Source organism: Erythranthe guttata, chromosome 10 (assembly GCF_056151865.1).
Source record: "Erythranthe guttata isolate IM_541 chromosome 10, IM_541, whole genome shotgun sequence".
Classification (NCBI taxonomy): domain Eukaryota; kingdom Viridiplantae; phylum Streptophyta; class Magnoliopsida; order Lamiales; family Phrymaceae; genus Erythranthe; species Erythranthe guttata.
The window spans coordinates 2,119,884-2,380,002 of NC_142542.1; the positions used below are offsets into that span (position 1 = coordinate 2,119,884).

Sequence of the window (260,119 nt, forward strand, 5' to 3'; positions counted from 1 at the left end):
CCATCTCATGTTCTTTTTTGTTATTTCACTAAATTAATTTATGAAATTGTGCTGATTTCCTCTTTTTTTTTTTTTTTTTTAATATCATAATTCATAATCCAACATAAACTTGTTTTCTTAAACCAAACAAAATTTTGCTTTATGTTAAGAGAAAAGAAAGCTAGAAAATGGGTTATTTTTAATATATTTAATAATGTTTTAACTTCTATTGTATCAGTATCACCATATTTTAACTCTATGGACTTGAATTTACTCAAAAAAAAAAAAAAAAAAAAAAAAACTCTATGGACAAGTAATCTGGCGTTTGCGGATGACGCGCGGGTGTGGGCGATTCATGCCCTTCTCCATTTTTCTTACCTCAAAATGTTATCCAATAAAGTATTGCCAAGTGGCGGCATGCCTTTTATGACTCCATTAGATTATTGACCGCTTCAAGACTCACAATTAAAGAAAAAAAAGGCTAATTTATTTATACTTTTGAAATACAATCTAATTTATTTAGAAAATAAAAAGTTAATTTCAAAAAAAATCACAAAAATTGAAAATTATAATTTTAGCAGTCGGAATGAAAATAAATTGTTTCTAAATTGAAGTCAGCGGAAATGAATTATAATAACTTTTATTTACTAATAAAGCAAAATAAATAAAAATATCGATATTATAAGTGCAATTTTAGCAAGAAAAAATGAAACCTTTGAAATTATATTAAGACTGAACGCGATTGATGTCAATTACTCCCTAAAATAATTAACAAAATACCGAGAACAACCTCTTTCAAGATTCGGACCTTCAATCATGACTTTTGTTCGTTGAACAAATAAAAAAAAAGATTATATTTAAAACTATCCTCAACTCTCATCACCAACTCCTTAAATTTTTTTATATCAATAATAAATTTATGTGTGAACAAGCATGCGTTAATAGCTAATCAAATCATTTTCATACCAAAAATTAAGAAAAAAAGTGGTGGGGTGGGGTGGGGTGGGGGTGGCAGTGCCAGAGTTCTTGCCACACTTTAACTCCAGCGAAAAAGATAATCATCTCCAGCTTCTTATTATTACTTAATTAAATAAATATTAATAATACATTTACTAGTTCAAGAACATTCTTCTTCTCCAGGGACTACAGTATACCTTCTTCAGAAGCTCCTAAAAATAAATAATTACAGAAAAGAAAAAAAAAAAGGGGGAATCTTGCCTCCACATATTTTCATCAACTTTTGCTCCTAATCTTTTTTCTGTTTAAAAAAATTAAATTAAAAATCTCTCCACTAATTTGACATCTCAATGAGTAGTCCAAAATTAGTTTCCTTCTTTTTCGCTGCCAATCTGATGTGATGCAGTTGCTTTCTATCTGTCCACTTTATTTTCTTCATCGTTTTTGTTTTTGTGGCTTCACCTCCCTTAGTTTAGTTTAGTTTAGTTTAGTACCCCTTTTCAGTTTTCAATTTTCATCGTCTTTGAAGAACAGAGAAGAAATGGTGGCTGTTCGATTTCTGTTTCTCCTTCTTTCTTTATATGTTCTTCTTCTCATGGATTCCTCCACAGCCCAGTTGCCAGGTCTCTCTCTCTCTCTCTCTCTCTCTCTCTCTCTCTCTCTCTCTCTCTCTCTCTCTCTCTCTCTCTCTCTCTCTCAATTGAATCTGCTGTGTTTTACATTTTTGAGTAATTTGTGTAATGGGTTTTGCTTTGTTCTTGCCATTTGAGTATCTGGTATCTTTTTAATGTATTTGTAGCACTGCCCCCTTCTGTGATGGGACTAGATTCTTGATTCTTTTTTTATTACCTGAATGATAATTTATTCTTGTGGTATATTTGTTCTCGTTGGTTGGATTCACTTGTTAAGGTTGTTGAACTTGAACTAACTGTTAATTACTTGTATGCCGAGTGGATTTTGAAAGAAAACGACAACACGAAATACAAGAATTTCCCGGTGACCCTGAAGTAGCAATGCATAAGTTTAAATCAAGTCCATATGACAGAATATTGTATATTATATATGTGCCGTGCAAGAACTATTATTGCACATAATTTGCAAAAAAGAATCATTTTTTAGCAAATTGGTGCCCTAGATTCAAGCATGAACTGTCGTTTTTAAGTAATCATTTGTTTGAGAACTTTTTTCGAGAGATTACATTTCTATATTTAGATAAAATGAGCCGACCTCTTCACTATGTTTAGATCTTGGACTTGCTATAATCTGTTTTGCCAGTTCGAATTAGGCATCGGTAGAGGGTTAATGGTTAACTCGTAAGTACTAGGATGCATTTTAACGAGCATTTCATTTGAGCATTGATTTGTCCCATTAACAAACTGTATATTCTTATGTGATTCTTTGTACAGTTTATAGCTCCTTGAACGATTCTTGATACGCGTCGGATATATATACAAGTCCATGTTTTTGTAGCCTTGTTCTTACAATATCTGACCCTATGCAGGTTTTGTAAGTGTGGATTGTGGTGGTAATGAAAATTTCACCGACGAGATAGGCCTCAATTGGAGTCCCGATAGCTACATATTAATCGGCAAAACAGCAAACATATCTGTAGCAAACGAGACGAGAAAACAGTACAAGACACTGAGATACTTCCCAGCAGACAATAACAAGTACTGCTACACCCTCAGTGTTGTACCTAGAACTAGGTATCTTGTCCGAGCCACCTTCTTGTACGGTGACTTTGACAGCAACAACGTGTACCCCAAGTTCGACATTTCGTTCGGGCCTACGAGGTGGAGTACAATAGTAATTTCAGATGCGGGTACGATCGAGAGCCAGGAGTTGATATTTCTGGCTGCAGACCCCACCGTCAGTGTTTGTCTGTCCAATGCTACGACGGGGCAGCCCTTTATATCTACGCTCGAGCTACGACAGTTTAACGGGTCCATTTATTTCAATCAGTTTGAGAACCAGTTCTTCCTTAGTCTCTCGGCGAGAATCAACTTTGGTGCGGAGAGTGATGCACCTGTCAGGTGTGTGTGTGTGTGAAATTTTGGAAGACTGTTAGTCACGAAACTCGAAACTGCTTTTAGTAGAAATGTAGAAGCAAAAGCTAGTGTTGCTAACACCAAATAAAAAAAAAAAAAAAAAAAAAAAAACAACTCATAATCAGATTCGAAAAGCTTTTGCAAAACCAGAGCACGTATCTTTGTATTTTTAGGTATCTTTTGCTCATAAAAATCTGTTCTTGATCCTATTGAAGGTACCCAGACGACCCATTTGACAGAATATGGCAATCGGATTCCGTGAAAAAAGCCAATTACCTTGTGGATGTTGCTCCTGGAACCGAGAAAATATCTACGAAAATGCCGATCGATGTAACCAGAGATGAAAGACCGCCACAGAAGGTGATGCAGACAGCTGTAGTGGGCAGAAATGGATCTTTGACGTATCGAATGAATCTTGATGGTTTCCCTGGCTTCGGTTGGGCTTTTACGTATTTCGCGGAAATCGAGGATTTGGGTCCTAGTGATGTTAGAAAATTCAGGCTTGTACTTCCTGGTGAACCTGATATTAGCAAAGCTGTTGTGAATATTCAAGAGAATGCACAGGGGAAATACCGTTTGTACGAGCCTGGATATTACAATATTTCGCTACCGTTTGTTTTGTCTTTTAGATTTGGGAAGACTTCCGATTCTACTGTGGGCCCTCTTTTGAATGCAATGGAGATTAATAAGTATTTGAGAAAGAGTGACGGCTCTGCTGATGGTGAGTGTTGGTTAAATTACTTAAAACTTATAAAGAATGCATTTTTACTCCGACATATTCATTAAAAGACATAGTAAGGGTTCTTGATTTTAAAGCATAATTAATATGATGAGTCGTCGTTTTCTTCTCTTCTTTTTCTATGTTATTTATAAATGGGAGTGTGCAAGAATTAAGACAGCAAATTTACTTGGTTTTTGCAGGATCACTTCTTGCTTCTGTAACAGCAGCTAATTCATTAGCAGAGTGGGCAAATGAAGGTGGCGATCCTTGTCTCCCAGCTCCTTGGTCGTGGGTCCAGTGTAGTTCAGATCTTCAACCAAGAATAACATCCATGTAAAAATTACGTTCTTTATTTTTTCTAAGGTTTTAATTTTTTTTGTTTGGGGACAAGCAATGATATTTCACACTGCCCTGTCGGTTAAAAAATCGGGGTGATTAGATGTTATGTATATATATGTAAAAAGGTGTTTGTACATTAGAATTATAAGGTTATATATATATATAAGGTTCTATTTTCGTTGATATAGTTACTAACTTAGACGTGGAATATGATCTATAACTGAAATTTATACGAATGTGTTTGTACCTGTACAGTAAACTGTCGGGGAAGAATTTAACAGGAACAATTCCGGTGGAGTTCACAAAGTTGGATGGCCTAGTTGAGTTGTAAGTTGCTTATTCGTTATTTGATTCGAAGATATTTTTTTGTTCATTATTTGGAGTGTCTTATAATTCTCGTTACAAACTTCTATTCATTGCAGATGGCTTGACAACAACTCACTGAGTGGTTCGATTCCCGATTTTTCTGGATGTCCTAACTTGAAAAAAATGTACGTGCAGTATAGTTCTTTCTGTGTACTTGGTTTCTTTTTTTCTTTTTTTTTTTTTCCGAACAACTCGAGAATTTTTGCTCGTTTGGCAGACATCTTGAGGATAATAAGTTGACTGGTGGCCTGCCTTCTTCCTTGGCGGATTTGTCGAATTTGAGAGAATTGTAAGTTTGAAGAGCTATTTTTCTCTTTCCTTTTTGTAGTTTGTATACTCCTTGACATCAAATTTCGTTACATTTTGTATACACGTAAAAAACTGATTATAATATTTCCGACTATTCTAATTGCTAATCATGCAGGTATGTCCAAAACAATTTATTATCAGGAAAAGTGCCACCTGGTCTTCTTAACAAAGATTTGGTTTTCAAGTGAGTATATTTTAGTTTTACGTAAAGAAAGGCTTACGATGGAATTTAATGATATATGTATATAAATATATAAATATTGTAGCTATACTGGAAACACGGGTCTACGTAACGAGGGCAATGGAGGAAAACATAAAGGTGTTGTTATAGGATTATCAGTAGGTGCTGCTGTTCTGCTGCTTATTGCTGCTATTATTTCCTTCTTAATAATGTCCAAAAGAAAGAAGAATTCTTCTAAGCAAGGTTAGATACACATACTTATAAGTTATAACCGAGTTTGTATTGTATTGACGCACGTATTTTATCTTTTTTTTTTTCGATTTCAGGAAAATTTCAACATGGTTTTCATGCTCAAAAGCTTACATCGTCCCTCAGCGACACTGCAACTGAAGCTGCACATTACTTCCCGTTATTCGAGATCGAGGAAGCCACTAAGAACTTTGAGAAAAAAATTGGATCGGGTGGTTTTGGGGTTGTTTATTATGGGATTTTGAAAGACGGAAGAGAAATCGCGGTCAAGATTTTGACTAATGATTCCTTCCAAGGGAAACGAGAGTTTTCAAACGAGGTACTTATCTCATTTTCTTGAATTTTTTACTTTCATTTGGAGAATGCTTTTTTTTTTTTTTTCGAATGGGCTTTGAATATTCGAACTTCTGTACGTACTTCATTGCAGTTATGTGACGACCTCAAATATATCGAATGTGTTTATTTAATATTGTTTTGCTAACTGAACCAGGTGTCTCTTCTTTCAAGAATACACCATAGAAACCTAGTACAGTTTCTTGGATATTGCCAAGAAGATGGAAAAAGTATTCTCGTTTACGAGTTCATGCACAACGGGACCCTTAAGGAACATCTTTACGGTGAACATTTCTCTTCCAAATACAGATAATTAAATTAAATTATTTTTTCTCAACCAAATAAATATTATGATAGGTCCATTAACACACGGAAGAGTTATTAATTGGATCAAGCGCCTCGAGATTGCTGAAGATTCTGCAAAAGGTAGGTTTATTAAATCATCCAATACACGCACCGAAAATTGGACAAAAGTAAAAACCCGAAATCATTGTCTTATGTTCTTTGTCCTAATAATGTATCAGGAATCGAGTACCTTCACACCGGTTGTGTTCCGTCAATTATCCATAGGGATTTGAAAACCAGCAATATTCTTCTCGACAAAAACACAAGAGCTAAGGTTTCAGATTTCGGCCTTTCGAAACTAGCTGTGGATGGCGCTTCCCATGTCTCGAGCATTGTTCGAGGAACCGTTGGTTATCTGGATCCCGAGTAAGCTTTTTTTTTTCTTCTTTTTTTTTATTCATATATTTTTCAAATACGAAACACAATTGCAGTAACCGCCGACGCTATGACTTATGCAGGTATTACATCTCCCAACAGTTAACCGACAAAAGCGACGTCTATAGTTTCGGAGTCATTCTCCTAGAGCTAATATCCGGTCAAGAAGCAATTTCCAACGAAAACTTTGGCAGCAACTGCCGAAACATAGTCCAATGGGTACACATTTCGTTTTCTTCTCTAAATTTTACGTTCTAATCGAACTTTATTAATCGCCTGCGATAAATCTACGGACAGGCAAAGCTGCACATAGAGAGTGGCGACATACAAGGAATTATTGACCCTTCGTTGCACGATTACGATATCCAGTCAATGTGGAAAATAGCAGAGAAGGCTTTGATGTGCGTACAGCCACACGGGAGCATGAGACCCTCGATTTCCGAAGTCATAAAGGAGATACAAGACGCACTCGCCATTGAGAAAGGAGCGGAAAATGTTAGAGAAGCGAGTTCCGATGAAATATCGAGGCACTCGGTTCACTCTTCTCTTAACTTGGGATCGTTGGATATCGGTGCCAGCGAGCACTATTTGTCTATTGACGATGACTCGATCGCAGGACCCATTGCTCGATAGAAGTTTTCTTTGCTCTTGCCGATTTTTTTGGTTGGTGTAATATTAATTTTTTTTTGGTGGCCTTGTGAGAAGAATTCTTGGTGTAGAGATGTAACTGTAAATTCCAAGGAGTTATAGGATGTTTTGTTGATCAATTTTTTTTTTTTTTTTTAAATTTATTCCAGAGAAACAAATAGCCCCTCACTTGTATTTGGTTTGATAGTTTGATTATGATTCTTTAATAGTTACTTATATGGTTGTGACTTGTCTGAATAAATGAATGCAATTATATATAGTATGGGAATTTGCCAAATGAAAATTATCAAAGAGAGAAGGGAGGATGAGTATTCTATATTCAGTATTTTTTGTCCCACATCGGTTGAGTAAGGAAAAGTGGAGATGGCAAGTGTGTATAAATATAGCCTGGTGGATTCCCTATTATTCACGCAGCCGCGCGGTAAGCACATAGCGAACTATTCTTTCGCCTTTTACTAAAGAATACCGTGTGCTTGCCGCATTCAAGCGGCATACGCCACTTTTTGGAGGGGTTTTTCCTAATCGGGATTACCCCAACTAATTCAAGTCTAAATTTTTATTTAATTTGTAATTTAATTATAGTAGTTGAACTAATTTTTCAAATTACGAAGTCTATCTTTCAATTTTGTATATGCTATTTTCTTTGTTTGATATGTAATGCTCCAATTGAATTTGTTATTCAATAAATTGTGTTTGTGGCATACAAATTTATTCAGTGTTAAGTAATTTCGAGTTTTTAATTAAAATGAATATTTTGTTTTTTTAAGGGCGAGAATGCATTTCTATTTTTTCTCTATTACCAGAAATGCCCTCAAAATTTTTCAATATTTACAGAAACGACCCTAAAATGTTTCTGATAGATGTTCGATGCATCATAGGTTATATATTATTTATAAACTATTTAATATTATGTAGAATTGGACCTTTATATTATTTTGAAATTCTGCATTTCTCAAAGTTTTGGGGCTTTTTTTGTAGAGTAAAAAGCAGTTTACCCCCTAAACAAATGCCCGTTTTGCACTTTGCCCCCCAAACAAAAAAAATTTGCACGTTCTTACCTAAACTCCGGTTTTTGTTGCACGGTGCCTCAAAATTGGAATTTTCAGGCCATTTTGACCGGATTCTTACCCACGTGCTTTTCACGTGAGTTTTAAAGGGGCAAAATAGTCTATTCACTTACCTTCTTAATAAATTAAAAAAAAAAACAAAAAACAAAATACAAAAAGAAAAAACGAAAAAAAAAGAGAAAAGGAAGGGCTGCCGACGCCATTTCTAAATATCGATTCTCTCCTCTCCCATACCACCACCACCGTTCACACACTCCCTCAATTAATTATTTTCTTCTTCAGTTCTCTCTCTCTCTCTCTCTCTCTCTCTCTCTCTCTCTCTCTCTCTCTCTCTCTCTCTCTCTCTGTGTCACGGGTGAGAAAAAAAAATACAGGACATAATAACTTCCTTGATTATTCGTTAATGGGTTATTGTTCTGAATTAATCTAGACAATGACGTCACTTTCCGGCGGGTTTTACTTCTGTTTGATTCTCGTAGCGAATTTCGTTTTATTCTTGTCCGCGTCTACTGATTTTGACTTCGGGACGCTTACTCTGTCCACCATGAAGCTGCTCGGCGACGCCCACATGAGCAACGGGAGCGTCAGACTCACTCGCGATCTCGGCGTCCCCTACTCCGGCGCCGGCAAGATCCTATACTCGAAACCCATCAATTTCCGGCGACCTGGCACCCAATCCCTGGGGAGCTTCTCCACATTCTTCTCGTTCTCCGTCACGAACCTGAACCCCTCCTCCATCGGCGGCGGATTAGCCTTCGTCATCTCGCCGGACGACGAGTACGTCGGCGACCCCCTTCCTTTTATGTTGCTGTTGTTATATTCAAATTCACCACGAAATCGATTATGAGGGTAGAGGGGATCTCGTCGGTGCCGCCGTGGTTTATCTAGATGAAGAAGAAGCCGTTCCGAAATCGCCTATTTGAGTGTAGAAATGGCGTCGGCAGCCCTTCCTTTTCTTTCTTTTTTTTTTTTCGTTTTTTCTTTTAGTATTTTGTTTTTTGTTTTTTTTTTTAATTTATGAAGAATGTAAGAGAATAGACTCTTTTGCCCCTTTAAAACTCACGTGAAAAGCACGTGTGTAAGATTCCGGTCAAAATGGCCTGAAAATTCCAATTTTGAGGCACCGTGCAACAAAAACCGTAGTTCAGGTAAGAACGTGCAAATTTTTTTTGTTTGGGGGGCAAAGTGCAAAACGGGCATTTGTTTAGGGGGTAAACTGCTTTTTACTCTTTTTTGTATCTGGGTCGATACTTTCAATTTGTTGTGGGCCAGTTTCTTCAATTTTGATTAATTACAATTCTTGAACTAATTAAATGAAAGCACTTGGGTGAAACGGCGTCGTATAAGGACCAGCGGTCTGCAAAGGGGGCACGTGGTCTTTAATAAAGGTAGCACCGTTCAGCCACCGACTCGTACGAATTTGGGTAAAAACCAACGGTGCCGATAAACCTAAATCCACTTTTCCCCATCTCTCAATCTCAGTCGTCGTCTTCTTCCCCATTTCTCCACCCTCCGATCCTTCTCTCGCGCCAAATTCCACTAATTCGACAAATTTCAGCTCTCAGGGGTAAGCAGTTAAGCATCTTCTCTCTCTCTCTCTCTCTCTGTTTCTCTCACTGCATTTGCGCACACATTCCTATATCTATCTATATATCCTATGTATGTTTCGGTGACCTAGGGTTTTTGATTGAATTTTTTTCAGCTACTTTTTGACCGAATGGCGGACGGATTGTCATCACAGGAAGCTCCGGGGAGCCCCAACGGCGGCAGCCACGACAGCGGCGGCGACCTGAGTCCGCGCTCCGGTTACCGTGAGCAGGATAGGTTTTTGCCAATTGCGAATATTAGCCGGATCATGAAGAAGGCACTCCCTGCTAATGGGAAGATTGCTAAGGATGCGAAGGAGACTGTGCAGGAATGTGTTTCCGAGTTTATTAGCTTCGTCACCAGCGAGTATGTCGACTTTTTTTTTTTTTTTTTTTTTTTTTTAAATTATAAATTCAGTGCTGCTTGTTTGTATGTATGCAATTTGAGATAGATTTATTGAATTTTTCTGTTTTCTCTGATTTCTGACTTAATTTTCATTGAGTTATGTATGTCAATACTTGCGCGCATGCAACTCTTATTCATCATTTTGTTAAGTGTGGACCGGTAGCTCGATTTTGTTGTTGTATCTACGAGAAATTGTTTATCCGTGTTATGTAAGAATCAGTATTATTGCCTATGGGATGAATCCGTACTAACTATTTTTGGAGGTCTGTTAATGAATGGATGAATGTAAATTAACGTGCGGGTGTTTTCGAGACCCTAGACTGAAAGTATATTTGGTGGCTCTGTTATGTTAGGGCAAGCGATAAGTGCCAGAGAGAGAAAAGAAAGACAATCAATGGGGATGACTTGTTGTGGGCTATGGCAACTTTAGGTTTTGAAGATTACATTGACCCTCTGAAAGTGTACCTGGCTAGGTACAGAGAGGTAAATTGTGTTCTCATGTTTTTCTCGGTCTCTTTTGAGTGTCTATTGTTAGAAATAAACTTACTTTTGCATCTGATGAGCTTATTTTCCCCTTTTTGTTTTTGAAAATCGGTTGACTTGGATTGCTCTTGATGCGTGTGGCAGATGGAGGTGAGTTTAGTGATGTATTCTGCAGGATGATTATTTCTTTTTTTCTTGTGCAAAATGTGGATCTTTACTCATGTTTCACAACAGGGTGATACAAAGGGATCGGGAAAAAATGCAGATGGATCATCAAGGAAGGATGGATTACAGCAACAAATTCCTAATTCACAATCACAGGTATCCTTTGTCGTACGCATTTTTGCTTTACTGGACTTATTTTATATTGTGATGTGTATGGATTTCAAATTACCGGCATTCTTAATTAATTAGTTCCTGCTATGTCCACAGCATGTCCACCAGGGTTCTTTTTCACAAGGCATGAATTACGGAAATGTCCAGGTACCTCAATCCCCGTGCTTCTTCATGTCATTATTGTTTATGTTTTATACAGAATGTCTAAGATGCTTCTGCTTCTGCTTTGTTTAACATATCTATGGATAAGAAGTGTAGTAAAAAGGGAAAAACAAGGTCTCGAACTTGAGAATTTAGTAACAGCAAGCAAAGTTATTTCAACAAGATCTATTTTTTGCTGGCTATTATGGTTTTGAATGGAAAGCCGAAATACTTATATTCGGCTAATCGCTCGGAACATATCTAAGTTGTACCCAACCTGAGAACACTCTATAAGTTAGCTTGGATTTAGCCGACTGTTATTTGAAGCAATGCACATAATGAAAATTTTATCCTCCTTATTTGTTTGGGTGTATTATTGTGGTTACTTCCACACAACTCAATCGAATAACTATATCTTAAGCGTGACAGTGCGTAACCGTGTTTGCAAACTTTCTTGTTCGCTATCGGTATTATCTATTTACTTTTCACTCCAGAGTTCATATAGTTACTTCCCAATCAGATTTATCATCAAATCTCTTCGTCTCTTGGATGAATGGAATTAAACTGGTGTTCTTTTTGCGTGTTAGAATTCCTACGAGTTGGTATTAAAATTCTTACTGATTTTTATTTTTCGCTTGTGTTATTCTAGCAACAAGCTCAACACATGATGGTCAAAATGCAAGGCATGGATCAGTAGCAACGACTCGTTTCTCAACCAACGCCCCGCAGCTTCATCCTGTAAGAGAGCTCACAAAGTTACAAGATGCATTACATTTGCGCTGTAAACTCTTTTTTGACGATTTACTTGTGCTCGTGTATACTCTTCGTAGTCTAGTAGTAGTAGTTTGTATTCTGCTTCGACAATAATTATACTGCAATTTGAGGATATCTTGTTATCTCAGGGAAAAGGATCTAATATCACCTTTTTATTTTGCCTGGTTTTTGGGTCAAATATACTTTGTTTTTGGCAGATAACTAGAAATACCTAAATTGAAGGCAACGTTAGATAACTATATTTCATTTGAATTAATGCTAATTTATTTTATATGCTACAAAATAAATGGAAAAAGGAAAATAAAAGGTCGACCTAGCCTTTTTTTTTCCTTCTTTAATTGGAATATAATTAATAGTACTAATAACAAGTCTTCATCACTCCTTTTCCTTTAACCATGTCCATTAATCATTTAAAAGCTTGTCACCACTCTTTTTCATTGAAAATTTCAATAATTAATTAATTATTTTTTTGGTGCAATTTAGTAGAGATAAGATTATTCTAAAACTCGTTTGCTTGTGATTATTAGCTTAGACCGACTAGTGAGATGTTCGATTGCTAAGATTCAATGTTACTCAAGCCCGCTGCCCGCTATTAAAGTGGAAGCCCTCAATTAAATTATATTAGTGACACGGGGATTAACAAAAAAACAATTTTATCCTTAAACAATAACTAAATCCTGCTAAATAACAATTCACATATAATACTAGAATATAACTAATTTAATATATTAATTCTCTCAAACAAAAGAAATAATTAGTGAAAAATAAAATTTTCAAAAATAAATATTAGTCGTATTATATATATATATTTATCATGGCAAATATATATTTATTAGATTTCTTAATTATTATGTCGAATTCTTGGAAGATACTTAATTTGAAAGGAAATAATATATATTTATTAGAGGCACAAACTCCATGCGGCTAGACCACATCTGCCAAACTAGTCATAGCATCCTAGCCCTACACGTGTCACATTGCCCCACAGATAAATCCCTTATTTTATTTACTTTTTTAAATTTAATATATTAATAAGTCCCCTTTTTAATAAAACAATTAAGCTTACCCTGTTTTCTCTCTATCATCATCATCATCATCATCTTCCGTATATACACACACTTCTTAACCTGTATATATATATGCTGTATATACGTATATATATTATGAACTTCGTTTCACGTCAGAATAGCAACTAACCCTGGAATTCGCAAACCCTAGGAATTCTGGCACGATCAATTACCCCTAAACAACTACAGGTAACAGAAAAGGAGAATATATAACGAATTCTTGATCGGGGGTTTGAATTGTTTTAACCTTTTAATCGATTTTTTTCTTTTGGTTTTGTTTCGGCAATTTCTCCTTTTTTCTTTACCTGAGTTTTCCTTATTTTGGTTTCGGTAACAGAAAAGAGAAGAGTCCTGTTTTTTTTTTTTTTTTTTTTTTTTTTTTTTTGGGGTTTATTTTTCGCCGTGGTTGATTATAATCTACTTTGTTGGTAAGTGATCAGTGTTTATGGTTTTGTTACAAAGTCAAGTCCTTACTGATTTTTCGTCTTTTGTATTTGTTGTGTATTCTGTTTCATTAACCCACTGCAACCCCTGTTTCTCTCTGTCATTGTGGCTTTGTTTTCATTGACTTTACACTCTAAGAATGGATGATTAGCAATTTTTATTCATCGTTACAGATTTTGGGGTAATTTTGCTGATTTGTGCTGTTTGGTGCTCAATTAGTTGAATGCTATTTTGGATAGTCACTTTGTGGTTGAATTTGTTTTTTGTTTTTTTGGCTTGTTTTATTGACAGTGCCAAACTCTGGGTCTGCTAAGTAGCATATGAATGGAAAATCGAGGCCAAAAAAGAACCGAAGACGTAGACGAATTGCCAGCAGATAAGCGTCCGTGCAGTTCGTTAGAATTTCGGCCAAGTTCCTCAAATTCGTCACCTCAAACACCGATGAGTACTGCTCATGAATCTCAGGATGGTGACATGGACACATCATCGTCAACTTCTGGATCAATTAGATCTGAGGGTGGTGAGGGGGAGAAAGAATCTGTGTACGGCTCTTGTGATTCTGATAACGGTGTTCACGACTACTATAGGCATAGAATAGGGAATGATCAAAGCAAGTTTAAGAAAATGCTGTCTAGTTTAAGCGAGGAGGTGGACGAATCAGGGCAGTTGGCTTTACTCACAGAGCTCTGTGAATTGTTGTCCTTCTGTAGTGATAGTTCTTTATCGAGCCTAATGGTGGACTCGTTTTCGCCGATACTTGTTCGATTGTCGAGACACGAGAGCAACCCGGATATAATGCTCCTAGCTATAAGGGCTCTAACTTATTTGTGTGATGTTAATTCGCGATCCTCAGGTTTTCTTGTGAGACATGATGCAGTTCCTGTTCTTTGTCAAAGATTAATGACAATGGAATTCCTCGATGTGGCAGAACAAGTATGCTCTGCTAATCTTGTTTGTGTATTATGCAAGTTGAACTTTTTCTTCGATTATTTTGAATGTGCTGTTTCTGATGTAGTGTTTACAAGCATTGGAGAAAATATCACGCGAACAACCACTTGCTTGCTTGCAGTCTGGCGCAATAATGGCTGTTTTAAGATATATTGATTTCTTTTCAACTAGTGTGCAGGTATGTTCCAACATCTGTGCAAAGGAATACACGTGTCAACTTTTTACATGGTTATGGCATTCAAAACTGAGTTTTCCTTACTATTTTGTTTTGTTGTATCGTAGAGGGTTGCACTTTCTACTGTGTTCAATATATGCAAGAAACTCTCTCCCGAATCTCCTGGACTTTTCATGGATGCAGTTCCAATTTTATGTAATCTTCTCCAATATGAGGATAGACAGGTCAACATCCCATAATGCTTCGTTTCTTACCAATCGGTCTTCTAGAACTACTCCCGTTTCCATTTTCTGACATTGACCTATTTCTCTATTTTTCAGCTTGTTGAAAGTGTGGCAAGTTGCTTGATCAAAATAGGGGATCAAGTCCGTCGTTCTCCTGATTTGTTGGATGAAATGTGTAAACATGGACTGGTTCAGCACACTCTACATCACATTGGTTTAAATAGCCGAACTACCCTTTCTCAACCAACTTATATTGTAAGCAGAAGTTTCTGTATATTTCCTTTTCTTCCATTTAAGTTCAATGAAATTTAAATCTTGTACTTGGTTAACAGGGGTTGGTAGGATTACTCGTCAAGTTGGCTGCTGGCTCTACTGTTGCTTTCAGGACACTTTTTGAACTCAATATAAGCAACACTTGTAAAGACATACTGTCATCTTACGACCTGTCACACAAAGTGCAGTCTACTCTAACTGTGGATGGGCATCACAATCGGGTTGGCAACTCTCTCTCTCTCTCCCCCCCTCCCCCCCCCCCCCCCCCTCCCTCCCTCCCTCCCTCCCTCCCTCCCTCCCTCTCTCTCTCCCCCTCCCCCCCTCCCTCCCTCCCTCCCTCCCTCCCTCCCTCCCTCCCTCCCTCTCTCACACATTAAATCATTGTAATAATTGAGACTTCCTCACCTTACTTGTCAGATACATGAAGTTTTGAAGTTGTTGAATGAGCTTCTTCCAACAAATACTCCAGAACAGGATAATCAGCAGAAGTCGGAGAAAGAAGATTTTCTTTTTAGCCATCCTGATATTCTGAAGAAGTTTGGAGTTGACTTACTCCCTACCTTGATTCAGGTTGGTGTTTCACATTTGTCTTGAATAATTTGTACTCAAATTCTCCTCCATAGTTCTCAACTTGTCCTTTTCACCCTCGATCAGGTGGTGAATTCTGGTATGAATCTGTTCATGTGTTACGGCTGTTTATCTATTATCAATAAGTTAGTTCACTGGACCACATCTGATGGACTTCATAGGTTGCTACAAACTGCTAACTTTTCAAGGTGAAAGGAATTTCTTCTCTGCCCCATGATCTAGAAATAGTGTACGATTTTCTGATTAAAAATTTTTCCTAATCCAAAATTTGGATTGAATGGCAGTTTTCTGGCTGGAGTGTTCACGAGAAAGGATCATCATGTGATATTATTGGCCCTTCAGATTGTTGATGCAATAATGCTCAAGCTTCCGCATGTTTACTTGAACTCCTTTATCAAAGAAGGAGTTCCATACTCCCTCTATGTGTTATTTTCGCCAGATAAAGATTTGAAGGGCTCTCCAGTTTCCGATGGTATAGGGGTGGAAAATGACGCAGCTCTGAAACCAGCTTCCCGAGGTGTCCATAGGTGCCCATGCTTTGCATTTGATATCTGTCAGTCGTCAAAGTCTCCAGAAAATGGGACCTGCAAGCTTGAGAAAGATACTGTTCAGATTCTTGCGAAACGTATATGGATTAGTTACTTTGAAACGGAATCGGTGAACCCTGAGAAAGGAGTAACCGATGTTCTTCAGAAGCTCAGAACCTTATCTACTGCATTAACAGTCCTGGTGAACGAGTCCCAGGAAGAAGCAACATCTAGTAAACTGGAGGAGGATTTTTTTGATCTTTTGCATCAAATCGTGTCGGAGCTTAAAGAAGAAGATTCTATCTCCACTTTTGAGTTTGTGGAGAGCGGACTTATAAAATCATTAGTCGATTACCTATCAAATGGCAGGCATATTGGACAAGAAGTTACTCATGCAGCAGATCACTTTTGCACTATGGGAAAAAGATTTGAGGTTTTCGGACAACTATTGATGTCATGTACCGATCCAGCTTCAGAGAAATCTTTAATTCTGGCACTAATACAGAGATTGCAGAATGCTCTCTCGTCTGTTGAAAATTTCCCTGTTATCCCAAGTCATGCATATAGGACTAGGAATTATTATGCCACTGTTCCATCTGGGCATTGCACTCCATACCCATGTCTGAAAGTTCAGTTTGTGAGGGAAAAAGAGGAGAACTGTCTGCGTGACTATGCTGATGATATTGTCAATGTTGACCCCTTTGTGCCTCTGGAGGAAATTGAAGGATATTTGTTGCCTAGAGTGAGAAATGATAAAACTGTGAATTCGACTTTGAGATCTGAAGATTCAAATCTGAAAGATAGCACATGTTCTCCTTCACCATCAGATTCAAGCACTCCCCAAGGCAAAAGTGCAGAGGATATAGCACCCATGGTTGATGTTGACGAACTGCAGGTTTATACTCGTCTACAACAATTCAAGCTGGTTGACTTATATGCCCTTTTATTAAGCGCCGCTCTATCCATTTAATTAGACAAGACTTGGAATTTCATATTTTTTTTTCCTCTTCTTTTCCCTTTGCAGGAAGTGAAACCGAATTTGTTGTCTTCACCAACAAATACATCCAGTTCCGCACAAAAAGTTATGGACGCAGCAGAGGTAATTGATGTTCCTGGTCATAGCTATTGCTTTCACATGACATTTGTCTGTACTTATGTACTGTTATTTCGAGTATTATGACAACACTTGTGCCTATCTACATGATGCAAGGATTCGGTTGATCAAGAGGGGCATAATCCTCTTCAACAAGAGGCCAGTACGAGCACTGACAGTGAAGATACTCCAGCAAGTTTGCAGCTTTATTTGGAAGGGCAGGAACTGAACTGTAAGTCGACACTGTACCAGTCTATTCTCAAGCAGCAGACCGGAACAGAACACGATAGTATGTCGATTGCAACCTTGTGGAGTCGTGTATACAAAATAACTTACGGAAGACACGCCACAACCGAAAGAATTCACTGCAAGCGCAGTCATGACGAGTCTACACTTTCTCTTTTATGTGAAAAGACCTTTTCTCAGTACACTCCATATTTCTGCCGCATGTTCATTTCTAATGCTGAAGCTGAGGAATTAGGTCCAAGTTATGATGTAATATCGCTTCTAAAAAGCTTGGAAGGAATAAACAGATTGAGATTCCATCTGATGTCTCGCGAGACAACACGTGTATTTGCTGAAGGAAGAACAGACGATCTGAATAAGTTAAACTCCGCAATTTGCGAAGTTCACCAAAACGAATTTGTCAACAAGAAATTGACAGAAAAATTGGAACAGCAGATGCGGAATCCTATTGCTGCTTCAGTTGGAGCCATGCCTTCGTGGTGTACATTGTTAATGAGTTGGTGCCCGTTTATATTCGGTTTTGAAGCAAGGTGCAAGTATTTCCATATAGCAGCATTAGGGCGTTTGCCAAATCATACTCAATCTACGTCTCATGGTAATAATGGTAGTGGCTCGAGTGGCAGACATCAAAATCCACGCAAGAAGATTTTGGTTCACCGCAATAAAATATTGGAATCTGCTGCCCATATGATGGAACTGCATTCCCGTCAGAAGGTTGTTCTTGAGGTGGAATATAGTGAAGAGGTGGGTACTGGTCTTGGTCCCACATTGGAATTTTATACGTTAGTTTGCCACGAGTTTCAAAGAAATAGCCTAGGTATGTGGCGAGATGACTGTTTGGTCTCTCTTTTTGGTCTATTCCCCCGCCCTTGGTCACCTTCACAAAGCACATCGAGCAGCACAGTGCATTCCGAAGTGATTAAAAAGTTTACTCTATTAGGACATATAGTTGCTAAAGCTATTCAAGATGGTAGGCTTTTAGATCTTCCATTTGCAAAGGCTTTCTATAAACTCATTTTGGGGAAGGTAATATAATTTTTTTTAATTGACCACTGGTTATTATTATGTTAGGATTTGCAATTTTTTTTTATTTACCTTTTTTGTTATCCTTTATGTAGGAACTTTCTCTGTACGACATCCAATCATTTGATCCTGCATTAAGTAGGGCTCTTTTAGAGTTCCAGGCTGTTGTTGAGAGGAAGCAGTATTTGAAGTCCCATTGTGAGGACAGTTCACGTGATGTTGACGTGCTCTTGAGAAACACGAAAATCGAGGATATGTGTCTTGATTTTAGCCTTCCTGGGTATCCGGATTATGTTCTTGCATCTGGGCTCGACTCAAAGATGGTTGGTTTTTGCAGTACTCTTACATTATACTAGATTGACAAATTCTATGTATTTTTTCACTTAATTTGAATTCTGATATAGGTGAATCTCCATAATTTGGAAGAATATGTCGCGCTGATAGTCGACGCGACAACAAAATCTGGAATTGCTAGACAAGTGGAGGCATTCAAGTCAGGTTTTGATCAGGTTTGTTGTTTTGATTTCTATAACAGTGTCTCAAATGTCCTTTTGAAGACCGATTTCGTGTTTTCTGTTCTGAATTCACTTATTATTATATTGATCAACAAGTTATAACACTGTATACTTCTTATTTAATGGCTTACAGGTCTTCCCTATAAGACATCTTAAGGTTTTCACGGAAGAAGAATTGGAGCGTTTACTATGTGGAGAACATGTGCTATGGAATGTAAGTTGATAATACTTTCTGTTTTAATAAGCTGAATCGTTTATTTGGTTTGCGACTAATTTCCTTTGAATACAGTCGGACGAGCTTTTGGATCATATCAAATTTGACCACGGGTACACAATCAGCAGTCCTCCAATTGCAAACGTCAGTGTATATTTATTGCATTTCTTTTTATTTGAGATCTCAATTGGTTTTTTTGCAAGTCGAATGATGAATTTTTTTATTTTAACATTCAGCTACTGGAGATTATGAAAGAGTTTGATCTGAAGCAGCAACGAGCGTTCTTGCAGTTTGTGACTGGTGCACCCCGTCTTCCAACTGGAGGATTGGCTTCTCTCAGCCCTAATTTGACAATTGTTCGCAAGGTCAGAACAATTATATATTCCTCATTTTTTGTATTGTTGCTTTCGATCAAATAAAACAATTAAATAAATTAGTGAAAATGTTAAATGAATGACAAATTTTATGCGTCTTTTTTTGATTTCCAAACAGCATTGTAGCAAGGGGATAGATGATGACTTGCCTAGTGTGATGACGTGTGCAAATTATCTGAAGCTTCCACCGTACTCGTCAAAAGTGCGTCTTTTTCTTTCTCTACTCGTTTTTTTTTTCATTCATTTCGTTTACGGGTGAAAAATATTTAAATTTCGAGTGTTGATTTTGCAGGAAGTCATGAGAGAGAAGCTCTTGTATGCTATAACAGAGGGACAAGGATCATTTCATCTTTCGTAATCTCCGTTTCGTGGCTGAAGAGTTATATAAAAAGTGTATATATATGGGTTTAAGCTTATTTAGTGATTGTACATAATTTGGATTTTAGATGGAAAAAGCGGAAACACTTTGGTCGTTCACTCTGGGTTCGAATACGGTGTATATATTTGGCTACTTAACACGAGTAGACGAGGTCAATGTTTAGGGCATGCATATAACATCTTTCTCGTATAACCGCATATAACATCTTTCTCGTTATAACTGCATATAACGTCTTTCTCGTTATAACCGCTTCCGTTTCTTGATGTTGGCCTTATATGATTTGAGGCACTGTGTGTGTGTGTGTGTGTGTGTTGGGGGCAACTGTGGCAGTTAAACTAATATGCAGCAGGTAACTAATAATAAATAGAACTATGTTTCTAAGTTATAACAAATGGAAAATCTTCTCTACAACTAGTCTTGTTGAATTTGGGTGATTGGAATTATGAATTTTCAAATATGACTATGAAATTCGAATATCTATTGTGTATATATATTTTTATTAATATTTATCAGAATTTTATTATTATAAATTATAGTAAAAAAAATCAAAAAAAAAATGACTTGTAATTTTTTTTTAATTATTTATATGAAGTTTAATTTTATATTAATTAAAAATAAGAAAATTAAGTTAAAATTTAAAAGAGTAAAAAAACACGAGAGCTAGCACACGAATAGAATGACTCGTCAAAAAACTCTAGCTCGAAAAATTCGAGTTCCAGCTTTTGTTAAGCTGGCTCATTTACAGCCTAGGCTTTTAAATATCTGTGCATAGTCGACTTCCTTCAACCTATCCACATCTACATGGTGATGATCGGCATTTTTCGGGGAATTTTTTTTGGAAACGAAAATATTACTTGCAAAATTTAATAAAAGAAAGATTATATCGAAAATTTAATGTTTAATTTTTATTATAAAACTATTAAAATCATAAATGGAAGTACTAAAATAAGTTGAATTATGTATATATTAAAAAAAGAATAGTTGAATTATATCGTCTGGTGGAGAATTTAATACAGCTGGGCTTTTTAATACTAATGGGCTATTAATTTTATTGGGCTTAAACCCATTCAAATTGAAAACGCAGAGGAAATAAAAGAAAGAATTAGGGTTTATTCTGCATTTCAAAAATTAGGGTTTATCTATCTTGTACCCTACTACCTCTGAACCAAATTCCTTCCCTTCGACCAGGTGTGTACATCGTTATATCGCTCTTTTTTTGCTTAATTTTTTGTATGTATGTACTTTGTATCATATTGCGTTAATGATTGAAGTGTTGAAGATTAATCGGAGTTTTTGAACTCGTTTGTGTTTTTTTTGTGTGTAGGGTATGTACTTAGTATCGTATTGCACCTGAGTTAACTTTGATTGAAGTGTTAAAGATTAATCGGGGTTTTTGAAAATTATTAGGGTGTTTTAGCATGCTTTTAATTTTATTTCAATTTTTTTTTTTCAATTTCTAGTGTTGTTCTTACTAATTTAGTGTAATTTTTGTTTGTTGATGGTGTTTAATTGCTTTTGAACTTCAGGTATCTAAATGGCGCGTAATAATGCAGCATTGAATAATCCTGAAATCGAAGATGACGATCCCATGGTTTCCGAGTCGGAATCAGAATCGGAAGAAGATGGGGATGTGAAGTTATCCCAGCCTTCGAAAACCGCAGTACTCAACAAAGCCGGTTTGCTAGACAAACTCGCGGATATAAGCTGGCCCGAAAACATAGACTGGATACACAAGCTCTCGTTCAATATCGTGCAAGAGCAACCCGTGGATGTGAACGATGACCTCACCCGTGAGCTCGCTTTCTACAATCAAGCACTCGAGGGCGCAAAGCAAGCCTTCACCAAATTCCAAGAAAAGGGCCTACCTTTTCTCCGACCCGCTGATTACTATGCAGAGATGGTGAAATCCGACACCCACATGGAGAAAATTAAGGGCCGTTTATTGGCGGAGAAGAAGAGAACCGAGGAAGCCGACGAGAGGAGAAAGTCGAGGGAGAACAAGAAGCTGGCGAAGGAAGTGCAGGTGCAGAAGCAGAGGGAGAGGGCTAAGCAGAAGAAGGACGATATCGAGTCTGTCAAGACATGGAGGAAACAGAGGAAGCAGAGCGGTTTTGCGGACGACGGCGATTTGAGTATGGCGTTTGATGATGGAAAATCGTTTGAGAGGTCGAGTAAGAAGAGGCCTGGGGTGGCTCCGGGAGATCGGTCTGGCGGCAAGGCTAGGCAGGGTGGTGGTGGATTCAAGAAAGGGTTTGATAAGAAGAGGGACCGTAAAGATTCGAAATTTGGGTTTGGTGGGAGGAAAGGGATGAAGAAGCAGAACACTGCTGAGACGACGAACGATTTTAGAGGGTTTAGTAAGAGCAGCAAGTTTCCAAGCAATAAGAAACAAAAAGTATGAGATGAATGTCTACTTTCTTGTGGCTAATTTGAGATTTTTGATCTATATAAGCTTATGGGCGTGTTTTATTAAGTTGAATTCGAATTATGTTGAAACGGGATACTCGTTTGTTTTCTTTTTTAATTCCTTGTTTTAACTTGAATTTGTTGCAGGTATAACTTTGTATGAATTAAATCTTTGAGTCCGTTCGTCTTTGTACTCTGCAGTAGTAGTTTATGTTGAAAATATAGTTAAGTGTCTTTCGTATTAGACTCGCCTGTGGCTTGAGTTACTCGAGTGACGAATGCTAGTTTGAGACTTGTATTTTGATCGGAAGACTGTTCGTATTATTTTGAAGTGAGATACATATGTTTTTTGTTGTAGAATTGTGCCTTGTTACTCTCTTCTTGAATTTATTGCAGGTGTAACTTTGCAACCTGTTTTCGAGTTTTTTCATCTTTGTTTCAATTCTGAAGCTGGATGTTTGGTTCTTATTATTCTTGTATTCTTCTGGCAGTATATTGTTATTGTAATTAATTTGATTTATTTTTTGTATGTGAAGAAAATTCATTTCTTGTAGGGTTATTCTATGTGACATTGGCTATATATGAGTTAGGTTTTGGAGCTTTAATATGACTATTTTTACTTTTTATTATGAAACTATGTGTATACATATTTTAGGATATTACTCGATCTTGGTTGGAGAGATTAGCCAGAACTAAATAATTCGACTTTGTTTGATATTGGTATCCCTAATAACTTATGTAATTGACCGGTAATATTTGACTTATTTTGTCTTTTAAATTGTATTATTGTTAGATGGACATGTTTAGATAAAATAATTGGGTTTTTATTAGATTATTTAACAGTATTACATACATATAAAATTAATTCTAAAAACAAAGTTCATGTTCTGTACAAATTTTTGACATGGACACAAGTTAAAAAAAAAAAAATCTATAAACTAAAATTATTTATCTAATTCAGTAGATATGAAAAGACACTAATTTTGGTATTAAATATAAATTCACGTATAAAACTTTTAAAATAAATTAAATATTGGGCAACATAAAATAAAATCACAATTAAGGGAGGGATCAAAATTTGTATCCTGCATATATTATCGTCATACTTGCGCCGCCCTCCGCTCTTACAAATTAGGATTGATGTTTCGAAACTGAAAGTGGCGCCAAAAGAAACATGAACGGAAGAATTGCGTCTCCTCAATGTTTTCTCTTAACAACGTCGTATCGTCCACGCGCCGGCTATTCTGCAGTTGCATTTATGCAAACCCAGCTTTCAGTTCACTCACCAAAGCCTTGTATTTTAGCTCTAACTCAGTTTCAGAGCACCGCATTTTCACAATTTTTGATGACCAGAAACAAGTCCAATTTCATCCCCAGAACGCTGGAGTTATTACATTTGAAACTCCCGAGTATGTGGTTTCTCAGAAGTATGATTTTTTGATTGAAAAATATCGATTTTCTCGATCCAATTTCGAGGCCAAACGGTTCCATTCAGATATAATCAAGAATGGGTTTGTTGGCGATTTGTTTATGGGCAATACGCTCATTAACGTGTATGCCAGAAATGGAGATTTGGTGTCCGCTCATAACGTGTTTGATGAAATGCCTGAGAGGAATTCCGTTACGTGGGCCTGTTTGGTTTCTGGGTATACTCAGAATGAGATGCCTAGAGATGCATTTGCTGCTTTTGGAAGAATGTTATCGGCAGGATTTATTCCTAACCATTACGCACTCGGGAGTGCTTTAAGAGCATGTCAGAGATTGGGAGCTGAGGGGTTAAAACATGGGATGCAAATTCACGGTTTAGTTTCGAAAACCCGTTATGCATCTGATGTAGTCGTCTGCAATGTCTTGATTTCAATGTACAACGGTTGCATTTCGAGTCCCACTGGTACTGATTATGCTTGGCGTGTTTTTGATGGGATCGCAAACAAGAATTCCATATCGTGGAATTCAATTATATCCGTTTATTCTCAGAGAGGGGATGCAGATTCTGCATTTGGTCTTTTCTCCGATATGCAAAAGGAGGGTGTAGGGTTTAGTTTTAGGCCCACTGAGTACACATTTGGCAGCTTAATAGCTGCTGCATCCGAAACCCGTAATGCAGATAGTGGTTCCTTACTGCTCAAGCAGTTGTTGGCAAAAATCGAGGCTTCTGGACTTGTAGAAGATTTGTACGTGGGCAGTGCTCTGGTGAGTGGTTTTGCAAGGTTTGGTGCGATTGATATTGCCAAGAGTATATTTGAGCAGATGGGTGCAAGAAATGCAGTGTCGACAAATGGCTTGATGGTTGGATTAGTGAAACTTAAGCGAGGGGAAGAAGCAGCAGAGGTTTTCTTGGAGACAAGAAACTTAATTAGACTAAACACTGATAGTTATGTACTTCTTTTGAGCGCCTTCGGCGAATTCTCGTGTCTAGAAGAAGGGAAAAGGAAAGGGAAAGAGGTGCACGGATATCTCACACGAACAGGAGTAAATGATTCGAGTATTTCTGTTGGGAACAGCTTGATTAATATGTATGCCAAATGTGGTTCTATCGAAGATGCTTCTTCTGTTTTCAACTTGATGCCTGCCAAAGATTCGGTTTCATGGAGCTCTATGATTTCCGGGCTCGACCAAAATGAGTGTTTTGAAGATGCATTGTTGATTTTCTACAGAATGAAGAAAACTGGACTAGTACCTTCGAATTTCACGCTGATCAGCTCTTTAAGTTCGTGCAGCAGTCTTGGCTGGATGAAGGTGGGAGAACAAATACACAGCGAAGCAATAAAATTAGGACTCGATTCGGATGTTTCGGTATCAAATACCCTTCTCTCGCTATACGCCGACACTGGATGCATCAGCGAGTGCAGAAAAGTGTTCTCCTTCATGCAAGATCACGATCAAGTGTCGTGGAATTCAGTCGTAAGGGCTTTTAGTGATGATTCCGAGGCGTCTATTATTGAAGCCGCAAATTATTTCGTAGAGATGATGCGAGCTGGATGGAGCCCCAACAATATAACCTTAACGAACATTCTTGCAGCAGCAGCATCTCTTTCACACGTCGAATTCGCAGAGCAAATTCACGCCTTGGTGTTGAAGCATCGCCTTACGTGTGACAACACGGTTAATAACTCTCTACTCACTTGCTATGGAAAGTGCGGAGAATTAAATGACTGCGAAAGAATATTTTCAAGAATGGCCGAAAGGGATGATGTCAGCTGGAATGCAATGATTTCGGGGTATATACACGGTGAGCAATTGGTGAAGGCTATGGAGTTAGTCTGGCTTATGTTGCGTAACGGCCAGAGATTAGATTGCTTCACTTTCGCCACAGTTCTTAGTGCTTGTGCTTCGGTAGCAACACTAGAGCACGGAATGGAGGTCCACGCTTGTGCAACTAGAGCTTGTTTGGTATCTGACGTGGTTATCGGCAGTGCACTTGTTGACATGTACGCCAAATGTGGGAGAATAGAATATGCTTCAAGATTCTTCGAGTTGATGCCTCTCCGAAACGTATACTCGTGGAATTCCATGATATCTGGTTATGCACGCCATGGCGATGGACACAAAGCTCTAGAAATATTTACGCAGATGAAACTGAAAAACCAGCCACCAGATCACGTGACATTCGTAGGGGTGTTATCGGCTTGTAGCCATGTCGGATTGGTCAACCAAGGGTTTGACCATTTCGAGTCTATGAGTAGAAGTTACGGGCTCACACCAAGAATCGAGCACTTTTCTTGCATGGCCGACCTCTTGGGCCGATCGGGCGAATTCGAAAAGTTGGAGGACTTCATAAGCAAGATGCCCATGAAGCCAAATGCCTTAATATGGAGGACTGTGTTAGGAGCTTGTGGAAGATCAAAATCGAACGGTCGATTGATGAATTTAGGCGAAAGGGCTGCTAAAATGATAATGGAATTGGAGCCTCAAAATGCTGTGAATTATGTGCTTCTTGCTAATATGTATGCCTCTGGAGAAAAATGGGAATGTGTGGCTGAGGCGAGAAGGGCAATGAAAGTGGCAATGGCTAGAAAAGAAACGGGGTGCAGTTGGGTGACTATGAAAGATGGGATACACGTTTTTGTGTCGGGTGATAAATCGCATGTTGATAAAGATTTAATATACGAAAAGCTCGGTGAATTGAGTGGAAAAATGAAGGCTTTGGGGTATGTACCGGAGACAAGATACGCACTTTATGATGTTGAAGTGGAGAATAAGGAAGAAGTGTTGAGCTACCACAGTGAGAGGCTTGCGGTTGCTTTTGTGCTTACGAGGGAATTGGAATCGGAAATGCCGATTAGGATAATGAAGAATCTTCGAGTTTGTGTGGACTGTCATTCGGTGTTTAAGTATGTATCGCAGATTGTCGGGAGGCGGATTGTGTTGAGGGATTCGAACAGGTTTCATCATTTTGCGGGTGGCAAGTGTTCGTGCAATGATTACTGGTGATTCTTGAATGTTGATTTTATGTTTATTTATGTCTTCTCTTTAATTGATTTTATGAGGGTTTTTTTGCCTGAAAAAGGAAAGTCAAATTTGGGGTTTTGTATTTTATGAAATCTAAGGAGTTGAGATTGTATTAAAGAAACACTAATTTAATTTTTGAGAGAATAGAGGATTGGATTTTTCTGGGACTTTGATCTAGGTTTGATATTCCTAAGGATGAGATGTTACTCATTAGACATTTATTAATGATTTGCCCCTTATTGTCTATTTACTTGATCTACGCTTAGTTTTACACAGGCAAAACCAACATGTAGACAATTGTCCGGTAATGAATGGCCTAATAGTTGGAGCAAGATGGCTTGTGTCAATTGACCTGAGTTCGAATTCTTTTGACAGCGGTCGTTAGATCAAACTTATCACACGTGGTTAGCGTAATGTTATTTACATATTTCGTATGACTTGTAAGCTATTATACGAGAGTTTATGATTACTCAGTGCACCTATACGGTTGTTCAGTTCCTCCATTGTAAAAAAAATGTAGACAACCGTACAACTGCATTTGATTATCGGACGAAAATATTTGAAATCAGCTATCGAAACATATTTCTAAGTTTGCATAAATTACATAAATGGTCCACCAAGTGTTCAGAAGTGTTTGGCACAACAATATGTTCGCGAATACATTAAGAAATTGAAGTGTTAGCGGGATAAACCAAAGTTTTTTAGTACCCAATTTGAGGATTTATATCAAAAAATTGATCAAAACTAGTGGAGTGGGAAAAAAAGTATTGGAAAATGATTTTAAGGAAAATAAAAGATGGGGGAAAGTGTAGGAACCAGACAATTAGCCAATCAGACAAGAGGACGGAATATACGCAGACGTAGTACTTTCCTTCTCCACCCAAAATATCTCATTACCTCCTCCTTAAAAAAAAAAATCATATCTTATCACCTTCAATTCAAAACTCTTCACCATTTAAAAAAGAAAAAATTGTACTAAAAAAATTTAATCAAATAAACCCACCTTCCACCCTTCGTTCCCCGGAAGAATCAAATGGACCAGACATGAATGCTACCCGCACTCTCAGCCTCCACTGGGTTGCGCCGCCTTCCTCCACCGCACTCTTCTCTTCCGCCGCCGTATCCCCCGCCGCCACCGTCAAACCCTCCTCCCTCCGCGTCCACACCACCAAAAACCCCTCCAACAACTCTCTCTCTTCCACAACCCCAAGCGACAAGTTTTCCAAGTCCCAAGATCAGGTGCTCCTCACACTCCTCCAGCAGCGGAAAACCGAGGAGGCATGGCTTTTGTACGCCCAGTGCGGGGCCCACCTCCCTAACCCCACCTGCCTCAGCCGCCTAGTTTCGCAGCTCTCCTACCTCAACACGACGGAGGGGCTGACCAGAGCCCAGTCAATCATCCAGCGCCTCCGCCACGAGAGCCAGCTCCACCGCCTCGATGCCAATTCCCTCGGCCTCCTCGCGGTGGCTGCCGCCAAAGGCGGCCACACCCTCTACGCCGCGTCGATAGTCAAGTCCATGCTTAAATCTGGCTACCTTCCCCATGTAAAAGCGTGGAGTGCCGTGGTGAGTCGGCTTGCCGCTTCTGGCGATGACGGCCCGACCGAGGCGATTAAGATGTTCAATTCCGTGATGAAAAGGGTGCGTCGGTTTACGGATTCCGAGGTTGTTAAGGACTCGAGGCCGGATACGGGTGCTTACAATGCCGTGCTCAATGCCTGCGCCAACCTCGGCGACGCCAAGAAGTTCCTCCAACTGTTCGACGAAATGTCTGAGTTCAAATGCGAGCCGGATGTCTTGACTTATAATGTGATGATTAAATTATGCGCCAGAGTCGACAGGAAGGACTTGCTTGTGTTCGTTTTCGAGAGAATAATCGAGAAGGGAATACCGCTGTGCATGACTACACTACATTCCTTAGTTGCAGCTTATGTCGGTTTTGACGATTTAGAAACCGCCGAGAGATTGGTTCAGGCAATGAGAGAAGGAAGGAAAGACATTTGCAAGATCTTAAGACAGCCCACCTCTGAAGATAGTTACTCCGATGATGATTCCGATGATGATTTCGATGATATTAAAGTGGCAAACGAAAGTGACACATTCGAGAAATTACTACCTAATTCAATCGATGTTAATTCCGAGCCACCGGAGTTGACTAGAGTATTTTCACCGGACTCGAGAATTTACACAACCCTAATGAAAGGTTACATGAAAGCCGGACGTGTGGCCGACACAGTGAGGGTGCTCGAAGCAATGAGGCATCAAAAAGACGATACTAGCCTTCCGGACCACGTGACCTACACTACGGTTATATCCGCATTCGTTAAAGCAGGATCGATGGATAGGGCCCGCCAAGTCCTGACAGAGATGGCTAAAATGCGCGTACCTGCAAATCTCATCACGTACAATATTCTTCTAAAAGGTTATTGCCATCAACTGCAGATCGATAAGGCGGAGGATTTGATAAGGGAGATGGTCGACGAGGCAAGAATCGAACCCGATGTGGTTTCTTACAATACGTTGATCGATGGATGTATACAAGTGGATGACAGCTCGGGGGCACTTACGTACTTTAACGAGATGCGGAAGAGAGGTATTGCACCTACGAAAGTGAGCTACACCACTTTGATGAAAGCGTTCGCCTCGACTGGCCAGCCGAAGCTGGCTAACAAGGTGTTCGATGAAATGCTCAAGGACCCTCGAGTGGTGGTGGATTTGGTTGCGTGGAATATGTTGGTTGACGGGTATTGTAAGCTGGGGCTAGTTGATGAAGCGAAGAGTATAATTCAAAAAATGAAAGATGATGGGATTTATCCAAATGTGGCTACGTATGGAAGTCTTGCGAATGGGATCGCGGTGGCTAAAAAACCAGGGGAAGCACTTTTACTATGGAATGAAATAAAGGAGAGGTGTGGGATTGAGAATATAGGCGAAGAACCTAAGCCTTTGTCCAATTTTCCGCCATTGAAGCCCGACGAAGGGCTTTTGGATGCTCTGGCGGATATTTGTGTTAGAGCGGCTTTCTTTAGGAAAGCTTTGGAGATTGTTGCTTGCATGGAGGAAAACGGGATTTCTCCGAATAAGACAAAGTATAAGAGGATTTACGTGGAGATGCATTCGAGAATGTTTACTAGTAAGCATGCCTCGAAAGCTAGGCAGGATAGAAGAAGGGAGAGGAAAAGAGCGGCCGAGGCTTTTAAGTTTTGGTTGGGACTTCCAAACACTTATTACGGGAGTGAGTGGCGGATCGACCGTGGAGATCGGGATTGATAAGAAGACAAATACCACAGTGATATATGCTTGTCTATGGTAAGTAGTTACCTTGTTTGAAGTGAAGCCATTGCTGTATGATTGTATGTATCATTTGTAGTTCTTGAGCCTTTGATCTGTGGAGTGTTCTGCCACCAAATCTGTAGTGACCAGATAAAGATGATATACATAAATACTGTGCATTTATTTGACAGGGTTGGCTATGTTGCATTCTTCAGTTCCATAGTAATTAAATTTTGGTTGGCCAAAAAATCCTAGGATATTATCCTAGGATGCTTAGATGTTGTTCGAGTGTGAAATTACCTGAGGAACACCCATCCAAAAGTACTCTTGTGCAAAATTACACAGCAAAGGATTAAAATTGAGACAGAATTCAATTTTTTTTTTCTGATGTAACTAATGATGCTCAGCATATATGATTTTAATACCGAGGCGTGAGTTAATCAACGATAAAACAATAGTTTAAGATGAATAAAAACACTCACTTGAAAAAAAGAATTTGTACGGAGTGAAATGAAACGTGGGGATATCGACTTCAGGATTTAGCCTGTTATGTGGAGCTGCAAAAAATATCATCTTGACCTTGATGACTGACTGCGAGAATAAGATGATGATAACACCTGCAGTACGATACGAGACTTTTAGTGAGTAGGTATAATTAACTGCAGAAAACTAAACGAGTCACTATTTTATCATAATTTCACAGAAGTTCTTACATATAGGAAAAACGGAAGCTGAAAGATAATTACAATATTATTCATGTAGAATATTCCACCAAGTTCCGAGGTACGTTGACAGAAAAATATTCAGCAGAAGAAACTAAAGTTAAAACCTGATATGTCTTTGGGCCTTTCTTTAGAAGATAGCCGACGCTGTTCAAATTATCTACGAAGGTGTCGATGTCTGGAACCCTTAAACTGATCCTATCTGCCAAACTGTATATTTCCTGATAATGATCAAACAAAAACTATTTCTGTAAATTTTTTTGCATTAAATTCAGATTAATGGGAAGAAATCCTACATGGATTGAGAGTACATACAGATATAGAGAAGCAATCTTTTTGCAGCAATTCGGATTGCTTATTTAAAGCACTTAAGAATCGCTTGGCTTCTTTCTGCTGGCTCATTCCACCACTCCGTCCAAAATCAACAAGGCCATTCTCATCGACATATTTGTCATACAAAGACTCTTTCATTATTTCAACAACATCCTGTACGAGTTATGCATCAGTTAAAATTAAAAATCCTGCCAATATATATGATAAACAGCTGGTAATTCATATAAGTAATTCTAGAGCAAAATAATCCCAACAAGACAAATTTACCAAAGCGTCTTGGGTGCTTATTTCCTCCCTTAAGTCCACCCTAGCTCGAGCTCCAGCCAGCCTTACCAAACTTTCTAACTGCCTTGCTGTTATTGGAGTACTATCCGCAGAAGTATTATGGTCTCTTAGACGTAAATAAAACTTTTGCAAGATTTCTGCAGCTGGTTTTGTCATCCTAGATAGGGAAAAAAAATTAACCAATTGAACTAATTGTTTAGATATAATGTTTGACATTATAGAGAGCATGAGATCACCTTGGAAATACATAAGTTCTTGCATAAGCAATGTATTTACGCAGAAGAGGAGCAGGCAGTGGAACAAAGTCACTGTCTTTCTTAGGGTCAAGTCTTAACTTTGCAACTAGTGAATCACTTCTTACATTCATATCCACATCTCTAGTATCTCGTGATTCTGCAAGTAGCAAATTTAATCTGTCAAACAATCCTATGGTAAATAAATTATCGGAGGTTAAAATGTCACCTCTACATAATCTCTTTCCAGGTGATGGCTGCCCGCTGCCAGCATGAAGCTGCAAAAGAAATGTTCCAGTTTTTTTATAAGTTTAGTTGAATAGCATCAAGTGAAGATCTATGCATCTATATTAACACACAAAATGACAAATTCGTGACAATGTCAAAAAGCTTCCTATTTACTACAGAAGAGAAATATCCAGGTAAAAAAAAAAGGGCAAAACAAGCTAATAGACGAACAAGAAAAACTAGAGCATAAAAACGAAGGAGTCAAATCCAGATTTTTTACTCGCGTGTCAGTTTTGGATGCAGGCAGGATAACTTACTGACATTATGTGCTCTGAAAGTCTCTTATCCAGCAACTCATCGGGTTTATCAAGCAATATGAAAACCAAATCAAATCGTGACAGAAGAGCAGCATTCATTTTCAGATTCTCATTCACAGTTTTTGCCCGGCTGCAATTAAAATTTTAATTTTAAATACAAGTGATATTGTACTATAAAACATAAATACATGTACAAATATTCCATATTTAACCCTTTCAAACCATCTGAAATAATTTGCATATCAAAATAATTTGCCATGCATAGACATGGAGAGGTCTGACGGTTCCAATTCTAAGAATAATTTGCAATGGATCAAAGTTACACCTACAGTAAAAGTTAAGTGCAGTACTTATAATGACCACCAACAGGGTTTGCTGCAGCTAAAACGGATGTTCTTGCAGATAAACTCGCTACTAATCCTGCCTTCGCAACAGAAACGCACTGTTGTTCCATTGCTTCTAGTAAGGACTGTAAGCAATTATGTAATTAGCATTTTTTTTCATCTGAAAACCAGCAACATATCCTGAGAAAAAGTTAGGACTTGAAAACCTGGTGTTCTGCTGACATTTTATCGAACTCATCGATGCAGCATAGTCCACGGTCTGCAAGTACCATTGCACCTGTAAAAAGAAAAACCAGATAAATTTAGTATTGAGCATCTACCCAGTATGCACATCTAGCAAATATAATACAAGTCTATGGAATTCCCATAAGGGTAAATAACACATAGTGTTCTATTAATATAAGCTGAAAGAAATTTGATCATTCAAACTCATTGGTAGGCATATATAAAGAAGGTTTTACCAGCCTCAAACGCATAGTCACTTGTCATAGGATCTTTCACCACTGCAACAGTCAGGCCAGCATTTGTTGTGGCATTACCACAAACATATATGCCGCGTGGAGAAACAGAAGCTGCAGCTTGAAGTAGTTGACTTTTACCCAATCCAGGATCACCTAATAAAGTAACAAGTTGTAACATTAAATATTGGTACATATAAACTCAAGTAAGTTCTTATTCATATATAGTATGTTAACGGCTGGAAGGTACACTTGGTTCAATCTATTGCAGAGAAAGAAAATCTCCATACCAACAACAATTATATGGATGTCTCCTCTGACAGGGACCTTGTTCTGATCCATTGAATGCTTCCGAACACCACCAAACAGTGCTAATGTAATTCCCGCTGTTCACCAGCAAAGGAGATAGAAGATAAAGTAGCACTCATAACATTTGTAACTTTTCAAATCAATGACTGGAATACTTGAAACCATCTACACATACTAATCAAATGTATGAGCAAAAATAAAACCATTGTATGCATGCCCGTGTACTTGTGCAAAATTTGAAAAAATAAATGCAGCGTCGAAATTGATGTTAACTGGCGCCGAACACACACTCCATTTTGAACTACAGCTTAACATAGATGAAATTTCATATTATATTATAATGTGTGTCCTCGAGGTAATATAGCAAAACAGGGGGCAATGAATCTGATTTGTTTAAATATTGGAATACAAATGATCAAGCATAAATATTTTTGTATACCTTTAACAAGCTCATGCCCATAAATGGATGGACAAATTGATTGCATAATTTGTCGAAATACATCAGAACCATGTTCCTCAGAGAACTTTACAATGAATTCCAGATCTCTTGGAGAAAATGAGTACAAATCTAAATGTTCTGTTGCTCTAGCATTGGAGTCAGTATGTTGCATATCCTCCGGCGCAGACTGGGACTTTGAATTTATTATTGAAACAACGTCTAGGTACAAATAATACAGCGATTGGTTCTTGCCTTTTGATTTTCCTAAATTTGGAGAAAAAAGAAGAAACCATGAGCAAAATGTGAAGCTGGAAATAGTTTCAACTGTCAGCCAGTGCAACAGAAGATGATGATAGAAATATATAGTACCCAGACATCAGACGACAAGCTTAGCAGATAAGTAAGACTTTCACTAGCGAACAATTAATTTCTATTCATCATGGTGATAAAATTATCCACCCTCTACTTTCTGCAGTGTCATCAGACAACCATCAGATATTTCATTCTAATTAAAGTCAATCTGGCAATCAACTTTATAATGTCACCTACATGGATGCTAGCTCCATTCACATAACAGAAGTACCTAAATGGTGAAACAGAAAATCTTCTAATTACATGATAAAAAAAGGAAAATCCATAAGTGCTTAAAAGCAAATATGTAAGATTGTGTAGGAAGCAGGGTATTGCGGTCTTTTCAGAATACGTGCTCGTACCTCCTCCAATATCCATATAATTGTTAATCACTCTTATGATGCCAGTTACAGTCACAACATCTCCAGGAATGCATGCATCGACTAGATCTTCGGTCATTTCACAATCAACTGTCCGAGGAACCCGCCCTTCTTCATGATGTTCAGATTTGAGAAGCTCCTGAATCCTGAAGATTATGTTAGATCACAACAACAAAGTCAGGCAGAGAGGATAGTTTAGCTAAACGCGTCACAGTGAGAGCATTCTTAAGTATGGGTGAGCAGACATGTTTACAACTATACCTTATCTTCTGAAAATCTATTGGCCGAGCAGTAGATCTGATTGGTGTGAAGTTTCGGCTTTTACATGCTTGCATTTCACATTTTGTCGGTGGAGAAAATTTTCCATCAGGAAAGTCACGGGTAATATTCGTCCCACATTTAGCACATGAAAAACTCATTTGTATAACTAGAGGCCGGACTGTGCTAACTTTCGTCACGTTTCCCCTCACCGAAACAAGCCTGTCTATGACATGATCCAATTATGCAATATTCGCAGCATTAAATTAGGTGTTTCTCCAAACAAGCTCTTCTAGAAATGCTAAACGAAAGAAAACTGCAGGAGTACCAATATAAGCAGCCTTAAGATTCTTCAAAGCAATCATGGACTCTTGGTAATTGTGCAGACGAATATTAATCTTTGGACAGTCTTCCATCGTTTCCTCTTTCCCAAATAAAACCTACTCAAGTTCCCAGCGCAAGCAGAAAATCACTTCACAATCAAAAAAAACATCCACCTAGTAAAGCACCTAAAGTTTACGCACCTTGTGCACCGCAGCACTCATACACATCAAAGCATCTCTAGGTTTTTCTTCTAGTGCCACATAAAAATCCTCCAACTGACATACTTTCCGGAACTGCTGGAAGTCTATCGGTAAGAAGAATAAGCCATCGTCTTCTTTTACCTATCCATAATATCAAAATATTCATCTCATACAATTTTCCCTCTGGATGTCAACAGCGTTGAATAAATAACTCAATCAGACACTTTCCAGCACCAAAATATTGATCGTACAGTAGACCGTATCGATATAGAATTAAGCTAAAGCAAATCCAACGGAAACTAAATTTCGACGATTTTAAAAATGCGAACGAGTATTTGTAGAAGAACACACAGCATTTTCAGCAGGTTTTTTTCTTTCAAAATCGAAGGAATAGATAACTTGTACATTGAGGTTTCCTTAGTTTGAATACACGGCACAAAGAGATCGGAAGTGAGTTCGGTACACCGAGAGAAAACGCACCTGATCGACGATTTCTCGTGCTTGGTGAGAGGAGAATATGTGAAATAGGTCCGAGGTGAGATTGAATCTGAGCTCTGAGTCGTCGGCGCTATTTTGGGGGAAGTATAAGGCCAGGACGCGCCATAAATCACTTGACGCCGTCGATCGGGATTTCGATACGCTGCTAAACTCCATCTCCGCCGGGTGTCCGTACATCTCGATCGAGGGGTGGGTGGGGTTGCGTCAGCGGCGATTGAAATTCGTGTCCCTGGTTTTTTTTTTTTTTTTTTGGCGGGAAGGAATTACTTTGAAGAGGCTTATTTGGCTCTAAATTGGGCGTAAATTGAATATTTGTTTCGAACCTATGGATTATTCGGGAAAAATACAGTTTTGGTCCCTCAAGTTTGCGCAAACTTCACATTTGGTCCCCCATGTTCAAAACAATATTTTTTATCCCTTATATTTCAAAAATTCAACACTTTTAGTCATTTCCGTCATTTTTCCATTAATACTGACGGATCAAATGTATGCCCATCATGGCCTTAGGCTCATAACTGACGAAGTAGTGGTAAATTTACAAAAATGACCAAAAATGTGAAATTGTTGAAATACGAGGTACCAAATGTGAAATCAATACGAAAATGACATACTTTCGGTATTAAAGACGAGATTAAACAAATACGTTTTAACATATTTGCAATAAATTTCAAATCTAAAACTTTAGTTTTTGAGTTATTCTAGACTTCTAGTTTATAATAATTGAAAATTAATTTCATTTAGAGTGATTTAAAGATCTCTAAAATACAGTTCTTTTATTCTCAACTCTCATTCTAATCAAAATTCATCAAATCCAAAATGCACTCTTAAAAAATAACAAAGAACAGAAAAATACATTTATTTCTAGTACAGTAAGCCTGTCTATAAATCAACCAAATAACAGGATGAAATATTACAACTAACAAGAAACACAAAAAAAAAATTTATTACAAGATAAATCCAACAACAACAACACAGCAGAAATTGCTCTTGCAAAAAAAAAAAAAAAAAAAAACATACATGCCAAAAAATAATTTCACTTCTGCCCTTTCTTCAACAACACACCTATCTTCCTCAACACATTCCCATTTTTCTTCTTCGGAGACGACAAATCCTCGTCCGAATCTTCACAACACTGCGAACTCAACTTCCTATCGATACTATGATAATCCAACGAACCCGCTCGATCCAAATACTTCCCATTATTATAATTACCGCCGCCGCCGTTAGATAGCATTGCAGCGGCTGCTTCAGCAGCCTTTCTCCACTGATCATGCTGCACTTTCAACCTCCTCAACTCAGCCTCCATTTCCGAGTTCGAAGCCTGAGTCGCATCCAACTGCTCAGTAACTCGTGCAGCTTTCCTAACACTCTTATCCGCTTCCTCTGTTAAAGACTCCACCTTTTTCAACGCCTCCCTTTCCGCTTCCCTAAATGCAACCGCCTCGTTTTTCGCTCTGCTCCTCTCCTTTTCTCTCTCCAAGATTTCATTTTTCAGCATCTCGTTTTCTTCTTTAACAATTTTCATCTTCGCCTCTTTGTCCAGTAAACTCGCTTTCATCTCTTCTAGCTCGATTTCATTCGTCTGGTTTTGCTCCAGCTTTAGACTAAGTCCCCAGTTCTCGCACGAAAAACTCTCCAAAGCGTTTTCTTTTTCGATTAGTTTATTCCTCAATTCCTCGACTTCGGCCATCGATTCTTTAAGCTTCGTTTCCAATTCAGATTCTCTCTTGCAAGATTCCGATCTCGCACGCTCCACCACTTCGTAAGCGTTTCTAATCTGCACCGTGCTTTGTACGTACTCGTCCTCGTACCTTCTTTCAGCTGCATCGAGCGCGCCTCTTAACTGGCTCACCTCATCTTTCAAATCATTCTCAATCTGGAAGCTTCCGGAAAGTTCCTCCAATGAATCCATTCGATTCTTCGACTCCTCCAACTCCACTAGCAACGAGTTGTACGATTCCACAGTATTCGCATTCTCCATCTTAAGGGTTGCTTCAGTGTTCCTCACAACTTCCAATTGCATTCGAGCTCTATTCACTTCTTCCAACGCACGATCTTCGTACTCTCTGCTATCGTTCAACTGCTCCTTCAATTTCTCAACCAACAAAAGAGTTTCCGTAAGTTCGTTTCTCAAGCTTCGAATTTCCGCGTGCGCTGACTCAGCGTGGCGAGCTTGAGAAGCTTCCGAATGGGAGACTTTCTCCAAATGAGTCTTGAGCTTTTGAATCTCGTTCATGGCGGAAGCTAGAGCGGCAGAATCCATCGAGTGCTGCTTTTGTACCGCATCTAGCTCAGACTGCCATGCTTTATCTCGATCATGTGATATCTTACGTAACTCGTGGACACGAGATTCCTCGGATTCGCAAAGCTCAGAGAGTTGCTTCTGTGTTGACTCGAGTTCCGCTGACGTGGCGACGAGCTGTTTCTTGGCTTCTTGAGCCTCGTGTTGGGCTCGCCTTTTAGATGACTCGGTTGAGCTGAGCTGGTTCTTTGCTGCCTTCAGTTCTTCCTGAAGATGGGCTATTCGAGCTTCCATTTCCGCCACTTTGTTTGGTCTTTTATTCTGCAGAAAATAAAAAAAAAATATATGCTTAAAGAACGGATTTTTATGCACCGGTGCTAAATTAGATCCCTTTATTTCAGTTTTATATAGGAACTCTTTAGAGGATTTTAATTGAAGTACCTCAGCTGCAAGATTTCTTCGTGGCGATTTGCGATCGACGATTTTCGGGCTATTGTCTTTAGGTGTTTTGGTAGCTGAATTTGGAGACGGAACAGAATCTTGATTCGATCCGGGAGTTTTGAGCTTACGCGCGATTTTAGGTGTGGTGGGAGATGGTTTTTGCAGCACGTCTAGAGAACCAGGCCTGCGTACACATAAACATCAAGAGATCAATTTAAATTTCTTCGAAGGAAGCAAAATGAGTACTTCAAAAAAAGACGAAAAAAAAACCGAATTTTAATCACAGAAATCGATGGACAACCGACAATGTGCATATAAAATTAAGGAATCATAAAATGCACCACCATGTTGCACAAACACGAAACGACAAAGATTCCGAGCGAGTGAGAAATACAATGAACGATTCATCAGCCAAGAAACACGTAAAAAAAACAGAATGGAATCATACGATTTCTGTCGTAAAGAGAGTAATATATAGAAAAATGAAACGTGATTTTGTAACACGAGCAACGCAACGATTACCTTGATGTAGGAGTCTGCATTTTCTGACAAAGATGGAGATGATGTTCTTCAAAGGCCCACCCGACCCACTAAACCTGCAACCGTTACAGCGGAAATTCTTTTCGGACAAGGAAACTATGTTTACTAGTACAAAATAAAATGTGTTAAAAAAGAATATTGATGTAGGAAAACTAATCTCTAATACTAAGTAAAGAAAGAAGCAAAGCTATCCCTTCAAAGATAAACCACATAAACAACCTCCACTCCCACCAACCATAACCACAACACAAGGAAAAAAAAAGGCGAAAATCGAAAATAAATTAATTAACTAATACATAAAAAAGAGCAAAAGAAGCCAGTATTTCACTTTCTTGATTTTTTTGTTCCTTCTTTTATACTCCAGGGCTAACACTGTTTAGGAATAATATAATTGAGACAGCATCATAAAAATAAAATCAAGAATGCTCAAATATTGAAGTGTGAAACATACTTGACAACCTTTTAATTAATTTTTATTATTATAGTACGATGATATATTTCACAACTGTGACATACCATTTATTATTATTCCCAGGTTGGTGACAATGATTTAATGAAAAAAGAAATGCTTACATTGTACAGCAAAGCATGATGTAAGAAATCATTTTACAAAAAAATCTCATCCGAAATTATGATATTATGACACTCCAAAAAAAAAAGACAATTTATTTGGTAAAAAGGAATCTTGAGTTATTGACCATGACAGGACAGTAGATGATAGAAGAGAGACATACAGAATCCTTGATTTTTTTTTATAATAATAATAATAAAATTTTGATAACAGAGCATGGGTCAACATCTGGGATTTCAAAAAATCACCATGTTTACATTACATGTGGAAATTATTAAAATAATAATAATATCCATGTTGGCATGCGACAAATTCTGTGGAAAATAATATTACCAATTAAGTCCCTATTTTTTTATTTTATTTTGGCTACTTTTAGATCTAAGAAATTTCTAAAACCATCTTGTTTTTCACCTCAAACTTCACCAAGTGTTTACCAGCAAAACACACACACACACACACACACACACACACAGAGTCCCAAGACTCGATCTTTAAAAGCTTAACTAACAAATTGGTGTTGTAGACTAAAAAAGAAATGAAAAAAATCCCATCTTGGAAACTCAGATAACGAGGCGAAAAAGAATAGTACACATGAAAATTCGAATGAATAATTTTATTGACATTGTTGAATGAGAGAGAAGCTAAAGCTAGCAGAGGCTTACCAAGGAGAGGCCTGAAAGTTTCCCAAATGTTGTTGAGACTTTGTTTTCTTGCAGGCCGCCGAGTTTCAAGAAAATGGTGGAACGAAGAGCAAAAGTAAAGATAATGTGAGGAGAGAGAGAGAGAGAGAGAGAGAGAGAGAGAGAGAGAGAGAGAGAGAGAGATGAATTGGTGCGAGTAGCTGCTGCACTGCAGTTCCCAGGCTTCGTGTTTTTTGGTCAGAGAGAGAGAGAGAGAGGAAATCGACAGAGGGTGACTGGACTATTGTTTATATTAATGGTGCGTTTGGATGTGAAAAAATCATTAAATTAAAAACAACAGTAAATTGAAGAAAAGGAAATATGGGATAGTTTCCCTAATCTGACATTATTTATATGGGTAAATGTAGTAACTATTTGTCACATCATATAAATATATATATATATTCTTTAGTACAATTATGATTGGGGTGGAAAAAATTGGATGAATTTTTAATAATTGTTTTCTTATTTCTTTCAAAATTTACATTTATAACATCAATATTATTATTTATTCAAGAAAAAAACACAAATATTATTTCATATTTTATAATATGTGTTAATAAAGAGTGGGAGTTTCAATTTACACCGATTCCAATTAGAACGAAAAAATCCAGCGTTCGGAACTACATTTTTAATTATAATTTTCCGTAAAAAAATGGAATATGATAGGATTTAATTTTTCACCGCTGGAAAAAGAATGAAATTTTATCGAACATGATAATTTCAAGCCAATCGATTTGATTTAGTAATTTCCCGTATATTTTACTTGCAAAAATAACATATTAGGTATTTTTTGCACTCGTTAATATGTGCGAATTGTATATGAAGTGTAAAATATTTAACTGCAAATAGAATATTCAATCATAATTTTTTTTCTACATTAACAAAAGAAAGAGGAATATTAGCCGACCGGAATCGAAAATTGCAAATTTGTGATCCTGAATTTCAATTTTCCCCTCTATCCAAACACAACCGCAATCGGCTGCAGCTCACGCTCCTAATCACGCGCCTTTAAGTGGCATTTGAATTTTTATTATTTTCTTAATAAATAAATACGAAGCCACCAGAAATAACAGATGTGTTGAGTTTAGTTGGTGAATGGTAAATCAATTGACCGCTGACCACTGAGTGTGAAATTTCCTAGGCCAAATAAATGCCGAATCATTTATCAACCCCAAAAGATTCTAAATATCAAAATAAAGATTAATAGGCAAATATTCCTAATTATGTTTAATTAACAAATTCGTATTTTCTTTAAAAAAAAATTGTGAATATCAATATATCATATGGTTTTCATGTAATATATAAACTATTAGTAATTAATTAATACCATCTTACAATTATAATCAATGAATGTATAAACTTTGTCAAATGTGCACATTAAATAATGATGTTTGTTAGTCAACTTTGTGTACGAGACTATGAGAGCAAACTAGTTTGATTCCTCACTTGGCATACACGTCCAACTTCCAAGAGTTTGACTTCTCTTTAATTAAGACACTCCCCAATAACAATTCTTGTAATGATTTAGTCTTCATATACAGTCGCAAATTACGGCCACCCCTGAGTTATGGTTAAATTATGAAAATATCCTTACTGGTTGGGTAATTATAGCCACTCCGTCAACTATGTATTATCTTACGAAAAAACCCCTCCAGAGGTAAACTCATGGATATTAAATCGATAAAATCGAACTGAAATTTCGATACCCCAACATTTCATACCGTTTACCGAACTAAATATACAATTTGGTTTGGTAAATCACCGAGTTACATAAATGATATGTAAAAATATTTAAAAGGAGGGGTGGATGTAATTACCCAAACAAGAGGATTTTTTTCGTAATTTGGCTATACCTCAACGGGTGGCTATAATTTGCCATATACATATATACATTATATATATATATATATATATATATATATATATATATATATATATATATATCCTTTGAAAATGTGCTCTACCAAACTCACATATAGAATATATACATTTTATTTTCTACTAATTTTAGTTTTATTTTTAATTAAAATCGAACAAAACTCATCTCCTAGACTAGACTTGCTCAACAACTCTGTTCGATCGAACGAAAACGGCAAGTACGATATTTAGAACATTTGTAAAGCATAATCATACAGAACTAGACCTCCACTAAAAACTACACACCAAAAAAAAAGAAGAAACATAAATTAAGTCCTTAGCTTAGCTTATAATTAAAGAAAAGCATTAGGTATTATGTTTATTCTAGACAGTAGCAAAATCTAATATTAATACTAGAAGATGCACTCAACCACCTCGACGACAATTGGGAGCAAATTCATAAATGGGAATGGGATGTGTATGTATTTATATATATATTATACATGCCCTACCTACACAGTTGTTAACAGCCTAACGACAGCCTAATCTTATCAGCCTATCATAGTTTGGTGACATACGAAACATATACTGAAATCAAATCATCGAACAACTTCAATAGAAGATATCGAGTATATTGTAAAATAAATTAACTAAACAAATAAAAATCGATATCGAGTATACCTTACATTATAATCATGGAACCAAGTTTCTGGATGCGAGTTTATCTCCATTAAGTGTTATCTTCCAGCACTCGGCTTGAAGCACAAATACGGAAGAATTTTTGGGCACAACTGGGAATCAGGGAGAACGAGATTGAGTTAATAATCTTCAAATTAAAATTTGCAATTTTGATAAATAAATTTCCGCGCCTTGCATAAAGCTTAGAACCGTAGCTTAAGCATATTCCCATGCCGTGAGAGGCAAAAAATTTGAATGTTGCCTCAAAAATAAAATCATTACCTTGGAATTTGTTATCTTGAGTAATGATTCCGATTGTTTCTTTAGTCTCCCGAACCATAATGCCATGAATCCCGACGCATGCAATTATTTTACATTGAACAACTACGGAAAAAAGAAAAAGAAAAAAAAACAGCAATTAAGCATCTTCTAGTGTGAACACGAACACAAGTAAATCTACCAAATTCACGATCAATACAGTGCAATCATCAAGAAATCTACCGAATAACTCTTGATTAAATTAGTAAACCATAATAGATACTAAAATCAACAATAAATTGGAGTAAATTAGTCAAGGACAGAAGGAAGCTATTAAGTATCATGAAATCCTCATCGTACATAAAGCATAGCGTGACTAATGTAGAGATTTTTTTTTTGTTTTGTATTCCACCGGATCGAATGCATCTATGGCATTAGAAGAGTTAAGGTTTCCAAACCTTGTATGATTGCACCATGAAGGTCAGCATTGAGAAAACATTGCGCCAATTGATCCTTCCTGCAAATTCAACGACTTGGCAAATAGCAACTAACGTATGTTGAGAGCTAAACGCATACTAAAACATGAAAAAGAAGACTAACCCGGTGAATTTCAGAAGTTGTAGTACGTAGGATTTCCATTTCTCATGCATCGGTTTAAAGAAATCAAAGCTGGAGTAGTCGACAAAAAAAGTCGTGTTATTAAGAAAATCAATCTGGTGAAAAAGGAATATAAACACATGCACCAGAGCAGATGGTGAATCGAAACACTATTAAAAGAAAAGTAGCCAATGAATTACCTATGGAATTCTTTAGGTAAATCGAATAATCCGCTCGTCTTACGTTGCTTCAGGGACATATGTTTTTTAGATCTTTTCGACCCGTTCTGTAATGCCCGAATACGACTACCACTTGACATGCCACCTTTTTGGACATAATTGTCAAGAAGTATTGTATTCTCGATTTTTATGTTTTTGGATCCTTGCATGTACTTCTGAGCTGAATCGCCACCTTGAAAGAGCTCGTGCAACACCCGATCAACAGCACCCCTCCTATCAGAAACCTGTACAATGAAAGTAAACGAAGAAGCTATAGTTAATATTTGAGTTGAAGTTAAGAACATGCCGAATTAATCAGAACATAAGGAGATAAAGGTGAAGTGTAACCTCAACCCCAGTCGGTAGCAAGTTTTCATCTACTGAGTGAGAAAGCTTCAAGTATGCCGGCTCATTTAAATCTACATCTACAAAATATCGTAGATATTTTCAATTCAAGAATTCGAGACAAACACGGAACGATCACAAAGAAAAATTAGCAATCACCTAATACAAACTTTACCTTTTTTTGAAGTATGGCCCGGGTAAGAAAAGTTGCCTGCAAAATTATGCACGGGACACAATTATTAGACAATCGGAGGATATCAATGAAGTAATAAAATCGAAACGACATTGCTACAGAAACTACAGAAAGAAGGTTAATCGCATCCTTTCGTTTCAACAGTATGTTGTGCTACACTAAGGTTTCGAACTCTATAATCAATTATCGAACAAAATATCCACAGCTAAAAGTAGATATCCAAATCGAAACGGTAAGACTTAGTCATACTTTAGAATAAACCTTTTTTAGCCGAAGCACTGGAAAATGTTTTTTTGACAGTTGAAACCGCAGACGGAGATTCAATATTCGAAGCAACTACCACTTTATCTTCAATCGGTCTTTTCTTGCCCTTCAGCTGCTGCGTTTGATGCTCTGCTTTCGCTTGAGCAAACCTTCGTTCTAGAGCTTCAAGCGTCCGTCTCTTTTGATCTTCCATGACTGCATCACTGACAGCAAAATACCGTTTACGAAGTTTACGGCAGTCGTGTTAAAGGATTTAACAATTTAAACGTTGCGTAAATTCTGCCGAAAACAAGTTCAAAGTGCATCCTACTCTAATTAAACGCTAGTTAACCTTGCATTCTCTTAGCTATGATGAGACAGAAAATTAAGAACACTTCAAATCAGATCATAACCTAGAACATCGATAACTCCAGAAAGCATATAAAATTAAACCCCAGCGAAAATCAGCTACATAAATCAAAAATCATAAATACGCGGAAAAACACAACGAACAATAATGTATACACATACCCCATCAATTTCACCGAAGAGAGAACAAATGCAGCGTGATTAGGGTTTAAGAGTACGAGTGAAAGATGAACTGCCGCCAATTTGAAACCCGCTCAGTCAAAATGTCATGACCCACGGCGGTTCTGGTAGAGGCGACGGCGGCGGAGAGTTGGGAGAGAAGGTGGGTATGGTTCTTCAATACGACGTCGTATTGAAGAAATATACCGAGGTTGGGCTTAATGATTGGTCCACCTACTGGAGGAAGCCCAATCGAATTTAATAAATTAAGCCGAATTATGTTATTAAGAGCAAAATATTTTTTTTAATTTTCAGATTGAATCCTATATGTAATCGTTTTTGCAATTTCTATCTTAATTCTTAATTTGAATCATACTTTAGCCTATTTAAATTTTTTTTTTTGAGTAATAGTCTATTTAAATTATAAAAAATACAAAAATAATTATCACTTTTTTTTTAAATAATTATTTAAACTGGGAGGGGTGATATTTTTGTAATTTCAGAGCTTTTAGACCAACCGGTGTAAATGTCAAATATCTGACAACTAACATTGATGGCCACAGTGAGAAAATTTTTCAAGTGAAGAGGGGCAAATCGATGCAATCGAGATCAGAAGGGGTAAAGCTATACCGAACTAAAGTTCAAGGGGAAAGGGTAATTCGGCCTAAAATTATATCAAAAGACAAACAAAAATGATACTAGTCGGGCCGGTTAACAGATTTGATTCGGTTGCGGGCCTTGCGGCCGTTATACTTTGAAAGCCCGTAGCCCAATTAGGTGGTGTTTGCAAATGCTTTTTGAAAGTGATTATGCGGTTTTTTTTGCTCATAATCTATTTTTAGGTGTTTGCAAAACCAACTTTTGCTTTTGCTTCTCTTAAAATAATCTGCTTTAAGCTATTTTTTTAAAAGCACCCCTAACCCTGCTTTTTCAATTTTAGTTCATTTTCCGAAATATTTGCAAACACCCCCAACTTTTAGAAATAAGCACTTAAAACTAATTTAAATCACAATCACTAAATTCTGCTTTTAAATAATCATTTGCAAACACCACCTTAGTGATTTATAAAGTTTGGCACAATTAGGTTAACAATGGTCGAACGTGGCTAATCCAACGGCTGTCGGCCTTCTTACATTCCATGCCACGTGGCGGCATCACGACCGTATGAACACGCGCCGGCCGAAACATAAACGTACGAAACCTGCAAAGCTGTAAGCCCAGAACGTAGCTCAAGAAAAACACACCTAGAAATAAATAAATAACCTACTTCTGATCCCAAATATTAATATTTTATTATTAATCCAAAAATGAAATATGGACCACCATACACATACTAGTGTCACTTTTCAATAAAATACACATTCTAGTGTGTGTGTGTGTGCGTGAAAGTGAGGAGTAAATGAGAAGCCATTGGGGCGCACACTTTTTTTTTTTTTTTTTTTCTATTTTTTTAATAGAATATAAAAAGATAGGTGTACTGTTCTTACTTTTATTACCTTTTGCACTTTTTTAAGGTGAAGATTTGATTCTTGTGAAGAATGGTCGGTTATATATATATATATATATATATATATATATATATATATATATATATATATATATATATATATATATATATATTTCCTTTATTTGCTATTTAGGGTTAAAGAATTGCATAATTTAATTTCACGCCTCTAAAGTTACTGCTCACGTAATTATGAGCTCTTATATATGTGGGCGAGTAGCATACTTTCGCAAGTATTTTGATTAAGGGTTTTTAATAACAAAATTAGTTATCAATTTTGTTTACTTAATCTATTTTTTATATATATAAAGTATGCCATAGTTGATGCAGAAATACTCAATAATTTGACACTAATTGGAGCAAGCTATACGGTCTATGGTCAAATTACAGTCACCCCTGATGAATGGTCAAATTACAGAAAAACCACTTGTGTTTGAATAATTACAACCAACTTCCTTAACTATGAATTTTCTTACACGTTCACATTTTGAAACAAGATGATCATAAGAAATGCCTCTTCACTTGTAATTGTAAATATCATATTGTGGTGCATTCGCTGAAACTGCATTTTTGCACAAAATTAGAAAATATTCCCCATAATCCAGAAAATTCTATTGAATTTGACGCTATAAGGATGAACATGTAAGAAAATTCATAGTTCATGATTGATTATAATTACCCAAACATGAGAGGGTGAGGGTTTTTTGTAATTTGATCTTACCTCGAGGGCAACGTAATTTAAAAAAAAAAAAGAAAGACAACTTCAAACAGAAACAATCAAATAGTTGAGACAAGTAGCATAGGTACACAATAAATACTACTTGATCATATGTCACAATAAATATAATAAATCTACTTGATCATGTCTTTATTTATTTTTTTAAATATAATAAATCTAGTTGATCATATGTCACAGTAAATTACTTGGCATTGTTTTATAAAAATCCATTCTTTACAGCTATCCCTTCTTCTTCCATTCCCACAACTCTCTCTCTCTCTCTAAAATTTTAACTACTCAGACTTCACTCAATGATACTACTGATGCTACTGGTGATTATACGTATATAAAGAGTGTATGTAACTGTGTGTGTATATATATATATATATATCTACACGTGTAAATGGAGGTAACGGCAGAATCCAATTCATGGAGAGATGAGCTGGCGAGCTTAGTGGGGGATACAGGGATAAGGCTCAACGGAGATTCAATCGCAGGTTCGGCGAAGCTGTCGCCGCCGTCGGCGGCGGCGGAGGAGGAGGAGACGGCGGAGAGTTTGAAGGATCAAATCAAGGGTTTCGCTACGGCGTGGGGTGAACTGGCGGTGGAATTGGGGAGAGGGTGCAGGGATGTTGTGCGGCAGACGATATTGACCGACGATTCTTACATTGTGAAGAAGACCAAAGGACCGTTGGCCGAGGTTTCGGAGAAACTGAGGTTTCTGAACGATTTCTTGCCGGAGGACCGCGATCCGGTGCACGTTTGGCCTGTCATCTTCTTCGTCTTTATTGTTGCCCTTGCTGGTAATTAATTTTTTCCCTAAATTTTTTTTCAAACTGTATTTTCTGCTGATTAGCGATGTAATTAGCAATTAATCACATGATTAGTAACAGAACAGAGTAGTTAGACAATAGTAGTTACTAGACACTACAATAAATTTTCAGACAAAACTTACATAGTTAAAAAGGCGTTGCTTTGCTTGCCTTGTTTCGATCGAACATTCTAAACTGCATTTTACATCGAATAATGCCGTGCAGTTTTGAGCGTAAATAGCAAACACGACGGTTCTATTTCGACGGTGAAGAGAGTGTCGATACACCCTCCTAGTGGTGCACGCATATTGCTTCCGGACGGTAGATACATAGCGTATCACGAAATCGGAGTTGCAGCTGATAAAGCCAGATTTTCCGTTATCGTCCCACACGGTTTTCTCTCTTCTCGATTTGCGGGTAAGCAAAAAAATTGATGGATAAGTTACATTATGCGTTCTTAATTTTTATTTTTATGAATTTCGATAAATGATCAACAACAGGTATCTTGGGCATCAAAGTTTCATTGCTGGAAGAATTCGGTGTTCGTCTCATCGGTTACGATCTACCAGGTTTTGGAGAAAGCGATCCACATTCAAACAGAAGTCTTAATTCATCGGCTCTGGATATGTCACACTTGGCATATTCCGTCGGAATAAACGGTAAATTCTGGGTTCTTGGATATTCGAGTGGCTCTTTGCATGCTTGGGCTGCTCTAAAGTATATTCCAGATCAAATTGCAGGTAAATAAAAAATACTCGAATTTGTGATGTCATATTGGATAAGATCTTTTTTGGGGTTTTTAAAGATGCTTGTTGCTTACAGGTGCGGCCATGTTAGCCCCGTTGGTTAATCCATACGATTCGAGCATGACAAGAGAAGAGAATTCCAGCACTTGGAGAAATTGGACACGAAGAAGAAGATTATTGTTCTATTTGGCTCGAAAATTTCCGAAGTTCCTTAATTACTTCTATAGTCGAACTTTTCTCTCTGGGAAGCATGGTCAAATAGATAAGTGGTTATCCTTAAAACTCGGAAAGAAGGTACGAACTCTCATCTATTCTATAGTATCTATTTTTTTTTTTTTTTTTTTGTGTGTGTTTGTATTTGATCTTGATATATTTTGCCGCGTTTTATTTATGCAGGATAAAGATCTCGTTGAAACATCGGCTTTCGAGAAAATCTGGCAGAGGGATGTCGAAGAGTCGGTTCGTCAGAATAACCCTAAACCATTTGTCGAGGAAGCTATGCTCCAGGTGTCGAATTGGGGTTCCAATCTCGTGGATCTTCAAGTGCAAAGAAAATGCCCCAAGAAAGGAATATTCTCTTGGCTGCACTTTATGTACACTCAGCCGGAATGTGAATTAACCGGATATCTTGGTCCGATTCATATATGGCAGGTTTGCATCCATTTTTTAATTTTTTTTCGTTTTCTTGAATTATTGCATCCTCGTAAATTTATATTTTTTTTGTTATGGAACAGGGAATGGATGATACGGTGGTTCCTCCGTCAATGACTGATTATGTGGCGCGTGTACTGCCCACTGCTAATGTGCACCGGCTTCCGGGAGAAGGCCACTTCTCGTACTTCTCTCTCTGTAATGAGTGTCATAGGGACATATTTTCGACTATTTTCGGAAGCCCGCAAGGTATGCTATATACTGTAGATAATAATAATACCGTAGCAAAAGACGAGGCACAGGAGACCTTGTTTCAGACAATGTAGATAACGACATGGGATAAATAATTCCACTGAATCCTCGTGCTTATCGAGATATAACTTTAACTTTTACTTCTCGGTGCTGATAACAGATATACGAAATAGAAAGCACGACAATGTTGAAAGATAAAATCTTTTCTTTTTTTGGTAATGACGATTTCTCTGCCTCGTTTTTCTGTGTGTACGAGATGTCATGATATGATGCTTCTTGTATTGCGTAAGGCATCGTTATTAGTTTAACATCAATGACCTTTGTATCTAAGCAATGGCTTCCTAAGTTTATATTGAACTCTGATAATTAATACAAACATGAGGGGGGTTTTTGTAATTTGAGCATACCTTAGGGGGTGTCCGTAATTTGCCATATTCGATGGAAAATGAGTTATGTTATTCTTTTCGTGTGTGTATTTTGTCTACGATTGGAAATCGAACATATTAGATCGGAATTAGCATGTTTGTAAAAATTCTTCCTTATTACGCGGACCAGAGTACACCGTCTGTTTCACGTGGTAAAGTTAGGCCTCCTTTTTTTCTTTTTCCAAATTTTTAAAAAATTCGGATCGAATTTTAAAATACACGATAATTAATATATTTGTTTCCGAAAGAATTGAATTTTTTTAAATTATTTTCGTAAATTACGACCAGATCGATAATCAAAATCTCACATAATATTCCAAATCCCAACCAAAAAAATAAAAAAGGTCGAAAAAATAAAATAAAAATCGGAATTCTCGAAATTCAGAGTGAAAAACATTTTTCCACATCCGGAAACTTCGGGATCAAAATCGGTGGAAATCGATCTTCCATATTTAGTTTAGAGAAGACTTCAAAAGTACGAAAAAAAAAACTGTAATTGACTGCTTAAACTTTGCTGCCAAATCCCATATACTTTCAGATGCAATTCATTACAAATTTTAAAAATCCAGACAGTAAAATGTCATTTTCATACGGCATCATTAATCATTTTCGAAGCATTCTCTAACAGGCAATTAGGTGAAGATGATCTTTATCCTAATCATCATTATTAAGAAATGTGAAGATCCCACAGTAGAACTTTAGAGCAACCCTGCGTCGGAATTCCCTTCACCTTCGCTTCCTCTTCAAGAACTTCTTTTCTCACAAATCTCAGTGAATTCTGCACTCGAATGTCAAAAATACACAAACGTACATTTTATAAGTATATATGTAACTATAAGTATTTGAAGATATGTAGAAACAAATACGCGCACACCTGGGAAGTGTCTTGAACAGATGAAGGGCGGCCCCACCTCTCCGGATCCCAAAGAATTGAACTGTTGAATGCGAAACTTGATATAGGAAGAGCCGTTGTTCTTGTATCTGTTACATTGTTCGTCTTTTTTAAATGCCACCCCACAACTTCTGAGAAATCACAAACCGGCCCCTCGATTGTCACCTTCTTCTTGTTCGCAAAAAGTTTAGCTATAGGCCACGTCCCGAATGCCCTGAAAATTATTTCACCTTTTTAAAAAGATTATCTCAATTCTCAAACCAATTATAATCCTTTCTGTCATGAGAATCTAAAAAGAAAAAAGAATTAAATCTGATTTTCCATTCTTACGGCTAATAATGATTATCGATTAGGGATCTAACTAAGGCCTGCATAAAACTTCAATTTTGTTCATTTCTTGAATCTTTAAGTAAATAAAAAATCAGATGAAAATTACTTGACAAGAATATAGCAAATACTTACTCGACTGCTCTTATCTCTTCGAAGAAATGGAGATCGTAAACATTTGAAAGCCCTGCAAAATGGACGATTCCACTCAGCCGATGGTGTTCAATGTGATTCACAGCAATATTTCTCTGATGATCCATTTCAGAATCCACATCAGTGAAATTCTCCTTGAAGACAACATGCCTGTACATGATCCCTGTTTTCCTTAGTATCTCAGAAACCTCGGAATCTTCAGACAGCTGTTCCACAACAATCCACAACAACGGGCGAGCCACCAATTTCAACGTGTTTGCCAATCTCCTAAGTAACACCCCTCTTAGCTTATTTCTCCCACTAGTAGGTGTGATGACAATTACTAGTTTCCTTACGTTTAATTCCTCGGAACCCCTTTTGTCTTCTTCGGGTACTCTCTGATCCTTATCTGAATTGTGACTGTGCTCCGCTTTTGATACTGTTTTATCGAACAAGCTTCTGTTGAAATTCTGCGTTCTTGATTGGTGAAACACTTTCACTGGCTGAGGTGAGTAGTTTGACGAAAGCGACATTGTAACACGGCTCGAAAATATTGATGCCTTGCTGGTTGGAGCAAAGCCGGTGAAGAATCCCATGACAAAACATAGCAAGAAATGAACTGTGGCTTTCTTCCATAACTGCACCTTCTTCTTTGATCTTTCTAAAGATGCCATTTTTCTAAAGGGGGGTTCTTGCAAACTATCCAGGCGTTTCGATATATTAAGGAAGACTATCGACAAGTAATGTTAAAGTAGATATGCAACTCAGCATTAAAAATTGCAGTTGTAGGTGGAGTCAACTGAAACAGAGAGTTGTTACTGATTGAAGTTTGTTAATTGGTGAGGCTTTGCTTGACATAGTCATGCCTTTAAGTATAAGAAAAACAGCACAATAAAATATTGCTTTCTTGCACCAAATTGTGGTTGAGATGTACATTCATCCACCTAAAGTTTTGAAAAGAACCAAATTTTTCCTTTTAGGAGGCAATCATTTCTTTGAGTAGTTGCCATTTTAAACGGCTAACTATTTAGAGAGCCTGCTCGTAGTGATATATGTATATATACCATATATATATAAAACTGTGTTTTCCATTCCAAGTTTTCCTCAGAGGGATTGTAACTAATCAAGAATGCAATTTAAGTTGATTAGATATATTCCGTGTACACATAAACTGAAGCAAAATCTGCAGAATATGCAAATAATATCAATTACGAGCATCTTTCTAAAGGAAGATACGACAGAGAAAACAAAAAAAACACTAACAAGTTTGAAGGTTTCGAGGTAGCTTTCTTCTTCTGTTCCCAAAAAAACACACTAACGAGTTTTTCAACTGCCGTTGCTTCAACAGTGAGCACTTAATAGAGCATCAAAATTCTTGTCTTAGAACTTGAAACATTCAAAACTAAAGTTCTTCCCATTAGCAAAATTTTGGCTAATCTTTCAAGCAGGTGGGATCCTAGACAACGCCCAAGCCGGCGATCTGTTCAACCACAACACTTCACCAGTCTCTTTGTGCCGAAAATCAGGTGCTTTCGGGTTTTTCTTCTTGGTTCGATTGTCCCACCATTTATCAGGATTTTCAACCAAATCCTTCCAGGAATCATCCGATTTCCCACTACTTTTTCTTTCATTACATCCTTCACCTCCCATCACTTGCTTCGGTTTCATATCCTTAATATCAAACTCCAGTAATCCGAGTCCAGTCAACACCCATTTCGGAGCAGTGTTGACCCAGAGCGACTCCCCAGTCCCTTTCTGCTTAAAATCGGGGAATTTTTCCTTAACCAATCCATTAAGCTTATGACTTCGATAATCCCACCACTGCTGCGGATTTTTCACAAGAACCCTCCATAAATCCAAGATTTCATCCACAGTCTTCTTCTTGTTAACATACTCTCCACTCTTTTCATTACCCATTTCTAGTATCGACTCATCACTATCAACATCTTCATCATCGACATTTTCTACCACCTCTCCATCACTCAACTTAAACCCATGCTTATCGGGGTTGTAAATTTCCACCGGAGAAAACGAGGCCCCCGTTTTCTTGTCCACAACATGTTTCTCAAATCCTTCAACAAAGCTGAGATTTTCCGCCACAACATGAAACTTTCCGACACTGTCGCCCAACACCAATCTCATCGGATCCACACTCAACTGCCCCGACACGAATACGCAGTTATTCTCCTTCACATGACAAGCCACAACGTGAGCCAATTCCCCCTCGAACACAACAGGAATCGACAAGGGGCTTTTTCTCCCACCCCCATTTCCTAGAGATATGATAGTGGTGGCGAAGTGCTTCCCGTCGGAATCGGAATCGAACTGAACCGGAATCTCCACATAACCGATCAAATTGACGAAATTGGCAACTTTCGCTTGATAGGGCATCTTTCTTGGCTCGGGCCAAACACTAATTGCTGCCGCCTCCGTTTGTTTGTTGATCCTCTGAGCAAAAAATGACGATGAATCGGAAGATTTCTGGGGTTTAGGGTTTGTAAATTGTTGGACTTTCTGGCTACTACTAACAGTAGTTTTGGCGGAGAAGAAGTTGCAGTGTTGAACGGCGGTTCGGGGAAGAAGGTGGAGAAGGCGTTTCCTCGGCGAGGGAAAATGAATCAGATTGGTTAGTGAATTCATGGCAATGATTCAGTGAAAATTATTGAATGGTTTATCGAGGGTTTTTGGATATTTGGGGATGACGAAGAGAATTTCAGTGTGTGAATAAAATCTGTTTTGGATTTTCTTTTTTTCTTTTTGCATAAAACTAAAATCGCAAATAAAAGGACAGAAGCGTTTTTCATATTTAGCAACTTTAGTTTTGTTGCTTAAGCAATTTTCTAAAACTTTATTTGCTGTTTTAGGAATGCTTTAGAAAATTTATATCAGTTCATATAAACATCACATGATGATTTTGTCAGCTGGGTTGATTCTAATATTTCGATATCTACTAGAATTATTGTTTAACTCACTTTCGCATTTTTATGCAAAATTGTCGTTTTTTTCCACTTATTAAGGGTTTTGGAGTTTTAATAGCAAGCACGTTAACAACTCTAGCCCAAGAAAAACGGCACGAAGAACCAAAAACTCATGAGCCTTGCTCATGAATCATGATGGATTTTGGTGATCCGACTTCGTGTTGACTCATAAAAATCCAATTTTGGTATTTCAGTAATGTTTTAAAAAACTCATATCATTTCGTTGAAACATCAGGTGATTCTGTCAGCCCTTTCGGTGATTCTTTAGTATTTCATTATCGGGCTAAATTAGAAGTGACTGTCGAAGAAAATTATAAAAGCATATACTATACCTCTTTGATTTTTTTTTTGATAAGTATACTTGTTTGAATTAGTATGTCTCAAGAACAAGATGCAGCCCAGGAGACAAGGGCTACCCAAAAGGCTCGGCCCAAAACACAAAACCCATCAAGGCCCACTAAGGGAGAGAGAGAGAGAGAGAGAGAGAGAGAGAGAGAGAGAGAGAGAGAGAGAGAGAGAGAGAGAGAAATCCAGATAGTTGGAGTCATAGCCCAAATTCTAAACTCCATGACAAAGAGGCTAGCTTATAAATTAACTGGACTAGTTGCTGCTAAAAAAATACATCATAGGTGAAACCAAATAAGACAACTGAAAATGTGTGTTCCATTTTTAAGACAATTGAATGTTCGGACCACAAGAAGATTGAAATTGAGATTTTTTAACCAACAAAACAATGAAACACACTTGGCTGTGGCCTGTGAGTGGATCATACATTTCTTTCAACCTGATCAATTTTTTTTTTTTTTTTAAGTATTTAATTTAATAGTGGTCCTTACTATATACTATTAAATACCTCTTGATTCCCTCCTCTATGCAAAATTCACAATACTAATTAACAATTGTAATTAAGAAAGAAAAAGTCTGATGCCTCATGAGTTGACTTTTTGTTCCCTTGCTAGTGGGAGGGGTCTTCACTGCTAATAAAAAAAAAAAGTTCTTGACTTTTTTGTGTGATATTTGCCCCTACCAAATAATAATATTGCACAGAATGTGATGACAAAAAGGTAAAATTAAGAAAGTTGTTTACACATCAAATCTTTTAGGCCTGTGTTGGCTGATTGGTTGCTTGTGCAGATCAAATGAAAAGATGTGGAGCCATTTGCATATGTTTTTTTTTTTTGCCTTTTTTCACATCCTATGAAATAATTCAAGAACCCCACTCTTTTTTGTTTGGATACTATGAACTACCCCTCAACTGTATATTTTGTTACTAAAAAATTCATTGTTCAATATGTAAATTTAACACTCTAAAACTGGACATGTAAAACAATACATAGTTGAGGAGCTGGTAGTAATTATCCAAACATAATAGATGTTTTCGTAATTTGACCTTACGTTAAGGGGTTTGGCCGTAATTTACCCTTTATATTTTAAGAGTATATCCATATCCATCTATTTGTTTTTTTTTTGCTTTTTTCTTCAATGGCTTTTTAGCCTTGTGATCTGAATTTGTGTGATAATACATCACACCAACTAATGAAAAATGGGAAATGTACCATTTCATCTCTCTCTCTCTCTCTCTCTCTCTCTCTCTCTCTCTAAGTATATATCTCTATATCTCTCTGGTATTGTTTGTCTTTTGTCTTGTTTTTACTTCTTGAATGGTGCAGTAAAAACTGCAGACAATTGCACAGTGAAAAAAAGGAGAGAAATGTGGAATGCAATACACTAGGATAGGATATATCTCATTTGCCCCTCAAAACTTTGATATACCCACCATATATATGCTACTATGCTTTCTAGTCAACATGTCCTTAAATTGGCTAATAAATTTATATATTACTTCGAGGTTGAGTCAGGTACTAGTACAAATTTAATTTTAAACTATCTAGTAATATTCCATAAATTTTAGGATTAAAATAATATTTCTTTTTTCTTTATGCTGATTCCAACGGTATTCACTGCTGAATATTTACTCTTACAACAAGTAGGTATTCGACTGAAACACGAATACAAATTAGAGAACATGCCATTAAATTTAACACTACAAGGGTGAATGTGTAAAATAATTCATAGTTAAGGAGGTGGTTGTAATTACCCAAACATAAGAGGTATTTTGGTAATTTGACTTTAACTCAAGTGTGTAAGAATAATTTACCCTAATAAAAAAAGGAACATGTAAAGACAAATAGAACCTTGATGTAGTGTCTCTGATTCAGCCATCCGTGCAATAATAAATATTAAATAAATAATCCTATGGGCTATGGCTACACTCTCGAAAACACAAATAATAAATACTACTAACATCAATTAAACTATAGATTAAAACTCATTTTCTATTTTAATATTGTTGTAATTAATTTGTATCTAGAAAAATAAATACTAATAATTACTACCCACACCATTTTCGAATGAGAGCCATCCCACGAAGCACCGACAGCCGTATAGCAACGCATCGCCTATATTCCCATCACCTACTAGCACCGATTCGCTCGAGAGCCACAAATAATCATGCCCATCATGCATCACCGGAGTAGAGAAACGAGCGAGACAACCTTTCCCAATAGGCAACGTGCAAACCAACAGCATTGCCCGAAGGACAACTCACTTCCTCGACAGCGTGGTTTTCGAAGCATAACTCGTACTAACCACACCATTTTCGAATGAGAGCCATCCCACAACGCAACACAGCCGTATCACACTCCAATCGCCTATTGGGGGCTGACTTCGAACGAACTCCACCCAATGATGGTCCGACAAGCACAAATTATCATACCATACCAACCCGTAAGAATGCATGTTGTCGGGCTTCGCCGAAGCACCGCACCGGCCTCAATATTGACGAGGCAATTTCTTGATTACCGACAAGCCAACTTCTTTATTTGCGACAAGCAACCTTCTTTATTCGGCATCTTTCTTTATTCGGGCATCTTTCTTTATCCGGCATCTTTCTTTATCGGGCCTCTTCCGAAAGGGACTGGAAAGGAAAAAAAAAAAAAAAAAATTTTTTTTTTTTTCCGACCGACCGCCGCCGCCGCCGCCGGAGCGCCGCCGCCGTTGGGTGGTGGTGCCGCCCGCCCGCCACCACTGGCCCACCATTCCTGCCGCAGGGGGGCGCGGCAGGCCCTCTTTTGCCAAAGTTGCTAGCAACTTTGCCCAAGTTGCTAGCACCTTGGGCAAAGTTGCTAGCACCTTGGCCTAGCACCCTCCTTGGACACCTCCCCCCCTATAGTAGTGAAATGGACAAAACCAGCCAAATGACCACTAGACATTGAAAATGCCGAGGGAAGCAACTTTTTTATTTCTCAATATTTTATATCTTATTCAACTTATTTTTTAACCAAATTTTTTTCTAACATTAATTATATTATTATCTACCCATAGAAACTGGAATTTTATTTTTCCGACTTGTAATTATTTTTATTTAATTTTTTCATTCGAAAATAATTTTAATTACCAAATAAATATAGAAAAATATCAATATACATTTAAAAATTACGAAAATTATGCCAAATAATTCCTGTTGATATTACAATAATTGTTGAATTTTTTTTTTATTTTTCTGGTTTGTAATTATATTTTTTATTATTTTAATTCAAAAAAATACAATAAAATAGATAATAAATAGAGAAAAATATCGAAATATATTTTAAAAATCACGAAAATTATTCCAATTAGTTCCTGTTGATTATTCAAGAATTCTTGAAATTTTATTTTATTTTTCTGGTTTTTAATTATATTTTTTTATTATTTTAATTCAAGAAATACAGTAAAATAGATAATAAATAGAGAAAAATATCAAAATATATTTAAAAATTCACGAAAATTATCCCAGATGGCTCCTGCTGAAGCTACATGAATTTATGAAATTTTTATTTTATTTTTCTGATTTTTAATTACATTTTTTTATTATTTTAATTCAAAAAATAAATAATAATTAGAGAAAATTAATTCGGGTATGACGTTTGAAGAGTGGAAAGGTACTGTGGATATTTCTTTTACGAAATAGTAATTATTATTTATATTATTCGGGTCGTTTTATTATTTAATTTCTATTTATTCATTATTTTAACTAAATATATTCGTTAAAATAGAGAAAAAACACCAAAGCTCGTTACTACACCGAAAAACATAACCATTCTCCGTGGAATCATACCCCCCCCCCACCACCCCCACAAGTGAACGTGACAATATCATCTTCGTAGAAAAAGATACGTTGAAAACAATTATCATTGTTCATCGACTTATTGTTCCCTCACAACATGCCTTGCCCAAACTAGTCGCTCCCGACGTTTTCGGAGCAATTCTCGAAATCTGAGAAAACGGCCCCGACAACCACCGTGCCAAATTCAATTTCCTACGCGCTCGTATTTTTTATTATTTTTTTCGGGTCGGAAAATTTTCGGACTTTCGGCACCGGCCCAGCCAAGGTGCTGGCGACTCTGCCCAAGGTGCTAGCAACCTTGGGCAAAAACTAGTCGCTCCCGACGTTTTCGGAGCAATTCTCGAAATCTGAGAAAACGGCCCCGACAACCACCGTGCCAAATTCAATTTCCTACGCCCTCGTATTTTTTATTATTTTTTTCGGGTCGGAAAATTTTCGGACTTTCGGCACCGGCCCAGCCAAGGTGCTGGCGACTCTGCCAAAGGTGCTAGCAACCTTGGGCCAAAACTAGTCGCTCCCGACGTTTTCGGAGCAATTCTCGAAATCTGAGAAAACGGCCCCGACAACCACTGTGCCAAATTCAATTTCCTACGCGCTCGTATTTTTTATTATTTTTTTCGGGTCGGAAAATTTTCGGACTTTCGGCACCGGCCCCGCCAAGGTGCTGGCGACTCTGCCCAAGGTGCTAGCAACGTTGGGCAAAAACTAGTCGCTCCCGACGTTTTCGGAGCAATTCTCGAAATCTGAGAAAACGGCCCCGACAACCACCGTGCCAAATTCAATTTCCTACGCCCTCGTATTTTTTATTATTTTTTTCGGGTCGGAAAATTTTCGGACTTTCGGCACCGGCCCAGCCAAGGTGCTGGCGACTCTGCCCAAGGTGCTAGCAACCTTGGGCCAAAACTAGTCGCTCCCGACGTTTTCGGAGCAATTCTCGAAATCTGAGAAAACGGCCCCGACAACCACTGTGCCAAATTCAATTTCCTACGCGCTCGTATTTTTTATTATTTTTTTCGGGTCGGAAAATTTTCGGACTTTCGGCACCGGCCCCGCCAAGGTGCTGGCGACTCTGCCCAAGGTGCTAGCAACGTTGGGCAAAAACTAGTCGCTCCCGACGTTTTCGGAGCAATTCTCGAAATCTGAGAAAACGGCCCCGACAACCACCGTGCCAAATTCAATTTCCTACGCCCTCGTATTTTTTATTATTTTTTTCGGGTCGGAAAATTTTCGGACTTTCGGCACCGGCCCAGCCAAGGTGCTGGCGACTCTGCCCAAGGTGCTAGCAACCTTGGGCCAAAACTAGTCGCTCCCCCCTTTCCACACTAAGATACTGAATAAAAGTTACATAGAAGAAAAAAAGGACCCCCCTTTCCACACTAAGATATCCACTCCAGAACCAACCAGACCTTCAACAAACAAACAAATGCACACACAATAGATACATATATACATACACACACACATGTGTGTGTGTGGGTGTAAGTATATATCATATATGTGGAAAAAGAAGCAGAAGAAAACAAATACAGAGAGAAAGCAGTGGCCAAAAAATCCTTTGCCTACTGGATCCTCTCTGCAGAGCCCATAGATTTTGTGGGTGACTCTGTGTGTGTGTGTGAGAGAGAGAGAGAGAGAGAGAGAGAGAGAGAGAGAGAGAGAGAGAGAGAGAGAGAGAGAGAGAGAGAGAGGTAAAGATGAAAGCTTTATCAAAGCCATTATCAAGTCCAGGGAGAACAGACAAGTTTCCACCGCCATTGATGAGGTTCTTGAGAAGTAACGTGGGGAGCAGAAGCAGAGGAAAATCACGGTCGAGCCCAATGTTGTACCTCCGCACCAGAAAAACACTGCCCGGCCCCACCGAACCAACCCAAGAACCTACCTCCCCAAAGGTCACCTGCATCGGCCAGGTCAGAGTCCGCCGCTCCTCCAAATCCAACCCCAAAAAACCCGCCGGAAAAGTGACGCGCCGCCGCTGCCGGCGGTGGCTCAAGATCAAAACCCTATTCTGCGGGAAAAGTTCCCTTACTTCCACCACCACCCACAAAAGACCCTTCAGAAGGACATTTAGCAAGTGGGGTTCTTTTTTTAGGTCTGGGTATTGCAAGAATAATGCTGATGCCACCGAAGATTCTCTGAGAAAGAAAATCGAATATAAAGAAAAAGTCGATGCTTCTGTTTATAGTAGCAATAATAATAATAATAATCACAGGACTAACAGCAGTACTAGTGGTGAGAGTGAGTATAGTGTTGTTAACAAGTATGAAAATATTGGAGGTGGATCTTTGAAGTTTCTAGAATGTTCTTCTTCTTCGTCTACTCCGCCGCCGCCGCCGCCGACAAACGCTTTGATTCTCACGAGGTGTAGATCTGCTCCTTACAGATCTTCTTCATTGGGTGGCATTTTCTGGGCTTCTGCATTTGCTCATCAAGAAGTTGAAAATGCGGAGAAATTAGAGGAAGTTGAAGTGGAAGTGGAAGAAAAGGCGGTGGTGATTTGTCGAAAAAGTAGCGAAAAATCGGAGAAAAATGATGAGGATTTGAAAAGGGTAAGTGTACATCCTTTAGTGCTGATGAGATGTAAATCAGAACCGGTAAGAACAGGGGAAAGGCTTCTTAATCAAGAAGACACTGCTTTTTCGAGGTTAGATAATGTTGTTGATTCTCGTTCACACCCTAATTCATAGTAATTTTTGAATTTTTTTTCTTTTTTTTTGGATTGTTGTACACAGAGAAAGCTTGATGTATGTGATGATTTTATTACTTTCTTGATTATGAAAAAAAGAAGAAAAAAAAAATACTTTTTTTGGTGATTCTTTAATGGAATGGAAAAGTGATTGAGAGAGAGTTTATTAAAGGGTAAATTAAGAGTAAGATCAAATTACGAATTTTTTTTTTATATTTTGGTAGTTACAATCACTCTCTATTGTTGCGGTGTTAAATTTAGGGTAAATAGCACTTAACCCCCTTGTGGTTTGGGCATTTTGCACATGACCCCCTTGTGGTTTGAAATTATGCACATAACCCCCTTGTGGTTTTGACATTTTGCACATGACCCCCTTATGGTATGAAATTAGGCACATAACCCCCGTGTGGTTTTGACATTTTGCACATGACCCCCTAATGGTATGAAATTAGCACATCATCCCCTTGAATAGAAAACTGGAAAAGACTAAATTACCCCTATCAAGTCAAAAGTTCTTGTTTTAATTTAAAAATAATTATTCTATAACATAAAAAGCTTAATGTACTTTTTTGTAACATGAGAAATATAATATATCATCGTTTTTTCTTTAATTTTACAGCACAAAAGGTATATAATACTAGTTATTGTACTATTGACAATTTATTCGATTTTAAAAATCAATTTGAAAATCTTTAACATTTCATTAATTATGATTATTATATTACTATTTTCTATATAATATATTATATTATAGTTGTTATCGAACTTTAATTTTTTTAAGAAACAAAGTCTTTATTTCTTTTATGGAAATTTGGAAAAAAAAACATTTCTCTATAGTTGAAATGAAAATTAATGAAAATTAAATTAAAAAAATATTTATATGGCCTGTAAAATAGAAAAAACACAATAATATATTATATTTTTATTTCACAAAAAGTATATTAAGCTTTTCATTTTATAGAATAATTATTTTTAAATTAAAAAAAAACTTTTGACTTGATATGGGCAATTTAGTCTTTTCCAGTTTTCTTTTCAAGGGGGTTATGTGCTAATTTTATACCATAAGGGGGTCATGTGCAAAATTTCAAAACCAGAAGGGGGTTATGTGCCTAATTTCATACCATAAGTGGGTCATGTTCAAAATGTCAAAACCACAAGGGGGTTATGTGCCTAATTTCAAACCACAAGGGGGTCATGTGCAAAATGCCCAAACCACAAGGGGGTTAAGTGCTATTTACCCTTAAATTTACTGAAATCTTCTAGATTGTATGAAATATTCTTCAGTTTGTATCTGTTTTATCCTGTTTGAGCTCAATATTTTGAAACAAGATGATCATAAGATGCTCTCTTGACTTGTAAATATCAGATTGTGGTACATCTGAAACTATTTTTTTGCACAAACCAAGTATAAGAACATTTCTACGAAATCTAGAAGATTTTGTCGAAGATTCATGGTTAACAGGTGATTGTAATTCCCGAAAAAGAAGGGTTTTTTCATAATTTAACCTTACCTCATGGGGCGATCCATGGTTGACGGGTAATTGTAATTACCCGAAAAAAAAAGGTTTTTTCATAATTTAACCTTACCTCATGGGCGATCAATGATTGACGGGTGATTGTAATTACCTGAAAAAGAAGGATTTTTTCGTAATTTAACCTTACTTCATGGGCGATCATAATTTACCATTTTATTGAAAAAAAAATTCTTTGTTATTGTTTTCTTTAGGAGAGAATCTTGATGGATTTTTTTTTTAAATATTGGGAAGACGGATAATGGTGATGGTAATAAATTGATGATGTCTGAATGGTACACTGAAAGATGTAGGACAGTGGGACTGTTTGGTGTACTCCGCCGCTCCCTCATGGGCTGTATTTATTTGTATTTATTACTAGGCCCTTTGTTTATGGTCTTATATCTACTTGGACCCCCATACACAATTATATACCTACATTGCTGTAGTTAGGTGCTGCGTAAACGAAATAACGAATCGATTCTAGACGAACATGTGTTTCTCTAAACTTATTTCATGTGTTTTTTCGAACTTTTAAAACGGTGTTTCAGTTTGTTTTGATAAATAATCGAGTCGAACACGATTCATCGAGTAGGTTTACATTAAAATATGTCACTGCCACACTGCGAATTATAAGAGATGTAATTTGTAGTGTCTGTTTGGCTGAACTATATTGTACTTTGATTTTCAGGCTTTTTCTCTAATTCCATTAAAAAAGACAAAATGAAATCGAATTAATTCAACTCGAGTCATTTATGATGTTATTTTTGATAAATAAAAAAAACTAAAAATAAATAAATAATATATCATTGTAAAAAAAGAAGAAATTTACATAAATGCCAAGTCCAAAGAAAATTAGGAGAAAGGCCCAAATCAGACAAATAAGTTAATAATTATAGTCCAAATAAATATGTAGTTACTAATGCTTAACTAAACACAGTCTTCAGGCCCACAATTAAATAATTTAATATTTGCTCAGATTATACGTTTCAACAATTTCAATCTATTAAATTATATATTTTATTTTCCCTAAAAAGAAAAAAAAAACTCATATATTTTGTTTGCCTACTAACAAATTAAAATTTTAATCAGTCAAAATGTTTGGTTAATTGTATTAAAATTTAGCATTGAGTTAAATTATTTATTATAAAAATCGTTGAACTAATCGAACGTCTTTGGTCAATTCACAGTTGATTCTTCACACGTTTTTGCTCAATAAATAAGTAATTTAATTAAAAATAAATATATATATAAAAACAATTAAATCAATAAATAATTGCAAATAGCTGGGTTGCTTAAGAGGAGAGAGAACGAAGAGGAAAAGCTCATCTGCAACTTCTTTGAGTTATCATCCTCTATAATTTCTTAATATTCGTGTAATAAATTTTCATTTTCCGCAAATGGCAAACTACGAGGAATCAAACCCTCTTTTACCAAACGAAAAACAAGAATTTCAGACAAAAGATGAAAAGAAATCCTCCACCGCCACCGCCACCGCCACCGCCAAGGACGGCGGAGCCCCGCCGACTGCGGCGATTTCAATAGGATGGACGGCTGATGGGCTGCCGGTGGGTGAGCCAACTATGGAAAGGTCCCAGTGGGATTCCAGCTTACTCTCTTGTCTTGGAAGAAACGATGAATTCTGCAGTAGCGATCTTGAAGTTTGTGAGTTTTTTTTTTTTTTTGTTATCCAGTTGAATGAATCTTGATTTTTCAGGTAAAGATTGTATTTTTATTGATGTAGTGTCAAGTTTGCTGATCTGGGATTTTACTGGATTTAGGTTGGGATTTTGATGTTGATTCTGATTCTGATACTGATTTCTGATACTGATACTGATTCTTGATCTGAATTGTAGAGAGAGAGAGAAAAAAAAAAAGTGGATGACTTTTAAGTCTAATTGCTGATCTATGCTAATAATTGCTTTGTGGAGATAAATCGGTGTGAGCTAAGGAGCTATCTTATACGGTTAAACATCAGTCGGGACTCGGGTCTAGTCGGGACTCGGGTCTAGGAAAATTCTATTAATTTAGCAAAATATTAAATTATCGAGTTAATAATTTAGTACGTTCTCAAAACCAATTGGGATTGGAAGAATTTATTATTTAAGTGAGGCTATTAATTTATCGACTGTATTATTGTAAAATATGTCATGAGTGAAAATTTATTGTCCATTGTTATAGTGTTAACTAACTAAGTTGTCGGTCTTTAAACATGTTATTTGATTCTGAAAATTTTATAGCATTTAAGGGATCAATTATATTCTTTATAACGAAGCTAATTAATTATAAAATGCTCTTTTTTTCGATATTTTTTGCTGCTCGAGAACTATATATTCACTCTCTTGTGGTTGTTATATGGACAGGTTTGTTGGGTAGTGTTGCTCCTTGTGTGCTTTATGGAACAAATGTGGAGCGACTCGGATCTGCGCCTGGTACTTTTGCTAATCACTGCTTGCCGTACACCGGTCTTTACTTGATCGGGAATACCTTTTTCGGCTATAATTGTCTTGCTCCTTGGTTCTCTTACCCCATTCGTACATCCATCCGTCGGAAATTTAATCTCGAGGTGCGTAATCTTTTTTTTTTTTTTTTAAGTTTACTCCTTTATGCAAGCTCTAATATCATGTCAAGATCGGAACGAGGGTATCTATATTCGTTGAATATTAAAGATTGGTGATTTCTTTTATGTGACAGGGGAGTTGCGAGGCAATTGTTAGGTCTTGTGGGTGCTGTGGGAGTGTTATTGATGATGATGTTCAACGAGAGCAATGTGAAACTGCGTGCGATTTCGCGACACATGTGTTTTGCCATGCATGTGCACTTTGTCAAGAAGGTCGTGAAATTCGTCGGAAGCTTCCACATCCTGCGTTCAATGCTCAGCCGTTCTTGGTCATGATTCCACCTGGTGGACAAATCATGGGCCGTGGTCTGTAATCGTCTCTATTTTATGTTTTGTTTAGCTTATATATATATATATGTGTGTGTGTGTATGCATACTTTGTTGATGAGAACTTCTGTTGATGTTGATGTTGTATTGTATGTGCTTTATTCATTTGTTTTGTTTATCGATTGCTTGTATGGAAAGTCCGTGTAGTATTGATTGAGATAATAAACTTGGTTTCCTCGTATAAATGAGATTACTCGTGTCGCTCTTATAACAATTCTAGGGGTGGAATTCGGAATGGAAATTCCGATCTTTGCCGATTTCAATCTGAAAATTTACGATTTTTGAACAATATTTTCCATTCCATTTTTTTGTTTTACCGATACATATTACATTCTGATTTTCGATCCAAATTTAGTTTCCGAAAATTTCAACTTGTTTCCAAAAAGTATAATTGTAATGATGAAATGCTATTTACGGTTACAAAATTGCTATTTGCGTTTTTTCAAAAAACCCCTCAAAACTTTTCAAAAAAATCAAAAAACCCCCCAAACTGCAAATAGCAAAAAAAAAAAAAAAAAAAAAATCGAAAATTCAAAATCAAGCTTGAAGAAGGGTTGGGCTTCGATTTTAGATGTAATTTCGACTCTTTTATGTGTAATATGCATTGGGAAGGTCGATTACGGAACCAATTTCATGTTAAAAAGCCCTACAAATCGATTTGTAGATCTTTTTTTTTTCGCAAAAAAATGTTCGAACGCCCAAGATGGGCGCCCAAGGCGTGTACGAACGCCCGTTCATACACGCCTTGGGCGCCCACCCATCTTGGGCGTTCGAACATTTAAAAAAAAAAAGATTTTTTTTTTTTTTTTGCACTGGACGCCCAACTCGGGCGCCCAAATGCAGCTTGCACGCCCAACTTGGGCGTGCACTGCATGAATGGACGCCCAAGTTGGGCTTTTACGCGTTTTAGGGGGGTTTTGGATTTTTTTGAGAAGTTTTGAGGTTTTAGTGAAATAAAGTGTTTTTTTGAGGGGTTTTGTTATAAACCGCAAATAACAATTTTCAAACCGCAAATAACAATTCCCTAATAATATCATTATTATTATGTAATATGTAATGCATTTGAACAAAAGATTGAATTCTTTTAATTCCTCCGATTTCAATCAAAAACTCCAAAAAAATATGGAATTTCGCCTATATCAGATCCGTCCAATTTCCACCCCAAACAAACTCCTTTTGTGCATGGAAATAGCACTCTTCAAAATCAATGGAAAACACAAACTAAGGTTAATTGAAGCCAATGCCACCTGCCACAGAATGAAACTACAAAAGCAGTATTAATCATGACAAATTAAAAAAAATAAAAATAAAAATCCATAACTTTCAGACACAAGAACTACAAAAAAACTGCAATAAGTTCTCAGTCAGCTAGCAAAACAACGTTGTAGGTTCTAAATATAAAAGCTCAAAAGTTCTATCAGACAAAACGCTGCTATGCTTCTCTAGACAAAGTTCTGAACACGAGATATACGAGAGAACAAAAAAACAAACAGCAGCTCAATCTGTAAACGGGGGAACGCATTTATAGTTATTGATCTATTCTCCCGGTGCAGCAACGCCTTGCTTCAGTCTTTCCTTCTTCATCTTCTTCTTTGAAATGGGCTTCTTTTTCTTCGGGGGAAGGTTTTTCTGCGCGTAAACGTACAGCGCGTAATTTCCAACAAGGAACGACACGACCAGCCCACCAATCACAAGCAAGACAATCAATCCTGGGTTTAGTCCTTTGGCTTCAACATCCTTGGCCGCCTTTTTCTGTAAATCCATACATACAGCAGACGTAAAATAATTAAATTGGTGCAAAGTTGTCTCGAGTTGGATAAACAATCAAGAAAACCAACACCGATAGACTAATCAAGAATAAAATACGAGGCATATATCAATTGTACCGTATCGGAAAAATGTTTTACAACAACAATTAGAATTCGATCGTCTCGCATTCGTGCATTCGTGTACAGAGCTAATTTCAGTAATGAAATGAATCTCCTTCACTACACAAACAATATATATGTATCTTCGAGAAAATAAAATACGAACACACTGATAAATAATCGCACTCTGATTGAAAAATCAAGCTTCGAAAAGATGAACAACATTGTATGAAAATAAATAAATTAATGTTCTTTCAATTACTTGACAAGCTCATAGCATCTAAAAATTACAAAACTGCATTATATATTTCTAATTTTAAAAGAAGAAAAAAAATCCCCTCTAAATCATACAGAATCAGTCAAACTCTGAAATTGAAACATTCTATTTGCCCTAAAATCAAATGCTCGTAGAAAAATCGATACAAAAACAAATCGCTGAGAAAAAAAACATACATAACCTAAAAATCATAGCTTTGATCCGGTTGAAACAGAAAATTTCACAGATCAAAGATAAGAACAACGAAAGTACACAGTAATCGAATCAGATCTGCTGAAAAATAAAACTGAAATTGAGATCCATGGAAGAAGAAGAAGAAGAATGTACCACATCGTCGAAATCCATCCGTTGGCGCTCTGAAAAAACAAGGAAACAGAGAAATCGATAAGCTCGAAAATGGGGAGATTGACGTAACCAGTGCGTGTGTGCGCGCGTGAGAGGATGGTCATAAATTGGGAGTGTGTTTTATTAATTATTGTAGCTATAACAGTCATGACGTAATTTCTACATTTCGTCCTTCAACTTATGCAGTTTTATAAAATTCACCCCCATATTATTGGGCCATGGTGAACATGGGCTACTTTTGTTACTGGGCTTATATAGCCCCATTTTTTTAAATTCACGCGAATAAATTGGATTTCATCGAATTTAAATAAATAAATAACATTTTTTGAAACCGGAAATTCTATTTTGTATTCTCCTAAAATATAAACAAATACAATGATATTCGTATTATATGAGTAATGAAAAAATAAAAATCGGAATTTTCGAAATTCGGAAAAGAATTATAATCGTATCGCCTAATTTTTTTTTTGTCCCATTAATTTAGTTGTGATTGGACAAGTCAATTTCAAAGTACAATGCCCCTTAAAGAATATTGTCTAAGGGGATAATAATTTGTTTGTCTATCTATAGGAACATAATTTAATTATTTAAAATCAAGTGGTTTTTGACTTATGGAGTGGTGCCGATGAATAATGGGCACGTGAAGCTATGTCATTCTTGTTGTGACCTTGTCTACATGCCCTATTTTTTTTTTTTTTATGGATTGTCTACATGCCCTATATTTATGCTGTTTTTTTTTTTAGATTTTAATTTATTTTAGGGGAAATTAATTTTTATTTTTTACTTATTTATTTTTTTTGCAAAAAACAAATATTTTCCTATATAATCCAAATAAAAGGGGGGCAAATTCCATAATGTTTTTACCAATTCAATATGTGCCTTTCTTTTGGCTCATAGGTTACTTAGGAAAGCAACAACTCACCTTTCCAAATTCCACACAAAATCTTATCCAACTCATGCAATAAAATGGCATTAATTTTGTCATCTTGTTCAAATTTTATCTAATAAATAAATAGCTTTGCAAAGTAATGCCAAAACTCCAATTCTCATAAGAGGTTAGGTAAAAATGTAATTAAATAGCTTAAATAAATTGATATAAAACTGCAAAAGCCCTTGGATTAAGCATACATAATAAACCACATTTAATCATGTAAAACAATGTTATTATTAATCAAGTTACCATGTTTGTTACACACAACTCTAAACGAATCAAAGAATAAATTAATAATCTGAACACACACCATCATCTACACCAAGTCCACACCACTTCTCCCCCCACCTCCGCCGTCGCCGGAGAAACTATTCTCCGACGACGACGTGGAAATCTCGATCATCCCATTCAAATCCGAAACACTATCCTGCAACGTCAAAATCAGCTCCGACGTACTAAAACTCAAAGTCGGCTTCACTAAGGGCACAATCGGAATTTCACATTCCCCAACCAGCATCTGCACCACACCCCTCATCCCAGGCCGAGCCACCGGGTCGGGGTGCGAACAAGCCAGCCCAATCAACATCACCCTCCTCATATCCACCTCATCAAACTCCCCGCCAAGCCTCCGATCCACCGCCCCCATCAACCCCCCTCCCCTATACAATCCCCACACCCACTCCACCAAACTCCCACCCCCGGGGGCCGAAACCCCCTTCTCGATCGGCCGCCTCCCCGTCGCCACCTCAAGCACAACCGCCCCGTAACTAAAAACATCTGTCTTATCGGTGGCCCTACCCGTTAGCAAATACTCGGGTGCCAAATACCCCATTGTACCCGCCGCCACCGTGGCGTCGGGCGATTTATCGTGCTCCGTCAATCGAGCCAATCCGAAATCGCCCAATCTTGCATTGAAACCCTCGTCCAGCATAATGTTGCTACTTTTCACATCCCGATGGATCACTTGATTCTCGCACTCTTGATGCAAGTACGCTAACGCGGACGCCACGCCGTGGAGAATCTTTCTCCGGTGGGCCCACGGCAAGACGGTTTTCGATTCGAATAGCGCCTTGTCTAAACTACCGTTGGACATTAAATCGTAGACCAATAGGCTCTCGCCCTTCTCGTGGCACCAGCCTTGAAGGCGGACGAGGTTCCGGTGCCTCAGGGTTCCGATTATGGAGAGTTCGGAGAGGAACTCTGTTCTCCCCTGCCCTTTGTGCGTGCATCTTTTCACGGCGATGGAATCTCCGGTGGTGGGGAGTACGCCCTTGTAGACGGTGCCGAATGCGCCGTGGCCGATGATTCGGTTCGGATCGAATCCTTTTGTGGCGGTGTTGAGATCTTTGTAGGAGAATTCTTTCGGCATTTTAATTACGTCGGAAGCTAGCGTGGTGATGGGGGTAGGGTTTTTGTTGTGTTTGAATTTCTTGTTGTATGCCCATATTAGGGTTAGGGCACAGAACGCTAGGAAGAATGCGCCGGCGGTTACTACTCCGACGACGGCGCCGGCGCCGTTTCTGCAGAGCTGGTTGCGGCACTTTCCGGGGGCTCTGTCCTCGTGCGGCGTGGTGGTGGTGGTGGTGTTGGTTTCCGGTGCGGCGGAGGGCGGCGGAGGGGTGACTGTGTTGGCGGTGGGGTTCATTAAGTTCGCCGTTGTAGGCGGCGGCGGCGGTGGTGGTATGACCGAGTTGTAACTCGGGAACTCTTCGAAGGAGGAGCTGAAACTCCACCACTCAATGCTGTGGATTTCCGTGCTGCCCTGAGTTGACCCGGAGAATCCGACGAACATGAAATCGTTGGTCAAGTAGTCGTGAAGATCCAGAGCGGCGGATATGATGGGCTCCTTGGGCTTCAAATTCGAATACGACACGTAGACTTTGATGAACCGGGTCGACCCGGAATAGTCGATCCACGAGTTGACCAGGTCGCCGCTTTTCAAATCGACGCCGACGGTGTCCAAATCGCAGACCCGGGTCGAAACCATGGAGCCCAGATCCAGACCCGCGTGGTTCCCGTTGATGTCACTGAATTCGACGTCCATTAGGGTATCGAACTCCACCGCCACGACGCCGCTCTGGTCGCCATTCGCGTCCATCGTGCCCAGAAACCCGCCGGCGTCGCCGACGTGCTCGTCGTCCGGCGAGATGACGAAGGCTAATCCGCCGCCGATGGAGGAGGGGTTCAGGTTCGTGACGGAGAACGAGAAGAATGTGGAGAAGCTCCCCAGGGATTGGGTGCCGGGTCGCCGGAAATTGATGGGTTTGGAGTATAGGATCTTGCCGGCGCCGGAGTAGGGGACGCCGAGATCGCGAGTGAGTCTGACGCTCCCGTTGCTCATGTGGGCGTCGCCGAGTAGCTTCATGGTGGACAGAGTAAGCGTCCCGAAGTCAAAATCAGTAGACGCGGTTATGACATCGCCGGAGATGAGACAAAATAGAATGAAACAAAAGTAAAACCCGCCGGAAAATGACGTCATTGTCTAGATTAATTCAGAACAATAACCCATCAACGAATAATCAAGGAAGTTATTCTGTCTCGTGTTCTTTTTTTCTCACCCGTGACAGAGAGAGAGAGAGAGACTGAAGAAGAAAATAATTAAGGGAGTGTGTGTGTGTGTGTGTGAACGGTGGTGGTGGTGGTATGGGAGAGGAGCGAATCCGAGGAGGGATGGGAGAAGACAGGTGGACGCCACGTGTTGTATCTAACGGTAATATTTTTGTGCGGGTCGGTTGTCATAAAAACACATAATACTAATAATAATAATAAAGGAAATTTATTTTTTCGGACACAGTATATATAGTGAAAAGTGCTTTTCAATATCGAAAAAAAAAAAAAAAAGTGCTTTTCCAGTTCCGATGTTTGTACTTTGGTGTTTTATTCTTGCTGCTGCTGCACTGCAATTTATATGTATATTACATATTTTAATTTCAGTGCTTAATTTAGAATTTTATGAAGATTAAATAATTTCTATTAAATAGTGGGCTTTTTGAATTTTAATTAATGAGATGATGTAGAAAATCAGGGAATTGAACATTTGCACTTAAAAGGTGGGATATAAATATAATTCACAAAATTGGAAAATTCCATTGATTTTAGCAGTATAGGAAATAATTAATGGGTCAATTAATTGAACAGAAAATAGATTGCATTATTGGAGATTTGGTCCTGGTCCAGTCCAGAAACAGGGATGGGATAAATAGTGAGATGAGCCCTTTCTTCTAATTCTTTTTATTTTTATTTATCAATGAAGATAAAGTTGTCAATAATTGTGGGTTTTAGGAAAACAACAAAAAATAGCGTTAATCCAGCACACTCTCTGAAGCCATGTGGACAATACCATTCAATAATCTCTCTCTCTCTCTCTCTCTCTCTCTCTCTCTCTCTCTCTCTCTCTCTCTCTCTCTCTCTCTCTCTCTCTCTCTCTCTCTCTCTCTCTCTCTCTCTCTCTCTCTCTCTCTCTCTCTCTCTCTCTCTCTCTCTCTCTCTCTCTCTCTCTCTCTCTCTCTCTCTCTCTCTCTCTCTCTCTCTCTCTCTCTCTCTCTCTCTCTCATATTCACACAAAAGTAATTATATATTAACATTCTATTATAATATATGCCTTAGTCAACTGAAAACTAACTAGAGAATACATAATATTTGATAAATTACGAATATCCCCTGAACTTAGATTAAATTATAAAAATACCCCACCTATCAGTTATTACCAAAACTTCCCCGATGTTTGTTTATGTATAACATCGATCCCTTTACGATGTGATTTTTCATGATTTTTTCTTATTCTAGGGAATATTTCTCGAAAAATGTCGATTCTACCTGATGATGCTAATTATTTAAAACCCTCTGAGATAGTGTGGTAAACGAGTTGGGAGAACAAAGCGGATCAGTAGCTCGCCAATTAGATGGTCCTGAGATCCCTGCGAAATAAACACACTTGAAGTCGGGGTTGATCCGGCGGAAACCCCTCCGACGCTCAAGTCAAATATACGGATAGTTGAGATGGTAGAGAGAATATGTGCTCTAGAATCCTTGTGAATAATAGTAAGTACCTTAATAAAATGAGTAAAACCTCTATTTATATGTCGTTTATTGGGTTGGATTTGCTTTGTTAGGCTCAAGCTCTATTTTGAAGGTGTTTGGGCTTTCGTGTAGAGGACCTAATTATTAAATAAATTATGGGCCCATTGGATCGGCCCAATTAGGTATATCATTAGTACCCTTATAGAAGTGGCACATTCACAACTTTTTAATATTATCATTATCCCTTTGAGAGCATTTTTTATTTTTTTAAATAGCATAAAGAAATGCCCTACATGTATAGATAGAATTGAAAGTTTGGGGAAATAATCCGTGAAATCAAAAAAATTCCGTGAAAAATCACACTGTAAAGGGTCGGTGTAAGACGAAAACGAACATCACGGGGATTTTAGTAGTTACATATAGATGGGGTGTTTTTTAGGGGTCTTTTTGTAATTTACCCTAGAATACTTATCAGATACATTATACTTCATTAAATATAAAGAAGGCTTAGATTCCCACACAAATTAAAATTCAGTTACAAAGTTGTATCAGAAAATAAATAAGAAGTCCAAATGGGGAATAGAATAAACGGCCCAATAGAATAAGGCCCATGACCCGGCCCGATTTTATTCAACCAAAAAAAAGCCCGTTTCTTGTTAATTAGTGGTTTAAAAATCGACAATCCTTTCTAATATCTCCTTGATCACCACTAAGTGGATTATTCTCAGATAAAATGAGCAAAGCCCTCGAGAATTGATCATGAAAGTAAGCATTATCAGCAGCCATTTTCACCACAAATGGATAAGTAGTTGGATTAGAAACTAATTCCGAATCAATTAGCAATAATCCCTTGTGGCTTAAGAGGTTCTTGTAGTACATGTTGTCTAGCTCCATCGGAGTTTCGAGGTCGTTTCTCACGTAATCGACAACCTTTGGGTCGGGATTCGGTGAAGGGCAACGGAACTTGAGGTACTCAACGTATTGTGGGTCCAGAGATGGATCTACCGTCGGGTATATTCTTTGCACAATGTTTCTGCAGTGAACTCGTCCGACTGAATGCGCACCTGAAATAGTTCATGGTTGAATCAAAGAGTTATTATTTCTTTAGTTTCTAAGGAAAAGTTAGAGGGTGTTTGCTTAAGTTTATAAACTGTTACAAAGAACTTATAAAATATTTAAAAGCTTATAAGCTTCTTCAAAGTGTTTGATAATTTTTGTTTTAAATCACAAAATAAGCTTCTTGACAGCAATTTTTTTTTTTAAATACATCTACCCCACTTTTTTTATTTAAGATCTTAACATGAATAAAAATAGCTTATAAGCTCATTGTCCAAACACTTCAGAAATTAATTCTAAAAACAAAATGTAACAACTTATCAGGTCTTAAAACAACTTATCAAACATAAGAGCTTATCAACTGTTTAAAGTAAGCTTTACCAAACGAGCAATTAGCCAACATAATAATTTTCATAATTTATGGTCAACACAAAAAGTAATTGAATTAATTAAACATTCGATAAAGTCCAATTATTTAAGTAATCGTGATTAATCTTACCACCCAAACGAGCCATTAACAGTTCATATAGTGGTGAAACCCCAAAATTTTATTTACGAATTCAAAGAAAGAAAAAAAAAAATTGTCTTCGTGGCGTTACGTATACATTACTACACGAAAAATTAACAAAATATCAATATAAATAATCGCAATTAAATATAAAATAAATAAATTTTACCTAATAGAGCAACTGTTCCTTCAGTATCAATACCAATTGATTGGAATGTTGAAAGAACTAATGACATTGAGTCATTGTGATTAGGGATTAATTTGTCAACCACTGCTGCATAACTTTCTTTGCTATCTTTTCTTCCTGTTTTCATTTTTATTTCTGGGCCTTTCAACTGTGTGTAACACCACCAAATATATTTTATTTCAATATATTATATATCCTTATAAATAATGAAATTAAAATTAAAATTAAATAAATACATTTTTAATTAAAATTAAAAATTACCAGGGCTGCACCATCTCTAGCAGTAAGAGCAATAATATCAGCACAAGAAACAGTCAAGGGGCACTCCTTCTCAAGTGCATCTTTTATTGTGTCTATGTACTTGAAATTTCTCATCCCGAAACTCCTCGCCGCCGTTTTCTCCGACGTCACTCCAACTACCGTGTCCAATAAAAGCGATGCGTCGCATGACTTTATAATTTTTTAATTTTTTTCCCCGACGTAGATAAAATTAAAAAAAAAATACTATTAGTACTATGTATATAATATACATACAATAAATTAAACATTGGTTAAAATATAATGATGATGTCAACCTTAACGACGCAGTCGTGGAAGAGATTTCGGATCCAAGAAACGGCTGTGTTTCCGTGCTTGCGGTATAAAATGGCGACTTGTTCTTTGATAATCTCTTCTGCTCTTGGGCAACTCTTTGAGTAGTAATTTAACTGCAGTTCACTTTTAACTGCAGATACATTTTGTGCCAATTTAAAAAAAAAATTAAAAAAAATAATAAAATCACATTAAAAGAAAAAAAAAATTGCCGTACCAGAATAAAATTGCAAAAGCAACGGTAATAACAGAAGGATATAAGTATGGTTGAGAGTGGCCATTTTTTTTTTATGTTCCCTACAGAATGAGTACTGAGGCTAATCTTTGTTATATATATACACATAGAGAGAGAGAGATTGCTTTGGTGGGGCAGCTATTGCCATTACCGAAATTTTGGTACGATAAATTCATTACTATTGCTCTATCAAAACAAAAAAAATCAGTGTATATCGAAATTTCGTTATGATAATAGTTATTACTTATTACCAAAAAAATCAGGGTATATCGAAATTTCGTTATGAATAATTATCTTCTAAAAACTATTCAAGGAATTAATTAATATATATTTAAATCCACTAAAAACTAAGTAGTAAATGGCAATGTACATAATTAACCACCTAATGTAAGTGGTGGGTTCACCATTAACATTTTTAGGCACTTACACTAGGCCAAAAAATTCTAACCTTTCGGTTTCTTCAACACTACATTTGGAATTGGATTGCCCCATCAAATAAAATCCTCCATTAGCTATTCATTATTTTACAACAAAATCAAATAAAAAAATATAATTGATTATTCAACATCCACAACAATTCCACTATTTGTGCAACTTTCATTGATTCTCCTAAAATTAAACGTTAAATAATAATGGTCTCTTACATCAAAAGACGAAATTTCTCGCCTCCAGAGCCTTCCATCCCCTAGTTCGATAGGTTTTGATCGGTTAATGTTAATTATATATTGACTCAACGGCCCGTTAAGATAACGGATCTGGACTTGGTGCCCACAACTAATCCTAATGTTTTTCGATCAAATAATTTGAAGTTGATTATAATTTTAGTGGGAAAAGAAATGGTCCGATATTCAGTAAATTTCAAGTGGCGACCACGAGCAATCCAAAATTATCTCCGTTTAAGATACAAGAAGTATAATTGATTGTCGATTTAACATCTACATAATTTTAAATTATTTGTTTGTTAGTAGGCAATTCAAATGAGTAGGTCCAAATGTTTTCATACAAATGCAACGTCTAGCTCATAATAATAAATTGGTGAATACAACTAATACATTATCTGCTAATAATGATGCTATAGTATATGAATATAAGTTGATCATCAATTAAATTTTATTTTTTCATAGGTGAATAGTTCAAAATGCTAATTAAAATATAAATAGAAATTAATTAACAAGGCTACTATATTAGGATATGGTCAACAAGCATGACATATGGGACTGAGTTTAGCAGCCTCCAGCCGCCCAGGACCAGGCCCACCACCGCCCAAGTTGGGCACTATGTGCTGGATTAAGTTGCACGGCGTTTCCGAGAAATCGAAATCGAAATTCCGTAATACCTGACCAAAACGTTTTGGTGCCGTTTTCGTAAATATCTAAAAGTTTTGGAGACGTTTCTAGTGATAATGAAAAATATTTTTTAAATAAAGACTCGAAATTATGTATATTTGAAAAAATCTTAAATCTTATGTCTATTTTTTTTACTTTTAGTGGCCTTTTAATATTTTTTTTATAGATATTAATCCTATAGGAATACATATTGCTAGGTCTTATAGATAATTTGTGCATTGATATGCATCTCCAAGGTTAAGAGTTAAAATTGGAGATGTTATATCTATAATAGCTACTCAATAGTGTTATACCACCTCAATTTTTACTATCCTACTTCAACCATATCATTTAAAATTTAGCATTTTATTATATTTTATTATTTTTTAATTATTTTATGAATTGATATTTGTTATGTTATATATATATATATATATATATATATATATATATATATATATATATTTAAAATAAATAGTTATTAATTTATTAATATAAATTTAATAATGAATCAAACATTGATAATTTATAAAAAATAATCAAACCTCGTATGTCGGCACATGTCTTTTATAAATAAACAATTGAATATAATTTTTTTTAAAAAGAAAAAAACATTGAATATAATTACCTAAATAAACAAATTAAACCTAATAAATGAAATTTATAGAATCAAAAGGAAAAAAATCAAATACACAAAATGTCAGACGTGGGCTTTGGTCCAGATAGTACTTTTTATGGATTATTTTAATATTATCTTCATTTAGCTTTCATGTACAGTAGATGGTATATTTAGCTGGTGGAGGATTGATTTTACCTGCCAAGCAATAATTTAGCTTATCCGTTGGAGCATGTTTTTTTGCTTACAAATGCTATATGGATGGATTTTTAGCTGATATCATCCCAAAATATGGATGGTTGGAGATGCTCTAAGTTGAACATAATTTTGGGATACACATCTATAATTGACCGTCAAGATTTATGTTAAGGTTCATAATATTTTTTAGAATTTATGAATATATACCTATATTCTTAATATTTACGCCTTTTCTCATGTTTTAGTATCCAATTTTCCGGAATATAGGGTTTATCCGTGTCTATTTCCCTGTTTCGCGTATCGACGTTCCCCTATCCGTGCTACATAGGTGACGGAAACTTACCATATATAGCATGTGATTTAATTACCCTTTTCTTCCATCATAATACAATGATTATTATAGGTATATTAATATAGAAAATAATGTAACACTCCACATTATAAAAAAAAAAAAAAAATAATAAGGAATTTGTTAATCCTCCACAAAACTACCTTTTTTACTTTATTTGCTTGCAAAAACCCATGCGCGTGAAATTAATGGTAAGAGTAAGAAGAGTGTGATAATTTTGGGTAGTGGAGAAGTGATAGAAACAAATCCCATGATTGGTTGTTTTAGTGGCGCAGCAAAGTGCAAGTTCTTGAGGTAAACTCTAAGTTATACCCATCATTTTTTATTTTTATTTTTATTTTTTTTAATTAATATAGCTAGTAGGAATCATGACTCCCTAATTGCTTGTAATTAATCTAGTATTTATTTATGTATACAAATTTTGTTACTTTTTAATTAGTCGAAATAACTTAATGGAATTCCAACAACAACAAAAGAAGTTAAAGATTAACTTATGGAATTGTATTTTTAGAATTTAACATAAATTATGTGTGCTTCATACATCGGTTTAAATTGATGATTGTAACTTAAATTGTATGTATGCACTAATATATAATATCATTATCCAAAATGAACAAGTTGGGCATTTGGTCTAGTGGTATGATTCTCGCTTAGGGTGCGAGAGGTCCCGAGTTCAATTCTCGGAATGCCCCTTTTTTTTTTTCTAATTATTTACAATTTGATTTTCAATTTTGCTTTTTATCGAATTATTTCTGGACCTACAAAATCAGCTAAAAGCCCACATAGGTGAGAGATGTGGGCCTTCTATTTTTGTATCTTTTGGGTTTGCTTTTAACAAATTATTCAAAGGCTCTGAAAAATTAATATACAGTTCCATTTTTTCTTTCACAATAAAAAGAAACATTAGTATACTTATCAAAAAAAAAAAAAAAAAAAAAAAAACATTAGTATCAGAATTGCCAGTCCACTTGTATTAAGTAAGGAATCAAAATATTATAGAATTTAATAATATATATATATAATCTCTGTATGTATGTATATTTCTTACAAGTATTTGGTGTAAATAGCATTTTTCATTTAGATACAAAATTTCAGCCACTTGTGCAACTTTGAGGTTCAACCGTAGCCAATATTTGACTTTTGTTTGGTTAGCCAATATTTGACTTTTGCTTCATTTTTCTTACCTCCTTTACAAGCAATTCTTTCTACAACCTTCCCTATAGAGTAGACTGGCTTTGGACATATTTACGTACATGTGTGTGACTGTGTGCAGATTTACGAGACCATAATCCCGATAGTCGATGCTTTACTTGATTAGGTATACGAAAACTCTCTTATCAAGTATTAAATGTATATTTTGAACAATTCTTAGTTATGAATAATTCAAATGTGGTGGACTTAATTAAGTCATTCCCCAATTTGTCTTATGGGGGAGTAACTTGATAAGCATATAGGAGCTGTAGCAAGTAGAATTGACTGGGTTTGGATCCTTGCTTTTCTTTTTTTACCCAAGGAAAATGCGCAGTCAGCCAAATAGGTGCACTGGGTAAAACCGTATACTCTCGTATAATAATAGTTCGCAAACCATAAAAGAGACGTAAAAACCACACTAGGCTAACCATGTGTGACAAACTCGAGCTAATTATTATTGTCAAAAAGATTCGAACATGAGTCAATTCACACATGCTCACTTGCTCCAACGTCAGACCGCAGGACACAATTTACTTATTTATACAATTACGTTCTCAACTGCTAAATTTGAAAGATTCTAATATCCAAAAAAGAATGTTATATCAAATTTTGTCTTTTGCCTTTAGCTGCATATTGTTTGTCTGTGGTGTGGAAGGTCAATCACCATACTATTATTCATAAAATCATTTAAATAATAAAATGACAAGGGACCAATTATAGAAATAAATCATTCTACTGAAAAAAAGAAAAATGTAGACTCATACTAAAGATCACACAAAAAGGCCAATCTTGTCTGAATTTTCAAAAGACTAACTGGCTGGTAATGACAAAATTCTCCTGAATCAACTGAAATGTCGAAATTTTGCGCGCAATTTATTCTAATTTATAACAATACACAAAAAAAATCGAACTTATATATATAGGTACATATAATATATATTCCAAAGCAAAATAATAGACGAAGGAAAGTCGGTATTCCTCAATTCTCCAACAAATTCGATTTCTTTTTTTGTTTCTCAGTCCTGATTTGCCGACGAGTCAAAGTCAAGTTTCCCCTAGATTATTTACACACACTATCGCCTGTAGACCATTGTATAAGAAGCCCCCTACAAACTACCCCCCCACCGAAACGTAAAGACATTTTTGGTAATATTCACAACATATTACAATGTCCAAAAGTTGACAATCTTTCGGTAATAAATAGCTTTATAAAAATTCAGTCTCCAGAATTTATATAGATTTTCCAAAGTTGCATTTCCTTACCGAAAGAAGAAATGGCAGTAAAGGGAGGTCGATCGCTTGAAGAAACACCGACTTGGGCAGTTGCGGTTGTATGCTTCGTGCTCGTAGCAGTTTCAGTTATCATCGAATACACAATTCACCTTCTAGGAAAGGTATACGTGTATATATTACTACTGATCATGCATGTACACAACAATATATATTTTGAAGATCGTAATTTTTTTTTTATTGTTTCCAGTGGTTAGTAAAGAACAACAAGAAAGATTTATACGAAGCACTTGAAAAGGTTAAATCAGGTATGTCGTATATTCTGATCGAGATATTTATTGTTTTATTGATTTTTTTTTTAATATATTAACATGTTTGATGATGTTCTTTATTGTGATCTGTTCCCCTCAGAGCTTATGCTCCTAGGGTTTATATCATTGCTGTTAACAGTTGGGCAAGGGCCAATTTCGGAAATTTGCGTGTCAAAGAAAGTCGGAAATTCTTGGCACCCATGTGCAGAAAAGGAAGAAAAGAGCAAGTATAAAGAAGATGACGAAAAGGCTGATTTTGATGACAACGGCAGAAGAAGATTGCTTGCGTATTTGGACCCCGGTTGGGATCAGAGACGGGTTTTGGCTGCCGGAGGATATGATAAATGCGCAGACAAGGCATGATCAATATTTTTATTTTATTTTCTTGTTTCGTATTTAGAAATATTTTATATATATTTGGATTATTGTACTGCGATTATCGTTTTTTTTAAGAAATATTAACATTTTCATTAGCATAATTTTGCAGGGAAAAGTTCCCCTAATTTCCACAGATGGAATCCACCAACTGCATATATTCATCTTTGTGTTGGCTGTTTTTCATGTGGTTTGTTGTATAATCACACTAGCTCTAAGCAGGGCCAAGGTATATATATATATATATATATATATATATATATATATATATATATATATATATATATATATATATATATATATATATATTACTTTTTTTTAAATTATTTTAGCATTTTTTTTATTAATTATTGTGTGGTTTGTTTTTGTATTTAGATGAGGAAATGGAAAGCATGGGAAATGGAAACAAGAACAGCTGAATATCAATACTCTCATGGTAAATAAAAAAATAAAAAAAAAAATATTGAGGATTTCACAATTCCAACAATATCAGCTTTTATAAAAGTACTTTTTGGTATTATAGATCCAGAAAGATTCAGATTCACAAGGGACACTTCATTTGGAAGAAGGCATATGAGCTTTTGGAGTAAATCTCCTGTCCTAATTTGGGTGGTAATATAACAATCTTTGCATCTTTCGTTAGCTCTTACGGTTTTCTAAAATCGACGGTTATTTTTTAAAACATTTTACGTTATTGATCTAATAAATCGGGGGGACTTGAATTTTGTGCTCCTAAAATTCCAGGTATGTTTCTTCAGACAATTTGTGAGATCAGTTCCAAAGGTTGACTATATGACTCTGCGCCACGGATTTATCACCGTAAGCAGATTTACCTTAATGCTGTATAACTTTCTTATAGTCTTCTAACAAAAAAATATATAACTCGGGTTTTTCGATTCTGTAATAAAATCGACAGGCACATTTGGCACCACACAGCCAAACAGATTTTGATTTCCAGAAGTACATCAAACGAACACTTGAAGCAGATTTTAAAGTTATCGTAGGCATCAGGTGTGTCACTAACCCCTATATATATATATATATATCTCGATATAGTTGTTATACTGTCTCTGTTTCCGTTTCTATTTAAGTGTCGTTTTACAATTTCAATAAAATTGTTTAGCCCAACTATACACAAACATTAATGACACATTAATGAAGTGAGAAAGAGAGAGGATAAAAAGTCAGAAGGGGTAATACCGCAATATTATCAAATGAAGACTTCTCTAGTTTTCTCCTTAAAATCAAGATTATTTAATAGCTCCCTTAAATGAAACTTAAAAAAAACGTGGGGAGCTAAACCTCTATAAATTGATACAGTCAGGACTAATAAAATCCTATTATTTAGCGAAATATTAAATTATCGAACTAATAGTTTAGTATTTTTTTAACGAGTCGGGACCAGAAGAAATTATATTTTAAGCGAGGTTATAAGTTTATCGAGTATTAATTTATCGAGGTTCTACTGTAAGTAGTGAAGCTAACATCTTATTGTCATATTCACAGTCCCCCAATATGGCTATTCGCAGTTCTATTCTTGCTGTTCAACACCCAAGGTAAGAAAATAAGCTCGTCTTCAGATAGTTCACTAATCTTATTACAATGCTACAAATGACTATTATAGGAGAAGAATCTGATTCTTGACTAATCTAAAAGTTCCGATTTTTATCTTTGGTGGAAATAGGCTGGCGTTCCTATCTGTGGCTGCCCTTTATCCCACTTATCGTAAGTTCAATCTTATCTAATTTAAACCATCAATCGTAATTTTAGTAAAAATTTCATAATTAGACGAACTCAAAATCCTACGCTGTATAACTCCTACGCAGATGATCTTGTTAGTGGGAACAAAACTTCAAGTCATCATAACCAAGATGGGATTAAGGTTTCAAGAACGAGGAGAGGTGGTGAAAGGGACACCTGTCGTTCAACCAGCTGATAACCTTTTCTGGTTCAATCGACCCTATCTCCTACTTCACCTCGTCCACTTTGTTTTCTTTCAGGTACTTTCTCGATGAATGTTATTACATTCTACTCACTAACTTCGAAAAGTACTAAGAGTTACTCATGATGTTTTTCTTCGATCTTTTGTTTTACTCCTATAGAATGCATTCCAGCTGGCATTCTTTATCTGGGCTTGGGTAAGCATTACTCGTGTATAGTTAAAATCCCTATCACAATTTCATCTTCGGCTTTTTGGTATCTGATGAAGATATTTCAATCGACATGTTTCAGTATGAATTTGGGATAAGATCTTGCTTCCACGAAACAACAAAAGACATCTCAATCAGGATATCAATGGGGTGAGTACGAGCATTTTACTAAATCCTAAAAAAATTTATAATCAATTAAATGAGAAACATACTAACACTACCAAAAAAAAAATACTTTCTTTATGTCACAGGGTACTTATACAAATACTCTGCAGCTATGTTACTCTTCCATTGTATGCCTTAGTAACACAGGTAATAGATACTTCACTTCCCGAGAATGAGTAATTCAAGAATTCAAAATATATTTCATGTGGGATTATCTAAATTCTAAACAATAAAGTTAATATGAGTTTGAAAATCGAAATACTTACCTTCACTACATCGAACAGATGGGATCAAACATGAAGCCGACAATCTTTAACGAGAGAGTAGCGAAAGCACTGCGTACATGGCACCAAACTGCAAGAAAGCAGATAAAGAAAAATAGTCACTCGGGCTTAGGCACACCACCTTCGAGCAGGCCAAGCACCCCACTTCATGGCTCTTCGCCTCTCCATTTGCTGCGCCACAACAAGAGCGAGTTCGACAGTGTGAATGCTTCTCCAAGAACCACCATTCACAAAACCGAGTCATGGCCAGCCGAACATGATGATGTTCCATGGTCCAATAATAATCATACAGGAACTGCCAATCCGATCGAAGAAGAGACGGAGATTCAAGAATATTCGAACAATCCTATTTCTCAACCCCATCACTTGCGAAATGAGACACATTCGGTAGATTTCTCGTTTGAAAAGAACGCAGGAGCCTGAATACTTGCAATAGTAATAAGCAGCAGAGTATAGCACTTACGAATATACACTGATCTATTTAATAAGCTAAATCTGCGTCGTGGAAGTATATATATCACAAGTTCGTATGTGAACTGATCAATCACCTTTTCCACAGAGTTATTTGCACTTTCTTTTACCGACACCAACCAGATATTGCACAAATCGTAAACTTGCTAAAACTTTCAAGATAACGAAATCAACCAAATCTAATCCATTCACACATCTCATCAACATGCCAAAGAAAATATTTCAAAGCACTAAAAATATTAGAACATGGAAAGATATCCAAACATCAAACAGATAAAATGTTCTATTCATCAAGTGAAACGAGATGCGTCTAATCGAACAAAAAGCCGAAACATCACAGAATTCAGGTAGCAAAATATCAAATTTATTCACCCAAAATCAAAATATTTTTCCTAAGCAATAGAATCCAATTCAGCAGAAGCTCACTTCTTCTTCGCAACCTTAGTCTTGCCCTTAGCATGAACCTCCTTCTTATGCGTGCGTCTCGGTTTCAATTCTCCCAATTTATGGCCCACCATAGTCTCCAAAATACGAAACGGCACGTGCTTCTTCCCGTCGTGAACAGCAATTCGATGCCCTACCATATCCGGCACGATAGTCGAACCCCTGGACCATGTCTTAATCAGTTCTTTCTTCGAGATTTCATTCAGATTCTTAATTTTCTTCACCAAGTGATTGGCGACGAAAGGTATCCGCCAGCTGGTTCCGCCGCCGCGGAGGCGGAGGACGAGGTGGAGTGTGGATTCCTTCTGAATGTTGTAGTCGGCTAAGGTCCGGCCGTCCTCCAGCTGTTTTCCGGCGAAGATGAGGCGCTGCTGATCCGGCGGGATACCTTCCTTGTCCTGGATCTTCGCCTTGACATTGTCGATGGTGTCGGAGCTCTCCACTTCGAGAGTGATTGTTTTTCCGGTTAGGGTTTTCACGAAGATTTGCATTTTCTTTTGATTTTTTTTTTGTTCCGAAGAAAAGATGAGTTGGACGAAGGAAGGAGGGGTTTTTAGTATTGAAGTTAATTCCGTTTACCTCCCTGAGGTTTGACAAAATCCAAACCCACTCTTGTAATTCTTTTTAAGAGAATTATAGTTTTCACCCTCAAGTTTTCACTAATTTCACTTTTGGTCCCCTATGTTTACAAAAATATATTTAGTCCCTCATATTTCAATAATTTAATTATTTTGGTCATTTTCGTCAATTTACCGCTAGCTAATATGTCAGTTAATTCATTGATGGACATAGGCGTGATTCCGTTAGTTTTAATGGAAAATTGATGGAAATGACTAAAAGTGTTAAATTTTTGAAATATGAAGGATCAAATGTATTTTTTGTGAACATGAGGGACCAAATATGAAATCAATGCTAATGTGATAGACTAAAACTGTATTTTTTCCAATTTTCATTTCTTTTTTCTTTTTCTATTTTTCTTTTTTCTTTTTATAAACCCGCCGCAGCTACAAAATGTAACAAAAAACTTTGTTCTTGTGCAATAACTCATAAATCACATCACTGGTATAATTCGCATAGTAGGGCAAACTAGGTGAAAAGGAACTCGGAGTTCTGAAATAAATAATCGAACTCGAGTCGTTATACGTCCTGCTTTATCTGAACATAAATAGTTATGGACTTGTGGTAAGGTAAAACAAAGGGTGAAAAGCATTTTGCTCTTCGATTATATGTCGATTTGCACATTGTGAACAAAATAGTTTTGCACGATTTTCTCTGAACTTGTTTATTTGTTGCATCATACCTATTTCCGTCCAAAATTTGGCCAAGCACTATTTTGAAGGGGTAAAATGTCTCGAGTTTTTCAGTGGGCAAAGTGTAAAAAAATCGCTTTCGATGTGAATAAATAGTAACGGTGAGCAACAAATAATCCTACCCTTATTCTCCCACCTTTATCAGGATGAAGAAAGGAAGAAATACCATAAAATAGAATGCAACGTCTCTTTTAACAAATAATGTTCGTTTCCTCCCATTCGAGGAATAAATTTGAAACACATATATGTACAAAAGATTCATGTAAATTACTATCGAACATAAACGACTCATTTGTCTTTAACACCGTCACCTACAGCAGGTGATTTACAAATCGGACATACATTCTTCATCGACAACCATTTTCGAATACAGCCCACGTGAAAATCGTGTCTACACGCTTTTAATGTGGCAACATCATCCATGTTTTTGTATTCATCCTGTTAAAAGGGCACACACAGTTACACCGTTTAGAACATCTAATTAAAAAAAAAAAACTTGGATAATTTATCTCATTAATAAAGCTCAATCTAACGACTATACAGCACCATTAACTTATTATATTACATAAGTATATAGGTTTCGGAAAGAAAGATACTAGAAAAAGATCGATTCTCACCAAGCAAATAACACAAGTTCCTTCATCTTGAGATATGTCTGAAGAACAATATATCGATTCAGTCAGACATTTTGAAATTGAACCATCGGACAAGCCGGTGTTGACACTTCCAATACTCTCTCCCAGTGCAACGAGTTCCTGTTTACGCCAATTACTTATAGTTTAGCAACTTAAGGTAAAAAATTGTGAAAACAAATAAATAAATAATAATAATAATAATTAATAACATAATAATTAAAACATTGGAATGCGAGAATAAAATTGGAGATGGAAAGGAGCATAAAAAACGACCTCGTAGCTCATATTGTCTATATCAAGTCTCATATTCCTGTGCTGATCAAACAAAGTTCTGGATGCATATATTGCTGAGTGGTCCGCAACCATGAGACCCTGAAATACATACATAAGATGAACGGGTGAACAATAAGGAGATAACGGTATGCTGGTAAACGCTAGTCCGTCTTGTTTGAAGAAGAGAAGGGGGGGAAAATTGTGTAACACCAAGTAATTTGGAAAGTCCTATATTTAGTGACCTTTTCAGCAGAAAGATATCCACTCATGATAATTTTATCTCCTCCTATTACAATTTTTCTACTTCCATTTACCCGTTTTCTGTGGTAACGTAACTTGATATTTTATGCACTGACTGCATCCGAAAGACTCGAAACAAATACCTCTCAATCAGTTGACTAGGGGGAAAATGAACAAGCCGGAATCGTGCATTTAATCATTATAAAGATCAAAAGCAAGAGTTGCCTACGAGAAACTACTATTCAAATATGATACTCAAATTCATTAAAAAAATCAAATAATTAAGGCAACCACAAAATAGAAAGGGGCGCGCTCAAGTCACCATTTTATTCCTAGTTTTTTCAGACATAAAACTCCCATAACAATACGTGAGAAAATTCATACCTCGGCAGAAGACCTATATCTGTCACTTGATATAGAAGTTCTCCCACTCCTGTCGACATTGCGGAACCTTAAGTTAGAAACTGCCCGTGAATTTCTCGAGGGGTGACTTTCTGCCACCATCTGCTGCCCTACATCTGAAGCAGCTACATGCCCGGGTTGGAAGATGCTCCACGAAGCCCTGAGAGTTGGGGCAGATCTTTGACTTTGACCATAACCACTCCGTACTCCTCTAACAGACTGGTTTGGGAGAGTGTTGGCATTCTGAGGAACAAGACCTCTGTTTGAAGTAACATCATTGTTGTAACCTTGAATCTGAATGGAACTATTTGTATGGTTGTTTGGCGTATTCATGGAGTTTGGATCGTGGCTAAAGAAACTGGAATCTAAAAAAATTCAAAATAAGAGTACCTTAGCATATGCAACAAAATCTCGATAAATTAATAACCTCACTTAAATAAAAATTTCTCACGGTCCCGACTCGGTGACAACGTGCTAAATTATTAATTCAATAATTTAATATATCCGCTAAATTGACAGAATTTTCCTAATCCCAGCTGTATTAATTCATAGAGGTTTAACTGTAAGGATAAAAAGCCACGAAAAACTAACCTGAGCCAAAATTCCCCTCATGCGCGACAGGTGGTATCGGATTATTACCATTCGAACTCTGGCCCCAGAAATCCATTGGATTAGATTGATGCAAAGAATTATTGGTTGGCAATTGAGTTCTGGCAATATTGGTTTCCATGCCAACTGCAGGTCTACTTCTCACATTTCTGATTGTACCTTCACCGCCTAAGGAGAGACTATTATTGCCGCCATAGGATACAGTATAATCCCAGAGTGTATGATTAGATTCAGTGTTCTGCTTCTCCTGCCACGGGTCTGCAGGCAAACGAATATCGGACGAACTTCCAGCATCATAGTACCTGCTGCTTGTAGATGCCAGGTGGCTGTCGCAAATTGGAGGGATTCCAGGGCTTTTCCGCTTATATGATGGTCCTCTGCTACTGCCTACTGTCGGATCGTAAAAACTACCGTCAACGTTGGATGACGAGTGATGAGAATAATTATTTTGAACCGTGTGAAGATTTCCAGCACCAGTTTGTTGAATAAAAGGATCACGAGATGGGCCAGGAGCCATTGGTTGATAATGAGTTGATTCACCGGCATTAAGAACAGATGAAGAATATCCAATTGACGTAGGAGCAGGGGTCCAATGAGAAGGGAAGTATCCACCTTGATGTGCCATATTATCCACCGGATGAGTAATTGAACTGTTTTCAGTACCCCGTGCTATATAAAAAAGAATATAGAAGAACATAAGATAAAAAATTACGTAAATACAAACACGGAAGTTACATCTATTTAATCAAATTAAAGGAAAAATGGATAACGACGTCCATGCAACACAGACTGTAATCAGATAATGATGCCAAAACAAAGATTCCTTCGTCTGGCATTCAATTCTACTAATAACAAAAAAAAATGGTACTAAACAGAGTTTTAGTTCCGTGCGGAAAAAAAAAAGGAAGTTGTGAAAATGGATTTATTAGAATGTTATTATACCAATGGGAATATAAGGTTGCTCTGCATGACTCCACCCCGGATTGCTATCACTCTCAAAAATCTGAGATGTGTTAAACAAGTGCCTGTGCCCCATAGTTATCCGACCAGTATGAAACTAGCTGACCAAAACCTGCATGGTATCACAAAATCTGATAAGTTTCAATAAAATGCCAAAGATAAATGGAATTCGTTACATCTGCTGAGGCTTCTCAAGTTATGATATTTTCTCGATCATGTAATATACAGACAGTTAGCAAATTTATAATGGGGAAATATGTGGCATACCGTGCATGTCAAAAGCAAACAGATGTACAGGGAAATATAGCAATAACTTAAATCGTATACTTAAACTAGTATCCTCCCTTGATCTATCGTTATATTCATTAGTTTATGCAAATTTTGAAATCGAAAAATGACAAAATGATTGGCACATTCATTTTTTCTTATCCTGGCCTTCAAAAGTGAACTACAACAATGGAAAATGGAACAAAATGCAACCTTCTACAAGGAAGCAAGGACCGTCGTCTATCTAGAAGAGGATGTCAAAGTAAGTTTATAAAATGCCTCTCCTCTCGTGTATATACAATAATGACAAGAAACTTAGAGAAAAATAAAATATAAATATAAACACAATAGAGATCAGATGTAAAATTAGTACGTCTCCCATCCTTCCCAAGTTCATTGTATTTAATAAAATTTAATACACAATAGGTAATTTGGATGTAAGATTTGCACTTCTCCTCCCTTATGCACATTTTTTTATTCTGACTTCCGAGTCACCTTATATTCACAACACTCTGCTCACACTATCCTCTTCTCCTTGGAAGTTAGAGGTAACAGGTCTTCGTTAGTGCACTGAATCATGACCTGACTGCATTAATCTACATACGCTTCAAAGTTGAATATACTCGTTCGATAAAGTCATGTTAAAACTGCTGCATATATAGATATAGATGACTTGCAAATGCTAATGTCTATATCTTACATAAAGAAGATGGCCATAAGGCAACCCTGTTCTCGTCCATTGCACAAACCACAATGCAAGATATTTAACAAGCAAATATAGAATTGCAAGCCAACTTAATATTCTGAGCTACCCATTAAGGCTACGGTTAAGATAATTCCTATAAGCCACCAAAAAGCTCGTAGAAGTTGATTATGCCAAAGCCCCAAGGCAATCTTAGTCACCGGATATTGACGGCATTCTTAGAATTATTCCAGGGTGATCTGGAATGAACCGCCACTTTGTTGGAGCTGAATGATGGAACGGTACGAGCAAATTCCACAAGGCAAATAATTATAATTTCCGGCAAATGTATTTTTTTTATATTTTCTTGTCTGTTGTCGAACTCAAAGGCTGATGTCAATCTAATAATTCTTGGAGGGAACAGCAGAAACCAAAACCAAATCTGTTCTTCCATGATCCAGATAGATCAAATAAAGGAACCTGCAATACCATTTGCGATTCAGATTCTTCATATAACACTAAGCCTCTATGTACTAAATACGTGCCCTATCCGTGTGTAGGAAGGAGGCTAGTGCTTTTTCTAAAACTTTAAAAAAGACAATTGTCACTAAGCTACAAAAGATGCAGAAAATCGGCACTTTAGTGCATCGTTTATATCCTAGCTTGATCTTAAATTGCTGACATTAAAACCTTTTCTCATCGATATTAGAACTGTAAACAAAAGACTAGACTGGATAGAGGTTGAGGAAGAGAGAGAGAGAGAAGGAGAGAGGTAAGCATCAAACATCTTACCTGCAAGTTACCCCCTCGGTTCATATGCTTTGCTAACTCAGGCTCATTTTTAGGCAAAGAAAACGAACGAAATGATAGATTCTCGTTGTCCAGAAAATGCTAGCTGAAGTAGCCGAGGAAAGCCCTAAGTTTGAACTACTACACTTGGATATACGGATTCCTACAAATCAAAGGCCAAATCCTCCATAAATATATACCACCACAAACCCCAGCCTGGATACTAGAAAACATCCAAACTCATTCCTACTTAATTCAATCCTAAATAATAATCAAAAGAAATCTTTTTGAACCAAGTACAGTTTTGAAAATCATCAGCCGTCGTAGAAACAATAAAAAACAAAAACTGTTCGCCCGTGATTGTTAGATTCAGAATTGGGGGAAGTGGGGAACAATCTTAAGGATACCAAATAAATATGAAGGAAAGGAAGAAAAAAAAAAATCTGAAAATTCTTCAGATTTGCCACACGTGTGAAAACCCATGATTCCGTGGATGGATGAAGGAATCTTCCTCTGAAACTTAGTTAGTGGCCATCAATTGGATATGACAAAGCTTAGAACACGATCGCCATGAAAAATACAATAAACTGACGATCGGAGCCAAATACACACACTAGCACAAATACCAGTCAATCCTATAGCCCATACAGCAAAATCCAATTAACGACTGATCAATCAACCGATACATTAAAAAAAAACAAATTCATCAAAACAAAAAACAAAATTGATGCAGCAATCATCGGTAAATCAGAGAAAACGAAACACGAACCAACCTCGATAATCGGTGATCAGATAAAACTCAGCTGAAACGCCGACTGGTTTTGTGTTGTCTATATAGAATTGTAGATAGTACGGAACACACAAGGAATATGAACAGAAGAGAGAGAGAGAGAGACGGTGAATTATTATATTTATAGCGGTTGATTCATGAATGAATGGGTTGCGTATTCCTCTGTATGTACATCTTCTCTCTATTAAATATTATACAAAGAGGAAAGAGTGATAGGTATAAAAAGTTGGTAATAAATCAAATTGAAATTTAATTGAAAAAAAAGAAAAAGAAGGCAACAAAGCAAGTAGAGTTTTGGAATTTAGGTGGACACCGCAATGGAAGGAAACTGAATTGCAGAACAGCATCAACTTTTTCAAAATAATTACAGTTATTTTAGTATATGCGATTCTAATACAAATGGAAATCGGATTATTATTATGGGATTTGTGCATTATCTTTTTAATTTGTTTTTGTAAAATTCCTATCAAGTAATCTATTTTTTTGTTTTCTTTACTTAATTCTGAATCTCAATGGGCTCAAATAACTATTTTAATTGTAATAAGCATCGGAATTGGAATATATATGAGTTTCCGAATTCCGAATTCCAATACGGTTACAATTTTCAAAAATAATTCCAGAATCTCCAGAAAAAAAAATCTTAAAAATTACACTTACAATATCATTTCATTATACATTTTTACACTAAAAATTTGAAATTTATTGATTTCCACAACTCGAAAATTTATGATTTCGCAACAAGTTTTTTCATTCCAATTTTCGAAATTCTGATTTCCAATTTTTCCGAAACGGGACTGTAATGGGTTTTTCACTTCTGAAAACAATCGGAATATTTTTGAAAGTACTTATTACAATCTGATCCATCCGATTTCCACCGCTTATAAACATTTTTACAAAAAATCCATCGCATTAGCTCAATGAAGGCATGTGATAATTCTTTTAATTAAAGGGTTTATTAGGGAAAACCCCCTTGTTCATATTTTCTAATGAGGTAGATCCAATTTTTTTTCTCCTTTTTGAGATACACCCAATTTTGCCAACTTGGCAAAATATATTATATAATTTCCCTTTAATACCCCTGTTTTATTATTAAACGGCATTTATTTCCCTTAATACGTGATTTGAGATTTGCTGATACGTTGCCTAAAATCACGGAATAAATTTACGTGAGATCATTAGCCGTTATATCAAATCGTGTACAATATTTTTTGAAGATTCTCTTCATCGTTCCAGCGGGTTTTATCGTCATTGAAGATTTCTGCACCGTCGTGAAAATATGATCGATTTTTGAGCGTTTGTTGTTGGACGTTGTTAAGCGGATATGAATGCGTTATTCGTTTTTATTTTTTGCTCAATGTCCATGATTGTCGTGTATGGTGGTTAGAAATTTTTAAGAGTTGTGTTGATACTTGATTCTATTAAGTAGAACGTTTTTTAACAAAATTATTCCGTCATATATATATCGTTTTTTTTTGCCGATGATGTTTGTTTGGAAGAGGATTGACAGAGTTAGAAGAGGATGGTTCACGCAGATCGGATCAGAGTTGTTTTATATGAGCTTCGTAGTTGGTTTATGCAATAATCGGAATAATTGTCCGCTTTGGTCGAGTTCATGTTTTTATCCCGATCGATAGTTGGTTTATTTGTTTATAACAGCCTATTTAAGTGTGCTGGGTAGTACATTAAAATATAGTTCGTAGTCTTTTTTAATTTAGCGTATGAATTTTGCATTTTAAGTTTATTTTTGATGATATTAATGTATTATCATTCAAATGTATTTGCAGTCTATTTAATTATTTTTTAGTATTCTGCATTTTTAATTTTGTTTCATGATTTTAGGTTTTTTCGATGGCGAATTTCGTACGGATTTTGTTGAGGTTTGCTGGGTTGGTTGCTATAAAGAGGTGTCGATGTAATGGCTCGGTAACTTCGGTTAAGTGTTAAACCGTTGTAATACAGTAGTATAATATTATGAATACCATATGATACTACCATTATCATTTTATTATACTATTATGAGATTATTAATGTACTAGAGTTTTTTAACTCGACATATTGGTTTTATTGTGTTATGATGTGTTTTATGTATTTTATCAAAACCCTAGATTGAAATTATGAGATTATTAATGTACTATTTTATTGGTTATGTGGAATACTTTACGTTGGTGTTGTTCTCAATGTTCTTGTCATTTCAGTGGTATATTGTTTGTAACACAATTTCATATCAATACTATAACCGTAATATACTATCATAGCAGATTAATGTACTATATTGAAATTATTAATATACTATGTGATTGAATAATACGGGATCCATAGTCTATTAACGAGATCCATAGTCGAATTAGATCAATAAGATAGTCTATTACATGATATAAGGAAAATTACCCTAATTGATTAGTATAACAAACATATTATTCACTTTCCATATATATTATTATTTCTTCATATATATTATTATTTACCCTAATCGTTTTCATATAATAAGGAAAATTACCCTAATTGATTAGTATTTCAAACAAACATATTATTCAGTTTCCATATATATTATTATTTTTCCAATAGTCAATTAATTAAACCCATAGTCGAATTAGATACATGGGATAGTCTATTAAAATATATGAGATAGTCTATTAATTTAAAAAAGGTAAAGTAACGGGATTTGTGGGATTTGATTGAGGGTAATTATGTAATTACGAAAAGCTTGGGCTTTGATCAAAATGGCAAATTTAAATTTGGGTCTACCCCTATTATTTGAATGTTTAAGGGGGTTATATCTAATAGACCCTTAATTAAAACTATTTTCTCAAATTAACTACTATTAAATGAATTGATTTGTTTGTTATCTTATTATTCCAGCTATACGTATGTAAAAATTGATTCTATCTCAATAATGAAAGTGACCATATGAATTATTTATTTGACGGACGAATTAGGGGATGGTTGTTTACTAGAATTGACAAAGCACATCTACGTTTCGTGATTATTTACACTTTCGGTTGTTTCTAAAAAAATTAGGTGCAAATTTTCGTACAGTTGATCCGAAATGAAAATGCCAAGTTACTGAAATATGATGTTACATTTAAATTCCATACAACATTAACATATACGTCGAACAAATTTAAAAGTTCGTAAAATCTTTTTTTTTTTTAAAATTACCTTATAGTACTCAATTATGCGTGAAAATATGCCGGGTAAATATTTGTCCGGTAGAGAGTATGTGAACTGCCTTCTAATTCAACATAACGAATAGCTTTAATAGCTTTTAATAATTTATTTTATGTTTAATTGTTCACAAGTGTGATCTTTGATTTTTAATTTGGTGTTATATTTCTAAATCTTGATCGAAATATAAAAGAAATTAGTGGATACGTCATCTACAAAAAATAATGTTAGTACTTGATAAATGTCAGATTTAAGATTGATTTTGTAGAGAATTTGAAAAATTCCAATAATACTAAGGCAACGAACAATTGCAAATGTACTTGAATATCCTCTTTCGGTTCAACAAGCAAATACAATCAAAGACAAAAATAACGGCTTTCCTTAATGAATAAGTAAACAAAAATAATATGTATCTTTTGTTGCAAATTGGATGGTCGATAAAAAAAAAATTATCAAGGATTATTCGACATAAAACATTCAATTAGTGCGTTCGTTCGAAGAGCTTAGATAGAAGTATTTGATCACATAATCCAATCGAATTACCGGCACCCAGAAATCGTGTCCACATAAGTTCTTGAATGTAGTGGCATGATGTTCTTGTAATGGCAGATTATTCAGAAACTCAAATTAAACTAATTCAAAATTGAGCAAATGGATATATGTTCAAAACAGTCAAATAACACTAGCAATCACTACACCATAATTATAAATTAAAAAAAAAATATTAAATCCAAATACTTGTTGTTCACTCTGCTCAGCTTTACTTCTCAGATGAGTTTGGTCCCCTCTTCTTCCCAAAGCCAACAACTGCAATCCAATTCAAAATTTGCAAAACCCAAATAAATATACAACCAATCACAGACAATAAAAACTCAATAACACTAAAAATTGCTCAAATCGTCAAAAATAATTATAAAAAAGAAAAAAAAAAGATAGATTTACCGGCGGTGACGAAACGGCGGTTGTACTGCATACGCTTGTGGGCGCGTCCGCGGGGCTTCTTCTTCTTGTCCTGCTTCGCCACCTTGGGCGTCTGTCCTCTCACCTTTCCGGCACGCGCCAACGAACCGTGTACCTTACCTGCAATTTTTTATTTTATTCGCCGATTAGAAATTACAGAAATGGATCGAATCGAATCAATTATCAATCAGTTATCAAATTTACCCATGTTTGTGTTTGATTGATTTCTGCGAGAATTCTTCCTAGGGTTATTCTTCGGCTGCCGGTAGTGGAAATGGAGCTCGAGTCTTCTTCAGTTAAGAAAATTAGGGTTACGGATTTTTATAGGGACTGGGAAAGGGGGCTGAACTTAAATTGGACTTTTGACTTTTTTAATTTAAGTTGGTTGATTATTCTTTTAACAGCCCAATAGTATTGAAGTTTTTTGGGTTTCTAGCCCATTCCACCAATTTCTTTCTATTTATTTTCTTTTTTCCAATTTCATATTTTTGTTGTTTACAATTATTAGCTTAGTATTTAAAAAGAAAAATTGTGTAATGTTATAATCTAAAAAAAATAAAAATAAAATTATCAACAACTTATTTAAGTTGTATTTAATTTTATGTCCAAAATTTGCTTTATCTACATATGCAATATATTTATCAAGAATAATCCAAAAATTAGAGTTTATTTGCAGATATAATTCATTTTCCGATATAAACACATAAACTGATAAAAGCGCTCTCCCCTCTCTCTACATTCATCATTTTTCTCAACCAATTTCTTTCCTCGTCTGGTTTAATATCCGCTGGCAGTTAGATCTTTTGCATCACACGTAATTCATCTCGACGAGAGGTACGGTTTGGTGGACCGGATATTGGTCCCGGAGGTATAGTCCTACTGGCGGTGCTAGGGTTCCAAACGCTAGGTCTCCATGGCGGAAGACACCAAAATTTCAGGCCCACTTTCGTAACAAGTTCGCCAAACTGCCTACATTAGCCACCACGACACAATTTGCAACATCCATACCACTCACAATATCCTATAAAGTTGTTGTTTCAGGCTAAGCAACATCATCGTCTCCGGTTATTTTTGTTCATCACAAACCATTGACTCCATTATTTAATGAGAATGGTAAAAAAAACTTATTTTTCAAGACCTCTAAAGGGATAAATTATCGGAGCCTCTTCTCTGTAAGATTGTCAGAAAATTTTCTGATGAAATTCCAATGCTCATGTTGTTGTCAAATTTCTTGTTGATTTAAAACTTACTAGAGGCTTTGCGGTAAAGAAGATAATTTTTTGGCATTTTATTATCTTTTTCGAAAAGGATATAAACTTCATCAAATTCTACCTTAAATCAGTCTGGCGCACTGAAAGAATGGTCATAAGAATTTTTCGATTAACTCCCTTGCTTAATCGTTGCAGTGAATTCCATAACTCCTAGTACACTTGTTAGAGAAGGTGACTCTTTTTTCAAATTAGAAATTTGATTGGTTGGCTAATATAGGTTGATCCATACACTTTACAAAAGTCATATATTAGCAATGCTCGAATTTGTGTAGAAATATGAAGGATGTGATTTCCATAGAGATCAAATTGGAAGAAATGATATTCACCGTCATTTACCATTACTACGTTACTTGTAATCAATCATATGGTTGATGCACCAAATAAATGTAGATCATTTTAGGCTCGTGTAGAACAAGCACATAATCTTTAGCGTCAAACAATCTCAAATTGTTATGCAAATTGGGGTCCCCAAAGCAATTCTAACGGCTATTAAAGCTTCTGTAAATCATAACGGTTTACCATCACATTAACAATTTCTTTAGCTTTTGCATAAAGCAACTAATTATTGTGGAGAAATGCCTACGGATAAGGCTACAACATATGACGGTCATCGGAGAACGAGGTCACATGATGGAGAGATTTCTAAGCATCAATTTTAGAGTGCAAGTCTTACCCTGATATTTCAAGTTTTATGGAATCTTTGTCCATACATTCTTTCAAGTTATCTTCCAAGAGCAGTGAGAAAAAAGTCTCTAAAGGGAAAGAAGTGGAGCCTAACAAGTTGGCTACCCAACCATTGGCCAATATGGATATACCTACGACAAACTCTTATTAAATTCTTTCTGTTAAGATAAATTAGTACCATAATTATGGGATATGAGTAGATATTAATATATATGGGTACCATAATTATGGGATTTGATTAGAATGTAATTTTGGAATTGATTTGATTAGGTTTCCTTGTTTAGCTTATTATTTTGTGTATAAATACCCATACCTCTACTGAGAAGAATACACACAAAAAGTATTCTACTACGTTCGTTGTTCATTAGTTTTAACATGGTATCAGAGCCGGGATAAAATCCTAGGCTTTTTCTCCTTCTGTCCAAAACCTCCTCTCTTGAAAATGCATTCTCCGCCGCCTCTATTCTCACCGCCCCTTCCATTCACTTCGTAGGCCGCCGATCTGCGCCATCCATCCTTTTTGCTGCCGAAAAATCACGCGTGTGAGCTCCACGCGCCACCACCTTCCGCCGTCGTTAACCCATGCCCCGTCGCCTAAGCCTCCTTCGGTCTTTGTTTTTCCGGTGTCTTTTTCTCCGTCAGTTCGCCGGCCTCTTGCAAATCTACTTGTGGTTGGTAATCTGTTATTTCGATTAGGTTGATATTTCTTGGTGATTGTATCCCACTTTTTCTCTCTACAAAGTGTTTTTGTTCTTCAGAAGAAAAAGAATAGCTCACTTTTTCATCATCAGATTCTTCTTCAGAGGAATAAGTATTGTTTACTTCTTCATCTTCATATTGATCTTCTTCTTTGGAAGGCACCACCACCGATTGTGTCTTGTGGTTCTTCTTTATTTCTTCTTCTTCAGAATGAGTATTTGACTTCATTTTCCAACAGGATATGAGAATTCAGTAACAATGTCCCGTCGCCTAAGCCCCCTTCGGTCTTTGTTTTTCCGGTGTCTTTTTCTCCGTCAGTTCGCCGGCCTCTTGCAAATCTTCTTGTGGTTGGTAATCTGTTATTTCGGTTAGGTTGATATTTCTTGGTGATTGTATCCCATTTTTTCTCTCTACAAAGTGTTTTGTTCTTCAGAAGAAAAAGAATACCTTACTATTTCATCATCAGATTCTTCTTCAGAGAAATGAGTATTGCTTACTTCTTCATCTTCAAATTGAACTTCTTCTTTGGAAGGCACCACCACTGATTGTGTCTTGTGGTTGTTCTTTATTTCTTCTTCTTCAGAATGAGTATTTCGCTTCATTTTCCAATAGGATATGAGAATTCAGTAACAATATCCCGTCGCCTAAGCCCCCTTCGGTCTTTGTTTTTCCGGTGTCTTTTTCTCCGTCAGTTCGCCGGCCTCTTGCAAATCTTCTTGTGGTTGGTAATCTGTTATTTCGGTTAGGTTGATATTTCTTGGTGATTGTATCCCACTTTTTCTCTCTACAAAGTGTTTTGTTCTTCAGAAAAAAAAGAATACCTTACTATTTCATCATCAGATTCTTCTTCAGATGAATGAGTATTGCTTATTTCTTCATCTTCAAATTGAACTTCTTCTTTGGAAGGCACCACCACCGATTGTGTCTTGTGGTTGTTCTTTATTTCTTCTTCTTCAGAATGAGTATTTGGCTTCATTTTCCAACAGAATATGAGAATTCAGTAACAATGTCCCGTCGCCTAAGCCCCCTTCGGTCTTTGTTTTTCCGGTGTCTTTTTCTCAGTCAGTTCGCCGGCCTCTTGCAAATCTTCTTGTGGTTGGTAATCAGTTATTTCGGTTAGTTCTTGGTGATTGTATCCCACTTTTTCTCTCTACAAAGTGTTTTGTTCTTCAGAAGAAAAAAAATAGCTTTCTTTTTCATCATCAGATTCTTCTTCAGAGGAATAAGTATCGCTTATTTCTTCATCTTCATATTGATCTTCTTGTTTGGAAGGCACCACCACCGATTGTGTCTTGTGCTTGTTCCTTATTTCTTCTTCTTCAGAATGAGTATTTGGCTTCATTTTCCAACTGGATATGAGAATTCAATAACAATGTCCCGTCGCCTAAGCCCCCTTCGGTCTTTGTTTATCCGGTGTCTTTTTCTCGGTCAGTTCGCCGGCCTCTTGTAAATCTTCTTGTGGTTGGTAATCTGTTATTTCGATTAGGTTGATATTTCTTGGTGATTGTATCCCACTTTTTCTCTCTACAAAGTGTTTTTGTTCTTCAGAAGAAAAAGAATAGCTTACTTTTTCATCATCAGATTCTTCTTCAGAGTAATAAGTATTGCTTACTTCTTCATCTTCATATTGATCTTTTTCTTTGGAAGACACCACCACCGATTGTGTCTTGTGGTTGTTCTTTATTTCTTCTTCTTCAGAATGAGTATTTGGCTTCATTTACCAACAAGATATGAGAATTCAGTAACAATGTCCCGTCGCCTAAGCCCCTTTCGGTCTTTGTTTTTCCAGTGTCTTTTTCTCCGGCCGCCTCTTGCAAATCTTCTTGTGGCTGGTAATCTGTTATTTCGATTAGGTTGATATTTCTTGGTGGTAGTATCCCACTTTTTCTCTCTACAAAGTGTTTTTGTTCTTCAGAAGAAAAAGAATAGCTTACTTTTTCATCATCAGATTCTTCTTCAGAGGAATAAGTATTGCTTACTTCTTCATCTTCATATTGATCTTCTTCTTTGGAAGGCACCACCACCGATTGTGTCTTGTGGTTGTTCTTTATTTCTTCTTCTTCAGAATGAGTATTTGGCTTCATTTTCCAACAGAATATGAGAATTCAGTAACAATGTCCCGTCGCCTAAGCCCCCTTCGGTCTTTGTTTTTCCGGTGTCTTTTTCTCCGTCAGTTCGCCGGCCTCTTGCAAATCTTCTTGTGGTTGGTAATCTGTTATTTCGGTTAGTTCTTGGTGATTGTATCCTACTTTTTCTCTCTACAAAGTGTTTTTGTTCTTCAGAAGAAAAAGAATAGCTTACTTTTTCATCATCAGATTCTTCTTCAGAGGAATAAGTATTGCTTACTTTCTCCATCTTCATATTGATCTTCTTCTTTGGAAGGCACCACCCCCGATTGTGTCTTGTGGTTGTTCTTTATTTCTTCTTCTTCAGAATGAGTATTTGGCTTCATTTTCCAACAGAATATGAGAATTCCGTAACAATGTCCCGTCGCCTAAGCCCCCTTCGGTCTTTGTTTTTCCTGTGTCTTTTTCTCCGTCAGTTCGCCGGCCTCTTGCAAATCTTCTTGTGGTTGGTAATCTGTTATTTCGGTTAGGTTGATATTTCCTGGTGATTGTATCCCACTTTTTCTCTCTACAAAGTGTTTTGTTCTTCAGAAGAAAAAGAATAGCTTACTTTATCATCATCAGATTCTTCTTCAGAGGAATAAGTATTGCTTACTTCTTCATCTTCATATTGATCTTTTTCTTTGGAAGACACCACCACCGATTGTGTCTTGTGGTTGTTCTTTATTTCTTCTTCTTCAGAATGAGTATTTGGCTTCATTTACCAACAGGATATGAGAATTCAGTAACAATGTCCCGTCGCCTAAGCCCCCTTCGGTCTTTGTTTTTCCAGTGTCTTTTTCTCCGGCCGCCTCTTGCAAATCTTCTTGTGGTTGGTAATCTATTATTTTGATTAGGTTGATATTTCTTGGTGATTGTATCCCACTTTTTCTCTCTACAAAGTGTTTTTGTTCTTCAGAAGAAAAAGAATAGCTTACTTTTTCATCATCAGATTCTTCTTCAGAGGAATAAGTATCGCTTACTTCTTCATCTTCATATTGATCTTCTTCTTAGGAAGTCACCACCACCGATTGTGTCTTGTGGTTGTTCTTTATTTCTTCTTCTTCAGAATGAGTATTTGGCTTCATTTTCCAACAGGATATGAGAATTCATAAACAATGTCCAGTCGCCTAAGCCCCCTTCAGTCTTTGTTTTTCCGGTGTCTTTTTCTCCGTCAGTTTGCCGGCCTCTTGCAAATCTTCTTGTGGTTGGTAATCTGTTATTTCGATTAGGTTGATATTTCTTGGTGATTGTATCCCACTTTTTCTCTCTACAAAGATTTTTTGTTCTTCAGAAAAAAAAAGAATAGCTTACTTTTTCATTATCAGATTCTTCTTCAGAGGAATAAGTATTGCTTACTTCTTCATCTTCATATTGATCTTCTTCTTTGGAAGGCACCACCACCGATTGTGTCTTGTGGTTGTTCTTTATTTCTTCTTCTTCAGAATGAGTATTTGGCTTCATTTTCCAACAGGATATGAGAATTCAGTAACAATGTCCCGTCGCCTAAGCCCCCTTCGGTCTTTGTTTTTCCGGTGTCTTTTTCTCCGTCAGTTCGCCGGCCTCTTGCAAATCTTCTTGTGGTTGGTAATCTGTTATTTCGGTTAGTTCTTGGTGATTGTATCCCACTTTTTCTCTCTACAAAGTGTTTTTGTTCTTCAGAAGAAAAAGAATAGCTTACTTTTTCATCATCAGATTCTTCTTCAGAGGAATAAGTATTGCTTACTTTCTCCATCTTCATATTGATCTTCTTCTTTGGAAGGCACCACCCCGATTGTGTCTTGTGGTTGTTCTTTATTTCTTCTTCTTCAGAATGAGTATTTGGCTTCATTTTCCAACAGAATATGAGAATTCAGTAACAATGTCCCGTCGCCTAAGCCCCCTTCGGTCTTTGTTTTTCCTGTGTCTTTTTCTCCGTCAGTTCGCCGGCCTCTTGCAAATCTTCTTGTGGTTGGTAATCTGTTATTTCGGTTAGGTTGATATTTCCTGGTGATTGTATCCCACTTTTTCTCTCTACAAAGTGTTTTGTTCTTCAGAAGAAAAAGAATAGCTTACTTTATCATCATCAGATTCTTCTTCAGAGGAATAAGTATTGCTTACTTCTTCATCTTCATATTGATCTTTTTCTTTGGAAGACACCACCACCGATTGTGTCTTGTGGTTGTTCTTTATTTCTTCTTCTTCAGAATGAGTATTTGGCTTCATTTACCAACAGGATATGAGAATTCAGTAACAATGTCCCGTCGCCTAAGCCCCCTTCGGTCTTTGTTTTTCCAGTGTCTTTTTCTCCGGCCGCCTCTTGCAAATCTTCTTGTGGTTGGTAATCTGTTATTTCGATTAGGTTGATATTTCTTGGTGATTGTATCCCACTTTTTCTCTCTACAAAGTGTTTTTGTTCTTTAGAAGAAAAAGAATAGCTTACTTTTTCATCATCAGATTCTTCTTCAGAGGAATAAGTATCGCTTACTTCTTCATCTTCATATTGATCTTCTTCTTAGGAAGTCACCACCACCGATTGTGTCTTGTGGTTGTTCTTTATTTCTTCTTCTTCAGAATGAGTATTTGGCTTCATTTTCCAACAGGATATGAGAATTCATAAACAATGTCCAGTCGCCTAAGCCCCCTTCGGTCTTTGTTTTTCCGGTGTCTTTTTCTCCGTCAGTTTGCCGGCCTCTTGCAAATCTTCTTGTGGTTGGTAATCTGTTATTTCGATTAGGTTGATATTTCTTGGTGATTGTATCCCACTTTTTCTCTCTACAAAGATTTTTTGTTCTTCAGAAAAAAAAAGAATAGCTTACTTTTTCATTATCAGATTCTTCTTCAGAGGAATAAGTATTGCTTACTTCTTCATCTTCATATTGATCTTCTTCTTTGGAAGGCACCACCACCGATTGTGTCTTGTGGTTGTTCTTTATTTCTTCTTCTTCAGAATGAGTATTTGGCTTCATTTTCCAACAGGATATGAGAATTCAGTAACAATGTCCCGTCGCCTAAGCCCCCTTCGGTCTTTGTTTTTCCGGTGTCTTTTTCTCCGTCAGTTCGCCGGCCTCTTGCAAATCTTCTTGTGGTTGGTAATATGTTATTTCGGTTAGTTCTTGGTGATTGTATCCCACTTTTTCTCTCTACAAAGTGTTTTGTTCTTCAGAAGAAAAAGAATAGCTTACTTTTTCATCATCAGATTCTTCTTCAGAGGAATAAGTATTGCTTACTTCTTCATCTTCATGTTGATCTTCTTCTTTGGAAGGCACCACCACCGATTGTGTCTTGTGGTTGTTCTTTATTTCTTCTTCTTCAGAATGAGTATTTGGCTTCATTTTCCGACAGGATATGAGAATTCAGTAACAATGTCCCGTCGCCTAAGCCCCCTTCGGTCTTTGTTTTTCCGGTGTCTTTTTCTCCGTCACTTCGCCGGCCTCTTGCAAATCTTCTTGTGGTTGGTAATCTGTTATTTCGATTAGGTTGATATTTCTTGGTGATTGTATACCACTTTTTCTCTCTACAAAGTGTTTTTGTTCTTCAAAAGAAAAAGAATAGCTTACTTTTTCATCATCAGATTCTTCTTCAGAGGAATAAGTATCGCTTACTTCTTCATCTTCATATTGATCTTCTTGTTTGGAAGGCACCACCACCGATTGTGTCTTGTGCTTGTTCCTTATTTCTTCTTCTTCAGAATGAGTATTTGGCTTCATTTTCCAACTGGATATGAGAATTCAGTAACAATGTCCCGTCGCCTAAGCCCCCTTCGGTCTTTGTTTATCCGGTGTCTTTTTCTCGGTCAGTTCGCCGGCCTCTTGTAAATCTTCTTGTGGTTGGTAATCTGTTATTTCGATTAGGTTTATATTTCTTGGTGATTGTATCCCACTTTTTCTCTCTACAAAGTGTTTTTGTTCTTCAGAAGAAAAAGAATAGCTTACTTTTTCATCATCAGATTCTTCTTCAGAGGAATAAGTATTGCTTACTTCTTCATCTTCATATTGATCTTCTTCTTTGGAAGGCACCACCACCGATTGTGTCTTGTGGTTGTTCTTTATTTCTTCTTCTTCAGAATGAGTATTTGGCTTCAATTTCCAACAGGATATGAGAATTCAGTAACAATGTCCCGTCGCCTAAGCCACCTTCGGTCTTTGTTTTTTCGGTGTCTTTTTCTCCGTCAGTTCGCCGGCCTCTTGCAAATCTTCTTGTGGTTGGTAATCTGTTATTTCGGTTAGGTAGATATTTCTTGGTGATTGTATCCCACTTTTTCTCTCTACAAAGTGTTTTGTTCTTCAGAAGAAAAAGAATACCTTACTATTTCATCATCAGATTCTTCTTCAGAGGAATGAGTATTGCTTACTTCTTCATCTTCAAATTGAACTTCTTCTTTGGAAGGCACCACCACCGATTGTGTCTTGTGGTTGTTCTTTATTTCTTCTTCTTCAGAATGAGTATTTCGCTTCATTTTCCAACAGGATATGAGAATTCAGTAACAATATCCCGTCGCCTAAGCCCCCTTCGGTCTTGGTTTTTCCGGTGTCTTTTTCTCCGTCAGTTCGCCGGCCTCTTGCAAATTTTCTTGTGGTTGGTAATCTGTTATTTCGGTTAGTTCTTGGTGATTGTATCCCACTTTTTCTCTCTACAAAGTGTTTTTGTTCTTCAGAAGAAAAATAATAGCTTACTTTTTCATCATCAGATTCTTCTTCTGAGGAATAAGTATTGCTTACTTCTCCATCTTCATATTGATCTTCTTCTTTGGAAGGCACCACCCCGGATTGTGTCTTGTGGTTGTTCTTTATTTCTTCTTCTTCAGAATGAGTATTTGGCTTCATTTTCCAACAGAATATGAGAATTCAGTAACAATGTCCCGTCGCCTAAGCCCCCTTCGATCTTTGTTTTTCCTGTGTCTTTTTCTCCGTCAGTTCGCCGGCCTCTTGCAAATCTTCTTGTGGTTGGTAATCTGTTATTTCGGTTAGGTTGATATTTCTTGGTGATTGTATACCACTTTTTCTCTCTACAAAGTGTTTTGTTCTTCAGAAGAAAAAGAATAGCTTACTTTATCATCATCAGATTCTTCTTCAGAGGAATAAGTATTGCTTACTTCTTCATCTTCATATTGATCTTTTTCTTTGGAAGGCACCACCACCGATTGTGTCTTGTGGTTGTTCTTTATTTCTTCTTCTTCAGAATGAGTATTTGGCTTCATTTACCAACAGGATATGAGAATTCAGTAACAATGTCCCGTCGCCTAAGCCCCCTTCGGTCTTTGTTTTTCCAGTGTCTTTTTCTCCGGCCGGCCTCTTGCAAATCTTCTTGTGGTTGGTAATCAGTTATTTCGATTAGGTTGATATTTCTTGGTGATTGTATCCCACTTTTTCTCTCTGCAAAGTGTTTTTGTTGTTCAGAAGAAAAAGAATAGCTTACTTTTTCATCATCAGATTCTTCTTCAGAGGAATAAGTATCGCTTACTTCTTCATCTTCATATTGATCTTCTTCTTAGGAAGTCACCACCACCGATTGTGTCTTGTGGTTGTTCTTTATTTCTTCTTCTTCAGAATGAGTATTTGGCTTCATTTTCCAACAGGATATGAGAATTCATAAACAATGTCCAGTCGCCTAAGCCCCCTTCGGTCTTTGTTTTTCCGGTGTCTTTTTCTCGGTCAGTTCGCCGGCCTCTTGCAAATCTTCTTGTGGTTGGTAATCTGTTATTTCGATTAGGTTGATATTTCTTGGTGATTGTATCCCACTTTTTCTCTCTACAAAGAGTTTTTGTTCTTCAGAAAAAAAAAAAGAATAGCTTACTTTTTCATTATCAGATTCTTCTTCAGAGGAATAAGTATTGCTTACTTCTTCATCTTCATATTGATCTTCTTCTTTGGAAGGCACCACCACCGATTGTGTCTTGTGGTTGTTCTTTATTTCTTCTTCTTCTTCAGAATGAGTATTTGGCTTCATTTTCCAACAGAATATGAGAATTCAGTAACAATGTCCCGTCGCCTAAGCCCCCTTCGGTCTTTGTTTTTCCGGTGTCTTTTTCTCAGTCAGTTCGCCGGCCTCTTGCAAATCTTCTTGTGGTTGGTAATCTGTTATTTCGGTTAGTTCTTGGTGATTGTATCCCACTTTTTCTCTCTACAAAGTGTTTTGTTCTTCAGAAGAAAAAGAATAGCTTACTTTTTCATCATCAGATTCTTCTTCAGAGGAATAAGTATCGCTTACTTCTTCATCTTCATATTGATCTTCTTGTTTGGAAGGCACCACCACCGATTGTGTCTTGTGCTTGTTCCTTATTTCTTCTTCTTCAGAATGAGTATTTGGCTTCATTTTCCAACTGGATATGAGAATTCAGTAACAATGTCCCGTCGCCTAAGCCCCCTTCGGTCTTTGTTTATCCGGTGTCTTTTTCTCGGTCAGTTCGCCGGCCTCTTGTAAATCTTCTTGTGGTTGGTAATCTGTTATTTCGATTAGGTTGATATTTCTTGGTGATTGTATCCCACTTTTTCTCTCTACAAAGTGTTTTTGTTCTTCAGAAGAAAAAGAATAGCTTACTTTTTCATCATCAGATTCTTCTTCAGAGGAATAAGTATTGCTTACTTCTTCATCTTCATATTGATCTTCTTCTTTGGAAGGCACCACCACCGATTGTGTCTTGTGGTTGTTCTTTATTTCTTCTTCATCAGAATGAGTATTTGGCTTCAATTTCCAACAGGATATGAGAATTCAGTAACAATGTCCCGTCGCCTAAGCCACCTTCGGTCTTTGTTTTTCCGGTGTCTTTTTCTCCGTCAGTTCGCCGGCCTCTTGCAAATCTTCTTGTGGTTGGTAATCTGTTATTTCGGTTAGGTTGATATTTCTTGGTGATTGTATCCCACTTTTTCTCTCTACAAAGTGTTTTGTTCTTCAGAAGAAAAAGAATACCTTACTATTTCATCATCAGATTCTTCTTCAGATGAATGAGTATTGCTTACTTTTTCATCTTCAAATTGAACTTCTTCTTTGGAAGGCACCACCACCGATTGTGTCTTGTGGTTGTTCTTTATTTCTTCTTCTTCAGAATGAGTATTTCGCTTCATTTTCAAACAGGATATGAGAATTCAGTAACAATATCCCGTCGCCTAAGCCCCCTTCGGTCTTTGTTTTTCCGGTGTCTTTTTCTTCGTCAGTTCGCCGGCCTCTTGCAAATTTTCTTGTGGTTGGTAATCTGTTATTTCGGTTAGTTCTTGGTTGTTGTATCCCACTTTTTCTCTCTACAAAGTGTTTTTGTTCTTCAGAAGAAAAAGAATAGCTTACTTTTTCATCATCAGATTCTTGTTCTGAGGAATAAGTATTGCTTACTTCTCCATCTTCATATTGATCTTCTTCTTTGGAAGGCACCACCCCCGATTGTGTCTTGTGGTTGTTATTTATTTCTTCTTCTTCAGAATGAGTATTTGGCTTCATTTTCCAACAGAATATGAGAATTCAGTAACAATGTCCCGTCGCCTAAGCCCCCTTCGATCTTTGTTTTTCCTGTGTCTTTTTCTCCGTCAGTTCGCCGGCCTCTTGCAAATCTTCTTGTGGTTGGTAATCTGTTATTTCGGTTAGGTTGATATTTCTTGGTGATTGTATCCCACTTTTTCTCTCTACAAAGTGTTTTGTTCTTCAGAAGAAAAAGAATAGCTTACTTTTTCATCATCAGATTCTTCTTCAGAGGAATAAGTATTGCTTACTTCTTCATCTTCATATTGATCTTTTTCTTTGGAAGGCACCACCACCGATTGTGTCTTGTGGTTGTTCTTTATTTCTTCTTCTTCAGAATGAGTATTTGGCTTCATTTACCAACAGGATATGAGAATTCAGTAACAATGTCCCGTCGCCTAAGCCCCCTTCGGTCTTTGTTTTTCCAGTGTCTTTTTCTCCGGCCGGCCTCTTGCAAATCTTCTTGTGGTTGGTAATCTGTTATTTCGATTAGGTTGATATTTCTTGGTGATTGTATCCCACTTTTTCTCTCTGCAGAGTGTTTTTGTTCTTCAGAAGAAAAAGAATAGCTTACTTTTTCATCATCAGATTCTTCTTCAGAGGAATAAGTATCGCTTACTTCTTCATCTTCATATTGATCTTCTTCTTAGGAAGTCACCACCACCGATTGTGTCTTGTGGTTGTTCTTTATTTCTTCTTCTTCAGAATGAGTATTTGGCTTCATTTTCCAACAGGATATGAGAATTCATAAACAATGTCCAGTCGCCTAAGCCCCCTTCGGTCTTTGTTTTTCCGGTGTCTTTTTCTCGGTCAGTTCGCCGGCCTTTTGCAAATCTTCTTGTGGTTGGTAATCTGTTATTTCGATTAGGTTGATATTTCTTGGTGATTGTATCCCACTTTTTCTCTCTACAAAGAGTTTTTGTTCTTCAGAAAAAAAAAGGATTAGCTTACTTTTTCATTATCAGATTCTTCTTCAGAGGAATAAGTATTGCTTACTTCTTCATCTTCATATTGATCTTCTTCTTTGGAAGGCACCACCACCGATTGTGTCTTGTGGTTGTTCTTTATTTCTTCTTCTTCAGAATGAGTATTTGGCTTCATTTTCCAACAGAATATGAGAATTCAGTAACAATGTCCCGTCGCCTAAGCCCCCTTCGGTCTTTGTTTTTCCGGTGTCTTTTTCTCAGTAAGTTCGCCGGCCTCTTGCAAATCTTCTTGTGGTTGGTAATCTGTTATTTCGGTTAGTTCTTGGTGATTGTATCCCACTTTTTCTCTCTACAAAGTGTTTTGTTCTTCAGAAGAAAAAGAATAGCTTACTTTTTCATCATCAGATTCTTCTTCAGAGGAATAAGTATCGCTTACTTCTTCATCTTCATATTGATCTTCTTCTTAGGAAGTCACCACCACCGATTGTGTCTTGTGGTTGTTCTTTATTTCTTCTTCTTCAGAATGAGTATTTGGCTTCATTTTCCAACAGGATATGAGAATTCATAAACAATGTCCAGTCACCTAAGCCCCCTTCGGTCTTTGTTTTTCCGGGTTCTTTTTCTCGGTCAGTTCGCCGGCCTCTTGCAAATCTTCTTGTGGTTGGTAATCTGTTATTTCGATTAGGTTGATATTTCTTGGTGATTGTATCCCACTTTTTCTCTCTACAAAGTGTTTTTGTTCTTCAGAAGAAAAAGAATAGCTTACTTTTTCATCATCAGATTCTTCTTCAGAGGAATAAGTATTGCTTACTTCTTCATCTTCATATTGATCTTCTTCTTTGGAAGGCACCACCATCGATTGTGTCTTGTGGTTGTTCTTTATTTCTTCTTCTTCAGAATGAGTATTTGACTTCATTTTCCAACAGGATATGAGAATTCAGTAACAATGTCCCGTCGCCTAAGCCCCCTTCGGTCTTTGTTTATCCGGTGTCTTTTTCTCGGTCAGTTCGCCGGCCTCTTGTAAATCTTCTTGTGGTTGGTAATCTGTTATTTCGATTAGGTTGATATTTCTTGGTGATTGTATCCCACTTTTTCTCTCTACAAAGTATTTTTGTTCTTCAGAAGAAAAAGAATAGCTTACTTTTTCATCATCAGATTCTTCTTCAAAGGAATAAGTATTGCTTACTTCTTCATCTTCATATTGATCTTCTTCTTTGGAAGGCACCACCACCGATTGTGTCTTGTGGTTGTTCTTTATTTCTTCTTCTTCAGAATGAGTATTTGGCTTCAATTTCCATCAGGATATGAGAATTCAGTAACAATGTCCCGTCGCCTAAGCCACCTTCGGTCTTTGTTTTTCCGGTGTCTTTTTCTCCGTCAGTTCGCCGGCTCTTGCAAATCTTCTTGTGGTTGGTAATTTGTTATTTCGGTTAGGTTGATATTTCTTGGTGATTGTATCCCTCTTTTTCTCTCTACAAAGTGTTTTGTTCTTCAGAAGAAAAAGAATACCTTACTATTTCATCATCAGATTCTTCTTCAGATGAATGAGTATTGCTTACTTCTTCATCTTCAAATTGAACTTCTTCTTTGGAAGGCACCACCACCGATTGTGTCTTGTGGTTGTTCTTTATTTCTTCTTCTTCAGAATGAGTATTTCGCTTCATTTTCCAACAGGATATGAGAATTCAGTAACAATATCCCGTCGCCTAAGCCCCCTTCGGTCTTGGTTTTTCCGGTGTCTTTTTCTCCGTCAGTTCGCCGGCCTCTTGCAAATTTTCTTGTGGTTGGTAATCTGTTATTTCGGTTAGTTCTTGGTGATTGTATCCCACTTTTTCTCTCTACAAAGTGTTTTTGTTCTTCTGAAGAAAAAGAATAGCTTACTTTTTCATCATCAGATTCTTCTTCTGAGGAATAAATATTGCTTACTTCTCCATCTTCATATTGATCTTCTTCTTTGGAAGGCACCACCCCCGATTGTGTCTTGTGGTTGTTCTTTATTTCTTCTTCTTCAGAATGAGTATTTGGCTTCATTTTCCAACAGAATATGAGAATTCAGTAACAATGTCCCGTCGCCTAAGCCCCCTTCGATCTTTGTTTTTCCTGTGTCTTTTTCTCCGTCAGTTCGCCGCCTCTTGCAAATCTTCTTGTGGTTGGTAATCTGTTATTTCGGTTAGGTTGATATTTCTTGGTGATTGTATCCCACTTTTTCTCTCTACAAAGTGTTTTGTTCTTCAGAAGAAAAAGAATAGCTTACTTTTTCATCATCAGATTCTTCTTCAGAGGAATAAGTATTGCTTACTTCTTCATCTTCATATTGATCTTTTTCTTTGGAAGGCACCACCACCGATTGTGTCTTGTGGTTGTTCTTTATTTCTTCTTCTTCAGAATGAGTATTTGACTTCATTTACCAACAGGATATGAGAATTCAGTAACAATGTCCCGTCGCCTAAGCCCCCTTCGGTCTTTGTTTTTCCTGTGTCTTTTTCTCCGGCCGGCCTCTTGCAAATCTTCTTGTGGTTGGTAATCTGTTATTTCGATTAGGTTGATATTTCTTGGTGATTGTATCCCACTTTTTCTCTCTGCAGAGTGTTTTTGTTCTTCAGAAGAAAAAGAATAGCTTACTTTTTCATCATCAGATTCTTCTTCAGAGGAATAAGTATCGCTTACTTCTTCATCTTCATATTGATCTTCTTCTTAGGAAGTCACCACCACCGATTGTGTCTTGTGGTTGTTCTTTATTTCTTCTTCTTCAGAATGAGTATTTGGCTTCATTTTCCAACAGGATATGAGAATTCATAAACAATGTCCAGTCGCCTAAGCCCCCTTCGGTCTTTGTTTTTCCGGTGTCTTTTTCTCGGTCAGTTCGCCGGCCTCTTGCAAATCTTCTTGTGGTTGGTAATCTGTTATTTCGATTAGGTTGATATTTCTTGGTGATTGTATCCCACTTTTTCTCTCTACAAAGAGTTTTTGTTCTTCAGAAAAAAAAAAGGAATAGCTTACTTTTTCATTATCAGATTCTTCTTCAGAGGAATAAGTATTGCTTACTTCTTCATCTTCATATTGATCTTCTTCTTTGGAAGGCACCACCACCGATTGTGTCTTGTGGTTGTTCTTTATTTCTTCTTCTTCAGAATGAGTATTTGGCTTCATTTTCCAACAGAATATGAGAATTCAGTAACAATGTCCCGTCGCCTAAGCCCCCTTCGGTCTTTGTTTTTCCGGTGTCTTTTTCTCAGTCAGTTCGCCGGCCTCTTGCAAATCTTCTTGTGGTTGGTAATCTGTTATTTCGGTTAGTTCTTGGTGATTGTATCCCACTTTTTCTCTCTACAAAGTGTTTTGTTCTTCAGAAGAAAAAGAATAGCTTACTTTTTCATCATCAGATTCTTCTTCAGATGAATAAGTATCGCTTACTTCTTCATCTTCATATTGATCTTCTTCTTAGGAAGTCACCACCACCGATTGTGTCTTGTGGTTGTTCTTTATTTCTTCTTCTTCAGAATGAGTATTTGACTTCATTTACCAACAGGATATGAGAATTCAGTAACAATGTCCCGTCGCCTAAGCCCCCTTCGGTCTTTGTTTTTCCTGTGTCTTTTTCTCCGGCCGGACTCTTGCAAATCTTCTTGTGGTTGGTAATCTGTTATTTCGATTAGGTTGATATTTCTTGGTGATTGTATCCCACTTTTTCTCTCTACAAAGTGTTTTTGTTCTTCAGAAGAAAAAGAATAGCTTACTTTTTCATCATCAGATTCTTCTTCAGAGGAATAAGTATTGCTTACTTCTTCATCTTCATATTGATCTTCTTCTTTGGAAGGCACCACCATCGATTGTGTCTTGTGGTTGTTCTTTATTTCTTCTTCTTCAGAATGAGTATTTGGCTTCATTTTCCAACAGGATATGAGAATTCAGTAACAATGTCCCGTGGCCTAAGCCCCCTTCGGTCTTTGTTTTTTCCGGTGACTTTTACTCCGTCAGTTCGCCGGCCTCTTGCAAATCTTCTTGTGGTTGGTAATCTGTTATTTCGATTAGGTTGATATTTCTTGGTGATTGTATCCCACTTTTTCTCTCTACAAAGTGTTTTTGTTCTTCCGAAGAAAAAGAATAGCTTACTTTTTCATCATCAGATTCTTCTTTAGAGGAATAAGTATTGCTTACTTCTTCATCTTCATATTGATCTTCTTCTTTGGAAGGCACCACCACCGATTGTGTCTTGTGGTTGTTCTTTATTTCTTCTTCTTCAGAATGAGTATTTGGCTTCATTTTCCAACAGGATATGAGAATTCAGTAACAATGTCCCGTCGCCTAAGCCCCCTTCGGTCTTTATTTTTCCGGTGTCTTTTTCTCCGTCAGTTCGCCGACCTCTTGCAAATCTTCTTGTGGTTGGTAATCTGTTATTTCGATTAGGTTGATATTTCTTGGTGATTGTATCCCACTTTTTCTCTCTACAAAGTGTTTTTGTTCTTTAGAAGAAAAAGAATAGCTTACTTTTTCATCATCAGATTCTTCTTCAGAGGAATAAGTATTGCTTACTTCTTCATCTTCATATTGATCTTCTTCTTTGGAAGGCACCACCACCCATTGTGTCTTGTGGTTGTTCTTTATTTCTTCTTCTTCAGAATGAGTATTTGGCTTCATTTTCCAACAGGATATGAGAATTCAGAAACAATGTCCCGTCGCCTAAGCCCCCTTCGGTCCTTGTTTTTCCGGTGTCTTTTTCTCCGGCCGGCCTCTTGGAAATCTTCTTGTGGTTGGTAATCTGTTATTTCGATTAGGTTGATATTTCTTGGTAATTGTATCCCACTTTTTCTCTCTACAAAGTGTTTTTGTTCTTCAAAAGAAAAAGAATAGCTTACTTTTTCATCATCAGATTCTTCTTCAGAGGAATAAGTATTGCTTACTTCTTCATCTTCATATTGATCTTCTTCTTTGGAAGGCACCACCACCGATTGTGTCTTGTGGTTGTTCTTTATTTCTTCTTCTTCAGAATGAGTATTTGGCTTCATTTTCCAACAGGATATGAGAATTCAGTAACAATGTCCCGTCGCCTAAGCCCCATTCGGTCTTTGTTTTTCAGGTGTCTTTTTCTCCGTCAGTTCGCCGGCCTCTTGCAAATCTTCTTGTGGTTGGTAATCTGTTATTTCGATTAGGTTGATATTTCTTGGTGATTGTATCCCACTTTTTCTCTCTACAAAGTGTTTTTGTTCTTCAGAAGAAAAAGAATAGCTTACTTTTTCATCATCAGATTCTTCTTTAGAGGAATAAGTATCGCTTACTTCTTCATCTTCATATTGATCTTCTTCTTTGGAAGGCACCACCACCGATGTGTCTTTTTCTACGTCAGTTCGCCGGCCTCTTGCAAATCTTCTTGTGGTTGGTAATCTGTTATTTCGATTAGGTTGATATTTCTTGGTGATTGTATCCCACTTTTTCTCTCTATAAAGTGTTTTTGCTTGATATGCTACTGCAAATCCGCCTCTGCCATTGTTGGTAGTCTTTCCTCTGTCGTTGTTGGCGGTCTTTTCCTCTGTTTTGTTGGCAGCCTTTTCATCTGCCTTGTTGGCAGCCTTGTCTTCTGCTCGTTGGCAGTCTAGTCATCTGCCGTTGTTGGCAGCGTTGTTTGCCCTTGATTAGCAGCCTCTGCCGTTGTTGGCAGCCTAGTCATCTGCCTCGTTGGCAAGCTTTTCCTCTGCCCTTGGTGGCAGCCTTTTCTTTTGTTCGAGAAGTGAATGGTGAAATCCTATTTATCAAGGAACTTTTGTTTCTCAAGTTCTGGTGCTCGAACTGATGATCTTTTACGAAAGTGCATTCACCAGTCGATTCAACACCCTCGTTTCCAAACTCAACTTGGTATGTGTAGACCCAACTTGAGTTTGATGGGGGATGTTAAGATATATTAGTACCATCATTATGGGATATGAGTAGATATTAATATATATGGGTACCATAATTATGGGATTTGATTAGAATGTAATTTTGGAATTGATTTGATTAGGAGGGTGTTTGGCTAAGCTTATTTTAAACAGCTGATAAGCTCTTACGTCTTATAAGATGTTATAAGAGCTGATAAGCTGTTACATCTTATGTTTATGATTATTTTTTAGAGTGTTTGGATAATGGGCTTATTTCCTATTTTTACTCATTAAAAGATCTTAAATAAAAAGGTGGGGTAGAGGTACTTATTTAAAAAGATCTTATTTGCTCTCTAACAGCTTATTTTAAAAAAAATTAAGATCTTTTTCTAAAAATTTACCAAATACTTTGGAAGAGCTTATAAGCTCTAAAACATCTTATAAGCTCCTTTTAACATCTTATAAGCTTAGCCAAACACCCTATAGGTTTCCTTGTTTAGCTTATTATTTTGTGTATAAATACCCATACCTCTATTGAGAAGAATACACACAGAAAATATTCTACTACGTTCGTTGTTCATTAGTTTTAACACTTTCTTCTAGCATAGTACCTCATCTAGCTAATGTGGGTGGTGCCAACAACCTTATGGAGTGCGCTTGTCACATAAGTATTAAATGTAGACTTGAATGAATCAGATGTCGATCCCACAAAAAATACTGAAATTATCTAATTTTAAATATTGAATTCTACCCACTTATATTCATGTCCAGCAATCCAAATAATGTTTAAGTTTTTATGAACTAGATTATTAAACTATCTATGAAAGTAAATAAACACTAGGGGTTGTCTAGGGTCCGAGAGGTTGTATTTCTCAGATCGTAACCAACCAATAAAAATACGCCACATATAATTAGTACATACCCTGTAAAAAAATGTACGAACCCTAGATTACATATAAAATTACATAAAAATCCTTTTGAATTAAACTTTAAAATATAATTAGACAAACAATAATTTAGAATTTAATTACAAATTAAATTTTAAAAATCATATTAAATTGTTTAACCCTAATCTCCCTAATAATTTTTTTCATCGTCATCATCGTCATCGATCGAGAGGGTCCTCTTGAAAGAACAAAATCGATGGTGTTTCTTCCCAACTAATTATATCGATTCCACAATTGATTTTATTGTGCCCAAAACAAAGTCATTGTTCTTTATTATCACTTTCAAACTTTTGCACTTTAGTAATTGATACTACTATTGCGTATTGCCATGTTTTGTATTGCAAACTTTTATGCAAAATTCCTTAAATTCTGCAAAACAACATCTCAACTTTTCATAAGAAAATTTAATGTTTCTGAGCACTTCTGTTTTGCTTAATCTTTTGTTTTCCAGGTTGGACACTTGTTAATTATCAAGCTTGGGTCTGAGCATAGAGATACTACTTTTATATTTAATTTAAGAACGATTTATTAAGAAAAGCATTAATAATAGTGAATATATGGAATCATTTTTATTGTATTAGGGGCTGTAAAATTAGTGTACCAACTAAGCATGATTAATGCATCCAGTTCTACCGGCCTAATTTGCAGATGATATTCAATTCATTGATCAGGGTAAAAGTGTTTTAAGAAAAGTTACAACTAATCATACGATGCTCAAAATTTACATCTCTATCACTCCATCTAATAAATGAAAGTGTTTGTTTCAGATTATTACATTGTCTGCATATTTCGAAAATGAAAGAATAAAATTTTATCATTTGTCTCTGTATTTTCTCATATCTCTAGACTTTTGCAACTAATCACATCCATATTAGATAAAATCTTTTGTGGTAAAATACGACAGCAAGCTGAAAACTGAAAAATCTGAAAAACACAGGTCTTCATCCTGAAATCCCTTTATAAACAATGAGAAAAACAAATAAACAACAACAAAAAAAAAAAAAAAAAACCAACTAAGAACTATGTAATGGTTTAGTAAATCCACTCACGATATTCAAAATCCACAAATGCAATCCCAACTTGAACATCGTGTAGTCATTCTTTCAGCCCCAACTGGTAGTCTGGATCCTTGGATTCCTGCAGATATGAATCAAGAAACGACGCACCTCATGGTAAGTCATTTAAAGACAACAGTCAAGATATCAATGTAAAGAAAAAGAAGGGAATTTATCACCTTATAATGCTTAAATTAACAATTTAAGTTATACTGATCGAAACACCAAAATTATTATTAATTCCTACAAAATAATCTAAATTCAACCATCCTATTAGAATACTTATGAACCTTTGGTTGAATGAATGGCCAACTGTATCCAGAAATAAGAAACTAACCCCACCTCTATGCATGATCACTACAGAAGAAATCTATAGCAAAGAAGTTGAGTTATCTGATTGACGAGAATTCCTCCTAACTCTTCTGGGACAAAATAACTACGAACATCATTCACCATTTTCAATTCATTTATTCGTCTCTGACAAAAAGATTGAAGATCAAATTTTTGCAACATATGTAACCATCATTTTATCAACTATTTACATTATTCTCTGATGTGGAAGCAGTAAATCTCAATTAAAATCTTGATGCATATCTGTTTATAAGGAAAAAAAGAAATAGAGATATGAAGAAAAAGTAGCTTTTTATGCAATGTAAAATTTAAGACAAACCAAACTTGAAAACTTGATAATAGATCCCGAAAATGGAACATAATTACAAAAATTCTTGGGTACAATACTACAGTTAACGTAGAAGATGTATTATTCTGCTTCTCTTGGCAGCAAGATTGCTTCTCTTAGAAGATGTAACATTGACTATTGGCAGCAAGATTGCTTCTGTTAATTTGCTCAAAGTTTCAATATGTCAGTTGTTAGACGTATCCGGCTGTTAATTAACGAAAAATAGTGGTCGTCATATAAGATCATTCAAGCATATGAGATTTCTACAATACTACAAAAGCTTAAATCTTTTCAAATGGGCGTTCCAATATTTTTTTTTTTAACATTTCAATCCTTAAATGTCATAGCAAAAGCACAAACAAATATTTTTTTACAAATTTAAATCAAAAAGAAAAAAAAAATTGATCAACAATTGTTAATTTTTCCAAGATATCTTTCTCTCAGACATTCTATCAAACATTTGGTTAGCAAAATAATTAACAGATTAGACAATAACTTATAAACCTTTCAAAAATGAGATTGCATCCGTCTTCTCCAATTCTTTGTGTTTTTTCTTGAACTGAGAACATTCCACTTTAGAAACCCATTATTGACTGTTTCGAGCAAGTAGTTTCAGAGTGGAGGGTTTTGAAAGGATTGGAGAAGAAGCGTTTTTTTATTGAGGGTATTGAAGAATCGGCGAACGGGAGGCCAGATGACGAGGCGGTATTCCTCACAAGTTCCACCGAGGGTCCCACGCTTCTCGATGCAGGTGGTCTTGAGGCCAAGTTGCGCCGGCTTGATAGAGGCGGCGTAAGGTTGGAGAAGGTTAATGATAATTTGTCTGGCAAAAAAAAATATTTCAATGTGAAGAGATTTTGGTCTTGGGATGAACATTAATTTATTAATTTAGTTTATAAGGTCAATTAACTAATTTATATAGAGTACAACGTGTGTACGATAGGGTACTTTAATCCGTAGTATCGTACTGAGTCATTCTAGGTAGTACAAATAAATCAATGGATCAGATTAAAATTTAATTATTTTGGACGCACTAGATTAAATATATGTTACTGTCCGAGAAGTACAACCCTCTCGGACGCTAGACAAACCCTAAACACTATTGATAAGCAAAATATTGATATTTATCAATTATAAATTAGTTATTTTAGTGAGTCAGTGGATTAAATAATAGAATTAGACAAACATGATTATTTTATGGGGCTCTTTGAGAAAACCCCCTCATTATTTTTTTTAATTGAGGGAGGTCCAAAATATTTTAGTCCATTTGAGAAAAGTCCACACCCATTTTCAGCCATTATGCTTTCCAGCTTTGTCCCCACCCGCCACATCATCACTGGGTCACGCTCAGCAATTTTTTTTTTTTTTTTTTTTTTTTTCCGTTTTTTTTCTTAATCGACTATGAAGCATAGTCGATTAAGCCTTAATCGACTATGCTTCATAGTCGATTAAGGAAATTATTTAATTATTTAATTTTTTTTTTGTTTTTTTAATTTTTTTTTTCTATATCAGGTGTATTAATCGACTATGATGAAGCATAGTCGATTAAGAATCTGCTACTAAACATAACAAATTACAACTGCGAAAAAATGCAAAATCAACTATATTTTAGAAAGAAAAAAAAATATACAAACGTTATAAATGATTTATACAATTGAAACAATAAACAAGAAATCCAAAAAAAATAAAAAAAACTGGAGTCGATCAACCTTAATCGAATACCAGAACATAGTCGATTAGCTTAATCGACTATGAACATGTACATAGTCGATTAAGGTTTCAGCCACAAATAAACCCAAAATCGGCCTCCACATCGTCCCCACACCACCCAGAGCTTCTGCCATGGCCGAACCCGTCATATTTTGAGCATGTTCAGCTCCACCAATTAAGAAAACTAATTTAATTTAATTTAATCCCAATCCTAAATTAACTTAATCCCAAAAGCAACACCAGAATAGAGAATATAACTGATTATATTCATTCTTTATTACTACTTTAATTTTCTGTGTTCGTTTTCATTTCTATTTGCTAGAGAGAGAAAGTTAGAGAGAGAGAGAGAGAGAGAGAGAGATTGATGTATAGAAATGGCGGGTTACGAACATCAGCAAGGCTCCGGCGGCGGTGGTAATTCTTCTCGCTACGTTCATCAGCTTCTCACACCACCGACGGACCTCCACTTGCAGCAGAGGCCGCCGCCGTTGCCTTCTTCTCGTCTTGAAATTCATCACGAGCCGTCTGCTAATTCCAAGGACGACGACGCCGCCGCTACCACCAGCTCCGGGGGTACTCCCTCCGCCAACCGCCGCCCGCGCGGTCGTCCTCCGGGATCCAAGAACAAGCCCAAGCCCCCAATTATCGTCACGCGCGACAGCCCCAACACGCTCCGATCCCACGTCCTCGAAATCTCACTCCAGCTGACGCGTGCGCGGAGACGACGGCGGCGGCGGCGGCGGCGGCAGAATCCTCCTTACTCTCCTGTTGAGCTTTCTCCTGTTGAGATTTCTCACTAATTTGTGTGTGTGTGTGTGTGTGTGTTTTTATGTGTGCGAGAGAAAGAGGGGAGAGAGAGAGAGAGAAAGAGAGAGAAGAGATAAGAGTGAGAAAGGGTGGTTTGGGAATTATTAAATAATATTTGGGTAGAATATTAGGTAAGGGGGTTTTCTCTAATTATTTTTGGGAGGGGGGTTTTTCTTAACTCATTTACCTAGATGAGGGGGGTATTGCTAATTATCCCTTATTTTATAGGCCTATATGCTAAATACCCTCCATTCAAAATTTACTTCTTTAAAAATCCTTTATTTGTAAATGATATTTGACATAAAGTCAATGGGCCTGAAAAACCATATATACCCTCACTAATTATTAATTAGTATAATTATTCAAATTAAAAAAAATTATACTCATAATCCACCCAAATCTTCTCAAAACATCATACCCCCAAATCACGATATATATTTATGCCCGAATTAATGCTCCCAAATCAATTGTAAAAATCTCATTTTTATTTCTTTTCTTATTTTCTATTTCTTCATAAGAAAATTTGATTTTGTTTTTTAAAAAAAGTTTATTTTTCATTTTTTTAATTTTTATTTTTTTAATTTTTAATTTTTTATTTTTTATACTTCTGTTTTTCAAATTTAAATTAAAAAAAATTATTTTTAACAAATTGAAATTCACTATAAACTTACCAAAAACCACTACGTGATTATAATATTCCGTCACGAAAATCCATTATAAACTTATCGAAAATCTCTATGTAATCAACAAAAACCACTAATTAATGAAACCACTATGTAAATTAACGAAAAACACTCTATAATTAATGAAAATCACTCTGTAATTAACAAAAATCACCATGTAATTAATAAATTTCATTACAAAAATTCACTAAAACTTTTCATTAGCGAAAACGACTATGGAATAATGAAAACCACTCTGCGTGCAAAAATCACTTTGTGTTCGAAAACTACTCTGCGTGCAAAAACCATTCTGCGTGCAAAAACCTCTATACATGCAAAAACCACTCTTACATTGAAGTGGGTCCTGTACATATAAAGTAGGCCTCCCCATACTTGACGAAACATGAACCAGTGTTGGACAAATATGTATTCTCAAACCCATTTTTTACCCGATAGAAGAATTCATCTCTCATATAGATGAGATGAAATACAAAAATAAACATCAACAATTGATAGGGGAGAGGAATAGACGTCAGATCAGATTACGGACCAAGATGTGGATCTCGGTTGTCCCCGGTCTATCGTAAATTTGAAAATATATCGTCATCCATGGAAGCAAGAAGCACATGGAGACTAATTACGACTAATTTAATGGTCTATCATTAGTGACTAATTTTATGATCGGAACGAATTACGACGGATTTAGGGCTGTTTTTATTAAATTTATGAAAAAAAGAAGAAAAGAAGATAAACTATGTTTTCCGTTCGATTTTGGTCTTCGATGGAGTAGTGACGGCGTCTAGAGTCTTCCCGAGTAACTGGGTGAGCGCTCTGCGCGGATGGCTGTGAAAAACAACTGGCAATGAATGTGGAAGCCCTGCCCTGGAACTTCGTGTCCATGGTAGATGGAGAACGTTTTTTTGGGGGGGGGGGGGGTTTCTCAATTAATTTTTATTTAGATTATTATGTTTATTAAATATTTTATGTAGTGTTAATAATTTTTTAATTAATGTTAAGTGTTAAATAATCTGCTAAGACAATTAAAAATGCTTAAATATTGAATAAAATATTTTAATAGGTAAAGATATTACAAATTTTTTTAATTTCCAATCCTAAAACATACGTTACTTTTAGGTTAGGGGTATAATTGTGATAATTTATACTTTTTATTAATAAATACTGAAATGGATTTATCGCAAAAAGTTGTAAAAAAATTGGATCCATTGTAATTAAACTTGTGTGATGGAGGGCTTTTGACGAATAATCTCTACTTTGTATCTGTACGTAAATTAGTATGCAAGTCTTTTAGTTAGTGGGTCAATTAGTGGGGTATAGTTTGGTCAATGAATTAGTGGTGTGGTAGTTTAGTTTTATATATGAGTATTATAAATACATAGTAATTAGCAAAGTAAAGGAATATATGAAAATTATTGAATTCAACACTCTCTTTCTTGTCTTTTGTTTATTCTTATTCTAATCTTTCATTTATTTCTCTAAAGTTATGTTACACAAATTCTTGGACGTATCATGGGTATCTGAGCCTCTATGACCCATGGAGGTACGTTACGCATCTGAAGCTAAATTCCGTGTTGAGGTTAGTGAAATCCTAACTTGACACGAATTCAAATAAATTTTTTGACCAAATACACAACACTCTCCAAGTTGTCATCGCCGAGCTTCAAACTCCAAAGGGCTCTTCCAAATTTGAAAATGATGTCAACCCCTTTATTGTGGGAGAAACATCATAATCAATCAAGCAAAACATCACCGTAGCTACAACAATAGTCAAGCAAAACGCCACCATAGTTACAACACGCAACTCCAAACCCTTACAATCTGCACTTTTCAAAATACGACGGGAAATGCCTAATTGGGTGGGTTTACCACGCCAAACAATATTTTGAATTCAAAATATTGTCCAATAACAGCATGTGCACCTTACATATTTCCATTTGGAAGGAGTCGTTTTTCAAATCGAGTCGTTGTTTAACTAGGTTCAAAGGCATGTCATCATAGGAGGATTTCACTGAGGAATTGCTCCATTGTTTTGGCCCAACCGAATTTGGCGATCTTTCTGAAGCCTCATTCCTCCAAAACAAACATCCACCGATGCCATTTACCAAAAACACTTCGAGGGGATTTCTCAAATAATTGATAGATCGCGAGACCCACCAAACTCGCAAAACGATCCCATGCACGTATCATGACTATATTCTTGAGGACAAAGATATTTCGAGCGGCCGGGAATGATCAATTCATAAATTAGTAGAATAAGTTAGTTGTATTAATAAACTAGTGGTAGTGGATGATATAATAGAATTAGTCGAACATAGTTATTTTATATTTGTACGTAAACTAGTATTCAAGTTTTTTAGTTAGTGAGGTATAGTTTGGCCGGTTAATGAGTTAGTAGTTTCGTATTTTAGTTTTATTTGTGATCAAGTTTTTTAGTTAGTGAGGTATAGTTTGGCCGGTTAATGGGTTAGTGGTTTCGTATTTTAGTTTTATTTGTGAGTATTTTAAATACATAGTAATTGGTAAAGTAACCATATATATGAAAATTATTGAAATCAACACTCTTTTGTCTTTTGCTCCTTGAAAGTATCAAATATCAATTAAAATGAACCTAGGATTTTATCGTACCCATCTGCGTTGATTATTCATCCAAATAAACTTCTAACGTGCAATTATTAATTATTAACCCGAGACACACAATTATTTATAATCCGCTTTCGCGTGTGTTATAGTTCTATTATTCATAAACATATTATTATACGCCTGCAACCTAATTATGAATAACACATTAAATTAAAATGTCGCCAGTGGTTACCTTAGGTGATACATGTATGTATACGATACCACATGCAATTAACACATTAATCTGGTGAAAGCTACTCGAAAGCTCTTCTATGACAGTTCTAATTATTAAAATAATCTGTCAAATTGGCCAGATTCACGCATAAATAAAATCAGATCGAAGAAACAATCATAAAATCAAACTTGCACAATACTAGATGAACGGGTTCAAAAATTACCACATTAGGTTATGACAAAATCCTAGATTCAATAAATTAGCTACTCATATTTCTACTAGAAATACATGAAATAGTTTGGATAATACAAAAAATCATCAAAAGAAAAGAGGTAAAAAGAACTCTATAATTTGAGAGGAAGATTGAACAAATTCTCTTGATTTTCGGTGTAGTTGTCGCTATACAGTCGTCTTGATTCTTCGCTTGCATTCGTCTTCACTCTTTTGGCTAGAGGGTATTTGTTTCGTCATATCCTCTCTCCAAAGCTTTGTCGCGTGTGTATTTCTCTTCTCCAAAGTTGCGTACGGAATATGGGGCAATAATTCCTTTTATATGACTTTAAAGGCTTCCCATTTAATCCACTTATTTCCGTACATTCAAAAAGCCCAAAATATTTCTAGCTCTAACTCCGAAACTCGTACGCGCTTGCGTACTAATACTCATTTTCCTCACGTATAAATTACCGCAAGTGTAAAATATCACATTTTGTAGAACAGTGGTTCAAGATATCGATCCATAGGGACCTATAGATTCACATGTTGAGTAATGTAATTATATTATAGTTATATTATCTAGCCAATCATAAATGGTTGGAATGGTGATAAACCCTAGATTAACAACAAACAAGGTTGTGAACATGCAAATATATAGAATATATGTAAATAGAATAGCGACAACTCTAAACGGGAGGGTTTCGATTTAAAAGGGACTTCTAGGGCAAAATCCACCAATGTATAATCAACAACGATCTACAAATCCGTTATCTAAGGTCAAATTCCTATTCGTTAACCCAGATGCAAAAATACTCTAACCCCCGTCTCCATTGTAGTTAGAGTCTACCCACAGGTCCGACATCTCTATTCAGAACATGATATTAAGAGAGCATTTAGGTCAAGTCCTTAAGGGCTACCTGAGGTGCACGTCTCCGTTTCCACAACCCAAGCTATGTTTTCCTAATTTCAAACAAGAAATCCTCTCTCGATTTCATTCCTATTTAATATCAATCCAAGAGATTATCAATCAATCAGAAGCATTTAATACAGGAAAACATAAACGAAATCAAAACACGACAAATAGATAACAGAAATGGAGATCGAAAAAATATACAAGGTTTCATCACCCTAGAAGAAAATGTTATTAGTTCCTAACAAACATAGTGTCAAAAGAATGTACACAATAAATGAAGAACAAAACGTAAAGAATTTGCGTAAGAAAAACCCAAATCGAAACTCCTGTCGAAGATTCCCTTGAAGAACTGTCGAAAACCGTAAGAAGTCGAAGAAGAATGAATAATGAAAGGGCCTTCCTATTTACAGTTAATGCAAAACTTCCTCAAGAAGCTTTGCATTAAAAATACCTGCTCTAAAAAATCATGCCCAAATCGCGATCCAAGAAAGTCGGATCACGATCTGGCTTCTCATGAAACAGGTGAACCGTCTTTCCAGATCGCGATCCAAGAGAGTCAGATCGCGATATAGCCAGTTTTCTCGCTGCTACTGGAATTTGCCGCTAGATCTCGATCCGAAGTTCCTGGATCGCGATCTAGGCGCTAATTTGCTGCTTACTAGAATTTGCCGCCAGATCGCGATCCGGCTTTCCTGGATCGCGATCTGGGCGCTAATTTGCTGCTCACTGGAATTTGCCGCCAGATCGCGATCCCACTTTCGTGGATCGCGATCTGGGTCTTCATGGCGTTTTACTTGGCTTGAAAAATCGGCTTCGCTTTCAAAATGTTTTGAATCGGCCAAAATAGCAAAACTTAACCTAAAATATAAATAAAACAAAAAATGCATAATATGTACGAATAAAGGCAAAACTCGGAAGAACAAAGACCAAAACTCGAAGATTCGATAAGTAAAAATCGTGCAAAACGAACACTTATCACGTACACCAAGTCAGACGCAAGGGCATCTGACAATACTTCATGCGCTTCAAATTCATTTCGTGCGCTCGCGGACGGAAATCCAAGCACGGGTGCGCCTATTATAGAACGTGCATACAAGGCCCTTTTCTTCACACTTTTTGCTCAACTTTCTTCATCTACTTCATGCTCAATTCCATATCTAATAAGAAGCATGGAAAACACCTCAAAGTACTAAAAATAATGCAAATGCAAACATAAACGAATAAAATCCTAATAATGTAAATTACGACGAAAAAATCAAACAAAACGGTTTCAAACATCAAACAATAACTCAAGAAAATAATGTATTGATGCACTTTTTGTAGCACTACAGAACCAAATGTGGATCAAACGGCTGAAGTACAAGAATACAATGTGGTTGTTTTAGGTATTCCAGAAGGATGATAGCTTTTATGTTCCCAAACTCCGGAAAATACCTCTAGTATTATGTTAAAAAGCTTGGAATCCAAAGTAGAAAGCTCTGGTACAAATGATCTACCTCTTTTTGATGTGCTGAAGTCTATATTTTTTGTTTCTTTCTTTATTTATGTTTGGACTTTTCTTACATAGTAGGTTTAATTTTGGATATTCAAAGTTCGTGGATGCCTATTTGAAATGAAAATTAAATAGTGGGTTAATTTATAACAAAATTTCATTCCACGGTCCTAGTCAAAGATTCCCTAATTTTTTTATTAACGAGGAAAAGACTTTGGAAAAGTATTCATTTATTAAATATCAAATTTAATGGGAAATGTGGGATACCCCTAGTTTTGAAAATATCTAGAGATATGTTCAATGAATTTTTTTTCATGGTCAAAAACCGAAATTGTAATCTTAATTGGATAGACCCCCTTGACAAATTGAAATACCAGTTTTGCCCTTTTAGTTACAATTTAAAATCCTAACCTTCTCTCTCAACTCCCGTTATTTTCTCTCTCCCTCCTCCCAACCGTTTTCTCTTCTCTCTTGCTCCTCCCACGTTTTTTCTTCTCTCTTTCAAAACTCTGGTTCTCTTCTCTCTCACCTCCCACCGCCGCTGCTCCGCCGTGCTCCGCTGCGCTGAGCTGCTCCGCCACCGCCTGGTGCCGGCCGTCGTTGCTCCTCCCACCGCCTTGAACTCGTACTAAAACATCCACTTCACCTTTTTATATTTTTAATTTATGAATGCCCATCCATTTTTAATTTATTTTTTGAAGATCTGAATTTTGATCACTATTTCACCTTTTTCTATTGTTTTTCTTTTTTTTATGAAAACCAACTGGATTCGAAAATTTCAAATTGTGATCCGACGATGTGTAGTCAGATCTAATGGTGAATTTCAGATCTGGAACCGGTGGTGTTTAATTTGTATATATTTACTGCATTTATATATTACAAAAAAAAAAACAGATCAACTATGTTTTTGAAGATTTGTGAACAATTAATATTAAAATATTTTTCTTTGTATTAATTTGATTTTTTATTATAAACCATATGTAATTTATTTTTTGTATATATTTGAAGATGATTCGAAATGCCTCAAGTGTGAGAGTTTTGTTTATCTGTAGTAGAAATTTAACCAGTAGTGGTTACTTAGACGGGTAATTTGAGTCAGGTGAATATACAGTTATATTTAGTCATATACAGTCTCATATGTAGTCATGTATAGTCATGGTCACATATAACTATACAATGACTATAGGACTTGAGTATACTATATTCATTTGTAGTCGATTTCATTTCAGTAAATTTATCAAAAAAAAAATCATGTTTTTTTTTTTATTTTTCATGTAATAACTCGGATGTTCCATTTTGCTCTTTAACTCGTATTTTTTTGTCACATGTTTTGCTTTTATTATAATTTTATGACATGCAGAGAATAAGATCCGATGAAGTGCCTTCGTGAAGTTGGATTCATGCTACAGTAGTCTAGACTTTATGTCTCTATATATAACTATAGATAATTGTAAATAACTATAGTCACCTGTAGTAACATACAATTATATATATGCTATAGGTTTTTATTGTACAGTAATACTTGTTCATGTTTGAAAAATATATGCATGCGATTGTATTTTTTCATTTTTTGTTTATTAGTTGATTTATAATATCAAGATCTAAATTGTGAATTATTTTGTTGATGTATATGAATTTTTGAGTAAAAAGACAGTACATGACTACATGTCACTATACATGATTATTGGATTTGTAGGACACTGTAGTCATGTGTAGTATACTTTCAGTTCACTAATTTTACCAAAATTTCAATTAATAAAAAAAAATGAAAAATTAAAAAAATTAATAAAAATTGAAATATAAAAAAAAAAAATTTTATAAAAAAATACAATAATAATAAAGGTACAATATATATACAAGAATAAAAATTTATTAAATTCAAAATTATGATATATGCAGTACAAAAATGCTAAATGCAGGTCCAAAATGATAAGTGAAGTTGGTAAAAATGCTGAATGCAGTGAACGGTAAATTACAAATAAGGGCAAAATAGTACTTTTGCCTCTCTATGAGGTATCTCACAGGAAGATTTTTAGGGGTGGGCCTATCCTTATATATTTTCCATATAATGGGTGTATTTCAAATGGACCCCAAATTTAAATATATCTAGCAAAAATACGGGTTACTTAACTGAAACATATCTTGGCCGTCTTCACCATATTATATGCATCAAATACAAGAATAAAAAAAGAGAGGGTAAATTACACCTACACATCTGAAGTATGTTAAAATAATTTTATGGTCCCTATGATATCTATAATTATAATGAACTCCGCTCCCCGAAACATTGTGAGAAACTCTAACGAATTAATATTGGATAAGTTTAGGATGACAGTGGAGAGGATACCCTAAAAAAATGTAAGACCAAAACAATTACATTTAATTTAATATAGTTCAAACCAAAACCATACCAAACCCATTAAAAAAGCTTATTGGAATACCAGAACCATTACCACCTATTCCAGATACCCACGGTAACCATTTACCATTTAAATTATGGTGATACCAAATAACTTGGAGCCAATAACTTTTTAGTACCTCTCAGAAAACAAGAAAAAAATAAAAAGACGCAAACAATTTAAGTAAATTATACAAAATGAAATAAAACACTGCACAAAAAATAACGTTCCAAGGCAACAAAATGTTGATTAAAAAGCAATATCTACTACAATTTATTGAATTATATTTTAAAGTATGAAATTTAGGATACACAATTGACTAGAATGATACGAAACTAGTTATGTACTTGAGTAATTAATGTAATAGTAAATTTATATTTTCCCTAGATTATTTAATAATTTATTCAAAAAACGTGCCGATTTTTTTTATTTATATTATGTGGAATTAAAAATAATATATTTTTATATATATATATATATATATATATATATATATATATATATATATATATATATATATATATATATATATATATATTAAATGGTCGGATACACATGACCGTAGGGATAAAACCAGAACCATACCAAAACCGTGACGGTTTGCATTTTTTTGACCAAAATCATTACCAAACCCAAATGGTTTCGGTAGCGGGTTTTAAATGTAGCAGATACCCATGGTTAGCTAGCGGATCGAGATTCTTTCCATCCCTGGATAAGTTATTTCGTTAGGGTTTTAACGGACTATTAGTTTCATGAATTGATTGAGACAACATAGAGTTAGGGGTTGTATGCCACCCCAACATTTCTTAAATTCTTACTATTTTATACAAGATTTATAAATTTTCGTCTATGGTACCATTAACGGTCCCGTGGAAAATATAGTGGTGCATATTGATCCCCAGGACATGAAATTTTGGCTCCGATAATTGCATCAGGGGTGTAGCTGTAATTACTTATACTACAAGGAGTTTAAAGTTATTTAAGCATACCTCAGAGAGTGTAGGTAGGGGTGTGAACGAGCCGAACTCGCCTCTTTTGGCAGGCTCGAGCACGAGCTCATTTTGTTGTTGTTTTTTTTAAATATTTTTTAATTATTATTTCATTATTATTAAAAAATATTTAAAAAAATTACAAAATAAACAATAGATTGTAATTATGTATATTTTTAATATTTATATTTTATTTTTATTTAGTTCTATAATATTTTCTATTATAATATGTTATTTAAATAAAAAATAATACATAAAAAATAATAAAAAAATAAAAATAATAAATAAGGTTCGTGAGCTAACGAACAACTAAAAACTGGTTCGAGCTCGGGTCCTCAGAAAACTCGAGATCCAAAAACTTGAATTCAAGTTCGAGCTTTTTTCGAACTGAGCTCATCGAGCTCGCGAGTCGGCTTGGCTCGTTAACCAGCTGAGGTGTAGGTGTAATTTAAGAAACAAATATGTATGTAGTTAGGGGTGTGAACGAGCCGAGCTCGCCTCTTTTGGCTGGCTCGAGCTCGAGCTCGAGTCTATTTTGTCGAGCTCGATTCTTTTTTTTTTTTTTTTTAAATATTTTTTAATTATTATTTTAATTATTATTTTAATATTAAAAATTATTTAAAAAAAATACAAAATAAAAACTAAAATTGTGATTATATATTTATTTTAATATTTGTATTTATTTCTATAATATTTTATATTATTATACATTATTTAAATAAAAATAACATATAAAAAATAAAAAGTAATAATTATCGCGAGCCGACTAGCGAGAGAGAAGTTAATTTTATTGACCAAATTTTCAACGCTTGCCCACCAAGGCTTGACCAATAACGATGAAACGCCTTCCACGTGTAGATCACTCATTGGCCAATGCTTGGAAATGGAAAAATACCTTGTTTGAGAGATTCTCTAAATTTTTTGGAGAATCATTCCAAGGATCCGACTCAGTGTAATTTGTCACTAACCACCACAGCTATAAATTATCCCAGCAAAATAAACTAGGGTTTATCACATTTCTATCTACACACTTGCCCCCAAAACGAAAAAAATGTCAATGGATTCTACGCCGCCGCCGCCGGCGCTGGATGGTCTGACCATCAGCGACGCCGTACAGGAGGCGCAGTTTTCTCAGCGCGTCCCGATCCAGTACATTCTCGGCCGGTCCGACAAGGGGGCCGGGTTGGCGGGTCAGAAGGTCCGAATCGGGGGATGGGTGAAGACCGGGAGGGAGGCGGATAAGGGAAGGTTCGCCTTTCTAGAGATCAACGACGGCTCCTGCGCCGGAAATCTGCAGGTGATTGTGAAGTCGGAGCTTTACAAGCTGAGCGACGTCGTTCAGACGGGGACCTGCGTCCACGTGGAGGGGTTGCTGAAGTCTCCACCGGAAGGCGTGAAGCAGAGGATCGAGCTTGATGTGGAGAAGGTTCTGGATGTGGGGACTGTGGATGCGGCAAAGTACCCTCTGCCGAAGACCAAATTGACGCTTGAATTTCTCAGGGATGTTGTTCACCTTCGCTCCAGGACTAACACGGTATCAATTTTCTTAATTTTATCCATATTTTGTTTTCTTCTTTTAATTGATTCGCATACTTGTGTTTGTGTGAATGTGTGAAGAGTGGGTGTTGCTGAATTATTGAAAATGTGCTTGGATTAGAGGTGTTGCAGTTTTGATTGGAAATTGTTTGGGCCTCAATTATTATTTAAATCTGGGATTTGGGAAAGAAAAAGCAAAAAAAAATTGTTCTTTGTAATTACAAGAATATGACGGAAAACTTCTAAAACCGAATTATATTCTTGCTAGTAACTAAATACATACTTTTTGCAAGAATATATACTCACAGTTGTAATGTTCTTAATAATTGGTGCTGTTCTTTGTTTTGAAGTAAGTGAGAGATATCAATACTCAATTAGTTTGCTTCTTTTCAACCAAATCTTGTTCCAAACAGTAGTTCTATTTCAATTCTTCGAGTCGTTAGTTTATACGTGTAAAGTATTTAAGGTCGAGTGATTATGCGTTTGCCAAAGATGAGGAACAAAGAAGTTGTACATGGAAAACGAAGTGAAACAATGTTTATTTGTTTGTTAACTTGTATGATCGATGTTATTTGTGCTTATGAGTTTTTCGTTGTTGAATAGAATAGCATGAAGATTAAGGTTTTCTGACTATTTGTTTTCCTTTGCACCTATTGCTTTCACATAGAAGTGCATAGCCTCCTTAAGTAAACTAACATGAAAATGAATGCTTTCTGATTATATATTGTTTTTGCACTTAATTCCTTCATTTGGAGAAGATTTGACTATACGTATAAAGAAGGGTAGCCAGTAGTTATATAACTAGGTCCATGTGTCGCACCAACTTTATTTTATCAATTATCATGTATGCGTCGGTGCTGCTTTTAGAGCTGCTGTTTATAGGATTAAGGTGTTTGAGTCTTGCTCAAAGTGGGAGTAAAATCAGAACTGATATCTAAACCATTATTTTGTTTCAATATCTAATCCGGTTGGCTGTTGAAACTAAGAAAGTAGGGGATATAAATCTCTAGACCTTGATTCTAGTAACTCTTATGCAATCCCTCTCATTATTTATCGTAGTATATTTATTTTTGCAATCTTTCTCTTATTACTCTTCTTCCTTCCATTAGTTATGGTACTAAATTTATTTCTCCGATCTTTCCCTTAATGCACTTCTCTATTGCAATTTTCTGACTATTACGACGTTTTCTTTGTGCTTAGATTTCTGCAGTTGCTAGAATCCGTAATGCCCTGGCATATGCTACCCACACATTCTTCCAGAAGCACGGTTTCCTTTACGTGCACACTCCTATTATTACAACCAGTGATTGTGAGGGTGCAGGGGAGATGTTTCAAGTCACAACACTAATTAACGACTCGGAAAAATTAGAGAACGATCTGAAAAAAACCCCACCTCCTTCAGAAACCGATGTTACGGATGCTGAGCTGGCTGTGAAGGCAAAAGGAGAAGAAGTTGCTAAGCTAAAATCTGCTAAAGCAAACAAGTCGGAAATTCTATCTGCTGTTGCTGAGCTTACTAAGGCTAAAGAGAACCACTCGAAGCTAGATGAGAGATACAAGCAGGCAGAGAGATTTAAGCTTGGAGGTGGCCTTCCGAAGAAGGATGGGAAAATTGATTACTCCGAAGACTTTTTTGCCAGGCAAGCATTTTTAACCGTATCGGGGCAACTGCAGGTTGAAACATATGCTTGTGCTCTTAGTAGTGTGTACACTTTTGGGCCAACTTTTCGAGCAGAGAACTCACACACTACAAGACATCTTGCTGAATTTTGGATGGTTGAGCCTGAAATAGCATTTGCTGATATACAGGTATGATATGCCGTAAACACTTTAAATCTTTCTATGTACTTGCATATTAGTTTTTGATATCTGTAAAACTAAGGCTAGTTAACTTTGTCTGCCGAAGTTGCAAAAGATCCTGCTTCATCCAGTAGCATTTTACCAAAATCTAAAATTTACCAAATTTTACTAAAAAATACCCAAGATTTTTTATGTTTTTTTGAAATGTAAATTTGGCAATATGTTTTTATAGGTACTGTGTGTGTTGAGAGTTCATGATTATAAACCATTTGCGGCTACATCAAGCCCAAACTTGAAAACTTAGTGATTTTGTTTATTATTGACTTTTATTCGCCCTTGATTCTTTCAAATATCTTTATCACAGCGGATAACATAGTTTAAGAATTTTTGTAGGATGACATGAACTGTGCTGAGGCGTATGTGAGATTCCTTTGTCAGTGGTTGCTCGACAACTGCTATGACGATATGGAGTTCATGACCAAATTCATCGACAAAATGGCTATCCAACGTCTTGAAATGGTTGCAAAATCCAAGTTCCACAGAATAACTTACACGGAGGCAGTTGCCATTCTCGAGGAAGCATCTAAAGTGAAGAAGTTTGAGAACAAAGTAGAATGGGGTATTGATCTAGCTTCTGAACATGAAAGGTATAACCCTTTCTCTCATATCCAGCTTGCGGTTTACTTTCTTATCTTCTGTCCATAAAGCTTGAGGTTTATAATACATCGTTGTCTTATTCCCAAATTAATCAAACAGATATCTGACCGAAGAAAAATTCAAAGCACCCGTTATTGTTTACAACTACCCGAAAGCTATTAAAGCCTTCTACATGAAGGTCAACGAAGACAATAAAACTGTTGCAGCAATGGATGTGCTTGTACCTAAGGTCTTACTTACCTCTCTCTCTCTCTCTCTCTCTCTCTCACACACACACACACTCACACACACACACACAAAAAAAAAAAAGATTATTAATCTAATTCCATGAATGTTTACTTAATTGACGTTTTTATGCGAACGTTAGGTGGGAGAACTTGTTGGAGGAAGCCAGAGAGAAGAGAATTACGAGGTTCTAAAGGAAAGGTAAGAGAAGTTTCTTTGTAAGTTAATTCTGGTAATTCGTAACAAACGAATGGGTTTTGAGACTTAGTGTAATTTTCAGGATATTGGAGATGGGGCTTCCGCTTGAGCCATACCATTGGTATCTTGACCTACGAAGCTATGGTACAGTGAAGCACAGTGGGTTTGGGCTTGGATTCGAGCGCATGATTCTGTTTGCCACGGGCATCGATAACATTAGAGATGTCATTCCCTTCCCCAGATACCCCGGCAAAGCAGATCTTTGAAATCACACTCTTCTCGTATGGTTTGTTCAGATATTTATTCTTAGCACTAGATAATTTAGTATTGCAATTTGCATTTGTGAAAAACAAGCTTTATACACCATGTTGGATTTTTTTTTTTTCAATACAGAAGAAATCATGATAGTAATCTGTTTTAATCTTTTGTTTGGGGATTGTTTTTTATTGCTTGTTTTCTATTTGTGATAAAAAAAATGTGTTTGGGTTGTTCATGAAGGGGTTCCGACTTTCGACTTTTATGGACGAATTTTGACCTCTTCAGTTATTAGGGGAAGTTAGCAAATAGTCCCTATGTATGGACAATCATACTGTCAAATTAAGCATAGTTTAGTTGGGGAGATTAGTCACGATTAACTAAATAATTAGACATTGCTTGATATTCGGTAAACTCAATAACTTCTCGGGTTGACTCTAAAATATTATGTTATCATGTTTTTGGGACATGTATAATCACTTGCAGATCCACTATATATGTGATTACACTGTAGGCTCTATCATCTATGTATTAAAATCCGCTATAATTGTATTAATATTAGGGAGTTGATATATGCAGGCCAAATTAAACATTCAGGTACTTTTTTACCATGATTTTTTACCTTTTTACCATAACTATTTACCTTTTGTACTATTCCTACCAAATCCTATAAAATATAAACTAAAATATAAAACTCAACATTCAAAGTGAAAAATTTCAGATATTCAACAATTTTTGCGATGGATCCAAACAACTTAGACCCGAATGTAAGTTTTTCGTTTTTTTCCCGAAAATTCATCTACTCGTGTGAATTTACGCGAGCACTTGCCAAGTGCTCGTGTAAATTCACACGAGTAGATGAATTTTATTTTTTATTCATGTGCTCGTGTGAATTTACGCGAGCACTTGGCAAGTGCTCGCGTAAATTCGCACGAGCTCAAGAACAATTTTTTTTTTTTTAATTAGCTCGTGTGATTTCACACGAGCAGAGGAGGTTTGCTCGTGTGAAATCACACGAGCAGAACGTCTCTGTTCGTGTGAAATCACACGAGCAACACAATTTTTTTTTTTTTTTTTTTTTTTTTTTTTTTTTTTTTTTTTTGAGTTTTATTCTTTAGTTTTATAATTTGCTAATTGCATTAATATAAAAACAGGAAGTATACATAGATGTGGATGAAGATATTGAAACATTCGAGCTACATGATTTCAGTGAATTTTTCACAATTTCGACTGCATTTGATAGTAAAGATGCACTAGTCGAGTGGGCGATGAATATGGCCATCAGTCATGGACATGAGATTAGGCGACAGTCTTACCACGAGGGCCGACAATATTTGACTTGTAAAAGAGCCTATAAGAGTCGAGGAAAAAATGCAGAGGTCAAAACAAGCCGGAAGTCTGGTACAATAAAGTGTAAATGCCCTTTTGCGCTAGGGGGTAAAGAGGGTCGTGATGGATTATGGCGCCTTACCATCAAAAATGGCAATCACAATCATAATCCTCATAAATATCCACAAGGACTACGTTCGCTAAGTCGCCTGACTGAAGAGCAACGAGAAGTGACAAAGATACTGAAAAAGAGCCATGTGAAGCCGAAGGAAATTTTGCATCATCTGAGACAGATGAATCCGGATACGGCTGCGTCCTTGAGAGATGTGTACAATGAATCACAGAAAATTAGACGAGAGGAAATGAAAGGAAAAACAGTTATACAACATCTGTGGCACGAACTAAGTGAGAGTGGATACAACAAATGGCATCGAACAAATCCAGCTGGTGATACAGTGCAAGACGTTATGTTTGCGCACCCTGATTCAATAAAGCTTTTGCAGTTATTTCCATACGTCATCCTGATGGATTGCACGTACAAGACTAACAGGTAATAATTATTTAAATGTGAATTACATTTATTATATATATATATATATATATATATATATATATATATATATATATATATATATATATATATATATATATATATGTAAGAGTTGACTAAATTATAATTACCTTCATGTACATATGAAATGCCTCTTTTGGAGATCATTGGGGTTACTCCCGTGGGAAGGAACTTCACTATTGCCGTTGCTTTTATGTCACGTGAAGATGGGGACACTTATGCATGGACATTGCGATGTTTGCGAGACATATTACCAATCGGGATAGAACCAGAAGTGATACTGACAGATCGTGAGTTGGGCCTACTGAAAGCATTGCCAAACGTGTTTCCACATTCGCATCACATGTTATGTTTATATCACATAAACAGAAACATTGAGGCAAACGCGTCAAAATTCTTGGGTAACACCAAGTTGGGTGTACTGTTCCGGAGGACGGTGTGGGCAAAGTTAGTCGAATTTGAGACTGAGGAAGAATACGAATGCAACTATAGAGAGATAGTTAGTTTGTACGGGCAATATCCGAAGCTGATAACTTACATCAATGAAACGTGGTTGATTTATAAGGAGAGATTTGTTAAGTGTTGGACCAACAACATCGTTCATTTCGGTAACACGACGACTAACAGGTATATAAATTGATTTTACTATAAACTCGTTACGTACAATCTTTTATACACATGTTACATTTATTCATTATTTGAGTGTTTTCTCGAAACATAGTAGAGAGTGCACATCGTGCATCGAAGCGTTGGATCCAAACATCGACTGGAGCTATGGATACAGTTCAAAATGCACTAGATGCGCAAGTTGACCTTCAAATTAATGAATTGAAGGTGGAAAATGAAAGCAGTAGAACAGTCAGGATGTACAGTACTTCACTGTCGTGCTTCGGTGCTTTGGTATGTAACGTATCACACAAAGCACTGGACCTGTTGGATAAAGAGTACGAAAAATTGGAAAATAATCCGGATAGTTGCAACTGTTACCTAAGCCGAACCCACGGACTCCCGTGTGCGTGTATGATTGCAGTTAAAATTGCTGAGGGAGATACTTTTTATCCGCAACAGTTACATCCATTCTGGAGAACGTTGGTTGTCGAGCCAAAGTCGGATCCATGGGAGGACGAGGAGGAACCGTTTGATCGCACAGTTGCAATTAAGAAAGTTCTTCTCGATGAGTTCGAGAAGTTATCAAACAAAGATTACATGTCCCAAAAAAATGCGGCCGACTATTTACGGGACCTAAATAATCCTTCTTCAACGCATTTACATGAGCCGTCATTTGTGAAGGCCAAGGGACGACCTAAGAATAACTCGATGAAGAGGTACTTGTCCGGATATGAGCACACGATGAATCGGAAATCCGAAGTTAAATCTTCTTCCGGCTCTAAGGGTCGCAAAACCCCGACCGAAAGGACGCCAGAGTCAAAATTTAAAGCTGGTACGCCAGAGTCAAAGGTTAAAGGTCGTCCTCGCGGACGTACTAAATCGACGGAAGAATCAGTTGTTACTGCCGGCGACCGGGTCAATTTATTTTCCTTCCTTCCTCCGTTTCTCGCACAGTCCATAGCCTCATATGTTAATGTGAGGGCCGATGGAAATTGTGGCTACCGATGCATAGCCGAAGTTGTTTACGGCAGTCAAGAGAGATGGCCACAAGTCAGAACTGACTTGGTTGAGGAGTTTATGGAGCGTTACAATCTATATGCTACTATTTTTGGTGGGGATGAGGGGGGTCGAAATACAGTCGCTGATTATATCTTGACATGCAGTCATGAGAGGGGACCGGCGCCACGGACGAAATGGATGTCAACAGATATGGGGTTGGCGATCGCTACAAGATACAACACAATGGTATTAATATTCACTGAACGGGGTAGCATCACTCACCTACCACCAGTTGGGAACCCCGCGTTATCACGTATTATTCCTATGTCGCTACATAACGATCATTTTATGATCATACGAGTACCGGTTTCATGCCCTCTTCCTCGTCTCCATCCTCAGTGGAGGTATTTTGCAGCTCCCAATTTACTACCTCTACGAGATTTTTACGCGGATCGACTTGCTTTTTGGACGACGTTGACTTCTAGGCATAGGTAGTACTGTATTATTGTAATTTTGTTTACGTTGTTATCGGATTTACTTATTTAGTTATTTGTACGGATTATAATTATGTTGTATCGAACGAAATTATATTTTAATTTGTATTATTAACGAAATAAAAAAAAATATTATATTTGGTGCTCGTGCGTTTTCACACGAATAGAGGTGTTCTGCTCGTGTGAAAACACACGTGCAAAACGCCTCTGTGCGTGTGAAAACGCACGAGCACCATTTCCACGTAATTTTTTTTTTAATTTTTAAAAAAAAAAAAAAACCGAAAAATAAAAAAAAAAAAAAAAAAAAAAATTATTGGTGCTCGTGCGTTTTCACACGCACAGAGGCGTTTTGCACGTGTGTTTTCACACGAGCAGAACACCTCTGTTCGTGTGAAAACGCACGAGCACCAATATAATTTTTTTATTTTATTTTATTTTATTTTTTTTTATTTCGTTAATAATACAAATTAAAATATAATTTCGTTCGATACAACATAATTATAATCCATACAAATAACTAAATAAGTAAGTCCGATAACAACGTAATTAAAATACGGGCAAATAAGAAAAATCCGCAAATCCAAAATGAAACATCCGTACAAAAAACTAAATCCGAAAACAAACAACAAATCACAACACACGAATACCAATACATAAAAAATCCGAAACTAATACATAAATAGGTAACATGTCCTACTGTCCACCCCTCGACCCCGACCCCGAGTCCTCGGACCTCCCCCGCGACCCCTCCTAGGTAAGAGACGCAAATAGTGGGCATGTGGCGTCAACAAGTCCCTCAACTGCGGCTGAATGCTCAGGAATGCCTCAGCTGCGTCGTCACCAGTCAAACCGAACACGATCGGAACTAGGAGCCGAGCTATGTCGTTGGCGAACGGCTGGTCTGGCGGCACCGCAGCAACAACCCGTTCTGCAGGCGGAACTCTATCAGGGTTGCTAATGAACCGGTGCGTCCGCTCGATGTACCACTTCATGTACTCATCGGCAACTGTTTCCGGCGGCCAGGCTTCAGGGTATTGCGACAGGTCAATGAAGTTGGCGTACTCGTTCTGCCACATGCCGCCAGGACCGTGGAAAGTGACTTTGTATCCCGCGCCAAACAAGCCGCGGTTATGTGGCAAGTTCGATTCAATTATCGGGAAAGGAATAGTCTGGACTCTTCCAAACTGCCGCAACCCTCGGTCGGGCATGTACGGCTCCACTATATCCATGAACTGTATCGTGCCGTAATACATGCTCCGAGGATGTAAGTAATGTGCACCGGTACCATACGGGGTCCAACAAACCTAAGCATATTTTAAACTAATTAGAAAAATCCGTAACTCTACTATAGACATAATTAGAAAAATTATTACTCACATCTCTTTCGGTCATGGCGTCGAGTATTTTCCGGTATTCCTGCAGCGTGGTTTTATTGCCTCCACCATGGGCCCACCTTCTGCATCGAGGCTCAAACTCGGCATATGAACGGGAAAGAGGTGGTCGAAAGCAGGGGAAATACTCAAAGATCCAGCACTGCAAACAAACACCAATGAATAAATAAATAAAATAGAAGTTTAAATAAATAAATAATTACTAATAAAGGTACACGTACCAGAAGGAGAATTACACATCCACAGAGACTGTTCATCCCAGCGCGGGTGGCAATACCCAATTGGCGGTACATGTTTGCTAAGCATGCCGAAGCCCACGAATACTTGCCGACATTATCGAGATCGTTGGTAAAATGGATCACCACGGCTTTATGTTAGACGCTGTTTTGTCTACAAACAAAACAGACCCAAGCAGAAACATCAAGTAGCCCTTCATCTTCTTGTCGTCTGTGGCGCAGGGAAGGGTCAACTGATCTCTCACCTTAACCCAACCAACTCCCTTATTTCGAAACATCTCATTGGTGTCCATAAGACCGACACCCAATATAGATGCAAGACTCTGTGAGCACTCTTCTACCGGGCGAATTTCAGACACTGCTGGTCCGTCCAGCCGCAACGCCAGGATGAAAGCGACATCGTGGAGCGTGATCGTCATCTCGCCCCATGGCATGTGGAAACTGTTCGTCTCTGGCTGCCACCTCTCCACGAAAGCTAGCATGAGGTTCTTGTTCATCCTCTTCAGAAAACAGTCTCGTAAGTGGTAAAGACCTGTTGCCTCCAACCTCGCAATCATCGTGTTATCCTGCGGGCCGCGGTAGTCCTCGAGTGCTTTGGTCCTCGACTCGCACCGTGTAGTTTCACGGCGCTCCTGAAAAATATTGCATGTATTGTTAGCTAAAAAAAATGAATAATATAAGAATTATGTAAAGCACGTGTTGACAGAAAAACTTACATATCCTTCCCAAATGTACATCGCTATATGCGACTTGAACCATCGCATAAACTCTAAATTTTGCGGCCCTCCCTCGCACGGACCCTCCAAGTACGCAGGACCAGGCAGCTGCGGAAAGGGTAAGGCACGACCACCTCTACGATCCTGAAATGCATCTGCTGGCCCATCATCTTCCTCCATCTCCTCGTCAGTATCCATATTATCGTCGTCGGCATGTGGCAATGTACAGGGTCCGGCTCTAGCTGCAACAGCTTCTCGTCTCAGTCTCTCTTCTTCCCGCTGTAACGCTGCTTCTCGAGCTAACTGCTTTCTTCTACGCGCGGAAGCAAGGACATCTCGGTCTCCAATGCGATCCGGATCTTCCGGATTGTCCCCCTTCCCGCTCAAGGCTTTCATTAAGCTCTTGCCTTTACCGGCAACTTGACTCATAAGACTTTTCCCCCGACCTCCTGCCATCTACATTTTAAATAAGCACTTTATTAATATTTCATATAATAAAAAAAAAGAATTTAAATAATGAAAAAAAAATAAAATTGTTGTGCTCGTGCAAAAACAGGCGAGCACTTCAAAAGTGCTCGCATGTTTTTGCACGAGCACACCTTCTAATTAAACTAATTAATTTATTAAAAAAAAATATAAAAAAAAAAAAAAAAATTTTTAACACTCGTGTGAATTTACGCGAGCGCATCCAATGCGCTCGTGTAAATTCACACGAGTAAAAATCCAACTCCCATTTTTTACGAAATAAATTTTAAAAAAAAAAAAAAATTATTTAAATTCACACTCGTGTGAATTTACACGAGCGAAGTGGTTGCGCTCGTGTAAATTCACACGAGTGTTGCTAAGCTCGATTTTTTTCGTTTTTTTTTTTCGGATTCGTAATCTACATAACAAGAGGATCGTAAAAACGTCAAAATTACCTCCGATCTGTTGCCGATTTGCACGGGCTTTGCGAAAGAAAATCGAGAGGGTTGAGAGAGTTTTTTGAGTTTTTTACCTTTTGGTTTTTGAGAAATGGTAAAAAATGTGCCTGAATGTTTAATTTATGCCTGCACAAATTATTTCAGTTAATATTAAGAGCAACTCTAATGGGAGTATCAAATGATTATTAAACCCATAACCCACCTTTCTTATATCTAAACACTAAAAAATTTACTCTCAAATGGGAAAGCATTTTAATATCTTCTTGATATCTAAACACTAAAAATTTCTACTCTCAAATGAGAAACTATTTTAATATTCTACCTCTTTGTTTGTAAAATTAGAGCAACTTCAATGAGATATATCAAAATGGAGCATTAAATATTTATTTGATACTTCTAGAAAAAAAAATTCACTCCAACTACAAGTATCAAATAGATTATCAATTTTTAAATATATGAATAATTATATTTTTAAATGTCACATGTCAAAGAATGATAGGTTAATGGAGTGGTTATATTTTTGATACTTCAATTTCCAGGGAGCATTTTTGCACCTCGGGGTGGTTGAACATCAAAATAAATGTCTCTTTAATTCCTCCATTAGAGGAAGATTTTTTACTTTGGAATATCAAAGTGGTAGTTTTTTAGTTTGATACTTCATTTAGTTCCTCCATTGGAGTTGACATCCTGCAAATTATGGCGAATGCCGACATTCTTGTGTGGGGGACATCCTTCTTGGTGGCATTTTCTCAAGCACACTTGCGGGACCAGCCTATTAGACCGGCGGACCACCCCGCGAAATGGAAACCTCCTTCTCCGGGAACTTTCAAAGCGAATTTCGACGCAACCTTTCCTAAAAATTCACAGCGGTTCACTATTTCAGTAGTGGTTCGTGACTGGTGTGGAAACTGTATCTGGTGGTGTGCTAAAAAAATCGACGGAAGACCAAGACCGGTTGAGGGAGAAGCCCGAGCAGCTCTTCACACTATTACAAATCAGTCAACGCGAGATGGCCTTCGCTGGTTTTTAAGGTGATAATCTCCAAGTTATTGAAGCACTGCGAGCGGGCTCTCCGACTTTGGTGTCTCATGGTGCTCTTATCGAAGATTGTTTATTCCTAGCTTCTAGATTTGATAGCATTTTTTTTTTTTTTGAGTTTGTTAAACGGGATGGGAATACTCTCGCACATGCTATTGCAAAATTGTATTTTGATTCTAGTATTAAAGGTTCCGACCTTCCCTTGAATTTGGCACATGTTGCCTAATAAAATTCCATCTTATCCTAAAAAAAAGTAACTACCTAGACATTCAATTACAAAATGACACGTGTCAATTATGAATAAAACCACTAAAAAACTTTCATTTAATAATTAATTTTAATAAGGGGCCTTAGGATATATGTCTCTAGTGACAAAACTTATTAGAACTAAATGACAAGTCCAACTAAACATTTGCTTCACATCCTTTATAAAATTCATTCCAAAAATTCTCTTCTACTCATAAATTCGAAATATGCATTAAATAAATTCCAAAATGTATTTATCATTTTATTTATTATGCATTTAATATTTCAAATTTCCATATAACATTTATTTTTACAGAATATCCGTTCATCTTCCTTTTTTTCTTTCTTCGTTGTATTATTTTATACATTCTTATAAAAACTTCTTCTTCTTTTTTTTTTTCTACATAATATTGAAAATTACAAAAAAGAAAACTAAAAAGCATGTTATTTTTTTTTTCAATTTACATATTTTTCAATTTGTCTGTAGTAGATTATAGTATACTACAGTGTATTATAGTATACTTGGGTGTACTATACTATAGTATACTACGGTGTAATATAGTATACTACAATGTACTATACTTTACGACCAAACCCTAGCCGCCAACAATTTTTCAGCGTTGGGTGTACTATACTATAGTATACTACGGTGTAATATAGTATACTACAGTGTACTATACTTTACGACCAAACCCTAGCCGCCAACAATTTTTCAGCCGCCGCCAACCCTAGCCATTACCGCTCGCAGCCGCCGCGAATATAGTCACCCACAGACTTTGGAAAAACCTAGATCCGCCATATGAACCCAAATCAAGCAAAATCTCTTAAAAATAAGAAAATTAGATGCGATTAATTTAGATTTATTTAGTAAGTTATGGATAAAAAAAAATTAGGGATGTAGCCCATATATTATTTCAAACTAAGGATTTAATTAAAAATGTGATTGGAACTTATCATTTAGTTCAAATTATTTTTCTTTTGAGGGGCTCATGGCATATTAACCCTTTTAATAATCATAGTTGAAGTAGATGAATTATAAATAAATATTAAAATATTTTTTAATTATCAAATAAATATTCGATATTTCAATATTGATGTTTTGCATTGGAGTTGTTCCAATACGTGTAGATTACATTGGAAATTTCGCAACCAGCAAACTTATGATTGTTATTTTTGAATTTAATATTTAAAGAAAACAAATGTACGTGGGAAGAAAGTAGATACGGACAAAGAAACTAATTGAGGAAACAAATCATTAAAAATTCTGAAATACTATTCATAATGCAACTTTTACTATCTTGCAGTGCATTTTTTTTTATTTGTAAATTTAAAAAAAAAAATTCAAAATCCTCTCGAACTCTCTCCGACCCTCTTTGAATTCTAGCGAATTAAACAAGCAATCCGCCAACGATTTGAGGCTCGAACCCCATTTCGTGAATGCTGTGTTTTATTGTTGTCTTGCTAACAAATTGAATCGATTAGATGTAGATTTAGGTCGATTGAATGGGAACCACAAAAAACCTACGTTTCGTGCAAAAAAGCACGAAATTAAACTCTTTATTTCGTGATGTTTTGTACGGGACGCACGTTTTATTTTGGTTTCCGCTTCGTTTCATGTAGATCTACACGAACTTAAAGCTTCTATTTCGTGAAGTTTTACACGAAATGGATAGGGATGGCAAATTTTATTCAACCCTCCCCAAAATTTATGAGTAAATTGCCTGCTCCGCAAATAAATAGGGAGGGTACGGGTTCTATTTTTCCTCCCAAAAACGGGTTCGGGGTGGGTGCGGTTTATGTATCCGCCCCATAGACCTGTCCCGTAACCGCCCGCATGTAAATCTATATTATTTTACTATATTTTGTTGTATTTTATATATATTATTATATTTTAAACTAAAGACCTTCCAGAATCCTATTTCTTTATTTTTATTTTTTATTCAGAATTTCCCAGATTTATATAATTCCTAGTAAACTTGAAGTTTGACGATAATTTTTTTCTAAATAACAGGTTTTTGACGGGGCGAGTACCCACGGGTTTTTTGCGGAGTGGGTGCGGGTTAATGAAATGTGCACCCATCGCCGGGCGGGGTAGGTGCAGGTTTAGTGGGTTTTCTAACATGGCGGGTGCGGGAAATGCCAAACACATCCCATGGCCATCCCTAAAAATAGAAGCTTTAATTTCGTTGTATCGTACACGAAAATTTTCTAATTCTGCAATTTCTCTTTCGTTTCGTGTAGAACACCTCGGAATGTAACCTTACATTTCGTGACTTTGCACATGAAATGAAGCTTACATTTTGTGGGCTTTCTACACGAAACAATGCATTTTTTTGGTACTTATTATACAGTGCTCGATATAAGTAAACCAAATAAATTAAATCTCGCAGTGCTGGATATATGAGTACTTCTCGAAGTTTTAGGCGCAGGAGGAGAACAATCGGTATCGTAACTTCCAGCCTCGATGCAAGAGGTGGGACATGCCACTAAAAGCGGGACGGGTCGAGCATATTCGAGGGTTACTCGACAATATGACTGTTGATGATGTAAGTTATTTATTTACGTGTATACATATTATTGTTTATTTGAATTTTTTGATGTATGTGTTTATAATTTAACTGTTTAGGTCGAGTGGCTGCCCTATGGTCTGGACATATACGAGAGAATCCCTCGTTCATTGTATCATGGCACGATCCAGTTTATGTGGGTCGTAGAGCCGCATATGCCTGATCTCTGCGTACAACAGTTCGGCTTGATCTCATCAATGGAGCCATGTTTACGCAGTCTGAAAGGAGGTACACCATACAAGGTCAACTACCCATTTTCTTGTGGCATGTGGGACATGCTCGAGGCTCATTCCTTTCGGATTAATAAGTACAAGACGACACGACAACGGTGAGAAGTCGACGAGAACTACATGGGGTGCTACACTAATCAGACTCATATGAAGATCAACTCCCATATAGGCCCAAATGTACGGCACCGAGAGAATATGAGGCCACCAGATCAACTGACTTATTATGAGATAAGTATCCTCGAACATCATGATTAGCCTGGGTAGTCAGCCTTCTGGCAACACCCCGACTAGGTTTTCTTCCATAATTAGACGCCGGTTTTGAATCGTTCACTCGGAACTTTTCTCAAAAGTTCTAAGCACATTACAAGCCTTCCAGAGCTGCCGAGCCAGCCTATTTAACTAAGTCCGGTTATCTCGTATAGTTCTTCTTTTGGTATAGTTCTAGATCCACACACTTAGATAGGGTTGGCACGTTCTTACATTTTTTTTGGCTCAACTTTTCGTACTAGGCTTACCACTTCACACGCTTGGATGAGTCCAAGGTCTTTAGTTCTCTCATTCCATCTTGGGGTTTTCCCGTCCTTGTGATTAGTCTCACTTATAGAGTTTGGGCTTTCCATTTTGCCCGTTTTGATAGCACTTATAGTCCTTTGCCTTCTTTGGCTTAGGCATTTGCTATATTTTTTAGATGATAGCCTCTTGTAGGTTTGCTATCAATCTGTTGTTTGATTTTGCTTCATGTCTAGGACACTTTTGGGTCGTTAACATTTTATATGCCTTTTTTTTTCATTCGATTTATGATAGTATCGGAATGGTTGCCTTAGTCCCCCACCACATAGGCGATTTTTGGCTTAAAAAAAACCCATCTTCCATGCACGGAGATTTTATATTAAATACACCACACGGACAATGGATTATAAGAGAACTAACACACCTATAAAATAGTGGATCTTCATTTACATTAGAGATTTCAGCAGATATTAATTATTTTGTCAACATCCTCTGAATTTGGATATTTGTAATCAGAGTGTAAAAAAAAAATATTTGAGCATGTGGTAGTCCTCGGTTTTGAAATTCAAATAGTGTATATAACTGCACAAAATGTTGCAAGTTATAGTAATAATACACGGTGGTATTAAGATATTAATTTGTGTAACATAAATACAACATTTTTGTATATTTTAGTGTTAAGGTAACATTTTTTTTATAATACACTATTGTATATACTCATAATTTTTAAAATAAAGTAATTACGTGATTTAGATAAAATTAAATGTATGTGAGCTTTGAAAAAGTAGTAAAATAATTTTGTAATATCTGACTTAACTTTTCTGGATACTTTTCACTCTTTCATCTTTTTGATCAGTTGATCGAGTTTTATTTTAAAAACTCGACAAATAATGTTTGGTCTATTTTCAGGTTTCAAATCACAATCCTTTAGTATTCTTGTTATCTTTATCCAACATTCGTTGCAGATCAATGTAACGAACAAATCAGGATATTCGGCCCATCTGCATATAGCCATTGTGCCTTCGTAATTTTGGATCATATCGCGATGGCCACCCGTGAATGTAGGAGGTATTATGATCTGTTTGCCCCTTTTTGAAGAGTCAGTTTCACCTCTCAATATTGCTACTAGGAGACCTCTTGGTAAAAGTATCAACCAATAATTGTTGAACAAACGTTTGAAACAGAAATGATTCCACTCTCGTTGGGTCGTTGTTGAAGTCGATACACCAAATAATTCTCTAATTGAAACCGTCCGTCTCTTTTTACTTTTAGTGCAATGTCGTTCCTATACCCATCTTCTCCACATGAAAACAATAAATGATATTGTAATGGAACATATGCAGGAGATAATATAGAGACACGACACAATGTGCCAGATTGTCTCCACAATAACATCTCTCTCGAGGTAAGCACAACCAAAGTTACCAACTATAAGTGCTGCAATTTCGGGTGCATAAGGGAGATTGTATTTTCTACCATCGCGGGCCCTCTTTTTCTATAAATTGTAATTTAACAGCATGGCAGTTTGAAATTTCAACTTTATCTCTAACCATTTTATACGATTGTGGGTAGTGGTAATTTTCTCTAACCATTTTATACAATTGTGGGTAGTGGTAATTTTGTCAAATTGTACTTATGTCAATAAGTTTTTCAAATTCTTTGAAATTTGATCCCTACTCCTCTTAAGTTCTTCTCATAAGTGGATGAACTTCTCAGTTACACAACTTCATCTTACTTCTAGTGATATGGATAACATTTATGCTAGTTGCTGCATAGAAAAACATGTACATCAAATAAAATCCATCACTCATCATGCACCAATCTCAAACTTCTAATACACAAAATCTTACAAGAAATTGTCATTTCACTAGTTTAGGTTTTTACCAAACTAGTGAAATATTTAAACAAGCTGAAATCTTGAAACTTCGAAAAATTGTATGGTATCAAATGAATGTAAACCTACGCAAACTTAGGTTACTGGACTTGATCGATGATCCCATTTCAAGAAGGAAAAACACCAAACAATTTATATGGCGACAAGTAGCAGAAGGAAAATATTTGGTATAATGAATGATTTGTCATAAAAAAAGTGAGGAAAGGTTAGTATTCTCCTATAGCCAAAATAAAACTTCAAAGAAAATGATCTCCGAAGATCTGCGTCATTCCCAACATTTTAACTAACAATGTTTTTTAGCAGATATATCAATCACATAAAGCTGAGATTCAGAGTCACTAGTCACTGAAAATCGAATTTTGAGGCCACCTTTCATGATTTTTTTACTAAAGCGAGACGAGTACAATTAAAATCTTCCTAATTTTGAAGTGATGTGATTGAGTCGAGATGTATGAATATGACCATCGACTAGGATTTGGTAGCTCGTCGAGAGTATCTCCATAGAGAAAGAGCCAAAACTACTGAGCCAGCAATGCCAACCAAAATCTGCAGCAAGAGAAAAATTAATATTGTGGAATTTCAAAATGTTCAATAACATATCGGTAAAACCAACGAAACAACTGTAGGGATATGTTTTGGGCCCCTTTTTGCTGCTATATTTTCATTAAGGAAAATTATGTTCTATAAGTCAAAACAATATATGTATCTATGATTGGAGAAAGGTATTATGGATGACGATTTTGAGATATACGATATTTTTTCTTTGCATTGTAAAAACGTAGAGAAAGGTTCAAAGCAACTTTTGATTTTTTCCAGGTTATTTTAAGTCCGATTTGAGAAGCTATCTAAACTTGTTTTCTCTAAGCAAGTTGAAAAATATAAATTTGCTTGAAGGAATAAAGCCAAGTATCATAAGAACTGACCTTTGAATCTTTAGAGGTGATGAAAGATTTCAATTTCGTAAAACGGGATGACTGAGGCATTAGAATGACAACAGTGTACTGCTTTTTGCAAGGGAAAGGTATTATTCTTCGCAATGCTGACTGAGCTGTTAGTGGTGTCAATCTATTTCTTACTCCTTTACGTCCCTCGTCTTGAATCTGCAAATTGTAACCGCAAATATGTTACCTCATAAACAACTTTCAAAATACTGTTTCAATAAATTCTATCAACATTAACCTAAAATGAAGGAAAAAAACACAATGACCCTGAGAAACAACATAATAAGGTTTTCGACTAGAAGAATAAATCGAATTCAAGCAGTTACATTTAATTAGTAGTGTAAGTGGAAAAATTATATTAAACCTTGAAAGAAGCGTCAATATCTCCAGAATAAATCCTCGATTGATAGCAGCGCAAAACTCTTTCCAACCAATAATAGTTTTCCTGAAAGAGCAGCGTTTAGTAAACCAAGAAAATCATACTAGTTCATTGTATATGTAATTAAATGCATTTGACAAGTTTGGGTCATTTTCTCCCACATCGACAAAGTGAAATAATATTATCGGCACGAAAGTCCATTTGCAAGAAGTGTACCTGCAAACCGTTTTCATGGGCCCTTTGTTCAATTTCAAGGATGGCCGCCACGTCATCATCTGAAGGTCCCTCTTCTTGAAGATGCAAGATTTCATCCAAGGCAAGATTAACCTGTACGATGATATCATCTAATTGCCAAACTAAGATACCAACTTAATTGACCAAATGAGTAAAAAAAAACAAAAATAAATAAATAAGAACTTGCCAGTGTTGATGAGATTTCCGGATCACAAGAAAAATTAACACTAATATCTCCACGAATGTTGCCGACTTTTGAAGGTTTGTTACCACCGAGGAACACAGAAACTCCAGCCGAGTAAATCTAGGAAATCACATTCTTCTCAATAAAACTAAGACACGCATATTTGAATATTATTTTATTAACTATAAGATTTTATTTTTTTTCATTCGCGTACCTGTCCATGCTTAAAACGAAGGACTTGCAGTATCTTTGTTTCCAGAAGCTTGCTCATTAATCCAGTCAAGTGAATATCTTCCATCTAGAATACAAATAAAAGCAAAAGATTTTATTTGGTGAAAAAGAAAAATTACGTTCCCATTCCTACTAAGTTTAAAATGGTCCCGCCAAATTTATATTGTTCAAAGTTAGATATGTAAGGTGTGGTGGTACCATATTTTCATTCTTGAGCTCAACCGGAAAGCAAAGCTGGACTGAACACTGGGCTTGCACCATGGGGCTCCGAACAACTTCCCTGCAAGCACGTTAATAAATGTGATGAATATGTGGGTTTGCAGTTAATAAATGGTTACACAAACAAAAAATGCCATCAACCTAAAGGAAACACAGACAAGGACATAATTTAATTTTTACCCCCGGCCAATTGTATTGGATTCTTCCGTATGGGACCTTTTTTGTCTTTGTTTGACCCCAAGAATGGATTTATGTTATAGGCCATTCATAAGGACAATTTTTAATAATAAAAATAATTAATAAATTAAGAGAAAAAAAAAAGATATAAAAAAAACCGTTCCAACTCACGAGCTACAAAAACAAGCACAACTATGAAAATTTGTATTTTCCTTACATGTAAGAGAAACATCCTAACTGCTAGAGAATCAATGTGAAGTTAAAAGTTTTGAAGTACCTAATTACAGTGGAAGGAAAAGTAAACGGTAAGCCTTTGAGTTCGTCGCGCTTGAAATTCATAATTGGCGTTGGAGGTCTTGGTATCCCTCCCTGCATCAAATTTAAAAAGAAAAATGTAAGTAAAAAAGATGGATCAAAATCACCCAAGAGCTTTTAGACGAATCTACCCAACTTACTAAATATTGCAGTATCAATGGACAAGCAATGGATGGGTCAATATTCCCGACAATGGCAACAGTAAAAGTCGAGGGATCCTTAAAGCAATTGTTGAAATATTCACAAGCTGTAAACGGATCAACTTTCCGTAGATCGTTGATTTTGATTGGCTGTGAGGAAAAAAAAACAACCATATTGGTTTTCAAAAGGTGTACAATAAATAAATAAATAAACAATTAACCTAATAAGGATAGATAGGTCACCCGAAAAAAATAGGAGTTCCCGTAATTGATCTCCCTCACACGATTGGCAAAAACAGTGTAAGGATCTCTCTCTTGTGCACGGACAGATTCTTCTGCCATTTGCATCACTATTTTCACATCCTCTTCCCCTGGTTCTGGCTTCGTAACGAAAAGTTGATATACCAACTAGAAAAAAAATAGTTAATAAAATAGTGGATTAATAGTCAATTAATAGTTTGATTAGTTAGATAATCAGATCTTGATATAATTTGCAAATTGATTTAACAGACCTTGTTAGAAATCCACTAATCAGAAATGATTTAATGGCTTGACAAATCTAATTTACCATACTGCAGAATTTAAATTCATATAGCAGAAATAAATCCATATAAAGATAGAACCATAATATTTAAATCAAGATCTTCTTTCACACCATGTTACGTTGAAAGTTTGTATCAACATATGCTTCTCTTGACAATAGTATGTAGAAAAGAATAATGTAAGCTAATCGTTCCTCTTTGAAAATCTGAATTTGGGACTTACTAATCACTAAATTAAACTTGTTGAATATGACGAAGACAATGTATCGAAGAAAAGAAACCTGCAATGCAGTTTCCAAGTCTGAAGGAGAGCAATCGCCAGAAAAGCTTCGCATATATGCTCCAATGCTTGTGCCAACCTCAGCTCTTTTACCAGCAAGCATATCCGTTAGAACTGTAGGTCTATGACCAAATACACCAATTTCACCAGCAATAGTGGGGCCCATCGAACACGAGAAATAATCGCTATCTTGGAGTTCGGATAAACCCCCATAAGAAAAACCTGTGAATAAAACCTATTTAAACAAAGTGTTAATATTAAGCTAGTATTGCATAAAGTAATATTGAAAATAGAAGAAATCATTTTGCATTTTAGCACTAAACTCAAGATTAAATCGACCTGAAATCATTTTAGGATTAAACTCATTTGTCCGAAAATATAAGAGGTACCACATTTTGCTTCGGTGACACGCTTTCCGTTGATACTTATAGATAGATGAAAATAATTAAAGAACATTTAAGTATTTTTGAATAGCAATAAACAGCTAAAGCTAGAATTCTTTTATTCGCAAGTATGAGAAATCTAGTGAGGTAGTGCCTTTTTACGAAATAGTCCCTAATAACACCACAAAGTGTTATTTAAGATCCATAATTCGTTAAAGTAATAGGAAAAAACAAGTGATCATAAGAGAAACTTGTTTGACCCGACTGCTCAAACTTCATTTTGTTCTGCTATTCAGAAAAGAAAGAAATCCCAATTATTTTTTCTTTGGTGTGTCCTGTCATTAGAGTGAACCCAGGAACAAGGTTCGGAAGATTACCCATTGGACAACATAAAACATCCTTAGGCCATCATCGATGTACTCGAAGTTCAACATTAAATTCTATACCCATTTTATCAGTTAATAAATATATAAGTTTCTAAACGACACCTTTAGCTCATAATATTGTTTTAATTATATTACTATTACCTGGTCATCAAAGAAGTCTGTGCATTTATAGCAAACTCGCATGCCATTTGACAGAATCAGCTCAGTTGCACCAATGCTGGAATACTCAACCTGCTGCACCACATGACTGAAACATAACAAAAGATAGCAAATCATGTATCGCTGTTGTAAATACGACAACCTCTTGTATTCAGGGAACAAAAAAAAAATAAAAAATTGCGGACTTTTGAACTTAGTGCTATGCCAAAAATCAATTTCTTCGGGATGAAAAATCAATTATGCTCGCAATATAAGGGATAAATTATGATTGTCCTGTGGGGTTATAAGAGATATAAGCTCACCCTGGATTTGGCTCTATACTAACAATTTCTTCAGGGATGCTTTCCTCATCCCAAGGGGAAATGCCTCCGTCTTCTTCCAAAGTATTGACTCTTAAAACAACCGTTTTTAAATCGTCTACCGTTACAGTCGCTCGAGGCTCAATTGTTTTTATTACGCAGCTGCATGTTGTCCGGAAATTTTCTGAATATTGGGATACCTCAGAAACTGATATATCTACAATTGACAAGAACAGAACATTAAAATGACAGACTACTCTAGTATAAAGAAGCCACTCGGAAGAAGTACAAAAATACTCACGAGGTAGAATAGTTTTATGAAGTTGTGCTTCATATTCAATCCCAACAACAGGTTCATTTCGGAGAAAATGCTGTGTAATGAGAAGGAAATTCAAAAATGGAGCAAGATTTTGTTTAAACCACTTAAAGTTCAGAAGTGAAGAGGGAGAGGGAGAGGGAGAGAGAATGTTACCTGTATATATTCGTCTCTTAAGTTGCTCGATTGCATCTGATCTCGCTCTAGATAGGCAGATTCAATCTCTGACATTAAAAGGGCACGGGCAACAGATATTTCACGTTCAGAGAATCCATGTACACGAACCCTAGCAACCTGAAAAGTCATGCATAAGTAAAGTGCAGACGTGGAAGTTAGTTCATAAGGAATAAAGACATACCTCAGCCAGCATTGATTCCAGTGCCACAGTCGTCCCATTTTGTTTACAAGATGAGGTCATTATATATGCCTTGGTTGCACGGACGAGAACATCAGCAGCAGTTGAGCATGAAAAGTAGGGTGGATCATTCTTACGAGACAATTTAAAGAACCTTTGGTTCAAAGCATGGAAAAACATGGATTCGGCGAGTAAATTCCTATAATCCTTCACGGTTTTCAGCTCACCCACTGGAACCTTGCAACTGATCATCACTGCTGACTGTGAAAAGAATCCCGGATTAAAATAAAGTTGAATTTGTATAATTGCATGGTAAAATTGAAATTTATTGTACTAACCCCAGCTGCTTCTGATTCCACAAAGCTTGAAAAACGTGGCTCCTCGTGTGATGGGACAGTGAACTGCGGTATCGGAGGAGGATCAAGTTCTGGTTTTTTATCTTCAAAATGAGTCTTTATCATCTCGACAACACTCTGCCATGAAAGAAGAATAAAGGGATGATAAAGAACAACCAATTAAATCTTGATGTTAGGTGGATCAATGTTAAAAAGGAAAACAAATAACAAAAAAATAACCTGCGTATCAGAAAAATCCCCAACAATAATCAAAGCCATATTCTGCATATGGTACCACTTATTATAGAACCGTTTCACAATCTCGGGGCTAACTGCACGGATCACCTTTTCGAGTCCAATAGGTAATCGCTCTGCATACTATAACCAGAGATAGAAATTTTCAAATGCTTTTGTCATTTACCATCTTTATAAATTTCCAGCAATATCAAAAGGGCAAAAACAAGGCCTTACTTTTGAGCCCTCCATCATGAGAACCCAGTGAGCGTCCTGCATTCTTCCATTAGCATTTCTACTTCCTCTATACTCTTCGAGTACAGCTCCCCTTTCTTTTTCCAAGTCATCCACTGATACGCGGACCTGTACTACACGAGATACGACATTTTTAGAGTAAAATAATATACTTCAACTACATAAATATAAAAAACCCTTTACCTCGGAACTGAACTCCGCCAAGACTGAAATGGACTGAGATAATATGTCAGGCTTGTCGATAGGAACAAATAACTCATAAACAGTTTCATCTGCTGATGTCATAGCATTTTGACAGGCACCGAATTCAGCCCCGATACTTTCTAGAAATTTGACAATATCATGGTTTGAGTATTTCTTGGTGGCGCTGAAAGCTAGATGCTCAACTATATGAGCGACTCCACGCTCTTCCTCTTCTTCCAGAACTGAACTGCCTTAATCAAAGGGTAAGCTCAGTAAATGTATCGACTATTTAAGAGACTGAACTGTCAATAGCTTAACTTCATTTTATCTTTTAAGAATTTTTCTGTAGGCCTACTAGAAAGTTTAATTAACAAAAAAGAACATGCATTCGCAAGTTGTATTAATCCCCGGGATAAAACTATCCATGTATCAGGTTCAAATTTTCTGTTGTGCAGCAGCCTCAAAACAAGTATTGTATTCAGTATAAATTGAGGTTAATTGTTCATCCATCCAAGCATTAAAGTGTCAGTCTATATGAAAATACAAAAATATGAACCAAAAACACTTATAATTCACTGTTCTAAGAATTTTCATATAGACGATTGGCTACACTATTTGAGGATGAACCTTCGAAATTTCAGTTTTCTGAAAGTTCAAACTGACTCATCTAGGAAATCTGATATCATAGTTTAGAAAATAATGGGTGCAACAACATAATGAAGTTGGGAGAAACACCCAATCAAGTTTGAAAGGGTAATAGCCAAATAACAACTAAAAGATTTCAGCCAAAATTACTAAATCCATAGATGTTCATTGAAATTTAATGGCTGTAATAGAACATATATACCAACCAAAGTAGGGGAGGCAAGTTCTGCTACAGAATACAACAGGTGATGATGATTGTGATATTTACTTAGTATTAAAAGTGAGGTGCTTTTTGCTGACTTATTTTGGTTGCTACTTGATGCTTATCTTGGACACATTTGCATTCAATTTAATGCCTCAATTAGTATCATATAAACTCAATTTTGATGGATGCAAAACAAAACTGAGCGCAGTTCTGGAGGTTGGTCTTTAGGGAACCACAATTGCAATGTAATTAAATTTTCTGATTATTTTGGCTTTTGTTGTACTATCTCTACAGAGTTGCAACAATAGTAAGAATTTGACATGACTATGGACTGAACTATGAAGCGAATGTAACAGGGCTATTTATCATCTACATGATAATGTGCTATCTATTGCATGGAAAACTTTCCATCTCGTCAAAATAATCTGTGAACTTAAATACTAGATAAACCCGTATGTTTTTGTTTTTTTTGAATTGTTTGTCTGGCACATTAACAAAATTCATTGTAACATCCTATACTGAATGTGCCACAAACACAATTTTCTGACCATCTAGAAGAAATTACCCTCGAACGCATTAATCATTTAACCCTACTCCGTCACTCATTCCGCACAAACCCTGTCTAAAAAAATCTCATATCGTTTTTAAACCAAAATGTTTTATTTAGGAAGTGCATTAATTTGGTTGTTTAAACCGAAACCGAAAGTCGAATAGTCCACATCAACAGCATCCTACCAGAATTAGTATGAACTCAGTACCAACCAACTCCAGTAACTATCTCCTCCATTTTTTTATCTGAATTTTGTCCGTATAAAGTCCAGAATTAGATCTGTTCCGTAACTATTCGACCTATTACAAATCATATCGTAGAGCCAGAACTACTCGGAATTCAAAATTACCAACAAACTACTCGGAATTCAAAATTACCAACAAACTAAATGCAAAATTCAGTAATACCGTAGTCTGAAATCCCCGAAAAATAAAGAGGTCGGATAAAAAATACACGTACCCAACCTTAACGGCGAGAGCGAGAGCAGCTCTCATTTTAGGCTTGGAATTGGCGCGCACATAGTAAGTGAGGCCATTGCTAAGGCGGCCGTAGTCGACGGCGTACGGCGTCGCCGCCAAGATGTCGTCTTCATTGTAATTAACGAGCTTGAGCGAGCGGAAGCGTAGTTTGGTCTTGCTCAAGATCTGCGACGACTCTCCCGGCAACAAATCCATGCCTAAATTTTCAAATCTCTTCTGTTTTCGCTTTTCTCTGCGACTGTGATTTTTTGTATTGAAGTATTCTTATATTTATAGTCTGGATAAATTAATCAGAAATGAATGAAAGTGATGCTTATTTGGGGTAATTTTAGGAGGTTTGGAATCTACCGTAATATATATTGGGTACCCACCTAAGTATGTGACACGTTCGTTTTCGAGCACGACGGTGATTCCGTTTTTTCGTGAAATTTGAATTAAAATGGATGCTAATCAACTATGTTGTTTGCATAGTCGATTAATAAATTTGCTATATTTTTTTATATTAGATTTGTTATTTTTAGGTCTAATATACGCTTTAATATTTCAATCAACTAAATCTGAACTAGTGAAATTGTGTTTGCAGGTCCTTGTGAATGTAGGCACATTTGTGTCTGAACCATATTAAATTCATGTTTTTTTATCTGTTATTTAGTAGTTAATTACTATGACGACACAAGAATGATAGTTGCAACATAATTTTGTGCTAACAAGTAAAATTGTTACAACTTAGAATAACTGATTTCTATATGCATATAAATCAACACGCTTAAAAATAATTTGAGAAAACCTCCTTATGTTTTTCGCGATTTTCTAATTTACTTTATGTTTTTTCTCGAAATTTGGATTAAGTTGGACGCTAATTGACCATGTTGTTTGCATGGTCCATTTATTAATCAACAGTGTACATTAATAGGACTTAATAAAAGATATTAAAGACTCCCTCTTTAAACCTTGACCGTTCTTGTACACAACTAGAACTTTCGTGTTTCTTTATCGAGCTCCTCACTGCGTACCTTGAACTCCCTTCAAGCCTATCCTTAGAGATCTATACAACAACTGTATATGTTGGCACACAACAATGAGGGCTGCTCCGCAGACCACTGCCTCGGTAATTTTTTAATGCTTTGAAGTATGTTTCTTCTAATAAACGGCACAGAGTTCTTCAAAGTTTTGTGAGGCTTGTATAGGCACGAAATCAACCTCCAAACCCTAACTTGAACCTAAAGAAATCTTCTAACTAAGTAATAGTATCCTAAACGATTTCTACTTCTATTCTAGATAAGCTTATAAAGAAAATGCGAAAATTGGGATGCGAAATTGGGAAAACGAGCATGCCATAAGAGGGCGGATGCACATGGCTTGGGAAAGACATTGGAAGAAAAAGCACAATAATATTGACAAAGCACATACAAACCATCATCACATTTGCCGAACCCCAACACTGCTCTTGTGGCGCGATCATGTATGAAAAAACGAGAAAATGAAAAGGTTACTTAACAGTAAACATCTTTTGTAAGCTGACTGATTGAAATTATGTTTTTTCTTGAGACCGGGAAGAACTAAAACATTTGATAAAACAAGAGATTTTTTGGGGGAAATAAGAGAGATTGTACCAACATGGGAAATAGGTAGCGACTGAAGATTACCAAACATCACCCTTTCACTACCATAATATTCAGCAGGAAAATCCAGACCCTCGGGATCATTTGTCATGTGAGATATTGCACCAGAATTTGAATACGGCTGAGTCATGAACATCTGAAATTTTAACATGCAGCGAAGGCCCCAAGTAGGTTTGCATATTGTTTTTTTCTTGAGATTGAGAAAATTCCAACATCATTTATCTAAGTGACGCTCCATATCACAAACTTGACGGTAAATCGAAGAAAGGGTTGGACATTTTTTAAACGTAAGTGTTGAAAGGTTTAAGTTTTCCATCTTTCTTGGAATGCTTCGGTCGAGAGTAGGAAGTCGAATGAGCGTACAATGCCAAGATTGGGGATGTTGAGAGATCGACCGTTCAAAAATCTCATGAATCATGGCTTTCGAAACAATATCTACTCAAAAAAGTAACGGGATTCGAGAAAGCATGGTTGTATAAAATCTTGTAGTCTGGTCCTAAAGCTCTCAAGAACAAATGTTGTAAATAATATATGTGTGGGGTTTCCTTACATACCACCCAATCCCCTCTAGATCATTAACATACCCCATATCTTCTCATTATGTTAGTGGTAGAGAAATTATTTTTGTAGATTTTCTTTTAATTTCTGGTAGTTTTTACACCTATATAATGGAACTCTCCCTCCCCCACTAATACACCCCTGATAATCTCTGCGGATTTTAGTCTTTGGATTATCTCTCAATCTCTATATTATTCTAGTCATATTTTATGTCCACAATCGTCAAACCGAAAAGCAATACTATCAGGGCGAGTTACAACAATTTAATTTATATTATAATTTTTATATTAAAGGACACTCGGTACCTCTTCACCTTTCACGAAAAGTATTTAATGTAATATTACAATTTAAATCTTCACAATTTTGAATCAAATTAATCCAATCCACATGTACGAATATCACCATTGACTAGAAGTTCTCTCCTAAAGTACCTCCCTAAAGAGAGAGAACCACAATTGTTGAGCCAACAATACCTACCAAAATTTACAACAAGAAAAATAAATGAAAATTGGGGATGTCAAAAACAACCAAACATTTGAATTTTTCATGTTGTTTATAAGAAAGTTATGAAATATATAATGTTATTATAATATTTTCAAAAAATATAATAAGAACGAACCTTAGCATCTCTCAAGGTGATGTCACTGAGGCATTAGAATTACTACAGTGTATTGCTCTTTGCAGGGAAAAGGTAGCATTCTTTGCAATGTTGCTTGAGCTGTTGATGGTGTCAACGTATTTCTTACATTGTTACGTGCTTCGTCTAGAATCTGCATAATATTACCCCCCACAAACGACCTTTAGAACAATGTTTTCCGTATGTCAACATAAATGAAATCTTCTTTTTTTTTAAGGAATTTCAACATAATTTGTAACAAGAAGAATAAATTGGCTTGAAAAGCGGTTATATTTAATTAGTTATGATCGTGGAAAAAACATATGGAAACCTTGAAAGAAGCATCGATATCACCGGAATAATTCCTCGACTGATAGCTTGACATAATCATCTCCAACCAATAATAGTTATCCTGAAACCACATTAGTGAACCATCAAGTATTCATATAAGTTATTTCATTGTGTGCGCGCGCACGCACGTAATATTTTCACCAGAGTGCACCTGCAATTCTATTTCGTAGGTCCTCTGTTCAATTTCAAGGATGGCAGAGACATCATCATCTGAAGGTCCTTCCACTTGAAGACGCAAGACTTCATCCAAGACGAGATCAACCTTTGCGTTGATTATATATATCATCCAATGCGAATTAGTGAGCTACCAAATTTAATTTGATTAAAAACAATGAGTTAAAAAAAGTAATCTTTCTTCTTACCAGTGTTGATGAGATTACAGGATCGCAAGAAAAGTAAACGTTTAAATCTCCACGGACGTCGCCAACTCTTGAAGGTTTGTTACCTCCAAAGAACATGGAAACTCCAGTTGAGTATATCTAAAAAATATATTATTCTCAATGAACTAGCTATAATTTTAAACATCAATGATTTAATAAAACATAAGAATTTCATTTTTGTACTTGTCCATGCTTAAATCGAAGAACTTGCAGTATCTTTGTTTCTAGAAGCTTGCTCATGAATTGGATCAAGTGTTTATCTTCCATCTATAATTAAAAAAAAGAAAAAATTAGAAGATTGTGATCGGTGCACTAGTAGAAAAATAGCTTCTTACTATGCAATTTTTTTGTTACTGTAAAAAGTCATAGCAAAAGGTACATTTTACTATGGGACAATTTTGGAGTCGTAGCAAATGCTAGGATTTACTGTAGCAAAACGTATTTGCTACGGCTATTTACTGTAGCATAGTTTGTCACGTCCGTATTTGCTACGGGACAAATTCGTAGCAAATGCGTAACAAACGTCTTTTTACTACGAATTTGATACATTTTACTTGGTCGTAGTAAAAAGTCATTTTTGTACTAATGGTTAAAGTATAATAAGTTTTCAGTTTCCTACTGAGTTCAAATACCATAGTTTCTTCCTTGAGCTCAACTAGAAAACACAAATGGACCGAAGATTGCGCTTCCACCATGGGGCTCCGAACAACTTCTCTGTAACCACATTTATCGCGTTTATAAATACTTAAATAAACCGAAAAAAAAAAATATACATGCCATCAATGTAAAGGAAATATAAACTAGGGTAAATTACACCCACACCACTGAGGTATGCTTAAATAATTTTAAGGTTCCTGTGTTATCGATAATTACACTCATCCCCTGAAACGTAGTTAGAAATTCTAATGGGATAAGCATTGGATACGTTATTCTGATAGAGTTGTAAGGGATTATTACTTTTAACTAGTGGTGGAGACAACATAGAGTTAGGGGGTGACATGGCTCCCCCAACATTTCTTAGATCACACATAGCTCTATGTTGTCTCCACCACTTCCTGAAACTAATAGTCCGTTAGAACGCTATCGGAATAACGTATCCAATGCATTACACATTAGAGTTTCTCACTATGTTTCAGGGAGTGTGTATAATTATCGATACCACATGGATCTTAAAGTTATTTAAGCATACATCGGGGATGTGGGTGTAATTACCCTATAAACTAAGGGTCCATTTGGATGGAGGGATTTGGGGAGGGATTTGATTTGGGGAATGGATTTGAAATGACTCCAATTTTGGAGTCATTTGAAATCCACCACTATTGCTCCAAAAACAACTAAAATGAGGGGTGGGGATTTGAAATTCATCTCCAAATACCTCAATCCAAACAAGTCAAAGGGATTTGTTATCATGGATTTGAAATCCCTCCCCCAAATCCCTCCATCCAAATGCACCTTATTGCCGAAGTGAATTTAAAAGTTGAGTAACGTACCTAATTACAGTGGATGGATAAGTACATGGTAAAGATGTGAGATCAAAATGTTCGAAATTGAAAATTGGTGTTGTAGGTCTGGGGATCCCTCCCTACGTAAAATATTCCAAATTTGTTAAATAATTAACAAGAAAAATTCATCAATGTAGAGTTTTTTTTTTTTTTTTCCCAAATTCACACCACTTACTAGATACTGCAATATCAATGGAGAAGCAATGGTAGGTTCAATTTTTCCAATAATTACAACAGTAAAAGTTGAGGGGTCCTTAAAGGAATTATTGAAATATTCACAACCCTTGACCGGATCAACTTCTTTTAGATCATCCATTTTCATTGTCTGCAAGAGAAAAAAAAATAATCACATCATATTTTCAAAGTAGTCATACAATAAATAAAAGGGTAACTAACATTTGACCCCGTGTGGTTAAAAGTTTTTGCAGATGACTCCCTTGTTCTTGTAATATCAGCACATTATCAATACCCTTGTGGTTGATAGAGGTAACTTCCGTTAATTTTTGCGTCATAATTAACTACGTGTGTCGAACGTCAAAATATTATATTTTGCAGATGACTAGCTCCCTTATGCTTAAGTTTGACAAAAAGACTAACGAACACTACTTTTGTCAACCACAAAGGGTTATGTATGTTGATATTACGAGTACAGAGGGATCATATGCAAAAACTTGTAACCATACGGGGGTTAAATGTTATTTACGTTACCCTAAGTAAAAGAACATAATAATGGTATATAGATAGATAGTTCAATTTTCACCCTAAAAAAGATGGAGTTCCCATAATTGATCTCCAACACACGATTGGTAAATACAGTGTGAGGATCTCGCTCTTCAGCATGAATAGATTCTTCATCCTTTTGCATCACTATTTTCACGTCATCTTCCTCTGGTTGCATGTTTGTTATAAAGAGTTGATACACCAACTAGAGAGAGAGAGAGAGAGAGAGAGAGAGAGAGAGAGAGAGAGAGAGAGAGAGAGAGAGAGAGAGAGAGAGAGAGAGAGAGAGAGAACTATTAGTTGGATTTTAACATGCAATTAATACTTAATATAATGAGGGTTTGTCTAGGGTGAGATACCCCATGTTCTAAACTTTTATAAGATATGCATTAATCACCATTAATTTTCTAAGATTAAATCTGGACCCTAGGAAAATAACATGGCTTATGTTCTAAAAAATGAAGTACTTTACCAAATTATCCTTCGATTATTTTTTTTATTAAATTAATATAAAATTGATTAACATTGAATTGTCTAATTTACCCCTACTATATTTTAATTAAATAATTAATTTAAATTCATTGTGACCGAGATTTATTTGATAAATAATCGAAAAAAATGCATTCATTAGGAATAGAACTTGTGACCTCTTAATACATTTATCACTCCTAACCATCCAAGCACATTAACTTATTATGATGTATTTAACAATAATTGTATAAATACTGTTAATTCAAATATTAATTGCAACATTCATTATTATTAAATGATATTAAATAAATTATTAACAAATTTAATAAAATAAAGTTTTAAAAATATAAAGAATTGCAGTTCAATACGCCAAACATCTATCATTAATTATATAATATTCGAAGTATTAATAAACTCCACCATTTAATGTAAATTAAATATAAAAAAATGCATAACTTAATTCAAACTCACTTATGTTATTTAATCGATAGTGTGACAAATCCAAATAAAAAATAAAATAATATGTTTGTTTAGAAGAAGAAAAAATTATAACTCATTCCAATTAGTAGTTTTCTTACTTTAAAATAAAATTATATACTACAAATACTATATTGTGAATTTCTTTTAATATTTAATTTAATCAACTAGTAAGATTTGAATCGATGAAGTACAAATCCTTTCAATTAGTAAACATTATTCAAATATTTTAATCGGTTGCTTAACTATTGACATAACATGTTACATAATTGATTTAACTATTTATAAGTAATGTCTAATATCTTTTTAATTCAATTTTGTCATAAAAATAGTAAATTTAATTCCTAACACATGTAAGAACCTAATCGTAAATCATAATATTTTATCAAAGCGTAATATTTGAACCAATTAAGCTCAAGTGCTTTCAATTCGTAAAAATTATTCAAATATTTGAATCGATTCATTAGCGCGCTCAACTATTGACAAGAACGTCTTAATCAAAGTAACTATTATTAATTAAAGTGTAATACATTTTTAATTCAATTTTGTCATAAAAAAATAATTCCTAAATTACGCAATAATCAAATCATAAGATTAATTAAAGCGTATGATTTGAATCAATTAAGCGCAAATCCTTTTAATTTGTAAATATTATTCAAAAATTTGAATCGATTAAGTTCAACCACTGACAAGAACGTATTAATCGAGTTAACTATTTATAATTAAAGTCTACTATCCTTTTAATTCAATTTTAACAACAAAATAATAATTTAATTCGTAAAATCGTAAAAATCATATCGTAAATCGTAAGATTTAATCTAACCATGAACCGATTAAATCTTACGATTTTTACGAATTAAATTTTATTATTTTTTATGATAAAATTCAATAAAAAAAGGTTACTAAACTTTAACTATACACAGATTGATTAATACGCTATTGTAAATTATTGAGTTTAACCGATTCAAATATTTGAATATTGTATACGAATTGAAATGAGTTGAGCTTAATCGATCAAATCTTTGAATATTGTTTTTGAATTGAAAAAACATGAGTTTAATTGATTCAAATATTACGATTTAATTAAATCTTCCAATTTACGATTCAATTCAAACTTCAAATTCTTTCGAAACTCATTTTTAAATTACACGAGTTGAACAACATTTCCTTAGATTTTTAAATTATATTATATAAAGATTTGTTAGTATGGGATATTTTTAATATATAATAATAATAATAATTATATGAGAATTAATAATTTATTTAACATTATTTATATAAGTTTTATAACCATTATAAATTGTAGCTTTGTGATATATATCCGTATTGTTAGTTTATTGTCAATTATGTGTTGTATCTTAATGGTAAGTATTCTTGTGAGTTTTCAGATGGTCACGAGTTCGAATTCAAGTTGATGCAATTTTGGATGGGTGGTTTAATGATTTTTACAATTTAAAATTGCATTAAAAATATAGAAGGTAAAATTGACATTACATTAATAATATATAATGGCCGATTTTTTGAAAATATTAATTATACGAAGGGTATTTACGACAATACGTAAATGAGGAAAAATGGATTTTTTGGCAGGGACACGTGGCGCAATATAAAGGGGTATCTCATAAAAGTTTAGAACATGGGATCTCACCCTAGAAAGACCCATATAATGATGGAACTTTCATTGGGTTTTATAGTACTGGTGCATTGCTTTCGAATTCGACACAACTTATTTAAAACATCTTATAAGCTCCTATATCTGATGAGATATTTTAGGAGTTGATAAGCTCTTTGATCTTATTTTAAAGATAAAGTTTTAAAGTGTTTGGATATAGAGCTTATAAGTTACTAGAATGTAATTTTGTAGTTTTAATATTTTTGTAATTTTATATTTTTAATGAACAAATAAGATGTTAGAGGTTGTTTAATTTGGCTAAGCTTATAAGATGTTAAAAATAGTTCATAAGATGTTAAGGAGCTTATAAGCTCTTCCAAAGTGTTTGGTATTTCATTTAAAAAAATCTTATTTTTTTTTAAATAAATTGTTAGAGAGCCAATAAGATATTTTTTTAATAAGTACATTCACCCTATCTTTTTATTTAAGATCTTATAATCAATCAAAATAGCAAATAAACTCATTATCCGAACACTTGAAAAATTAATTCTACAAATAAGATATAACAGATTATCATCTCTTAAAATATATATCATATCAAACGTAAAAGCTTATCATCTGTTTAAAATAAGCAAAGCCAAACGAGCCCTTAACTAAAAAAGGTGAGGTCATATATATATATATATATATATATATATATATATATATATATATATATATATATATATATATATATATATTAAATTAGATCTTTCTTAGAAAAAATTACCAAATCCATTTTAATAGCTTATAAGCTTCTTATAAATCTTATAAGATGTTTTTAAGAACTTATATATAACCTCTTAGACAAACAGACTCTTAGTATGTATTGAAGAAAACAAACCTGGAGTGCAATTTCCAAATCTGAAGGAGAGCAGTAGCCAGAAAAACTTCGCTTATATATTCCCAAACTTGTACCTGCATTAACTCTTTTACCAGCAAGCATATCTGTTAGCACTTCAGCTCTATGACCAAATAAACCAGTTTGTTCAGCTATATCGGAACCCATCAAACACGAGAAATAATCGCTTTCTTTGAGTTCCGATAGACCCCCGTAGGAAAAACCTGTGAATAAAACCTATTTTTAAAAAAAAATGTTAATATCAAGTTAGAATTATATCAACTAGTGGTAGTATAGAACACAATCTTCATTCTCAAAGCATCACTTTTAAATACTAATGGGGAGAAAATCTTAATGAACCTAGGCCACGTTTGGTTGACAAGATAAGATTAGCCAAGATAAGATTAAATAATTTAATAAGACCCAATTATTTTATTGGAGCTTGAAACGTCCAACAAAAAAAACTCATTAGAAGTCAAGATAAGTCAAGATAAGCCATGATTATATAATTTTGGCGGGTCAACCCGGCAATTTATTGAGAATACCAAACATCAAATTAAGTCCAACTGTTTAGTTAATCATGACTTATCTTGGCAACCAAACCGGTCCTTAAAGTATGATTTCTTTTGTATAATTTCTAGTGCATAGCCAAAGTATTGAATTTGGGGTACAATTTTTTCTACCATCCCGCCTAACTTACTAGTATTTGAATTTGGCGTATATATTTTTTACCTCATAATATCGTGACAGTTTCATAATTAATATTACCTGGTCGTCGAAGAAATCTGTGCTTTTACAGCAAACTCGCATTCCGTTCGACAGAATCAACTCAGTAGCATCAATGATGGGATACTCGAGCTGCTGCACCACATGACTAATTTACATAACAAAAACATGTGAGTTGTGAAAAAAAAAAAAATCCTCACTATATAATCAATTTTGCTCGTCGTAATGTAAGTACCACTTGTATATCGAAAATGTGGAATTAGATGAAATTTAATTTACCTTGGAGTTGGCTCGACGCGAACAATTTCTTCGACGGTGCTTTCGTCTTCCCACGGGGAAATGCTTCCTTCCTCTTCCAAAGCATTGACCCTTAAAACAACGCTTCTTAAATCGTCCAATGTTGCGGTTGCTTGAGGCTCAATTGTTTTTATGACGCAGTTAAATGATGTCCGGAAATATTCCGAGAATTGGGATACCTCGGAAGCTGATACATCTACCATTTACAAGAACATAACAAAAATAATCACAAACTACTCGAGTATAAAGACGCCACTCGTAAAAGAATTACAAAATATATACTCACAAGGTAGAATAGTTTTGAATAATTTCGCCTCGTATTCAGGGTCAACAACAGGTAGCTTTCCGAAAAAATGCTGTGAAATAAAAATAAAACCAGATCCATCAAATTATATATGTATTATATAGTTTTAAAGGGTAAATAGTATTTGAGCCCTCTGTTGTTACAAGTTTTTGCATATGATCCCTTTGTACTCATAATATGAATATGTAACCCCCCTTATGGTTGATAGGGTAGTTTCCGTTAGTTTTTCTGTCAAAATTAACTGCGCGAGTCAAACGTCAAAAGTACTATATTTTGCAGATGATCCCCATACGGTTACATTTTTCCTTTAATTTTTGCAGATGACTCCCTTGAAGTTTGACACACACGGTTAAATTTGACGGAAAAATTAACGGACGCTACCTCTATCAATTATCACAAGGGGGTTATATGCTGATATTACGAGCACAAGGTAGTCATCTGCAAAAGGTGGTAACCACAGGGGTTTAAGTGTTATTTACCCTTTTTTTTTTTAAAACCACTTAATTTCAAAAGAGATATGAGAGTGAGAGAAAGTGCTACTAGTGTATAATAGGTTCGTATGAGGCTGGATTGAATTTGATCTCGCTCTAGATACTCAGATTCCATTTCCGACATTGAAACGGCTCGTGCAATAGATATTTCACGTTTGGAAAATCCGTATTTACGAACTCTAGCCAGCTGAAAAATTCATGCACAAGTGAAGTGAATAAATGAACAAGTGAAGTATTGGGTTCATCATGTCGTAAATAAAAGACACACCTCAATCAGCATTGATTCCAGTGACTCGATAATCCCGTTATGCTTACATGATGATGTCATCGTATAGGCCTTTGTTGCGCGGACGAGACCGTTGGAAGCCGCCGAGCATGAAAAATAGGGTGGATCTTTCTTATGAGACAATTTGAATAATCTTTGGTTCATCGCATTGAAAAACATGTCTTCGGCCATAAAATTCCTATAATCCTTCACGGTTTTCATCCAATTCGTTGGAATCTTGAAAGTAATCCCCACTACGGACTGCGAAAAATACGCGTTGGATTATAGTGATGGAAAAAAAATTGAAAATTTATTTAAGGCAATTAATAATTAATAAATAATATATATTCAGAATTCAGTAGTACTAACCCCAGCTGCTTCTGATTCCACGAACACCGAAAAACGTGGCTCCTCGTGTGATGGTACCGTGAATCCCGGTATCGGAGTAGGATCGAGTTTTGGAGTTTTATCTTCAAAGTGGGTTTTTATCAACTCGACAACACTCTACCATAAAACAAGAAATAAGTGATAGTGATGAGAAAGAACAAGTATAAAAGAATATCGAATAAATAAAAATTAATTAACCTGTGTATCAGGAAAATCACCAACAATAATCAAAGCCATATTCTGCATTTGGTACCACTTGTTGTAGAATCGCTTCACAATCTCGGGACTCACTGTACGAATTACATTTTCGAGTCCAATCGGTAATCGTTCTGCATACTGATTATGCAATCAAGGATATACATTATATTACATCATTGTTGATTACAAAATATGATTTTATTTTATTTTTCATTCTTTTTGCAAAATCATGAAAAGAAAAAGGATAAACATCATAAAACCCCATGTGTTAAGGAAAATAAGCGTCAAATCCCCATGTGTGCTTTTTAGTGCGTAAAATCCCCTATGTTTCATTTTGCTTTGCATAAAATCCTCATTTATGTTCATAGTTAACACCATTAACTATAGAGATTATTTTATGGAAGCTTTTCACAATAAAGGGGGATTATGTGCATATTTTGTACAATACAATTGGATTTTATGCCAAATTAATTTATTCGTTTAAAACTCATATTATTTTCTTAAATTAAGTTGAACACATTTATTCAGTTACAACATAACAAATAGAAAATTTAATAGTTGTGGTGATTTTTTTTATTTTTTTTGTGTTGAAGATTTTCAATATTTATATAATTTAATTTGTTAGTTTTATTTAAAAAAAATGATTTTTTTAAAATATATATTTATATTATTAGAATTATTATATATTTATATAATTTATTATGGGTTAATAACAAAATAAATAATTTTAGAATTGGTTTCAACTTCCATCTCGACTATTATTTTTTTATTTTCCGTATCGTAAACTAATTGATGTATCCGACTTAATTTAAGAAAAATAAATAAATTTTAAATGAATAAATTAATTTTGCCTAAACCGCCCTTGTGTTACAAATTAAAACCAGGTACCAAAACCCCTTATATTATTAAAAAAAAAAAAACCTTGAAAAACCTTGAATAAAATTCTCTCTATAATTAACGGTGTTAACTATTAACCGAAATGAGAATTTTATGCAGCGGAAAATGAAACAATGAGAAGTTTTACGCAATAAAAAGAACACATAGAAATTTGGCGCAAATTTTCCTAACAAAGGGGGTTTTATGCAGTTTAACCCCCCCAAAAAAGGACTTACTTTTGAGCCCTCCAACATGACAGCCCAGTGAGCATCATTCATCCTTCCATCAGCATCTCTTCTCCCTCTATACTCTTCAAGTACAGCTCCCCTTTCTGTTTCTAAGTCATCCACCGATACACGAATCTGTAATACGTACACGATCGACGAGATATATATAATGTTTTTTAGTTCAAAAAAAAAAAAAGTACTCCATATAATATAAATGTAAAAAAAGAAAAATACTTGCCTCAGAACTAAACTCTGCCAAGACTGAAATAGACTGAGATATTAGTTCAGGCTTGTCAATAGGAACAAATAACTCATAAATAGTTTCATCTTCGGTTGTCGAAGCATTTTGGCAGGGACCGAACTCGGCCCCGATACTTTCGACAAATTTTACGATATCATGGTTTGTATAATTCTTGGTGGCACTGAATGCTAGATGCTCAACTATATGAGCGACTCCACGCTCTTCCTCTTCTTCCAATACAGAGCTATCTTGAATCAAGGGATAAGTTCAGTAAGAAACTTTTAAATCAATTTATATTTTATATTAGATGTCGAATACTTTTTATTCAAATATTTATGTTATTTTGAACCACTGATATGAATAGCTTCGATGAGTAACACATTTCGGTCTACATGAAATGCATGTAAATGTTTTTTTTTTTTGTTTTTTTTGTTTTTGTGGATGTTTAATCATTGATCTGCACATAATCTCACACATACATGTGTATGTGTGCTTAATGGAAAGTTATTTCACCACATCAATCGTTACAAAATCACCAGGTGCATTTTGCATCTTAATGACCTCACAAATCGAGTTAAATGCAAAAACCCCCCTGTGTTAATCCTAAAGACCAAAAAACCCCCCGGGATAAAAAAAGTGACAAAAACCCCCCTAATAAGTGTTCAAACATGCACACTCGACCCATTTTATTTTTATTCGTTGACTGTTCGTGAAAAGACAAATACACCCTCAGATAAATCTGTCCAACATCTAAAATTTTATGACCCAAATGAAGTTTATAAAATTTTCAATTCAGTCCCTAATAGTTTCAATTAAGCCATCTTCCCCAAATGAAAAAAACACACAGACACACAAATACACACACTTTGATTTTTATTTCTCTGGGCACCTCACCCCACCCCACCACTGCCGTCGCCGGCTCCGTTCATGGACCGAAACCCCTCTCCGGCGACCAACCAAGCAGCCACGTCACCGTACGGATGCATCCCATCTTCTCCGGTTTCCCCAAAAATGGAGTATAACTCCAGATACGCATTTCCGTTTGCCATTGCCGTGGTTATGGAAGGTGGGTGGTTTTTATCTATTTAAATATAATTTATATTTTTTCATTATATTATAAATTCCAGAAAACCGGCTGTTTGACGTTGCCGTTGACCTGAAAAACCTGAGGGCTGCACTCCGGTTCGCCGTCGAATAGAAAAACGAATCTCGGGTCGGGTTCAGCCTTAACATTCAAGTGCAATTTCACACCCGACCCGCAAATCATAACCACCCGTTTTGAATCACCGGCTTCCCCATATTCTCCAGAATACTCTTCAAATCCAACTGCACCGCGACGGAGCCTAGAAGCTTCCCGCCGCTCACAAGCCCGCATCCGCCGCCGCCAGATACGCATTCCCGTTCTCCAGAGTATAATTTATATTTTTTCATTTTGTTTTTGAATTTAAATATTATTACAAATTCATAAATAGTTTAATTGTTTTATGAGTGTAGAATCATAGGGGTAAATTTGTCTTTTCACGCACAAAATGTATAAAAATCGCACAAGTAGTCGCACATTGGGCGAGTGAATGGCACGCACAAAAGTTAGGGGGGAGTATGGCTTTGACTATTGATTACAGGGGGATTTTTGTCACTTTTTTTATCCCAGGGGGGTTTTTGGTCTTTAGGATTAACACAGGGGTGGTTTTTGCATTTAACTCCTCACAAATCACAATAGCTAGTTTTTGTAGAAGCGAATTTCGATTCCTATTTCCTAGTTTATTCGGATGCGCTTTCCAGTATAATTTTGAAAAGGGCAAATGGTAAAGAAGCCAATGATAAACAACTTAATTATATAAAATAAAAATAAAAAAAATAAAAATAAATAAAAAAAGGAATCTTCAACTTGTTTTGTTTTGCAAATTAGTCTACCCCTTCAACACTTGTTGCTAAGGAAAAAAGTCAATCATATATATCAAAATTACACAAAACCCTTTGAAACACCCCTAATTTATTATTTAAACCCTTTAAGACCCTCGTATTCATAATTTAAATCCTAATTTAACACAATTTCACCAATTAAACCCTAAAAAATAATTAATATTACTGTGTTAGACTTGAATATTACACAGACCGGTCAACGCATCAAAAAGGAATAAAAATAAAATTTAATCTTAATATCTAACACATCAATAATATTGTGTTAGACATTAAATTGAAGTAAATTAGATGTTAAAGATGTATTTTAGCATTTGGTATGGTTGATGTCCCTTTTGGTGAAAGAAATTTTGAGGTGAAGGGAGTTACAATTAGATATAGATCCATGGATTATATGCAATTCGTGCTTTTGAAAAGACCCTTAAGTTTTCTTTAAAATATTTTTGCGAATTGTGATGGTCGAACCCTATCTTGGGAGACGATTGCCAAATAACCATAAGCACCGTAGCAGGACAATTTCGTCTTAAGGAAAGAGTTTATTCATCTCATTTAATCTCTTCACATTTTCACCTATTAATTAGTTCGACTATTTTACTAAATTCACTATCCATTTTATACACCGCGAATAGGGGTGCAAGTTGGAACGGAAATTCCGATTTCCGCCGGTTCCGATCCGAAAAGTTCCGATTTTGGAACAACTTTTTTCATTCCGATTTCCGAAATTCCGATTTCCGATTTTTTCCGATTTTTTTGGATTGGAATTGGAATTATATAAAAAAAAATTGGAATTTCCGATTTCCGATCCGATTATTTCCGAAATTAATTCCGAAAAAAATCCGATTTTTTTCCGAAAAAATCCGATTTTTTTCCAAAAAATACATCTTTGAGTAATATATATATATATATATATATATATATATATATATATATATATATATATATATATATATATATACTTATTTTAAATTATTTAGTTGTATTTATTCTTTATGGGCCATGTCACCTAAAAAACCCTAGTTTATTTTATGTTAAACCCTAGTTTTACGTTTATTATTTCTTGTGCAAAGTCAAAGAGTCATAATTTCTGCCATAAGTCAAAAATCACAATTCACAACTCATAATTTTTATTTTTAGCAAATTATGAAATTTTCAGCGAAGTTTCGAAATTTTAATACTTATGTCATTTCCGAAAAATTTCCGAAATTCCGAAATTTCCGGGCCTTTTGGAATTGGAATGAATTTTTAGATTCCGAAAATTTTGGAATTGGAATTGGAATTGATTTTGTACTTCCGAAATTTTTTGGAAATATTCCGAAAAGGCTAATTCCGATCCGATCCTTCCGACTTTCAGCCCTAACCGCGAACAACAAAAACTTCGATACACATAAAACTCATCAAATCTAAGAATAATGATAAACAATAGTTCAACCACAATATAATGTTATTGAAGTGTTGAAATAATTAATCTAAGAATAATGATAAATAATAGTACAACCACAATATAATGTTATTGAAAGGTTGAAATAATCTAGGAATAATGATAAACAATAGTTCAAAAAATTCGAATATTAATGCTTGCACGTTAAGTAGATAGGTAAATTACATAGAAATAAATCAATAATCATTAAAATATATTATTAATAGTTGTTAGGTATCTTTGAGTTTCTTCTTTTTCTTTTTTCTTTTTTTAATTTAGACAAATTTTGGAGAAGAAGTTGTTAAACTTCATAATCTTTTAGAGAATATTTGTATGGACATCGGCAAATAGTCAACGCACGCACTTACGAACATATTGCAACAGACGGACTAGCTATATATGAAGGGCTCAAAACGACATACATAATGGTAAGTATAAACATGTTCGTCAAATGAAATGAAAAACATATATAACGGATCCAACATAAAGAAAACACAGTTCACATGACAATAAAAATATAGATGGAATAGAAAATGTGCGCGCGTACCCCACATTAACGACGAGAGAGAGAGCGGCTCTCATTTTAGGCGTCGAATTAGTGGACACATAGTAAGTGAGACCATTGCTTAGGCGGCCGTAATCCGCACCGTACGGTATCTCCGCCAAATTTTCGTCTTCATTGAAATCAACCAATTTGAGCGAACGGAAGCGCAGTTTTGTCTTGCTTAAAATCTTCGACGACGACTCTCCTGGCAATAAATTATCCATACCCAAGGTTTCGAATTATATTTTTCTTTCTCTAAGAGTGAGATTTTCTAATGAAGCATTTTTATATTTATGGTTGGATAAATAAATAAAGAATTATATTTTTTGGTTTATTGTACAAGGTCGCTATCTACGTTCATAAATCGTGATATGCACCTACTAATATTGAAGTGGCTTACACCATAATTTTGCGTGTAGCATATGACATAGGAAGGGGGCATATATATATATATATATATATATATATATATATATATATATATATATATATATATATATATATATATATATATATATATATATATATATATATATATTCTATTATTAAGTTTTCACAAATTAATCTTTCAAATAGTGTCTGCCATTGCCTCGCCTCGAGCCAGTTTGACAATTTCTTGAAATTAATGTATGCACAAGAAAATAATTAGCTATTAAGTCATTTTAAAATGACAACAAGTCAACAACCATCATATATCCATAAATATGTTCACATATAGAAAAGTAAGACATTGGAGAAAGATTGGGTCAACGACCAATGCTTCTGTTAGAATTCATTTCGTGCCAATATAAACTACTTGTGTCAGATTCTATTTTTGTTACTGTTGCGTAAAGTATTGCAACAGTTCGTAAATCAGTATGTAAAAACAGAAATAAACGAGACACATATTTAATGTGGTTCGGATACAATTGTACTCTACATCAACGAGGATCTGCAAAAAAAACGAATATTCACCATTTTAGTTTTACAAGCACAATATTAGGACTTCAGTTCTTAACACTACAAGAAAATGCAAAATAGGCAATGATTTCTTTATGACAAAATTAATTTCGTTGCCAATATTAGTATTTGTGGCTAAAGAATAATTTTTTTGTAACAAGATATTTTCGTTGCCTTTGAATCTCATAGGCAACGAAAAATATTGTTGTGAATAGTATCATATATTTCGCAGTGAATTTAATGCAAGACAACAACTTCTTTTGTTGCAAAAGATTGTTTCTTTTTTTGCTACGATATAAAATTGTAGTAAATACATATACAACTGCAACAAATTTATTTTGTTGCCAGTAAGTGACGAAAGACAACGAAATCTTTTGTTGTAAATGCTCGAAGTGATTTGGCAACAAAATATAATCGTTGCCAATTTTATTATTATTATTATTATTATTATTATTATTATTATTATTATTATTATTATTATTATTATTATTATTATTATTATATATATATATATATATATATATATATATATATATATATATATATATATATATATATATATATATATATAATATTGAATTATTAATGCATTAGTATTCAACAGTTTTTTAGAATTTCATCGATCTCAAATTTATTAGTGTTCATTAACTATATGTATGCATATTATATATAATAAAATATGATAAAAAAAATCTTATTCGTTTATATTAACTAGCATTACCTCATGCAATTTTTTTAAGTCATTTGATTACATGGTTTTAAAATTTTATTATATATATGTTATGTTTATAATTGAATTTTATCGTAAATGTTTTTTTTTTTTGGACATATTATTTATTTATATAACTATTTTTAATCATTTTACTTTGTCTATTTAATTTTATAAATTTATTTTCAGCCAATTTGTACAAATATAGTGTTGCCCCAACGGTTTGAAGGGACTCTAACTTCAAATCAACCTCTCCATATATTTAACATTTATCAAACGGGTAAGCCCGTTGGCCTGGTCGTGAGTTCAACCCAGTGATCGGCGGTCCAAAGGTCGGGTCGGCGGATAGGACCATATTGGTTATATCTTTTGGAATGAAATAAATTCGTTCGGTATACTAAATACAATTGGCGACGAAAATAAATTCGTTGTGTATACCAAATACATTGGCAACGATATATAATTGGCAACGAAATATATTCATTGTGCATTGTAAATGTTTCGGCAACGATATATATTTGCCAACGACATGAATTCGTTGTGCAAACTAAATGAATTGGCAACGACTTTTAAGTCGTTTCCCTGAACTTTCCGTAACAAATAAAAGACAACGAGCTATCAACGACTTATTTTCGTTGCGAATGGAATTAGCAACGAAATTATATACTTTCCTGTTGCCAAATGTGAACTTTCTTTTAGTCTAAACAATAAATTAAAGACTTCATCTTTATCTTGACGCCGTTCTTATGCAATACTCAAACCTAGTAACTTCGATTATGCTAGCCTCCTCTCCGCTCGGTTGAACTCCCTTCAATGCTAAATCCCTTCAGTCGGCGGATCGATCTCCTCCCGAGATCTATTTAAGCCCCTCTCCCGAAGAACCGATCTTCTGTTTGTATACAAGAAGAAAAACTTGTGATAATCTTTAAATCTTGGTGTCTTCACCACAAAGCCTTTAAGCTGATATATCTTCACCAAAACTTCTTACCAAGTCCAGCAGTGAACAACATGCACCTTACTCTCTCAAGTAAAGTTCTATTCATCATTTCTGTCAAGCCATTTCGTTATGGAGTCCCTCTCATTTTTTTGTGTCTAGCAATTCCATGATGATCACAGGATGTATTGAACTGATCATTTACAAACTCTTGACAATTGTCAGTTCTTAGTCTCTTCACCTTCTTGCCAGATTGATTTTCCACCATCACTTTCCAGTTCTTGATGGTAATGAATGCCTCATCTTTGATTTTTAGCAGCATCACCCAAACTTTCCTTAAGTAGTCGTCTATAATGGACATGAAATATCTTGCTCCTCCCATTTTCTAATTCATGGAAGGTCCCTACAGGTTTAAGTGAACATAATCCAAGGCTCTCTTTGATGTATGGACTCCAATAGAGAATCTAACTCTCTAGCTTGCTCTTTCCAAGTATAAAATTCTCATAGAATTGTAATCTTTCAATCTTGTCTCCACATAGCAAGTCTTGTTTGCTCAGTTCATGTAACCATCTCTCACCAACATGTCCCACTCTTGAGTGCCAAAGAGTGAAGTTGTCTGCATATACATTGTTTGTAGAACCATTCAGAGCATATCCATCAACAACATAGATTCCATTTCTTAGATTAGATTTGACAAGTGTCAAAGCACCCTTGAGTACTCTCATCTTTCCATTTATGGTTCTGAAACCAAACCCTTTTTTATCTAACACTCTATGTGATAAAAGGTTCGTGTGGAGATCTAGAACATACCTCACACGAGTGACAAGTTTTTTTTTTTTTTTTTTTTTTTTTTTTTTTTGTCCAATTGATAGCATCAATATTACAATTCTCATGGTGTCCACAAACTGTTCATACATCTTAGGTAAGGAACTTAACAGAATAATTGTAAGGCGGCCTCCATCGTCAATCTTCACTCCGATCCTACAGCATGTAGATGAAGGACTATTTTGTTATAGTCATCTCAAGTGTATACAGTTGTTTCTTCATGTATAGCCTGTTAGCTAATGATTTCTTCATGTACAAGCTTTCAAGATTCTCCCATACCTTCAATGTAGTCTCTTCTTCAAAGGATTTCTCTCAAAACTTCATCTCCTAGGCTTAGGATCAAAGCACTGTGTACGTACTTTAGATTGGAACTCACCAGAGATCTTCTTGTCAACTGCAGCTACAAGTTTCTCATCAAGGGTTGTTGCCACTCCTTGTTGAACTAACAGTGCCTTGATCTTTATTCTCCATGGATTAAAGTCATTCGTATTTGCTTTGGAGTTGCTCTTTGGAAGGGCAAAGATGAAAATTCACATTTACATATATCCCATTAAATCCGAAAAGATCACCACAGCCCACAAGCCTAGACCATTCATACTTAAGTTCCTGATTTGTACGGAAAAAAGTGTTAACATTGGATGCCTTTTGAAACAAAGTGCTAGTTTCAATTGGAAAGTGTTCATATGTCGAGTTGCACTTAGCAAATGATTTAAACTCAATCAGGCCACAAAGAACAAAATAATCAATCATATGGTTAAGCTCCACTAATTAACCATATTCTCCCAGGAATCGATGAAATTCTGAATCTACTCTCATAAATCATAATAAACAAGACAATATCTAAACCCTCACAGGTACATAGAAATTCAACTCATCCCAGTCTATACATTCTTCTTTGACAACACTAACTCAACCAGCATGTTTTTGTCAGTTTAAAAAACAACCATAATAAAACCCTATTTAGCTTTATTCTTCACCGACAACTTCTTCGCCACTGCTTTGATCTCAGTAATCCTTTCATCCACTAGCTTCCTCAGCTCCTCCTCTATATTGCCCTGATTTTCATCCTTCATTAACATATCAGATTCACCACCATTCGATTTAAACATCGCAAACGACATTCTCTGATCAAACTGAGTCGGGATATCGATTAAACGCTTCCCAGCACCTTCAGATTCTTTCCCAATTACATCAGCCCTCACACGGTTCGAAATGACCGTCTTCCAATTCTCCATGTGTTTTTTAACGGCCCCCAAACTAACATAGATTAATACCTCCCAGCACTGCAGAAACTGTCTCTTGTTAATTTTCAAATTTTTCCTCACGTCTTCAACAATATTTGCAGGGGGCCCACATCGGTGCGCCTTGCTTTTCTTCGACAGGTCACCGTTTCTTAGTTGTGAAATGATTGGTCCAAGGGCTTCATGGATTGGCTCGAAAGCTAGTAGGCGCTGCACGTCGATACAGGTCCTCACGTGTTGAAGGGATTTCACCGGTTCTTCAATAGTCAGGTCATAAATGTCGTCCGATATTGCAACATTGTTGATAACTTTGAGAAGAGTACAACCGTAACCCTTTCGCTGGTACGGAGGCAGAATCAGTATCTGAAATCAAAAAAAAAACATTACTTAAATATAATTCAAGAACATAATTATGATATGGGATTAAGGATAATAGATACGAGAGCATACCTGACCAAGACGAAGCCGCATGCTATCAGGGTATTTGTGAAAACGATAAACAGCTGCAAAACCGAGCAATTTCATGCTACTATCTTGTTGGCCTTTCTGCACTGTTATATAGATTTCCCAACTTGGATCTGTTATATCGATAGGGTTGCTACCTGTGCCAAGTAGGAATAAGTTATGTAACGATACATTTACATTTAATATTCATAGACCAAATAGAAGTAGAATTTTACCATCAATTAGAAGAAGAACAAGAGGCACCAATCGGCAGTAGAGGTGCCCAACCTCAGTACCCTTAACCCGGAAAACCTGTAGTAATGCAACAAAAGAAAAGGGACAAGTTATGCCTGAAACATAACCTATAGATACACACGTTAAAGGTGGTATTTTTTTAATCAAGACAATAAGAACATTGAGCCAACAGAATTCATTAACACAAACCACACTCTTTACAATGAGAAAAACGGAAGGGTGACAGAAAAGATATTTTGGGAGTAATGGTACCATACATCAAGTCTCTTGAGAAAAATAGCAAGGGAATATGGCATTTGGCAACAAAACAAGCTGCCTAAAAAACAGAAGCTTTAGCCACATGTTTCCTCGTTTAAAACAAAGGAAGAAGGATATCATGATAAATGACTCATTGAGTAACTTTTTAAGCATTTACTATAAGAGGAGAAATGCTTTTGAATTCTATTTCTTCACGGACCTAGTTCCAATTCGCCCATTGCGGCCACAGTTTTAAGCGATGAAACACGCGAAGGAAAGGGCTAAGCTAATTCAAACAATCTTGATAGATTCACAGATCTTAAAGGCAACAACAATATCTAGCACGATTCAATTACTCGATATCCCGATGCTCCAAGACATCAAGATGATGGTGCTGATGATAAAAATCATTATAAGATATTATACATAGCAACATAATTTAATGTTCATAAGTATTAAAGACTGCAGCAACATATAGGATTTACTCATTTGGAGGAGAGTCAGGTATTAAGAAAATCCAGGAAATAAATTTGTAATCTACACAGCACGATAAGCAAGATTACACATTTTTTACTGAAATTATGACACTGCTTTTTCATTAATCATAAAACTACCTCAACATCAGCAGGTTCTTCCTTCATATAACTGGAGTTTCCTGTGCAACCATTAGCTGTATTTTTTGGTAATACTTCTGCCTCGGAGACAACGGATCTAATGCAAGCACAGTCAAAAAGACCAATGTTTAAAATGATAACCGGCATCTTATACTGAATATAAAAACATATATGCATAATACTGATTCATCATACTTTACATAGTCGCATTCTGTTGAAAATGTTTGAAGAAAGTCGTCTTTCTCCTCAATTAAATTGTCAGCTAAAATACTCTGTCAAAATTGAATTGGGGATTATTATTCATATACACAAATATCATAGAAAAAATCGAGTGAAATGTTATACTTGTGTGTTCAGAATTACCTGAAAAGCAGACTTCAGATCTGTTATTCCCTTGCCTCTCTAAATATTGTAAGAAGCAGTCAATATAACATGATCGGGGAACCGAAACTGAGAATGAAAGTACATTTGCAACTACAACTTTAAATTGGTAAAAAAATCACAATTTGGCAGTCTGCAGCTATTGCCTGGCTATTGATATAGATTCATTATGGATTAACAATAAATAATCCAAATATGTTCGCAACTATCATTAACCCAAATTGTCAGAACCCCACAATTTGGAAGTTGTAGTATGTGCTAATGGCTTAATTCTACACAAATGAACCTGGTCTGGGATAAAATTCTCATAAAATGAACTCACATGTTGGCCAAAATATCACAATCTTTTTGCATGAAATTGTAGGAACATAAAAAATTGGAAAATAATCTGATATCTTCTACTATTTGTATCACTTGTCCCCTTGGAAACAACAAAGCCTAGAGAAGACGAAAGCAGAAACAAATGCTCCAGAGAGAACTATTTTTCGTTTTCTTATAAACAAATTAGAATCTGAATAAATAAGCCCTGAATTTGAGGAGGAACCCAAACACAGCATGTTAGCAGTTGTCACATCATTACGAAGGTATGTCATTAGACAAAATACCACAAGCAAAAGCTGAAGTGTGGCATAGTTTCGCAGTTTCATGATAAGGAGCTGCTAATTTATTAAGAAGCATAATAGAAGGTGAGACTTACATTTAATTTGCTCTTAAACGAAATGTCAGCGTACGCACGGAACGATATGCTGCTAATCCAAACAGTGATCTGCAAGAGACAAGATTTTCCATTGATGAAAAACAACGAAAGATAGCAAGTACTTTTACCCATAATTTGTACCCTAACAACATTAAATAACAAAGTCAAGTACAATCACTAGAGAGAGGTCTGCAGTAAAATCACATAATTGAGATCACTTGTAAATAACCAAGGTAAATAAGATAGTAGAGAAATGTACAGTTCTAAATTTAACTTGTAGAACTCTGCTTTTAAACCCAGTGAAAAACAAAGACACAGAAGCAATAGTAATAACAAGAATACATATAGCATAAGGAACAGAACAAGAGCATGTCTCTTTCATCTTTTATTTGCCTTGTCACATTTTCAGCTGATTAAATCTCAAAAATCACTTTCTGTTTACATGCTTTTCAGCAGAGGTGTTGTATCTCTGGTTTCGCAAAATTTACCTTTCACTTTCCTATGTACGTTGTCATTCTTACTACTGCATAAGTTATTTATGACACACGGTCTTTTGCAAGCTATGTTTGAAAAGGGTTGGAGTATAAGACATTTTTTCACCAGTTCTTTACGACACATGGTCGTTTGCAATCTATGTTTGAAAAGGGTGCACTGTAATAGAGCATCCCATCTATATGACCAATCTTTCACCCAACAAAAACAAAATATAACAAGCCACTGCAAGTGCACAATTTCCCAAGTTATAGCAATATTCACAAAAATAGATCCCCTACTCTGACTATGTTTAAAATGTAAACTGATATTTCTTTGAAAGTTTGAAATGGTATACAATCCATCTGGATGATACGACTATTCGTTCACATGTCTCACACTACCTCACGAGTCCTTGTACTTCCATTCAAATCTTTCAGAACAATAAGGTCCATTCTCTCAAAATATTTCACAATGTCCAATCATGTACTATCATTAACATGTCAAGGCCACCATGTTTCGAAAATATCAACTCCCCGCATGTCTTATGGTTTTATACTTTTTATAAACACCAAATATTTAATACAAACTCCAGTTCCACAAATCAAATCACAAAACAAAATTGACTAATCCAAATATATCAACATTTGCCCAAAACATATATCCATCAATAAACTTGAAAATAAAAGAGAAACTCAAAAGGAAGCTACAACCGCTGGTCATTATTTAATGTAAAGAATGAAAGATAGAAATATTCACTGACAACTTTTAAGACAGATGAGTAGCTAAAAGAAAATGAAATAATCAAATTTAGTTAGTCGAAATCTACCTTCAAATCCTGATAACCATATATTCTCCCGTCTTCTTCGAAAAATGCATTAAGGTCAACTGGTACAAACTTGAAACTGCTAGGAGAATCCACTTCATCTTTGCTAGACACTGCGTAAATGTAATTAATCAGATAGAGAGAGAACATTAAGACTAACTCAAAGGTCTACTTAGTAGTAAACCAATAACATTAATGCAAAATTCAATTAAAAGCTTGCTTCAAACTACAGAAGATAGAACTATCGAAACATTAGTACCCGAGCACTTTTCGGAATATATACCTATAATCCTCAAGAAAACAGCATAAAAATGTTCTCATCACACGACAACTACTCCCGGTATTTTGAAATATACACAACTCACTCTTGCATAGAAACTTTACTCAAGTGTTAAGTTATTATCCAACTAACCTGAATAAAGTTTTTAAAAAAGTAATTGAATCTCATATCCATTTTTCTCTAAAATTGCAATCATAAATACTATTTATTTATTTTTTTCTCAATTTTCTTCAAATTTGTAACAATCATAAAAATACTCGAAGAGTAATCAACTTGAATCGAGCAATAGAAAGGGGGAAAAAACTGCAAACAGCAAACAAATGAACAAATTAAACTGAATAATTCAACAATAAGCCCAAGAAATTACCCATATAAAATTCGATACACTCATTAGCTTCGATTCCATCATCTGCAGCAGAGTAAGGGGAAAAAATTAAACTCTGAAGCTACATTTAGAGGGAAAATGAAGATGAAATGAAGCGAATCGGAGGTGAGTGAGTTACCGATCGAGTTGACTGCATTAGGGCGTTTACGTTTTCTCTCGGGGAGAAGATCGTCGGAGGAGGAGGAGAGCTTGTTACTCATTTTTGGAGATTAGGGTTTTGCTATGGAAGCGGGAAATATGCAGGGCGGGAAATGAAATGTACCTGGGTCTGCGCCAAGGAAACTTATAGGCAATTCTTTTGTATCTATTGTCCTCGTGCCTTGCACGTGAGAATATCACTAAATTACTTTCTCTGTGGATAAAAAAATGGGTATATTCTATTTTTCCACCTTCTACTGTGGTTCGATATCACTTTACTTCATTCTACTCTCAATTGCATCGATTTGCCCCCTTGTACTTTGGTTCGATATCACTTTACCACCTTCTATTCTCAATTGCATTGATTTGCCCATATATACTTGAAAAATTGTCTCAATATGGCCATCGCCATTAGTTTTCAGACATTTGACATTAACACCGTTTGATCTAAGTCTGAAAATTACTAAAAAGTCACCGCTCTCAGTTTAAATAAATATTAAAAAAATAATAAAAAATTCAAGTCAACGAGAAAAACATAGTTCACGACGCCAACCACATTTTTTTTTTATTTTTTTTAATAATTATTTAAACTAGGAGGGGTGGTTTTTTGTAATTTTCAAACTTAAATCAAACGGTGTTAATGTCAAATATGTGAAAACTAATGGCGAGGGCCGCATTGAGATAATTTTTCAAGTACAGGGGGAAATCGATGCAATTGAGAGTAGAAGGGGGTAAAGTGATATCGAGTCAGAGTACAAGGGGGCAAATCGATGCAATTGAGAGTAGAAGAGGGTAAAGTGATATCGAACCAAAGTACAAGGGGACAAATCGATGCAATTGAGAGTACAAGGTAGTAAAGTGATATCGAGCCAAAGTACAAGGGGGGAAATGAAATTTACCCTAAAAAATTTGTCTTATATTATTGAGCATTTTATAAATAAGCACATCAATTGATACTTATTCATAAAGAGGTCCAGACAATAAATTTTTTTACAAAAAAGTCCACACATGGCCCAGAGGTTTGTGAAAGACTAAAATAGTCCTTCATACTTTAATCTTATATATAAAAGAAAGAAACGCTGGGCAACCCTAAAAAACCCTAATGGTATTTCTGTAATTATTTATTTTTAATATTTTTTCTCTACTAATTTCTAACTATAATTTTTAACAATTATCAAAATTAAAACTAACTTGTGAAGAATCCTACCTTATTGGTACTTATGTAATTATTTATTTTTAATATTTTTTCTCTACTAATTTTTTAACTATAATTTTCAACAATTATTAATCTCCTATTTTTCATCAATACATCTCAAATCTTAGCAGATAAAGCTAGAAGTTCGATTTGTTAAATCTTAGTCTATTTAAATCGAAAAAAAAAAAAATCTTAGTCTATTTAAATCGAAAAAAAAAAAATCTTAGTCTATTTATTTGGATTATAAATCTTAATATGTAAGATTTAAAAAATGAATGTTATATAAAATATGAATAATACTATATTATTAAATTTTACTATATTAGTGTACTATATTTTCTTATCATGTATTAAATTGATTAATTTTTTTTCACTATTTAAATAATATTCCGTGCATCGCACGGGGGAAAAATGCTAGTAAGGTCTAATTTCATCATTTAATTTAATCTAACCTCAATTTGACCCCAAATTTCACAAATTATTCAATTTTGACCCAAAACACATTTTTATGGACAATTTCGTCCGTCACCGCCATTGACCGCCGGTCTCCGGGGTTGATTTTTTTTTCTTTTTCTTCCTGATTTTTCCACCACCGGTCTCCGACGTTGACTTTTTAGATTTTTATTTTATTTTATTTTATTTAACATCTTTTTGCCTCCCGTTTAAACAACAATATTGCTGTGATGGACAGTAATATTAACTATATTACTGTTAAACACAGTAAAATTAACTATACTACGGTTTAACACAGTAATATTGTTATATTAATCTCTAGCACTGTAATATTAACACAACAAAACTCATTATTATTGTGTAATAGAATATTAATATGTTGACCGTTCAACAAAGGTAAATATAATAAAAGGCCAAAAGAATTAATATTACTATGAGTGACAGTAATATTACAATGACAATAGTAATATTACCGTCAACCATAACAAAATCTTAGTCTATTTAAATCGAAAAAAAAAAAAATCTTAGTCTATTTATTTGGATTATAAATCTTAATATGTAAGAAAAATCTTAGTCTATTTAAATCGAAAAAAAAAATCTTAGTCTATTTATTTGGATTATAAATCTTAATATGTAAGATTTAAAAAATTAATGTTATATAAAATATGAATCATACTATATTATTAAATTTTACTATATTAGTGTACTATATTTTCTTATCATGTATTAAATTGATTAATTTTTTTTCACTATTTAAATAATATTCCGTGCATCGCACGGGGGAAAAATGCTAGTAAGGTCTAATTTCATCATTTAATTTAATCTAACCTCAATTTGACCCCAAATTTCACAAATTATTCAATTTTGACCCAAAACACATTTTTATGGACAATTTCGTCCGTCACCGCCATTGACCGCCGGTCTCCGGGGTTGATTTTTTTTTTCTTTTTCTTCCTGATTTTTCCACCACCGGTCTCCGACGTTGACTTTTTAGATTTTTATTTTATTTTATTTTATTTAACATCTTTTTGCCTCCCGTTTAAACAACAATATTGCTGTGATGGACAGTAATATTAACTATATTACTGTTAAACACAGTAAAATTAACTATACTACGGTTTAACACAGTAATATTGTTATATTAATCTCTAGCACTGTAATATTAACACAACAAAACTCATTATTATTGTGTAATAGAATATTAATATGTTGACCGTTCAACAAAGGTAAATATAATAAAAGGCCAAAAGAATTAATATTACTATGAGTGACAGTAATATTACAATGACAATAGTAATATTACCGTCAACCACAGTAATATTATTGTGTTTACAGTAATATTACAATAATAGACAGTAATATTATTATGTTAATCCGTGAATAACTCAAACAAAACAAAAAAACCCAAAAAAAAGAAAATATTGATGTGGTTGACAATAATATTATTGTTTACAGTCTGATTTTTTCGAAAAAGCAACTTTAATTTCTTGCCACCTTTTTTTTTCTTTTCATTTTCTGGTTTTGTGGCTGAAAAGGGGAAAATGTGGGGTTTGCATAAGAAGAAAACTCAGCGCCATTGACAACATCAGGGTCGCCTGCCGTCGTTGGATTCGTCGTTTCTCTTTGATGTTGACCATGTTGGAGAGCAAGAGTAAGAATAAGAAGCAAAAATTTCAGCCTCACCGGTGAGAATAGCGGGTGGTGTTGAGTAAGAAGATGAGTTGCAGTCCTTTTTCTCTCGTTAATTTTTTTTTTGTTTTTTTTTTACATAAATCAATTTATATTAGGATAGTTTAGTCATTTCACCTAAGTCAACAACAAAATATAATGAAAGGTGCGGTAGACTAAATAAATCATCATAGGGGGTCAATGCTATAAAGACTTTTCTGAAATTAGACTTTTCATAGGGATCTCTATGCAATTTACTTAGAAGAAAAATATCACAAGGAGATCCACAATTTAAATACAGGTGTTTAGTCACAAAAGGTGATATGAAACCACATCAATATTTTCAGGATGATTTGGAATTCAATAGAAATATCAAAGTAAAATTGAGTTGATGAGAGAAGGAAACTTTTCTACTTCTATGCCATAACCACCAATTGAGCAACTGAAAGGAGAGTACGCTAGAACTTAAGCACGTCATATCTAATTACTTTGCATACATTTTTCGGACTACCTTCTTCCCAAATTGAGACTACGAATGTGTTTGTTGAATGATGCATGCATCTACATTTGAAGTTGTAAAAAAACCTGGTCAATTTCAAATGATGTTTTGACTATACATAGGATAAAATGGAATTTAATAGAGAAAATCATATTATTTTTAATAACTATATACTTAGGTTTACGAAAATGCTATTTCCGGTCACAAAATTGCTATTCGCGGTTTATGACAAAACCCCTCAAAACTTTTAAAAATATCAAAAAACCCCCCAAAACTGCAAATAGCAAAAAAAAAAAAAAAAAATCGAAAATTCGAAATCAAGCTTGAAGAAGGGTTGGACTTCGATTTTTTGATGTAATTTCGAATCTTTTATGTGTAACATGCATTGGGTAGGTCGATTACGGAACCAATTTCATGTTAAAAAGCCCTACAAATCAATTTGTAGGGTTTTTTTTTTTTCCGCAAAAAAATGTTCGAACGCCCAAGATGGGCGCCCAAGGCGTGTCATTTAAAAAAAAAAGTTTTTTTTTTTGCACTGGACGCCCAACCCGGGCGCCCAAATGCAGCCTTGCACGCCCAACTTGGGCGTGCACTGCATGAATGGGTGCCCAAGTTGGGCGTTTACGCGTTTTGGGGGGTGTTTTTGGATTTTTTTTGGAAAGTTTTGGGGTTTTAGTGAAATAAAGTGTTTTTTTGGGGGGTTTTGTTACAAACCGCAAATAGCAATTTTCAAACCGCAAAAAGCAATTCCCAATTGGATATAATATAAATTACTTGCAAAACAATGTTAGCATTAGAATTTTAATTGTGCAACAAATATAAATATATTTTAATATTACGAAAAATTAGTATAATTAATTAAGATAATTTCAAAATGAATCTAAATGGCATTTCCTTCACTATGCAATTTTTTGCACTTACTCTCTAAAAGTTAAATATAGAACGAAATTAGGCTTGATGTAACAAATAATTGACCTCACAGAAAATCGTACAAAACGCATAGTACATGCTTTTTTATCGATTTATTTAAAATTGCACTTTTACATATTCCTAATTATTTTTTCCAATAAATTTTTATTTTTTGAGAGTACTTTAATATATTCCTATTACTCGTAAGTCGTAACAATTCGGCAAGTTTGGGAAGAACGGCTAGCTGCGTTCTGCCTACGCCGGATTTTACAATTCTGACACTCTCTAAGCACCTTCCGCCGCCGCCGCCATGGGAGAAGCTACGAAGTATACTCTGCCGGAAACCGTACGATCAACTGTGTTTATGGAATCCGAGCAGTTGGATGGCGCGTGCGCCAAAATCGAGGGCTACAATTTCAATAACGGCGTCAACTATCACGAGCTTTTCAAGTCCATGTCCGTCACTGGATTCCAGGCATCCAATCTCGGCGACGCCATCCGTTTGGTTAATGAAATGGTTTGTTCTCTGTTGTTTCAATTCTGAAGTTATTTCTTATATAATTTGAATTTTTTGAATTTAAAAATTGTAAATTGGGAATCTGATGTAAAGTGGCAAGTTCTATGGAAATCAATTTTATAAATTTAGGAACAAATGTTGGTTTCAGTATCCAAATAGTGCTTTTATATTCAAATTTTTAGCTTAAGGATCTGTTTGGGTGGTTTAAGAAAGGATTTTGGCTAGTAAAAGTAAAATTGAGTGAATTATAATTGGAGGCTTACTTTTGATTTCAGCATTCATTTTTCGGTTGCTTACTTTTGGTTTAAATGGTTTGAAGCTAGATTGGAGGCTTTCAGATGAGACTCCAGAAGAAGATTGCAGTGAAGAGGAGAGAGAGCTTGCTTATCGAGAGTCTGTGAAGTGTAAAGTGTTTCTCGGTTTTACTTCCAATCTCATCTCCTCTGGCATTCGAGATATAGTCTGCTATCTTCTTCAGCATCGCATGGTGAGTGAGTGGTATTCAGAAACTACTATGTTATTTTTTTTATGTTCGTTTTAGTATATAAGGGAAATGAAGCCGATTCAAAGAAAGCTGTTGTTTCAACTCCATGTTACTGCACATATTATGTACTCATTGCGGTGTTGCTTATATGATTGTTTTGAAATGGGATACTCAAAAGCTAATCCGAATTAGGATAACGTACGGGAAGATGACTAGTTTTGAGTTAGTTGAACATTTTGAGAACTTTATGATGACTAGTTTTGCCTAATGGTTTCATATTATGAAATATTACATGAATGTAGGATACAGTTTAGGAGCATTCTGATACGAAAAATATATTTCATGAATTTAGTTAGTGGAAGAAGTTTATTATATTATTGAGTTAGTGGGTGGTTCAATTTTAATTCGTCATTTACATAGAAATAGGTTCCGTTAGTAAAGAAAGTAGTTTTCCGTGATATGCATGTTTTTAGTGCGGGTTTAGTGAAGTAGTTCATATATTGCTATTAGTTGTAAGTCCTATAAGTTGAGTACTGCGTGAACGAAAATGGGGATATCAAGCTTTTAGAAGAATCAAATACTTCTTTTATCTCCTCTATTTCTTCCTATTCTATCTTCTCGGTTTCTTCTTAATTCTCAAAATTATTTATGCTAAAATTACCACATCACATTCTTGATCTATATATATATATATATATATATATATATATATATATATATATATATATATATATATATATATATATATATATGTTATGCTTTACCAAGCAAAATATATTTGGGGTGAAATTGTATCACATGTGGGGGTGCAGGTAGATGTAGTGGTAACGACAGCAGGTGGTGTGGAGGAGGATCTCGTGAAGTGTCTTGCACCAACTTACAGAGGGGATTTTTCTCTGCCTGGAGCTGTTCTTCGTTCAAAAGGTTTGAACCGAATTGGTAACTTGTTGGTTCCTAATGACAACTACTGTAAATTCGAAGACTGGATCATACCAATCTTTGATCAGATGTTGGATGAACAAAATTCACAGGTATTGTTCAGTCTATTTTGTATCGTATTTCACTTCGGTAGTTACCCATGTACTTGGACTATATTTTATTATTGTAAAATTAGAATGGATAATATAGTTGAAGACTGCTACTACGGAAAATACACACATACTCACGCACACACACACACACACACACACACACATATATATATATATATATATATATATATACAACTTGGCTTCATTTTAGTTCATTATCATGGAAGGAAGCCAACTGATGATGTAAAGGACCATGTTAAATAATTTCACGAACTTTATTTCTTACAGAAAATATTGTGGACACCCTCTAAAGTTATTGCTCGATTGGGGAAAGAGATCAACAATGAAACTTCATACCTCTACTGGGCATACAAGGTACACATTCTAGTCAACGTTCTTATTTTTAGAACCTTGTGACTAATTTTGCCTAATGCTTTCGTATCATATTTGGCCGATTTGAGATATTATAAAAAAATGTTTAATTGGTAACTACGGCATTGATTTTTGTTTAACATGTGCTAATTTGCATGATATCTGCAGAACAATATTCCCGTATTCTGCCCTAGCTTAACAGACGGTTCGCTGGGTGACATGTTGTACTTCCACTCGTTCAAGAACCCTGGTCTTGTCATAGACATTGTTCAAGGTAGTAATTGTATAATATATTTACGATCCAATTTTTACACTCGGGGATGAAGATCAATATGAATATTAATTGTTTGTTGTGAACAGATATTAGAGGGATGAACAGTGAGGCAGTACACGCTTCACCGAGGAAGACTGGTATGATAATACTAGGTGGAGGGCTTCCAAAGCATCATATTTGCAATGCGAATATGATGCGTAATGGCGCTGATTATGCTGTCTTTATTAACACTGCACAAGAGTTTGACGGAAGTGATTCCGGTGCACGTCCCGATGAAGCTGTGTCTTGGGGCAAAATCAAAGGTTCTGCTAAGACTGTCAAGGTTCGAAAATTTTCACTTTATTTATAATTTAATGATTCCTTACAGAAGTCTTTTTATTAGGTTTTGTTGTCTTTTTGCTCTAAAAAATTGAAATTAGACGTTAAATTTTTTATTTTTATTTTTGTGAGAGCAGGTGCATTGTGATGCGACCATTGCTTTCCCGCTGCTGGTAGCGGAAACATTTGCATCAACTAGGGCAAAGACATCTGCTGAGAATAATACTGTTGTCGATTAAAGAATTTTGGCCAATCTTTCTGTCCAGATCGATCAAGAGAGATTAATTGACAGGTGTAGACTTTCCTTCATTTATCCTAGGATTTACGATTGATTATTTGAGTTGTGTAAACTCTCCCACACGAAGAAACATATTTATGATGATTGGAACTCTCCCTGTTAGTGAAAACGTGTTCTCGTACTGAGTATCGAAAATGTTTCCTGATTTATGATGCCTTATCAGAAGAAAAAATCAAAGTCACAAACTAGGCTTGTGATGGACTGACAATAAAAAATGAATTTCAAACAGAGTTATAAAAGGAGATTTTGAATTATTATGATACATGAAAATGTTTGAATCAAATCCAGGGTACATGAAACATACTAATTTTCTTGTCGTGAAAACCGCTTCATGTCCAATACATTTAAACTTTACATGACAATCTGAAAAAACACACATCTTTTTACCCCAACATCATAAAAACGATCACCACTACAATCACAAAGGCATCGATACTAATTAACTATCAGCATGTAGCAGAATAAACAATATATGATAGCCTCACAACTTTTCAAGAAAGAAAGAAAGAATAGTATGTAACAGAATAAACAATATATGATAGTCTCACAACTTTCTCAAGGACGATTTGCGCGAAGAGTTTCAAATAGGGTGTCATAATCGGGAAGTTTTGGATGAACGTGACTAGCTTTTTTAGCACCATCTTGTTTACCAGGACTGTCAATCGATGGCTCTGGTTTTTGCTGGGAACTTGACGGCTCTTCTACAGCAGATGACTTCTTGTGAGCGGCCTTACCATCTTGCACTATTGTCGAAGTTGCTTTTCCCGAGCTAGGAATTTGCGAAGGTCCCGGCAAATTTGATTTATTAGGCTTATTAGAAGCCACTTTTGCTGGTGTGGGCTGCTCAGAATTTCCCGATTGATTTGGAGAGTATGGAGTTGGAGGCGCCCAATAATTTGATTTGGGAGGCATAGAAGGCGGCTTGGGTGAAGATTTATTTGGAGCCTCAGATTTGTTGGGGATTTTGGATTTTCTATCTGTTTCAGCGGTATCAGATTCGACTGCTTCAGGTTTAACACGTATCTTTGTGTGAGAACTTGTTCTCCCTTTAGGAGGAGAAACTTTAGTTCTTCGAGAAACCGGACTTGGCGGATGATGTTTTTTCCTATTACCGGACACATTTGAAAAATCATCATCGGTGTCACTACTATCAGAACCGAGTATCGAATCCGAAACTGCTAAACTCGGTTTCGTTTTTTTAACTGTGCCCACAGTATTAGGAGCCTGTTTTTTACCATACCTCTTTGGCAAAGGTTTGTCTTCCTCATAACTTTCACTATCTGAATCTGACTCCAAAACCGGGGGTTTTTTTGAGCTTTTTTTGTGACGGCCTATCTCAACAGCTTTTTTTGGAGGGGGGGTGGTTGATATTGTAATCTTGGGACTAGTCTCAGCTTCCTCCTCTTTGTCAGATGATGACTCATCCAATCGATTTTTCTTGATGAAAGGCAGGTGTTTATTACTCTTGTGACGAAGACCACCGGTGAGTTTTCCGAAATTCAGCATCCCCACACCCGATTCATTACCAACTTCCTCTTCTGAAGAAGAGTCTGCACCAAAATTGTCATTTCGGTTTGTTTTCCAGGGCAAGTCAACATCGGAATTCAATTCATCATCCGAGGGAAATGACAACGGTTTAGTGTCGAATACTGAATTTCCTTCGTCCTTACGTGTCGATCCAACTGATTGTTCCGCTTTACCCTTCTTAGCATGTGATCTAACTGATTTCCCGCTGTCTTTGTGTTTATGTGGACGATCACTAGAATCTTTCACCTTAGAATCTTCCACCTTAGATTCTTCCACCTTATCGTGGACAGTATTAATGTCCTCGTCAATTTCAGAAGCTGCACCATCAGAATCATCGAACATCACTGGCGCGTCCAGTTCTGGATCATCTTCCAATGTCGTGTTTTCTTGAAAAACAGGGGATACTTTCTCTTCAGTGAAAAATACCGATGAAGTAGGCTTCTCTACTCTGCTCGAGCTACGACTAGGACTCCAAGAATCTGCTTTTACTGATTGCAGCTCCGGTGATTTTTGGCCTAATAATTGCATATGAAATTCCAAGCTCTGCTCATCATATGTAGGGCTCTTACAAGCCTCGTGATCATCAATATCTGAATCAGATTTGTCAAAATCTGCTACGGCAGCAAATTCAGGGAAACTTGTCTGTGAAGCTTCGAGATGAACGTCACTCTTACCAACACCCACAAAAGGATTCGTATCAGATTCGTGATCATCAATAACTGAATCAGATCTGTCAAAATCTACAGCAGCAGTTTCATGGAAACTTGTCTGTGAAGTTTCGAGATGAACGACACTCTTACCAACACCCACAAAAGGATTCGTATCAGATTCGTGATCATCAACACCTGAATCAGATCTGTCGAAATCTACAGCAGCAGTTTCATGGAAACTTGTCTGGGGGGCTTCTTCATGAACGCCACTTTTACCAACACTTGCAGTGGGATCCTCACAAAAATCATTTGCAAAAACATTCACATTGTCATAAATGCTAGACTGGGAACTAGCAGGGCTTATTACACTGGGCAGTTTCACAATCTTTTCTTCACTGAGAATTTCAGCTTTCTCCGGCCAGCTGTTTGCAGTTTCATTCTCATACTTGATGGACTGTTTCTTCATACTCATCTCACCTTCGTATATCTCCTTTAATGAGTTATTTTGAGAATAGTCATCTATTGGGGTACTAGAAGGGCTTATTACACTGGGCTGCTTCACAATCTTTTCTTCAGTGAGATTCTCAGTTTTCTCTGGCCAGCTGTTTGCGGTTTCATTCACATACTCGATGGACTGCTTCTTCGTACTCACCTCACTTTCGTATATCTTCTTTAATGAGTTATTTTGAGAATAATCATCTACAATTGGGGTACCATGAACCAAAGAATCATCATCAACTGAAACTTTAGACTTTGGAGAAGGTAATCGATTATATTCTTCTGAACTTCTACCACCACCCGCACCATCCTCCTTTAGTACTGAAGCTGTCTTCAGTTCATGAAGTTTACTCCCATCTATTTGCGCATTCTGTACCTCTGAATGCTCAGTGGAGGATTTTTTAACGAATGGTTCAGAAAATCTTTCACCAGAAAATTCTGAATCTGGGTGCGTTTCAGGTCCTTCATCTTTTATAATATGAACATCTGGCTTGCACGGTTCGGTAGAATTCTGCCTCGAAATCTTACCAGAGCTGGAAAGTTCTACGGCAGCTTTAGCAGCCATACTTGCTCGTTCTGCAGCCTCAGCAGCCACCTGTGCCGCCTCAGCAGCATCCTTGAATTCCATCGTTGTCCACCTCTGTGTATCCACTGGGCTAGTATTGTTATCTCCTTGAAATAATTCTGCCTTCTTCTCCGGTGGTGCTGGGAGAACAAACAATAAGCAATAAAGCGCAAGAAAATAAATAACCAATCAACGATATAATCAGTAGTTTGTGTTCAACTGACTGTACTGTATCAACCTGAAGGCTTTGTTTCGGGCTGGAATGTTGGGTTGACACTAGAAGTTTCAACAGAAGAGAACTTCTCAGCTCCCACCGGAGTATTAGAATCCTGCTGGGAAGAATTTAATGGTGAACTATGTATGTTACTGTTGATTGGGCTAGCTTGGACATCTGTAGCTTCCAAACGAGGAGGTTCGGCATAGACTTCACTCTCCTTCCTGCTTGGTCCACTCTGATAAAATTGAACAAATGAACATTTAAATCACAAAGTGCTTTTGAATAGTGTTAGAATAGAAAAGTAGATAAGGACTAGAATCAATTAAACATAAAAGATAGACAGTTTTAGTATAGAATAGTCAGACAGAAGATGGTTACAATATTGAATAAACTAGGAAATACTTATTCCCTAAGACATTATTTCCTAAGACAGACACAAATCTCCTGACATAGATAGAAATAAATTACCCAATAAGATAGATTCCTAATCAAAGACAAAAAATATATTCTAAAAGATATTAAAGAACCCCACAAAACTATATGTTGAGACAAAGAAACTAAATCATACCTGCGAGACACTGGGAGGTACTGAAATCTCTTCAACTGAATTAGATTCCCATTTAACATTGTACTCATCTGCAATTGCACTCAAAATTTTGAGTTTGGTCTGTAAATCAGGTGCCGTTGCAGATAATTTCTCTACCAACTGCAATAACATAATGGGAGACAAAGAAAGATTATTGCCGGGCTGAACTTCCCTTGGATGTTAATTTCAAATGAAAGAGATTAAGTGACCTTACAGACATACCATATTGCCTACACCACATTGCGGACGAAGTTCTATGGCTGCAGTAGTGAAATCTTTTCCATATTTTACTGATAATTGCTTCCTTACATCTAGAAGTTCAGGTACATCTCCGCATCTTGGTGATGCAAATACTAAACTTGCAATTGCTTCCTTCAGGTCAATGGGGCAATTCCTACAGAGATAATCGAGACAAGAAAAAGTATGCGTTAGAAAGAGACTGAGGCATCATATTCATTTTGGTAATATCTCCAAACAACAATTTAATATTGTGGAAGCAATGAAAACTACGCCAACTTGGCAAAAGAGAAATTATGAGCATTATAGAGTACATAATATACATACTTCTGCGACTCGATTATTGGCAGGCGAGCAACAACAAGTTCACAGTATATCTCAAGAAGATCATATGCAGCCATCATCTTCTCTTCCCTAATCACATGTTCGACCTGAAATAATAAGATATGCATAAAAGATCTTCTCATGTAAAACTAATGTCGGAAAATAAGTGACGCCCCATGGACAAGAGGTAATCAATGGTTTCAATAAAATGAAGAAATCTAAAGCACACATGAAAACATTCGATTTTAAGCCTCATCGGACTCTACTTTAAGCTTTTTCTCCACATTCAACAAGTAATTATTCTGAAAGAGTCATTCTAAGATTAATCTTAATCCAAAAACCTCTCTCCCGAAAAATTTGCCCCGTGACTCATGGAACGGGTAACAGCAATACAATATTTAATCCAAAAAAATTCAAAGCACATGGTGATCTCTAAATAATATTTCATCTCACATTGCAAAGAAGAAAATGAAAATAGAGATAATTACTCGAATTCGAGCGGTCTGATCCTGGCCGGACTCGAGCAACTGGGAAATTTCCCTCTTCATTTGCTTCACTTGCACATCTTTCTTGTTCCTCAATAGCTTCAATCTCGAACCAGCCAACCTCAACGACGTTTTGCTGCATCAAAATTCAATTTCCAATATTAATATACTGCAAAAAATCTTAAATAAAAATACACATACAGATTGAGTCACAGTAGACAGAGTTAAATCATCAATTAAAGCATTCGAAATACTAAATTGATAAGCAGAAAAACACACAGAAACACACACACAGAAAAACACACACACAGAAAAACACACAGAGAGAAAAACACAGAGAAAATTGAGGACGATCTACCATTTGGAAGGATCGAAACTCCGGTGGAGCAATCCCTTGGAACTCTGCAGAAATTTGTTCTTCATATTCTGAAAATGCAAATCACCAACACTAATTACCGACAAAGCACTATCACTTTCGCTGAATCGGTTGAAATCTGAATTTGAATGAAGAATCTGGAGAGGGTTTCAATTTGTTTGGGGAGGATCTGAAATCTATTTCTATTTATTCAGAAATTTGGAGAGAAGTTTCTCTCTTACAGAGAAAGATCAGACTTGTCACCGTCGATAATTTTTCTTAAACCCGATTTTCCTTTTTTTCAAGTTGACGAAGTAATTCAAATCAATCGACTTTTGGTCATTTACCGAATTGCCCTTCAACTGCCTTGTTAAGCAAAGTGCATTGAGTATTGACTTTAAATAAGAAATTGTCACAACCTTTTTTTCAATTGTTTCTTTTTTTTTTTTTGTTTTTAGGGAAATAATTGTTTTATTGAACAGGGTGAAAATCGGACCAATCGAAATTAGTACTTCAGGAAAAAATTCTAATATTTTTTTCTAAAGTAAATGAAACCAATCCTAGTTTCTACAAAAAAGTTCAGAATTTGGAATTTTGAAAATTGAATGAGAAAAACTTGTTCTAGAATCAGAAATTTTCAAACCGGATTCAGCTGCATTCCGTAAGTTTTATTTTGTCATTTGTCTATAATAAGAACATTGGTATTATAAGTGTAATTTTGGAAACTGAATTGGACCGGAAACCAGAATCTAATGCAATTATATTTAAAAAAAAAAATCGAAATATGGGAAATTGGAACTTTCAAAATTGAAAATATTATTTCAAAAAAAAAAAAATTCAGATAGAAATTGACAAAATTTGGAACTACTTGAGCTAGATACACATAAATTTAAATTTTAATAAATAACACTAAGTTTAGTAATAATAATAATAATAATAATAAATCCAAAATAATCATTTAGTATGAATGGCATGTAGAAACCGTGTTAAGGGAGGGAGGTCGTTGACCTCAAGATTGACCACACAACACACATATGACATAACGTGCCAGTTGCAACATAATTTTGACTCGGTATATATCATAATAAAACAAGAATTTCCAGGAATTGGTCGTTTCAATTCTAACCAATCTTCACTCTATTATTTACTTCGCACCGCGTGGACTTAAATTAAATGGGGATTCTACTACTAAAAAAACAAAAACACATTTCCTTTGTAGAAAAAGTTTGAGATCCATCACCAAAACAATTTTTTTTATTCGGATTTACGGATCATCGTAAACATTTCAAAATGACATTTCAAATTAAATAAAACACTAGTGTTTGCGGCAACTATATAAAATTGAGACGAAAAAAAAAAATGTCAGTTAGCAAAGTGTCTGTTACTAGGACTTCAAAAAAAAACAAAAAAAAAAAATCGTCTCTTCTCAGACGAAAACGTGTCTATAATGATATAAAGTTTGAAGCCTCGCACTAAATAAGGAGGCCAAGAATAAGAGATTGGAGCAAAATTGATCTTCTCCAACACTCAAGAATGGTAGTTACCCATAAAGAATGCACAAACGTTGGAACCAATGTGTGTGTGTGTGTGTGTGTGTTAAGAGGTATTAAAATTCATCCTTGATGCCGCCAAACTGACTAAACAAAATAGCCATATCCATTCCCTGTACCATTGTCGGCACAGCTGTATCATACGGACAGCTTTCAGAAAAACCCTTCTTCCCCGATTTGTGTACCTTCTTTATGCATCTTTTGAACTTCTCATGGCATTTAATGTTTGTCATTCCTGAAAATATTCTCTCAACTCAGTCCAACATTTAACCATATATGTATATATGTATAAATAGATAAGGTGAACCATCCATCGAAGTAAACATGATCTTGTTGGTTAAGATAATTATTATCTTTCTTCTAATCACACATTTTTATCCGTCACTATTCACCCCATCCCCGGGATAACTGATTCCGACAGGGTAAGGTTACTTTATTAAGAGAATGAAAAAACATTTCACATATATTGCAAGCTTCTAATTCTCTCAGTCATTCATAAATTTGTAATGAACTTAATTTATAAGCTTTTGTCATAAGAATGTCTGCCTAAATGCATGGGCTCTATTACATTCAATTACTAGTGAGCTATTTCATCTGATGGTCGTGTTCCGATGCTGTTGCTACACGATTTTGACTTACAGTCGAGAAAAATGAAAGAGTAAATTGTACAAAATGGGCATGGCAAGGAAACATCAACGAGAACCATAGTCTACAATCATGATTCTCTAGGTTTATTTTCTTGGGCTAATTCAAGATTATAGGAAAGACACGACAGGTTGAAAGAACACAAGGCATTGTGAAATTGGAATAAGTTCCACCAGAATGATGCCTCGTTTGGTTGCCAAGATAGGAGGATTAGCCAAGCTAGGATTGAACTCAATTGTTTTATTAGATCCAACAAGGTCCAACAGAAAAGCTCCCTAAAAGGAATGATAACATAATATTTCCGGGTCGACTCGGAAGTTATTGGGTACCAAACATCAAACAAAAGTCGAATTATTTAGTTAATCATGGCTAATGTCCACAGCCAAACAAGGCCCAAGAAGTCTATCCTTACCCAAATTGATTGAAACTTTTCAATTCACTTGACACTTTAGGCCAACATCTTAAACAATCACCAAAATGTGGTACCAATTCAGGACATGGTTTTAGAAACAGTAGATTCTTACCCACTAGCAAGGAGAGCGCCCTAATATTTTCTTTTCCGACTGAAAAGAAAACGAAGTTTCTACGTTGACCTAGAGTGTCTTATCACTTATCAGTGCTTTAAAAGGCAAAGGAATCGAATGAGGTATTTCACATGTCTTAGGCCATGGTATATCGGTTAGGTGTAGTATGGTAATAAAATGCGATATTTAGTACTTTTAGCAATATAAAATACATTTAGAAGGCAAATGCATCGGATGAGCGTGATAGTAAGAACTTTCATTAAATAAAAAATACATATAAAAAATAAGCCAACAATTGAAAAAAATACAACAATAAAAGAAAGATTATGGGTGAAACTTTTGAGACTGAGAAGGCATGAAACATCATGAATAAGAAATGAGGTATCTAGTACAGTTGTAACTATAATGGGATTGGTGATAAATATCGAAATCACGAGATAAATAAAGATAAGTTTTCTTTAGAATAATAAAATCGATTAAGTGATAAATATCAAAATCATGAGGCATTTATGACTGCCAACAATAATGGTTATGCTTAAAAAATGGGACAAAATGGAACAATGCCGAAAACAACAAAAACATGTTTTCACATTCTTCTTGTTATTACTGACAATTGAAAACAATACAATCTTAACACCAATCCCCTTCAATGGAATTAAAACACAATTTTTGCTACTGATTGAAATGCCGTGTCGCAAATCATTGTTACTTTTTAGAGCGCCGATATTCTATACACAATTAAACCTCTATAAATTAGTACAATCAGAACTAGCAAAATTCTATTAATTTAGCGAAATATTAAATTATCTAACAAATAATATAGTACGTGTTTACCGAGCCGGAACCAGAAGAAATTACTATTTAAGCGAGGCTATTAATTTATCGAGATTCTACCGTAATCTGACCAAATTAATTCAAGATGCAACACTATAATACAAAAAGCAATTCATATCTCAGATTGTTCATCATAAGACAATTTATATATCCTACATTTTAGGTTTCAATTACACAACGAATACCCAATGAAGCAAAGATTAGAGGTATAAAAAGAAAAAGAAAATACCGTTTTTTTCGACACAGTCGTCGTGGATCTTGCAACAAGCATCGAGATCATCACAAGGTTTCTCCCCCGCACATCCGGTCCACCCCACTCCGCAGTACTTCCCATACCTAATCCCAATTGCTAAACCACACAGATTTTCAGACCCCCCAATTAAAACGCATATACCAAAAAAAATAAATTAATTATTGGAAAAATACTCACAATTACAGTTCACCGCCGCACAGGTTCTGCTGCATTCGACCTTTGAACCACAGCCAATTTACATAAATAAATAAACTGAATTTCGATGAATAAAAAGGATGAGAATTTTACAATGAAGAATTGCCTGTGAATTCGTTGCGGATTCAGCAATCACGATGAAGAAGAATAAGAATGCGGCGGCGGCGGCGGCGCCTGTCCGGTAAACCACGGCGGCTCGCGGCAGCATTCTCTCTCTGAGATGATCTCCTATACGCCTCTCTCTCTCTCTAATTCTCTCTCTCTAATGTAAAAAATGTCTCTTGGTTTTTAATTATATTTATATTAGCTTCTTCTGGTTTTCATGTAGCTTAATGGAATGACGAAAATAGCCCTCCTGAAGATTTGGAATACAACGTGGCCTTTGCTATCTCATTGGTTGGCTAGCTATTTTGCGAACAATCACTTGACTGCTAGATAGGACAAAATGGGAAACTTACACATTCTGTTACATATTTTAGTATTTTAAAACTTTAAATTCATTTTTTAAATTCGTTTTGTGATTTAATATTGCAACTTCCCATTAAAACTTATTATTTTGATTTATTTGTTTGTTGGTTGGTATTTGAATTTCATTGTAGAGTCTATCTAACAACAATTAGTAGGGGTTTTTTTGTGATAAAGTCCCCAACCAAGCATGTTTATTATTCTAGATTTAGGGGACATATATTTTTTACCAATAAGTCCATCACTTAAATATTTGTTATAAATAAAGGAAACACTCATGTATATCCCAATATTACCCTCAAACATTTATACCCAATTCTTAATTATAACCTCAATTTAATCAATTTTTGTCCACAAAAATCAGATTTTGACCACAAAAATTCAATTTTGACTTTTTTTGGAGCATATTTTAATATGCTCCAATTTCATCATTTAACTTAATTTAATCTCAATTTGACCCCAAATTTCACAAATTATTCAATTTTGACCCAAAACTTTTTTTTTTCACAAACATTTTTTTTTCAAAAAAAAAAATTTGGCCGCCGGATTCCGGCGTTGACTTTTTTTTTTTCTTCCGGATTTTTTCGCCGGTTTCCGGCGTTGACTTTTTTTTTTCTTTTTTTTTTGCTTTTTTTTTTGCTTTTTTCTTTTTCTTTTCTTTTCTTCCAGATTTTTTCGCCGGTTTCCGGCGGTGACTTTTTTATGTGTTTTTTTAAGTTTTTTTTTTTGTTTGGTTTGTTTTGTTTTTCCACGTCCGCCGCTAAACGTTGACCGTAATTGTGCTGTCACTGACAGTAAATTAACGTAATTATATTGTCAATGAAAGTTAATTGACGTAATTGTACTGCCGTTGACATTACATTTATGTAATTGTGTTGTCGTTGACAGTAAATTAATGTAATATTATTATTTTTTATTTTTTATTGTTTTTTTTTTTTTATTTTGTTTGATTTGTTGACAAGTCAACGTAATTATATTTCTGTCGTTGACAGTAAAATAACTGTAAACACAATAATATTACTGTCAACAACATCAATATTATTATTTTTTTGGGGTTTTTGTTTTGTTTGAGTTATTCACGGAGTAACGTAATAATATTACTGTCTATTATTGTAATATTACTGTAAACACAATAATATTACTGTGGTTGACTGTAATATTACTGTTGTTATAGTAATATTGGTGTCAACCACATCAATATTATTATTTTGTATGGATTTTTTGTTTGTTTGAGTTATTCACGGAGTAACGTAATAATATTACTGTCTATTATTGTAATATTACTGTGGTTGACGGTAATATTACTGTTGCTATAGTAATATTACTGTCACTCACAGTAATATTAATTTTTTTTGTTTTTTTTTTTATTATGTTTACATTTGTTGAACGGTCAACATAGTAATATTACTTTATTACACAATAATAATGAGTTTTATTGTGTTAATATTAATGTGCTACAGATTAATATAGTAATATTACTGTGTTAAACTATAGTTTAGTTAATTTTACTGTGTTTAACAGTAAGATAGTTAATCTTACTGTCAATCACAACAATATTGCTGTTTAAACGGAAAAAAAAAAGTTACAGAAAAAAAAAAAAAAGTCAACGCCGGAGACCGGCGTTGACCGCCGGTCAACACCGGAATCCGGCAAAAAAATCCGGAAGAAAGAAAGTAAAAAAAAATTGAAAAAGTCAACGCCGGAATCCGGCGGAAAACAAAAAGTTTTTAAAAAAAAAATTGAAAAATAAAAGTTTTGGGTCAAAATTGAATAATTTGTGAAATTTGGAGTCAAAATGAAGTTAAATTAAGTTACGGATGAAATTGGAGCGTATTAAAGTATGAGGAGTTATTTTAGTCCTTTACAAAAATCTGGACCATGTGTGGACTTATTGGTAAAAGAGTTTTTTGTCTTGATCTCTTTATAAATAAGTACCCATTGATAGGCTTATTTGTAAAGTCCCCAAATTAGTAATATGAATATATGTTATCCGTTAGAGCATCTCTATTATTTTACCCAAAATCACCCCTAAATAGTGGGACCATATGATACATCATCAATTTACCAAATCCTCAAAAAAACAATTTACTTTTATCTTCTCTAAAATAAAGTCATCTAGTGGTGCATATTAATATTCCCTAAAAATTATCCTCATATATTAAAATTATAATATAATATTCATTAATTAAATATAATAGTTTTAATACTTTTTTTATACTTAATTACAATATTTTTACAAGATACTTTATCAATTTAAATTTATTAAAACATCTATTTAGTATTTGCATTAATTAATTAAAAAATGGATATAACATACATATAATATATTTAAGGTATCAAATAATTGATTTTAATTTAAAATAAATTAATGAGACAAACTAAAAAAATCAAGCACATTTTTTTAGATTAAATATTTTCAATAATTTACAAATTAAAATAAAAGAATTATACATTAATGTTCATTCAAAGAATATTTGAATGACAAAAATCATGATTAATGTATTTATAATTTTCTGATATTTATTACAATTAATTACCATTTAAAAAAATTTTAAAGAAATAATTAATATTACACAAATCAGAAAATGTACATTTCTATTTAAGTATAATTTATAAAACCATAAATAATTAATATTAACAATTAATTACCATTTATAAAACTCTACCCTCTTTCTCACTCATAGTCATCATTTCCTCTCTCCTAAAGAACTCCCTATTGGGTGTGTGATAGGGTATCCGAATATTTAAGAGAAATTATAGGGGTTCAATGTCATCCCACTAGAGCATTATTTTTCCCTAAATTCTAGGTATTTAATGGGAAAATTGGTTTGAGGATTATGACTAGAGATGCTCTTAGATAACAAAATCACACGAACTTTGGTCTTAATTTTAGTGTCTAAGATAGTCAGATCAATTGGACAACAAAAATATGTGATCTTACTATTTGAATAACTTTGATCCTAACTTTATCATACAAACACTGATTGCACTAGTTCAAGATGTAAAAAAAGCCTATGAAAAGTTCTACAACTTTATCATACAAACACTAATTTGCAATTCGAACATGTTGAAGAGGACAATTTGGGAAGTGAATTTTTGACTGTATCCAACAATAGGGAATGTGATTACACAATCTTGGAATTCCAGGAGAAGGCAAGATTAAATTGCGGGCCACTAATCAGTCTCGGGCCGGTGTAATTGACCTCAGTTTCGACGGGATTAATTAGTCGATCTTGGCTTTTCATTGAAAGCAAAAGAGCCGTAATTGAATATAATAAATTGGGAATCCATTGTAATGATTTTCAAAACAGTTGAAAGTAAACTCATTGGATCAGGTTCTTCAATCAAATAGAGCTAAATATGAGAGCATACGCATTCAAACTTCCATCCATAATATAGACAGTGGTGAATTGCACATGTCATGAATTTTAATTCAAGATAGAAAGTCACAAATTCAAGAATGCTACTATCGGAGAATGCTACTATTAAAGAGTGACAGATAATCATCACAATTAAAAAAAAATAAAGAAAATCAAAGCCATTTAGGCTTATATTAATATCATCCACATTAACTGCACAAAGCTCGGTGGAAAACATTATTAGGGAAAGAGAGATCTCATGGGTAAATCAAGAAGTCACCATTCAAACATTTCTTCGAGCTACACTTAATCGCAGTAGCAGTATTATCTTCAGATAAAAAAAAACATTTAAATGCTTTGAAATTCAAGAGCACTCCACGAACAAAAGGGAATTCGAAACATTGAAACATACTCTAATTATTGAGATGTTAAATCTAAAACTCGTTTCTCAGGTTTTGCAGAAAAAACAAAAATCTTGCTCGTAGAATGCTGATGATGAGAACGAACCAAATTTGCCCACAACAATTGGATTACACTCGGTTTGGATTTCAGGGGTAGTAACCAGTAAAGGTAAATCCCCTGCCAATAATCTCACCGGCACAAAACCAAGCAAAGCATTCGATACCAAACAGAGCAGCAATGCCAGCATCTTCAACCTTAAGCTCCTGTCTGTGCTTCCACATATTCTTCACGTAATCGAGTTCCTTCCAGAACTGCTCCGTACGACCTGGAATGCTGCAGTAAATGTAACACAACTAATTAATAAAGAAAGAACCCGAGTGCAAAAAAAAAAAGATCCATCTTTGTGTTTGTAAACCTCGTAATCTACGGGTCAGGAGAAACTCATTGACTATATCAAACAAACAACAATAATCATGAAAGTGCAAAAGAAAGCAGGCATATATTTGCCGTGATATCCAGATACATTAGAAGATTCAACTTATATTACGTGAACAAATATTATTTTTGGCCTTACAATTACGTAACTTTCATCCGAATTAGTCAAAGCATGTCCGTTAGGACTCGTGCAATGATGGATGGCAATAGAAACTTAACCAATTCAATATTTTACAGCCCCATAAATCCTATATTCTTATACGCTTTCACAAACTCTTCAAATTGAAATGTTTAAAATGCGTAACCGTTAAGAATGTCGAGTTCCTTTTTCCCATCATGCAAATGTTTACCAGTAACACTTCACAACGAGTTCATATGTATTGAATTCAAGACATGCATAGCAATTACTCGCTTAATGATTTGTGGTCATCGTTCAAAAGAGGAAGGAATTCATAATTTATTAACTAAGTTAAAATCCAACAAAATTAACAATTGAGATCATACAGGGAGAAAAATGAACACAAATGAACTTGGTCACCCTTCCACCCGATTTTTTCTTTAAAATAAATACGGAAAAGAGCAGCGTTATACAGTAAGGTAGTCAAAAAGTAACCTGGCAAGGCGAGTGTAAAACAGTTGCTTGGCTAATTCGTTACACGTCTCCACAGTTGGTGGCTCTTTCACGTACTGCTTATTTTGCTCCAACAACTGCTTGTAGTAGGTCGTTCCATGCTTGGACACATACTGTGTCGCCTGGCAGGCCTTGGACTGCAATTGCACTAACTTCGATGCCATTGAATCCTAAATTGAAGTCTACACATTAAACATAGATACAACAATCACCAAAATGAAAAACGAAAAGGAAATTCAGCACTCATCAATAGCCCCCCCCTCTCTCTCTCTCTCTCTCTCTTTTCATCGCTTTAAGGCAATCAACTATTCTAATATTTATACGAAACGATGAGTTTCATATTCAATTTCAAAACCAACTAAGTAGCATTTAAGGCGGTTAACAGTTGTAAAATTTTACAATTACTTCAACATAGTTCTAAAAGAGCACCAGAAAAACCAACAAACTGATGAATACGTCGAGGTTGATACTATTTAGCAGCGTGTAAGGATTGGAAGTATCTGTTATTAGATTACCTAAACCATGGAAGTACACTCATTTTCTTTTTCTCTCTGCTATGCAGTATCTGTAGTTTCCATCCAATATTTTCAGATCCAATAAAAAACAATCCAGAGTCGAATTGTTTCTAATTAACCTTTAGGCGAAAACCAACACAACCAAAAAGAAACCCGAACATACCACAACTGAACATTCACTATCGGATCTATAGAGATGCCATTCTATCGCAATAGCCTAACAATTAACTCCGTAGCTTAATAGATTAGCTCGGCTTCGTTTACAAGTACCAGTACGAAAAACAAAAAGAATCTTGAAAAAGAAAACATATAACCCAAATGTTGTGAAAACTTATCCATTAACGTTGAAAAGGACTACTCGGTGAATCCAATGATTTCAGTACACCTTCCGATTACGGAGATGTATGCTAAATTGCTAATACGAAAAACGCTAATTCAAATTAACAAAAAAATAAAAATAGAACCACTCGTATTAAGCCAAATCAAATGTGCCTAAGTGAATTCAGCTCAACAATTTTCTCTCTCGCTCTGTCGATTCAGCAGATTAATGGTAAAACAAATAATTTAATTTTCTCCTACACATACATTTCACATTATCTCCTCTCAACAAAAGAATTATACAAAATCAGTTACCACAGAGTTCATAGATCATAACTGAGTATCGATAATTCATCATCCGAAAACGAGTCAAACCCTAGAAACAACCAATCAGATAACAGATCTGACAAAATACACGCCCAAAACCCCACGATTGAAAAATCGGTTCATCAGCCAATTCCATAATCAAGAGAGAGAGAGAGAGAGAGAGAGAGAGAGAGAGAGAGAGAGAGAGAGAGAGAGAGAGAGAGAGTCATCGGTTTACCTTTGGTGAATAGAGCTGAGGTTTTTCCGCTTTCACGCCGCTAAGCTCTTTGCTTGAGGGAGAGAAGAGGCGTTTTCTCGTGCTGAGGTGAGAAAAATGAAATAAAATGGTTCCTAATTGTTTTTACTTATTTATAATTACTGCTAGTAATTAGTTATTTTTTTTTATAAATTATTATTTATTTTATTTAGACTGGTATGGCTTGGGAGAAAAGGAATAGTGGATTGTTATTGGGTTTGAGCTTGGGCTATTTCATATGGACCGAATAATAATTTAAATGGAATTAATTTTCACTTTAAAAAAAAAAGATTTATTTCGAAAATACTAATTCCGATTGCGATTTCCACCTTTAGGCTCTAAGTATTTACTAAAAAAAAGTTAGATTTTTATAAAAGTCCATCAAATATAATTTATTTGTAGCAAAAAAGATATTTATTTATCATTCTAGTAAAAGTGTCTTGTGTGTTCATTTTACAAAACTATCCTTGTATTCCATGGATTTACAAAGATTATCCCACGATGTACACGCCATTGGTCTCGATTTGCCATTTTCCCACCAATTTTTTTGGATGGCTGATTCCATTTCCCGAATTAAACCGAGCGGTAAACTGAAGCAGATCATAATATACGATGGAATAGCCTGAAGTACAGCTTTAATAAAACCTCTTTACCAGCTTTGGAGAGTTGCTTCTCACCCCAACCCTCAATACGAGACCACAACCTGTCCCTAAAGATTTCCTTACGATACATCCCTATAGCCGCCGGCATCCCTAGATATTTATCGTGACGTTCAACAATCTGAAATCCCAAAATCGATTGAATAACAGCTCTAATGTTCGTCGAACTGCTTGGGCAAAAATACATAGTGGATTTGTCAATGTTAATAACCTGTCCTGAGGCGTTCGCATAATCATTGAGGATTTGGCTAAAAGAGAGCGCGTTCGACTCCGTTGCCCAGCAAAATAGCAAAGTGCCGACCACGAAACGAAGAAATGAGATTGTCGGTGCTGCACGAGCAATTTTAATTCCCTAAATCGCACCCCTCTCCTTGGCGTTATGAATCAATGCCAGAAGAGCCTCCGTGCAACAAATGAACATATAAGGCAAAAGGGGATCTCCTTGTCGAAGACCGCGCAACGGGCATAGTCAGCTAAACTGATAACCATTGAAAATAAAAGAGTAAGACATCGAAGAAACACACAACATATTCAATTCTATCAAGTCAACAGGGAAACCAAGGCGACACATAATTTTCCGTAGAAAAATCCACTCGATTTGTTCGTACGTTTTACTAATATCCAATTTAGCAGCCATATAACGTGTTCGCTTACTAGAGTTAGATTTAATAAAACGATTAATTTCATCAGCAACAAGAACATTATCTGTAATCAAACGTGTAAGAACGAAGGCGGATAGGGTAGGGAAAATAATATCATTCAGAATAAGCTTGATTCTATTAGCAATGGCCTTAGAGCCAAATTTATATATGACGTTTCACATATGGGTTCTTCACCTTAGAGAGAAGAACAATATAGGTGAATTGAGTTCACAAGGATGCTTTCAGCTATTAAGAAAATCAAGAACACACTCGAGAACATTATCACCTAAAATATTCCGATATTTGGCTTAAAATTAAACAGGAAAACTATCAGGACCGGGAGATTTGGTGGGGAAAATTTGAGAGATAGCTCAGGTTACCTTGTTCGCTGTAAATAGAAGAGAGAGTAGCTGACTGGCTGCAGTTGAAGTCCGAGGCTCAATGTGCTCCAATACTCTATCAATCACACTCTCTTTCGTAGACGATGAATGGAAAATTGGGGAGAAATAATTCGTGATGACATATTTGATATCCTCCTTACGATCCTTCCAAGTACATGTTTGATCCTTTAAGTTGTGAGCCCAATTAGTCCATTTCCGTGAAGATGCTTTCAAGTGAAAGAAACTCGTGTTCGTGTCCCCTTATGATCCATTGGACCCTACTCCTCTGCCGCCAATAGGTGTCAAGATCACCATACAATGGCTCGAGCTCGCTCCTCAAAATCCAAATATCTTCCGCCCATAGCGAAGTTTGTTCACCCATCTGCAATTGGTGAAGACGCTTTTGTATTCCCGCATTGGGCTGGTGAACCACTGCTTTGCTCCAATGCATGAGAGCCATCTTGCAACACTCATATTTCTTGAAGAATATCCACCATCGGATCAGCCTCATCGTGGGCAGTCCATTATTGTTGAACAATCTCTGCGCACTCATCTCGTCGGATCTACATCGCTTTGAAACGAAATGTTCTACGCCCTCTGGTGCATTTACCGATCCTTGCTCTTTGGAGGCTGAGGAGAATATGAATGTGATCTGAACCCACGAACTCAAGGTGTTGCACTTGAGCATGTGGAAATAGGTCTAGCCATCGGTTATTTACACATACCCTGTCCAACCGACTTCGAACAGTAAATGAGCTTTGTCTTTTGTTAGACCATGTGAAAGGCATCCCGGTAAAGCCGAAGTCAAATAAAGAACAATCAGCCAAAGCGTCTCGAGAGAACTTCATTGAATTCCCCGCCAATCACCCATGGGAGGTCCCGTTGTCCATACAATAAGCGTAGTAGATCCCATGTTAGGTGCCGCCGTGCTTCTCCGGAAAGTCGTAGATCCCTGTTGCTCTCCACTTGTTCTGGTAATGAATATATCAAATTGTCTCTTACCTCATCTTGTGTTGCCCAAATCAGTCACCTTCTCCACCCATTTGTTCTTTATTTTTATTAGAAAATGTGTTCTTATTGTACATCCCCACCTCAGCCAAACCACTAACTCCCACATTTTCTTTCCCCACACTAAGTATCGACTGTTGTTCTCCTTCAATAGGCCGTCGAGCAGTAAAAGCAAAGATGTCTCCACCTCGAGCTGTAGCGCTTGTGGTTGGGAGTTCTTTTGTAAATGAAGTCAATCCACCCCTCTTCAAATACTTACAAACGTCAATCGAGACCTTAATCCGCATATACTGAGCAAAATCCAAATTGTGATTATTAACAAGTTGTATAATGGACGAGCTAATTGCAAATACCATCCCTGTGTTATCTCTAATTCGCAAATACCCCTTGAAACAAAAACTCACCAACACCCCCTTGTGTTAACAAAGTCACCGCATCGAGACCCCTGAACGCAAATCGTGTCACTCACTCGCGGGTTGTGGGCTTTTTTATGGCATTTTTAGGACGAAATGTCATAAATACCCCTTTATAAAATAAAAGATAAACTTGTTGGTTAAAATATGAACAACTTAAATTTTTAGGACCAAATTATAATTTCAAGAATTGCAAAATAATAATGTGAAAAATATAATAAATTATTTAAAAGAAAATAAAAAAACAAAAGAAAATAAAGGAAAGGTCATCGTCTTCCCCAAACCCAAAAAAAAAAACAATAAGTTCAGCACCACCACCGGCCTCTTCCCTATACCAAACCCGAATCCGCACAATCCGATGCTAACCCAACCCCAATTATAGCAACGCCTATCTACAACATCTCCAAGCAATTTCGCTCGACGGTGTAAGGATTAGAGTTTGAATTAGGGATTTGGGTTAATTGCTGGACGGTCTCGTTTCAAGAGAATCGGTTTTTTTATTAATAAATTCGCATTTACTAGTCACAACTTAGCTGGGAAACGGAGCACGTGTGAGGAGCACGTGGGCTGCTGGAGTAGTGATCAAGAAAACTTGCTGGAAGAGGAAGGCCTTGCTTTAAAAGGGGAAATGAGCTGAATTTGATATCGAAGTTTGGATTAGTAGTTGTAGCTAGGTAGAATTAGGGTAGAGTCCCTAGCTTATTTAATTCCTACTGTTATTGGGCATATCTTCCATATCTTTATTTACTCGTTTTGTAAGGATTTAATTCTCACTTTTGGAGCTTTGAATGAGTATTTCCTTTATCTATCACTATTCTATTAATCTGAGTAATTCATAACAGACGGCGACGACTTTGACAATGGCTGAACCTGAAGGTCCAAGAATGTGGGGTTGTCTATCTATGAAAATGAATTTCTGGCAATACTATTAGCTGTACAGAAGTGGAGGTCCTATTTGATATGTGGTACCTTTACCATTAGGACATATCAAAAGAGTTTAAAATACCTTCTGGAGCAGAAACTTTCCACTCCCATACAACATAAGTACCTAGCAAAACTAATGGGGTTTAATTACATTATTGAGTACAAAAAGGGTGCAGAAAATAAGGCAGCTGATGCCTTATCCAGAAGGGATGAACCAATGGAGTTGGCTCAAATTACAGTTCTGCAACCAATGCGGATGCAAGAGTTGGTGGAAAGTTATTTAGGGGACAAGATGGCACAAGAAGCTATCACTGAGTGCATCTTGAGACCCATGGATGTCTCTTATTTTGAGTATTGTGAGGGAATTCTGAAATACAAGGGCAGAGTATATGTGGGCAGTAACTCTGATTTCAGAGGCAAGGTGATCAATTACATACACAACTCAACTTTTGGTGGGCATTCAGGGATACAAGGGACCTATCAAAGGGTTCTAAACACTTTCAAATGGCCTCAGCTGAAGCAGCAAGTGGAAGGAGTAGTCAGGCAATGCCATGTTTGTCAGATTAATAAACATGAGAATGTAAAGAACCCGGGATTGCTACAAGCCTACAACCCTTGCCAATTCCAGAACAAGCTTGGTCCCACCTCACCATGGATTTTATTGTGGGGTTACCCAATTCAAAAGGAAAAGAAGCTATCTGGGTTGTGGTGGATATGCTAACTAAATATGGACACTTTGTATCACTATCTCAACCCATCACAACTTCTAATTTATCTAAGGTCTTCCTAGACAATATATACAGATTACATGGGCTCCCTGTCAGCATTGTCTCAGACAGAGATCCCATCTTCACCAGTACTTTTTGGAAGGAACTGATGAAGACCTTAGGCATTCAGCAACAATTGAGCACAACCTACCATCTACAAACGGATGGTCAGACTGAAAGAGTCAACCAATGCCTGGAAACCTATCTGAGGTGCATGTGTGGGCACTATCCTAAGGATTGGAGTAACTGGATTTCCCTGGCAGAGTGGTGGTACAAGCCCACCACTCCACCATTCACAGAACACCCTTTGAGGCATTGTATGGGTATCCACCACCACATATGGGGTATAGGGAGCACCTGGTTAATAAAACCGTGGAAATGGAGGTCTGGGCTAAAGAGCATCAATCAGTCACTCAACAGCTCAAGGAACTACTGAGGCAAGCTCAAGAAAGGATGAAAAGATTCGCAGACTCTCATAGGATTGAGAGAGTTTTCCATGAGGGTGATTGGGTCTATCTCAAACTTAAGCCATATAAACAACTTAGTCTGAGAAAGAGCAGAGTATGGAAATTGGCCCCAAAATTCTGTCAAGAGAATTGGAGAAGTGGCCTATGAGTTACAGTTGCCTAAAGATGCTAAGGTTCATCCTATATTTCATGTGTCCCAATTGAAGAAGAAGGTGGGAAAAACCGATAGTGTTGTAGAAAAAATACCTGCGTTGGATGACAAAAATCAGTTTTTGTTGATACCAGAGAAGGTAATAGAGAGGAGGTTGGCGAAGAAGAACAATGCGGCAGTGACGCAGTGGCTGGTTCAGTGGGCCCATTTACCAGTGGAGGAAGCTTCCTAGGTGATGCTGAAGAGATGATGGTGAAATTTCCTAATCTACAACCATGAAACATGGCTGGTGTAAGGGGGGAGGAATGTAAGGATTAGAGTTCGATTAGGGATTTGGGTTAATTGCTGGACGGTGTCGTTTCAAGAGAATCGCTTTTTTATTAATAAAGTCGCATTTACTAGTCACAACTTAGCTGGGAAACGGAGCACGTGGGCTGCTGGAGTAGTGATCAAGAAAACTTGCTGGAAGAGGAAGGCCTTGCTTTAAAAGGGGAAATGAGCTGAATTTGATATCGAAGTTTGGATTAGTAGTTGTAGCTAGGTAGAATTAGGGTAGACTCCCTAGCTTATTTAATTCCTACTATTATTGGGCATATCTGCCATATCTTTGTTTACTCGTTTTGTAAGGATTTGATTCTCACTTTTGGAGCTTTGAATGAGTATTTCCTTTTATTTATCACTATTCTATTAATCTGAGTAATTCATAACAGACGGCGACGACTTTGACAATGGCTGAACCTGAAGGTCCAAAAGTTGCGTCATTTTGTTCTTTTCTCTGCCTTATCGCCGCAACGGCCGTCAAAATAGGGGACTGGGGGAAGGTTGAGGCCCGCATAAATTTTATTGGTGGAAACTAAAGTTTCAAAGATATTGTGGGCGGCGAATCTGGAGAAGATGGTGGTGGTGGTGGTGAAGGAGGGGTGAGATGGTGGTGAGCAGCGGCGGAGCAGAAGCGGCGGCCAGATGGTAAAATAGCGAATGAGTGATGTGAGTTGGATGGTGAGCAGGGAAGAAGAAGGCTTTTTTTTTTTTTTTTTTTTTTTTTCTTTTTTTCTTTATTTATATAGGGCTAAATACAGTTTGCACCCTTAAAGTATAGGGCTGGTAACACTTACCCCCTTAAAGTTACAAATGTAACACTTGCCCCCCTCATTAATGAATTTAATGATAAAACTTTGACTTTGAATGATGTGGCATTTTTTCTCCCCAAATTGTCCTTCTAGCTATTATATTAATTCATATATAATAATATATTTTCAATAATATTTCAAAAACTAAATTTTATAAAATGTAATAATTATTAAAAAAATATTTTGATTTATGTTTAACCCCACATTTTAATTACTATAGACCCTAATATAAATAAAAATCTCAATATTTTAAAAAAAATATTTAAAATACGTTAAACATTTGCAAGAAAAAAATAATTTCAAGACTTAAACGTCCAATTTGTTTTATAATAATTATTGATTTGAAAATTTATTTCAGTTACTTAAATACAAATTTCAATAAAAAAATATTTAAATATTTAGACGTTTAAATTATAATTTCTTATTAACTTTTGAATACATTTTGTGATTCTCAAAGTAAAAAGTCGGATGATTATATTAGAGTCATATATGCATTATTATAACTATATAAACTATAAAATTATTATTAAAATTCGAATAATTGAAATCCGAATTTTTTATTATTACATATTCATTATTTATATAATGGCTAGAAGGATAATTTGGGAAGAAAAAATGCCACATCATTCAAAGTCAAAGTTTTACCTTTAAATTCATTAATGAGGGGGGTAAGTGTTACATTTGTAACTTTAAGGGGGTAAGTGTTACCACCCCTATACTTTAAGGGTGCAAATTGTATTTAGCCCATTTATATATATAGAATGTAAAATGAAAAAATAGATACATATAAAAATATATTTCATTCTGGTTTAAATACATTTTTTATATTTTTAATATTTACAAATAAAAAATATATAATGTCTATAAATTTATAATATACTTTATTAATTGCTAAAAAACTCCCTAAGGGCAGTTTTGTCACTTTATCTTCAGTCAAAGCCTAAAATCACAAAGGGTTCAGTGTGCTTCGAAAATGTTAACGCAAGGAGGTGTTGGTTAGTTTTTTTTTTTTCCATAGGGGGATATTTGCCAATTAGAGATACACAGGGGTAGTATTCGTAATAAAATCTATAAAGAACCCTATGCAATTTCCAATATGGATCGCTGCATCGCCAGATCTTTGCGGTGGCAGGACTTGATGAACCCTAACCACAATAATCATATTATTTATCGCCACCTCGTTTGCGTTCTGTCTCTCCAAGAGATCACAAAAGAGAAGTGCATTCTTATCGAGTATAGATGGGCAGCCGGTCAGAGCATGTTTGTGAACAAGATGATGTGGGAATCTAAACAAAACCTTGTTCTTAGGAATAGGGTGAATATCGCAGCCTTTCACTAGTACAAGGAGTCGGAGAATGTTTGATTTAAGAGAGTGAAACGATATTTCTCTCTCAGCCACAATCCTTCCTCCCAGCCTAAATTCTGATTCTGAAACCCTGGTATGGCCAATGAATTTGTAAGGCCCTCCATTGGAGAGAGAGATAGCGTGATAAAGTATGAAGCCTACACTACACCAAAATGAAGAATTCCTAACGACACTAATTTCAGATTTCTAACGGATAATATCCGTTAGAAGTTTGCAACGGTCAATATCCGTTAGAAATATTACTTTTCCGTTACTATAATTGAGAAATTAATTTTACTATATTCATTAGTATTTGGAAAACATTTCTAACGGATTTTATATGTTAGTAATAAACAAATCGAAATTGTAAACATATATGTATTTAATTATCAGAACAATAAATAAAACAAAAAAAAACCTCTAATATTAGTTTCATTTTCACCTATTCACCTACGGCATCCAGCGGCCCCTTGTGTACTTCCATCGTCAATGTGAAAAGGAGTTAACCGTCGCCTCAACCCCGACCATCGCCGGTCTTCCTTTCTTGTGTGCCCCACCACCAAGCCATTTCATCAAATTTAGGTAATCTCCCTCTTACTACTCTATGTACCTCGTTTTTCCTCTCCTACTATTGATTCACAAGTTAGGGTTTTTGTTTTTGTTTAAATGCCCAAAATTGGATTTGTTCTTCAAAATTTGAGTAAGGAATTGTATGATTTTCTATTAGAACTTTAATTTTTGTTATTTTTTTATAATTGTTGAAACACGTGGATTATTTCCACATTGTGTTTTTAACTTTCTTATTTTTTAAACTAAATTTTAGTTATGGAATAAATAGTGCTTAGTGGGTTAAGTATAGTGCTTAGTGGGCTAAGTAGTGCTTAAGTGGGTTTAATTGTGAATATTATTCTAACTCCTTAAACTAACCCAATAACCCACTAACCCATGTTCTTGAGTGCTCTTGTAGTTGGTTTTCTTGCAGATCATGGGCTGAGGAGTGGATGCTTGGAATGCCTATAAATACCGACTTCAATACTCAAGGAAGATTATCGATTCTACGAAATAAAAACCGAGGGCTGAAGAATATTCACGAGAGTTTTAGAGTGGTTTTAGAATCGGTCGTTTGTACTCCTCATGAGTACAATCTTTACGTACTCCTTATGAGTACATTCTTTACGTACTTCTCATAAGTACATTCTTTGTAGTCTAGATTGTATAGTATATATGTTTCTAGACTTGGTTGTAAGAATGATCAAGATAGTGATTCATTCATAAGTTCTTTACGTACTCCTCACGAGTACATTCTTTGAAATCTAGAATTTTTAATATTTTTTCTTTTAGTATCTAGATTTGATTGTAAGAATGATCTTGAAAAAGATTCATTCATAAGGAAGAAGTTTTCGCACCTCTTCTGTTTGTATTCTTGGAATACTGATTTTAATATATTTTTCCGTCCTGTAAAGGGCAAGTTCACAAGTCTTTACTTGTGAACATTTTTAATTCTGAGTACTGTCTTTTAATCTTTATATTTCCGCTGCATGTTGTCTCAAGTGTCACAACATTTCAGATAACATCTCTGTATAATACGAATTCGGGACCATAAATTCTTTCAATTGGCATCAAGAGCCAACACTTGACGTATACTAAGTGTTTGTTCCTATTTTTTCAGAAACGAATTCGTGATAGATACTCAGATGACTGCTTCTATGCGACCTCCTGTACTTGATGGCACAAACTACACCTACTGGAAATGGGCGTACATCAAAGCCATTGATGAGAAAGCCTGGAGATCTATTCTTACTGGATGGAAGCCACCAACTATCACAGATACGGATGGGGATGTATTTCCAACACCAGAATTACAGTGGACAGCAGACGATCTATCAAATGCACTCCAGGCAGAACTAGAAAAGGAAGAAGTTGCTACGGAATATGATGATGATGCAGATGAATGTCACAACAATGTGGCATTTCAAATTCAGAAATTCAATAGGGCGTACAGACGAAGTGGAATCAAGCCCAGGCAGTTATTCTCAGAAGGGTCTCCACAAAATCGACAAACTCAGCCCCGGAACAGATCTATTCCACAGAGAACATTTCATCAAACACCTTCTCAAAACAATTTAAAAAATTCTTCTTTTATTCGTTCAAATTCTGAACCACCTAACTTGGATCATATTAAATGCAGGGCCTGTTCAGGATTTGGACATTATGCTAATGAATGTGCAAATACCTTGAGAAGGAGAGGAATGAGTTTGATTTGTGCTGTCAGTGATGAGGAGGAAGAACAACCTGAACAGACAGAGGAACATCAATCCTCTAAACAAGCTCTTTCTGTCAGATATCTTACTGGAAGTTCCACTGAAACAGAATCCCAAGGAGTCTCCCTGGATGCTGCAACACTTTCTGAAACACTTTCAATTTGTGAGTTAAATACTGATCATTATACATGTTTAAACTCTATTTCTGTGAATGCAGCAGAATCCAGTAATGAAGCAGTCAGTGATGATGAAGAAATGTGTAAAAAGTTGATCAGAAACTTGGAGAAGAAGACTCAAGCTCTAGATGCAGCCAACAAGGAAAATTCCTCCCTCAAAGAAACAATCACACATTTGGAGGTTGGAATCACCAAGAAGGATCTTGAACTGGCAAAAGTGAAAGAAGAACTCAAAAAGGCAACTCTAGCAATCAAGAGGATGAACACTGGCACAACTAAGCTCGAAGAGATTGTGTCAATGGAAAAGCACTACAAACATGAAGGGCTAGGGTTCAAAAAACAAATGAAGCCAGTTAAGAAGAAAGAAATTGTCTTTGTAAAAGAGAAGGGTGCAAACAGAAAGGATTGCAGGAAGTCCACAGTCACCACTCCAGATTCCAGAATAAGAGGTTATGTTTGTCATTACTGTTTCTCACCAGGACACATTCGTCCATTTTGTGATAAACTCAGTAGTGACAAAATGTTGTACAAAATGAGCCACAGCACTCCAGGGAACACCTCCAAGAAAAAGGTAGAATTTACCAAAAAGGAGTGTAGAATATGGACTCCCAAAGGTAAACTTATGTACAAAGCAGTATACACTTCTTTAAATGCTAACATTTCAGGTTCATGGTACTTTGATAGTGGATTCTCTAGGCACATGACTGGAACTAAAGAATTTCTATCAAACTACCATACACTCAATGGAGGACGTGTAACCTATGGAGGAGGAGCTAAAGGCAAAGTGGTTGGACGTGGAACACTCAGTATTGAGGGACTTCCAAAACTTTCAAATGTCTTACATGTTGAAGGATTGGGGTCAAACCTCATCAGTATTAGTCAATTGTGTGATGATGATCCACGGGCTCAATTTGATAAATACTGTTGTTGTGTGTTTGATAATCAAAATCATTGTGTACTGACAGGTTCCATATCAATGGATAATTGTTATCAAACAGGTGACACCATCTCAAGCAAGAGCTCAAGAGTAAGTGAACTAAAGCTGTGGCACCAGAAACTAGATCACACAAACTTCAAAAATCTGAAGCTGCTCAACAAGTACAATGCCATAAGAGGAATTCCTGATCTCAAGATCAAGGACATTCCTATATGCGGAATGTGCCAGAAGGGAAAGCAAACTAGAGTATCACACAATGTGTTACAACCCGTTGGTACCACCATTTGTTTTGAACTTGTACATATGGATCTTATGGGTCCTATAGAGGTAGAAAGCCTAGGTGGTAAAAATTATGTATTTGTGTGTGTTGATGATTTTTCAAGATATACTTTGGTGTATTTTTTAAGAGAAAAATCTGGTCTAGAATACATGCATGTGTTTGGATGTGTTTGCTATGTCCTAAATGATAGAGATCATCTAGCTAAATTTGATTCAAAAAGTGATTTGAGTTTGTTTATGGGATACTCTAATAGCAGTCATGTTTATAGAGTATATAACTTAAGAACTCGAACCATTATTGAATCTTTAAATGTGGTATTTGATGACTTTGCTGATCTCCGCAGTAAAACAGCTGAAGATGAAATTGATGATCTGATTGCTGAAGGAGAAACAATAGGAGGAGACACTACTGCCACAGATGCTCCAGATATAAACAACCCAGTATCAAGAGAAGAGGGTGTTGAGCCAAGTGTTACCACATCTGACTCAATACTTCCTACAGAGAGCACAGAAGCTGAACTGCAGCCAACTCATGATGTCTGCAGAAAGGAACCATCAAGTAGAATCCAGAAAAATCACCCATCGACTCAAGTTGTAGGAGATATCTTTGATGGGATAAGGACGAGAAGAAAAGAGAGAGTGAATTACAGAGATATGGTAAGATTTGCAAATTTATCTTCTGAATGTACACTAACTGGAACTACTTGCTTTGTATCTTCAGTCGAACCAAGGAATATTGCAGAAGCACTGAAGGATGAGTTTTGGATTAATGCAATGCATGAAGAGCTGAATCAGTTCATCAGGAATGATGTTTGGTACTTAGTTCCCAGACCAAGTCATGTAAATGTGATAGGAACTAAGTGGATCTTCAAAAATAAAACTGATGAAAAAGGTACAGTTGTTAGAAATAAGGCTAGGTTAGTAGCACAAGGTTATACTCAGATTGAAGGTATAGATTTTGATGAAACCTTTGCTCCAGTAGCTAGAATTGAATCTATTAGGTTACTTCTTGCTATAGCCTGTTTTCTTAAAATCAAATTGTATCAGATGGGTATCAAAAGTGCATTTCTGAATGGGGTTTTAAATAAGGAAGCATATGTAGAACAGCCCAAGGGTTTTGAAGATTCTGCCAAGCCTAATCATGTTTTCAAGCTTAAGAAGGCACTGTATGGTCTTAAACAAGCTCCTAGAGCTTGGTATCAAAGACTCACAGACTTCTTACTTGAAATACAGTTCAACAGAGGAGAGGCAGACAGAACCCTATTTGTTAGAAGAACTAATAATCATATCATTAGTGTTCATATATATGTTGATGATATTGTTTTTGGCTCTACTTGTGCTAACCCTTTTCAGTCTTTTGTAGATTCTATGTCTCACACTTTTGAAATGAGCATGGTAGGAGAGTTGAATTACTTCTTAGGACTCCAAATCAAACAGACAGGTGAAGGAATGTTTGTGAATCAAAAGAAGTATGCTCTCAATCTGGTCAAAAGGTTTGAGTTGGAATCAGCCAAGCACATGAAAACTCCAATGGGTTCTAAGGATGATGTTGCAGAAGATGTCGACAGCACTCTCTACAGAAGCATGATTGGAAGCCTTCTGTATCTAACAGCAAGCAGGCCTGACATTATGTTTAGTGTTTGTGTGTGTGCCAGATATCAAGCTAATCCCAAGGTCACTTATCTTAAAGCTGTGAAGAGGATTATTAGGTATGTTGCAGGTACAGTAGACTTAGGGATTCAGTTTTTCAAAGACACAAATACAAACTTGATAGGCTTTAGTGATTCTGATTGGGCTGGGGATATTAGTGACAGAAAAAGCACCTCAGGTGCATGTTTCTTTCTGGGGAATAATCTAGTTTCTTGGTTTAGTAGAAAGCAAAACTGTGTATCTCTCTCAACAGCTGAATCAGAATATGTAGCTGCTGGAGGGTGTTGTGGTCAACTAATTTGGATGAAACAAATGTTGGGGGATTATGGGTTAGCCAGTGATACCCTGACCATATATTGTGATAATTCAAGTGCTATTGACATTTCAAAAAATCTTGTTCAACACTCACGAACTAAACACATAGATATTAAACATCATTTTATTCGTGATATAGTTGAGAAAAATATTGTGTGCTTAAAGTACATTCCTACAGAAGATCAGCTGGCTGACATCTTTACAAAGGCATTAGATTATGAGAGGTTTTCAAAACTCAGAAAATCTCTCGGGATGTGTACTCAATAAACATGTCCTGGAACGTGTTGCAGCACCTCATCAAATATCTTAAGCTGCAACACAATTTACTGAAGCATTAGCTTCATTAAATAATGACTTCACTGTGATGTATTATTTTCTAAATCAGTAACTGGAAGTCTTTCACCTTGAAACGTGATCATGCTTCATGTAAACATTTAGCCAATAACTACACTCACATAAGTCAAACTCCTCTATTTTGATAGTCATATCTTAGTAACTGAGGAACTTTCAAACTGAACACTTGATCATGTTCCATGTGAATTGTTTGACTTGAAAATAAGAGTTTATATATATATATATCTTAAAAAAAAAAAAAAAAAAAAAAAAAAAAAAAAAAAAAAAAAATATATATATATATATATATATATATATATATATATATATATATATATATATATATATATATATATATATATATATATATATATATATATATATATATATATATAATTGTATCTATGCCTGTCAGCAAATTTTTCTCACTATTAATCATTAATAAATGTGTTTTTCTATTTTTGTGAATATTTCATGAGAGCTACGGTTTTATTTTTATTTTTTATTGAATTATCCCTATCTATATGGGTCATGGGTACATGGGTTAATTCCTTATTTTTCCACTAAGTCCACTCCTTATTGTGCCATGTGTCACCATTCTGCTTTAAACTGCCAAGGAAATTTTATTCTCCTTAATCACACTCTCCCCAAGAAAAACGGACACCACTTCTTCACCTTCTCCACTTCAATTTTTTCTTTCTTTCTTCAGCAAAAACTAGGGCTTATAAATTTAGTGCTTCTTTTCTCAAAAATCTCACACTCAAAAATCAAAAGCACAAAGAAGCTATTTTTTCCTCTATCTACTGTATCATGGCATCCCCACCTAGAAATCCTCCTCCAGCCGCTGATGGTGATGTCCACAACGATGCTGCAGCACCTGTACCAGCAGACCCAAATCTGGCCATCATCGTTCATCCAATCAACTTTGAAGCTGTTCCAATCAGCTACATTGAGCCCGGAGATGAGCTGAACCCGATTGACCCAGATAATTTTGATTTTGTGGGTCCCTCTTCCACCGCCGGAAGGTTTCCAACGCGCCGGTCCAAGCGCACAAACCCCTTCCCAGATCTGAATACTGCGGTGCCACAACGCCGGAGAGGAGAAAACTCTCCCCGGAGAGGAAGCAGAGGTGGAAGAAGAGGAGGCAGAGGTGGCCGCACTCCTGTTAGGTCAAATCCACCAAGAGGTCTTCATTTGGTGGATGAAGAAACTGATGATGAAGAAGGAGACCCTACATTTGCTGCACCACAGGCTCAAGCCTTGTCCTCCAGTTCCTCCGAGTCATCATCCAACAACTCACCTTCCCCAGCATCAACTCAGGGGGAGACATCACAGCCTAGCATGGCAACAGCAGCCTCTCAACATTCTGCTCCAGAAGATGCTGCTGCACCTGTTTCTGAAGGTGTTGCTGCACATGCTCCAGAAGATGCTGCTGTACCTGTTTCTGAAGGTGTTGCTGCACATGCTACAGAAGATGCTGCTGCACCTACTGTTTCATAAAATGCTCCTCAGAATGCTGCTGAGGATGCTGCTCCCTACCAGGAAGAAGAAATGCCTGATTTTTCAGGGATGTCCTCTGCCGAGCATGTTGACATTCCCTCTGTTGATGCTCAGGATTTCACTACCACTGAAGAAACACCATCAGCACCACATGCAGACCCTCTGGCAACTCTTGCAGAAGCAGCTGTTCAAGTCGATACATCACCTCCTCGGGCTGATGAACCAGAGAAAAGTGATGACAGCTGGGAAGTTCCCCTTGCTACTTTTCGCAAAAAAATGCCATTCTCAGAGTCAGACAGTGACTCATCTGAGGACTCCTCTCAGATGCAGGAAGATGCTGCCCCACGTGTTGCATCACCTGAGCCAGCATACATCCCAGATGAACTTGAAGACTCTGACGAAGAGTAATCCTCTGAGGAAGAAGAGCCAGACTTGGATGGGAAGGATCTGTCAACTCCTTTTGAGGTAAACAATGCTTTCAGTACTATCTTTTATTTTGAATCTGATTCAAATTTGAGTCCTCAAATCATGAATTGCCAATTCATTGAGGAGAAGAAAATTTCCAAGGATGAGTTAAACTTTGATAGACATAGGATTACTGATTTTCTTGATCAAAGAAAAATCCTTAGTCTAGTTTGAATTTTATGCCAATTTACAAACCTCTTTTTTTTAAAGAAAAATTCTCCAAACTTTGGCAAAGTTTTTGTGCGAAATTCCATTTTCTCCTTTTCTCCCAAAATTATCAACTCTCATTTACAAACTCCTACTGTAACTGATGAGGATAATTATGGTGGTTTTACTGAGGTTTGTAAGACTCTTTCTGGCAATCGTTTAAAATGTTGGCCTGCTCACCCCAGAAAATTCAAAGTTTCTCAACTCACTGCATTTTATTTTGTCTTGTTCAGACTCACAGTGATGAATTGGATTCCATCCAAAAATGTCTCTGTGGTTACTAAACCTCATGCAGTACTCATGTACAAATTGGGGATGGGATTACAAGTTGATGTTGGCAAACTTTTCTTTAATAATTTAGGTCATCTTGCCCAGAAAATTTCATCATCCACTCATCTTTCGTATCCTTCTCTCATCTACTCCATTCTACTTTCTCAAAATTTGGGCCAAGATGAATCAATATCTTCACACTCCACTTGGCATGATAATTGTATCTCAAAATTTTCTCAAAGCTCCTCATGTCCAAGATCTTCCCTGGAATGGAGATAATTTTCTCTCAACTGAATCAGGTCAAAATAATCTTGGTACTGAAGGTGTTGCTCCTCATGTTGACAACATCCTTGACATTCTTGTTTCTGTTCCTAGAGATCTCTTGTTACAACAACTTACTCATTCTCTAGCTCAGATTACCTATCACCAGTCCACGGTGGAAATGCTTCGAAAAAACTCTTTCTGATCAAAAAGGGGGAGAAAAAGCTAGTCATGAAGCTGAAGCAGGGACTTCTCATCTCTTGGATGCCAGAGGCAGAAAGCAAGGAGTTAATGAAGAAGGAGCAGAGGAAAGCAGCAGCTGATACTGAGGAGACTTTGGATATTGTTCTGTTTTGTTTTGTTCAGTGATGAAGGAGCAGCAGCTGATATTTTTTATGAACAATATTTGGTTTTGTTCTGTTGTTATTTTTTCCTCTGAACTTTTATGTTAATGTTGGCTGTCAAATTCAGGGGGAGTTCAAGCAATGACTCAGGGGGAGTTAAGCTAAAATTTAGTTTTGATCAGAAAGTTAAAAAGGGGGAGTTTGAAACACGTGGATTATTTCCACATTGTGTTTTTAACTTTCTTATTTTTTAAACTAAATTTTAGTTATGGAATAAATAGTGCTTAGTGGGTTAAGTATAGTGCTTAGTGGGCTAAGTAGTGCTTAAGTGGGTTTAATTGTGAATATTATTCTAACTCCTTAAACTAACCCACTAACCCATGTTCTTGAGTGCTCTTGTAGTTGGTTTTCTTGCAGATCATGGGCTGAGGAGTGGATGCTTGGAATGCCTATAAATACCGACTTCAATACTCAAGGAAGATTATCGATTCTACGAAATAAAAACCGAGGGCTGAAGAATATTCACGAGAGTTTTAGAGTGGTTTTAGAATCGGTCGTTTGTACTCCTCATGAGTACAATCTTTACGTACTCCTTATGAGTACATTCTTTACGTACTTCTCATAAGTACATTCTTTGTAGTCTAGATTGTATAGTATATATGTTTCTAGACTTGGTTGTAAGAATGATCAAGATAGTGATTCATTCATAAGTTCTTTACGTACTCCTCACGAGTACATTCTTTGAAATCTAGAATTTTTAATATTTTTTCTTTTAGTATCTAGATTTGATTGTAAGAATGATCTTGAAAAAGATTCATTCATAAGGAAGAAGTTTTCGCACCTCTTCTGTTTGTATTCTTGGAATACTGATTTTAATATATTTTTCCGTCCTGTAAAGGGCAAGTTCACAAGTCTTTACTTGTGAACATTTTTAATTCTGAGTACTGTCTTTTAATCTTTATATTTCCGCTGCATGTTGTCTCAAGTGTCACAACATTTCAGATAACATCTCTGTATAATACGAATTCGGGACCATAAATTCTTTCAATTGTGTTTGTTGAGTGTGGAATTGAGATTATTGGCATACATGAATGACATTGACTTCCTTGGTGACTTGCGTACATAGTGATTTATGGGTTTTCTATTTTGTGTGATAATGCAAATCAATTTTATCTCAAAAATTTGTTGTAAATTTTTAGTTTGTAGTCTTCCGTTCGTAATTAATGAATTACTCTTTCTATCAATAAGAAAGTCATGGAATTGATTATTTATTTGAATTATGCAAATGGTTCATTGTGAAATAGAATTGTTGATTTGTATTGGGTTAGAATTGCAGCTCCTTTCAATATCAGATTGTTTCTGGTCTTTTTCAAAAGGAGTTGTACGGAACGGATATTTTGCACCGAAATAGAGAGAAATTTAATGACGGAATGTCTTGTATGTGCTCTTAATAAATAAGTAATGTGGAACTTCAAAGTTGCACTTCTATTATACACTACCAATTATAAATTATCCTCCTTTTCTTTTGCAGGGAAGAAGTTGTATCCTCGTATTATCAAGAACTTTATGATGCAGCCTAGGTATGCCATTATCTATGATATAAGGGTCTCCATGTGATTGATTTTAAACAAATAGCTTCACTAGCAATTCAGAGTTGGAATCTAGTGATAAATCTTTTATTTTTTATTACAATATAATGATTAGCTAGTCTTCTTCATAAAGGGCTTCAAGTTTGTTTTTATGTATGTGAACCTGCAGGCATGTGGTATGGCGCTCTTAAAGTTCGAGTTCTTTAATGATTCGTGTAAAAGAGCATATCCAGTAGATTTGGATCCATTCTTCACCACACGATAAGGCGTTCAACATTATCTTGCAATATTAGGTAATTGCATTATTTTTCTCATAATTTTTAACATGAGCAGATATTTTCCCCTTCTTACTAAAGAAAACATGTGCTTCATATAAGTTTGGCTATTTTTGTTCTATATCAAGAATATTTCTATCTTCGATCCTCTGTAGACTACCACATTAAATTTTAATGGAATAAAATTTATTTTTTTGTTGATTATTGAGCATGAAGGGGTTTTTATTTTATGTTTTTTTTTCGTAACTTCCTTTAGCTAACTTATGCAGCTCATATTGCTCCAAATACCAGAACTGGGGGCAATCTGCTGATGGTGATATTGAGAGTTTGGCAGATAGTAAATCTATGATATTCAACCTTGTTCACGGGATACTTGAGAGTTGGTTAATAGTATTCGTGTTTATATATTCTCTGTTTAATTAAGGTTTACATGAGTCATAGAAAGTCTTATAGTTAATGTACATGAATGATAGAGAGTATACTGTAATGGTGAATTGAAATCGAATTTTTTGTATACTTCCAGTTCAACTTTTATGTAAATGATGCAAAACTCGTGTAATGAGTTTGCTATTTGATGGAATACTTTATATTATATTATTTTTTAATGCATGTGAACCTTATATATATATATATATATATATATATATATATATATATATATATATATATATATATATATATATATATATATATATATATATATATATATATATATATATATGATTTATTATTTTTTTTCATTTTATTTTAATTTTTCTAACAGCCATGTCCGTTAGAAATCTCAGAAAAAGTGTTACAATGGGGTCTGTTACAAGTATATTTCTAACGGATAACAACTGTTAGAAATATTTATTTTTCTAACACTCGTTTTAATTATTCTAACGGATATATCCGTTAGAAATTTTTCGCTTTTTATTTCTAACGGAATTTCGCCGTTAGAAAATATATTTGTAACGACTATAAACTGTTAGAAAATAACATTTTTGGTGTAGTGCCAGTAAGCCGTCAAAACACTTCAACCACGTCGTTAGTACCTGCGAAAAAAAAACAATGCATGTCGGAGTAATATTAGGGTTTGATAATTCGAACGAAACAAATGGCTGGGGAAAAATGGACAAAGGAAAACATGCAAAAACAAAAAGACGATAAAAAATGCAAGGAGAAGGAAGACCCTAGTAAATGACCAAGATATTGTGATAAATCATCCAAGTAAAACCGTGCGATCTAGTTTCGTGGATGATCCAAAACTAGAAAACACTAGTATCAAGTCGGTGAAACAAGACTCAGCCTCTCAAGAAAGAGAAAATAAGACGAATTTAGAAATAACTTAGAATGAATATCCGTCATTAAAAATAATAATGAGCATACTTTAATCCAATTTATTAATTATCCGCAATAATATTCACGCATAATAAAGTTAATTATTATAATGTAAAATACAAAATTTTATTTGTTCAACCCCAATTTTATCTGGTTGAACCCAGTTTCATACCCGGTGATGGTGCTCAAGATCTCCTTTTAAACCCTACTTGTTCGGTCGTGTAAAAGTTTAATGCTAGTCAATTTAGAGGCCGGCAGCGCTAAGACAATGGACATAATATAATGGCTAGAGTGAGTTTAGAGAGAGATGATTATTATTGACGTAAAACGTAACCCTAATTAGGGCTTGTACAAGCGTTTATATCGGTGAAGTGATATACGTATTCCCCTATTATCAAGGAGCGCATATTTCGATAATCATCTACAAAACTCTCCGTTTCCTTCTTCAGTTACCCGAGTTTATTCCCTTTGCCTTGTCAAAATATTTTTTTTTCCTACATCTCCAAGTCTTCTTAATCAGTTCGCACCTTATCACACGCGTTCTTTAGTCCAGGCGAACCCATCATTTAGATTGAGACGAGCCCATTATCTCGTCCTCCCAGGACCAGTTCCTTAGCGAACTCCCATCCTCAGTTTAGCTCCGCGAGCTCTCAAGCCCATCGTCCGGCCTTATTTGGGGCTGCCAATTTGTGGAACATCCTCAGGCCCAACTCATATTCCCCCCCCCCCCCCCCCCCCCCCAACCCCAGCCTATTTTCTTAGGTCCAACCCAAGCTTGCCAAAATAAGCCCCATCATCTACTCATCCTTATTCTCTAGTAAACCTATCAAAGTGGTGTGCTCGAGAATACGGAAAGTTAGAAGTCAATTATTCCTTCAGAAACAAGTCGCGAGCTCATCTCTGTCAGACAATATTCTCACAACCATGCACGTGGTGTTTGACAAGCCTTCATCATTGCGTCGTGTCTCAAAATTCGTGCTACTCACGTGTGGCCGCCCACATCAATTTACTTTATAATTTTCTTGGACCACAAACCATGTCACCACTCATTTGCTGACACCTGGCCGACATTTCAAATTCCCCTCAGATTCGTGCTGATGTGACTTCCTCCTGCCCATTCATAGCTATCTCAAGCAACGACTCTTAGACGATGGTTTTTCATTTTCCCGCCCATATACACCTATATATACTTCTCGTTCATTTGAGTTTTCCACTTTCCAAAACCTAGTTTTTGTTCTACCGTATGTTTCCTCCGTTGTCTAAGTAGTTGCTTGGTCCCCCTTCTGGCGCCGCGCTTAAACCACTACCACGACCATGTTTTCCTTAGTTCTCCGCTTTCACAACAGGCATAAACTTGCCCTTTCCCCCAATTATTTCTCGCTCTTACAATTATGGCCTCAAATCCTTTTTTTGTCCTCACCTGACTCTCCCCCTCCTCTTTCAGAAAGGAAACCAACTAGCCTTAGGATTTTAGAGACATTAGTTAGTTCTCCCGTTATGATTCAAACTAGGCATAAATTACAATTAGTAGATGAAGAACCCACACCTACTGAAGACCTATATCTCCCTTCAAAATCCCAGCGATCTGGGTCTGCCTCTTCTTCCGAAACACTTTCAGATAACCATTTCCATCGTGCGGCCACTATCCCTTGACATGTAATTCAAAACATCCGTAAAGGCAAGAACAATGAGAGGACCTAGGTGCCAGTGTATCATTTATTCTCTGGAGTATAAAAAACATCAAACATCCCTCTGCCATTAGTTTTTTTTCCTAATTCCGCTAGTCAAACCTTTTGACCTGCTGTTGCTAAGAGTTGTTGCCTTTTTTTGACGAAAATACCAAAAAAAAACTTTGTATATATGTTGCTTAGTTTTGGCCATTTTTCACCTCGCTCTTTTCAACATTTTTTTTCTTCACTCTATTCAATTATTTTCTTATACTCTTTTCAGTTTTTTTCTCTTTTGTTTATGCATAAAAAAATTGAAAAGTCGAATCAATAAGGATACGGCTTTGCAGATCATGAATGCAAAATCAAACAAAAAAAAAAAACTGAAAACCCCTGAAATCTAAAATGAACTCTAAAATTAAAATAAAACCTTATGAAAGAATTGAAAATTAAACATAAATCTTTCTGATTATAATGGCAAAACTCCCAGAAAAATTAAAATTGAAAACCCCTAAAATCATACACTAAAATCGACAAAAAACTTAATTTAAATAAACGCTAAAAACTCGTCAACAATCCACAAAAATAAACTTTAAAAAGTCAAGGATTATATCATACATAAAGCAGGGTAAAAGAGCCATTTCACGCTCAAATTTAACACCGTAAAAAGTTTGACATTGACCATCAAAAATAAGGGTGGCGTTTGATGTTTTCTATACTTCAGGGGGTAAATGATACATTTTGCATAGTACAAAGGTGCAAAATGAATTCTACTTTTTCATATACACGATTACTATATATATATATATATATATATATATATATATATATATATATATATATATATATATATATATATATATATATATATATATATATATATATATATATATATATATATATATATATATATATGTATATATATATATGACTGATGATGCTAAAGTTAGATCACCTTAGATAGTTGAAGTAGGATGAGCTGGAAGAGCAGAGTGGATCACTGGCTCACGAGCTTGATGACCTTGAGATAGATGCGATCATAAAACACGTGAACTAGGCCGGGGGTTGATCCGGCGGAAACCCCTCTGACGCTCAAGTCAGACGTGCGGATAGTGGAAATAGTCCAGAGAATACAGTTGGTAGTATTGCTCAGATAATAGGACGTACCTTAAGGAATGAGTTCAAACCTTTACTTATACCTTAGTTGAGATTGTGTGGCCCAAACCTTAGTTGAACATGATTGGACCTCGGTGGTAGTGGTCTTCAATATTGGGTTTGTGGCCCAGTAGGTAAAGAAATTGTAGGTCCATTAGGTTGGCCCAATTATGTATATTATTAAGCCCCTCACTCTCGAGTCGATATGGGGCCATGTTGAAATGGGTGTCAGATCGTGTCGAGAGTAAAAATTGTAGAAGTCGCTCGTTGGCGTATGGCCTAATGGTGTGCGAAAATGCGTTTGAGCGTGTGTTGGAGGGGCATAAACGCGCGTTGTCGCGATCTAAATTACTTGAGTCGTTGGTGTTGTTCCGCGACGATGTAGTAGCGCGGATCGAGTTATTTCTTCGTGGGAGTTGTCTCGTCACGGGGTAATAGAGTTGATCAAGTTATCTGCTCGTGGGTGTTGTCTCGCGATAATGTAGTAGCACGGAGCGAGTATTATTCTCGTGGGAGTCGTTATTTATTGACATTGTCAATGTTATGACGCCTCGCTTGTATGTGTTTACGTATAGCTTTGTGCGTGATGTACTTGATGAGGAGATCAGGCTCTCAAGATTTTTTTATGGGGATCGTGCCCCTTGATATACCTCGTGGTTCGTAAGTATGTTTGGACCATGACCACGTTTTAATGAAGGACCCGTCGAAACTAAGTAGATAAATTTGAGTAATCAAGCTAGTCATGCTATATATATTCCCATAATATCTCTAAGTGTTTCTAGGGTTATAATCATATTAACTTGAGCTTGCGATTATGTAGTGAATTGTGGGCGAGTTGTCTCCTCGTGGGAGTTGTCTCGCAGCGAAGTTGTATGAGCATTGGATGACGCGCCACTGGGGAGCGTGCAGATCCAGGTCGCTCTGATGGAGTTGTCTCTTTGTTGGAGTTGTTTCGCAGCGAGTCTTATTACCGATCGAGATGGCTCCTCGTGGGAGTTGCCTTGCAACGGGTTCGTAGTGCCGAGCGAGTTGGCTCCTCGTGGGAGTTGTCTTACTGTGGGTTGTAGTATCGAGCGAATTGGCTCCTCGTGGAAGTTGTCTCGCCATGGGTTCGTAGTACTGAGCGAGTTGTCTCCTCGTGGGAGTTGTCTCGCTGCGATTCGTAGAACCGAGGGAGTTGTCTCCTCGTGGGAGTTGCCTCGTAACGGGTTCGTAGGACCGAGCGAGTTGTCTCCTCGTTGGAGTTGTCTCGTTGCGGGTTCGTAGGATCGAGCGAGTTGTATCGCAACGGCTATGGAGCGACGCGCGTATCTAAGTTTCACGTGTGGATCGATATCGTACGGTGGAGGATCACATAGGTCGAGGTCGCATGGTAGAGGATCACGTGGGTCGAGGTCGCACGGTAAAGGATCACGTGAATCGAGGTCGCAGACGCGAATGGAGGTCCGCGGTGGAGGAGCGTGCGGGGAAGAGGAGCACGCGCATGTAGCGTGGTTGGAGATATCGGAGCGTGCGTTGCGCAATTGGCGCAGAATCAAGTTGAGAGTAGATCGGTGTTGTGTGTTAATCATTGTTGTGGAAGAATTATAATAAAGATATTATTATTCAATTTTTTTTTGGGCAGCGCAGGGCGCGCGCATGATGGGGCGCGAGGCACGGGCGTGTTGGGAGCGCGGGGAGCGGGACGCGGGTGTGTTGGGTACGTGGGGCGCGAGCGTGCGATGTGGCGCGAGGAGCGGGGCGCGCGATGCAACCCGGAATTTTTTTTTTTTTTTTTTTTTTTTTTTTTTTTTTTGAGCTGGTTGATATCCACCGCATTGGGGTATTTCTTATCCTTGGGGTAGAGAGATGATACGCAACTCTTAGGATGGGATATCTAACTCTTTTGGGTAGAAATGTAAGAGGGTGTACCACCCTTGAAATAAGATGTTCAACCAATGGGATGAGATGCCCAACCTTGGGGCGAGATAGCCCCCAACTTAGGATGAGGCAATGACGAACCATTGGGATGAGATGTCCAACCTTAGGGTGGGATAGCCCCGAACTTAGGGTGATGCGATCACGAACCATTGGGATGAGATGCCCAACTTTGAGGTGGGATAGCCCCCCAACTTAGGATGAGACGATCACGAACCCTTGGGATGAGATGCCCAACCTTGGGGTGGGATAGCCCCCCAACTTAGGATGAGGCGATCACGAACCATTGGAATGAGATGCCTAACCTTGGGATGAGAAGGTCCCCCAACTTAGGATGAGGCGATTACGAACCCTTGGGATGAGATGCCCAACCTTAGGGTGGGATAGTCCCCCAACTTAGGATGAGGCGATCGCGAACCATTAGGATGAGATGCCCAACCTTCCGCGATCATACGCTGAAGGTCCTCTTCGGTTATCTGAACCGTTCAAGGAGCAAGGAGAAGTTGATCATGTTGAGGACCAAGTAGGGCATAGCGAGGGGAGCGTTCGCTTCCTTTGCGATGATGTATGGTGCCACTGCTTCAGTGGCCCGAGTTGAAGATTCCGGAATCGTACGCTGAAGGTCCTCATCGGTTATCTGAACCGTTAGAGGAGCAAGTAGAAGTTGATCTTGTTGAAGCTTTTGCGATCATACGCTGAAGGTCGTCTTCGGTTATCTAAACCGTTCGAGGAGCAAGGAGAAGTTGATCCTGTTGAGGACCCAGTGGGGCCTCACGAGGATGAACTTGTGTTGGATCTCGAATGCGGGGAAGGGGAATCGGTAAGCCGGAGCCTCCATGAGATGGGAGGTTGTTAGCATTGAAGGGCCTCCTCGGTTGTCTGAACCGATCGAGGGACGGGAAGAAGTGGATCCTGTTGAGGATCTAGTGGGACATCCGAAGAAGGTCTCGTGGTGGATCCCGAGCACGAGTAGGAGAAAATGGCACGCCAGAGCCTCCACGAGGTGGGAGGTCGTTAGCAGTGTCACACTCCCCCTGGGCAAATGTCTCAAGGCCATCATGCGCGCTACGTGATTATGTATGTCTTCCCACAGACGGCGCCAAAATGATAATGCTAAAGTTAGATCACCTTAGATAGTTGAAGTAGGATGAGCTTGAAGAGCAGAGTGGATCACTGGCTCACGAGCTTGATGACCTTGAGATACATGCGACCATAAAACACGTGAACTAGGCCGGGGGTTGATCCGGTGGAAACCCCTCCGACACTCAAGTCAGACGTGCGGATATATAGTGGAAATAGTCCAGAGAATACAGTTGGTAGTATTGCTCAGATAATAGGACGTACCTTAAGGAATGAGTTCAAACCATTATTTATACCTTAGTTGAGATTGTCGGGCCTAAACCTTACTTGAAGGAGATTGGACATCGATGGTAGTAGTCTTTCAATATTGGGTTTGTGGCTCAATAGGTAAAGAAATTGTAGGTCCATTGAATTAGCCCAATTATGTATATCAGTGACATATAATTGCGAATAAAACACAATACATTATATAATTTACAATAAAATTCCCGAATTGCAAATATTAAACACATGTTTAAATTATGATCAACTGAAAGGGGCCGTTTTATTTTTCCTTTTTTTATCATGAAGGAACCTACAGCCGACCGTATAGATGTACTGAGTAAATATATATCCTCGTATAATAGCTTACAAATTGTATGAAGAATGTAAACCACACTAGACTAACTATGTGTGATAAACTCGATCTAACGACCGTTAGTAAGAGAATTCCCACTAGACCATTCTTTGGGGGACAAAGAAACCTTTTTAGATTGATGTAGCAAATGGCTTCAAATTTAATTATGATTCGGTTTAAATATTGCCTCACGGCCACCAAACTGGTGATATATGTAAATGGGACAAATTTTGAAAAAAAAAAACTAATAGTTATTATAATATACAATCATGAACTAGTGACGAGTTAACACGCTTTACGAAATGGTTGACAAATGTTGCCAACAAATTATTTAATTTAATTTAATTCACACCTACATATCCATCCGTGCTGTTCAAGCTAAGAACTCAAAAAATTAAATTGAAAGACTGGTGTATATGTATCACGTATGCTTATTAGTGTCTTGTCTGTACAATATTTAACAATAAATTGATAAAAGTCAAAACCATAATAAACATATATTAAGTCAAAAAATGTTGCCATTTGCTAATAACTAAAAGTTGACATTTCGAATAGAAACAATTTATATATTAAAAAAATAATAACAACAATTCTTAATCAATGAATCTCATTTACAGCGTTTCAAGACAAAAAAAGAAAAACAAAAAAACCCATCCCAGTTTGAATGAGTGCCAATCTTTCAACGCTTCAAAAAAGAATCAAGAATGAAAAACTAATTTATTAAAATATAAAAAAATTAAAAATAATATTACATATTATTATTATTATTAGTTATTATTCAATTAATTATGAATTTTTTTCCTTCTTCCCATGAAATCATGTATTCTTGAAAGAGCTACTTCAAGAGTCTGCTCACTCATATTGGCGAAGCAAACTCTGAACCAGCCCGGTTCGGAGCAATGGCACGACGAGCCCGGAGAAATGTTCACTCTCACTTCATGCAAAATCAACTCCCACAATTCCAACTCTTTTTCCTTCGTTTGTTGGTCGAGAATCGTACTCAAATTCATCCAACAAAACAAACCGGCGTTCCCATTCAAACACTTAATACCGGCCTTATCCAATCCATCCACAATCATACGATACCTCTTCCGCAGCCTCTCCCGATTAACCCTAATGTACTTCTCCGTAAAACCCTTGTCCGAAAGCATGTCGGCCAAAAGCTGCTGCGTCTGCGAAGAAATTAACGTAAAACTCGACATTCTTCTCGCCGTAGTGACGACTTTGTCGTTGTAGGAATATATAGTGCCAACCCTAAACCCGGGGAGGCCTAAATCTTTCGACAGGCTGTAAACGATGTGGACCCTCTCGGAATCTTTGTAGTTCCTCGCCTCGAGGATTTCGGAGACGCTGACGAATTCTTCCGGGGAGAATGAAGAGCCCGAGTAGATTTCGTCGGAGATTAGATGGATGTTTTTTAGGGTCGCGAAGTCGAGGATTTGTTCTAGGGTTTTGCGTTTGATTGTTGCGCCTAGAGGGTTCGATGGATTCGTAATCAAGATTCCTCGAACTTTGATGTTTTTCAACCGAGCTTCGTCGTAGGCTTGGTGGAGGGATTGAGGGGTAATTTCGAAATTGTTGGAGCTTGTACAGTGGATCGGTACGATGTTTACGCCTGTTCTCCATCTGAGGTCTCTGTCGAACCTGTCGTATTCGTATTGTTTGAGTTAGATTAGGAGATTGGAAAAAAGAAAAAAAGAAAAAAAAAATGTCAACGAGCGTGATTCTTGTGGCATGTAATAAATCATAAGTTTGTATATATATATAATATTATTTATTAATATAAATTACCCTGGATAGTAAGGAGTTGGGACAAGCAAAGCATCACCGGGATCAGCCAATATGAATGTTAGAAGTTCGTTTGCTGCGGTGGCGCCGGCCGTAATAACTATTCTTTCAGGGTTGAACTTTGCTCTTCCACCTCTTATTTCTTCCATGAAACTTGCCATTGCCTATAAATTATATTAATATATATTTATACACAAGAGGTTATAGTTTCATGTTGTTGTATGTATATGTTGAGAGAGAGAGAGAGTCTAGAGAGAGAGAGAGAGTTGTATACCTTTCTGAAAGAAAGAAGTCCATGATAATCTTGAAACAATGCATTCTCTCTAAATCCGGAAGTTGTTTCTGAAGGTTTTTCTTCCAGGTATTGCTCTACCAAATCAAATGAAACCTGCTCCAAAACAAAAAATAAAAGAAATGAATTTTGAGTTTGATAAATCTTCTAAGACAGCCATGATTAGAATTAATATATATATATAGGTACTAAATAACTTACTTGATTTTCAGCAAGTCCCATCTGTATGACGCCACAAGGATTGGTTAATTCATCGTAAGGGTTTTCGTCGTAAGCTTTCCAGCCTGCGAAATACGGCGAATCTTCACCGTGTGTGTCCGAAACTGCAATTCTTGATAAACCAACCACGCAGCCGCCTTGTTGCTCGATCTCGATCGCCATTTTTATCAATGCTTAATTTGCAGTGTAACTGAGTAAACTCTGTTCTCTCGTATAATAGCTTGCAAACCACAACAGATATCACTGCTTAATTCTTTGTTGTGGGAAAAAAAAAAGAGATAGAGAGAGAGAGAAGGGAAGTGTTTGAATTTTCTTGAATGAAGTTAACTAATTGTCAAACTCTCACCCATTTTATACACGAAGATTTGCTGGAAAATGGGCCCTCATCTTACATGGAAATGATGATAATAAAATAATAAGTGTGAAATTTATAAAGAACCAATGATTGATAGTTTAAGATCAAACCTCACTTTTTGCAAATTTAAAATAATAATTGTTTTTGTTCATCACTGGCGACAACTGTACATATGCTTGTCATCCTTTTTTTTCTTTTTTCAAAGGCTTTGATCTCTCTCAATCTCTAAGAGATCCACATCAAATTTGGTGGTTGAATGGGGGTGGGTGTTTTTCTTACCTTACTATATTTATCAATTAATTTTTTAACTTCAATTCCCATTTATTTAAAAAAAAAATTCAAGATTTTTATAATCTCTGTTTCTTTTGCTCTTTGAATTTTTTTTTTTTTGCTCTTTGAATATTAAACTCTTGCAGATTATTGAGTGGTGCCAATTATATGTAGAGTGATTAAATTAGAGTGTTCAATTGAGGATTAGCGTGTGACTAATTAATGTGTTTATCACTTGAGATAATATATTATATTTTGATTAGATCACTAAGCTATCCATAATTTGTATCGTTCAATTTTATAATTTTGTTACAAACGAAGTCATATATAGCTACATAAGTAGACATGACCACCGGTTTGGTTAGAATCGGAACCAAACCCGGGTCAAGGGTTTTAATACTTAATCGGAATTGGTTTGACCAAAACCGGAATCGGAACCGGTTTGACCAAAACCGGAATTGCAACTGGTTTGACCAAAACCGGAATCGGAACTGGTTTGACCAAAACCGGAAAACCGGTTCGGTTCCGGTTCCCCATTTTCGGAACCGAGAACCGACGGTTAGAACCGCGGTTCTAACCGTTCGAACCGGTTTTTTTTTTAAAACAATTTTTTTTTATATATATAGTCAAGACCGGCCGGTTCTACCGGTTCTAACCGGGAACTGAACCGCAAATAACCGGAAATATTCGTTTCGGTTCCTGTTCCTTCAAAATCGAAACCAGAATCTGTGAATTGGAATCGGAACCGAACCATGGCCATGTATGTCTATACATAAGTGCACTGCGTGAACTCCACTTTCGTGCAATAATCAGCAAACTTTATGAGAGGTGTAAACTGACAGCCATGTTGGGCAAACTCTGTGGAACGTGTTAGAGTAGATGACCAACATGCCAACTTTTGGTTGCGATTTTTTTTTACTTGTATAACACAATCTATTTCTTATTAATGAAAAAGCATTAGGGCAAACTATATATTTTGTCCCTATACAAGAACTTAGATATAGACCTTATAGTTACTCTAATATACTATAAATTGACCTAGGAGAATCGTGAGATAATTCATTTGGTAAGTAACTATTGAACCAGTTCCTAGTCGATGAGTTACGATAATAAGTAGGATGGTGACTTTTCTCTTTCGAGACTAGCACTTAGTATATGTGAGTCGCGTCTCATCAGCTACGGTGTAGAGACTCGACATACTTGAGTGAGTGCTTATAGTAGATGAGTTAAATGAACACACTCGTTCTAGAATCTCTAAGTGGGTCCCATTCACGGAGATAGATGTTTTATGATTATAGATGTACACCATTAGTCCTTAGGACCTAATACACATCACTGTGACTTCACTAGAGGACCAACTGTGTTGTGACCTGTCACTGAGTATCATCGAAGATCGCTTCAAGGCCCAACATTCGCACAGTCCAAAATCTAGTAGGAGTTTGTGTATTGTAGTTAGGATTTGACAACTTGCTTATATGCATGAATCTCTTGTGTGTTCCTTCAGTTTGTAACCATGGAGTCTTCGATCGAAGCAGAAAGTGGGGTGATTAGAGAAAATGTTTTCTCTGGATCACACATGAATGAATTATATAATTTTAGACAGTCCTCACGATTATCAAACACCATTAGAGGTCTCGATGGGCCAACACATCTATTTCGATTGGGACATGTATTGTCAAAAGGACAGTATTGTATGTCAAGTATATATTTAAAGTTCTTGCAGACACAATAATTTTCAGTATGTGCCATTATAGCTATTGCATTTGCTAACCAATGGCATCTATTTCAAGTGGATGTTAAAAATATATTTTTCTTAATGGAGAGTTCTCCAAAAATGTTTACATGCAACCGCCGCCTGGACTATATGATTATCCTAACAAGGTTCGTCATCTTCGTCGTACTCTTAATGATCTTAAGCAATCTCCACGATCTTGGTTTACCAAATTTAGCTCTATTGTTTATGGATTGGGTTTCTCTAGCAATTCTTATAATTCTGTCTTCTTACTCTGTCACACTGATAAAAGCACCATTTTACTAGTTATGATCCTAGTGGAATTCAAGAATTAAAGGATTTTCTCGACTAACATTTTGAAATAAAAGATCTTGACCGTACCATTAAAGGATTTTCTCGGTCAACATTTTAAAACAAAAGATCTTGACCGTACCATTTGAGCTATTAGTGATGTTCCTTCTTATAAATTGGAACCCCCACGAGAGAAGAATACACAATTCAATTAATTTACCGCAATAGTTTTCGTATCTTAACATTGAAAACTTAGGATTAAGGGATTTTAATTAGCTAATTTCCCTTAAGAAAAATAAATGTTAATGGTGACCACGTTTAGATCTCATCAACCACATAAAAAGTATGAGAACCTTCGAGTTCAAGAACAATATATCAAGAATATTTCAAATATATATATATATATATATATATATATATATATATATATATATATAGGCAGATAATATTTGAGGAGATCTAGGAGTTGTTATGTTTGATTGTTTTCTTACAAAGCTGACGCCTCACATAGATATGTTAGAAAGATCATTTGAGATTCTGATATTGCAATGGAAACCATTGCCCCACTACTTAGCCTTAACCTTAAGCAACAAGTTCTAAAAATAATAATAATAAAAGAATCTTAAGCAACATAATTAATTCAAACATGCATCCTTAAAAAAAAATATCTATAGAATTAATTGTAATACTAATCATAGGCATATATCATGTTCGCACTAATCATTGTTTCATCACTATTTAATCTCTTTAATCAATCGAATTGAAATCCTATGTTTGCTAATCGAGGCTTACATTTAATTTGATCAAATTTACTAGTTCAACGATGAGCGATGCATAATTGTTGTCAAGAACATCCTTGAAATGTAATTATTTTTTCCCATTAGGAGATTGTATTAAAATTAAAATAGAGAATGACGCAAAAAATAAGATTAAATTTATATTCAAATTGTACCTCTCTAAATATTGAATATTATATCTAGTGTATTTTTGCTAAAAAAAAAACAAAGAAAACAAAGAGATTACACTAATAGAAAAATGGTTATTTACTACTATTATTATTAACAGTAGCAAAAAGCACCAGATTTATAGTAAAAGACTTTTGCTACGTATTTATCGCGAATTTGCATATACGAGCGTGATAAATTTTTTGCTATGGTAGCAAATATTTTGTTGCTACAATAAACCCTAACATTTACTACGATTCCAAGATTGTTCCGTAGTAAAAGGTACATTTTGTTACAGCTTTTTACCGTAACAAAAAAAGTCATTTGTCTACTAGTGATATTTTATAATTTGACCTTATTTTACAAGTGTTCATAAATTACCCCAAGATTTTAAGCTCCAAAACTAAAACTAGATGCTTTGTACGAGCAACTCTAAAGGAAATATCAAATAAACATCCTGCAAAGTCGTAACAAGTGAGTTTGCGTCAATTGACCCACTTTAGAATCCTCTTGCCAACGGTAGCTAGGTAGGTGGAGTTTGTCACACATGGTTAAGCTAGTGTGGTTTACGTTTCTCGTATGGTTTGAATGCTATTATACGAGAGTTCAAGTTTACCCAGTGCAACTATACGGGCTACAACTTATTTTATGCTCAAAATTTAATGTTTTTTTTCCAATGGAGTCATAAAAAAGAACATTTAACAATTTCGGTGTTAGCTAGGTTGGAATAAATAATATGGACAAAAAAGAAGGACGTGTCACAATTACAAGAATAAAATTAGAACAAGGGGGGAAAAATAAAAGGCATATATAATTTGATTAGTGAAGCAGCCCAGAAGTTCACATTACTACAAGTTGGGGATAATATATATAGTTAAGCAAGACAACTGGACTACTTGCTCACCGTCGAACAGTCTTAAGTACGTTAAGTACTTACATATATATGTTTTAATCTTTATAATTAAAATTAATGTTTAATTAAGAGAGGGCATCAAACATAATTAAGACAGTTTCACTTGTTAACAGCTAATATTGTCCCCAAATTTCAAAAAGGTTTTTATTTTTTTTCCTAGTCCCATTGGCGTGTTTTTGGTCATGGAGCTACATTACTCTATCTTCATGTTTGGTAACTTATTAATCTAAACAATTTATATATATTTTTTTTAAATTACTTTTAAACTTAATTTGGATCGAATATTTTAATTATTTGGAAGCACAAGGTAATTACGTCTTATGTCCCATATTATTTGTCTTTTTGGGTGTTTTTTTTAACTCAAAATATTTGTCATTTTTATCATTTTGGACAATTAAGCATACAATGACTCTTAATTACGGCTAACCAAACATCAAACTAAATCTTATATTTTTTAGTTAATCTTGGCTAATCTCCCCAACCAAACGGGCCCTTAGAGTTCCAATAAAGCATTAATTGCATTTTCATCAATTTTGCCGCTTATCAGTCTTAATTAGTTAATTGAAAATAATAATAAATGACAAGGGTATTTTAGTATTTATTATGTTATTTTTTATAAAATTTATTCTTATTTAATTAGGTTTCTTAATATGCGCGCAACCACCCAAAACGACATATAATATATGACTAATTGATCGGATTGTAAGTGTATTTATGAAACATCATTTAAAACAATAATAGTTCCATGTGTCTCAAAATGAAAGATATTCGATTTTGCTTCATAAGTTAAACTGTTTATTCTTTTAATCAATTATGTAAACACACACACACACACTACATATATATGTATATATTTTATATGTTAAGTTGAAGAACCTAATTGACATGCTTATTGCTCGTGTGGTTAGGTGCAAATACTAATCACGAGTGTTGTTTTGCATGGCCTAATCCCAATCTTAATACGATTTGGTACGGAGAATAGCTACCCTAATTACGAGTTAATTAAAATAATCATGTTCTATCTTTTTTGTCAAACTTAATAGCTGTTACATAGAATCTATGATGATGTCAATAGAAGAATATATTGCAAACATTTATTTTGTCGGATCAAAACTTGATTTTTTTTCTCTTAACATATCTATAATTTTATGCTTTCTACAAAGATCATCTCACATAATAAATACAAAATTAATTAAATTAAACGTGCAAAAAAGGAACCAAGGAATATTATTGATAAAAAAAAATAATTAACTTAATACAAGTGACTATTTGAGTTTCTTGAGTTTTTTTCTTTTTTCTTTTTTTTTCTTTTTTTTAATGAAGGAACTCGAGTTGACAATGAAAATCGGACCTCGATCAATTAATTCAAGCTCACTTGCTCAACAGCTAAGTCACCCGGAACAAATTTTTTAAGTTAATTAATTTATAAAATCTAGGGAAGTACTTATCTTGTATCCTGATTTGCGAGCACGAATCTTCTAGGAAAGATGCAGAGCCGCTAAGCATTTGCCACCTAGGACAATACTTTTAATTCGAATATTAATTTCTTGATAAGATCATTCAAAGATTGAATATTTGGTAGAATTTTTGTTTTGTTTGATGACTTTTTGGTAATTGGTTTGGTTCTATTGTTATCTTTTTCAAAACTAATATTTCTTTTTGCGGATTTTTTTAATGATAATAAATAAGAGTGATGTAGAACGCGTTAAAAATAATTATTTTTTACCAATTAATTATATAGATCATAAAAAGAACTATGGAATTCACCAGAAAATTCTAAACATTTTATCAAAATTGAATTTTTTTTTTTAAATAAAGTCCTAAGGCAACTATTTATACTGATAATATTTAAAACTCTAATTATTAAACTAGTAAAAAAAACGAGATATTCATAATTCTAAGAGAATTCTAAAATTCTAGAAACAACACAAGTTACGAATTTGCAATCAGATTTTGTAACGATTTCATATTATTTAAATATTTCTTAAAATACCAAAAACGTTGTTTTGAAGGCCTAAACGACGTTGTATTGCCAAAATCCAACTTGCAGTGAATTTCATTTCGAACACAAATATGAATTTTATCCAAAAACCTCTTATAAGATTAAAAATAAATGTTTGAGAGCTATAAGAAGTTATCAAAGAAACTAAGGAGTGCTCAAATTTATTCAATTAAGTTGTTTGTGTCTTAATGAGTTCCTTTACTTTCAGCAATTGTAATTCAAAAATTATTAGGGTAAATTATACTCACCTAAGATATACTAAAATAACTTTAAGGTCTCTTTAGTATCGATAATTACAATCATCGCCTGAGACATTGTTAGAAACCCTAACGGAATAATGCATTGGATAAGTTATTCCGTTAGAATGCGAACGAACTATAAGTTTTAAAAAGTGGTGGAGATAACATATATAAAGCTAGGGGTGACATGAGTCTCTCAACATTTCTTAAATCATTATTATTTTATATAAAATTTATAATTTTTCGTCTATGGTAGCATTAAAGGCCCCACGGGAAACAAATATAGTGCATATTAGTCCCCAATACATGAAATTTTGGCTCCAATAGTTGTTTAGGTGTGCGGCTGTAATTATCATTACCATAGTGACCGTTAGCATACTTCACGAGGGTAGGTGTTTACCCAACTTATTATGAGTATTGCTGAATTTTAGAAATTCAATTATCTTTGATTCAAATGCTTGAACAACTTATTTCTAAAATTATATCTGATATATTATAAATTCTAAATAATCATATTATAAAAGTATAGAAAACTTAAACTTGGCCAAAGGCCTCATAATATTTATATATATCACAACATTTTATTTTCTAGGAATTATAATTCGAAGAGTGCTCGTAGCAACACGTTTTGTGAGCCCCATTATTAATTTAAAAAAAAAAAAGAGTAAAATAATAGAAAAACATAAACTAATATTTAAAATACAAACAAAAAAATGTTATTATTTTCATGATAGAATCTTCCAGCTTTCTGCTACGTAGTGATGCGGGATCACTTGAAATGAGTAATTTAAAGACCGACTACGAGAATTGTTTAGGAATGCGGGTTCGAATGCCACGAGCTTTGTGTTGATCTAAGTATATATGATGCTTGTTCGTCTTAATTTCCTGTAAAACCACTTAACACACTATGTGATACGACAGAGAGTTCCCGGCGATTGCACTTCAACGCTTAAGTCAGATGATATCAATACTTGAAAGCAATTAAGTCAATACGAGATCATGTACCTTCAAATATTAATTAGACTGAATATTAAATAAATAAAAGCTAAGAGCATTTTACTATAAAATTAATACATGATGGGATTAATTCCTTTTATTTTAATTAAGGAATAAGCTACATCAATACGTGTGAATAAAAAGTTATGTTGTTGACGGTGCATGCAATTGCTATTTTCTTAATGCCGATTTATTTAATTGAAAATTGATAAAGAAACCAATAAGATTGTGATGCTAGTGCCTCCACATTAGCTTTGACCATCCTTACTATTAATTAGACAAGAAAATTATTTCACAAGATAACGTTTTCAAATAATTAGTTTATTAAACGTGAGTTTGCGGCATAATTATAAAATCTAATTATGCGGCACCATAAAGTAGTGATGATTCACATAAAACGCCAAGAAATACCTTTTGGCCGATGCTTCTTCAATGCGAGAGAGATAAAGAAAAAGTATTAGTTTGAAAATCATCTCTAATAAATAAAGTTAGTTTATGTATGTATTCAAAGAAAAAGAAAGAAAAAAAATAGTTAGTTTATCAATGGCCGCTAGTCCACCACGAACATGACACAATGGTAAAGCAACAAGAAGAATATAAACTATAGGATTGTGGGTTCATTTTCAACAATTTGCTCCAAATTTTGTTTTAGCTTGATTCGATAAGCAATCAAGTCGAGGTGGAACGAGCTTTAATCGAACAGAACATGAATTCAACTCTACTAGCTTAATTTTTATTATTTTTCTTATCTAGATGGAGTTCGAGACGTATCGAGTAATTTAGTTCGATTTCAAGTGCTACCTATAATAAATATATTATGTGATGGTTAACAAAATATATATATATATATATATATATATATATATATATATATATATATATATATATATATATATATATATATATATATATATATATATATATATATATAAACACTATTCGACGAGTTTGACTTAGAAAAATATTGACATATATATAAATTAGGTAACCATTACATATACTTTTTGTTGAATGACCATCTGAACCAAGAATTTATCATATAATATTAATATCTTCAATATGCCTTCTCAAGCACAGTGAATTACATTTGAAGTCTTGCACATAAAATATTTGAAACGGGTGGCTGAGAAATTCAAACTCATGACCCTTTCATTTGATCTGGCTCTGATACCATGTTGAATGACCATCTCAACCAAAAACTTATACTATTAGTGAAATATATCATTTAATATTAATATTTCCAATACATTTCACTCACGTAGTACAACCACGCACACTTACGCGATCCGTTTTGACTTTAATAAACTCTGTTAATATAATAAGTCTGACTATTTATGGTTCAATAAAATATCTAAAAATCTAGCTACTAGCCAATAATGCTAACATTGTTCGTGGCAGTTCATGCAACAAAGCTCACTTTGGAACTCATGAAAAGATTATACGAATTAATATATAGCTTGGCTTTTTGTCGACTGAGAAGGTAAATGAGTACAAGTTGTTTTTCTTTCAATATTTTTAAGGGAACGATCGATCTAATGTGTTATCGGAGTGTTAAATCATGTATGCTAATTATATTATTTATCGACTTATTTATAGTTCACGAATGAAGTTTCATTTTTTAGATGAGAAAAGCCTAATATGTGATACGAGAAAATCGAAATTTAGATTGCATGGATTATAATTTGATTATATATTTATATTGGATTCTACTAATTATTAGTTAGAGTGATGCTCGATTTCCCATATTTAAATGCGTGTTAGATTCATTAGAATATACATAATTGATATTGCTCAAATGTCGGTTGGGCAAACCAAGAGTTTATTTTAAAGTCCGCAAGAGTAGAGAATGTTGAAGATTACTGTCACGTGTCTGAGGTATTCAAGATGACGGATCCACTTGTCGCTGCTCAAATATCGATTCAGCAACCCAAGAGTCTTTGATCCCACAAGAATGGAGATCCACTCGTGAACTTACAAAACAGTTGATTATATTGCTTCCACGTGTCTGAAGTAGTCGTAAGGACGGCTCCACTCGTTCTTGCTCGAATGTCTGTAAATAGTATTATCATCCGACGCTCGAATCAGAAAACTATCACAATAAAGTTAAACCTCTATAAATTAATAAAGTTGAGACCAATACAATTGTATTAATTTCAAAATATTAAATAATCGATAAATTAATAATTAGTAATTTATACTCTAATTTATGAAATTATTATTATTGTCTTTTTCAATCAATATATTTAAAACAATCACTAAGCAACTCCTAGATGGTGAAAACACTCGAAAACTGTAAAAATATAATCAATGAGCTACATTATTGTAACAAAAGACATGTCGAGTATCACTTGAATTACCTGGATAAAACAATGCAAGTTTAGAGATGTTGACCGAAAACAAGTAATTGAGAGCATCGTGAGAACTCATAATTAGTAATTTATAATCTAAGGAAGAACCGGTGATAATGATATCATCCACATAAATCAAAAGATATAGATTGTAGGTAGATACAAAAAACATGAATAAAGACGTATCTAAGTGTGAGTTAGTGAAATCAGTGCTGAGCAAGAAGGAACGTAGCTCTTGATACCAAGCTCGTGGAGCTTGACGAGGACCATATATTGCTTTCTTATGCTTACAGACATGATGGGCGAATTCTGTGTTGTCAAATCCCGGTGGTTGGTCCAGGAATACCTCATCAGATAGAGATCTCTGTAAGATGGTGTTATTTACATCGAGTTGGCGGAGAGGCCAACCATTGGTAACAACAAGTGTAAGCATTAACGGAACAGTAGCATGCTTTATATATAACTGGACTATAAGTTTCAGAAAAAATGATTCCGGGACGTTGATTGAACCCTTTGCAACAAGGCGTGGTTTGTGACAGGCTATTGAACCATCGGAATGTCTCTTAATCTTATAAACTCACTTACAACCTATAATATTTTGTGTGGAATTTCTGGGGACAAGAGACCAAGTTTTATTTGAGAGTAAGGCATTATATTCATCGCACATGGCTTGACGCCGTTCAAGTTTTTGTTGGGCTTGTTTCTAAGTTGAGGGTTCACCGCCCGTGTTTATGGTATTATGGAGATTAAGGATTTCTCTAGTTTTAGTAATGTTGTGTTTGAGTCTGGTATTATAATGGTGAGAAATAGAGGTTGAAGGTTTTGTTACCTGTGAAACAATAGTAGCACCCTGAGATTGAAGCTGAGTCCGGGGCATATTGGTTTGCAAAGTGGTCGTCCTCAAAACACTTGATTCATTAGAAACATGTTGTGGAGTAGGTGCATATGTATGTGTTGGAAGAATTATAGTATGAGAGAGTGGTAAATCTGAAGGCACATGAGGAATAATTGATTGTGGTTTTTTTATTTTCGTGAGAACACCAAGAGGTAATAGTGTAGTCTATGTTGGTCGATTTTTGTAGAGTGGTGAATGGGAATTTTGTTTCAATAAATATGACGTGACCAAAGATAAAAATTTTATTAGACGTAGGATCAAGACACATACAAGCATGGTGTTGAATAGAATAACCGATAAAGACATAAGGTGAAGAGCGTGGTGCAAGTTTGTGACTATTATATGGGCATAACCAGGGGTAGCAAAGGCAACCGAATACCTTTAGTGTGAGGTAATTTGGTGATTTTTGAAAAAGATGATAAAATGAAGATATTTTTTAGGTGACAACAGAAGGCATCCGATTTATTAAATATGTAGCTGCTTGAAATGCTACTGACCAATATTTTAGAGGAAGTGAAGAATGAAAAAGAAGTGTTAGAGCCGTTTCAACAATATGTAGAAGTTTACGTTCAACTATGTCAACATGCTCGAGAGTGTGAGGTGGGGATATTAGATGTTGGATGCCTAGTTTTGAAAGTAGATGAACGAGATTTACGGCTTCTCCACTACCATCAGAGTATAAGGTTAGAATTTTTTTAGAAAAATATCTTTCACTAAAGTTTTAAAACTAATAAAAACTGAAGTTACATCCGATTTGTGTTGTAGAGGGTAAAACCAAGTAAATTTTGTGAAATAGTCGACAAAGATCACATAATAACGAAAATTATCAAAAGAGATAATTGGTGAAGGGCCCCAAACATCCATAAAAAGAGTTTCTAAAGGACTGAGCATTGTAATATGGAAGAGCCAAATGAAAGTTTGTGACTTTTATTGCATAAGCAAGCATTACAAGAAGATGAAATATTATTCTTAGACATATACAAGGCATTAAAAGAAATAATTTGGTGGAGAACCTTGGAAGATGGGTGACCGAGACGATTATGCCAAAGGTAGATTGATGGTGAAAGGGAGTTAGATTTTTATGCTATGCCTGCTAAGGATGAGGATGGTCGAGAGAAATCAGTGGTAGAGGTTGGCCACTCGTAAACATTGCCCTTACTCCGGCCTCGCACCAAAGATGCTCTAGATCTTTCACAAGATAAAAATGAGGAAAAAATTCTATTGATTTTTATTTTGAGAACAAAATTGAGAAACATAAAGTAAGTTTTTCTTGCTACGGGGTGCACCCAAAATATTATTAAGTTTGAAAGTGTTATTATAAGCATTAAGGGCAGTAGTGCCAATGTGAGTGATATGAATGTTATTACCATCAATTACAATTATATCTTCATTACCACGATAATCGGAGTGGATAGCAAGATTTTTTAAATCGGAGGTAATATAATGAGAGGCTCCAGAGTCGACTAGCTAACGAGAATTGTTGCTTCTGGAATTGCTGGCTGCAAGATTTGCTTGTAGCCAATTGGATGGCGGAGGCCGGGACCGGCAATATTTTGCGACATGGCCTACTTTGTCACATAATTGACAAACAGGTCAAGATTGCATTTCAATGCCAGAGTTGCACCACGGCTGAATAGTGTGATTGTTGAAATTACGAGTTCCATGAGTTGTCTGGAGTACCACGATAACCATTATTGTTACCTGCATAGGAGGATTGCCTGGAAAAAAATTGGTTAAATTTGCCCCATGTGAACGGCTATTTTTGAGAAAATTGAGCAGTAATTGAGAGCTCTTCTTTAGTGGTGTTTGAGTGTATGAGAGTTGTCTCATAGTCGACCAATTTTTCCGTCAATTCGTCGAAAGAAATAGTCGTCTCTCGAGCCCTTAACGCATCCTTGATTTCTTTGAAGGAATTGGGAAGTCCATTGAGTGTGTGAACAACGACTTCTCCATCACTCATTTTGTATATGATGGCATTGAGATCATCAATAATTGTTTGGACAAATTGTAAGTTTTCAGACATACTTTTCCCTTCTTGATTGAGTTTAGTGAGAGCTTCAATGAGACTTACAACTCGAGTGTTCGACTTGTTCGCATAAGTCGTTGCTACTGTGTTCCAAGCTTCTTGAGCAGCATCGAGTGATTAGAGATCCTACCATGGACGAATTCTCAATAGGGGGGGAGCTGGTGCCGCCCCCCCCCCCCCCCAACAATTTGAAAAAAAAAATTATTACTTATATATACATATATATACTTACACTCTAAGTATTTAATATAAATAAATATTAATACAAAAGGAAGGAAGAAAAAGAAACAAAGCCATAAGGTCCACAACCGAGAAGAAAAAAGTAAAATTGAAAAGTTTCATTAATTAGTTAATAATATATAATGCTTTTTTAATTATATTTCAATTCTTAAAAGAAAGAGTTTTAAAACAAATAAAATTTTATCAAAATAGGAATAGGTTTAACAATAGGTTTCTTTCCTTTTAATTCTCTCATCTCGTTATCTTCTTCACACGTTCTTCACCTCGTTCCATTGAAGAAAAACCTCAAGGTAATTATCAAACTTATTCATCTCTTTTTATCTTTTTATTTTATTATTTCTTATTATTTAATTATATGTAAGAATTTTATTGAAGCATAAATGATTTTATTTATAAAATTTATTTAAATGGTTTTTATTTTTTACTATATTGAATTCTTTGAAATTTAATATAGGTCGATTGTACTAATGTCTTCAAATCAACCCAAATGATTGAAAAATAATACGATTTCACGCCTTTTTGCAAAGTAATAAAAAAGAATCATCAACATCTAATGTTGATAGTTCTTCTCTCGATCATGAACAAGAACCTCCTGAACCGGCTATTACACCAGCTATTACAGCAGTTGGAGTTATGCTTAATCAAGAATTCGATATCAATTCTTTGGAACGTGATTCGGGAAAAAAGACCTCAAATTCGGATTTATCCCGTCGAAAGACATGATGAAATTCACTGCACTTATATCAAGTTAGCATCATATCAATTTTATTTACTTGAATATCCTTATTCAGGTAATCAAGGCAATGATCGACGATTCCAGTATTCATGAATTTCCCAATTTCCGGCTTGGTTAGAGTATTCTCCGACTAAAGATGTTGCTTATCGTTTGTCATGCTTTATTTTTGCTAGTAAGACAAATGTACGTTTTGGCGCGAATACATTTATGGTGGAAGAATTTTTAAATTGGAAGAAAGTAAATGAAGGAAAAAAATTGTGTTTTTTTAGGCCATATTGGAGGCCATGATTCCCAGTATTGTGCCTCTTTAAAATCATGCGAGGATCTAATGAATCAATCTGCACATATAGACAAAGTCATGCAAAGACAATCATCAGAAGAAATATTGAATAATACATTGAGGCTTAAAACCTTAATTGACTGTGCTTGTTGGCTTGAATATCAATCATGTTCTTTTAAAGGCCATGATGAAGGCAAAACGTCGAAAAATTCAGGTAATTTTCGCGAGATGATGAAGCTTTTGGCAAATTATAATGAAAAAGTAGCTGCAACTGTTTTAGATAAAGCTCCTCCCACGGCCAAGTACATCTCTCCGACAATTCAAAAAGAGATATTGCATATTATTGCTTCTAAAGTGAGAAATAAAATTCGAAAAGATATTGGTGACTCTAAGTTTTGTATTCTTATTGATGAGGCACGAGACGAATCCAAAAGGGAACAAATGGCTCTTGTTTTAAGATTTGTTGATAAAATAGGTGTTCTCCAAGAACAATTCTTTGATATTGTAAGCGTCAAAGACACAACTTCGTTGACTCTTAAACATAAACTTTCACCATTTTTTTTTCTCATCATGCTTTAAGTATTGACAATCTTCGAGGGCATGGTTATGATGGTGCAATCAATATGCATGGCGAATGGACGGATTACAAGCATTGCTTTTGAAAGATTGCCCTTATGCATATTACGTACATTGTTTCGCTCACCGTCTTCAGTTGGCATTAGTTGTGGCATCAAGAGATGTAATTCTTGTTCATCAATTTTTTTCAAAGTTGAACTCCATTGTAAATATTGTGGGCGCTTCTTGTAAGAGAACCGCTGAGTTAATTAGTGCACAACAAGTTGAAATTTCTTGTTTGATATCTATTAATGAACTTGGAACTGGTAGTGGAGCTAATCAAATTGGCAATTTACAACGAGCTGGAAATACTCGTTGGGTTCCCATTTTTCTTTTGTGTGTAGCTTGAAGAAAATGTTTAGTGCTACTGGGAGTGTGCTTCAAACCATTATATCTGATGGAGCAAATTATTCCAACGCGGTGACGTTGACTCTGTTTATACTGCTATGACATCTTTTCAGTTTGTTTTTATCTTACTCTTGATGGAAAGGATAATGGGCGTTACTGATGTACTTTGTCGAACTTTGTAACAATGATCCCAAGACATACTGAATGCTATGCATTTAGTCTCAACAACAAAACAACTTCTTCAAAATTTGAGAGATGATGAGTGGGATAGTTTTTTAAATGATGTTAATTTTTTTTGCCAAAGTGATGAAGTTGAGATGCCTGATTTGAATTTTATTTATAAAGTAGGTAGGGGAAAGTCGATTCACCAGCCACAGGATACTAATATCTTGATGGAGCATCATTTTCATTTTGATATATTTGTGAATACCATAGACACACAGATGAAAGAGTTAAATTGCATATTTAATGAGTAAACAATGGAACTTTTAATTCTTAGTTGTACTTTGGACCCAAGTGATTCAATCAAGTCCTTTAAAGTAGATGATATTTGCACACTTGTTGACAAATATTATCCTGTAGACTTCACAGAACAAGATAGGCTCCTCCTGAAGTTTCAGTGTCAATATTATCATCTTGACATAACTAAGCATGAAGACCTATGTCATTTGTCTACTCTTGCAGCACTATGCGAAGGATTAACAAAGACAGGAAAATCCAAAGTATATTATCTAGTTGATAGGTTGATTCGTTTGATCTTACTTTTACCGGTGTCTACTGCTACCATAGAACGAGCTTTTTCTATTATGAAGCTTACCAGAACAAGAATTCCGAATAAAATAGAAGATGGGTTCCTTGGAGATTGCATGCTTCTACATATTGAAAGGGAAACTGCTGATCTTTTTAGTACATATTCAATAATAGATGAATTATATTCAAAGAAAAAACGTAGATCACAACTTAAATGATTGTATTATTTTGGACTTATTTATTTTAAGGTTTGTTTTATTGTCAAAAAAAAAAAATTAAACCACATTTATTTATTTATTTTTATGTTGTTTATATTTTCATTATCCCATCCCCCCCCCCCCCCCCCTAAATGTCTCACGGTCTGTCCCTGGGTCCTGTTGGTCATTGAACAGTGGTTTGAATAGCAAGAAGTAGTAAGCGATCTTGGTGCACCCAAACTTTGAATTTTGGGGCAGTCTCTTGTGGATGCAAAAAGGAGCCATCTATATAACCCATGAGATCGTAGCCAAGAAGGAGATGTCATTTGAGAGCTCCACAAGTGATGAGGTCCATTTGGATCTCCTCATCCTGTTGCGTGTATTTGTGTGTATTTTTGTGTGTATTGTTTCTCATGTACGTGTATACGGTGTTGTGTCTGTGTATGTGTTTCTCTTACGTTCTTATGTTTAGTTTTTTTGTGGTTGGTGAGAGTTCTGCCAAAGAGTGGCTTCTTCTTCCATTTTTATCCCCTAATTTCCTTGGTTTGTGTGCCATCTACATAGAGAAACCGAGAGAGATGAGGGGGGCTAGTGGGGTCTGGTTGGCTTTTACATATGGGCCTGGTTGGTAAAGCTTGAATTGGGGAGAGAGGTGGGCTTTTGGGCCTGTTTGAGGCATTACATGGGCTTGGGCAAATCAGCCCAAATCACCTACTCCCACGAGTTCGTCGCCAGAAGTGCAAAGTAACTGGTCGGGGCGAACTAATCGCTCGAAAATGCTTTGATGAGGTAAAAAATCGAACGAGCCTACTTCCCCGAGTTCGTCGTGAGACGTGCGAAGTAACTGGCCTGGGCGAACTAATCGTTCGAATGCTTGGGTGTTTCGTTTATGTTTATCTATTATATTATTATTATTTATTTGAGCACGTGCTCGCCACTTGAATGCTCAGATATGCTTTCTTTTGTTTAACGAGGCTCTTGCTTTATGTGAGGCCAATTCTAGCCCCAGTTTTTGCTATCGCGGTCGAACGCACGGTGCCTTGCTTTGAATGAGAGGTTGATTCCGACCCCGGCTTTGGTTAACGCGGCCGATAACGGTCGCGGTCTTGGATTTCATGCGAGGTTGATCCCGACCCCATCTTTTCGGTAATGCGATCGATATGGGCCGCAGTCTTCGCTTTCATCCGAGGTCAATTCTGACCCCATCTTTTTGGTAACGCGGCCGATATCGGCCGCGGTCTTCGATTTCATGCGAGGTCGATTCCGACCCCCTCTTTTCGGTAACGCGGCCGATACTGACCGCGGTCTTCGTTCCCGTGCAAGGTCCGATTCCAACCCCATCTTTTCGGTAACGCGCCGAGACCGGCCGCGGTCTTCATTTCCGTGCGATGTCCGATTCCGATCCCATCTTTTCTGTAACGCGGCCGATACCGGCCGCGGTCTTAGTTTCCATATTTTCGGTAACGCGGCCGATACCGGCCACGGTCTTCATTTCCATCTTTAGGGTAACGCGGTCGATACCGACCGCGGTCTTAGTTTCCATCTTTTCGGTAACGCGACCGATACCGGCCGCGGTCTTGGTTTTCGTGCGAGGTCCGACCCCGTCTTTAAGTTTACCATTTGGCAATTTACTCACTTTTCAAGAGTGAAATGCCGAGCCTCGGACAAGTACCTCATAAGAACAAATATCAATAATGTTGATTTATATGCCTATAAAAATCAATTAACCTAAGTTGTAACAGTTAAGTTGTGGAAAGAGTATTCAGTTACAACTATAATTCTTGTGTTAACACAGTTATAAATCTACTAAAAGCAGAATAAATGAACACAAGAAATTAATGTGGTTCAGACACAAATGTGCCCTACATCCACGTGGACCTGCAAACACGATTTCACTAGTTCAGATTTACAGTGTACATTAATAGGACTTATTAAAAACACTAAAGACTCCCTCTTTATGTAATATGCCGTTCTTGTACACAACTCGAACTTCGTGTTTCTTCCAACAGCAGCTCCACCCGCGTGCCTTGAACTTTCTTCAAGCCTGAACTCCCTTCAGAAAACGCGGCTGATCTCCCTTGAGATCTATACAGCAAATCTGTATATGTTGGCACAGTGCAACGATGGCACAGTCCTGCTCCGCAGAACGCCTTGGCAAAACTTCGATGCTGTGAAGAGGTTTTTCTCCCAAATAATGCCCACGGTTCTTGTATGTCTTGGAGGCTTATATAGCCACGAAAATAAGCCCTAAGACCTAACTTGAACCCCAAGAAATCTATTTAACTAGGTAATAGAATCCTAGTTGATTTCTACTTCTATTCTAGATAAGTACAAAAGATACCTAATTAGAATAAAATACATGGAAATAAATCTAAGTCCTAATAGAAGTATTATAAGAATAGGACTCTAATAAATTCCAAAATAAATATGGAAAACAAATCTTTGCCAATCTTTTAATTCCAAAACTTGGCGGATTTCCTCGATCTTCAATAGCCGGAAATATGGCGCCCACAATCTCCCCCTTTGGCATAGATTGGTCAGAATCCATATTTAACAAGAACTCCCCCTGCATATGAGATTTTCTCTCTTTGCAGAAATGATTAACTCCCCCTGCATCACATACTGTTAGTACAATAGAAGTTGCAACACATAGATGTTGTAACAGAAAAATCTCCTGCAACACAGTTATCCAAAACAAGCCCAAGGCATAAAATAAAGATAACCAAGGTGATATCCGAAAGGCAGGAAAGAAATCATAACTATGACAGTCCTAAATAAGACATAAATTTAAGCAGTTCAAAAAGGACAACAAAAAGGTTTTACTAAGGAAACTTCCCTTAGTAATCATAGTCGGAGAACTGATCATTATCATGAGAACTGCTGGACGCTTTGCCTTGCGGTTGTGGACTGCTGCTTCATCATTGAAGTTTATCCCTTGTGTATGGCAGTTTTTGCTGGTGCATCTGGAGTTGTTGCTACTCCCCCTTTCTGACCAGACTGTGCCAAAGTCTTAAGCAACTGGTCCTGAATAGATGCAAATCCCTGAGCAAGCTGAGCGTGGATAGACTCCTGAAAACGGGTGAGCGCATCTTTGGTGACCACATCAGCTGGCGGCGGAACAAAGGCAGAGACAATGGGAGCCTTTTTCGCGCGAGGCGGCGTCTGAACAACAGAAGGATCGACATGAGGCAGATCAGCAAAATGTTCAGAAAGGACCTTACCATGGATAGTGATTGGACGGCCATGAGGATCCAACAGAGTGGCATCACGAGAGGGCAGGCCTTGTTTAATCAAGAGCTGATAGATCAGAGAAAGAAACGGCAGATGCTCACGCTCGGTTCGAACCCGACCATTTTTTTAACAACAAAATGTCATGGGGCCAGATTCATTAAGTGAACTCTTCTTCGCCTTGAGAGTTAGAAAGAGCTCCATTTTGAGAAAAGATGTACTCCCCAATGTTGATAAAAACAGCATGAGTGACGCTTCAGAGAAACCCAACATACAGTGATCACAACAGCTATGGTGTCATTAACACAAAAAGCTTATCAGTGATTTGATTCTTACACCAGTAAAAATATTTATTCAATTCAGGAGCCACATTGAAAAATTTCCCTTCGCAAGTAACCGCGAGACCCAACAATGGAGAATCAACAGAAAGTTAGAACTCTGGTGAAGATTCTGATGACTCAGATCTAGTTGGATGTACGGCAGTAAAGATAGCATAGGTCTACTCAGAAAGAGATTGGTGGCCACTCGAAGCGTATGACTCATCCTCAAGACCATAATTGCTCTCAAACTTCCTTTGAGGTCGGCGAAGCTGCGCATGGGCGCTGAAAGTAACTTCTTCAATTGCGACATGGTCTTCACCACCAACATCTTCTGGCTTAGACATGGAAGGATCACTTTCAACCAGAATATTGTCCAGCGGATCAGAGACAACACCTTATTTGGAGCTTGGGGCTGGTGACTGCACATGTGTATGGGCTCCGATATTGTTGCCACGAGAGAGATGGGAACTACAGAGACCACTGTTGTCGTCACAGACCTTGACGTTTTTCCAGACTTCTTGTCGGATGGCGATGCACAGTTGTTTGTGCTTCCTCATTTCAGACCCCTCGACTGATTTGTCTCTTTCCATAGTAAATCTGTGGAGCACAGAGAAGAGAAGAGACGAGTAGCTTTTGAAAAACATAGAGAGATATTGGAGAGAGAGGTCGAGTATAAGAAATATTGAGAAATCCTAGAAGCCCAAAAGATAGGATGATAACAGATCCCACAAATATTATGATATATTCCCAAACGATTTTTCAGAGATTCGAACATATCACGTATCAAGAAAGCCATGTATCAACAGTCAGCCAGAGGCCACAATAAACTCAGAAACCCTAGAAGGGACAGATATTTAAAGCACAGAGATCGAGAAAAGAGGCAGAAAAAGAGAGGACTCTTCGAATACCGGATATTTTCAAATCAGAAGAAGATCCCACAAAATCCGTGACCAATAACAAACAAGATATTCTCCACACGAAACATCAAACAATAGAGAAGGCAGATGACATGGCCTTAGCCACGTGGCCAGAGACAACTAGTAGCCAAAAAAATTCACAAAGCCCAAAAAAAATTTAAAAGAGATTTTAAAAGAAAAAAAACTTTTAAGGAAAAGAAAATCAAGAAGATCACAAGATTAAAAGTTGAGGGCTTGGTTTTCATGAATTAATTAGATAATCTTAAAGAGAATCACAATAGAAGGCCACCAAGCAAGCTCTTGGATGCACGATATAACTATAACCCCATGACCATACTCAAGAAACCATAATTTATGTAATTTTCTTAGGGTTATGAATGCGTATGCGATTAGCACAGCAATTCGATCGTGGACTTCAAGGAGAATTTCCTAATATATGCTTGAATATCATCCCAACTTTTCTCTTTTTTTTTTTTTTTTTTTTTTTTTTTTTTTTTTTAATTCGAACCATTTTTCTTCTCCTCCTCTTTTTTTGTTGATATGATGTTCAAGCAAACATTAGGAGGGCAACCTCCTTAAGAATCCACATAACTTTTAAATAGAAGTCAGGGATGCATATGCGGTAGCATAATTCTCCCAATAGAGGTATGATCTTTGAGATGAATGAGGTCATAGACATTGATCACTCCCGATAGAGGGGGCAACACACTTCTATCATGGCTAACTGTGGAAACAAAAATTAATTCACAAAAACTAACACACAAACAATTAGTCAAAATGAACCTCCCATCATTCCTATTCCAAAAACAATGATGTCACAGTTATAGGTGACACATATAATGTCCGATTAAAAAGTTCAAGTGCAATCCGGACAAAACATTAATTGCACTATCATAGAAAATTCAGTTTTGCACATGGCAAATTCCAAGCGCTTTACGCAAGGAATCAAACCTAAGGAAATCAAGAGGCTTTGTGAAAATATCAGCTAGTTGATTGTCTGTGGACACATAATCTATAGTCACACGTTTCTGCTCAACTAATTGCCTGATGAAATGGTGTCGAAGATCTATGTGTTTGGTTCGAGAATGCTGGACAGGGTTTTTTGAGATATTTATAGCACTTTCATTATCACAGAAGATATGCAAGAGATTTTCATGAAAGCCATAGACATTTAACATATGTTGCATCCAAAGAAGTTGAGTGCAACAACTACCTGCAGCTATGTACTCACACACAACATTAGATAAGGGAATGGAATTTTGTTTCTTACTGTACCAAGATACCAAATTGTTACCCATGTAGACACAACCTCCTGTGATGCTTCTTCTGTCATCCACATATCCTGTCCAGTCAGCATCACTGTTCCCTGCAAGACAATTGTTAGTATTTTTTGAATACCATTTTCTCAATTTGGGAGTTCTACTAACATATCGGATAATGCGCTTTACAGCTCTCAAATGACTCTCTTTAGGGCTTGCTTGGTACCTAACACAAATACCTACGCTGAAACAAATATCATATCTACTAGCAGAAAGATAAAACAAATTTCCTATCAAGCTCCTGTATAGTGTGGAATCAACGTCTGTGCCGTCACAATCTCGTCCCAACTTCTCAATTGAGGTCATTGGTGTTGTTAAAGGCTTTGCCTTTTTCAACCCAAATTTACTTACCACGTTATTGGCATATTTGCTCTGTGAGATAAATATCTCATCATCTAGTTGCTTTACCTTGTCATTGCTCAGAACCAGTTCCCACATGTCATTTCGAGAAAACTGCTCAAGTTCCTCAAGCTTGGCTAACACCCAAAATTCATCAAGAATTACTTCTTTGATGTTTTTTGGTTCAACAGTGGAAGTGAGATAGACATACCTGACCATTTCCTGGTAGTCAACATTGGGCTTATTGCAAGTTTTCATACCTTCTTTACCAGTGGTAACATCTTCAGTTGTGACATAAGATGTCGGTACTGATACTTCTGTGATTTTGTCTTCTGGTATTTCTCTTCCAATACTCTCAGTTTGTTTCCCCATTAGAAATTCGCCACATAAATCTGGTGTATTGGAGTTTAGTTGGGGAACACCTTTCACACAACCTGCATTAATATTTCGTGTTAGATCCTGAAAATTCAAATTCCTCAGTCGATGACAACACATATCTGTGATATTAGAGGTGGCGAGGGGACACTGTTCAACTTGGTCAGTTTGATCAATTTTATAACAATTATCAAAGGATCTATAACCAGATAGAACACACATGTGGTTTCGATCAAACACTTCACACTTACGCTTGGTGAACAACACTGAGTCGTATAGATCACATAGCTGACTTACGCTGAGTAGGTTTGATTTCAAACCCTCTACATACAGAACGTTGTCAAGGTTAGGTAATCCTCCAACATCCAAGTTACCTTCTCCTTTCACAAAGGCCTTGTTTCCATCACCAAGAGTAACTTGTCCACCAGACACATTATGCAGGTTCTTTAAGTAATTAGGTACACCTGTCATATGCTTGGAGCAACCACTATCAAAATACCAAGAGTTCGTAGTACATGCTTTTAAAGAAAGAATAGCAGGAAAGCAGTTTGCATTATACTTATTCATCCTTTTATTATCAGAGTATCTTCTTTGGGAATTGTGATCCCATGCAGCGGAATTGGATGATTGATATGCTAAACTCTTTTTTATCAATTTCCATCTTTTAAAGCATTTTGGCCTAACATGTCCTACTTTGTGACACAAATGACAAGTTGGCACAAACCTTTTTGTATAAGACTGTGAGGCAACATGTTGTGGAGTAGGTTTGACAGTATTATTCACAAAATTTATTTTTCGATTTGGATTAGGTTTACCATCGAACTTACTCCCAATATAGCCAAGACCAAGTTTATCAGGATTTGAGGGATGAGCATTTAAAATTTCATCTAACCTGTTTGAAGGAAGAATCGTAGTGCGATTTAACTTACTGACTGACGCCTCTAACGTTGTTGCGATAGGGGAGTTGTCACACTTCAGGTTGAGGCAGGGTTCAACATTTTTCATTGGAGAAGGATTTTTCTTGATCTGCCTTGTCTCCAGTGCCTCATTTTCCAATTCAAGCTCATCGATTTTGGCCTTCAGGTTGACTTTAACTGCTTCATTCTCCTCTTCCAGTTCCTTTACTTTCTCCTTCAAACGCTTGTTTTCATCACCAACCTCATGACATTGCTTTAGAAGATCATTCAGTTGCTGTTGAATCATCTCAATGGAGCATTCTTCATCATCCTCTGAATCTTCTTCTCCTGTGGGCAAAAGAATTGTGTTTAAATTTCTATGATTCTCGAGATTACGAGTAGCATACCTGAGGTGTGGTGGTTCAGTGCATGTGACAACATCTTGTGTCACGTCAGTAACCCTGCAAGTACCACAGAAGTCAATACTAGTTTCAGCATCACTTGCTTCACTTTCATCATCAGATTCAAAGTTATCGTCACTCCAGGTTGTAGCAAGTGATTTTCCTTGCTTCTTCTGAGTGTTTGCACATTCAGATTGAATATGACCATAGCCACGACATTCTCTACATCGAATCCCCTTCCTAACTTCTTGCTTGTTTGTAGGACTTCTGGGATGTCCATTCATTTTCACGAGTTTTCCGAAGTTTTTGGCTATTAGAGACATGGATTTTGTTAGCTTGACTTTCAGTGCTGTCATGGG

General features: G+C 35.9%; 31 protein-coding genes, 1 long non-coding RNA gene, 2 other non-coding genes and 1 pseudogene across 55 annotated transcripts; 16 read left to right on the forward strand and 19 right to left on the reverse strand.

Annotated features, from left to right (window-relative positions):
- Nucleotides 1-998: 998 nt before the first annotated feature.
- Nucleotides 999-7,091, forward strand: LOC105952700 (Leucine-rich repeat protein kinase family protein). The gene is made up of 15 exons (XM_088824851.1): nucleotides 999-1,559; nucleotides 2,438-2,969; nucleotides 3,200-3,705; nucleotides 3,906-4,038; nucleotides 4,300-4,371; nucleotides 4,467-4,535; nucleotides 4,628-4,699; nucleotides 4,835-4,903; nucleotides 4,986-5,143; nucleotides 5,227-5,468; nucleotides 5,640-5,766; nucleotides 5,840-5,908; nucleotides 6,007-6,193; nucleotides 6,286-6,421; nucleotides 6,500-7,091. The coding sequence occupies exons 1-15, from the start codon at nucleotides 1,478-1,480 to the stop codon at nucleotides 6,833-6,835; spliced, it is 2,790 nt and encodes a 929-aa protein (XP_088680977.1). The 5' UTR covers nucleotides 999-1,477; the 3' UTR covers nucleotides 6,836-7,091.
- A 171-nt stretch (nucleotides 7,092-7,262) lies between these two features.
- On the forward strand, nucleotides 7,263-7,376 carry LOC148767267 (U5 spliceosomal RNA). The gene has a single exon (XR_016034144.1). It is a non-coding gene; the product is annotated as a U5 spliceosomal RNA (small nuclear RNA).
- A 974-nt stretch (nucleotides 7,377-8,350) lies between these two features.
- On the forward strand, nucleotides 8,351-8,840 carry LOC148767268 (L-type lectin-domain containing receptor kinase VIII.2 pseudogene; annotated as a pseudogene).
- A 484-nt stretch (nucleotides 8,841-9,324) lies between these two features.
- Nucleotides 9,325-11,810, forward strand: LOC105952889 (nuclear transcription factor Y subunit B-1). 3 transcript variants are annotated; one of them, XM_088824853.1, is made up of 6 exons: nucleotides 9,325-9,484; nucleotides 9,620-9,870; nucleotides 10,263-10,392; nucleotides 10,627-10,713; nucleotides 10,825-10,875; nucleotides 11,519-11,810. In XM_088824853.1, the coding sequence occupies exons 2-6, from the start codon at nucleotides 9,635-9,637 to the stop codon at nucleotides 11,564-11,566; spliced, it is 552 nt and encodes a 183-aa protein (XP_088680979.1). In that variant the 5' UTR covers nucleotides 9,325-9,484; nucleotides 9,620-9,634; the 3' UTR covers nucleotides 11,567-11,810. The 3 variants fall into 3 exon arrangements, with proteins under 3 accessions (XP_088680979.1, XP_088680981.1, XP_088680982.1); XM_088824855.1 differs by having other exon boundaries at nucleotides 9,330-9,491; XM_088824856.1 differs by lacking the exons at nucleotides 10,825-10,875; nucleotides 11,519-11,810 and having other exon boundaries at nucleotides 9,344-9,484; nucleotides 10,263-10,542; nucleotides 10,627-10,717.
- Nucleotides 11,811-12,665: 855 nt separating this feature from the next.
- UPL4 (ubiquitin-protein ligase 4) lies at nucleotides 12,666-19,980 on the forward strand. Of its 2 annotated transcripts, none has more exons than XM_012976474.2 (18): nucleotides 12,666-12,899; nucleotides 13,446-14,087; nucleotides 14,170-14,280; nucleotides 14,385-14,501; nucleotides 14,598-14,756; nucleotides 14,834-14,995; nucleotides 15,192-15,344; nucleotides 15,429-15,550; nucleotides 15,647-16,784; nucleotides 16,914-16,988; nucleotides 17,100-18,254; nucleotides 18,347-18,574; nucleotides 18,656-18,760; nucleotides 18,900-18,980; nucleotides 19,056-19,124; nucleotides 19,217-19,345; nucleotides 19,473-19,556; nucleotides 19,647-19,980. In XM_012976474.2, exons 2-18 carry the CDS (start codon nucleotides 13,479-13,481, stop codon nucleotides 19,710-19,712), a joined length of 4,563 nt encoding a protein of 1,520 aa, XP_012831928.2. In that variant the 5' UTR covers nucleotides 12,666-12,899; nucleotides 13,446-13,478; the 3' UTR covers nucleotides 19,713-19,980. The 2 variants fall into 2 exon arrangements, with proteins under 2 accessions (XP_012831928.2, XP_012831927.2); XM_012976473.2 differs by having other exon boundaries at nucleotides 12,702-12,899; nucleotides 15,647-16,814.
- An 812-nt stretch (nucleotides 19,981-20,792) lies between these two features.
- LOC105952887 (rRNA processing protein-like protein) lies at nucleotides 20,793-22,328 on the forward strand. The gene is made up of 2 exons (XM_012976471.2): nucleotides 20,793-20,921; nucleotides 21,260-22,328. The coding sequence occupies exon 2, from the start codon at nucleotides 21,268-21,270 to the stop codon at nucleotides 22,132-22,134; it is 867 nt and encodes a 288-aa protein (XP_012831925.2). The 5' UTR covers nucleotides 20,793-20,921; nucleotides 21,260-21,267; the 3' UTR covers nucleotides 22,135-22,328.
- An 874-nt stretch (nucleotides 22,329-23,202) lies between these two features.
- MEF7 (Tetratricopeptide repeat (TPR)-like superfamily protein) lies at nucleotides 23,203-26,758 on the forward strand. The gene is made up of 2 exons (XM_088824203.1): nucleotides 23,203-23,415; nucleotides 23,455-26,758. The coding sequence occupies exons 1-2, from the start codon at nucleotides 23,340-23,342 to the stop codon at nucleotides 26,571-26,573; spliced, it is 3,195 nt and encodes a 1,064-aa protein (XP_088680329.1). The 5' UTR covers nucleotides 23,203-23,339; the 3' UTR covers nucleotides 26,574-26,758.
- Nucleotides 26,759-27,366: 608 nt separating this feature from the next.
- On the forward strand, nucleotides 27,367-30,054 carry HCF152 (Tetratricopeptide repeat (TPR)-like superfamily protein). The gene has a single exon (XM_012976468.2). The coding sequence runs from the start codon at nucleotides 27,636-27,638 to the stop codon at nucleotides 29,859-29,861; it is 2,226 nt and encodes a 741-aa protein (XP_012831922.2). The 5' UTR covers nucleotides 27,367-27,635; the 3' UTR covers nucleotides 29,862-30,054.
- Nucleotides 30,055-30,201: 147 nt separating this feature from the next.
- MCM8 (minichromosome maintenance 8) lies at nucleotides 30,202-35,827 on the reverse strand. 2 transcript variants are annotated; one of them, XM_088823686.1, is made up of 17 exons: nucleotides 35,526-35,827; nucleotides 35,046-35,186; nucleotides 34,850-34,961; nucleotides 34,525-34,747; nucleotides 34,246-34,409; nucleotides 33,533-33,796; nucleotides 33,075-33,170; nucleotides 32,788-32,940; nucleotides 32,533-32,603; nucleotides 32,333-32,451; nucleotides 31,983-32,112; nucleotides 31,667-31,715; nucleotides 31,441-31,597; nucleotides 31,187-31,361; nucleotides 30,902-31,072; nucleotides 30,694-30,807; nucleotides 30,202-30,481 (listed from the first exon to the last, which is right to left on the reverse strand). In XM_088823686.1, the coding sequence occupies exons 1-17, from the start codon at nucleotides 35,718-35,720 to the stop codon at nucleotides 30,434-30,436; spliced, it is 2,382 nt and encodes a 793-aa protein (XP_088679812.1). In that variant the 5' UTR covers nucleotides 35,721-35,827; the 3' UTR covers nucleotides 30,202-30,433. The 2 variants fall into 2 exon arrangements, with proteins under 2 accessions (XP_088679812.1, XP_012831923.2); XM_012976469.2 differs by having other exon boundaries at nucleotides 31,441-31,715; nucleotides 35,526-35,814.
- A 548-nt stretch (nucleotides 35,828-36,375) lies between these two features.
- Nucleotides 36,376-40,384, reverse strand: LOC105952882 (interactor of constitutive active ROPs 2, chloroplastic). Of its 4 annotated transcripts, none has more exons than XM_012976467.2 (4): nucleotides 40,000-40,384; nucleotides 38,749-38,822; nucleotides 38,227-38,410; nucleotides 36,376-38,106 (listed from the first exon to the last, which is right to left on the reverse strand). In XM_012976467.2, exons 2-4 carry the CDS (start codon nucleotides 38,766-38,768, stop codon nucleotides 36,577-36,579), a joined length of 1,734 nt encoding a protein of 577 aa, XP_012831921.2. In that variant the 5' UTR covers nucleotides 38,769-38,822; nucleotides 40,000-40,384; the 3' UTR covers nucleotides 36,376-36,576. The 4 variants fall into 4 exon arrangements, with proteins under 4 accessions (XP_012831921.2, XP_088681102.1, XP_088681103.1 ...); XM_088824976.1 differs by having other exon boundaries at nucleotides 38,749-38,871; nucleotides 40,000-40,377; XM_088824977.1 differs by having other exon boundaries at nucleotides 38,749-38,862; nucleotides 40,000-40,241.
- Nucleotides 40,385-42,466: 2,082 nt separating this feature from the next.
- POP4 (ribonuclease P family protein) lies at nucleotides 42,467-45,173 on the reverse strand. The gene is made up of 9 exons (XM_012976466.2): nucleotides 44,941-45,173; nucleotides 44,428-44,633; nucleotides 44,149-44,184; nucleotides 43,977-44,053; nucleotides 43,611-43,873; nucleotides 43,414-43,482; nucleotides 43,272-43,330; nucleotides 42,838-42,939; nucleotides 42,467-42,668 (listed from the first exon to the last, which is right to left on the reverse strand). Exons 1-9 carry the CDS (start codon nucleotides 44,943-44,945, stop codon nucleotides 42,571-42,573), a joined length of 915 nt encoding a protein of 304 aa, XP_012831920.2. The 5' UTR covers nucleotides 44,946-45,173; the 3' UTR covers nucleotides 42,467-42,570.
- A 2,154-nt stretch (nucleotides 45,174-47,327) lies between these two features.
- LOC105952880 (uncharacterized) lies at nucleotides 47,328-50,016 on the forward strand. The gene is made up of 6 exons (XM_012976465.2): nucleotides 47,328-47,962; nucleotides 48,197-48,388; nucleotides 48,472-48,711; nucleotides 48,794-49,011; nucleotides 49,114-49,368; nucleotides 49,452-50,016. Exons 1-6 carry the CDS (start codon nucleotides 47,563-47,565, stop codon nucleotides 49,692-49,694), a joined length of 1,548 nt encoding a protein of 515 aa, XP_012831919.2. The 5' UTR covers nucleotides 47,328-47,562; the 3' UTR covers nucleotides 49,695-50,016.
- A 525-nt stretch (nucleotides 50,017-50,541) lies between these two features.
- On the reverse strand, nucleotides 50,542-52,278 carry LOC105952879 (beta-1,4-xylosyltransferase IRX9). The gene is made up of 3 exons (XM_012976464.2): nucleotides 51,400-52,278; nucleotides 50,920-51,151; nucleotides 50,542-50,823 (listed from the first exon to the last, which is right to left on the reverse strand). The coding sequence occupies exons 1-3, from the start codon at nucleotides 52,068-52,070 to the stop codon at nucleotides 50,713-50,715; spliced, it is 1,014 nt and encodes a 337-aa protein (XP_012831918.1). The 5' UTR covers nucleotides 52,071-52,278; the 3' UTR covers nucleotides 50,542-50,712.
- Nucleotides 52,279-52,509: 231 nt separating this feature from the next.
- On the reverse strand, nucleotides 52,510-54,036 carry LOC148767269 (protein OSB2, chloroplastic-like). The gene has a single exon (XM_088824978.1). It carries the CDS (start codon nucleotides 54,034-54,036, stop codon nucleotides 52,837-52,839), a length of 1,200 nt encoding a protein of 399 aa, XP_088681104.1. The 3' UTR covers nucleotides 52,510-52,836.
- Nucleotides 54,037-59,874: 5,838 nt separating this feature from the next.
- Nucleotides 59,875-61,343, forward strand: LOC105952775 (hypothetical protein). The gene has a single exon (XM_012976355.2). The coding sequence runs from the start codon at nucleotides 60,234-60,236 to the stop codon at nucleotides 61,221-61,223; it is 990 nt and encodes a 329-aa protein (XP_012831809.1). The 5' UTR covers nucleotides 59,875-60,233; the 3' UTR covers nucleotides 61,224-61,343.
- Nucleotides 61,344-63,977: 2,634 nt separating this feature from the next.
- Nucleotides 63,978-65,865, forward strand: LOC105952878 (PLAC8 family protein). The gene is made up of 3 exons (XM_012976463.2): nucleotides 63,978-64,398; nucleotides 65,097-65,299; nucleotides 65,428-65,865. Exons 1-3 carry the CDS (start codon nucleotides 64,134-64,136, stop codon nucleotides 65,665-65,667), a joined length of 708 nt encoding a protein of 235 aa, XP_012831917.1. The 5' UTR covers nucleotides 63,978-64,133; the 3' UTR covers nucleotides 65,668-65,865.
- A 1,106-nt stretch (nucleotides 65,866-66,971) lies between these two features.
- LOC105952877 (DNA-binding protein S1FA) lies at nucleotides 66,972-68,324 on the reverse strand. The gene is made up of 2 exons (XM_012976462.2): nucleotides 68,153-68,324; nucleotides 66,972-67,432 (listed from the first exon to the last, which is right to left on the reverse strand). The coding sequence occupies exons 1-2, from the start codon at nucleotides 68,168-68,170 to the stop codon at nucleotides 67,217-67,219; spliced, it is 234 nt and encodes a 77-aa protein (XP_012831916.1). The 5' UTR covers nucleotides 68,171-68,324; the 3' UTR covers nucleotides 66,972-67,216.
- Nucleotides 68,325-69,311: 987 nt separating this feature from the next.
- Nucleotides 69,312-71,848, reverse strand: LOC105952876 (L-type lectin-domain containing receptor kinase VIII.2). Its single transcript, XM_012976460.2, has one exon. It carries the CDS (start codon nucleotides 71,578-71,580, stop codon nucleotides 69,418-69,420), a length of 2,163 nt encoding a protein of 720 aa, XP_012831914.2. The 5' UTR covers nucleotides 71,581-71,848; the 3' UTR covers nucleotides 69,312-69,417.
- Nucleotides 71,849-73,611: 1,763 nt separating this feature from the next.
- LOC105952774 (Peroxidase superfamily protein) lies at nucleotides 73,612-75,772 on the reverse strand. The gene is made up of 5 exons (XM_012976354.2): nucleotides 75,681-75,772; nucleotides 75,448-75,596; nucleotides 75,134-75,322; nucleotides 74,855-75,020; nucleotides 73,612-74,185 (listed from the first exon to the last, which is right to left on the reverse strand). The coding sequence occupies exons 1-5, from the start codon at nucleotides 75,742-75,744 to the stop codon at nucleotides 73,782-73,784; spliced, it is 972 nt and encodes a 323-aa protein (XP_012831808.2). The 5' UTR covers nucleotides 75,745-75,772; the 3' UTR covers nucleotides 73,612-73,781.
- Nucleotides 75,773-78,806: 3,034 nt separating this feature from the next.
- On the forward strand, nucleotides 78,807-78,878 carry TRNAP-AGG (transfer RNA proline (anticodon AGG)). Its single transcript has one exon. It is a non-coding gene; the product is annotated as a tRNA-Pro (tRNA).
- A 1,622-nt stretch (nucleotides 78,879-80,500) lies between these two features.
- Nucleotides 80,501-84,403, forward strand: LOC105952875 (MLO-like protein 6). Of its 3 annotated transcripts, XM_088824892.1 has the most exons (15): nucleotides 80,501-80,771; nucleotides 80,858-80,915; nucleotides 81,019-81,275; nucleotides 81,406-81,522; nucleotides 81,669-81,729; nucleotides 81,817-81,905; nucleotides 82,038-82,112; nucleotides 82,210-82,304; nucleotides 82,800-82,849; nucleotides 82,978-83,018; nucleotides 83,120-83,293; nucleotides 83,396-83,431; nucleotides 83,526-83,593; nucleotides 83,695-83,755; nucleotides 83,893-84,403. In XM_088824892.1, the coding sequence occupies exons 1-15, from the start codon at nucleotides 80,652-80,654 to the stop codon at nucleotides 84,313-84,315; spliced, it is 1,725 nt and encodes a 574-aa protein (XP_088681018.1). In that variant the 5' UTR covers nucleotides 80,501-80,651; the 3' UTR covers nucleotides 84,316-84,403. The 3 variants fall into 3 exon arrangements, with proteins under 3 accessions (XP_088681018.1, XP_088681019.1, XP_088681020.1); XM_088824893.1 differs by lacking the exons at nucleotides 83,695-83,755; nucleotides 83,893-84,403 and having other exon boundaries at nucleotides 83,526-83,597; XM_088824894.1 differs by lacking the exons at nucleotides 80,501-80,771; nucleotides 80,858-80,915; nucleotides 81,019-81,275 and having other exon boundaries at nucleotides 81,384-81,522.
- A 225-nt stretch (nucleotides 84,404-84,628) lies between these two features.
- On the reverse strand, nucleotides 84,629-85,387 carry LOC105952874 (ubiquitin-ribosomal protein eS31 fusion protein). The gene has a single exon (XM_012976458.2). The coding sequence runs from the start codon at nucleotides 85,296-85,298 to the stop codon at nucleotides 84,786-84,788; it is 513 nt and encodes a 170-aa protein (XP_012831912.1). The 5' UTR covers nucleotides 85,299-85,387; the 3' UTR covers nucleotides 84,629-84,785.
- Nucleotides 85,388-86,264: 877 nt separating this feature from the next.
- On the reverse strand, nucleotides 86,265-92,262 carry LOC105952872 (uncharacterized). 9 transcript variants are annotated; one of them, XM_088823786.1, is made up of 9 exons: nucleotides 91,748-92,008; nucleotides 90,978-91,137; nucleotides 90,316-90,665; nucleotides 89,219-89,348; nucleotides 88,259-88,945; nucleotides 87,650-88,032; nucleotides 87,026-87,124; nucleotides 86,735-86,872; nucleotides 86,265-86,555 (listed from the first exon to the last, which is right to left on the reverse strand). In XM_088823786.1, the coding sequence occupies exons 4-9, from the start codon at nucleotides 89,310-89,312 to the stop codon at nucleotides 86,406-86,408; spliced, it is 1,551 nt and encodes a 516-aa protein (XP_088679912.1). In that variant the 5' UTR covers nucleotides 89,313-89,348; nucleotides 90,316-90,665; nucleotides 90,978-91,137; nucleotides 91,748-92,008; the 3' UTR covers nucleotides 86,265-86,405. The 9 variants fall into 9 exon arrangements, with proteins under 9 accessions (XP_088679912.1, XP_088679909.1, XP_088679911.1 ...); XM_088823783.1 differs by having other exon boundaries at nucleotides 90,204-90,665; XM_088823785.1 differs by having other exon boundaries at nucleotides 89,999-90,665.
- A 3,277-nt stretch (nucleotides 92,263-95,539) lies between these two features.
- Nucleotides 95,540-96,323, reverse strand: LOC105952871 (Ribosomal protein S30 family protein). Its single transcript, XM_012976455.2, has 3 exons — nucleotides 96,094-96,323; nucleotides 95,872-96,009; nucleotides 95,540-95,736 (listed from the first exon to the last, which is right to left on the reverse strand). Exons 1-3 carry the CDS (start codon nucleotides 96,095-96,097, stop codon nucleotides 95,690-95,692), a joined length of 189 nt encoding a protein of 62 aa, XP_012831909.1. The 5' UTR covers nucleotides 96,098-96,323; the 3' UTR covers nucleotides 95,540-95,689.
- A 34,062-nt stretch (nucleotides 96,324-130,385) lies between these two features.
- Nucleotides 130,386-134,371, forward strand: SYNC1 (Class II aminoacyl-tRNA and biotin synthetases superfamily protein). The gene is made up of 6 exons (XM_012976453.2): nucleotides 130,386-131,063; nucleotides 132,266-132,874; nucleotides 133,259-133,512; nucleotides 133,622-133,751; nucleotides 133,890-133,948; nucleotides 134,028-134,371. The coding sequence occupies exons 1-6, from the start codon at nucleotides 130,581-130,583 to the stop codon at nucleotides 134,209-134,211; spliced, it is 1,719 nt and encodes a 572-aa protein (XP_012831907.2). The 5' UTR covers nucleotides 130,386-130,580; the 3' UTR covers nucleotides 134,212-134,371.
- Nucleotides 134,372-135,822: 1,451 nt separating this feature from the next.
- On the forward strand, nucleotides 135,823-138,203 carry LOC105973273 (uncharacterized). The gene is made up of 3 exons (XM_088823895.1): nucleotides 135,823-136,079; nucleotides 136,470-136,708; nucleotides 136,822-138,203. Exons 1-3 carry the CDS (start codon nucleotides 135,823-135,825, stop codon nucleotides 138,201-138,203), a joined length of 1,878 nt encoding a protein of 625 aa, XP_088680021.1.
- A 9,913-nt stretch (nucleotides 138,204-148,116) lies between these two features.
- LOC105952868 (Insulinase (Peptidase family M16) protein) lies at nucleotides 148,117-156,774 on the reverse strand. Of its 4 annotated transcripts, none has more exons than XM_012976452.2 (21): nucleotides 156,360-156,774; nucleotides 154,501-154,747; nucleotides 154,300-154,425; nucleotides 154,069-154,206; nucleotides 153,832-153,966; nucleotides 153,497-153,754; nucleotides 153,295-153,432; nucleotides 153,124-153,193; nucleotides 152,826-153,039; nucleotides 152,506-152,611; nucleotides 151,597-151,830; nucleotides 151,017-151,181; nucleotides 150,774-150,923; nucleotides 150,596-150,687; nucleotides 150,121-150,202; nucleotides 149,906-149,989; nucleotides 149,695-149,811; nucleotides 149,490-149,600; nucleotides 149,259-149,339; nucleotides 148,877-149,053; nucleotides 148,117-148,499 (listed from the first exon to the last, which is right to left on the reverse strand). In XM_012976452.2, the coding sequence occupies exons 1-21, from the start codon at nucleotides 156,572-156,574 to the stop codon at nucleotides 148,422-148,424; spliced, it is 3,018 nt and encodes a 1,005-aa protein (XP_012831906.2). In that variant the 5' UTR covers nucleotides 156,575-156,774; the 3' UTR covers nucleotides 148,117-148,421. The 4 variants fall into 4 exon arrangements, with proteins under 4 accessions (XP_012831906.2, XP_088681030.1, XP_088681028.1 ...); XM_088824904.1 differs by having other exon boundaries at nucleotides 154,300-154,430; nucleotides 156,360-156,769; XM_088824902.1 differs by having other exon boundaries at nucleotides 154,501-154,742; nucleotides 156,360-156,621.
- Nucleotides 156,775-158,773: 1,999 nt separating this feature from the next.
- On the reverse strand, nucleotides 158,774-173,724 carry LOC105952699 (zinc protease PQQL-like). Its single transcript, XM_088824906.1, has 21 exons — nucleotides 173,465-173,724; nucleotides 169,578-169,824; nucleotides 169,349-169,474; nucleotides 168,237-168,374; nucleotides 168,021-168,155; nucleotides 167,655-167,912; nucleotides 167,436-167,573; nucleotides 166,878-166,947; nucleotides 166,574-166,787; nucleotides 166,337-166,442; nucleotides 165,572-165,805; nucleotides 162,169-162,333; nucleotides 161,584-161,733; nucleotides 161,397-161,488; nucleotides 160,539-160,620; nucleotides 160,090-160,173; nucleotides 159,889-160,005; nucleotides 159,678-159,788; nucleotides 159,507-159,587; nucleotides 159,179-159,329; nucleotides 158,774-159,032 (listed from the first exon to the last, which is right to left on the reverse strand). Exons 1-20 carry the CDS (start codon nucleotides 173,683-173,685, stop codon nucleotides 159,201-159,203), a joined length of 2,898 nt encoding a protein of 965 aa, XP_088681032.1. The 5' UTR covers nucleotides 173,686-173,724; the 3' UTR covers nucleotides 158,774-159,032; nucleotides 159,179-159,200.
- A 3,827-nt stretch (nucleotides 173,725-177,551) lies between these two features.
- On the reverse strand, nucleotides 177,552-182,976 carry HAG2 (histone acetyltransferase of the GNAT family 2). The gene is made up of 11 exons (XM_088824134.1): nucleotides 182,818-182,976; nucleotides 182,682-182,723; nucleotides 182,038-182,147; nucleotides 180,738-180,806; nucleotides 180,023-180,061; nucleotides 179,855-179,931; nucleotides 179,660-179,756; nucleotides 178,790-178,865; nucleotides 178,560-178,711; nucleotides 177,699-178,472; nucleotides 177,552-177,647 (listed from the first exon to the last, which is right to left on the reverse strand). Exons 1-10 carry the CDS (start codon nucleotides 182,897-182,899, stop codon nucleotides 177,825-177,827), a joined length of 1,392 nt encoding a protein of 463 aa, XP_088680260.1. The 5' UTR covers nucleotides 182,900-182,976; the 3' UTR covers nucleotides 177,552-177,647; nucleotides 177,699-177,824.
- Nucleotides 182,977-187,608: 4,632 nt separating this feature from the next.
- Nucleotides 187,609-190,964, forward strand: DHS (deoxyhypusine synthase). The gene is made up of 7 exons (XM_012976449.2): nucleotides 187,609-188,078; nucleotides 188,398-188,565; nucleotides 189,375-189,593; nucleotides 189,882-189,968; nucleotides 190,134-190,239; nucleotides 190,326-190,561; nucleotides 190,695-190,964. Exons 1-7 carry the CDS (start codon nucleotides 187,872-187,874, stop codon nucleotides 190,794-190,796), a joined length of 1,125 nt encoding a protein of 374 aa, XP_012831903.1. The 5' UTR covers nucleotides 187,609-187,871; the 3' UTR covers nucleotides 190,797-190,964.
- A 122-nt stretch (nucleotides 190,965-191,086) lies between these two features.
- Nucleotides 191,087-197,169, reverse strand: LOC105952865 (uncharacterized). Its single transcript, XM_012976448.2, has 7 exons — nucleotides 196,303-197,169; nucleotides 195,948-196,080; nucleotides 195,463-195,566; nucleotides 195,121-195,292; nucleotides 194,881-195,018; nucleotides 194,334-194,547; nucleotides 191,087-194,235 (listed from the first exon to the last, which is right to left on the reverse strand). Exons 1-7 carry the CDS (start codon nucleotides 196,365-196,367, stop codon nucleotides 191,411-191,413), a joined length of 3,651 nt encoding a protein of 1,216 aa, XP_012831902.2. The 5' UTR covers nucleotides 196,368-197,169; the 3' UTR covers nucleotides 191,087-191,410.
- A 451-nt stretch (nucleotides 197,170-197,620) lies between these two features.
- LOC105952773 (putative phospholipase A2 homolog 1) lies at nucleotides 197,621-200,583 on the reverse strand. Its single transcript, XM_012976352.2, has 4 exons — nucleotides 200,407-200,583; nucleotides 200,283-200,322; nucleotides 200,082-200,201; nucleotides 197,621-198,084 (listed from the first exon to the last, which is right to left on the reverse strand). Exons 1-4 carry the CDS (start codon nucleotides 200,506-200,508, stop codon nucleotides 197,906-197,908), a joined length of 441 nt encoding a protein of 146 aa, XP_012831806.1. The 5' UTR covers nucleotides 200,509-200,583; the 3' UTR covers nucleotides 197,621-197,905.
- A 3,798-nt stretch (nucleotides 200,584-204,381) lies between these two features.
- LOC105952864 (uncharacterized) lies at nucleotides 204,382-207,111 on the reverse strand. 2 transcript variants are annotated; one of them, XM_012976446.2, is made up of 3 exons: nucleotides 206,970-207,111; nucleotides 205,575-205,774; nucleotides 204,382-204,859 (listed from the first exon to the last, which is right to left on the reverse strand). In XM_012976446.2, exons 2-3 carry the CDS (start codon nucleotides 205,754-205,756, stop codon nucleotides 204,673-204,675), a joined length of 369 nt encoding a protein of 122 aa, XP_012831900.1. In that variant the 5' UTR covers nucleotides 205,757-205,774; nucleotides 206,970-207,111; the 3' UTR covers nucleotides 204,382-204,672. The 2 variants fall into 2 exon arrangements, with proteins under 2 accessions (XP_012831900.1, XP_012831901.1); XM_012976447.2 differs by having other exon boundaries at nucleotides 205,575-205,762; nucleotides 206,970-207,105.
- Nucleotides 207,112-207,378: 267 nt separating this feature from the next.
- LOC148767271 (uncharacterized) lies at nucleotides 207,379-209,971 on the reverse strand. The gene is made up of 2 exons (XR_016034088.1): nucleotides 208,668-209,971; nucleotides 207,379-208,124 (listed from the first exon to the last, which is right to left on the reverse strand). It is a non-coding gene; the product is annotated as an uncharacterized LOC148767271 (long non-coding RNA).
- Nucleotides 209,972-234,128: 24,157 nt separating this feature from the next.
- On the reverse strand, nucleotides 234,129-236,088 carry LOC105952698 (1-aminocyclopropane-1-carboxylate synthase 7). The gene is made up of 4 exons (XM_012976283.2): nucleotides 235,771-236,088; nucleotides 235,552-235,665; nucleotides 235,281-235,441; nucleotides 234,129-235,133 (listed from the first exon to the last, which is right to left on the reverse strand). The coding sequence occupies exons 1-4, from the start codon at nucleotides 235,948-235,950 to the stop codon at nucleotides 234,272-234,274; spliced, it is 1,317 nt and encodes a 438-aa protein (XP_012831737.1). The 5' UTR covers nucleotides 235,951-236,088; the 3' UTR covers nucleotides 234,129-234,271.
- Nucleotides 236,089-260,119: the final 24,031 nt, after the last annotated feature.

Excerpts from the sequence above, each read along its gene's own strand:
- LOC105973273 (XM_088823895.1), top strand. The coding sequence starts at position 135,823 with ATGAATCCGGATACGGCTGCGTCCTTGAGAGATGTGTACAATGAATCA. Across the intron at positions 136,080-136,469 it reads TGCACGTACAAGACTAACAG|AAACATTGAGGCAAACGCGT; the intron begins GTAATAATTATT and ends TCACATAAACAG. Across the intron at positions 136,709-136,821 it reads CAACAACATCGTTCATTTCG|TAGAGAGTGCACATCGTGCA; the intron begins GTAACACGACGA and ends CTCGAAACATAG.
- LOC105952864 (XM_012976446.2), bottom strand. The coding sequence starts at position 205,756 with ATGGCATCGAAGTTAGTGCAATTGCAGTCCAAGGCCTGCCAGGCGACA. Across the intron at positions 204,860-205,574 it reads TTTTACACTCGCCTTGCCAG|CATTCCAGGTCGTACGGAGC; the intron begins GTTACTTTTTGA and ends CATTTACTGCAG.
- LOC105952698 (XM_012976283.2), bottom strand. The coding sequence starts at position 235,950 with ATGGCGATCGAGATCGAGCAACAAGGCGGCTGCGTGGTTGGTTTATCA. Across the intron at positions 235,666-235,770 it reads TGGGACTTGCTGAAAATCAA|GTTTCATTTGATTTGGTAGA; the intron begins GTAAGTTATTTA and ends GTTTTGGAGCAG. Across the intron at positions 235,134-235,280 it reads CCAACTCCTTACTATCCAGG|GTTCGACAGAGACCTCAGAT; the intron begins GTAATTTATATT and ends CGAATACGACAG.
- LOC105952700 (XM_088824851.1), top strand. The coding sequence starts at position 1,478 with ATGGTGGCTGTTCGATTTCTGTTTCTCCTTCTTTCTTTATATGTTCTT. Across the intron at positions 3,706-3,905 it reads GAGTGACGGCTCTGCTGATG|GATCACTTCTTGCTTCTGTA; the intron begins GTGAGTGTTGGT and ends TGGTTTTTGCAG. Across the intron at positions 5,909-6,006 it reads TGCTGAAGATTCTGCAAAAG|GAATCGAGTACCTTCACACC; the intron begins GTAGGTTTATTA and ends ATAATGTATCAG.
- LOC105952880 (XM_012976465.2), top strand. The coding sequence starts at position 47,563 with ATGGAGGTAACGGCAGAATCCAATTCATGGAGAGATGAGCTGGCGAGC. Across the intron at positions 48,389-48,471 it reads TCTCTCTTCTCGATTTGCGG|GTATCTTGGGCATCAAAGTT; the intron begins GTAAGCAAAAAA and ends GATCAACAACAG. Across the intron at positions 49,369-49,451 it reads GTCCGATTCATATATGGCAG|GGAATGGATGATACGGTGGT; the intron begins GTTTGCATCCAT and ends GTTATGGAACAG.
- LOC105952868 (XM_012976452.2), bottom strand. The coding sequence starts at position 156,574 with ATGGATTTGTTGCCGGGAGAGTCGTCGCAGATCTTGAGCAAGACCAAA. Across the intron at positions 154,207-154,299 it reads TCATGATGGAGGGCTCAAAA|TATGCAGAGCGATTACCTAT; the intron begins GTAAGGCCTTGT and ends CTCTGGTTATAG. Across the intron at positions 150,924-151,016 it reads GGAACTCCTATTTTTTTCGG|CCAATCAAAATCAACGATCT; the intron begins GTGACCTATCTA and ends TTTTCCTCACAG.
- LOC105952699 (XM_088824906.1), bottom strand. The coding sequence starts at position 173,685 with ATGGATAATTTATTGCCAGGAGAGTCGTCGTCGAAGATTTTAAGCAAG. Across the intron at positions 169,475-169,577 it reads TGGCAGAGTTTAGTTCTGAG|ATTCGTGTATCGGTGGATGA; the intron begins GCAAGTATTTTT and ends TACGTATTACAG. Across the intron at positions 166,443-166,573 it reads CGCGTCGAGCCAACTCCAAG|TCATGTGGTGCAGCAGCTCG; the intron begins GTAAATTAAATT and ends TATGTAAATTAG.
- MEF7 (XM_088824203.1), top strand. The coding sequence starts at position 23,340 with ATGTTTTCTCTTAACAACGTCGTATCGTCCACGCGCCGGCTATTCTGC. Across the intron at positions 23,416-23,454 it reads TTATGCAAACCCAGCTTTCA|TTTCAGAGCACCGCATTTTC; the intron begins GTTCACTCACCA and ends GCTCTAACTCAG.
- MCM8 (XM_012976469.2), bottom strand. The coding sequence starts at position 35,720 with ATGTACGGACACCCGGCGGAGATGGAGTTTAGCAGCGTATCGAAATCC. Across the intron at positions 34,962-35,045 it reads TGAGTGCTGCGGTGCACAAG|GTTTTATTTGGGAAAGAGGA; the intron begins GTGCGTAAACTT and ends GAACTTGAGTAG. Across the intron at positions 31,073-31,186 it reads TAAGCACCCAAGACGCTTTG|GATGTTGTTGAAATAATGAA; the intron begins GTAAATTTGTCT and ends TAACTCGTACAG.
- LOC105952882 (XM_012976467.2), bottom strand. The coding sequence starts at position 38,768 with ATGCAGACTCCTACATCAAG. Across the intron at positions 38,411-38,748 it reads ATGCAGACTCCTACATCAAG|GCCTGGTTCTCTAGACGTGC; the intron begins GTAATCGTTGCG and ends ATGTGTACGCAG. Across the intron at positions 38,107-38,226 it reads GAAGAAATCTTGCAGCTGAG|AATAAAAGACCAAACAAAGT; the intron begins GTACTTCAATTA and ends TATTTTCTGCAG.
- POP4 (XM_012976466.2), bottom strand. Across the intron at positions 43,331-43,413 it reads CAACTTCTGAAATTCACCGG|GAAGGATCAATTGGCGCAAT; the intron begins GTTAGTCTTCTT and ends TTGAATTTGCAG. Across the intron at positions 42,669-42,837 it reads TCAAGATAACAAATTCCAAG|TTGTGCCCAAAAATTCTTCC; the intron begins GTAATGATTTTA and ends CCTGATTCCCAG.
- LOC105952889 (XM_088824853.1), top strand. The coding sequence starts at position 9,635 with ATGGCGGACGGATTGTCATCACAGGAAGCTCCGGGGAGCCCCAACGGC. Across the intron at positions 10,714-10,824 it reads TTCCTAATTCACAATCACAG|CATGTCCACCAGGGTTCTTT; the intron begins GTATCCTTTGTC and ends CTATGTCCACAG. Across the intron at positions 10,876-11,518 it reads TGAATTACGGAAATGTCCAG|CAACAAGCTCAACACATGAT; the intron begins GTACCTCAATCC and ends GTGTTATTCTAG.
- LOC105952887 (XM_012976471.2), top strand. The coding sequence starts at position 21,268 with ATGGCGCGTAATAATGCAGCATTGAATAATCCTGAAATCGAAGATGAC.
- LOC105952875 (XM_088824892.1), top strand. The coding sequence starts at position 80,652 with ATGGCAGTAAAGGGAGGTCGATCGCTTGAAGAAACACCGACTTGGGCA. Across the intron at positions 81,906-82,037 it reads CTCCTGTCCTAATTTGGGTG|GTATGTTTCTTCAGACAATT; the intron begins GTAATATAACAA and ends CTAAAATTCCAG. Across the intron at positions 82,850-82,977 it reads CTTGCTGTTCAACACCCAAG|GCTGGCGTTCCTATCTGTGG; the intron begins GTAAGAAAATAA and ends TGGTGGAAATAG.
- HCF152 (XM_012976468.2), top strand. The coding sequence starts at position 27,636 with ATGAATGCTACCCGCACTCTCAGCCTCCACTGGGTTGCGCCGCCTTCC.
- HAG2 (XM_088824134.1), bottom strand. The coding sequence starts at position 182,899 with ATGAGTAACAAGCTCTCCTCCTCCTCCGACGATCTTCTCCCCGAGAGA. Across the intron at positions 179,757-179,854 it reads ACAGAATGCGACTATGTAAA|ATCCGTTGTCTCCGAGGCAG; the intron begins GTATGATGAATC and ends TGCTTGCATTAG. Across the intron at positions 178,712-178,789 it reads TGTTCTTCTTCTAATTGATG|GTAGCAACCCTATCGATATA; the intron begins GTAAAATTCTAC and ends TACTTGGCACAG.
- LOC105952774 (XM_012976354.2), bottom strand. The coding sequence starts at position 75,744 with ATGGCCACTCTCAACCATACTTATATCCTTCTGTTATTACCGTTGCTT. Across the intron at positions 75,021-75,133 it reads CTAGAGATGGTGCAGCCCTG|TTGAAAGGCCCAGAAATAAA; the intron begins GTAATTTTTAAT and ends TGTTACACACAG. Across the intron at positions 74,186-74,854 it reads AGGAACAGTTGCTCTATTAG|GTGCGCATTCAGTCGGACGA; the intron begins GTAAAATTTATT and ends GAACTATTTCAG.
- LOC105952775 (XM_012976355.2), top strand. The coding sequence starts at position 60,234 with ATGAAAGCTTTATCAAAGCCATTATCAAGTCCAGGGAGAACAGACAAG.
- LOC105952872 (XM_012976456.2), bottom strand. The coding sequence starts at position 89,312 with ATGGGGCACAGGCACTTGTTTAACACATCTCAGATTTTTGAGAGTGAT. Across the intron at positions 88,033-88,258 it reads TGAGGGGAATTTTGGCTCAG|ATTCCAGTTTCTTTAGCCAC; the intron begins GTTAGTTTTTCG and ends GAATTTTTTTAG. Across the intron at positions 86,873-87,025 it reads TAGACAATATGAGCTACGAG|GAACTCGTTGCACTGGGAGA; the intron begins GTCGTTTTTTAT and ends TGGCGTAAACAG.
- LOC105952878 (XM_012976463.2), top strand. The coding sequence starts at position 64,134 with ATGGCAAACTACGAGGAATCAAACCCTCTTTTACCAAACGAAAAACAA. Across the intron at positions 64,399-65,096 it reads CAGTAGCGATCTTGAAGTTT|GTTTGTTGGGTAGTGTTGCT; the intron begins GTGAGTTTTTTT and ends TTATATGGACAG. Across the intron at positions 65,300-65,427 it reads GTCGGAAATTTAATCTCGAG|GGGAGTTGCGAGGCAATTGT; the intron begins GTGCGTAATCTT and ends TTTATGTGACAG.
- SYNC1 (XM_012976453.2), top strand. The coding sequence starts at position 130,581 with ATGTCAATGGATTCTACGCCGCCGCCGCCGGCGCTGGATGGTCTGACC. Across the intron at positions 131,064-132,265 it reads TTCGCTCCAGGACTAACACG|ATTTCTGCAGTTGCTAGAAT; the intron begins GTATCAATTTTC and ends CTTTGTGCTTAG. Across the intron at positions 133,513-133,621 it reads CTAGCTTCTGAACATGAAAG|ATATCTGACCGAAGAAAAAT; the intron begins GTATAACCCTTT and ends TTAATCAAACAG.
- DHS (XM_012976449.2), top strand. The coding sequence starts at position 187,872 with ATGGGAGAAGCTACGAAGTATACTCTGCCGGAAACCGTACGATCAACT. Across the intron at positions 188,566-189,374 it reads ATCTTCTTCAGCATCGCATG|GTAGATGTAGTGGTAACGAC; the intron begins GTGAGTGAGTGG and ends GTGGGGGTGCAG. Across the intron at positions 190,240-190,325 it reads TGTCATAGACATTGTTCAAG|ATATTAGAGGGATGAACAGT; the intron begins GTAGTAATTGTA and ends TGTTGTGAACAG.
- LOC105952865 (XM_012976448.2), bottom strand. The coding sequence starts at position 196,367 with ATGAAGAACAAATTTCTGCAGAGTTCCAAGGGATTGCTCCACCGGAGT. Across the intron at positions 195,567-195,947 it reads ATCAGACCGCTCGAATTCGA|GTCGAACATGTGATTAGGGA; the intron begins GTAATTATCTCT and ends TTATTATTTCAG. Across the intron at positions 194,236-194,333 it reads GCCCGAAACAAAGCCTTCAG|CACCACCGGAGAAGAAGGCA; the intron begins GTTGATACAGTA and ends TTGTTCTCCCAG.
- LOC105952773 (XM_012976352.2), bottom strand. The coding sequence starts at position 200,508 with ATGCTGCCGCGAGCCGCCGTGGTTTACCGGACAGGCGCCGCCGCCGCC. Across the intron at positions 200,323-200,406 it reads AATCCGCAACGAATTCACAG|GTCGAATGCAGCAGAACCTG; the intron begins GCAATTCTTCAT and ends TGTGGTTCAAAG. Across the intron at positions 198,085-200,081 it reads CGACTGTGTCGAAAAAAACG|GAATGACAAACATTAAATGC; the intron begins GTATTTTCTTTT and ends GAATATTTTCAG.
- LOC105952879 (XM_012976464.2), bottom strand. The coding sequence starts at position 52,070 with ATGGCATCTTTAGAAAGATCAAAGAAGAAGGTGCAGTTATGGAAGAAA. Across the intron at positions 51,152-51,399 it reads GAAGAGATAAGAGCAGTCGA|GGCATTCGGGACGTGGCCTA; the intron begins GTAAGTATTTGC and ends AATAATTTTCAG. Across the intron at positions 50,824-50,919 it reads CTGTTCAAGACACTTCCCAG|AATTCACTGAGATTTGTGAG; the intron begins GTGTGCGCGTAT and ends ATTCGAGTGCAG.
- LOC105952876 (XM_012976460.2), bottom strand. The coding sequence starts at position 71,580 with ATGACGTCATTTTCCGGCGGGTTTTACTTTTGTTTCATTCTATTTTGT.
- LOC148767269 (XM_088824978.1), bottom strand. The coding sequence starts at position 54,036 with ATGAATTCACTAACCAATCTGATTCATTTTCCCTCGCCGAGGAAACGC.
- LOC105952871 (XM_012976455.2), bottom strand. Across the intron at positions 95,737-95,871 it reads CCGCCGTTTCGTCACCGCCG|TTGTTGGCTTTGGGAAGAAG; the intron begins GTAAATCTATCT and ends ATTGGATTGCAG.
- LOC105952874 (XM_012976458.2), bottom strand. The coding sequence starts at position 85,298 with ATGCAAATCTTCGTGAAAACCCTAACCGGAAAAACAATCACTCTCGAA.
- UPL4 (XM_012976473.2), top strand. The coding sequence starts at position 13,479 with ATGGAAAATCGAGGCCAAAAAAGAACCGAAGACGTAGACGAATTGCCA. Across the intron at positions 18,761-18,899 it reads TCAAGTCAGGTTTTGATCAG|GTCTTCCCTATAAGACATCT; the intron begins GTTTGTTGTTTT and ends AATGGCTTACAG. Across the intron at positions 19,557-19,646 it reads TTCCACCGTACTCGTCAAAA|GAAGTCATGAGAGAGAAGCT; the intron begins GTGCGTCTTTTT and ends TTGATTTTGCAG.